Source organism: Cololabis saira, chromosome 4, assembly GCF_033807715.1.
Source record: "Cololabis saira isolate AMF1-May2022 chromosome 4, fColSai1.1, whole genome shotgun sequence".
NCBI lineage: Eukaryota > Metazoa > Chordata > Actinopteri > Beloniformes > Belonidae > Cololabis > Cololabis saira.
Window position 1 is genome coordinate 24,359,290 of NC_084590.1, and position 288,358 is coordinate 24,647,647.

General features: G+C 40.4%; 3 protein-coding genes across 11 annotated transcripts in view; 1 reads left to right on the top strand and 2 right to left on the bottom strand.

The window, feature by feature from the left end:
- Window positions 1–18,499: 18,499 nt before the first annotated feature.
- Window positions 18,500–29,306, bottom strand: LOC133442320 (programmed cell death 1 ligand 1). The gene is made up of 8 exons (XM_061720281.1): window positions 29,083–29,306; window positions 26,445–26,470; window positions 25,319–25,371; window positions 24,440–24,745; window positions 23,497–23,787; window positions 20,601–20,732; window positions 20,467–20,500; window positions 18,500–20,360 (listed from the first exon to the last, which is right to left on the bottom strand). Exons 1-8 carry the CDS (start codon window positions 29,086–29,088, stop codon window positions 20,318–20,320), a joined length of 891 nt encoding a protein of 296 aa, XP_061576265.1. The 5' UTR covers window positions 29,089–29,306; the 3' UTR covers window positions 18,500–20,317.
- A 3,714-nt stretch (window positions 29,307–33,020) lies between these two features.
- On the top strand, window positions 33,021–172,000 carry dync2h1 (dynein cytoplasmic 2 heavy chain 1). Of its 7 annotated transcripts, none has more exons than XM_061719238.1 (97): window positions 33,021–33,062; window positions 35,259–35,462; window positions 35,867–36,040; window positions 36,268–36,406; window positions 37,109–37,227; window positions 37,443–37,587; window positions 38,025–38,170; window positions 38,301–38,387; window positions 38,661–38,795; window positions 39,554–39,667; window positions 39,752–39,863; window positions 40,427–40,551; window positions 40,694–40,869; window positions 41,053–41,248; window positions 41,347–41,442; window positions 41,625–41,786; window positions 41,914–42,012; window positions 42,295–42,434; window positions 42,643–42,871; window positions 43,568–43,695; window positions 43,824–43,939; window positions 44,849–44,976; window positions 45,198–45,347; window positions 45,591–45,796; window positions 46,148–46,303; window positions 46,399–46,513; window positions 47,015–47,185; window positions 47,862–48,020; window positions 49,557–49,625; window positions 49,842–49,996; window positions 52,964–53,096; window positions 53,198–53,315; window positions 53,455–53,567; window positions 53,740–53,853; window positions 54,079–54,229; window positions 58,228–58,433; window positions 59,110–59,292; window positions 59,516–59,698; window positions 59,960–60,183; window positions 60,469–60,584; window positions 64,049–64,248; window positions 64,442–64,573; window positions 64,749–64,881; window positions 65,094–65,301; window positions 65,381–65,510; window positions 65,831–65,986; window positions 66,090–66,349; window positions 67,257–67,503; window positions 67,643–67,794; window positions 67,963–68,107; window positions 68,485–68,587; window positions 71,125–71,289; window positions 71,791–71,915; window positions 72,217–72,465; window positions 72,774–72,882; window positions 73,155–73,268; window positions 73,745–73,887; window positions 74,254–74,335; window positions 74,869–75,029; window positions 75,545–75,682; window positions 76,586–76,699; window positions 76,823–76,983; window positions 77,150–77,273; window positions 77,437–77,558; window positions 77,786–77,872; window positions 81,196–81,322; window positions 82,573–82,714; window positions 83,320–83,429; window positions 84,226–84,246; window positions 86,159–86,257; window positions 87,359–87,482; window positions 90,388–90,551; window positions 90,725–90,844; window positions 92,716–92,850; window positions 95,365–95,508; window positions 98,543–98,632; window positions 107,036–107,101; window positions 107,203–107,253; window positions 107,745–107,798; window positions 108,152–108,283; window positions 109,598–109,670; window positions 119,160–119,320; window positions 122,237–122,362; window positions 126,249–126,359; window positions 128,120–128,189; window positions 128,535–128,620; window positions 134,434–134,509; window positions 136,448–136,668; window positions 137,557–137,661; window positions 153,885–154,001; window positions 155,305–155,412; window positions 155,839–155,940; window positions 163,645–163,734; window positions 167,786–167,895; window positions 167,978–168,059; window positions 169,145–169,261; window positions 171,263–172,000. In XM_061719238.1, exons 2-97 carry the CDS (start codon window positions 35,280–35,282, stop codon window positions 171,422–171,424), a joined length of 12,927 nt encoding a protein of 4,308 aa, XP_061575222.1. In that variant the 5' UTR covers window positions 33,021–33,062; window positions 35,259–35,279; the 3' UTR covers window positions 171,425–172,000. The 7 variants fall into 7 exon arrangements, with proteins under 7 accessions (XP_061575222.1, XP_061575226.1, XP_061575223.1 ...); XM_061719242.1 differs by having other exon boundaries at window positions 40,427–40,530; window positions 74,866–75,029; XM_061719239.1 differs by having other exon boundaries at window positions 39,761–39,863; window positions 74,866–75,029.
- A 32,956-nt stretch (window positions 172,001–204,956) lies between these two features.
- pdgfd (platelet derived growth factor d) overlaps window positions 204,957–288,358 on the bottom strand; it is a 94,136-nt gene continuing 10,734 nt past the window's right edge. Inside the window, exons 2-8 of one of the 3 annotated variants that reach the window (XM_061719245.1) lie at window positions 253,995–254,184; window positions 252,000–252,177; window positions 239,296–239,355; window positions 237,852–238,065; window positions 230,557–230,774; window positions 224,116–224,215; window positions 204,957–206,377 (exon numbers count right to left, since the gene is read on the bottom strand). In XM_061719245.1, coding sequence (XP_061575229.1) covers window positions 206,124–206,377; window positions 224,116–224,215; window positions 230,557–230,774; window positions 237,852–238,065; window positions 239,296–239,355; window positions 252,000–252,177; window positions 253,995–254,184 — 1,214 coding nt within the window. In that variant the 3' untranslated portion in view covers window positions 204,957–206,123. Of the gene's footprint in view, window positions 206,378–221,178; window positions 224,216–230,556; window positions 230,775–237,851; window positions 238,066–239,295; window positions 239,356–251,999; window positions 252,178–253,994; window positions 254,185–288,358 lie in introns of those variants that run through there. The other 2 variants (XM_061719246.1, XM_061719247.1) reach the window with 2 other exon arrangements.

A 288,358-nucleotide genomic window follows, 5' to 3' on the forward strand; every position in this document is an offset into this window, starting at 1 on the left:
TGTTCCTGCACCGTAGTACACATTGGTGCCTGTACCTATGAACTCCCCGTGTGCATATTTCTGAGGTAGAAGAAGAAATGTAGCAAATCACTGTGTGCTGCCAGGTGTTTGCCTTGGCCACACTTCTGAGGCCCTGACACACATTTTATAGAGTCCACTGGGAAATGCTACAGAGATCTGGGGGGCTTGGGTGTTTTGTATGATGACTGAGAACAGTTTAAAGGAAAGGAATGGGTTTTTTTTTCGTCTGATGATTGTTCCAAAGTCATGAAAAGATTGAAAATACGCGACAGTCCAGGTCTGCAATCCTTTCACAGTCATTACTCGTAATTTCAACATTGCAGCTGTTATTTTATTTTGCTTTATGACTTGGTCTGGAAAACTTAGCAATATTTTACTTCCATCAACCCCCATTAAGCATCTATGAGCAGCACATAAACATTCAGTAAAACGTTCATAACCCAAAAATAATCCAGCTGTAAGCAGATATAAGACCTTATCTGAAAGAGTTTATTCAATTGTAGCATTTGTAATCGGCTAGTGAAACCACATTTCCACATTTCAGGCCTGTGGCGGGGGACAATGAGAACATTGCTTTCCTATATCGCTGCGTTGTGCCAAGTTTTAGTTGTGAAACGGTACAATATTTTGAAAAAGAAGAGAAAACTGAACAGTATATGTGTACAACTATGTTAGAGCATTTAACTTGAAAATGAACTGTAATTTGTAATTTTCGAGACCAGTTTCTGTTTTAACACAGCAGAGATACATGTAAGTTCAAGGTCCGCAGCCTTGAGTCTGTCACTCCTCTTTTTTATTTACATAGCAGCTGTGTTGCAATCGAGGTGTTTTTATGCATATTACCAATTTTGCCCATAAAGTTGCTGTCATGGAAAAACTCAAATGTCTTTTAGGTTCCTGTGTTCACTACACAGTGAATCTTCCATGGATAAACCACAGAAATTAATATAAATAAATTGTTTAAAAAAATTAATCTCATTGAATTATTTGCAATTTAGTATCTACTGTATTATCTACTTTTAGTAGCAATTTATAATTGTTTTATTTTTAATCGAGCTTGCAATTCAGCTTAAGTCATAAACTTGAGTCATCTGATATGAATCTCGACTAACTATCGTAGAGAAGACCTATTATGCCTTTTTTTCAGAAGTTTGCATAATTTCCTCAAGTACTGATAAACATTCTGTGACATGCTTTGGTCAAATTCAGCTAAATATAGGAATACTTCACAAACCCACACGCATCCTTTTCAACCATGTGTTTCAAATGTTAGAGCAACTGGTTTTAGGTGATACAGTCAGAATCTCAACTGAACTTTATCTTTTCTGTGAGTTGTGTCACCTTTAAATCAATGATACAGCTTTAAACTTTCTTCTAAGGTACAGCAAATGCAACATGAAGTTAGAGGACGATAAAGATGGATGAGCTGGATGATTCTACTCCTGCATATTTTCTTATTCAGGGAACCCCAAATAAAGTGTGAAGGTCCTATGATGGCCCTATGATACTCCGCACGTTCAAACACCAATTCCAAATTTTCTGAAAAAGAGAGAAAAGAAAAACCGCAAGAGCAAAGTTCAAGATGAAATTCAGTGACAGATTCAAACTCTAATTTATTTTGGTAGATAACAGAATTATATCGTTTTTGTAATTTATTTGGCTACAGTGATCATGATATGGTGACAGCTCTGGTCTGCTGACATGTATCCTCCTCACATTAGCAGTTATGTGGTTGGTATGTAGTCCTGCTGAAAACTTTGGCTGTGTATTCTTAGTGTTTTGCGAAATCATAACTAAGATTTATGGCTATTACCTATTGCACAAGGAATGCACGGACTGTTTTTTTCTTTTTTAATACTCAAACCAGTTTTATTGGTGGCCACATGTCATTCCAGGAACGGCTTTTCAGTCATGCTGGAGGCTGAGACGAGCTTTTATTATATCGCATTTCAAGCACATAGTCACTCTAACAAATAGTTGACCTCTTCTTCCACCAGGATCATGTGAGAAAACATATTTCGAAATCAAATTTTTCTAAACCAGATCTTTCATGGGCACAATCTCTGACATGAGAACTAATTTTCTTGTGATTGTTTTTCTACCCTTTTCTAAAGGTCTTTTAAAATCCCTTTAAAATTTAAAAACAATCCTGCTTTACTCAAACTCCAGCAATATTTTTGCACAATGGTGTAAATACACCGACTTTAATTTGATAAAGCGGAACATCACCTTAAAGCTTGAACATTAGTGAAGAGTGTGGCATTCTGGGCTTACAAGTGAGAGACTGGTTAGACTGGGAAATGATGACAACACGTTACTACTGCTTCCACTTTCAAACTGCAGTCAGAACCTCTTCACTTGCAGGAAAGATGCTGCAGGAGGGCAGGAAGTGGGAATGGAGGCTGCCCAGGGTGTGCTGGAAGGCCAGTTTTTGGAAATGTGTTTGTGTGTATGTGTATTTGGGTGGGGTTTGTGGGTGAGTGTACTGTTGATATATAAGTAGAGGCTGTTTTGAGGGGGGGGGGGGGGGGGGGGGGGGGGGGTGTCAACTTGAGACTTTTTAAACCCTCGCTACTTTCTTTCTATAGGCCTTATCAGGTTTCCAAAAAGGCTGCCAGCAACAAAGCAACACAGAGCCAAAAAGAGATGGTGCACCGGTCAGGAGGGGTGGGGTGGGGGGGGCGGAGAAGTGGCTGCAGGGAGAAGAGAGAAAGGGTGGGGGGGGGGGGGCAGACATGGGGAGTAGGAGGAGGATGGGACAGAGATGGTGGAGAAAAATAAGTGTAGATGGAGGAACTCTAAAATAGGAGCAAAAGTAGAAAGAGTGAACTGTGGGGTAGCTGAAGATGATGTAAGGGCTTGGGGAGGTGGGGGTTGGGATGAGGTGGGGTGGGGTGGGGGGTTTAGTTTAAGACAGCAAAGAAGACGAATGAGAGGAATTTTTAAAACATGAGATCCATGTCTGAAAGTCAAACTATTGCCCATTTTTCTGTCTCTTTGTCTGGGAGCCGTCAAAATAATGGATTGTCACGCTAAATGGCCGGATACAAGAGGGCAAAGGGGTTGCCTGCGAGAAGGATCTGGCAGGGTGGGAGGGACGGAGGGACGGAGGGACGGAGGGACGGAGGGACGGAGGGGGTAATTGTAGGAGGCAAGGGAGGAGGGAAGTTTGGATAGAAGCGGAGGAAGGGCAGACAGACCGGCTAGTCAGGCATGCTTCTGAGTCAATTTATTCCCTATTAAGGAGCACTGCCAAAAACAACACACCAGACCGATAATCATTCTGATTTTGAAATCCTTTTGGTTTTATTAAATAAATCATGAAAACACAACCGTAACCCACAGAACCCTCACACCGCTATTTGAGACTTTAGAAAACATTGTTCTGGTGTTATTTTTTTTTTCTTTTCCCCTGATTGATGGATTTGAACATTTGACCATAGATTTTCATGGCTTGAACCAGAACGTGCAACGCTTGCATTATATTCCAGTTTTGATCCAAATGATGCAAATGCAGACGCAAGATTGCTGGAACACACAGTGAGGGATGACTTTGGTTTCTATCAAGATTTCACGCGGTTCCTTTCTTCCTAGAAGTATAATTTGGCAGATAAACCTGATATTTTTGGAACATTTTGAGCCTAAATACGTATTTGTTCAGTTGGCTCACATTTTCATTTAATTTATATGGTGAGGCGCTTACGTATTTCAACACTGTTATTTATGTCAATATCTGACCAAAGGAGGTAGTTTGCAATCTGGAGGATTTATCTGGCCAACTGTCTGTGTGCTTGTGAACAAAGGGCCATTTTACGGCAGGCACAACACCAGTTTTGCCAGAAGATGTATGATGTTCATGCCTTTTACACTTCATCATTTCTTTTTTTATTTCTGTCTCCCTTGCAAGTTTGCAATCAATGCTGAGCTTTGATGTATCATTGATGCATCTCAATATCCAAACATCAAAACATCTTTGTTGTGATTCCTCCTGACAATGCATGACTAGAGAAAAAGAGAGGGAGAGACTGAGTCTGTGTGTGTGTGTGTGTGTGTGTGTGTGTGTGTGTGTGTGTGTGTGTGTGTGTGTGTGTGTGTGTGTGTGTGTGTGTGTGTGTGTGTGTGTGTGTGTTAGAGAGAGAGAGAGAGAGAGAGAGAGAGAGAGAGAGAGAGAGAGAGAGAGAGAGAGAGAGAGAGAGAGAGAGAGCTATGATCTATGTGCTGCTAGAAAAAGGTAAAAGGGAAATTCATCAGGACATGATTTACTGTGGCAGGATAATTGGTGAACTCCAGTATGCAAAAAAAAAATAAACAAAATGACAGCACTAAAGTAAATTCCGGTTTCAAGTGGGAACACAAAACCGAAAAAGAGTTTATTTTGGAGGTGGCGAGCCCCGGCCAGCAGAGATGTGAGCCTCATGATCATTCAACTTTTGATTTGGTGGAAAGGTATGCAGTTCCTATTCCACACTTCTCCAAACTGCTGTCACACATGAGAACTATGAAAACAAAGGCTGAGAGCTGCACAGAGGAGTGTGAAATACATAAAAATGGAAAATATGCTGATTGAAAATGAGGTTCTGACAGACTTACTGCTGTACAAACAGGATTATTTTATAGAGAAAATAGTGATTTATGTTGGGGATTGTCATGCAAGCAGTGAAGTCACTTGTTTAACTTATTGGGCAAGGGTAACACGTTGCACTTTATATTAACAATACTATAAAAAAAAAAAATGTTGGATGTTTGATATTGGTATTTTCATACTCTCCGTAATGCCGTTACAGCTCCACCCATCATTTACATCTGCTGATTCTTATTTATGGGCACAGGGATCTGCTGGACCCTGTCCCAGATTTCTTTGGGCAAAAGGTAGGGGTACACTTATAACAGGTCACCAGTCCATTGCTGGGCCACAAACAAACAACCACACATCCTCAAACTCACTCACTGTGGGCGATTCAGAATAACCAATTAACCAGAAATCACCAATTAACCTGACACACATGTTCTAAGACTGAGGGAGAAAACCCGAGTACACAGAGGAAATCCATGTAAGCATGGGGAGAACATGCAAACTTCACACAGAAACACCCCTACCGGGATTTGAACCAGGAGCCTTCTTGCTGTGAAGCAACAGTAGGTGTGTTTTGATTAGCGGTGGTTGCAGCCGTCGCTGCAGCACCACACAAGAACCATTGATCGGACAAATAACACTGCTTACCATGGAATGACAGTAATGCACATTTTTTGCTGTCTGCAAGAGGCTATCGGGTTTAAAGGAGAAACAAAAGAAGAATGCAACAAAAGAAGAAAGAGAAAAAGAAACAAATAAACATGGAAGGGACAGAGATGTTTTTTGCATTTTTGTTTGCTTATCTAACATGCACCAGAGTGACGCTCTGCTAGACCTCTTCATGCGTGTGATACACCCACAAAGCCTGAACCTGCTTGTCGGTCCACCTATTGTTTTTTTTTTTTTTTCGTCTTCATAAAATTTACTGAGAACAGAACGTTTCTGATCCAAACAGTTTAAATGAGACGTGTTCACATGGTTAATGTACACGTGAAAAAGAATACCCAATCAGTAGAGACTCCTAGTTCCTGTAGGCCCATCTGATTCCTCTCCTAAAGCTTAAAGTCCACTTTTGCAGGGCCGTTCCTGGTAATGGAGACTTGTATCAATGATCCGGCCCCTGAAAAGCCACCGCCCCCCCCACTAATGAAAACACACACAAGACACTAAGCCAATAACAAATTTGCAATATGTCAAGTGGGCCAGAAAAAAGAAATGGTTAAGTAAGGGCTTATGGACGTACATGCCAACTCAATGGACTTGCTGTGTATTATTAACTAGCCGGACAAAACCTATAATCTGGGTTACCAAACATTGCACACACACGTTTTGTTCTTAACCCATGCTCCCAAAAAACAAGACACATTTGATTTGATTTAGGACACTTCAGACTTACAACTTGTATTTGATATCAAACATCCTTCATTTTCTTGTTCCTAATTTGTTCAACTTCTTTCCTAATAAAGACTTATCTTTACTAAGAAATTAATACATTTCCTTTTGGCTAATGTGGCAGCTTTGAAGATAAAATGTATGACCTGAGGCAAAGAAGAACAATCCCACTTAACTGCCTGACGAAACAACAGCCTACCGTATAAATATGTTTATGTGAATTTTTGAGCTGAAAATAGTGACACTGCTGCATTTTGTGCGCAGGTATTTATTTCACAGTTTTCTGAGAAGATCCAAGTAAAATTGACTTGATTACTGAAATATTCTTTGTGATTTCAGTAGGCATGTACTTGGATCTAAGCAGTGACTTGTTGAACATTTTCTGCCTGTTAAAGGAGCTTAAATGTGGTTTCAATCACAAATCAATTAATTCAAAATGTACTGTATGTCCTGAGGCTCATAAAGAACAATCCCAACCTTGTTTAACGCTCTTGGATAAGGCCTTTTTAAAAAGAATGAAGAGGTGTAATGTCAACACATGTAATATTTAATGAGAGACATATTATGAAAGAAAACTGTGATATTGTCTAAAATATAAATATAAATATATAAGTTGGATGTGGCCATGGTGTCATGGTTTGATACTTCCTGTTTTATTTTGAAGCTTGTGTCTTTGTGTTTGAGTTCTGGTTTGACTTTCCTGTTTCCCATCTGTCCTGATCGTCTGCACCTGTGTCTCGTTAACCCTTGTGTATATATGGTCTTGTCTTTCCCCTGCTCCCTGCTGGTCCGTACTGTTTCCTCCCTCCGTGTTTTCCTCGTCAGGTTTTGGTAGTTTTACGTAGTCACGTTCATATTCTGGTTTTTGTATCCTGCTCGGCAGCGCTTTGGTGTTGTTTCTGACGAATAAATCACTACCTTTTGGAACTCCTGGTCTCTCCTGCAGTTGGGTCCTCATATAGAGGGAATGCACATGACGTCACAAATGTGACAAATGAGTGGCAGAAAGACTGAGTGGCAGCGTAGACTTTCAGTTTGAGCACTCTTGAAAATATCTAAAATGGAAAAGAGCTGTTGTGGGATCGACTGTACTCATAGATTTAGCAAGAAATCGGAGTTATCGTTTTACAGACTGCTGAAAAATAAGCTTAAGAGGGACAAATGGATCTCTGCAATTCGCAGAAACAACTGGATTCCAGGCACCGAAACGTGGATTTGTGGTTCCCATTTTGTATCAGCTAATGTTGGATTTTTGGTTAGCTAACGTTAAACGGTCAAATCATAAAGTTCGGTCTCCTCATTTAATTTTGCCAAAAAATCCTACCTTGTAGAAGTAGAACCAAGCGTCAAGGGTTTTGTATGCCTTCAAGCTTAGCTTCATTTATTTCCCCAGCGTTGAAATTAAGTACATATAACTATCAGGAAACTCGATTCGTGGCCAAATATTGTCCTTGGACCTCTGGTTCTTTGGGTAACTGTACGGGTCACTGTCAAGTCCGACTGCCTTTTAATTTAAGCCGATAATCGGCTGTTATTCTGTCTTCTCCACAGTTTTACCCTAATAGTTGCAGCCATTTTTCCCACTCAGTGCGAGTAAGGGGGCGTGGTCCAGTGGGAAAGTGACGTCAATGCATACTCTCTTTACCACCTCATGACAGAACGGACCAGCCCGCATGGACCCAGCAGGAGAAAGTTTTGCCCTTTGGCAATACGTCTACCGGGAGACAGAACTCACAATTCCTGGTTGGCAGGAGGTAGAGGAAGAGGAGTCCCCCTTCTTGGAAACACGCCTGGCTCGAGGCAGGCCCAGGCGTTTTCATCCCCAGGGGAAACAACGGCGGCGGCAGCCCCAGCCTGTTCCCAAGGTGGTCCCGGACGCACCCGTCCCTGTTCCCGAGGTGGTCCCGGACGCACTTCAGCCGACACCCAGACCCCTGCCAAGGACCCGGTGTTCCCCTCAGCCGGCACCGAGGACCCGGTGTCCCCCGAAGCTGTCCCGAGAGTGTCCCTCTGACCCGTCTGCTCAGTCCCGAGGACGCCCCCTGAACTTTCTCGTCGGTCTACCCGGCCTAGTGCCCAGGCCCCCTGAGCTCTGACTATGTGTTAGCCCTTCTTCCAACATTTTTTGGGTTGTTCTTAAGATACATAAGAAGGTACATTTCCCCTACTTTCAACGTTTGATGTGTTTTCTATGTCTAATTGTGAATAAAAAGTGAGTTTATAGTTTTTATTTGTATTTAGATTATACACAATTCTATTATTTTGGAATTGGAAGTTTAAAAAAAAAAACAAATAATAAATGTTTATCTTATCTTAAGATATTGATGTATAGGTTGTGCTGGCATCAATACATTTCTAGAAAATCCTTATGTGGTTATACAATTGATGTCAAAATAAGGACTGAAACTGTGCATGAGCAGCTATTTTGTTCAATTTGATTCAAAAGGTAGAACAACTTCTTGACTTCTTGAGCTACAGTATCAGTAAAGATCCTGGATTCAAAGATGCATGTTTCACTTTTATGATACCAGTCCAGGTGAAAAATAGGCTTAATATAAACATTTATGCAGCATTGTGAAATGGTCTATTGAAAGATCTCGAGTTTCAAACAGAGAGATGTTCACTGAAAAAATGCCAGTAGATTAATTGATTTTCTAAACTATGCTCCATGAAATGCAGTTCCAGTATAAAAACCAAGTTCTAAAAAAAACACATTTTCACATATCAGGAAAGCATTTCTTGTTCTTGTGTATCTGCTTTCATTCGCAGGATTTTCTTTTTAGTACATCCCTCTTTTTCTTGTTCACAGACGTGGGTGGAAGTGTCACAGAGTAACAATAACATAAAAAAAACTAGACACAGATTATCAATATTCCCTGCTCTCTTGTTATAAATTCTCTCACAGTATTTCTTCTTGCCCTCAGGGCGTCTGATTTCCCCTGGTCTGTTTGCATCCAACATGCTTTTGATTTACACCCAGTCCCTTGTGAATGTGAATGTGTTCAGTGTTTGTTTTTCCTCCGGCCTTAGTCAATGCCTTCATGTTTGGGTGCATTTATTCCCCTCTGTGAATGCGCATTTCTCATGTAATTTCTTGGTTGTGAAACAGGAAGGTGAGACTGTCCCATTGTGACATGCTTTAACAACGTCTAGTCTTCTTCCAGAAATTTGTCTTGCTGGAGCTGTGGGGAGAGTTGGCTAAACATGCAACACATCCTCCCTTGATGCTGTGCTTTGCTCTGCTCTGAGAAAGATGAGATGCTGCAATACCTTAATAATGGATTGATGGTGCCTGAGGGCCTTTCTGTGATTTAAAATACAACCAAACATGGTCTTCTTGCAGCGTTTGAAGCAAAGATACTCCTCTATTTCTGGGCATTAATTCAAACATGTATTGATTCTTCTTTGTGATGTTTCAAAGTAGACAAAAGCCCTTAACAAGCAAAGGTTAGCATTGACAAAGACCATCTGTAGTTGAATAACAACCCACAGAGGGTGCATCAATTGATTTAACACCTGGTGAGTGTTTTTTTACTGTTGTTGCTCTGCATAGACAAGGAGCCAGCTGATCAAGATGGTTTGGGGATTTTTTATGATTGTTCTTTAAACATATTTCAGTCTTTTCAGCAGTCTGCACTTGTGCGTGCCAGTTTCAACATGGCCTACGCAGAGACCATGAGGGCCAGAAGCCATTTGGACCCAATTTTTAAATTTATGTCCAAAGATATAAGTTTGAATATTTCCATGACAAACAAGACAGTGGCAGCTGATGCCAAAGAACGAGAAGAAAACAACTGTGTTAAATGTGTTGCCTTCATTCGGACATGCTTCCTCTGTCTCTGACTCTGACTCTGAGACCAAGACGAAATGCCTGCTATGCTAGTGTTAAATCTTTCATACCCATAAAACAGAACTCTGTATTATTGAGAAAGGAATGGGGTTCTCCATGTCCAGGGGGCTCCGGACATGTTACTTTCCATCCATTTAAGCTATAATTTACACCTTAAACAGTCTAAACTGCACGCTCAGCCTCAGCTGCACTAGCGCATAATTACAATTAGCATATCACGAAGGATGTTATCAAGAGCTGGATATGGGAAAGAGCTGGAAAGATCATTTCTTGGAACCAGGCAGTGACTGTAACAAGCAACTGCAGGTGTGTTGAGGGAACATGAGCCACAGAGTTTATAGACCAAGCTGTTTAAAGTTTGGGTCTTGAGGATTTATGAAACATTTGACTATAAAACAGCGACTCCGCCTGTCTGAATAACTGTGCTGCTACACGGCATGACTTCCAGATTTCCAGGATGTTTTAGTCTGGATATTATTTTCCTCCCTTTCTAAATTAACAATAAGTTTTCTGTGGAAAAAAAAGTCCTTTCACTTTGAAGCAGACAATTGCCTCTAGCATTACATTGCCTCTGTTTTGTGGTTGCTGGTTTTATTTTGGGTTTTTTCTTTCTTTCTTCCTATTTTTATTCAAAATTGCACCAATTCCAAACATTTAATAAGGCTCAGTTTGGATAAGTTTCTTTTAGCTGTCTGTTGTGCTTAGCTTGAAAGTTAATATATCTTCATATGGAAGATCTACAAAACCGATATATAAATATAGTCAGAATCACCACTTTGTATGTTTGGAAGTGTAATTTACAATACATTTTTTTGGCAAAAGTTAAGAGAAAAAAATACATATCTCCTGTTAATTCAATTCTATATTTAATATATTCAAGTCATACAAATATTTCTATTGATTTCAATGGAAATATTACAAAAAGACCAGTAATTTTTGTTACAGTGTACGTTCTAGGTTTTCTTTGCTGATGTGACGTCTACAAGTCGTCCAAATATGTTTTCCTGCTATGGCAAATTGTTTAAATCCAGAGTGTGCAACGAAGGAATCTTTGACTTACAAGGTTTGCTGCAATCATAATTCAATAAGCCAATAAAAGAAAGAAGCTTCTCTGTTCATAAACTCTTCTGCTCATCCCTGCAAAGCTGTGCTCCAAGCAAACTTGTTAAACTAAAAAAAACTCCATACACAGACACAGAGACGGGAAAGCTGATCACTAGTTTTGTTTTACCTTTGGCTTCCAGCATAACTTTGACAGTGGTTTCTCTAAATCTAATGATTTGAAACTCTTCAAAATCCTATTACATGCTGCTGATGTAGCACGCTCATGGCTCATCACAAGCAGGGACGTATTTGAATCCAGAATCCAAGAGCTAAGCATTTATTCATTGTTTTGACAACATAATAATTTAAACCGCAATCCCACCTACATAACTCACAACATTGCCCAACCGCTATCCCCTCAAGCATTTGCAATATGTGCATGAACAAATTCACATGGTGAATGGAAGAAGAGGCAAACAAAGGCATGTGTGCAAATGCATTAGTTTAGTCATGCAAACATGGGCTTGTGCCCTGCAAACAAGTGGAGATTCTCTGTCAGTTTGTTGGGATAGGGATACACTCCATTACTCTCTCCCTTGGACACACACACACACACACACACACACACACACACACACGCGCGCACGCACATACACAGAGCGAGAATGTTTGTGCCAGCCGTGTCCTCTATGATCTATTTCTGAGGCGACAAGAAAATGATCAAAGCTATGTGACCAGACTGCAGAAATGACCTTCTAACCATCTCAGGTGTCTCTTATTACACAGACGCAAACACACACATGCACCCATCATCCTTTACACACTCACATGCAGGACTCTGCATGGGAAGCTTAAACAGCTCTGATAAGAACATCGGACATGCAGAAACACAATTATCATGTGTCTCTGTATTTCCTCCATATAAGCATTGTACAAAATCTTCCTTCACAAATGCTCTATCATGTCTGTGAAGTAGCGATGCATTTTTTGTAGGGACCTGTTGGTGTCAAGTAACCTGCTTACACAGCATGTCAGCCATTTTTCTTCACCCTTTTTCTGACTTTCACTTTCTAACTGTGCTTCCTTTAGTCACAGCCATTCAGCTATGCAAACTCAGAAACATACTGAATGGTGTTTCCATTTTAGTCTCCATGTCTTACGGTGTATTAGCTGATAATTCAGAGCTTTTTTTTCTTGTTTGCAGAAGATGACTGCATTAATGATGTGCAGCAGGAGCATGAGCCACTGCAGGGCAGGATGTAACACATTCATACATCCCATGGATATCATCTTTTGATGTCATATTTATATTAGTATTTGCTCACCAACTGAAACTAATGAATTAGCACTAGTACTAGTACTTTGTCTTTCAAAAGTATTGACTCACCTTGGCAGTTTCCCTAATAACCATCTGCAGTAAAAATTCCCTTTTCAGTGTTTGTATTGTTTGTTGAACACTGCATACCAACCACTTTGAAAGTGCAAAGTACTGCAATTTTTAAACACAAATACAGCAGACCTGGAAACAAAGAAAAGAAAAAGAGAACGTGAGCATGCATAAGTGCTCATTCTCTAGACGTCAATAGATTCAGAAAAAGGATTACATGGTAAAATGTCTCATGTTTTAGCAACGCTTTCGGTTTGGGGGGATATCTGAAGATGGCTGCAGCATGATGTAGGTCCACGTGGAAAATGAGGGAAAAAACAGAAAGATAAAGCCTTGGGTAAAAGGCCACTTTGCAAAAAGAGAGAGTCATCAGGTGAGGGCACTCCTTCGACGGCGTTTTGATGATTGACCTGCAACACTAGAATAAGTCTTCCTCAGGCACTCTTCTAGGTCTTCTGGAGGCATTCTGAGGCTCGTGCTCCTCTCTGTCAAGCAGGGCTTAAACAAAGCATAATAGGTTGCTGTAGAATCTGATGTTCTGCCCTTCACAACTCTGTCCAACACCTGAGTATTTTAGCACGATCCAAGCTCTGTTCTTTCCACCTTTGCGGCCTCATTCCACTTCTTTCGCTGTTGTCCTCTTTCCTCCACATTTCCTGTTGCCTCTTAGATTTCAGGTAGGTTGAAGAACCTTGTTGCATCTTTTGTTATATTCCTCTGACCTCAAATCTCCTGGTCACTGCAGTTGGCTGTCATACTCTCCAGGTATCACTATCTCCTGGACTGGACTTGACTGGACCTGACTGGATTTGGGGCATTCTTCCCTTTCTGCTGCTAAACGTGTTTGGCTGAGCTCTGAAAGGAAGTGCCCTGGATGGGCAGGACGAACCTGAGCATCATCTGGGGTACTGATACCTCGAGGACTGTTCTCCTCCTCCTGGGTTTCTGGGCTTACAAGGTAATGGTCAGGCCTCATGCCGAACTCATTAAGCCGCTTAGTTTTGCCTTGATGGATCTTAGGACCCCTTTCTGTTAACGTCTACGAAAGACAGATGCAGTTCTGCAGCTTTTTTCCTCCCAGTGCTGATGGTCAGTTATTTGCAGTGATGGCTGTCCACTTTCTAGAGCCCCTTTTTGTATGTCAAGGTAAGACTCTATAAGTCTGGCACACGAGTTTGTTACAAGGTGAGAGATGGGGTCCATCCTGGGAAAATCCATCTCAACGCTAGAAAGAGACAAATGCACACAATCAAGAAACACTAATCCGTCGAACGAGCATATTTTTGGACTGTGAGAGCAATCTGGGACCCTGGAGAAAAAAACCCAAGTATGGATGTGGAGAAGACATGAATACCACAAAAGAAATATTCCAAGTGAAATCTAAATATTCAATATTCCTGTTGTGGATCAGCCGTGCTTTCCCAATGATGCTTGGCAGTATTAGTAATTTTATCATGCGATAATACTTGTTCTACCTTTTGGTGTTCAATTCTTATTAAGTAAAAGTAGTAAACCCTTTTGTTTTCTTTCCTTTTTTAAATAACAGGAGATGAAAGACTTACTGCGCAACTTGCGGTGAATTTACTGTATTATAAGCGCTGCTGTATGTTGGTGCTGTTGTTGCCAACTTTTCATTTTGTACAGTTTTTTTTTCTCCAAACAAGGAATGCAGTGTGATACAACAGTACAGTTTTTAACTACCGGTATTTAATTTGATGATTTCTGTTTCTCTTGTATTTTTTTCCTTACTCACAATGAACAACTGCCTCATTTGTCTCTGCATCTGCCAGTGAGCCGCAGACTTGCTTATAACGTCTACTTATTGCTGCAATTTAGCAAGTTTGTCCATGGAGTTTTTTTTTTTCTTTCACAAAAGCAACTATTGTTAAATGTAGCAAATTGTTGAACAAGCATGTCGAAACTCTGTCGAAGAGCCTAGACATACTTCACAAACCCTTGGAGTTGCCGTTCTTTTATAACACATGTCTACCCAGCGCAGGAGCAGCCTGGCTGTGAGCTACACATGAGGAGTAACATGTGACAGCCAGTTTATATGTAAGCGGAACAGAGAGCAGCAGATGCTATCAGACATGACTTTGTTAGTGTTGTAGATGAAAGTGATTCCTGGTTTAAGATGTTAATGAAAGTTTTAATGGAAATGAGTTCAGTGTCTGACTTAGTGATAATGACGGGGGGGGAAATTACATTTATCAACTTTATTAGGAATTCATTGTATTGAACATTAGTATGACAGCAAAGATATTTGGAAAGAATAAAATGGATCTTAACTGGACACACATAAGAAAAAACTGTCACCTCAGGTCTCCCTTAACACATGATAAAAGATTTCTGATAGCCTCTGATGTTTAAATTTTGCAGAAACACAAAGCTGCCAACTATCTGCAGCCAACTTGGCATCTCACCTGCCAATCACTCACTGTGATCTTTGTTTCTCTCTCTCTCTGGCTCCCCTCATTTAATCCTCCCATGGGACAGTCAGCTATGATCACCTGTCTGAGTGTTTCGGGCCGCAAAGCGACGTTAAATCTATGGGTCCCTGTGAATGTGCGCAAATGTAAAGGTCAAATCCTAAGCAGTTCTATAAATATTCAAAGGAGAGGGGACTCTTGTCAGAGTCTGCTCAGATTTCGCTCTTCTACACACGTACAGGCAACTTTACATTCTGGGTCATAGCATACTCAAAAGAGTCCCGACCACTAGCGTCTTTAGCGTATCTCCATGACAGAAAGGTGTTAATAGCTTCGTAGGGCTCGAAGCCAACCAATACCTCTCTTGCATGCAAAAGGTTTTGAGTTCTTTCAAGTTGTTGTTAATGGCTAATGTGTCAGCTAAACCAAGACTGCACATTTGCTCCAGCCGTGTTTTTATCATATGACCAGGTTTGCATGCATATAACACACACTGAGTTCCCACAGCTTTAAAACCTGCTGCAATCATTTTCTGGGGACTGGACTTACAGTACAAATACAGACATGTTTCTCATAGAAAACTACTAATATATTTTAAGAATTTTGTTAAGCGATAAGTTTTTCCTTGCCACTGTTTGGATTAAGGCTTTTCTCCCACTATGGGAGTTTTTACCTGCCATTGTTTATATAATAATTGCTCGGGGGTTTATGTTTATGTTTATGTTCATGTTCTGGATCTCTGGAAAGCGTCTAGAGACAACATCTGTTGTATTAGACGCTATATAAATAAAATTGAATTGAATTGAATTGAATTGATAACTATTTTTTTTTTAACTATGACTTTCTTTCTTTTTCTCCTCCTCTCCTCCCCTCTGATGTATTTGGGCTATTTTTCCTATCTCCGGTGTCAGGTCATGGGTCAGAAAGCACAGAGGTGATAAATGCTTCCAGGTCACCTGTTCTATCTCTGGAGGTCAGGGAGAGGATTTCTGCGGTGACAGGAACAACATGATCATTCAACTGCAGCAACACCAGAGATAAATCTGCTGACCTGATCGGTCCCTCTCTGTTTTTGCTCCATCAGCTTCATCCTGTTTCCCCTAAAATTCCCATCTACAAAAGGAGATCTGCCAAAATCTAACCAAAAGAACTCTGCACCACTGCGAGTTCTCAGCGCTAGACCTTCAGCGTGATGGCAGATCTTCAGTTAAGATCAAGGTTACATTTTTAATTTTTGAAACTTGTGTTGCAGTTTCGCTTAGCATCCACATTGCTCCATTGAAACTACCCTCGAAAATAATATTTTAATTAAAATGTTTATTTCGTCCCCTGTAGATTACATTTCAAAATGAAAAACATTTAGAAAAACTGATATACTTCCTCAAATTTGGTTCAGGATTTGCTATTCTGGGACATTATTTATCTTCAATTCACCAAGTCTATATTATGTAACCATTTGGGGACAGTAATGATGTGTAGCTACATGGAAATGTAGCTACACATCATGAGACGACGGCCGATGCAACACCACAGCGACTAGTGTCCATCATCCATGCCTTTAATTCATAATTAGCACATCATTTAAACAACCTCGTGCAAAATGTAAAAGCTGAGAACGAAATAAGAGTCATTTCATAATTATGAGATTCATAATCTGATTAGTTGACTAATGTTTCAATAGTCACTAATCAACTATCAGAAAAGTATATGAGTACATATATGTTGACAGTCTTCTTGAAGCTGCTGATGATTTCTTCATCTGTAAATATAGCAGAAATGTTGTCATCTGAATATTAAATTCATACATACTCAAATGTAGATTCAAAATGTGAATGAATTTTGTTGTTTGTCTGTTTGTTTTTTTAAATCTGTCATCAGTTTTCTGTTTGGGATTATAGACACATGGCGGATTACAGTCAATTGGAGGAAAAAAAGGCAAAAATAGACATTTTCTTGTGAAATAAAAAGTCCTGGAGTTTTCAATACAGTTTTTAGTAATGTCTATAAGTCCATCTTACCCTAGTTCTAGCCTACATTGTTTCATTTCTCACACACTGTGAAGCTTGAAAATATTACCAGCTCACTCTCCCCCAAGCCAATCAGGTCTTGCTGTGAATTGAAGCTTTGTGCCCGAGCTACCTACACTGATCCTAATCTCGTTGACTTTCATAACTAGTTTAATCTGATTATAAATCCCACACAGAACAGTGTGGCAGAGATGGCAAACATCGTGCTGAAAAATGCCACAGGACTCTGATCTGACCGAAAGCATTCTCCCATTAAGCAGGAGATTATACTCTCTGCTGACTAACTGGGAAAAAAAACTGATTATTTCAATTTTTTTTAATTAACTCTGTAAGGCTCTTGGAAACAAAGTTGGGATCGGAAGTTGTCAGCTTGTGTTTCAGTCCTTAATAAAGACTCACTGAGATGTTTGTCTTTATAGTCCAAGTCCATGAGGTCTAAATGTTTTAGTCTGTTCTTTATATTGTACTGTACTTTTGTTAATTATCCATCTTCCATGGTGTGTTATAGCACAAAGATTTCCTCACAGTAACTCTATTTCACATTGAGTTTAAGTGCCTCATATCCTTTCTCAGTACCTCAAATTGACTAATGTTTATGTTTCGACCGACTGCGACATGTGGTGTGTTTCTTCTGCAGCCGCCGCAGAGGAAGGTCCTCCCTGGTTTGTTTGGGTTAGACAGCAGAGGAATGAGAGGAGGGAGGACACCGAGATGGGGCAGACTGCGAGGTGAGGGGATGATGACAGAGGAAGAAAGGGGTGGGGTGGGGGCTGAGCAAGCTCGGACAATATACTCTGAATTTTAAAACGGGACTAGAAAAGGCACAGGGAGGAGGGGAGTGGAGGGTTGGAGGAGAGAAAGGAGAAAGGGTGGGGACAAAAGGGACAGGATAGAAAGGTTGCAAAAAGAGAGAGGATGGGGGGGTGATGGAGCCGAGGGGAGGACAATTCAGGGGAGAATCAGAATGGTTACACAACGAAAGCGACAAGAAGAGGAATGGGTGAGTCCATGCAAAGAGGGGGTAAAAGAGAAAGAAATGGGAGGAAAGGGATGGGATATAGAGAGAGGAGAGAGGGGGAAAGGGGAGGAGGGCAAGGACCTTGGGGTTAAATTCCTAAAGTGCAACCAGGCTGTTCCTGCTCTGATGCCCAAATGTAAACACAAGGCCGAGACGTGGACTGACAGACTGTCACAGTCACTCATGAGACAGAGGCAGACATGGAGGTGTATTTCAAGAGAATAACAAGTGTGAAAAAGAAAATTATTCCAAGGAAGAGGTTAAACACGAAGAAAAATAAAATGTGAAATTAGTTAAGAGGTATACGTTTTTTTTTTAGTTAGTTAGTTAGTATGGAATGTATTCCTGTGAGGATGGTGTTCACATTAGTCTTATGAAAAATTATGATTTGAATGAATTAACATTGTTTTTTGTGTCAGAGATGTGTGCTTAAGTATACGGCATAATATTCAGGTGTTATGGTTTACACTTCCCAACTACAGCAGCTGGTTCTTATTCACCGTGTGGTACTTGTCCGCCATCTAGTGGTAATTAGCTGTGACTGCAACCTTGATTAAAATCGTGACACACACACACACACACACACACACACACACACACACACACACACACACACACACACACACACACACACACACACACACACACACACACACACACACACACACACACACACACACAGACGTATACAATATTTATTTATTCAAGTACTCAAGAAACTATTGGGTTGAATAAGTCAATTAGTCAGCTGCAAAAAAACAAAAAGCATTTGCAGATGGAAAGAAAATTGTTCAAACTGAGTTCCAGCTCAGTCAATGAAAATTAAATATTGCATTTAAATTAAAAGTGAATGGTGACACTCATATGAGAACATATGCCAGTCCTGTGTTCTGTGTGACAGTCACTCATAGTACAGTTTTTTTTTTTTTTTTTTTTTAACAAAGGAGCAGAGTGTATCTGTAGACTGGTATTAGGTGGGTGTTAACATTTTATACATTACTTTATAAGATATCTTTGTATTTTTTTCCCTGAAAGTATGAGTGATATATAAAAAGTGATTTCTTTCCCCGAACATTATAAGAATTTAAATATCCAACATTGGTTAAAAAAAAAGAGAGATTGACATTAAAAGAGTCAAAATAAAGTTACCAACGAAGAGGAGTGTTTTACACATATTTAGGAAATCAAAGCACCTTTTTGATCATGTCCAATGAAGAAAAGGGAATCACAGAATCAATTTCTACCAAACAGGATAAACATACATTTCTTTCCTATATCCAGCAGGAACTGCAGCTTATTCCAATCCGCCATGAGATGAGAGGGAATGGGCAGGTGTATGTTGTCAGTTAATGATACATTAACAAAACAGGCAAACTAGAGCTAAAAAGACATGCAAATGCCACAAAAAAGGCCCCGTTAAAGATTTTCACCAAATTACGGTTTTTCTTTCCAATTATTAAGGTACAACCAGTATTTCTTCTAGTACTTTTCAAAGTTCTGCTCTAAGCCTTTACTGAGACTAATGAAAAAAATTTTAAATGCCAAACTAAATCGTTACCTCAGGTTTATTATAAATATAAAAAAATAAACATATAGTAAGTATATACTTCTTCAAAATGTAAATGTAAAAGGAACATTGGTGAGCTATCATGAATCAGATGTCTCACTGTCGTATTTGATACTGATCTCAGGGTAACGTGTGGGTTTGTTGAGCAACTGGCTACAACATACCCGATTGGCTCTGTGTGGGTCCAAGTGGTGTAAGACTTGCACAAGTATGCAAAGGTCCATTGGGACCATCCATGTGCCACCCACAATTTGGGACTGTGAAGATAGCAAATGCAGCAGCAAACAACTGCTCATGACTGCACAGCATAAGTAACATAGTCGTTACTAGGTGTAACTCAAGCTCTATGATTAAATGCTGCAGTCTGATTTGAGAAGAAATGGCAAAACACTGACTTTCATGGACACATTATCATCCATCACTGGATAAGGAACTCTACAAGAATGCATATTTTGTTTTATTTTATTTTTTAAAGTTTATGTGAACATAAGAAAAATGAAATAAATTAAAACAGGAACATTGGTGAGCTATCAAAGTGTGATACTCTACTGCAGCAGCAAAAACATGATAATCAATTTAAATACTAACAACTGTTTAGAGGTTACTGTTGTACCGTGGCATCTGACCACTCGAGGAACTGCTAGAGCAGTTTTTGATCTTTTGCTCACATTGCAGGGAGCAGTTCCAGTTAGGTACCAATTTCCAGGATGTAACAGCTTTCTCAAAAACTACCAACTGGGAAAGTTCTTTCTCTGGAGAAGTCAGTTGCTCTCAGTTCAGTGACGCACTACGCTTCACCAGAAGAAAATCTATACTTCCTCAATCACTTAAAGGTCAAGTGTCACTGAAATGTAGACTGCACCCTCTCGTCCTGGAGTCAGTCCGAGCGGAGCCCGTCTATCACAAATGTAATGAACACTTGAGTGACACGCAGCTTTCATCCAAGTTTCCCAGGACATTAGTGAGGTAAGTTCCGAATAAAATGTAGTCTTTGTCACCACTTGAGGGTTCAAGAATTCACTTCATTCTTCCCCTTGAGTTCCACGATCTCCCTGGAATAAAGAAAGTCCAAGAAACAGAAAGAAAAGATGTATTATGGTGTTGGCTGAAAAAATATGTCTATGTTGTGTACGTGTATAAAATGTGGCAGCCACTTACTCTTTTGTTCCTCCCCCATTGTCTGTTGTGACTCCTGAAAGTCAACAGAGATCTCGCTGTAAGTTTTTACTCTACATTGATATACAGTGACTGATCGTGACAGATAGGCCATGGTAAGCAATCTTTGTCCTTACCTTCAAGGAATGAAAGGCGTCTTTTCTTATATTTCGTCCACAGTACCACCAGCATCACCATCAACACCACACCCAGTACCGAACAGCTACCTACTACAATACCCACATCAAAAGGCGGTTTCTCGGTACCACCTGCAGATAAAAACAGTGATATATCAGTTATAGACATGAACGGTGGTCATGAACATCTGTGGTCAAAGCAAGTTATATACACTGCACATTTATTGTTGTCTGATAAAAAAATGATGTTATGAATGTTTTTGAACATCGGTAATTCTTTTTTTTTTATATATATTTTTATCCCTGATTTATTTCCCCATTCATTTTCATCCAGTGCTCCTACCTAAGTCAGTCCCAGGCATTGCCACCTCTACCAACCCTGGGAGGGCGCTGCACTGAGCTCAAGTCTCCTTAATTTAAGGAGTGAGCAGGCCGCTTCTTTTCACCAGAGAGGGTGGAGCTTCTCTGGATGGACGTAGCGCGTGGAAGGATCACGTTATTCCGGCCAGATCCTCCCCACCCCATCTAGTGCCCCGGCTGGCCAGAGGGGGCATGTGTAGCCCAGGACTGTTGCATGTGTTGTGAGGTCATGTTAGCTACGCAAGGGAACACGGGGAGAACATGCAAACTCCACACAGAAAGGCCTTTCATCAACCCCACCAGGGTGTGGGTGCCGAGGACATGAGGAAGGTACACCCTCAGCACCCAAGGCCACCCCGGCGAGAATTGAACCCAGGACCTTCTAGCTGTCAGGCGGCTGCAGTACCAGCTGCCACACCGTGCCGAAATTAGCAAAACATATAACTGCAGATTTATTTGTTTTACATGGTTGAGTAACTTCCTTAAACTGATGAGTCAAGAAGGAGTTTATAACGGGTAATTTTCATGTAAATACCACAATGGAGTAAGTGAGGTAAATACAAAATAAACTAAACTAAGACCCATGGTAACGAAATAAACAAATTAAAACCACATAACAAACGTAACACGATTAAAGTAAAACGACAGAATTCTATTTTTTTCCCACTTAAATCCTCTAAAGGTCTGGTGTAACCAATGGTATTCTTAATGACACCGATATGCTCATTTATTGATCCAGCAGTGTGAATTTGTGTTCTTTTCTGCGGTGTGAACTTGTTCTCTTTAAAATCTCTTCTTGGACACGACTTTGAGTGTCTATTTTATTCTATTTCACTTTAGTCTGGTTCAGTTTAGTTCAGTTTCTTTTAAATCCTATTGGAAGAGGATGATTTTAACATGAATCAGATGTCTCACTGTCGTATTTGATACTGCTCTCAGGGTAACGTGTGGGTTTGTTGAGCAACTGGCTACAACATACCCCATTGGCTCTGTGTGGGTCCAATGGGTGTAAGACTTGCACAAGTATGCAAAGGTCCATTGGGACCATCCATGTGCCACCCAAAATGTGGGACTGTGAGGATAGCAAATACAGCAGCAAACAACTGCTCATGACTGCACAGCATAAGTAACATAGTCGTTACTAGGTGTAACTCAAGCTCTATGATTAAAGGCTGCAGTCTGATTTGAGAAGAAATGGCAAAACACTGACTTTCATGGACACATTATCATCCATCACTGGAAAAGGAACTCTACAAGAATGCATATTTTGTTTTATTTTATTTTTTAAAGTTCATGTGAACATAAGGAAAAGGAAATAAACTAAAACAGGGAATAAAACCAAAGAAAATGCCCCAAAAAAAGACAATGTCCTTGTTCAAAAGGAGTGAGAAGAAGCCTATGCAATGATCTATCAGGTAATGCACTGCCAAAAAACAGTAACTGTAGTAGTTACAGAAGTATAATAATAATATTAATAATAATAATAACATTATTAGTATTCTTATTATTAATAATAATAATAATAATAATAATAATAATAATAATAATAATAATAATCATCATCATCATCATCATCCTCAACCTGATAATAATTTCTTATTGATAATATTAATATTAATAAATATAATGGAATTATTGGAATACATATATTATCATTATCGTAGTTACCATGCATACTACAGTCCAATGTATCATCAGAAGTCAGTAGGCAATACCGTAATTTACTAGACATCATGTTGATTCGACCTATGCAGTGATCAGTTATGCTGATAATAGCAACATAACAACAACATTTAATTATATATAATTTTTATCTATAACTACAGTATATTGAACTAGAATAATGCATACTCTACAGCCTATGATGATTAGTACCTCTCCCTTTCTACTGTTGAAGACCATTTCCTTATATGTTGATTTGAAGGAATATACGATATATGTGGAGACTGCTTGTGTTCCTTCCCCAACCAAATCCACAGTTTGAACCCCCCCCCCCCCCCTTCATTTAACTATTACTTAAAAAAATTCCTAAATCAATTTTGAGTAATTTTTGCTTAAGTAGTAAGTAGTAACTGTAAGGGTTGGGAGCTTCTTACATTTATAGCTGGACATAAATCTAACAACACATGTAACTAGGCCAACAATGCATTTCAACTAAGAAGGGTGTTTTCCCGATTTTGGGATAAATATATATAAATATATATATATGTATATATATATATATATATATATATATATATATATATATATATATATATATATATATATATATATATATATATATATATATATATATATATATATATATAAAAGAAGGGTGTTTGAGCACAGATTCAAAGATTTTTTATACATTTCAACAACTCCTCTCAGAGACATAAAACTGGAATATTGAATGATGTGAAATTTTCCCAAAATGATTTAATGTAAAGAATAATTTTCCAAGGGATTTCCACTGGCTATCACACTTCCCAAAACTATAAAAAGGGACTGAAAGCAAAACATTTTGGATAATACGTCTTTTTAGTTCAGTACTCACAGATAAGGAAGTTGTCCGAATTGGCATTACCCACAGAGCAGTTGTACTCCAGCTCTCCGTTGGAGCAGTTGAAGTATGCGGTGCCGGTTATGCTGAGCAACCCAGTAGAAGAATTTGACTTCTCAATGCTGTTGTTCAAGACTTTCCACATGTGACTTGTGACATTCATTTTTTGGCCAACATTCCACTTCATCTCTCTCCTTGGGTACCCATCATGTGATGCACAGGTTACATGGCAATAGAGATGGTCTTGGCTACAAATAGATGTGACCGATGGCTTGCTGTAAGGAGCTGCAGGAAAGACAAAGAGATGTATAAACTCTGTTTTCAGCTCCGTTTTTCAGCATTTATATTTTTCAAAAACAAGAAAATGAGTGGCTGAAAACTTATGTCAGTTAATATAGCGGACTTCCAAAATGCAGCGCATGATAAGCTATTTACAACTCAGCTATTAAAAGAGTGCCAATTTTACTATTCCTCCATTCAAACTTAGTCTACTTTGATTTAATGAGGTAAGGAAGGGAAATATCATTGATTGTGCACAAGATAATTTGATAGTATGTATACACTAAACAAGCGGTCCAGCCATGGCTCCTTCTCATATGTCATGAGGACCCCTGATAAAATGACTAACCCTAACCTAAAAGGGTTTGCAGTATGCTGTTCTCAATACCTCCATGGCATTCAAAGATACACATATGGGCTACTGTAGCTGTTAAAACTAAAGAAAACTAAGCCAATGTTGTAGACAAAGCTCTGCTTCTAATAATTGGAGCATTTACATTCATTGCTTTCCTTCAAAACAGCAGGGAGAACAAATGAGCCAAGTCAAACATGCACTAAAAAATTCCAACATGAAGACAAACTGTATCTCCTGCTCACACTATAGCATCACATGGGTAAATAAATAAAGGTTTAAGCATGATTTTTACCATATGCATACCTATGACACTGAGGGACAGTGGAACTTCTTTTGTTCGACGTTGGTTGTTCTTGTAGTCGAAGATACAGTAATAGATCCCGCTATGTGAGATCTTCACATCGTAGAAGACCACTGCTCTGTTGTTGAGAGCCATTTCTGTGTTCGGCCACGTGTTCTCGATGGGTCTAATGGAGTGAAATCCGTTGACAAAGCCATTTTTATCCGTTTGTAGATAGAGAAAATCAATCTCCCTGTTCTCCTCAACAGGACAGTGGATGGTCACATTTCCACCAACTTCAACTTCATACCTAATATGAATAGAACTTTCTGAAAAACAAAAGTAAAGCAACAATAAGAGCAAAGTTGGGAAACTTCTCAGAACACAGTTTTACTAAGGGGAGGATAGCAGCTTAAAATGCCCTGGCAATAACTTTATAGAAAATATTCAATGACCAGAAGGTTCTTGGGTACCTTGGATAGGACTAGGTAAGCTATGTTTCTCTAGTTAGATATAAAGCCTTTTTCACAAGCTAACTTTGCCCGTCTGCTATTTGCTGCTGAAGAAATGAATCAGTCTGGGGACAATGGTTACTTTTTTTCTCAATCGGAGTTAGAGAATGAGAGCCCTGCCACTCATATGTGTGTATAAATGAAGCTAACCTAATTTCTTAGAGAGTGAGTTATTTCTATAGAATTAAGCCTGAAAGAATAAAACAGCAGATATGAATACATTTTCACTCTCCCTGATGTTGCTCTATTCATGTGGGACCAAGCATAGCACTGTAAAATTACTCTTTAAAGTAATGTCATATCACACTTAATGCATTTTGCTTTACATGTTGTTTGATTGTTAAAACTCAGCTTGCACATGTTGCACATTTACTTTGCAGAACTGCTCACCTGAGAGAATCCCAAACAAAACCAGCAGCACTGCCTGAAGAGCAATCCTTGGACTGAAGAAAAAAAAATACAGTAAGGTATTGCTGAAATGCTGTAGTTACAAAGATATGTCACAAAAACCGATCAAATTAAATCTGACAAAGATTTTCTACAATCCTTCACTCTCACTAGAATAAACTTTCTTTATGCAATTCTTTATTGCTGATAAGTAGTGAGTCATTTTAAGAGCGGTGATTATAATTCATGGCTAACTTTCCAATTATGCATTGAGTCATAGGTGGAGGAACTTTTTAAAAGTATAATTAGACAACATTTGTTAAATTCCCTCTTGAAGGCAAGATGTAACCTGCATCTTGCTCCAGCCAACATGACCCTGAACATGATAAAGTGGAGTGAGGAAATGGGTGGATGAACGGATGCCAATACATTAATCATCAGTTTGTGAGGGATTGGATTAGATAGAGGGATGCAGCAGGTGGGATAGACAGCATGACAACATGATCTTCTGTCGCGATAAATCAGGAGACTAGCGTTCATGTGTTGTATGGGACAGTTACTGTTACACTACAATTACTGTAAGTCTAGTGATGCCAAGGGCCCTCACCATTCATGCGTCATCAATTAGAGGTGAAAGCAAGTCAATATTTGCAATACTGGTACTTGAGTAAAAATCCCTTGACAGTGTCAGCAAATGTGTCCCTGTTAATCACAAATTAAACATATTGTTGTTGATTAGACAGATTTATACTGGAGCAATAGTGTCAGTTCCTGAACTGAAAGTAAATATTTTTGTGAAATTGTGTTCTTATCAATTACTTGAGCAGTTACGAACGCCACATGTTTCATTGAGTCATATTATCTGACCAATCAGTGCAACGATAATTTGGGCGGTTTTCTGTTGATCTTTTGCATTTGACTTGCAGGAAATGTACTGTATATTGAGTAAAAGGAAGTTTCAGTTGGGGCAGTGATTTTGGACACTCCCAAACACAAATAACCACTGAAATTGCTGATAAGACTTGCACAAGAGGTCATCTTATTTATGACTACCCAGTCGCCAAATAATTTCCTGCTTTAAATTCTGAATTGTAATACAGAGTGGATATAAAACCAGAAGGTTACTTACAAGTTTAGCAGTCTGGAGTTTGAGGACTGTTGAAAACACAAACAAATGAAATACTTTAAGAGGATGCAGAATCTTTTGTTTAAATCTGTTTAAATATGAACAACAGCATTATTAAGAATAGCATACTGTGTCTTTGTCAGTGTAGGGCACATGCTGCAAATGATCAGGCCAATGTTTGATTACCATTTAAAAATAAAGCAAAAAAATAATAACAACATGGATCACAGAAGTTTGAATTATGCCAAGGTTAAAGCACATAGGTGGTGGCTCCTTTCAAACTGCCTCTATTTCATTTACAGTTTCATAACATTTTCATAGAGTTTGTGTTTATTAACAATAAACGCAAAGGAAAAATGAACTTATTTGGAATATCGGTGTGACCCTTCATTACCACTCTTGAAAGAGAAAACTGGCTTGTCTCATCCTGAAAGAATAAAACAAAAGTGTATTTTTCAGATAACAGGCTAATGGAAAACCCCCAGCATGAGCAGAGAAAGCCTGATTTTGTTAAGAGGGGTGTATTCCTGTACCTATCGATGGGAAAATACAGCCCTCTGTTTCTCTGTAACGTTATTTGTGCTGTCATGGAAAGCTAAAGCTTAATTTGTGTTGGCAGCAGTACTGGTTATTCTACTACGCTGTACATTTCTGTGTATTTTTTATTTTTTGTAAAATAAGAAGACATATTGATTTCATAGTTCTTTGTTTTTCCTATTAGTGGGTTTCGATTGATCTGGTATCTAAAATGATTCATGAGGAAATGAATTCTCATGTGACCTTTTCTTCTGGCAGCAACTTTAACTCAGAGGAAATTCCCAGGGAGAGAATTGCCACTGGATTGTTTTAGACATAAGTCATGATGTAAGCGAAAAAAATCAGGGAAGTAGAACGCCGTACAGTATGCCACTCTAAACATATCACAAAGCCCGCAATCACACCAACTAGTCTCACCCTTTTTTGATTAAAGCTCTGTGTTAAAACTTGGCAGTTATAATTCACTAAATATGTATAGCCCAGTCAGAAAATGTAACAACAATTAAAAAAAAAAAAAGAGGCCGAGTGAAAACACCCCATACACAGTCAGTATTGTGTTTCGTAATGACAGGAATATAAAAAAACAAAAAGCAGTATCTGTTTGTCATAACAACTTCAAAGGGAATTCCCAAAGGTCCTATAGTTACTGAGTAAACTTTGCATGTTTAGTGTTAAGAAAAGTGACATGCGGTGGAGTGTGACGTGATTGAGAACTATGAAACTGTTGAAAATGAGGAACAAGTTTAGCATTTTCTGCATGTATGAGAATAAAGTTCACATGTTTCACAGATTTTAGAGATTCACCTTTTTTCCACCTGCTCTGTGACAAGTATTATGTAGTCTGTACAAATAAATTCCTTCTTAACCACTATTTGTAATGTTTACTGTGTTTACACTGCAGACAACTACAATAGCTTACCGGTATATGTCCAACATCTTTTATTTTTAATCTGATGATTAAGAATTTAGAACAAATAGCTACTTATTACTCTTACACTGTGATGTGAAAGTCAGATGAAAAATAAAAGGAATTCATTTTTTCTCTGTTCATATACAGTGTACATCGGCATATATACTGGTGAGTGTACACCCACCACTTCTTTAGGTGAACCAGGTGAATAATGTGGCCGTTGAGTGTGCAGTATGTGTTAACTGTTTACCCACAGTGCTTGGTGATTTGTTATCTAAGAATCAAACCACGAGTTAGGTGTGGGAATTCCCGCATGACGTATTATTTGCAAAGATTTAACAGCTCTGCTGAATATTTTTGAAAAGATAATTGCAGTCAAATAAGCTTCCAAAGGAGTCATATGGAATCACTATCGAATGATGTGAGTTTCACGTCTATCGATGTGTGGGCTGAGTGATACTACGTGTAGGTAAAGAGAGTGTAGCAAAGAAAATGTGTCATGTTGATATTGGATAAGTAGAGCTTCATCTGATCAGCTGCTATTGCCATACAACTGAAACTTCAGTGTTTAACTTTTGTTTCTTCACCCCCTGAGAAAGATCAAATATAAAAGTATAATATAAGAGTTTTTTTCCTCTCATTTCCAGTCAGTCTTTACTTCACCTGTCATTAAACAATGAAGATTCACTAATCAGCATGCAGCTACACCGTCAGTGGTAAGAGCACGTTTGAAGGAATAAATTACCTACTTTCTCTTTCGCCCTTTGTGTTTCACAGATAAGTAAACACAAGGCAAAACCACTGCCCAGGTCTTCTTTTACAGACTAGGGACGCTCATTTTCAAACACTATTCCTATGACCACTAAAGGTAGTCTAGCAAGATCGAAATGTACTTTTCTTTTTTCTGTTCAAAAACAGGTTTAACTGCTAAAACCTCTGTTTACTACTTCAATCCATAAATCTGCACATGGTATGCTCTACATGTGACATTCCACCGTCTGGCACATCAGGGATTTGTTTATCTACTAAACTGTTAATGGCTAACAAACATTCTCTTATCTGACACAAACATTGCAAGATATACTGTAAGACACCCAGTCATGAATCATTGTGAATTATATGACACAAGATAATTATTATTATTGAATAATTATTGAAATCTGTTTTCAGATGAAAGAATAGAAGTGCGCTTACCGACATCTCGAGTGTTTCTGCTTCACTGATGAATGACTTCCTCCTCAGGCAGTTCAAAACTCAAGGGTGGGGGCAGAGAGTGTGAGTCAATTCAGCTTCCTTATTTCTTCACTCAACATGCATGCAGTTAAAAAAGAAGTTAAAAAGGTCCAACTTGACTGGTTGAGAACAATATTATCTTAACCTTAATGAATAATGAATAATGTAAAAATGTGGACAGGGCTTCCATGGTGGTTATTTGGGCTCCTTATGTTTGTGTGGGCTTGCATGTGAGCGTCTGCCTACAAAATGACGTCAGGTCAGAGACAAACTCTTCCCTCTGACATCAGCCCCACCCGACAGTGTGATGGGATTTCCCGAGAAGTGTTGTATCCACGTGGTAAGAAAAACTACACAATCACTTTTCAGCACTTCAGTTGTGATTAAACAAGTCAAAAGCATGATAACTCTCTCTCGTTTTACTTAGTTGCATTTAAAAAGTTCATATTTAATATACTGATAAAACAACAGAGTATGTTGTTGGTTTAATATGCTGTATATGTGGATATGTGACAGACTGGATGTGCAGAGTCTACCCCTGCCACAGAGACCCAGTGATGCAGAATGGCAAAAAGTGGAAATAGATGGAATATGGATGGATGGATGGATGGATGGATGGATGGATGGATAGATAGCTGAACAACGGAGTATATAGTTGGAGACTTCTTCAGCTACACTTCAATAAGGACCAATACAGAAGGTCATTTATGCTGGCTGCAATAACCTTTTAGAATAACTCTCTGTGCTACTAGAGAGGTAGTTGTCTCTTTATTGTTGCATTTACTTTTGCTTTTAGTTAATTATCCGCAGCAGCAATCTCATTTCCCTTTAGTATAATCCATCCATCCATCGTCCAACGGTTATCTGGAAAAGGGGGCAGCAGTTTTAGCAGATTTGCCCAGACTTCCTTCACCCCAGACACTTCCTCCAGCTCTTCCGAGGGGAGTCCGAGGCGTTCCCAGGCCAGCCGAGAGACATATTCTCTCCAGCGTGTCCTGGGTCTTCCCCGGGGTCTCCTCCCGGTGGGACATGCCTGGAACACCTCCCTAGGGAGGCGTCCAGGAGGATCCTACACAGATGACCAAGTCACCTCAGCTGACTCCTCTCAATGTGAAGGAGCAGCGGCTCGACTCCGAGCTCCTCCCGGGTGACCGAACTCCTCACCCTATCTCTAAGGGAGCGTCCAGTCACCCTGTGGAGGAAACTCGTTAAAGTACTAACTGTAAAGCATTTGTGTGAACGTTGGACCTGATATATATTTCTTTACATTGGAAAAAAGTCTTGAGCATCAGTGTGGCACGAGAGTCTCTGAGTGTGTGTGCGTGTGTGTACGTGTAAATGTGTTACAGATGTCCTAAAATGACACTTTTGTCTTTGATCAAATTTGGTGTGCTATTTTCTAGTACACATTCTTTTCTTTTTGCATTTATTTGTTATAGAGGGACAATGTACATTAATACATTTTTGGCTGTCGATTAGCTGTTTCTTTAGATTTTTCTTAAATGAGCTGTATGAGATGGACTCTCTTCTGTTTTGAGGGATTGTATTCCACTCATTAGCTGCCCTGTAGGTCAAAACTGATTGACCAAATATAGTTTTCCTGAATGGGATCTCACCTCATGCAGTATACTCATACAGTAGGTTTGTGATATATTGACTATCACACCGGCAGTGTTTCATATTGTCTTCTTGGCCTGTGCGCTATTGTCACATTTGAAGAACAGGTTTTAACTTCTCTTTTTTAGTCTCTGTTTTTAATATCATATTGTCTGTTGTTATGATCAGTTGCCATTACATTTTTTTTAATCTTTCTGATAATGGGAGACATGTTATTTCCAAAGGGAGAGAATTCTTAACAAAGCTGCTTAACTTGAATTTCATGTTTAGTTGACTAATGCATTTGCACATTCACTGTACCAAACAGTAACTTAGAGAAAATCTTGGGAAAATTCTCTGGAGTCTGACCAGAATGACTTAATGTTGTCCGAACATCACAACGGTAGGAGCCAGGAAATACTTGGAACACATAGAATCCCAGAGAGTTTCCACAAATACCCCTGCAAAAACAAAACTGAAACCAAAAAAGAAAGGTAACTTTAAAGACCAAAACCCCTTTTTTTTCACAAGCTACTCGTGTAAAGCTTCACACACTCCCCAAAGCCAACTTAAGTGACTGAATACTTAAGGCAGGGGGGGGGGGTAGGGGAATTTGAGACTGTTTAATTTATGACTGTCAAGGCTGAAATATGGTTCTGCGTCAAAACGTGTGGTTTGGGTCGACGCAGACCACACGCCGTCACCTGCGCTGTCACTGATGTGCACCTCCCGAAAATTGTAACTACGCGTCGAGCGACGCAGACCACACGCAGACGGAGAGGGCTGTGATTGGTTCACTTGGAAGCAAAGCATTTCCGGTTTCCCGTTTGAAGCAGTAGTGAACTTTCAGGGCTCTTTTCTTAGTTTATGTGTGATTTTTTTTGTTTAGTTTTTTTGCACAATAGTTGTCCTTATCTCTTTGATTCACTGTGACCGGAAAAAGTCGGATAAACCATTCAGAAAAAGATCGCTAACTAGCGGCTGGGGGGGTACTGCACCGCGACGAAATGGAGTGACGGAGAAGTCCGAAGGGTTCACGACGGCGTCACGGTGACGGCGTGTACTCTGCGTTGGTGTGACGCAGAACCTTAATTCAGCCTTCAGTGGCTGACATTTCCCCCAGTTTGTTTCTGTTTTGCCCCGCCTGTCTTCCATCTGCCCTGATACTTCACACCTGTGTCTCGTTACCCTCTTGTGTATATCTGGTCTTGTCTTCCCTTGCTCCTTGTGGTTCCGTACTGTTTGTTCCCTCCATGTCTCCTCTGGTTTTTGTTCAGTTCCTTGATCCTGCCAGCAGCGCTTTTGGTTTTTTCAATAAATCCTGCTTTTTTGCGAACTCCTGCCTCCTGCTCTCCTGCTTTTGGGTCCTCATCTAACCAACCGTGACAATGACTTCTAGCAGCTACTGTATGTCCTTAACCGTTTCATAGGGCCCCTACAAGGGATCAATAACTGCCATGTAAGGACTTGTTGAGAATTGTTTTACAAGAAAACAGTGTGGATTATATATTTTTTAAGTGGCTGTGTTTTAGTATAGGCGGTCTGTCACCGCCGTTAAAGCTCTCTGCATTTGCATATGCTCAGATAGCATGAGCTGTCATATTTGTACTAAGATTACTCAGTCCTGTAAGAAAAAGAAGGAAAAAAAAATGTTTTTAGTAAACTGGGGGAGTGCAACCTTTGAAGAAAGCAGAAATGTTACTAACTGTTGGTATCAGAATTATATAGGTATGCACAGTACTCGAGTTGTAAAAAAAAATCAAGGGGGATGGTGGATTTTATCATATGGGGACAGATCATTTGTGCTGATTACAAATAATATAGCCTAACTACTCGAGTACTGGGTATACATAGTTCTAATTTGCTTTTTAAATGTGCATGTTGAAAATGAACCCACCAAAACCTAACTAACTGGTGTCACAGAAAGGGGAAATGAATGTGAGGATAAGTGTGATAACAGTTTTCCTTTTATCTCTTAAATGTTATTTCATCAGGGTACATATATTTAATTTCACTATCCTTCCATATTTCATGATTTGAACTATCGTTGCTAAAATGAAATGTAACATGAAGTTCCCAAATCAAAGCCTTAAGCAAATAGTGTAAACACGTAGCGACGTGCACCGTACGGTGCACAACGCCGCGTACCCTATGCCGTAGGCTCTGCGTCGATTTAACGCAGAACCATAATTCAAAGTGTAGTCACGTGGTCAGACGTGCCGTGGTTGCTACGTAGCAACCAGGCTGGCGTCGCAGAGCACAGCCGTGCAGCATTGCTACGGTGTCAGCCCATGGATTGAGTTATACAAAAGGGCTACAAGAGTACAACATTTGATGGGAAGACGGTATGAAAACAATACTTCCGAGCGTTTGAGAGCGGGCTACAATAAAGCCACAGGCTTAACTTTAATGTACAGAGGCAGCGAGGACGTTAGCGGGCTAGCTGATAGTTGTAGCTGTTGTCGTGCTGCTCTGCAACTTTGCACGCGTCCTGAATGTCCCCGGTCACATAGATACATCTGCTTGGGTAATAATGGAGTTTTAGTGTGATATGATGGTTTTGTTTCGGATGAAACTGGTTGGCATGTGTTGTTTAGCAACGACGTAAACACGCAGCGCTGATCCAATGCGTCACTACAGGTAACATTGTTTTGGGTCGTAAACACGGATGTTCGTGTAGCTTCTTCTCCAGGATGGTGAGCTCAGCCATGGACCGGCTCTAACGGACTTTGTAAAGTGGTGTGATAACCACTTTCTTAAGTTGACATGACAAGACATGCAAATAGACTTAAAGAGGAGATGTACTTCTCTCCCAAATCCTCCCATTGCCATCAAGGGCTCACAGGTGGAAACAGTGGAGAGTTATAAATATCTGGGCGCTATCATTGATAAGGACCTGAGGTATGACCTCAATACTAGGGATGGGCGGTATGGACTAAAAAATGTATCACGGTAATTTCTGGCATTTATCCCGATAACGATAAAAATGACTATAAAAAAAATACCAATTCAACTCCACCTTTTTAACTATAAATCTATCACCACATTCAGTCTTTGGAGCCCCCAAAACACTGCTCTAAAATAATACTAAATGCTACTAAACTACACCAATTAAATTGAATTAATAAAAACCAATTAAATTAGTACACCTGTACTGCAAAACTGTAATGACAAGTTTGAAATGTAAGAACAGATTCAACATTTATTCAAACTGTATGGCTTAAACAGTGGGATAACAGTGCAAACAGCAAAAGTACCATTGTCCTTCAAGTTTTCTTCTTATAAAATCACAAAGTAGGAAAAAAATACAACCTGATAAAGAAACAGGACAAATAAATAAAAGCCATCCTTTGCACTCACTGTTTTTTTGCAGACTCTGCATATAATAGATGATGTTTGCTCCTCATCACTCTTTTTAAATCCAAACCAGTTCCAGATAACGGAGTTGGAGCCTCGTTTAACAAAGAGCTCGTCGCTTTGTTACACAAAAACGTCATCAACGGGAATTTATCGTTTTTACCGCGAGATGACAAATTCTTACCGTGGGGAATTTTTTTGACGGTATATCGTGTACGGTAAAATATTGCCCATTCCTACTCAATACATCTGCCATTTGCAAAAAGGGCCTGCAAAGACTTTATTTTCTGCACAGTTTGAACACTTTTAATGTGGAGAAAACACTAATGGTGTTATTTTACAAGTCTTTTATTGAATCAATTTTAACTTTCTGTATTGTATTGTGGTATGGCAACCTGACAGTGCAGAACAAAAAGAGGATGCAGGACATTGTCAGAGCAGCCAGTAAAATCATTGGCACTCAGCAGCTCTCTCTGACTGACATTTACGAAGGTCGAGTCCTGAATAAGGCACAAGATATCTTGGCCAGTCCTGATCACCCTCTGTCAGAAGAGTTTGTCCTTCTCCTTTCTGGCCGGCGCTATAGGCTTCCCAAGGCCAATAGTAATTAATAGGTGTAAATTTTCTTTTATACCAACCACTGTTAAAATGATCAATTCACATAAATTTTAATATTTTTAATACATTTTTATCATTCTGCCTGTACTGCTGGAAGCACTTCTGCCTTTACTAATTTATTATGGTTACTATGTCATGTTTTAATGTTTTAATTGTTCTTATTGTTATGTCTGTCTTTGTATGATGACTGTTTCCCACACTGCTAAATTAATTTCCCCTCGAGGGACAATAAAAATGACTCTAACTCTGACTCTGGCATAAGGAAAACGTGATCTAAATCAGTTATTATATAAACAGGCCGATTATGAAGTCAGAAACGTGTAACTAAGTTTAAAAAAATAACTTTACCCCACACATTGACGTATTTTGTGGTGAAGAGCCTGAAATTGCAATGTGGTTTAGTTCCCTCTGAAGGAAATGTCATTCAAATCGACAAGTTTGTTCTGAATGAGTGACAGTAAGCCTACTAAAAAACTTGTATACATCCTTTGTTTCAATGGTCTAAAACCAAAGTGTGACTGACCATTTAATTATTTGTTTGTAAGTTTATGCTTTCTCATCATCAGTATGAAAAGTCCAGCCAGAAGATGGCTCACGGTTCAGAGGATGCTCGCAAGAAGTTTATCTTGACCACAACTGGAAACTTCTATGGCGTGACCCCTTCATCGTCCCTGACTGATAGCCCAGAGTTGAATAACTTCCTGGATGATGGAAATGAATTTGTCTTATCTGTCAGCAGACATGATAATGACCTTCACCTGTCAAATAAGGTAACTCCAGAATTCTCTAAATTTCTAGGTAGGTTTCCACACACAACAGATTTATTGTTTGTCATTAAGCAGAAGTTAGCACACAGCAACTGCATGTTATTTATCTGAACGGTTGGATAAATACAAAAGTGAAAACAATCAAACTATAGGTATTCAGTAAAGCAAATTGGAAAAAAAAAATGCCTCAAGGGTCACAGAGTTAAAGACAAAACAAACAAAAGAAAAGCAGCAGCCCTAAACAGTAAGGTTAAACTTTGTTGACAGAGAGAACTTTATGCTGTACTTAACAATAAAAAAACCATTAATGATTCAAAGGGATTAGGTATTTAAAAAAGAAGAAAAGGGCATTAACTTGACAATGACGCTGACCTTTTACTGTTTTTTATTTAATATTCTTTGAACAGATTGGCAATTTGGGGGACAGCAACGAGAAAATACTGGTCTTCTTCAAGCTGCAGCCCACTGTGATCACAGACGATAACCTTCATCAGAGCATCCTTGTTTCATCCATGCTGGAGTCTCCTATTAACACCCTCTACCAGGCTGTCAAACAGGTTTTTGCACCTGTGCTGCTAAAGGTGGGCCTGTGTGTCCACATCGAAGAATTTCGTTTAAAGTGCAAACTCTAATCAGAACAATGTTATTTTCATTTGGAAGACCTCCTCTCAACCTTAGGAAGATAAGCCTGGATGCCATGTTTGCAAATTAATATGATTAAATTTGCTGAAATGAGTGCCCAAAACAATGCTGGAAGCTGGAACATTGATCAATATTCTTCAGTCTAAAACTATTTTTTCTTTCAAAGGATGAACGCTGGCGTTCAGCATTTGATCCTAAGCTGGCGAGCCTGTTGAGTGAGCTGGAGCTGGGCCTGGGCTCGGTTGTTCGCCAGTCTGGAGCACTACCCTCTGCTAAGATGCGCCACACAGAGGAAGATGTCCTAGGTATGCCTATAGCTTGTCTATTTACTGGAAGGGGTACGCTAGTCTGACTTATAAGTCATAGAATGAGTAATAGGTGTTTTTAGGGAATTCATGCCATGCATATTAGTTTGTATTTGTATTTGTCATACTTTCACACAATTAAAAAATGCTTTTTAATGCTGGAAACTTTTCAACTGAAAGCAGCATTTACAGAAAAAGATTTGACTTTTTATTATTATACCTGTAAAACTATGTCCCTTTCCCCTCGTTATAACTAGTGAATTATCTTCTACACATGAGAAAACATTACACCATGTTTGGTTATCAAATATTTGGAGTTGCATGTCAGCACACAAATATGGCAGCGCGACAAAAGGTAACTGTTACAATTGAAGCTTACAGAATCAGACTGCAAGAGGTACGACCAGTTATCTTTTACATTTGCAACTGTCATGTTGCTTTATTTGAACAAGCAGATACGCTTCAGTTGACTAGCCCTTCTTGTTTGCCAACTCTAAAGAGATATTGTTTATCCTAACAATTTAATTTCAGCAAATAAGAACACACTTATTGCTTGATTTACCAGGTAGTCTTCTGTTAGCAGTATGAGGTTAATGGTTGCTTTCTCAATTTGTTTTTAACGGACAAAACTTCAAGAAGTTGATGCAACAAGTGATTTACTTATTTTTTTTAGATGAATGCATATTTTCTTACACCCTGCAGGCATCCTGACTCCCAATGATGAGTTTCAGTTCTGGGAAGATCTTTCTGATTCTGCGGACAGGAGCGGTGTGAGAGAAAGAGCAACATATTTCTCTGAGCAGTTCAAACCTATACAAAAGGTATTCATGCTAACCATTATGTATTGATGCCCTCCATTAAAAAATCTTTTACATTTATTGCATATTGCTTTTGTATACAGGCTAGTTGCTAATTACATTATTATCTGAGGCCAGGAATATAATTTGTTTTTTATTTAAGATGGTAAAATAAAGCCATTTACAGTGCAGTGTGTGATTAACACTACCATTAAAATGTATTTTTGTGTTTCCTTTAGGAGTTTGGTTGTCTTGAAGGTTTGCCTATGTCAGATGTTGTGGATCTGGTGGAACAGAGCAGGGACACTCTGGATGACATTTGGAGGCAGAGCGATTTTGAGCCTTATCCGGAGACACGAATGGGCCGACTCATGGATGTTATTGGTGGGAGTCACTCAGACGTACATAAACCAAAACCAGGAAATGAGAACAAATACCTGCTGATGTTGTATTTAAGTTTCACTATGTTTAATACTTGTACGGAAACCGAGTTGTTCACTGCTTTACTGATGAAACTTTAATATTTTGAGAACTGAAACTGACCATGTTTCCTGAGAACAGCTTAATTTATGTCACAAATACATCACATTTTTTCTATGATGAAATGCCTAAATGGTAGATTGAAGATGGTGAACTTGTGATTTGTATCTTACAATGACACTTGTATTATAAGAAAATTATGTTTACCAAACATGCTTACCAAAAATGTAACGTAATTTGACATCCGTACAGTAACTGTAATTTTCAATTACATGTTTTATTTTTCAACTCTATGTTATAGTGAAGATGTCTGTGTCTGTCTCTGCGTATACATGTATAAGGTGGAGCGTTGGGAAGGTATGTCCAGAAGAAACTAGGTGATCTGAAGATTTTTGTTGAACCATTTGTGCTGGTGAGAGAGAACCTCAGAATGGGAGTTTCCATTTGTGAGCAGTGGGTGGCAGCTTGCGAGCATTTGACTGGACAGGTAGGGGAGAAAATGATGTGGTTTGGAGCGTATGCACAATTAAGTTTAGTTGCAGCAAAAAAGATAAAATTGCAATCGATGGAAATTAGCGTCGAGTATGTTAAGCATGTTATATTCTGTTCTTTTTTAGCTATGGAAAAGACACGCTCCGCATCCTTGGAAAGGAAACAAGCACTGCCCGCTAACCCTAGACTGTCTTGTGAAAAGATTGAATGAAGTAAGATATGGTTTCGATCAAGGCACACAAAAGCTTTCTGTGTCTAACTTTTGTTTTTATTCACAAAGTGAGACTTTTTAATGGGACAGACTGATCAACTCTTGATGATATGCATTGTGATTAAATTAATATAAATTAATTATTACCAACCTCATTATCTGCGTATTCATATAATCTACAGCAGAGTCCAAGTTTATACTATTTTGGGGGAAAAAGGCGGTGTACATTGTGCATTGATAACATCTAAAGAGAGATTTGCTGTTTGTTCTACAGGTGGTGACTCTGCGAACAGTTCATGAGAAACTGTTGTGTTTGCTACCAGGAGGAAAACAGGAAGCTCTGGCTTCAGATCGTGTGTTTGAACCTTTCTCTGGGCTTAATCCCCTGCATTACAACCCCTATACTGAGGTTAGTTGTCGAGGACTACTTTATATAAATGTTTATATGTGAGACTAGTTTCTTCTTGTCAAAAGCTGACGTCCTTGACCCTTTGCATCCCTACCTTTGCCAAAGGTGTTTGCATAATTCTGATGAATACTACCTGTTGTACTCAAAGGTCCTGTGATTTTCAGAGGTTCAAAATAGATTGAAACTGTAATATACTCAGTGTTCAGGCCAACAACTTTCTGTTCACGGAAGCAGAATTTGCATATGCAGATTGGCCCTCTATATTGGTCCAAATGAACCCAGCAGATGGATCTATCCCCACGTGGAGTCAGGCCTCAGATGTAATTCAGTTCAAGTCACGTCCTGCAATTGCCTCTGTCACTGTAGCATGTGACTGGCAGTAATGTCTCTGATTACTGATCAAAGTTGCATCCTAGCAATATGAGAAATGCCATAAAGTTTTTGGTGGAAAAATTAACGATGGGTCCTCTAAGCTTGACATCTTTCACATAAAAAGAAGCTTGACTTTTAGAAAGATTACAGCATAAAGATCAGTGACAGATGGCAAGAATTCATGCGTCACAGGTTTAAGTTAAAGCTGTTCTTATAATTTTTTCTTTCCCTTCTCACTGTGTTATGGCTTTATTGGATCTTATTAATGATATCATTGCTGGTAATCCTCAGTAGAGAGGAAGAACTGTGTTGACATTCATGTCATTGGATACACTGTACTGTATATTGGCCCAAGACAATGATTGTTGTGTTATGCTTTTTTGTAGCCTCTTTGGAGAGCAGCTGTGGCTCAGTTTGAGCGGGTTATAGCTCCATCAGAGCAGCAGGTTGCTGGCAGGCTAAAGAGCTACATTGCTGATGTGCAGGATAACCCACAACAGGTAGTAAAACACATCAAATTTAATCTAAGCTTTGAAGAACTGTGTTGGCATTTGTTAATGGAAGAACCCGCGTGTGTTGTCTAGCTGTTACAGGTGTTCCAGAAACACAAGGAGTTGATCAGACGTCCCACTGTTAGCAAAGAGCTGCAGTCAGAAAGGGAGACGCTTCTAGCCAGACTACTAGATTACAACAAGGGTACCGGTTCTATCTGAAAGCACATATTTTTGTTTCTGTGTTAGAGAGTGACGATGTGTATATGGAGATGCTAAAAGATGAAGTTAGAATAAATACACCTAATGCTCCGTGTTCATAATCCTAAAAACAGGAGCTGACTGATTGAAGACTTTTTTTAATAATTTTGAAACACTGATGTCAGATCCATGCGAATGCTATTAACACAACTCAAACGTAGTCATTATAGAGTCAGAGTCAAAACCGACTTAAATCTGAACAGGCATAATACAGATACTGTTAGATTTTTATAAAAAACTATTTCATGTTTAAGTAATGTGTCTGAGTGTGTTGAGAATTGTCCAAGCCTGTTGTGTTTTACTTGGAAATCCTGTTCTTCACCAAAGGGGAACATACAGAACATATTTCGTTTTCCTCAAATCATTATTTCTACTTGTAGTAAGTGACTTATCTAAACATATTTGTCTGAATGCTACATTTTTAAATGCTTTGTGTACTAGGGAACCTCAGTGGTGACACATTGTAACTTGTTGTCTTTGATCTTTCTTTACTCTAATTGATGTTAGGTTTGAAGAGTGACTTTGAGAATCGTTGCCATGGCGGCCCTGGAGACAAGTCTGGTCCACTCATTGGCAGGAACCTCCCTGACGCTGTCAACAGAATAGTTTGGGTGCGACAGCTCTTACACAAGGTAAGCATGTGTGTCTGTTGTTTTGTGTGTGTGTTTTTTTTTTTAAATATGTGGCTGAGCACCAAATATGTTGGAAATGCAAAGTATTTGACCAGACATTGAAAATGACCATGTAAGCTTGTTTTGTACATTGTTACATAAGGTCGAAGATTCTGTTCGCATAGCTGAGGCTCTTCTGTCAGGCCTGTCTGGATTCAAGGGTTTCCTGCGTTTCTGCGATGACTTGCTGGAAGCTCTGAGGGCGTATGAGCAGGAGCATTTTGAGGACTGGTCAAGAGATATACTGTCTGGACTGGCTGACCCAAAGTCAGGGATCAGGTTTGAAATACATGACTTTGAAAAAGCCACATGGCAGAAAGAATATTTTTTGAGAATGCTTGCTTGTGATTGGTACTTTAAGTAACTACACTAAATCATACCTTCCAGTAGTTGAGATGAGTTAGTCTTTTGAATGAATTTCACATTCTGTTCTAAAATTTGGCGCCGTCACACTGTGTGCAGCCTTCAGGCCAGTAACCGCGTGATGGACCTGGACCATGTGGACGGCAGGCTGAAGATTCAGTACTCAGACAGACTGGTCAGTCTGCTCAGGGAGGTGAGGCAGCTCTCCGCATTGGGATTTCCAATCCCAGCAAAGATACAGCAAGCTGCCAATACAGCAGACAAATTCTACAGGCAAGCCATTGTTTTAAAACAGGTGAGGGAACTAGTTAAGATCTTTTGTCATTTTTTTATGGTATGTACAATTTTTAATATATCTCCTGCAAGTATTGTAACAAAATAACTGTTTCGTAGGTTGCTCATTTCTACAACACCATTGACCAGCAGATGATTCCCTCTCAGAGGCCTATGATGCTTAGTCTTGCCCTCGCCTTTGAACAAGTTATCAAGGTGCTGTGAACAACTGTTTTATAGCCTTGTAGTTTTTAAATGTCTAATGTAATTAAGATTCATTGTTAACTGAGGACTTATTAGTTTCAAATACTTATGCAATATAAAAGCATTATTAGATATTTATGGCTCAAATTTAAGAAATAGAACAACTTACAACATTTCTCATTTCTTTTGGTCAGAATCCCCGTTCGCAGTCGAAGGAGTCGGGCGGTAAACTGCAGATTACCTGGGATAACCCGAAGGAGTTAGAGTTTTATATTGCCAAGTTGCAGTCTGCTGCTGAGAAGCTCTCAACCGAGAACAGAAAGTTACGAAAATGGCACACAGACTTCACTGACAAGGTGGAACACAGTGGCACTTTCCGTTATCGAAGTTTGAATCATTCCCTTTATCCCATAATATTTCTTCTTTTTAATAAATATTAATCATTTGATTCCTTTGTCTTTCTGTTTGTTATGACACCTTTAGGTCGTGACACTAATGAATGTTGATCTGCTGAGACATCAGCAGCGGTGGAAAGATGGCCTGCAGGAGCTCCGTACTGGCTTTGCCACTCTGGAAGCTCAGGTATTACTTAAGTGTAGAGCTGTATTTTTGTCTGTGTTGCCAGCTTCCATGTAACTAACATATTTTTGCAGTAGAAAGTATTTATGAAAATGTATTTTTAAACTGGAAAATAACATAATTCTGTTCAAAGAAATAAAATGGTATTCAGAATCTGCTTCCGGGATTCAAACCTTAAAATAATTAAAGCTGATTTAGGACAATTAGAGAAATTAAGAGTTCCGTCTAGTTTCAGACCATTGTACATAATTGTACAATTGAATTTAATTTTGTGTGTGTGTTTAGGGCTTCAGGTCTGATGACATGCGGGCATGGCGTCAGCACTGGAACCATCAGCTGTACAAGGCTCTAGAGCACCAGTATCAGGCTGGACTGGAAGCTCTGAACAAGAACTTGCCTGAAATACACATTGACCTAATTTTCAAGTCAGTCAATTTTTTTTGGCTCATCATCTTTCTGTTTTTTTTCGTCATCATTTCCTTTTCATCTCGTTCAAGTTTCACTTCCCCCTCCCCCTTGATTCTCACATCTGGCCAGTGCGCCATTCTCTTTGAGCTTTCTTTCTCTTTTTTCTTTTCCACAAAGACCTTTGTGGTTTTTACCCTTTTTTAACTGATCTGTTCTTCTCAACAGGCAGGGCCGTCTACAATTTCGTCCACCGTTTGAGGAGGTGCGAGCACGATATTTCAGGGAGATGAAGCGTTTCATCGCTATTCCAAACCAGTTCAAAGGTGTCAGCATCCAGGGGGAAGAGCTTATCTTCAACATTATGATTGATAGAAATGCCTCTGGCTTCCTCACCATTTTCAGCAAGGCTGAGGACCTCTTTAGCCGCCTGCAGGCTGTACAGAACAAGTTCAAGGTGCTTCAATACATGATTATGTTTTAATGATAATTATGGTGTTTTGTATTTTTTTTTGTTAAATCTGCTTAATTTCTTCTTAAATATTTGGGGAAGTGGTAAAGTTTTTCCTTTTTAAAAATAATTATTGTGATACAAAATGAAAGCATTACAATGCCCTTGTGTCTGTGCAAGGCTGTTATCTTTCACACTCTCTGGCAGATTTGAGCCGGGCCTCAGAATGAAAGATATGGTGATTTTTTAATAGTTGTAAAGTATGTTACTAATTATTTGCTTCGGTGCTTGAATGTTTATTTTTGGAACTATTATGGCACCTCCTTTCTTTTAAATTGTTAACTGTTTGACATTTTGCCCCCATTTCCCACCATTTCCTTGAAAAAATAATCAGTTCTGCTTCACTGTTCAAGCAGTAAGGCCCTTTCATGTCGCCATTTTCCTCTTTACAGTACCTTGTACAGCGCAGGGAGCAGAATCTGTTCTGTTTTCCCCCATGTCTGAAGTCATTGTACTTAAAACACATGGGGAATACCCTCAGCCAACTTCGTTTTCTCCCCTTATGTAATTCTATTCCTATCTTTTCATCTGTGATTTGTTGAGCCTCACAGTTTCTGTGTCTACAGACACAGACACATAACAAAAATAGGAAATGACCACTGCAGACAACCTCACTGTCACACTGTGTACTTTGTGTTGTAGGAGTGGGTGGTGCTGGGCCAGGTGGATTTAGAGAAGTTAGTGGAGAAGCATCTGAGTTCTGTACAAGACTGGGAGAGAAATTTCAAGGCACTGAAAACTAGAGGGAGAGACTCCGAACGTCTGCCTAGGTACAGACCACGCACAGTAAACACAGTTAGATATAAATGAATTTGTCTCATGTATAAGTTGATATTGCAAAAACATGAAATTTAAACGTATCACTAACTACTTCTCTTTGTACTCTTCCCTATTCCAGTCAGGAGAAAGTAGACTGTATCACGGTGAACTGTGAGCCTGTAAAAGCTGTTATCGATGACCTGATCCAGAGACTGTTTGACATGCTGCTCTTATCACTTAGGAAGTCTATTCAAGGTAAACACAGACATGTTTTGTTTCAGAGTGATAAAAACACTACAATCTTAGGCCCATCTTTAGTATCTTAAATTATAACAACTTAACATGTTTAAACTCAGTCAGTACGGTTACATGCACCTCTAAATCGAGCTATTGGTAATAATCGAGCTAAATCCGAGTATACATGCGTGGCAAGAGAATCGAATTATTGAGTGAGGTACGTTTGACTCTGCGACGCTAGGTGGCGCTACACGCCCTTTCCCCTTGGCCTTCTTCCGGTTGTTTAGAACAATTAGTAGATTTGAAGCAGATGTAGAAGGAGGACAACAGCAGGCAAAGATGTGGACGCCAACGATGGAGCAACTCTGTACATTTCGTTCATACTAAGCTTGATCGTGTTGCACGTAAGATGCACGCAATGTCTTTCCGTTCTTCTGCAACCGTGTTGTTGTCATGTCATAACTGTTGTTATTCCCACTTCCACGGTCTCGTCACTTCCGGTAGGGGGAGTCCCAGGCCAGCCAATAGCTCGGCTAACAGTGGTTTGCGTATACATGCCGGAATAGCTTGATTTAGAACTACATTATCTGGCACTGATAGTTCGATTTCAAGAACTCCATTTCAGTTTGACTACAGCCTGACTAAGATATATACATGGCTTTTAAAATTTTGATATGAGTCGGACTAAGGCAACAATTCAACTTTCTCTTAGTGCATGTAACCGTACTGAGTTATTGGTGTATTTTACATGACTGAAAGTTCAAATTCACGATTCAGCAACCCCTACCACGGTCCCTTCCTCTTTTACCTCCTTCTTTGGTGTAGTTCTTGTTTTTCGATTTGTATTTGCATGTGGTCCCCCCCTAACAATTTCCCTTTCCTTTTCCCTTTCTTTTTATAATGCATGCTTTCGTCTTCTCTTTTCAGGTCACACACAAGCCATAGAGTGTTTTGTGACAGAATCAATGGAGGCCTTGTCCACACGACCAGAGAGCATGGAGGAGATTGGTGCAGCTAATAGCAAATATAACCAGATACTTGCACGAAAGCCTGAAGTAAGACTTGTACATTATGAAGTATTGGATAGGAATTTCTCTAACCCAACTCTAACCTTTGCCTAATGTTAGTATAATTTGTCACCATTTTGTCAAAACTTGTGGTTACCTTTTTAGATAAATTTGTATTTACCTTATATCAGTACCCTGTATTTTCCTTTGAGATGAGCTCAGTGTTTGGTATGGAAAAGGAAAGAATAATACTTATTGTGTGTTTATAGATCCTGCCTCAGTTCCAGTGTGCTGAGGAGAAGAACCAGCTCCTGCGTGCTGTTGGTGGGTCTGGGATGGACTCTCTGTCCACACTGAGGGCCAGGTGGGACAAACTGGAGCTTGTCATGGAGAGCCATCAGCTTATGATCAAAGAACAGGTGACATCAACTCACAGGAACACACTTGTCATCACACATTTTCAGTCATAGCAGCTTCTTGCTACTATTTATTTTCTTGTATTTCTTTGGTTCTTTCAACAATTCAACAATATCCTTGTTTTCCCTCATCAATTTATTCCAAGTTCCTTGATTTTTCACATGTGAGTCCTTTTTTTTTTCTTCACTCGCTGCCCTCTGACGACATGTCTGTGCTGTGTGCATTTCCCTGCTCGTTCCTCTCAGATGGAGGTAATGCGAAGTCATGCGGCGGGTCGTATCAGTGCCTACAGGGCTGATCTGGAGAGGTTTAAGGCACGCTGGGACCAGCTTAAACCTAAAGATGACATGCTTGATGGCAGTGATCATGCTGCCCTGCTTGCATGTCTTCAAACCATCAGAGACAAACAGCAAGAATTTCAGGAGCTAGAACTTGTACGAAGTAAACTGCTGTAAGTTTGCCATTTGCTGTTTTTTTTTTTCCCGAGTTTTTTCAAGTGCTACATGTGACATACTCTGTTTACTTTGTATTAATTCTTTTCATATTTATGGTATTGTGAAAAGCTGGCTCCACGTTTCCTGGAGGGTAAAACCCCTCCATAAACTGAAATGAAAATAATTTACCGTTTGCAGCTTTCCCCTTTTTACACCACAGCTAATGGAAGTATACAGAGCAGCACAACCAGACTCAACATGTGCACCTGTCTTGACTTTCACATTAAAATGTGTTGGCAGTAACATCCTTACGCAGTTAAAATGTTGGATCAGTTGAGGAGAAATAGAGAATTGTCTTCTCTTTGCAGAGAAGACTGTACCTGTTTTGATCTGGAACCTCCAGATTTCTCTCTGGCAGAGGAAACAAAGACAGACATGGAGGAACACAGCCAAATGTGGGGTTTGTACGAGGAGTGGCAGCAGGGCTTCACGGAGAAGGCCCAGGAGGACTGGATCACATTCAGGTTGGAGTTTAAGTTCAAGCAGATCTTGATTATTATTTTGGACTTAAATGTTCTTTAAAAATGTTCTTTAAAAAATTAATTTTTGTGACATACAGGAGTAAGACGTATCTCTTCGAGGAGTTTCTGTTTGCGTGGCAGGACAGATTAAGGAAACTAGAGCAACCTACTGCAATGTCTGTTAAACTGCAAGGAGAAGTGGACAAATACAAGGTACTTAGCAGGAATAATGTACCTTTGTCGTCTGCTCAGTTTCCTTTTTTTTGGCAGGAAAACTATATGTAAACACAAAGGACGTCAAAACTCTGAGGAAGTCAGAGTTTTGACGGAGGGAGTTAGCCAACTCCTGGAGATTGGTGCAGATGACCGTTCATGCCACACAGGCTCCATGTGTGGACTGTGGACTCTTTTAAATGTTAATCCGTGTAACACTTTCAGGCAAGGCATGAAATCAGCAAATTCCAAGAGATATTTTTCTTTGTGAAACGTACATGTATTATACATATACTGTACATGCATTAATTGTCACTACAGTCACTCATGTCACAGGTGTATTTGAAGAAATGGGGACATAACTGTTTGACTAAACTTAATATTTTTTTGATTTCCCTGCGTAAACAGCTTGCTCAAATTTCATGATTGTCAATATAGTTGAACTTTTAAAGCTTTGCATCATTGTATTTTATGTTTACACCTTTCCCCCGGCATGTTTAGAACATGGTCCCTGTGCTGAAGTACGTACGTGGGGAACACCTGTCGCAGGACCATTGGCTGGACATGTTTCGTTTGTTGGGGCTACCCCGAGGGACGACCTTAGAGAGACTCACCTTTAATGACTTTCTTGATGTGGCAAATACCATCATAGAGAAGGCGCTGGAGCTCAAGGTTTGTACAGACACACTTGTGCACATACAGTAGATAGCTACTCCAGTTATACACTCTTGTTTGTGACTATATGTCTTATTTACTACATCCTTTATAGATGGGGTATGGTAAGTTACCGTATATAAGGGAAAACATGTACTTATTCATCATCATTATCATTAGAACATATAAAAAAGTGCAGATAAATTTACATTGGCAAGACATTGATTTAGAAACATTTTTCCACGTTAATGCACAGTGATATTCAAATATACCGATAGTGCATTATAGAGTTAATACAATTAAATGATAATTCATTACACTCATAATAGTTGAGTGGAGAAGGATTTTCCTCATATAAACAAATCTGTAAATCAGACTCAGTCTTGCATATTATCTCATTATTACTTTTGGAGAGCTGACGGATTATCGATTCTGAATTTTTTGAATGTTGATGGCTCGAAAACTCTTTTTTTGCATTTAATGTATTTAATGTTTGCGTTCTCTGTATTTTATTATTATTCAAATGAAGTTATTGTAGCAGAGATGTCATGTCTCATCTTAGATTTTCACTGTCAGATATAGCATTACCAGCAAGATTTAAAAAGGCACACTGCTGGCACAGAGCGTCGCTTATTTCATAACAGTAGTGATGCAGCGGTTGTTTGTTAATTTGTCACATGCATTCCTAATGTAGGACCTAAACAGTCGTGCTCAGGCAGAGGTGACCATCAGAGAAGCACTTAGAGAGCTGGATTTGTGGGGGGCTGCTGCTACCTTCACTCTCACCGAGTACGCAGAGAGCAGCGGACGCACACTCACTCTTATCAAGGACTGGAAGGACATAGTCAACCAGGTACACATGTAAAACTGACACACACGCACATAAAAAAACAGTACATCAATCATTTTTACAATGAAACAAACATATTTTGAATGTTTATAGTTTTATTATAGACTTTGACCTTTCATAGAATAATATACAGTATGTATGTATGTATGTATGTATGTATGTATGTATGTATGTATGTATGTATGTATGTATGTATGTATGTATGTATGTATGTATGTATGTATGTATGTATGTATGTATGTATGTATGTATGTATGTATGTATGTATGTATGTATGTATGTATATATATGTGTGTGTGTATATATAGATTAGAGGCACACAGCAGTCAGCTTTATTCAGTAAGGCTAACAATATTTTTTCAGTTGCCGTATTTGTAAGGCGCATACAACACAAAAACTCAATTTGTGTCACAGGTGTCAACAGTGGATACGTTTATTTTTTATAAATGTCATTGTATTTTCTCAGCTTCAAATATAAAGGAAAACTAAATCTAAAAACAAAGACACAAAATTGTTTAATGATGTTAAAGAAAATATTGCTCATGTCTGAAAGCTGACCTGTATTCCACATTAACAGATATTTTATGCAGATTCTGAATATCGTAGACATCATTCAGTCGCGGTCGTGTTACATAGGTGACTTTTCAAGTTTCAAGTTTTTATTAAAGGAATCTTGGCATTTGATGTTCTTTCTTCAGACGGGCTTTTGGTATTTGAACTCCCTTGTGCACCCTTGTGCTTTGACACTAACTATATTTTGTACATTTTTGTGTGTAGGTGGACCACAATATTGTCATGCTATTTTACAGTTAGAAAAAAGGCGATATCCAGACAAGATTGATAAACACGATAGCCAGATTAGTGACTGCTGTACTTTCAATTTCCCATTGAGGGTATCTTTGGATTGTTTTATGATGTATTTGTATATAAATGTATATAAACCTCAATCAATCAATCAATCAATCAATCAATCAATCAATCAATCAATCAATCAATCAATCAATCAATCAATCAATCAATCAATCAATCAATCAATCAATCAATCAATCAATCAATCAATCAATCAATCAATCAATCAATCAATCAATCATCACATTACTGAGTAACATGGGTAAAAATCTTGTTTGTGCAGGCTCATCATTGCAGTTAAAAAGATAGAGAGACATAAAAACAAAGTGCATAGTGCATGAATAATCTACACAAAACAGTACGTGGAATAAAAAGATAGAAAAATAATAGTCTTGGGCCTGTGTGTATGATATAGAAATCTCTATTAGCAAGAGACACGTTCAGTTCAGTCTGTCACTGAAGTGAACTGAATAGCTAGATTTTGAGCACACCGTCTGCAGCTGTTGATGATTGATTGTTGATTATTTACCTCGTCAGAAATTGACAAGCTTTCATTACCTTTGTGACATATTTTTGAGATCGATTAGTTAAAGGAGCAAACCCCCAATGAAACAGGAGGCATAACGATATCAAGGGAAATGCATGTATATCTACCAATATGGAAATCTAAACCTTTCTCTGCCCCTACAGGTGGGAGATAACCGCTGTCTGTTGCAGTCTCTGAAAGACTCTCCCTACTACCGCAGCTTCCAGGACAAGGTCAGACCACAAGCTTCAAGTCTGTCAAGAAACATTTCGACTTTTTAAGTTTTTAAATCGTATTTGGGAAAAAATTAATTCATACTTTCAAACCCTGCATATTAAGTCAAAAACATAGCATGCTTTAATAGACTGTTATAATTTAAACATTAAAGTCTTATTGTTTTTGAAGCAATATGAATTGATTTTAATTATGTGTACTCCTTTTCTGCCCAGGTCAGTCTGTGGGAGGTACGTCTGTCAGATTTAGATGAGTACCTGCTCAATCTGAATGCCATCCAGAGACGCTGGGTTTACTTGGAGCCTATTTTTGGACGAGGAGCATTGCCTCGAGAAGAAGCTCGCTTCCAGCGGGTTGATGAAGACTTCAGGTAATTTCTGTTTGAAATGGTCAGTTATTGTTTTATTTCAAATCCACGGTCAAAAGATTTTGTAATTTTATAATATGCAACGAAAATGTAAATCTGTCATTTGTAAGTTGTTTGAACTTCTATTTTGCAGACACAAGTACACAAACACATATACATACAAGTATGCAAGGATAACATCATAGCACTTACAAAATATGAACAGATGTAGACTTTAATGTGAGGAATACACTCAAAGACAAAGTTGGGAATGAGGCCAAGAAAGAAAGAAAAGTTTATAGAACATACAAGTCACGCCATTCTGGACAATTCAGCAGTCAGAGTGTCAATGTCGATGGGTGAGGGTGTTAGGATTGGGTTTAACATGAGAATGTAGCAGGTAGGAATTAGTTGTGGCTCACCACTTAATGCAAATGCTATCTGAAAATCTTAAAGACCTCAGGCCTTTCAACATTTATATTGTGTCATACTTTTGAGAAAATTCAGTGAATGTGGAAATCTCCCAACATAAAGACCAGGGGCCTCATGTACAAAGAGTGTGTGGATTTCAACGTGAATCCGTGCGTGGAATTTTTGCGTACGCAAAAAAAAACTCAGATGTACAAAACTGTGCGTACACCCAAATCCACGCAGGTTTCTTCAATCAGTGTGGAATTGAGTGCACATGCGGGAGCACAACCCTCCGCCGTGTCTCCTCCCTCAAATACATATATTTGAATATGATAATGAAGATAATTATCTATTAAAAAAACGCTCATCCTAACAAGGAACTTGTAAAAAATCATCGGCTGTGAGTTGGAGACAGTCCAAGTTGAGGCCTGGAAAAAATAATTTATTTGGGGGCATTTCTTCCGATTTAAGCTGCATTGCATTATGGGTATCGTTGTTCTTTGCTTTGTGTTGCGTTCCGTGAAGAGTTGTGGTTTTATTATGATCGTAAGGATTTGTGAATGTTTATGGGCAGCGTTAGTGCATCATTACACTCTCCTTTTCTTGTTTGTATTTTAAGAACCAACACCAGAACTTAAGTTGGTGGAACGAAAAACGGCCCCTCGTTCCGCTTTATTGTCACGCGTATTATATACTGACTGATTAAGACCAATGTACACGTTTATTGAGTCTTACACATTGTGGATGGCCGCGATCACCACTCTCATAAGCAATATGAACAATATAAACTTATATTTATTTAAAACATGAAGCATCACGATCTGATTCCTCTGCTGCAGAAAGACAACTTGTGCCGACGGGATTATCGAGGTGCAAACGTGAGAAATAAAGAGCAAAGTCGCTGTAAATCGAATGTTGCAGCCGCAGGAGGAGAGACCGGTCTAGATCCCGGTCCAGATCCCGGTTCATCACCGGAGAAACACTTTCTGGAGTTCTGCAGCACCTGCAGCCGACTCGATATCAGACTCTGAAAGTTGCCTAAACATTCAATAAAAATTGATTCATTCAACTTCATTCATTTCTGAGTCACATCAGTTCGTACCAACCAACCTTTCCGTGACATCTTAGTTTTATTTTAAAAGACAACTTTACAGAACCGGTTCTTCGCTGCAAAATGTATTTTAATGTTTTTCTGTCCAGACACAGTTATGGGATGTTTAGGATCTGGCTTTAATCTCCAGTACTCGTCCCATACGGTCGTCATGGTGACTGAGATGTCCGACCTGTCAGCAGCTCCAGCTGAAAGCATCATGTTGGTCCGAACCGGAGCAGCTGGTCCAGTTCAGGGCAGAGATCCAGAAGGATCCTCTTGGTACCTAAACCAGCTGATGGTCCAGTCTTAGTCCTGGACCAGCAGGTCAGTCTGGTCCCTGAAGACTCTCCTGATCCTGCCATCAGCAGGTTCCTCTAACGGAGCCAATGCTGCCATTGGGATTTGCGGGTTCCCTCGTTGAGCTCCTGCCTTTAGTTGTTTGTTCAGATCATGTGGTTGATTGTGAGATTGTTGCAGCTCCACTCTTGTGTAACTTATCTGGTGATGTGGGGACTGTTGTGTCCTTCATGTGGTCGTGAACTTATTGTTGACGTTACGTTTCCTCATATTCTGCACTTCACTGCATCACCAGTGAGTGTCGCCAACGGACAAAACCTCAGAAAAGTGCGTACGTCAGCCTTGGTGTGTGCGTGAAAGACCGCAACTTTCTACGTTCAAATCATTCTTTGTATATCCGACCGTGAGCATAGAAAGTGGCGTACGCACGTTTTTTGTGTGCCGCACGTTTTGTACACGAGGCCCTTGAAACTACAATAGGATCGGTGTGACCTTTTAAGCAGTCTGTTGTTACTGCATGAAACTGTCATACCACTGCCATCAGTGCAGACACGTAGGCTCGAGAATTCTTCGGAAAACCATTTCAGCACAGCACCATTATCTCCTGAAATGTAACCTGAAACCTATGCAAGGAGGAAGCCAATGCATAATTAATGCATGCTGAAATGTACTGAGCATCATGGATAGGTGAAGCAGAGGATGACTACAGACTGTTGGGAAGCTGAAATCTCATTTTCAGTCAAATTGGACTCTGATTCCTTTTACACAACTGCAATAGTTAGTATCATCATGTCCCTCAGAAAAAGCATATGGGAGAGTGATTAACACCATAGTAGACATACCTCTCTAACACTTTTGTTGGATTGTGTTGCTTTTATCAAACTCAAGATTTGTTTATATTTTCTAAATACAGTGAATGGTAAAAAAAAGCATAAACTTTTCTTATCTTCCAAAAACCGAAATTAAAAAAACTGGATTAGTACTTTTCATTTTCTGTCGATGTTGCAGCTGTCTTATTCAGTTCAATTCAAATTCAAAAATACTTAATCAATACCTGAAGGAAAATGAGTTAATTTTGTCATACCTAAGATAAATCACTAGGATGGGACTGTGTGACAGTAAGGGGATTGGATCATTGAGAGTAGAGTGTCCAGTCACTGACAATAACGTATTTTTCACATATGCGACAGGTGCATACTGTCAGACATCCAGAGGGACAGCAGAGTTGTTTCTTTGAGTTCAAGAGCTGGCATCAGGAGCTCCCTTGTCACTATACTGGATCAGCTGCAGCGCTGCCAAAAGTCACTTAACGAGTTCTTGGAGGTACACATCTGTGTATTTAAATGAAATATTGATGTTTTTCTGTATGTGGGTTGCAAGCATTGTAACTTTTTTTAAAAATGAGTTTGTTTGCTGTTATGCAGGAGAAGCGTTCTACCTTCCCACGTTTCTATTTCATCGGAGATGATGATCTTTTAGAAATTCTTGGCCAGGCAACCAACCCGAGTGTCATCCAGTCTCACCTCAAGAAACTATTTGCAGGTCAGAAAGCCTCTTTGTTTTGTTCTTTGTTTTGTCATCAGCTTTTATATTTTTCTCCATTTTTATTTTTTCCGGTTGTGTAAAAAGATAATTTTCTTTTGAACATTTATGGTAATCTGTGTCTGAAATATCTATCCAGGTATCCACAGTGTTGTATTTGATGAACAGTGCCAGAACATTGTTGCCATGTGTTCTTTGGAGGGAGAAGTGGTGCAACTCAGAAATGCAGTACACATCTCCAGCCTTGTCGAGGTAAAGCCTTTATGGAGTTTTGAATCTGCTTTTATTATGTTGTGGATGGATGTTTGAAAATACCTTCAAAGCTTCTGCTGAAAGCAGATTATATTATTCCCATTTTGGAGATGTAAATGTTGTTCATGCACACCGACAAAAAGGTAAAAATAAGGTATTAACTTCCTTCAAGGTATGGTTAAGCGAGTTGTCTGTGGAAATGAAGGAGACTCTGAAGCACCTGCTCTATGAATGTCTGCTGGCGGGGAGGAAAGGAAATGTGGACCCCTCACGCTATCCATCACAGGTACATACACTCTTCAAATGTTCTCCAAATGTTCTCCGATTGCATAGATACTAGGATTCTGTAACTGAAATATATTATACTCCTATTTAAAAATATATTTAGTTATTATAAATCACAAATCTACTGCTTTGTCTAACTTGAGACAGTGTGACCAAGGAACAAAACTTTAAAAGGCTGTTAACTAAATTTTAAAGTGTTTGAAATATATTTTTGTGTGTGATATAGATTCTGTGTCTGGCTGAGCAAATCCAATTTACTGAGGATGTGGAGAAAGCAATAAAAGAACAGAATCTGCAGCGGCTGGAGCTGGAGCTTAATAGCAAACTGGAGCACTACACCACAGTGGACACCAGCTCTGATGACCATCCCAACACAGGTACGGTTCTTTTATGTGTGCGCACATCAGTAAATATGTGTGTATATTGCCACAGTAACTGACACTTTACCAGAGGTATTATTGTTTGCCAGTAGGCTGGATTTTATTTATTGTTATTATCATCCACACTTGTTACTCTGTGTGTTTGCAATATAGAAGCAACTTAACCCATTTTACTGATCTAAAGTCGGAATCTACAGGTGGATGTTGGGGCGGTGGTGGGATATTTGAGCAGCAGCAGGCTTGACAGTTGTGTTTGGGTTGGCAAGACAAAGATTGGTACCATTTGCCTCTTTAAACTGAATGAATACCACCATCACAGTGTTCTAAAAGACCGTTGCCAATGACAACGGTATAACGCTCATACCAACACAAAGCCTGACCTCTGACCTGTTGCTGATAACCTTCTGGATGTTCCTTTTTCTCTTTCTTCTGGAGTACACAGCACCCATTTTCTATTAAAAAAATCTGGAATATTGATTTCCCACAATACGCACTGATTTATTTTTTATCCCAAAGCAAATTTTAAGTCACAATTATGAATGTTCAGTTGCTCTGTATTTTAGTTCAAGACAAAAACGTCCCAGCATAATCCCTTGCCATGTGGTCATATCAGGGATTGTATCCGGACCCTTCAGAAGGTACTTCAAATGGGGCACGGTGGCGCAGCTGGTAGTGCAGCCGTCTTACAGCAAGAAAGTCCTGGTTTCAAAACATGCAACAGTCCTGGGCTACACATGCCCCCTCTGGCCAGCCGGGGCACCGGATGGGGTGGGGAGGATCTGGCCGGAATAACGTGATCCTTCCACGCGCTACGTCTGGCCAGAGAAACCCCACCCTGTCTGGTGAAAAGAAGCGGCCTGCTCACTCCTCAGGTTAAGGAGGAGACCTGAGCTCAGTGTAGGGCCTCCCGGGGTTGGTAGAGGGAGCAATGCCCAGGACTGACTTAGGTAGAGCACCTGGTGAAAAAATGGGGGAAAAAATCGGGGATAAAAATTAAAAAAAAAAAAGGTACTTCAAATGTTGATTTTAGGCTTGTGTGCTAGCCCTTTATGCACCTAAACTTCTTTGGATCCCCTAAATCATTTAATGATGCACTGTATAAAAGAAATATGCAACTCCCTTCCAGTCTCTCTTTGATCTGTCTAACATTGTCTAACACACTGTCACATTTTTGTTATTATTTTATAATTTATTTATTGGACATCAAGAGGTTCATATGTATTTGATGTGTTTTGGTCCAGTGTCAGACTCCCTCTTGTGTTGTTAATGGTTACACGCTGATCGAAATCATGGCAGGTTAATGGGGGCTGCGATTAATTCCAAATGATTGGTCTTGTGTGAATCCTTTCATGGCCAGTGAGCCACTAGAGGCTGCAGAGGGACAGTAATTTTTAAAGTTGTTCAATGCAGTAGCTGACATACTAAATTAATGACCCCAGGCTGAATATATGGCTACATAAAGCATGATGGCTGAGTTGTTTTTTTCTCTTAACTTGATTTTGCAGGAGAAATTTTATATTTAGATCCAAAGTTTTTTCGTGTTCATGCGTGAGATGAAAACCTTCTTCATAATGCTGGTAATAGCATAATATTTTCGGGATATTAGTGTAAGTTCTAACGCTTCTGTGACATAAAATGTAACTAGAAAAGCAATTCTTGTTTCTCTCCTGCAAAATGTTACTAGGGGAAATGTTCCCATCCTCACGGAGGCCAAATTTGATTTGTTTTTTTTTGGCATGGCTGCTTATTTGCCATATTACATATATAAGCATGACATTGTGTTAAGGACTTGGATATGTTTACAGATCATGTGGCTCATTTAGTGACTCTCTTGTAGAAACAACTGTTGACATTCATATATGAAGTAGCAGTACTTTCCACAATAACATCTGGTTACATTTCTGGCTCTCTTAATTATAACATGGGAGCTTTAGAGGATATAGAGTGGTGCTATTAATTAACACAGCTAAAGTAATGGCAAGAAGGATAATCTAATTTCCTAGACTGCATAAATGGGCCATAAACGAAGAGAAGAGTGGAGAAGTCTTTTTCCATTTGGTTCTGATACAGAGGTAAAACGTGCTGACGTACATTTGACGAGTTATTTTGTGTGATTTGACATCAGTGATCCGGTCCTGCAAACAAACTGAGAGCAGCTGTTCAAAAGAGTTCATCTGATCTGTGATTTTCAGTTTCAGGCTCAGGTGTTAAAAAATATATGATTAAAAGATCAGCAAATTAAAAGATCAACAAATCCACAAATTTCTGCATGACAAGTACTTTTGGTTTAAATCAGTGCTGGAATTTTGGATCCTTTGACAGCAAAAACAAATTCTGCGGGTTATTTTTAGGTTATTTGGAAATAAGGACATATGTACTTGTAATGACTAATATATACTAATACCGTATTTTCTGGACTATAAGCCGCACCTGTATATAAGCCGCATCCGCTCTATTTTTAAAAAAACAATTAAAAAAAGATATACAAGCCGCACCTGTATATAAGCCGCATCCGCTATATTTAAAAAAAAAAAAAAGATATGCAAGCCGCAGATATTTATGTTGTTAGATTAGATATTTACTACATGTACAGAAGGATTTTGAACTGTAAATGATGTACATGTTTGTACCTAAATAGATCCTTTCCTAACAGTGTCTTTTAACACGGCAGCAACTTTTCTGATTAAAACGGGACGGAACCAAGAGAAAATAACCGGTATTTATTTATCTATTTATCTGTTTGAAATCTGCTTCTACCTACTTCTATCTGCTAAAGAAGAAGTAGCATATTCTTCTTTGCATTTATTTTGTCTTAGTTTTTATTCTAATTCCGGTTAGCACTCCCCCTAGCGGTGGAAGAAAAATCCACAGAATAGCTGCACCTTTATATAAGCCGCATGGTTGAAAACCTATGAAAAAAGTAGCGGCTTATAGTCCAGAAAATACGGTATATACAATTGAAATGATAAAAGGATCTTTTATTTGTAAGCTTTTTAACAAGGAAATTGTGACCAAAAAATTTCCTCAATGTAGGAGCATCCTTTTTTTTTTTTTTTTTTTTTTTTTTTTATACCTTGTCTGCACACATATTAATGATTGATACCATGACGGTAGAAACCAAAAGTATATATACAGGTATGTGCATTATTACTATATTTAATATATATATACATATATATACGCATACATATGCGTACACATACATAAATATACACATACAAACCCAGTGACTTTTTTTTTTGGGGGGGGGGGTGACGACATCCACTGCCAATCCAGGAAGCAGGAACACACGGAAACACACGTCAAGCACTGGAAATCTGCAACAAAAAACCACAAACAAAACACGTGGGAGCATTCTTTGACCAAGCAACAATACCCCCTATCATTAGAATGTTTTTAACAGCTGTCTTTGCCTAACTGCAATACTAACCAAGAACTATACATTGAGTGGCGGGCTGAGTATGAGTAGGAAATGCATGAGCTAGAATTTGCAGGAAATGAGCAAGAAATTAATGTGAATGGATAAGAAATATACTATAGATGATATGTATTTTTTTGTGTGACCTTTTATTTTGAGGAAGCATGACATTTTTTGCTGAATAAATGACTAAGACCTTTGTTTTAGATAACCAGTGTCTGGTGTGAGCAAATGCACTGGTATGGGGTCCTCTAGTAGTTCTTGTGAAAAGTTTTAAATACACAAAAATTGAGATAAAGCTAATCTTCATCTGCAGGCTTAACCACACCCCCCAAGCATCAGGGGAACAGGCTTTTTAAGATGTCAGGTGACATTCTTACATCACACAAGGGTTTAAAACCAAGTTAAAGTTTAAACTCATTCCATTAGATTGTCACACAATAAATACAGTGCACATTTTCAACATGTTGCACATGCATACTGTATTGCGTAAGGTTACAGTATTTATCAATATTTGTTGTTACTGTAACTCAGCAGATTCTTGTGTCTTTATGTTTACATGTGTCTGACTGTACAGAGTCCAGCATCCTGCAGTTGAAGCTGAAGGCTTTGATCCTCGACATTATCCATAACATCAGCATGGTGAAGCAACTCATCCAGACAGGTGTTACCAGCACCGATGACTGGGGCTGGAAGAAACAGCTCCGCTTCTATATGGGACCAGACAAATGCTGCCACATTCATATGGTGGATGCACAGTTCAACTATACTTATGAGTACCAGGTACGTCATGATGAGTAACTGAAGAAATGTCAGTTAAACAAGCTCCTCTTTTTTGTGTCTATGTTGGTCCAGCTGGACATTCCACAACACTCTTAAGCATTCAGTGTGGCATTTAACTTTTATGAACGGTTGTTTCCCAATAAGTTGAAAGAGGAACTTAATCTGCATACTTAGAATACATTTACTCTGAGTTAGAGACTCTGAAGAAACCACCGAATATTTTCTAGAACAAATGATGCTATATGTAATTGGAAAATCTTGTTATTCTGTAAGAATACCGCATTGCTTTTTTTTTGTGATTTAAGGAATACACTTGAACCTCTTTTTATTACCTTAAGGGGGCAGTGTTTATGCAGAAATAAGTAGCACTGAACATTTTGTTCTGGATTTCCTCTGCAGCTCTTTGCAAACACATGCTATACTCAGTCTTACTTTTTCATTTCCTTCACTTGTCCTTGAGTTTTCTTCCTATTTCTTTTTTCAACAATGGTTGATAGCCTTTATCAATTCCTGGCTTCTTTCTATGTCTGTTGTTCCCCCTTGACACACTCACACACACCTACGCATGCACACATACACATCTTTCCTTCTATCTGACCATTTCTACTTTCCTCTTTTCTTCCGTGTCTTTATCACTAACTTTTTTTCTTCGCCCCCCTCCCCTCCCGTGTCTTAGGGGAATGCAGCCAAGCTGGTGCACACTCCGCTGACTGATAAGTGCTACCTGACTTTAACCCAGGCCATGAAGATGGGACTTGGTGGGAACCCTTATGGGCCTGCTGGCACAGGCAAGACCGAGTCAGTCAAAGCCTTGGGGGGCCTCTTTGGACGGCAGGTGTTGGTGTTCAACTGTGATGAGGTACATAGATACCTCTTGTGAAGTTTGGAAGGTTTAAAACCTAAAGGTTAAAACATTTCAGCTATAAATTGTGTAGCGTTCTTCTATGCCATGTAAATTCACCAGTGTAAGCCATACATGTGTTGTAAAAGATTAAAAAAAGATTTAAAAATACATAAAACCTGACATTTAATTGAGAGAAAAAGAAAAAAATATTTTCACATTTTTTCCTCTGTCTTTCCAGGGTATCGATGTAAAGTCAATGGGACGGATATTTGTGGGGTTGGTGAAGTGTGGAGCATGGGGCTGTTTTGACGAGTTCAACCGTTTGGAGGAAGCAGTACTGTCTGCAGTTTCTATGCAGATTCAGGCCATTCAAGACTCCCTCAAACATCACAAGAAGATATGTGAACTGCTGGGGAAGGAGGTTAGAAGATAAAAACTGAGATGAAAGAAACACATTTAATACTTTTGTTTTCAATTCTCAATGCCAGAATGAAACAGATATTTATTATTTTATTATTTCTGTCTTTTTCACCCTGTAATTCATCTTCTTATCTTTTGTTTACTGGAATCGTGAAACGGGGATTTTGTTTTTACTTTTTCTTCCTTCTTCTCAAATCACTAAGATATTTTCGGATAAAATGTATCAGTGAGAAGAGCTTTTCCCTGCGTTCTTATACTCCAGGTGGAATTAGACCCAAACTCTGGGGTGTTCATCACTATGAACCCAGCTGGAAAAGGCTACGGAGGCAGGCAGAAACTTCCAGACAACCTGAAGCAGCTGTTCAGGCCCGTGGCCATGACCAGGCCAGACAATGAGCTCATTGCTGAAGTCATCCTCTACTCAGAGGGATTCAAAAATGGAGAAATACTGGGACGCAAACTGGTTGCAATCTTCAACCTGGCTAGGTGGGAAACTGGGGGGCTCATTTTTTCATTCTTTTTTGTTTTTACTCCATAATCCTATTACTGTAATGATTGATTACTGTATATACTGTATAAGAACCTTGTAACCAGATTGACCTTTCAGTCTGTGTGGTTCACTTACTGTACTTACTGCCAGTACAGTTTTTTTTTGGATCTGTTACTTTTGTTGGTAGATTATTCTCAACCGCTCAATTCTGAACAATACAGTGAATGCTAGTCAACTGAGACTGTGAGATCATGTGTGAAAATACCTCTTTGTCTGTCAAGGGAGTTGCTGACACCCCAGCAGCACTATGACTGGGGTTTGCGTGCTCTGAAGACTGTGCTGAAGGCCTGTGGCAGTCTTCTGCAGCAGCAGAGGAAAAATCATGACAAGGAACAGAGTAAGTTTCCCCCAAGCTATTTTTTACTTTTTGTAGTTTGATAATTATTTATTAGGAAATAAGGGGAGTTTAAGTCAGATTATTTACTGACCAAAATACAACTGGTTCTTATTTCATAGCTTTTGCAAATGTGCCAATGTGGATAATCAATGTGTAGAAGAAGTAATGAAAATACTTTTGCTATTGTAATTATACTTCCTAAAAACTGAGTTTGTCTACAAAAAATAACACTATATACAGCACTAATTTACTTAATGAGTTTTTTTTGTTTTTTTTTATATATTTTTATCCCGGTTTTTTCCCCCATTTTATCACCCAGTGCTCCTACCTAAGTAACAGTCCTTGGCATTGCCATCCTCTACCAACCCCGGGAGGGCCCTGCACTGAGCTCAGGTCTCCTCCTTAACCTGAGGAGTGAGCAGGCCGCATCTTTTCACCAGACAGGGTGGGGCTTCTCCGGCCGGACGTAGCGCGTGGAAGGATCACGTTATTCCGGCTGGATCCTCCCCACCCCATCTGGCGCCCCGGTTGGCCAGAGGGGGCATGTGTAGCACAGGACTGTGTGCATGTTTTTGTGAGGGTAGCTCACATTGCTACCCAAGGGGGATAATATGCAAACTCCACACAGAAAGGCCCTTTCCCCAACCCCACCCAGTGTGTGGGTGCTGAAGTCATGGGGGAACTAACACGCACTTCTAACACGAACTAACGAACTAACGCGTTCCCGGCGGGAATCAAACCCAGGACCTTCTTGCTGTGAGACGGCTGCACTACCAGCTGCGCCACCGTGCCCCTTACTTAATGAGTTTTGCACTGGCAACTGTAATGAAAAGCTATTATTGTGGCTTCGTTTCCCAAAATATTGAATAAGTGTAATTACACTGTCATATTAGTGAACAAGGAACTGACAACCAATAAGCAACTGAAGTGAAACAGAATTTAATGTCAATATATTATTGACATTTTTTTATGAGTAACCTTGGTCATGTGATTTATTTAACGATCCGAAGAGCCAAACTAATGGTGTCACACGAGTGGGTAGATGAGGACCCAAGCGCAGGAGAGAAGCAGGAGGCAGGAGTTCCAAAAATGTGATTTATTGAATTAAACAAAACCTAAAGCGCTTCAGAACAGGATTAACAAAAACACAAGAGCTTTAGCCAAAAAACCAGACCTGAAACATGGAGGGATCAAACAGTACGGACCAGCAGGGAACAAGGGAAAGACAAGACCAGATATACACAGAAGGGTTGACGAGACACAGGTGCAGACAATCAGGGCAGATGGGAACCAGGGAAGTCAAGACAAAACTGAAACACACGGCGCGTCCGAAATGCCATACTAAACAGTATATACTAAAAAGTATACTTACGTTGGGCACACTTTTGAGTAAATATCAGTAGTGTGCATTAATTTGGACGTACTATTAAGAGCGCACACGTCACTTCCTGCCGTTGGGAGGAAGTGACGTGTCACAGCAGCAGTAGCAGCGCTCCGCTATTTTCTCGTTTATCCTGGCCGAAACAAGATGACATTATATAATATTATTATTATATACAAATATTATAATATTAATATTATATAATAATATTATTATACTTAATATTATACTTATGACATATCCGCAGCACCCTAGCAACCAAACACAACATTGTGGGAAGTTTCTGCTCGGCTAGTGTCCATCAATCCATACTAATACATTTCTCCGGAATGAGTATGGATAGCTCATACTATTGAGTACGTTCTAATGTTTCGGACGCACTAAAAAAAATCTCGCATACTCATTTTGCATACTCATTAGGGTGGAAGTATGCAATTTCAGACGCAGCCAATGACACAGGTTTCAAAATAAAACAGGAACTGATCAAACCGTGGCAAATGGGGATGTTCCACTTCTACCTGCTCGGCTTTACTCTGTTTTAATGGTTTTCTGCTAGGTGATAGTACCTGTTAGTACCTCCTTTTTTCACAACTACTTGGCACAGGTTCCAACTGAACTGAGTCGGGCCGAAAATGTAACATCACCAGGCTGCAGGCCACTGATTGGCCAGAGAGTAATGTCTCGCAACTCCTTCACACCTGCCTTATCTAAAACCCTGCAACAGCAACCGCAATATTTACTTTACAACTAAACTTTGCACAGCGAAAAAAGGCAAGTAAACCTACTAAGTGGTGCAATGAGGGGGTCCACACCTTTCCGTGCCTCGTGCCCAACAACTGCATCCAGAGGGAGTTCGATGGGGTAATGCGGAACTAGAACCAGGCCCCACCCACATTTAGGTGGTACTGCACTGTAATGGAAAAAGACAGAGGCAAGCAAGGCAAAAACTGTATAATGGAAAAGTAGGCATAAGTGTTCTTCAAGTCGTGTGATGTTTGAATGTATTGTCAGGATAGGATCTGTTTGGAGATGCTTATCTTGCTTCAGACTGTTCTGTTAGAATGTGTATCTTTGTCAGATTCTGATGAATGCTGTTTGAAAAACACTTTGCATGAATGTACCACTTAAACATCAGAAGGCTTTGTAGACTAGTGCTTTTTTTCTTTAGCTGTCGTTGCCCTTGAAATTTCACCATAAAAACACTATCATTTGGCATTAAATAAAAGGCATTGCTTCAAAACTTTTCTTCTCTTCGGCTTCTCTGGCTTGTACTTTTGAACTTGAGTCTCCTGTTCCCAAGCACTTTGCCAGAGTTCTGCAGTATACCTCCTCAGAGCCTCTTTTCCCACCTCCTCCCTGCTTCTTCTCACCTCTTGTTAGCTCTCTTTCCGATACCTGGCTGTCAATGTTGCTGTTGTCCCACTCATTCTCACACGCTGCCCTCCCTTTCTCACCCTGATCTCCCCTTTATACGTCTGTTTTTCAATACTTCTGTTTCTCTCCTCATTTCCCCCGTGCCTTTTCTTGATTCCCTTCTTCATTCCCTTTTAAACCCTTCTGGTCCACTACCCACTCTTTATCTATTCAACACAAAGAGACCTGGAAACACCACACACATCTGCTTTCTGTCGATGAGTCCCCAGGGCTTCCTTATGTGTGTGTGCGTCTCTGTGTATAGTCTGGCCAAGTGCTGCTGTTAAAATTAATAAATAAATAAATAGTGTCTGTAGGAAACGCCTGCATCTTTGGAATGGAGAACAAAAGTATCGACAAACCCCTAGATCTTGGCAGGCTTTGGTAATTAGCACATTTTTAACAGCTGACAGATGCAAGAGCTAAGCAATAATTACTGAACAGGATACCTTTCATAACCTTGTTACAGGTATTATTCTCTATCAGAACTGTCTTTACAGTTTTTTCACATTCATCTTTTTTCACCAGTATGAAGCATATATTTATTTATTTAAATAATTTGATCAACAGTATTTACAGTACTTATTTGCACTCTTTCTTGGTTCCCAGTCTTATTTTTCGATTGGGATCCAATTTTCATTGATCTTTTTGTACATGTACATGCGTGCAGTTCAGGAGAGCAGTCTGGTGGTGCACGCGTTGAGACTGAACACCATGTCCAAGCTGACGTTTGCAGACAACTCTCGCTTTGATGCTCTGGTCAGAGATGTCTTCACTGGGGTTAGTTTCACTGATGTGGAGGACCAGATACTAACACACGCATTAGAGCAAGTCTACAAGGAGGCTCAACTTGAACTCATACCCAGCCAGGTGCGTCTGTTTGTTATAATTATCATTTACCATCTCAACATATACATATAATTACCACGGTTAAATGGTATTAAGCCAGTTGTATGGATACTTCTGTACTACAGTGTGTGTTGTATAGGCAACAATGAATGATTTCTTTGAGCGATAAAAAAAACAAAACAGCAACCAATCGATTGATTGATGACTGTTTCAGCTGAAGAAGGCCATGGAGCTGAATGAGCAGCTGAGACAACGTATGGGTGTAGTCATCGTAGGGCCAAGTGGAGCAGGCAAATCCACTCTCTGGAGGATGCTCAGGGCTGCACTTAACAAGACAGGCAAAGTGGTAAGCAAAGCACTAACTTCTCACTTGGATTTATAGTGATCAATCATTTTACATTATATCCAGTTTTGAATTCATTATTATTATTTACAATATAAAGGAGTTTGAAAAGTATTTAACATTTTTGGGGGTTTGTTAAAGCCTCATTATAAGAGTATTATCTGACTGATTTTTCTAGGTGAAGCAGTATACAATGAATCCAAAGGCCATGCCCAGACAGCAGCTTTTGGGACATATAGACATGGACACCAGAGAATGGGCTGATGGCGTTCTAACACACAGTGCCAGGACTGTGGTCAGAGAACCACAGGGTAAGTGGGACACATCTCTTAATTGGTGTAATTAGTTTATCCTTAGTCTTGTCATGCACACCAAGACATTAAACAATTAGGATGCAACATTAGCCTTTTTAATGTTCAGTTTTGCTGCAAAATAATTGCACCCATTACTCTCCATTGAGGTTTGCACAATGTTCTACTCTGCACTGCAACTAATATCTAACATTTAACTTTGTATTTTTTAGAGGTAAACTCCTGGATAGTCTGCGATGGGGACATTGACCCTGAGTGGGTTGAGAGTCTAAACTCTGTCCTTGATGATAACCGGTTGTTAACCATGCCTAGTGGAGAGCGCATCCAGTTTGGACCTAATGTAAACTTCCTATTTGAAACTCACGACCTGAGCTGTGCCTCCCCAGCTACCATTTCACGTATGGGCATGATCTTTCTCAGGTCAGGCTCTACCAAATTGCATCACTTTCAGTGTCACTTTTTCAGTTATTTTACCTCACCCTCTTTCTTGCATCGAAAGTGATGAAGATATTGATGTGGCAGCATTGCTGAAGTCATGGTTAAGAGGTCAGCCAGAGGAATGCCGCAGTAACCTTGAAAACTGGCTTGGAGACTACTTCCAAAGAGCACTGGACTGGGCCCTTAAACAGGTAATGTTTTCATCATCCCCCCCAGTTGGTAATGAATTCAAAAGCTACACAAAAAGGCTCTGCAGGGAGTTATAAAGTTGGTACAGGAAATTGTAAAGATACAACTTCCCTCACTGACTGGCTTATGGCAAACATTGTTTACTATGAAACTGCTTACAGTGTAAATATTGCATTTGGAAATATGATAATTGCTTGTTCATATCCAGGTTTCCTTCATACAGTGCTGAATAATATTTTACACACTAGTGTTTCTTTATTTTTACGCTTTTTCCTTGCATGAACCTTACATGTCTCTATTATGTCCTCTCATTCAAAATCAGAACGACTTTGTGGTGGAAACTAGCATGGTGGGCACAGTGTTCAATTCTCTGTCACACCTTAGTGCTGTGACTGAGAGAGGACAGTTTGTCATAGGTCTTCTGAGGGGCATGGGAGGAAACCTCAATCTCAAAACAAGACAGGAGTTTTCTAAGGAGGTAAAGACACCTGTATTTTCATCCTATAAGCTTTGCCTAATTTATAAGGGTGAGTGTTTCAATCCGTTATATGTGTCCCTTTTTTTTCTTTTTACCCCTGCAGCTGCTGAGCTGGGCCAGAGAAAGCCCACCAGACCCCAGAAAGCCACTTGATACTTACTATAATTCTGAAAGTGGCCATCTAGCTGCCTATACATTCCAGCGTCCTGAGGGTCTCACGCTGGAACAGTTCTCTTACACACACAAACTACCTGTAGTCGAGACTCCTGGCATGCAGAGAGGACTGCATGGTTTCTACCCATGGCTTACTGCTCAGCACAGGCAGCCCTTCATGGTGGTGGGACCTGAGGGTTGTGGAAAAGGGTAATTACACATTCATCACAAATGCATGTATACAGTACCAATAGTGGCAAAAGCACAAGAAGAAGCTTCGCACACACCTATGCGAGTTAAGTCCTGCATATGGAGACTCTCTGTATATAGACACTTGCTGTTACACAGATTGCTTATCACAACATTGCTGTGATTGTTGAATGTCTCACTTAAAAGGGAAGTGTAATTTAACTTTTGCAATCATCATGTTGGCCATCCTGAGGAAAAATGGTTAGGATGATCACAGTAGAGAAGTGTGTGTGTGTGTGTGTGTGTGTGTGTGTGTGTGTGTGTGTGTGTGTGTGTGTGTGTGTGTGTGTGTATGTGTGTGTGTGTGTGTGTGTGTGTGTGTGTGTGTGTGTGTGTGTGTGTGTGTGTGTGTGTGTGTGTGTGCGTCCTTAGAGTCGTTGCAAAAGTAATTGCTTCCCTCCCCAAGGGTTTAAAGAACAATGGTCACTCTGTTTGCCTTTTACACTTGAGTTGAGTCAACTCAAGTTGTCTTTTTTTGTTCTCATATCCTCTCCTTGACTCACTTTGCCTGAAAGGTCACAATGCTAGTGAGTGACTGGGTTTGTCATCTCATTCCTCTGGCTAAATAATGTCATATTTATTTACGCATTTGAATGTTTATGAGTAAGCATGCTTGCTCATACACACACAACTTTACAGTTAATTTCTCTGCACCTTCCTTTTTTCCTTCATCCTTGCTATTACAAATGTTCAAATTAGATTCAAAGCTGCCCTCTTATTTAACACAATTTTTTCTTGTTTTGTTACATGATCCAAATACTAAGCTGTATAAAAGTGGAAACCTTCACAAATTTGAAACATTAATGCAGTGTGAAATGAGTGTGCCTATGCAATTATTGACCTCTTTGTCACATTGTTTACTTTCTAGCATGCTCCTGCGATACGCTTTCTCAAGGCTACGTTCCACCCAGGTCGCTGTGGTTCACTGTAGTGCCCAGACGTCGTCTCGCCATGTCCTACAGAAGCTCAGCCAGACATGTCTACTGCTCAGCTCAAACACGGGCCGAGTGTTCAGACCCAAGGACTGTGAGAACCTAGTGCTGTATTTAAAAGACATCAATCTACCCAAGCCAGATAAATGGGGGACCAGCAACCTCACTGCTTTCTTGCAACAGGTAAAAATGATACATACACAATGATGCTGATAGAAAAAGCACCACATTATTAAATGGTTAGATGCACAGACTATGACATTTGTGAGCTCCATAAAATATTTGAATGTAACATCTGTTCCATTCTCTTTCTTTCCTCCAGGTGTTGACCTATAAGGGGTTTTATGATGAAAATCTAGAGTGGGTCAGTCTTGAGAACATTCAGGTGGTGGCATCCATGTCAACAGGGGGCGCCGTCAGTAGCCATTCACTCACCTCCCGATTCTCCTCTATTGTACGCATCTGCACCATTGAGTAAGTGCCATAAGTTTAGTGAGCAATTGACATACTTGCATATACAATATTTTTTTTCTTCACTGTGATTATATATATTATTTATGTATGTATATATCTGTGTTTGTGTGTGTATGTATGTATGTAATATTTATTTATTTTTTTCTGCTCCTTTGACTTGGCCTTTAGCTATCCAGACAGAGAGCAGCTTCACACCATCTACTCAGCTTACCTTCAGCCAGTTCTCCAGCATAGCCTTGGCAGCCAGGCAGCCTGGGCCAGCACAGGAAAAACACATCAGCTGGCTGGCTCTCTTGTGCAGCTCTATGAACAGGTATGACATTTATTGGGATTGTCATTGTGTGGGTACATATGTTTTGATATATGCTCATGGTCTGAGATATTGATTACATAAACAAGTGAACTGACACTCCGTTAATCCATTAGCTTGTGAGAATGATTTAGACAAAAACTTAACGGAACAGCTTTTTGCTTTACTGTTACAGTGTGAGATTTTGTGTTCCCTCATGTGATGTTGAAAGAGGGCAGCATCATGCAGAATAATGTAAATATTCAGTGTAAAATACATATTTTACTATGCAAGCTTTTTCGGGGTTCCATATCTAATGAGGCAGAACTACCTTTACAAAATAGTTCTGATGAATTGTCCAAATAATTGATAAGAATCTTGTCATTTTTCTCTTCTTTTAGGTGAAAGCAAAGTTTACAGTGGACGACCACAGTCACTACCTGTTTACCCCCTGTATCCTCACAGAGTGGGTCCTCAGCCTCCTGCGATATGACCTCACTTCAGGTAACTTAATTATAAGTAAGATGTCATTCTTATTAAACTCTATGGGCCCGATTTACTAAGATCCTAAATAAAGAGTACTAAATTGCGTGTGCACTGAAAAAGTTTGCACGTGCTGTTGTTGTGTGTTTTGCGGGTGATCAACTAAGATTGCGTGCGCAATTGATAACAGGTGCAAACCGCAGTATTTAAATGAGGTGTTGCGTGTCTTACGGTTTGCGAGCGCAAAATGAAATTTGACGAGTTGGAGTTAGAGATTAGTGGAAGAGGCAAATTGTTGTGCCGTATTCAGCACCCCTGCCGTGAAAAGCACCCCCTCGTATATTCAATGATAAGTAGACTAAGAAAAAAAACAACACACTGACACTTCAATATATTTATATATACACACTCACACAAACACATACTTAGGAGTTTATATTATATATATTTACAAATATTATGGAAGACAACACAGTAAGCAGGCTATTAATTAATGACATCAATAACCATTTACCCGTTTTTTGTTATCTGTGACTGTGATTGTGGGAAAGTATGACTATTGTGGAATCCATGAGCGCATTTAAACATGAATCATTAACACAAAACTGGACGCTAAACAGAACGTGACACGGAATGAGAATATCATTTTTGTCAGACGAGGGGGTGCTTTTCACGGCAGGGGTGCTGAATACAGCACAACACCGGGGTAACTGCAGAACAAGTATAGGCGCACAATAAGAAACACTTTTTTCTCCATGAAAACACGTGATTTATTTATTATCACAAATAAAAAAATTAATGTGCCTCCTGTGGCAACCTTTTGCTGAATAATACTCGATTTAACATTCAAATAAAATATTTCTCCTTTTGCATGTGGAGAATCCTCACCACAAGTTGAGCCATCCCCACCCCAGTCCTCAAATCAGGCACCAACAAGCATCCCTGCGTAATGCTGGGCAGATTAGCACCGTCCTTTCGAACGTATTAAATACAGACGCAATCACAATCCCCGCAATAACTTTCAGGCTTGGTAAATCTCATTGCGGGTGGTAAATGGACATATTTGCATTTTCCCCTCCCAGTATTTAGCGATTTCTGGCGGGTACGCCCCATATTGGTTATTCATCAGGGCAAAAGTACTAAATGAATAGCGTGTGCTATTTTGCTCATTGAGGCGCAGTCCTCTTTGCACGCTGTTAGTAGATCAGCTTGCACATTGGTTTGCGGGTGATGTCAAGTTTGCACACGTTTTTACGCACGCAAACCTTTAGTAAATCAGGCCCTATGTGTTTTAGAACCTTATTTTATGTTAAAGGTTAAACATATATTTCTAAGTAGCAATCCACTTTTTGCTTTCCAAAGCTGTTGTGGAGTAGAAGCGCTTTACCCAGAGAGTCAGTTTCCTTCTGAATGAGGAAAAAATGAAATGTTTGTAAATAACATAAAAAATAATCGGATGCTTTTCATTAATAGACTGTTTTTTGTGGTTGAGAAAAATGTCAATGTCCTGCTCTCTGTCAGTGCCAATACACAGATGTAAAGATACTGTATACAGATACAGATCACTTGGAAAAATGTTGCTAAATAACACTCTGATTTGATGACTGAATAATGAAAAAGCGGCAAGTCAGTTGACTAAGTTTCTTTTTATTCCTCTCAGTGCTACCGTTTCTAGCTTTTACCTTCTTCTTCATTCTCTCGTTCCTCTATCTTTAATTACTCTGTCATTCATCTTTCCCTCCCTCTTCTATATCACATCCCTTTGCTGCTTTGCTGCTTTCATCTCTCCCTCTGTCAGTGTCTTTTCTTCTGCTATGTGTTCCTGCTGTGACAGAGAGACCAACCATTTATTTTAATCAAACATGTCAGCAACAAACTTCTCTTTTCCTATGCTCATCATTTTCAAACTTTCACTGCCTCGCCCCACCCCCGTAGCTTATCTTTATTTGTTATGTTAAAACGGTCTCTTTTTAATATTAGTTATATGATTCTGTGCATTTGGAGAGTTTGACCACATGTGATCACACTAATAGTATATTTAGCGTGGTGCTCATAGTGAATGAAAAGTCATTTGTGTGCATGTGTAGTTTAATAATGGTAGAGACATTAACCATTTTTTTGTGCAAGAAGAAGCATGCCTGTCTGTTTCTCACTGTGTAATTGAGAAGAAGATCTTTTTTTTTTCTTACTTGATGTATTTTATAATTGCCTCAAATATTTGAACAGTCCGGATTTATGGTCTCTCTCTACACTGGTGGTATCAGCAAAGCAGCAGGCTCAATAAAACTGCAGTTTTGACTCAAACAGAGCTGCGTCTCATTTGTGCTAAAACTATCCTTGACCTGTCCTTTATGAAGCTGTAATAAATATGGACACACCCTGAAACAACATTGCATGTATAAATATCTTTTTCCCTGATTAATAATTTGATATTTGATTTGAAATGACTTTAGTCTTTAAATGTGAAAACTCCAACAAGACATATAATTTTATTTAAATGCAATGCAGATGTGCTGCTGAGTATTCACCCAATTATGTGCACATGTATTCCATTCCAGCACAACCGAATCTGACAGACAGCGTGTTGGAAGTGGTAGCATACGAGGCAAGGAGGCTGTTCAGAGACCGGCTGGTTTCGTCCAAAGACATCCATACCTTTGACAACATCTTGTCCTCCATCATACGAGGAGATTGGGGCTCTGACGCTCTAGACCACATGCCTGGTATGAGATTGCTTGGTTTTGCAGTTTCTCTGCTGATTTTCAGTTTTCATAATTTAAACCAGCATGACATTAATGATTTCTCTCTTTTCCAGTTAATTTGATTGCTTTAAATTAGAAACTTGTAAACAAACAGTGGGCTTGTTAATGTTTCACTGATGCAGAATATGATGTCATCCAAAGGTGACAACGCTTGAATTTGTCTGCTTGTGGCAGGTGTTGAGATGTTGACAACTTGCAATACATTAGTTGGAGCTGGCGAGATGCCAGTTCTGTACTTAAGTTTCAATTCTTTGATTGACAGAAATAAGGCAGTCATACACAAAGCAATGATCTTAGAATTTCACCTTGTGTTGTTTATGCTGTACTGAACTGTTAAAGGAACAACAGTAGAATAGTCTGTAACTACTAATGCTCTGTTTATTGGGCAGCCTTGATGTTGACAGATATGCACACGTCTAACTCTCTTGACAATCATCTGTGATATATTTTTCTGTTCTGAAGATGGTTTCTACGTGACCTGGGGATCCTCTGAGGGGGCTGTGATTGCTCCAGGCCAGCCTCTGCCTCCTCATGGTAAACAGCTGGGTCGCCTGGATTCAGCAGCTTTGAAACAGGTCATACATAAGGTATGCAGCAAGGAACTCGTGCCGGATCTATACCGCCTTACTGGGTTAACTGGGCACATTCATGTCTTAACTTTCAGTAATATTTCAATGAAATATATTTTTCATTAACATACTAATACAGTAATAGAAGATACTTGTTTGCCAACAAAAATGATGGGTTGTGAATGTTTTCTCCTTTTATCTTGATCTGCCATCGCTGTTACCTGTATTTTTTTGTTTAACTCTCATGGCCGTGTTCGTATTTGAGTGTTGAGTGTTTTTTACCTCTTCACCTGCATGGTCATCCCTTTTCCTCTGCCAGGGTGTAGTGCTGTACAGCCGTGATAACAAAGAGCTGGATCTCCTCCTGTTCTGGGAAGTGTGCGACTTTGTGTCCAGGGTGGATCGGGTCCTGAGTCGACCTGGTGGCTCTCTGCTTCTGGCAGGACGAAGTGGAGTTGGTCGGCACACGGCCACATGTCTGGTGGCACACATGCATGGTTACACGTTGTTCACACCCAAAATCTCCCGCGGCTATACTCTTAAACATTTCAGCAACGATCTGAAGATGGTAAGAAAGGCTTTGTCTTCCTGTTTCACATTTTACCGCATTTACTTTTTGGGTTTTTGCAGAATGCTTCTAAAATCAGATTATACCTGGAAAATCTTTTAATTGTGTCTCCATACAAATTCTATGAAGGGGGTTTTTCCATTTCAATTTGACATCTGTTGCTAGAATAAAAAGAAATATTCAATGTTAATGAAAATGTATTGTTTGTATGCTTATGCTGTGTTTATATGGATGCCAAATGTGTAAGTGGAATACATTTGTATGTAAACATGCAAATGCTTATGTATGATGTGCAAATTTATGTCTAGGTAATGCAACTGGCAGGTCTGGATGGCCAGCAACTGGTTTTATTGTTGGAGGATTATCAGTTTGTCCACCCTGCTTTCTTAGAGATGGTGAACAGCCTGCTGTCATCAGGTTTGTATTGTGTTTATAAATGGATTTACATTTTTATGTGAGCTGCTTTGACTAATTGGACGTTCAACTTTAAAACTATATAGGGGTGAAGGGGGAAATTAGGTTAAAAAAGGCCCTGCTTGACATTGATTGCAAATGCCAAAACCTAAAGAGACAGTGTGATGTAATACACACAAAGCCACAGAACAGTTATGTGTTTTTAATGTGTCCTGGTTCTGTTGTCTTGAGCATTTAGTTGGTTCTGAGAGATGATGGGACGTGTTATGTTTTAGGTGAGGTTCCTGGTCTGTATACCCCAGAGGAACTAGAACCTTTACTCTTGCCACTCAAAGATGCTGCATCCCAGGATGGATTCACTGGACCGCTCTATAACTACTTTTCTTACCGTGAGTACAGTGTAATTATCAACAGCAAAAGCCCCCAGTTACTTTTTATTTCATTCTGTGCTTATCAATAAAGTATATATTGAGGGCTGGTACTCTTCTCATTGTAAATCCTCGTTTCTTTTCACAAATTGTTCTCTTGTTTGATTTTTTTCTAACTCTATTCTTTGGCCTCCCTGCTGTGCAGTGCAGTGCAGTGTGCTGCATATATGGTATCATGTAACTGAGGCTCAAGTTCTGCCAGAGAATCAAATCAATAGCTGTACTATTATCACAGATACAATCCCAAAGAGTTCTTTGCTCATCATTTCTGCCCAGCTCTGCTAGGGATGTAGAAACTGAAGGGAACAAAATCACAGACTCAGAACTAGTATTGGACTCCATGCTGTCTAACATGATGTCGATGTCTCAGATTTTTATTTATGATTTCAGTCACTTCTTTTCAATTAACAGTTGTTTGGCTTTTACATCTTATACAGGAATTCAGCGCAACCTCCACATTGTCCTGATCATGGACTGCTCCAACTCTAACTTCACCATTAACTGTGAGAGCAACCCTGCTTTTTACCGCAAGAGTTCTGTCCAGTGGATGGAAGGATGGTCTGACAACAGCATGAAGAAGGTTAATGCAGGACATGATCAAACATGCATGTTTAGCCAGGAGTTTGTAATACAGCTTTAGGTGTTGCATATGCAGTTTCTCTGTGTATTACTGAGAAAAGATAAAGACTTGTGTAACCTGGACTCTGGTAAGGCCAAACATGTTCTGTTCTAGGCTTATGAAAATTCATACAGTATGATTTATCAGTGTCCACTGAGCAATGACCAAATTTGACTCTCTGTGAGTTTAAAAACGCAAACAGCTTCTCTGTCAGTTTAAAAACCAGGTTTGTTATTAAGAGAAAATACAGAGATCGGTATGCTTTATGTGTTGCATCGGTACTTTCTTACACTTTGTATGTGTAAACTTGTGCCTGTACCTCGTTAGATTCCTGACCTGCTGCTGGCAAAAACAGAAAGAGAGGCAGAGAGCAGTGAAAAAGAAACGTCCTCTAATAGGAAAAACTCAGGTAAGAACACATTCAGGAACATCCCTCACGTATTTATGGAAAACCCTTTGTCTCAGCTTTTCAACGTGTTTTTTATAGTTTTTACTCTTTTATGTTTTATTTTATCTTTCATAAATACTGTGTTTTGAGTCTTATAGTGTAAACCACCTGTGGTTGCACCTGTGTTTGAAGAGGGATGTATAAATAAAGTTGAAATTTATTTAGCTCTTCCCTTAACGCAGCTTATTTTTAGATGTGTTAAATTTTAAATATTGAATATAACTATTTTTTATTTACCACAGAGCTTTATTTTGTGTTGAAAAATAATTAATTATACATTAAAAACCTTTATGACATGAGTGAATTCAAAGAGTATGGAACAGGTGTCTAAAAAAGATGCATTATTTTGCCATGGTGACCACAAAGTAGCTCTGAGGCTTATAAGTCATATTCATGACTGTATACTGTATTTTTAGTTGGTCTGTGTTCAAGTACTAAGAAAGACTTTACGAAATCAAATAAGTTTATATGTGCACAATTTTTGTTCTCAGCAGGGTCTGAGCAGGGAGATCTGTGCCGATTGTTCCATATGGTCCATGAGTCATGTAAAGAACATGGCGCAACACCATGTCAGTACATGGCCTTTTTACATGTTTACACAGCGATATGCAGCCGGAAGCAAAACCAGCTGGCCACACGACAACAACATCTACAGGTAAAATGTCAACGGTCCTAGAAATGTTGTGCAAATTCACAAAATAGGTCAGATTTGATTGAGATGCCTGGAATAAAATGTACTTTGGAATATATTCACAACAGTGCTGACAAGGAAATAATTTGCTGAAATGTTGTTAGCAGCAGCAAATCTCATATGCTATCAGCTAAAAGGGGGAAAAAGCATTGTCTTGTCTAGGTATTACTGCGGTAGAGTAGAATCGCTACCACCTTAAATCTGTCTAGGTTTATTGATTAATCTATATGATTTATTTATTAACTACAATTAAAAATATATTAATAAATAAATACAAATGTATCAAGCAATACAATTCTACAGTTATTAATCAAGCGAAATATTTTTATTAATCAATAAAATGTAATATTTATGATGTGTCTATAAAGTGAGGTATATCCTCAAGTGTGATTACACAGGTCTTGTCAAATTTTTGTCTGAACCCCCTGTATTAAAGTCATTTTACATCTGTCACATGTTATGGTGACTTTTGTTTGCAGGCTGGCGTGTCTAAGCTGAATGAAGCTAAAACATTGGTTGATGAATTGAAGAGGCAAGCCGCAGAGCAGAGCGCACTTCTCAGGACTAAACAACAGGAGGCCGATGCTGCCCTGCAGGAAATCACCACCTCTATGCAGGTGTGTGCGTGTAACCGTGTGTTTGTGTTGGTGTGTGTGCATGCATGTTGTAGCGCACAGTGGTAGGCAGGACTGTTCCACAACTTGAATCTTTTCTACTCTGACGATTTGTGACTTCTCATCCAGATATGCTTTCACATCTTCCTGCTGGCACAGTCTCAAGGGAAGATGGATGGATTTATGCATAAAAGGATGCTGAACTCTGTTGGTCACATATGACATTCTTTTGTCTTTCGCCCCAAAGGGAGTATTGTGGGTTAGATGAAGACAATTGGGGGTCGGGGGGAGCAAAAGACTAAGAGAAAATGTAAAAGGGCGAACTGTCAGTGGAGACAGTTTGCAGATTGATAATTAACAACCAGACTCATCCCTTTTGTCTGTAGCAGCCTGTGGAGACGGAGACAGCACGGAAGGAAAAATGATGATGGTGGGGGACAGCGAGATGAGGGGTGGAAACAAACTAAATGGAACAGTGTCTGAGGCTTGGTGAAGATAGAAACATTCAGAGCAGGGGGTAATGGAGCACAAAGGAGAGGGAGATTTGCAGAGGAAAGGAAGAGTGTGCTGGAAATAGCAAAAAGTCGCCCCCTTGACTATGGGTAGAGTTGGAGCGGTGGGGAGAAGATCAATAATGAGAATAGTTTTGGATAAGGATTTGATCAGAGAAAGAAAGTGGAAGAAATTTTTGCTGCCAAACATTTATCCTCTCTTGCTTTTTTCACACTCGATGACTGAATTTATTTCTTAAATTCAGGGTACATGTATCATATTACTGTTGTATTTTCAGGTAATGAATCACATATTTATACAAGTATACTATTTATACAAGTGAATGTTTTTCATCCAGTACAGTGGATATAGATTATTTGTAGTATTTTTTTATATGTTTGTTTGTTTCTCCAGAATGCCAGTGATCAGAAGACGGAAATGGAAAAAATTAAGGAAAAAATGGCTCATGAAGTGTCCAAGATTGAAGAGAGAAAAGCCAAAATAGATGATGAGTTGAAGGAAGTACAGGCAAGTTTTCTTATTGACTGAACAGTCACTACCTATAAAAGAGACTCCTAGCTTTTTCCAAGCTGCTGAGCTCATCTGTATTTTCCCTCATTTGCCTCTTCAACTTACACTTAAACTTTCTAGCCGTTGGTAGACGAAGCAAAGCGTGCAGTTGGAAACATCAAGTCCGAAGCTCTGTCGGAGATTCGATCCCTTCGCATGCCCCCTGATGTTATCAGAGACATCCTCGAGGGAGTACTGAGACTGATGGGCATCTTTGACACCACATGGGTCAGCATGAAGAGGTGAGAGGGTAGAAGAAGAGAAGAATGTGTGGAAAAATATACAGAATAGGATTTGGTCTTTGATCTTGCTCTGTGATGATCACTTCTTTACCATGACAACTGCCTTGTAGCAACTTTTTCTGCATTTCTCTAATCAAATGCCTTTGTTTTTTGCTTTCCTCTGTAGCTTTCTGGCCAAGCGTGGTGTGAGGGAGGACATAGCTACATTTGAAGCCAGCAACATCACTCCTGAGATACGCCAGAGTGTTGAAGAGCTGCTCAACAAGAACAAGGCTTCCTTTGACCCCAAGGTCGGGCAGTCGTGTTTGTAGCAGGATGAGAATTATGTCTGCGGTTGAAGGATGAGTCTCCTGATAATTTATTTTTTCATGCTGGTGTTTGAAGACGACATTGACTGCTGACATTGACTGCTATATCTGTGTTGTGTCTGACATCTGTTGTTGTTATTGTCAGAATGCAAAGCGGGCAAGTGCTGCAGCTGCTCCTCTGGCTGCCTGGGTCAAAGCCAACGTCCAATACTCCTTTGTCCTCGAAAAAATAGAGCCATTGGAGAGAGAGCAAGCTGGGCTGCTGGAGTAAGGGCAACACTCAAAAACATCTTCAGAAAACACAGGGATTGTCAACATAGTTGCACTTCAGTTGTACTTGTTAAATGTATGTTTAAATTTGAGTAAAATGTTTATTTCAGTTTTGTTTTGAGCAAGCTTGTGATCAGCTCCCATACTTTATGCTTTACATGCACACATGAGATATCTTCCCAATCTCTTTTTTTCTTTGTTTGCATGTCTGTGTGTGTCTACAGAAATCTCAGAAAAACAGAGAGTAGGAAGATTAAACTAGAGGACCAGCTCAACAATGTTGGAGCCAAAGTCAACAAGCTGAAAGAGAAGTATGCCTCCTCTAACTTTTTTTTTTTTTTTTTTAACCCAGTCTCCAACCTACATAATTCATGTATTTTTCTTAATTTCTGCTCTTTGTTGTTGCATTGTTGTATAGTGTCCCTCTAGTTTATTCTTTGGGACTTGGTTGATTGCTCTCTCATACCTCAAATTCTTCATCGCATGATGATCCCCAGTTCCCCATCATCAGTCTGGACATCAAGCTGACCTAAAAGATAAATATATTAATGCATGATCCAAGAATAACTAACATTTTGGGGCTTTATTTAAAATATTTGCATTCCATAACTAAACATTATATTGTGACCTTTTCATGAAACAAATGTGCTTATTTACTGATTTGTTTCTTTGGACTCACCATGCCAGTCATTCTGATTGATAGAAACAATCAATACTGCCTGAAGGTTAGGCAACTCTCAGCCTTTTTGAACCGTCTTCACTCGCTGGTTTAGAAATTAAGCAGGTACATTTTCTTTTGGGCAAAAGGTCTGCAGTTATATTATATATATATATATATATATATATATATATATATATATATATATATATATATATATATATATATATATATATATATCAGTCTTTAAATTTAATATAAAGATAATAAACAGTCATAATATTAATTGGTTGGCTGTTTATCAGATATTTTTTAACAATCAACAATGGCCTTAGAAAAACCCATTTTGGTTGACCACAAGATAAAACATGCACAGAATCAGTAATTAGTGATATCTACCTCAGAATCAAGTGTTGATACTCTTTTTAGAAAACTGTCTTATACAGATCTGTCGTTATATTAATTAGGATTCTATTGTCTTTAGGTTCAAAAGAGTCAGGCTCCTGAATTTTCTGTTTCTATCTTTGGGGGGCACGGTGGCACAGCTGGTTGTGCAGGCGTCTCACAGCAAGAAGGTCCTGGGTTCAATTCCCACCGGGGACGCTGTGGGTACTGAATGCGTGTTAAGTTCCCCCATGACTTGTGTGGAGTTTGCCCGTGTTCCCTTGGGTAGCAATGTGAGCTACCCTCACAAAAACAGTCACAGACTACACATGGGCTACACATGCCCCCTGGGGTGGGGAGGATCTGGCTGGAATAACGTGATCCTTCCACGCGCTACGTCCGGCGAAGTGAAGTGGCCTGCTCACTCCTCAGGTTAAGGAGGAGACCTGAGCTCAGTGCGGGGCCCTCCCTGGGTTGGTAGAGGATGGCAATGCCCAGGGGCCTCATTTAGAAAAGCCAGTGCGCACAAAAAAAATCTGGATTTATAAAACCATGTGCACGCAATGTTCCCTTTTATAAATCACAGTCCAGCTGGAAGGTTGCGCACGTGAATTCCGCCTCATATGCGACGGGCATGGCAGCTCTGGCCATGCTGAGCAGCCGAGTCACTTTCCGATGCCGGTGTTCTGCCGAGTTGTACCTCCGCGAATCGTCCTACCCGTAGGATGAACAGAAAACCAAGAATATGTGCACCGGGATGGCATGATTCCGGCGGGTCGGTCTGTCTAACACTGGACCCAGTTCAGCACATAGATCCATAGACATAGAAGAGCACTGCTCTAGGGAATCGAAATCGGCTTATTAGCCAGTCATCATCCTGGGCCAGGAAATTTTCATGGTCCCTAAATAGTCTCTCCATCCTGATCCTGCCATTTACGTGATCCTCAAGCAGTGCCAGCACATCCATTGTGCAGCATTACGCACGGCTGTCACCACGCAATTTATATTCTTAAGGCTGAGTTATGGTTCTGCGTCAAAATGATGCCGTGCGTAGGGTACATGTCGCCGCGTACCACAAGCCGTCACTGACGCCGTCACTGACGTGCACCTCCCAAAAATTGTAACTACGCGTTGAGGCGACGCAGACCAAACGCAGACGGAGAGGGCTGTGATTGGTTCGCTTGGTAGCAACGCATTTCCGGTTTCCGGTTTGAACTTTCAGCGCTCTTTTCTTCGTGTATGTGTGATTTTTTTTTCGTTTAGTTTTTTTGCACAATAGTTGTCCTTATCTCTTTGATTCACTGTGAACGGAAAAAGTCGGATAAACCATTCAGGAAAAGATTGCGAATTAGCGGTCACGGGGGGTACCGTGACCATGGCGAAATGGAGTGACAGAGAAGTCCGAAGGGTTCATGACGGCGTCACGGCGACGGCGTCACGGCGACGGCGTGTGCACGGCGTCGTTTTGACGCAGAACCATAATTCAACTAGACTGATTGTTACACACCTTGTCACGATAAATAATCATTCTGGTACTATTCAACAGTCCATACCATTTGAAGATGGAAGTATGATATAAGAACGTGGTACCTACTACAAATACCTGCGTAATGGCTCACTTACGGAACACATAGATCTATAACGCTGCTGATATGTGATGACATTATAAGTATGACATGAATCTGGCTTCATTTCATCACCTCACTGTCTGCGTCGCCAGTTCCCCATATCTTCAAAATGTTTGTGCGCTAGGATCAAAGTTTGCGTAAAGATACGCACATTTTACAGTTAGTTTTTTTTTTTTAAATCCCAACCTTTGCATAGAAGGTGGCGTGCGCATCTTTCAAGCCCTGTTTTGTGCGCACGCAAGCTTTATAAATGAGGCCCCAGGACTGTCACTAGGTAGGAGCACTGGGTGATATAATAGGGAAAAAAATCGGGATAAAAAAAAAGATATCCTTGATTTTAATTTAAAAAAAAGACTAAATGCTGTAGATTAGCGCATGTAGCACGCAGCGTTTTGTTTCAGCAATCGCACACCAGTGAGCATACTGCAAGGGTATTGGGGTTCAGTGTCTTGACCTAAAAGCACTTCGGCAAACAGCAGGCATGGGAATCAAACTCCCCATCTTCCAGTTGGGGGACCTACTGGGGGACCTACTCTAACCGATCCATTATTTATCAGGTCAACGCTTAGCTGGAGTGAACTCAGGTGTGACTGAATCCCTTTTCTCTCTGTCCTGCTCTTTTTTTAAATTCAAAATCTTTAATCTTTACTTTCTTTACAACCATTAGTCGTTCTGTTTCTTTATATATGTCCACGTTCAAACAACTTCCCTTTAATTGAAAGTGGTCCAACTTTGCAGAATCTTTCTTCCTCATCTTGTAGTGTTACTTTCTCACTGTTTTATCGTGTTTTTTTGTTTATACTCAAAACGTATTCTACTTTCGACTGCACACAGGGAACTCCACATGTCTGCAATCTATTTGATCTTACTTTTGGGGAAAAGAAACTTCAGAATGTTAGTCTTGAAAATCTCCAATGATGCTATTTAGTGTATATTTTTGTCATTGCTCATGTTCTTTCCTCAGGTTTCAGTGTTACACTGCAGAGGCTGCTAAGCTGGAGGCTGAGGTGACAAAAGCTCAGGACACAATCACTGCTGCCCAACAGCTCCTATCACAACTAGATGGTGAACACACACGGTGGAACGCACAGGTAGCTTGATGTATGGTGGTGCTGATATCCATACTGTTGTGGGAGGTTTAACAAATGTACTCAAAGGGGCTCATTTACCTTGTTGGAGCAACAGGAGCTGTGGGGGTCGGGGAATGTGGTTGTGTGTGTTTAGGTGACAGAGGAATGGATCTGACTGCCTCAGGGCCCCCCCTGGCTGTTTTTACTCCTCTCTATACCTTCTGTCTGTGCCTTAATTAAAACAATCAATCTCATCCTGACAGACTCACCCACACTCTCATGGTCTTCCTCAAGGCCTGCACCAGAGGGCCAGTTTACTCTCTACTCACGTATTTTCATACATACACAGACACACACATGCACACTGTCATTTTTTTGCATACTTTAATGTAGCTGTAGATTGTTGTATGGTAATACCTTAAAGTTATTTAACTTTCTCCAAGGAAGGGAAAACTATGGAAAGCGGGGTGCACACAATTACAGTGTAAGGTGGTGCAGAAATAGACTTTTCAGTTAAAGTAAAGGTGACTGTATGCTTAACAGTATTAATACAGCAGACAAGAGATTACAAGCTCCTGAAAGCCTGCAGCTTCAGAGATGTTCACATGTAGGGGGGTCCTAAGGCTTAAAAGTCAATCCTAATGTAAAGTTATTCATTAAAGATGTGCATGTGCATTTGTTATCCTCTGATATGCTCCCGAAGTACCTCAAAGGAATCCTGATCACCCTATAGGTCGTGCAGTACTGTCAGTAGTAACACCTCATGCAAATGTGTATCTGTCATTTAAAGGAGCATGAGGCTCCTTTTAAGAAATGAGACTCTATAGCGCCACCCTTCACCACGATGGCCGTTGGGGGTACTGCAGACAACAGTGAAGCCAGCACGGGAGAACGGGGAGAACGCGCATGCAGCGTCATGTGACGTCACATCCGCAAGACAGCGCGGGAAATTCCGGCCCGGAATTGCAGCACATTTTGCAGCACACAGCCTGTTCAAGGCAACGGAGAGATACACTAGAGGGCTCATTCTTTTTGGTTTGGAACGCTTCATCTGACATTATTACTAGAAAACTTAAAACGTATACGAATTTTTTTCATAAATCCTGCCTCAATCCTGCCTCATGCTCCTTTAACATTTTCCTCTTCTTTTATCCTTGCGTTTCTTTACATCCTTTCCTCCGATACTTTTCAAATCCCCACCATGCTCTTCTCTAATTTTTTCTTTCTTCACACTTTATTCCCACTCTTGTCTGTTTACTCTGCAATCTCAGATGTCTGAGATAAAGAATGAGTTGGACACGCTTCCTCTCAGGGCTTTGCTTGCTGCAGCCTTCATCACCTATCTGTCTGCTGCTTCAGAAGACCGCAGAAGACATTGTCTGGAGACATGGATGGCTCAATCTGGACTACAGAGTAAATATATGAATACACAAACCAGTACCAATACATGCAGAATTGTGTGTTTTAAAAGTAAAAAAAAAAAATATATATATATATATTTATGTACCGTATATAGCACTGCTCACACACAGTTCAGAACTTTGTGTTAGTAATGAGCACTTACAAAAAAGGTACGATAGTGAGATTGTAAAGGCAAAATTATGATGATTGATAATTGTTTAATTATGATAGTTTTGTGAAATATGATAGTTTTGTGAAATACATGTGATTATTTTCAGCCATGTGAGTAACTGACAATTGTTGACCTAAAACTGATGTGCTAACTCATTAAGCATCACTTTAAACATACTTAACAGTCTTGACACGCCAAATATATTAATGGCCATGAGCTAAGCATCAAATCAATATTGTGTCCATTACGAGTCATAACTTGGTTGTCATTGTGTCAGTTGCTGACTAGACCTAAGATATAATGAGTCAGACACTGAAGTTGAGCCGTGACTTGAATTTCAACTTCAGTATCTGATGGTATATTACAGTCATAACTCTTTTTGATAAGCAATTATGGAAACCAGAAATAAGCTTCTGCATTTGTGTTCTGTGTTTTTTTATATCAGAGTTTGACTTGCGGTCGTTCTTGTGCTCGGAGAGTGAGCAGCTGATCTGGAAGAGTCAAGGACTGCCATCAGATGATCTCTCCATGGAGAATGCGCTGGTTATACTCCAGGTTAGTCAAAGATTTCTAATCAGCTTTTAGTCCCCTCTTCTTTAAAAAGAGAAAAAGCAATGTACACCTAACAGCCACAGCTACTGAAGTAGCTCCACTGATTATCACTGAAATGTATAAATGATGTGGGGTGCATTTGAGACCAAATTAATAATCAGTTTGAAAACTGACGTGTTTTAAAAAATGAAAAATGAGTATTCCCATTAGGGCCCAAAAATTTTTGGCTTGATGACTGAATCAGAGCATTTCCTATAACTTGTGGATCGCCATTTTGGTTTCTGACAAAGAAGGACAACTGATCCATGAGAAGGCCAAGGACATTCAATTTACTGATGTGTGTGTTAAGTGAAGACTGTCTTGCATTAACCAGAGCTGCTGTAACTCAAGTTAATGAAATTGAACAATACATTCTGAAAAAAAATAATTAAAAAAATTGACATTTCACCACAGTTTTCTGTGTATGGTGCCACGTATCTCCCTGTGACTCCTGCAGAAGCCCCATATCAAAACTTCCAGGATTCAAAGAACCTACAATGTCACTGACGTCTCTTTTGGGGTCCTTGGCATGATGCACTTTTGACAACATAACTTAGTATTACAGTATGTGTTGTCACTGATGATGCTGCCTCATTTGTGTTTGTCTTTCTCATTCATATTTTACACTCAAGTTCATTCAAATATAAATCAAAGTACATTATAGTTTTCATCTTAGAAGTACCAAGAAATTTGCTTTTGTTGGCATTCATCTGTCTCCCATTTGCATGTTTTGTGTTGTTGCTACCATTGATGCCTTCAGATCAATACACTCAAGTTACAGGTGAGAAGTTGTTCCTTCATCCATTCCCATAACCTACCCTTGTTTTCTAAATATAGGGCCAGTCCCAATACACCCCCTACCCCTACTTTTCAGCCCTAACCCTACATTTTGCGCGTTCCTGTGAGGGTAGTGGGGTCCCAATTCCTCTTTGCAGGTAGGGGTAGTGTGCATATCGAGGGGTAGTGTGTATGAATCTAGCCCTTCACAGCTAGGGATTTCAGATGCTGACTTCGCGATCGAGGGCCAGAAAAATTTCCCAGAATGCTTTACGTCATCATTTACAGACTGAATCAAACAAAAAACATGGCGGACATTTCTAATTTTTAGTGAATAAAATCAATATTTTGAGTTAGTTTCTGCATAAAAATGCGTTTTGATTACATTTTCTAGCGAGAAATATATGTTTTACTTTCAAAATATTCACTCAGTGAATGTACATAATCACTCACTTGGTCGTTGTTGCATTGTATCTTCAGATCTCGCCAGAATAAAGGCTGATTTATGGTTCCGCGTTACACCGTATGGCGCGCGTCGCTGCGTACCCTACGCCGTAGGCTCTGCGCCGATTTAACACGGAACCATAAATCGCCGGCGGCTCTTCTCATCTCCGAAAACATTGCGGCAAATTTCTTAACAGGCGTTATTTGGATAAACTGAGCCCAGGTTGGCGATCTTAACGTTTACTTTTACGCCTGAAAAAATATTAAAACTTAATAAAGTGGCATATTAACAGCGCTACAGGGGAAATTAAAACAGCTTCTAGCTCTCGGGTTCCTGATATGGTGTGACGTATGTGCAAACGTAACTACGCAGTCGTTTACGTACCCGAACGTAAACCACGCAGTGGCAAGTGGTGTCCCAATCCCTAGGGAAGATTACAAGGGCCCTAAAGTTCTTGGCTTCATTTTTAGGGCTAGTGGTAGTGGGTGAGGGCCAGTGGTAGAAAGTAGGGGGTGTATTGGGATTGGCCCTAAGTATACTCCTTCTGTTTGTGTCTCCATTATAAATGTTCTTGTTCTTGTCCTTTATGCCACATGGTTTGATAATCATGTGTGAAATGAATGGAAATTCATTTTTAATTCATTCTACGAAAAAAAATATAGATATGTAGTACATGTAGTACATGACTATTAATGCTACCTACTAACTCATTATTAGAATACTTTTATTGTCATTATACATGGGTACAGTGAGATTAAAAAATTTGAGTTTTCCGTCCAGAACATATGATCCCAAAGTTCTGATATTTTTGTATATGTTGGCAAAATGTGCTTTTTGGTGCTCAAACAGACAAGAAAAAGTGCTTTAAAATCTAAAGTTATAGTACAAGTGTTGTAATGTATATAGGCCTTGCATGTACCCAGCAGATCCAGGTTCTTTTTGTAAAATGGTTTTGTTTGTCTGATTTACTTTGTTTTAAAGTTTACGCTACTTTCCTTACATATCAAATGTTATGGTTTTGAAGAGGGTTATTTAACTGATTTAATTTAAAGGCAAAGCTGTTAATTACCAGTTGATAATATGTTCCAATCCGTATCTGTGGCTATGAACTGTGGGTAGCGACCAAATTATGAGATTGCAAGTACAAGGGGTTGAAACGAGCTTCGTCTCAAGAGTGTCTGGGCTGAACCTTATGGATGAGGTCAGATCTTACAGACAAATAGTTTTGGGATAGAGGATTTTTGAACAAAATGTCATGAAACCAGAAGACAACAAAAGACAGTAGTGGAGTTCACTCCTCTGCCCGAGAGAGGAATAATGTCAGTCAATAAGCATAGCCGCACTGTGACAGGATTGAACAGTTGCAAGTCCCTTTTTCCCAGTAAATGAGCAGTTTTCTTTGCAAAACTATCTGAAATCAACTTAACAACTCAATCTGACATGTTGCACTTTCTTGTTGTTCTCTACTTAGAGTGTTGCCTGTCCATTCCTGATAGACCCTTCATCCCGAGCTACTGAGTGGCTACGCACACATCTAAAAGAGAAAAGACTTGAGGTTATCAACCAGCAGGTAAACACACACACACACACACACACACACACACACACACACACACACACACACACACACACACACACACACACACACACACACACACACACACACACACACACACACACACACACACACTACATGAAATGTCCACTTTACAACTGAGAGAAAAAGAATCCAATAAAAACAGCAAACAAGAAGTCCGATTTTTCTATAATACATTAGACAAAGTTCTGCTAAAGCATTAGGCAGCTAAATTCTGTCTTAAGATAAACAAATAGAACTGTCTGAGGCTTTACTGTTCATAGTAAAGCAAAAAAGCCTAAAAACTAAAGTTTCAGCTGCCCACTTCTGAAGTACAGCTAATGCAGCATAATGCAAATCTTTGGGTATAGATTATAGGCAGATAAAACGATGGAGAAGGTTGATGATTTCACTATTTGACTCTACACGAGTTCTGTCATAATGGTACCCTGCAAATCTGAATGGATGACTTTTTAATGTCAACATTTTTGAGTTGGTACTGACATTGGTCACCCAAACACAGCTTTAGATTGATGGATTGATTGATTGATTGATTGATTGATTGATTGATTGATTGATTGATTGATTGATTGATTGATTGATTGAAATCTTTATTTTGAGCATACAGAAAAAAACTAAACAAAAAACAATTACACAAAACAAAAAAGAATACAAATAAACAGTCATTAAACAAAATCAAAGGGAAATAAACCTTCATGCCCGAAACAGGTTAATTGATCTTTAGGCTTTAGCATATTGCTTTGCAATCTTGTACGTGGTTACACTACACTAAAATAAAATGAGCAGTTTGGGTTTTATGACACTTTGGCGTGTGGAGAGGTTGGAGACCATGCAGTCCTTTGGTTAGTGGAAAACTCACTAGTATAAAACAAAGCAATATTAATTTTCTTTTCACTGTAATCAAACGTAAACTTTTAAAACATTTATTTCTGATTGTTCAGTGATCAGTGATCATCATTATATTGATAACTGAACAGCTGTATATATACTACTGTATATCCAGCAGATACAGAGTGGTATGTTACCCACCAGTGTATCCTCACAACTGGGTGTGTCTGTATCTGCTCTTTGCAGGATAGCAACTTCATGACATCTCTGGAACTGGCAGTCAGATTTGGTAAAACGCTCATCATCCAGGAGATGGATGGTGTTGAACCTGTGCTCTTTCCACTGCTGAGGAAAGACTTCATAGCTCAAGGTAGGAATGAAAACTCATAAGCACAAACAGCACTTATCAAAAGCTGGGCTGAGAAAATCCACAGATCCCTGTTGGCTATTTTTCTAGTGTTTTTGAGACACTTTGCGTGAAAGCTTAGTTAACGTTGATATTAAATATTTAAGGTTTGGGGTCAAACACAGGTCTTCTTACTACCCCAGTGTGCGTCATGAAGAAAATACAGGCTGTGCTCACAATTTCTTTGCGGTGACATAGAGAGAGAAATAGTTGATAATTGTCTATGCTGCTGTTATTTTTTTATTTTATACACATACTACTGCTATGTGCTACAACTACTTAAAGGGGACATATAATGGCATCTAATCCCTATTTTAAACAGGCCTTGTATGTCTTAAAAACAAGCTCTTGATTATTTTTTCTAAATAAATTAGAAATTCAGCCTCTGAGCCATGTCTTTATCTTCCCATTCTCTAACCTCATTCTCTATGCGGGATTCTGAGTGGGCAGGGAGGCTATGATAATGAGGCACTGTGCGGATTGGCTGCCTGAATGACTCGATACACCGCTACGAAAAAATGCCGGAAGCTCCGGCCGGCGGAGTTAAGCCTGAATTATGGTTCTGCGTTAAATCGACGCAGACCCTACGCCGTAGGGTACGCGCTGTAGGCTCTGCGTTGCTGTAACGCGGAACCATAAATCAGCCTTTACACCGTGTCATAACTGCATGCGATGCGAGCGAGCGTCAACGAGAAAATCAATTCCATTGCTTTATTTTCTATTGGACTGGCCGCAGTGACGCAGCGCTGCACGACGTGGCGCAGCGTTTTGAGCTGAACATTTATTGGACGCCCTGCTTCTATTTTCTTCCTGCTGCTCGTGTTGAAAGCCGGTTGAAAGCGCGGTAGGAAACGGTCACGGATGAGGAACGGAAGTTATCACTATGATACCTCCTTATTTCACTACAAAAAAACTCAATAAAGTGGCAGCTGGCTGGAGGGAGATGGTTAGAAAGCGTCCGATGTCACACAGTGCGAAGCGATAGTCGGACGTTGCATGCAGTTACACGCTTTTATAGTTGTGGGCGTGGTTGCATTTTGGTTACGTAACGAAAATGCGCAGAATCTGAACGGCTCGTAGAAGCCACATCAGACTGGACGGCCCATCCGGGCGGCTGTACAGACACTGCAGAATTTGGTTGCTTTCCTCCTTCTCTGAGTTGGCAGGCTGAGGGGAGACCACTTTATATATGTTAAAGCAAGAGAAAACGTGTTTTTCATAATAGGTCCCTTTAAATAATAATTGTGTATAGAAAGAGATCAAAAACTAGAGAAATATAAAAAACAATATTTTATAATATCTATGAATTAATGAATTAATTAATATTTCAAATGAAGACAACTTTTAGTGGACATTTATACTTTCTTTGTACTACATACAGGGCGGCAGTAGCTCAGGTGGTAGAGCGGGTCGTCCAATGATCAGAAGGTCGGCGGTTCGAATCCCGCTCCGTCCCAGTTTGCTGTCGTAGTGTCCTTGGGCAAGACACCTTACCCACCTTGCCCCGTGTGAATGTGTATGAATGTTGGTGGTGGTCGGAGGGGCCGTTTGGCGCGATATGGCAGCCACGCTTCTGTCAGTCTGCCCCAGGGCAGCTGTGGCTACAATGTAGCTACCACCACCAGAGAGGATGTGTTTGAATGAATAATGATCTCTCTAAAGCGCTCTGGGTGCCTTGAAGGGCGCTATATAAAACCAAGTCATTATTATTATTATTATACATGTAGTGCATTTGTTGTGGAGATTTTCCTGTTTACGAAAGAACAGTGAGACGTCCAATTTGGAACAGAATTTCTAATTGATTTATTCCCTTCGTGCAAACAGCAGAGTTGTCACAAGAGTGCACACAGTGTTGAAATGAGGCTCTGCTGTGGAGAGTTTACAGCCACATTATAAAGAACTCAGGTCACCCCTCCCATAGCAGTGCATGTGGTTATCTGAAGGCCAGAGCTTCAATAGATAGTTCTATCTATGTTTTGGAGAAGATGCTCCGACCTGTTACCAGGGAGAAAGAGACAACCTGCGTAGTCACATCCTCAGGGATAGCCTGTATTTAGAGATAAGTTTCCTCTTCCGCTCCTGTCCTGTTTTGTCCTGCTCCTGTCCAGCAATTATTTATCTATATATATATATATATATATATATATATATATATATATATATATATATATATATATATGATTAACTGGGAACAATTGTGTACATGACGGACTAAATATGATTGCAGAGTTGATTAAATCAAAGTGATTACACATATGATTGACCAAATGTGATTATACAGCATTTCATATATGCAATGATGCAAATAATGTTGTTGGCAAAATCAGGTCGTTGGTAAATTTTCCCTTAACAGCTATTTTCTGTCTTTCTCATATGAAGAAGTCTTCAATGAAAACTCTTTGAACCTGTATCGTAACAAGAAAAAAAATAGACTTCCAAAAATACGTATATATCTGTGTGACGGTTATGAAATGTTTTAAGATTATTGCTTTATATAATTGCATACTGTACCAATCACATATATATTGTAATGACTGGAAATGTACCTGTGCAAATGAGGGTGATTCATACTGTGAAGCTCTGAATCATCCAGGTAGAAGCAGTTGTTGCAGGGGCTGAATTTGATAGAGTAGGGGCAGAAAAACTATGTAAAAGGCCATGTTTCATCTTTAAAGGGCACTTAAAGGTGGTGGTGAGCAAGTTTTAAAAAAGAGGAAGAAAGAAGCAGTTGTACTGCAATGTTTATTAAGATAAAAACCTTTCCTCTGTCTTTAAACCTTCTTTTCTACTTTTAAGTGGCATTTAGTGATTAAGCTACAAATCTGAAAAGTGACTATATTTCTTCCTGTGCACCCACCCACACTTTCAGGTCCTAGATATGTGGTTCAGATAGGAGACAAAGTTATTGATTACAATGAAGACTTCCGTCTATTCCTTGCAACGCGGAATCCTAGTCCGTTCATCCCTCCCGATGCTGCTGCTGTGGTCACAGAGGTCAACTTTACTACCACCAGGGCAGGCTTACGAGGACAGGTACATCCTTTGACTCTTTTCTCAAACACGCACACACACAATCTGCTCTGGCAGCTCAGCCTAATGCAGAAAAATAGTGGAATAGCACTGGACTACATACTGCATTTAGAATCTGTTGTCTGTGTTTTTGCATTTTTACTCCTCACCTCCTCTTGTCTGTTTCTCTGTGTTAGTTGCTTGGCTTGACCATCCAGCAGGAGAAGCCAGAATTGGAGACAGAGAAAACAAGATTATTGCAACAAGAGGAGGACAAGAAGATACAGTTGGCTCAACTGGAAGAATCTCTATTAGAGGTATGTATTCCGACACACAAAACACACATACTTTTGGCTGTGTCGTACATAGACATATAATTAAAATGTTAATTAAAATGTTTCAAAAAATCACTGCAAAGCTTTCTTTTCACCCAGCTCACCTTGCTCTGCAGATCTTGCTAATCCTTAGTTCTACTCTGAGCTACACAGAGTAAGACAATGTGTGCATGCTGTGCAGGAGCAATTGCTCGTGCTGCTATCAGTTTCTCTGCCAAATGTGTCTGACGGAGTAGTCAGTTGAAGCCAAAAGCACCGCTGCTCGTTATTGATCTCACGTCTCTGTGGTGCTGGAAGAGTGCTTCTCCCCCTGCAACACCTCTCCACCTTAATCAATGGGATGCCGCAGGGGGCTTTCGTGATTGTGCTTTTACATAATTTTAGTTTTGTTTGAAAACACTTCTATAGCAGTAGGGCAGATTAAAACATACAAATATAAATGATTTGCCTTGATTGGTACATCTGGGTGGATGCAAATAGATTTTTGACTTGAAATGTAGGTTTTGTTTATGCCAATTGATTTAGCAGCTTGGCAACAGGTTTTTGTAGGTTTCTGCAAAACAAACTGGGAAAAAAACATCACTGCAAGAGGAGAGTTAAGGTGATTATTATATATTTTTTTATTATTATTAATATTTACTTTTTCGTTCACATTTGTATAACCAATCCAGTAATACAGGGCTGTTTTCTTCCACTGAAAATCCAAGTTAAGTTTTGTTCAGTCATGCATTCTTGATAGACGTTGGAACAAATACACATTCTGAATACTTATTTTTCCAGTCAAAGGCCAGCTTCACTTCAGCTGTTGTGTGTTTTGGATTATCAGGAATGTCACATCTGTGCGTGCATATCACGCAATATCAGTTTGTGTGATATGCACGGACAGATGTGAAATATAAATGGTAATTCTGTAAGATCACCATGAGATTCTTACATGATCTCACAACCATTGGGTGCACTTGTAATCTTGTCAATACAGCGGAGTAGGCAGCGTTCGCAACCACTCTGAAACATTTGTGATGGCACCTGTAGTCTTACTGAGGATGGGGCAAAACCAATGCATAACTTTACCATGGCATGTCCACTCCTAGTGGAACCAGTGATGTCAGTTTTTATCTTGCTTTTTTTTTTACCATCTTAGAAGAGAGTTAAATAATTAATTTATTGCTATTTAGTTGCAAGTTGTCAACTCTCTACTCTTCACTTTTTGAATCATATCAGCTATGGATTCTGTGGCTTCTGTGTCATAATGGACACTACAAAAAGCAAAATATTTTGCAGGCAGTAAGTGAGACCTACTGGTGCTGCAAGAGAAAGGTCAGTGGTGTGAAAACACACACTGTGGCCATGCAACAGTTTTGCACTGCCAGAGCGCTGCACATGCCACGCAGCTGGTGTGAAGACAGCATGGTGGAAATTTTGGCATACACACAGGTGCACACACACACACACACTCAGATGATGCCAATAGCCGGATGTCAGTGCCTCAGTGATACTAGACATGTAATTGTTCTTGAATTGTATGCAAACTTGACATTTCCATGCTCTACTAATTTCCTCATCTATTTCACTTGAATATAATTCAATATTTGTTTTTCCTCTTTCTAGAGAATACATTACATGAAATTGAATGGGGAAAGTCATGGTAAACCTTGAAGGATTATTAAACAAATAATAAGTGCCTTATATGAGGTTGCTTCTTTCAACGTTTATCCAGTGGTAGACTCAACCAAATGACAGAAACATAACATCGTGTTCTCTCTTCCACTATGAAAGTTCTCTGTGCCTCTTGTCTCTTTATCACTTATGTATTACAACCTAACCATCTGTATCTGTCTTTTTCCCCATGTTAGACTTTGGCTACAGCTCAAGGTAATATTCTTGAGAACAGAGAGCTGATTGACAGTCTAAACCAGACCAAGGCAAGCAGTGCCCTGATCCAGGAGTCACTGGTGGAATCACATAGACTGCAGGCATCCTTGGACCAGGTACAGTTGTGTTTATCACTTGTAAATGCAAGAAAAGAAAATGCACATTTTAATGATCAAAACTTGCAATACCAATATTGGCTGAAATCAGTATCATATCAGTAAATGCATCATGTGCACAGACTTGAGAAAGCCATTTGTATGATTGATGTGCCCCTGTTACATTTCACTGGCGGATTATTTTACCCTGATACGTTCTTAAACAGAAAATAACAATTGGCAGGTTGGATCTTTTGAAGAAAAAAAAGGAAAGAGACAAGAGAATTGCAGTTGCCCCATTTGTCAAGAAAACACACAAAGTCTTAACAAAGTCTTAATGAGATGGCATTAATCCCTTCAGCAGCCTGTTGAAGTGATAAATTTCATCGTCCACATTTCCGTTTGTCATCATGTCTTTCACTTAGACATGCCTGTGAAATGACAGAGAAAGGTATGATGTATATCTGCAATATTATCAATAGGAAGAGATAATATAGAAGGCTTTATAGAGTCACAGTTTCCTCACATCAAGTCAGATTAGCTCAAAATCTCAAGAATATCAAGCACACATTTGTTGTGTGCAAACATAACAACTGTGGTGGGGATCAGCAGCAGTAAATATTAAACTTCTACATTGAACAGCAGGTTAATCTCAGCTGCTCTGATTCAGGGTATCCAGGAGACCCAAATGCAGGAGACCAGGGAGAGGTGGAAGCACCAAACCAAGTACTTTATTTTAACCTTAAGCACTGCACTGCGGTATATCCAAAAAGAAACAAAATAACAACTTTGGGGCAAACATGAAAGAAGCCCAAACACAACAAAGCATAGTAACAGACAGATTGTCAGGGAATTGAGGAAGGGCAAGACCATATACACTTAAAGAGGTGCATGAGAGACAGAGAGATAAGAGCAAAGAGGAAAACAAAACTTAGCGCTCAGGGAATCAGATTTCTTTAGAACAGACAGTAAAGCAACTAAACAACCTAAATCAGGATGCAGAGGAGTACAAGAAAACAAGACCGAAACAGGAAAATCAAGTAAATCTCAAATACCACAATAATTGAACCCCAAAACCACATCTGTGTTGAAAGAGATAATGTAAATGCTACTTGATGTTACTTTTTTAGACTGTAATGGATAGCACCGAAGGATCATTCAGAAATGACACCGACATGATCAGTAACATTCAGGTTGGCTTAAAGAAGCAGTACATGCCTGAAATGGGCTTTTGTCCCTTTTAAATGCTGTAGTTACTCAACCGCTCTACTTAATTGTGATTTACATTCAAATTAAACTCGATTTCTTCATAGATTGAAGTCAAAGAGTGCTATTTTCTATTTTACTACACTTTTACATTAGATAATATAATTTTACCCAGCAGTATCAAAATAATTAAAATTGGCCTCAGCTGCAAAATTAGGGTGATATAAATGTGGATGAATCAATTTAAAGTATAAAATTGAAAAAAAAAAAAAAACTTAACTTACATGATATATATTAAATGGCCAAAACATTCAGTATGTAGGAAATAGTGATAGATCTAAAAAAAAAAAAAAAATTCAGTGGATATTCTGTTGCCTTCCTTTTCGTAGAGTAATTGTTTTGCACTGAATTTTAATTAAAATATCTAAATAATCCTTCCCCCACTGGCAGTGACAAAAGTTAACATGCAGAGTTAGATAATACAGAAGATGCAGCATAGACATGTACTCAACGTCATAGCCAACTTCATAGCTGGATCTCCCCATGTCATGTTTGTGCAAATTGTTAAAAAATGTTAGCCCTTTGTTTTCCATATTTATACTGCATATTGTTTGGTTTGAATATGACTCCCCCTGTTGAAAAAGAATGTAAAAAGCAACAGGATGTAATCACATGAGGTTTTTAGTACACAACAGTGCCAGTATTTTATTGGCAGACCCAGTTCATTTATCTGCATTATGTCTGTCGTTCTTTTGTGTTGCAGTAATTTCAGTAAGAGTTACTGTTACTATGTATTTATGCAACCAGAGTTACGGAGAAATTCCTACTTTCAGACTTCATAGTTTCAAGCAGCAGCATAGACCTCCAGTTCAGGCTGTAGGGATGTAAAACCTCACATCCATGTGGTACATACTGCAGCACATGTGTAGAGGAATGCATCTATGGAAAATGCATTTCTAAATCATCCTCCGGGGTGCAGTGTTACACCGGAACTGATGTACTCATCTAAATTGTTTCTGTTTTTCTTCATTATCTCTCTCCTGTTTTTGTCTTTCTCTTATGCACCTTCTGATTTTTTTTTCTCACATTTCCTGTCCAATCACACCACATGGTGTTTATTCTCCTTCTTCCTACTCTCTTATTTCATCTTGTTTGAAATAAACATTTCTGTTCTACTTTTCTGCACGACATCCCCATATCAATCGCTTAACTCTTGTGTTTTATGTACCTGTCTACAACACATGTGGTTTTTTTCTCACATATCTTTGTTTGTTCTCGTCCTGCTCCTTTTTTCTGCCTCTGTCTTTTCTTTCCCGATCTCAATTATAGGAGCGGGATGCCTACCTACCCCTTGCGGAGAGTGCTAGCAAGATGTATTTCGTCATCACAGACCTGTCAAAGATCAACAACATGTACCGCTTCAGCCTTGCTTCGTTTTTGCACCTCTTTCAAAGAGCTCTTCAGGCCAAGAAGGTATCTGGATGCCACACAGCTCTGACACTACTCAGTCTTGACCATTAGAACAATATTTTTAAACTTTTTTCCTCATTATAATCTTTCTAATCATCGTAGCACCTCTTGATTTGAAACTGTAAAAAGCTGAACTTCCATACTGTTAAATTTCATTGTTCAGTTACATGTAAATACGCTGTATCAAGCGTGACAGTCATGACATTAAGTTTGAAACAGCTTGATGCAGACACAGTAAACTAGGATAACCTCATGTTTTACCTTCAATAGCAGTAGAAGATTCTCATTGGTTTTGTTGAATTAAACGCCAATATTTGTCTATGACATTTAATAGGCATTAATTTAAATCCACCTTCTCCAGAATGTGCTTAATGTAGTGTAAACCATGCTTGTGTTTGTATATTTGATGAAATGATGTAGAACACTTTCAGAACACAAGTAAACACTTTCTTGCCAAAAGATGTCAATTTACAAGAAAAACTAGAAAGCAAAGCGAAGACTGAGCTGTGCTCTGACCAACAGTAACCAAAAAAACTAAAATAATGCTTGGCCATTACCATCATACATCTTACGCTCTCACTTGTTGCTTGGCAACTGATCAGGAGCAATACATGGCCTACCCGCACAAACCACACATAATCTAATCTCCCATGCATTTCTTCCATTGTCAGACTGTTGCAAAATGATCATAGTTGACTCTTGCCCTTTACAGTCCATCATAATGTTAAGTTTACTATTCAGTCTGCTTTCCTTTGCCTCTTGTACTACAAACACTCAGCAACGTGCAGCTCAATCTTAAAACAACAAACACGCAAAACAACACACACACACATAGTAGCATGTGATAGAGAAAATCTTCAAAAACAACAATAAATTGGAGCCTCCATGTTTTTCAGGCTTATCTTTGCTCATTAACAAAGTTAAACAGCAGAAAACTATTATTATTAATGGATTTTAATTTTCTTCAAAAGTCTGACTGCTAAATAATATTGTTATTTCACATTTGTTTGTTGCAATTCTGACTAATAAACATTCGTGACATAACATAAGATAACCTATTAACTTAAAGGTGACCTATTATGGCATTTAATGTATATTTTAAACAGGCCTTGAATGTCTTAAAAACAATCTAAAGCTTGTTTTTTCTACATAAATCATAAATCCAGCCTGAGGGCCCTGTCACTAGTTTTACCACTTCTAACCTCTTTTTCTGCGCCTCATTTTTAGGGAAGGGGGGGGTATGATAATGAGGCTCTGTGCTGATTGGCTCCCTGAATGACGTGTAGCAGGGGAGGAGAATAAACCTGCTCCGCCAGAGCAGCCCGAGCCTGTAAATTATCACAACACTGAATTTTCACAAATGGAAACTTTATTGTTAAAAAAATAAAATATGAGTTGTATATAAATAACATTTATGCACTATTTAAGCCGGATCTACCCGGCGGATGCTGAACGCTCGCCCCGGAGCCACGCCGGGCGCCCGGGAGCAGCGCTGCTGGAGCAGCGCGCATCACAGCGGCTTTAACGGGGGAATCTGACCGGTTCCGACCGGCCGGGACCGCAGGAACCGGCCTGCACTGGTAGCAGGGACTCACGGGGACCGACCAGCGGAATTTCAGCCGGATCTGCCCGGCGGATGCTGCGCGACGGGCGCTGCAACCCCACGGCAGGCGCACAGATCGGCTCCGGAGCGCATCCGCGGCGCATCGCCCGTTACCGGTGATCAAACCGACAGATTTGCCTGAAAATCTCGGAGGGTGAAGCTGGTCCGACCTGGGACGGACCCCCGAGGACCCAGCTCCCAAACCACCCGGGAACCTGGATGATTCAACCCGGATCCGCTCCGCCGCGGCGCAGCGTCTTACTGGCTGAAGGAAGGACCGCTCCAGCCGGGGAGAGATCTGGTTGTGGGCGTGGTTTCAGCAGCGGAGGCTGAACCTATGGAAATCTGCTCCTGTCGTTACGTAACGACGGGAGCAGATTCTAAACGGCTCAAAAAAAAACACGTGACACTGGGGGACTCTGTCCTTGCAGAAATTCATGGTATTTTGTCTCCCCTGTGCTGGCAGGGTGAGGGGAGACCACTTTATATATGTTAAAACAAGAAAAAACGTGTTTTTCATAATAGGTCCCCTTTAAGTTCACTAAATGTATTTTGATGCACAGTGCTTAACTCCATGACAAAGACTGTATTTCAGTTGGGGTGAGCTTGATTTATGTCAGCCCATTTTCTTAATCAGATTCATCCTAGTGTGACCTAGAGCTGGAAAACATTGCACTGCTGCTCTCCATCTGAGTCCTAAACACTGCCTGATATTGTGTGTATACACACATACTGTAACACACACAGAAACGCAGACACTGAGTTGAAAGGTTGAGCACTAACTTTCCTAATCCTGTGTGTGATATCAAAGCCAGTGCTGTCATCCAAGAGCGTTGCCTGATGGCAACAGCTTCTCACCACGTCGACCTGCGTGTCTGTGTGTGTGTGTGTGTGTATGTGTGTGTGTGTGAGGGGGGGTTGGCGTGTGGATGCAATCCATGACTATGGTCAGAACTGGTGCACTGATTCGTTGACTCTGCCATCCATTGTATCTTTTGGTTGATTGTTGTGTTGAAAGAGCAAGTTTAATTTGCCATGAGCTGCAGATGGTTCCTGAGATTTGGAAGAGACCTAGTCATGGCTGACTTGACACGCTACTGTTTGCCCAAACAGACATTCAAACATGCATACAGACTAATTTCAAACTTTATGCACTGTTTAAAAAGTAGTGCTAACTTGTACTCAAAAATTATATATGGAATATATTCTTCATAAGTACCGCACATACTGTATGACAAATACACAAAAATGCACTCCCGGAATCAGTTCTAAGTTTAGCTAAAATAAAAACATTGCGGAAGAGACACAAGTGCAATATTTCCTTAATGGACTATCTAAATCTTTTTAATTTTCCTGTCAAACATCATCTCAGCCAGTTTAACGATCCATATGCTTTCAACACTCTAACTTTGTGAGTTTCTGTGTGTATTTTAGGAAGAACAGAATACAGAAGCCAGGATTGCTGCTTTGGAGGCCAACTTGAAGAGTATGGTGTATGAATATGTCTGCCGGTCACTTTTTAAGGTAATGTACAAGCTGTGCGTCATTTTTACAGTGTTTTCTTCAGTTGATAAAGTCCCTGTCACGCCATAATGATTTAGCCAGCATATGCTCACGTTTCAAAGTTTCTCTAAAACGCTGGTAAACACTAAACTATGTGTGGGTTTTTCCAGTTTCGGGCATAGACAGTGTATTCATTAGGAGTTTGACATATGCATATAGATTACACAACATGTTAGTTACATATATACAATGTTTTGATAACATATGGATGACTTTTAACAAAAACTGCATTGTGTGTTGCCAACGTTCACATTGTACCCCAAATTATTCTAAATTATTCTTACCACGCAGCAGTGTATCACTGACGATCACCTGTTTTTGCTTATATAAATGAAGCGCTCGAAACTGTATTAGACATATCAGAAGTTGCTGTAACAACGTCAACAGTTGTGTAATGCTGAAAACATCAAAGAACACTGCAGAGAAGTCTTCTGGCTGTGGGTGTGAGCCTGGCCACGGATGCAAAGAGTAGCCATCATTACCCTCACACTCACTCTCTGATGGAGATGGTGCAGGTTCATCAGTGGCTTTGGTGGCTGCGTCCGTGCCCTTCACCTCCTCTCACCCAGCAGAGTTAAGCTGGTCATACATGCCGATCTGCTAAACTGCAGCACAGGGGAGACGCACTTTTCTCCAGCGGCGAGCAGCGCTCATAGTTAAAAACCCACTCGCAAATCAAAAACAAAAGCTGTTAAAGAGGACCGTTATCTAGCTTGAGGAGCCGCAGTGCTTTTATTCCCTGTACTGATACCATGCATCCAGCTGAATCTAGTAACGCTGTTCCAACCCACCCAGTCAACTTACTCTACACATCTGCACTGTAACACACTTGCTCTCACTTGTCCGCAAGCTTCTCATGCGCATGCAAGCTCAAACAAACACACACACACACCCCAAGCTCAGTCGATTAAAGGGATTCTTATAACAAGCTGATGTTGGAGGACATCAGCATGAGCTTCTCCTCTCAGCCTCCTCACATCTTCCATCTAAGATGGACATCTGCTCACCACAGAGTCTTAAGTAGTACTGTAACGGGTTCCTCCTGTGTACAGTATTTTTAAATATCAATTCCTCTAAATCCTGCCAAATCGCTTTTTTATGGTAGCTGTAAGTTGAAAACACCTTCAGTAAGTTTTGTGGTTGTCTGGAGCAGGTCATATCTCTACATCTGCCAATATCCGCTGGAGTTAAGTTTGATATAAGTTTGACATCGGTTCTAAGCACATGACTCATAGGTTAGAAATAAGTTGCGTGTACACTAGATATTATCTAGACGTATTTCAACTTATGTGTAACAAATAACGTGTGGACTAACTTATATCCCGTGTATGCATGATTTATGAGCCAAACATCAGCAGATATTTTGTGCACACACAACATTTTTGACAACCTTGCCGTACTGGAACGTATGCAGATGTGCTTTATTGTACTCTTAAGTAATGCAAAACTTACTCATGACTTATTCCACGTATTGTACACCAGGGCATTTGCCGAATTTTGTTTGCACCGGCAAATACTGGCTAAATCATCGAGGTTCAACAGGGCCATAAGGGGGAAGGGAAGTGATGCTTTTGCCTCATTTCAAAATGTGGACAATTGGTTCTGACACAAAGTTATTTACTTAATTAATTTTTACTCCTGCCTTTCGCCTGTAATGAGCTAAGATAGGCTCAAGCAGACCCCTGTGACGCTTTACAGGATTAAGCAGGTATATGGATGGATAGAAGATGAACAATTTGTCCTCTTAAGGGGGGTGACCACTACGTTCCTCTCACCCCAACACACCTCACCTGTACTTACATTGCACTTGGACACCTGCTCCACTTTTACTGACATTTAAAGGCATTCAAATCCCACAGTATGAATGTATTTATTTATTTACTCAGTAAATGAGTCAGCCCATTATAGGTGTAACATGCATCTGATGTTAATACTTATTTTGGTACTTCTTCAGTAGAGGTATTCAAAATAATTATACATGATATTGTAGTCCACTGAAGAAACAAAGAATTGCCGCATGATACACACCAGAATGTTAAAAAACAGCATAATCTCTGAGAGACGACTAGAGCCATAATAAATAAATATATATTTTTTCCAGATTACGTCATTCAACATTAATGAAGGCTTGAAAATCCAGGTCATTGTACATCCAAAAGGTTCACATTTCTTTCAGTTTGGTTATTGAAAAAGCCAATTGCTATTAACAGTAAATGATCCTGTGAGGTGGTATTAAAATTAGCTGTACTCTACTGTATCTGTACCATAGCATGCCATACCACACTATGCCATGGAAAAGTACTATTGCAGGAACAGTGCTGACCACCACAGCACCTCCCTTTTGTTCTGACGGATTTTTAGCTTTACTGCAGAATATCTTAAACTGAAATAAGGACTGACCCAAAAAAGTATAACTGTCTTGCTTTTTGTGTCTTGTCCTTCAGAATATCAGAATGCAAAGTTTTTATAAAATCGAGAGATTGCAACTCAATTTCATGCTTTTCTTCGCACTGAAGCTGGTTGTTCTCATCTCCTGCAGATTCACAGGAATTTTAATCAATTTGACAATATAAACCAGCTTTGTGTCACTCTCTTACAAGTGTTTAAACCCAAACATAGTCAGATCTCCATATTTATTCACTGGCTTTTACAATATAACATCTTCAGCTCATACACTGCTCGAGTGTCAGATATTGAACAACACAGCTGCATCACTGCATCGATCGGAGTGTAGATATTCAAGTTTATTACTTTGTCCTTTATAAAATGTGTTTGTTTATTCATGTATTGCCTGTATGGGAATGGAAATTACAAGCAATCAAAGTTGCAGTTAACCGCTGATCAGTTTGCAAAATAACTCAACAGCCGAACACAAACACACTTTAGATATCATTAGCCCAGTAAGTAACAAAGAGGAAATGTTTGACTACTTTTTCACTGCTTCTGTCAACATCTGCATGTGTGCTGCAGAGATAACCTTTAAGAGCATAGATGTAGGAGAGTATGGTTCAATGAACAGTTAAAAAGGTACAAGCGAGTGAGGACGAAAAAATTAGGGCAGCTTAATGAAAGAAGATAACTGAAGAAAGAGGGGGATCACATTTACAAAACCTCATACATTAAAAACAAAACAACATCTGATCATAGGGATCATGAATTTTAGTATTAGGCCAATACAATCTCAGACAAAAAGCAGCATGCAACTTTTTCACTGTGTAGTAATATTAGTAGTCCCCTAGGATTTAAGAGGATAAGTTGCAGTCAGGTACCACTAATAATTATCAGCCTCTGATGAACCAAGCACCATTTGTGCTGATTTCTATAAAAGTAGACATTTTGACAGTTTACCGGTTTGGAGGTTTGAGGTGTGTGTTAACACAATGCCCTGAGGGAAAGACATAAGCATTAGCCTTAGAGAATCAATTGTTGCGATATAATTTGGAAATGGTTACAAAAGCTTTTCTAAATAATTTTGAGTTCAGTGTTTTACATTGCGAAATGTTCTTCACTAGTGGAAATGATGTTGATCCCACCAAATGTAGTCTCAGAGAAAAAATTCCAAAAAATATTGAGCTACATCCTATATCCTACGGGCCTCACTTAGAAGAAGATTGAACAAGTAAGGCTTATTTTGAAGGCCTGCCAGGAGAAAGCCCCTTCTGTTTAAAACATGGAACATTTTGCAGATACATTTTATGTCAGTGGAATAGATTTAAACCATCCTATGTCTTGGAAACATAACTAAGATTTGTAAAACTGCATCCAAACCAACCAAAAGACTATTAAAATAATGTCCCATAGACAGCTGAAACCAAAGCAGTTTTTTGTCCGTATTTCCCAGCGCCATGTTATCAAAACCCAAACATTATTTTAGCAGAAATATTGGTAACCACAGGACCCGAGAACCTTGCAGTCATTTGGTCGACCGTGATCTCTTCTGTATATAATAGTCCTGTGGCAGGACCTTGAGACAGCTGTTTATAAGCGAATGCCCCAAAACCTTAATAAACTGAGGCAATGTTGTATAAAAATATGGGCCAGAATTCCTCCACAACAATGCGACAGACTGCTAAAGGTCATTAAGGAAACAACCACTTCAAGTGTTTTTATTTATTGATTTATTTTTAATAGATGTTTCTGTTTTGTTGATTCAGACCAGGGGTGGCCAATCCTGGTCCTCGAGAGCCCTTATCCAGCATGTTTTAGATGTTTCCCTGCTTCAGCACCCCGTGATAAAAGTAGCTGTTTCAACAACAGAACTGTCCAGACCTTTATGACAAGCTAATGATGACAAGTAATTTGAATCAGGTGTGACGAGCAGGGAAACATCTAAAACATGGTGGATAGGGGCTCCCGAGGACCAGGATTGGGCACCCCTGATTCAGACTGTAGAATGTATGAAAATAGTGAGGAAGGCATAGTTCTCTTTCAACATTTGTTTCAGTATCTCAGTATGGGACAAGCCCCTATGTACAGTCCCCAGAAGCACTTTCACATGACTGGCAGTCAGAAGCGGATGTCTATTCCCAAGAGGATGGGCTTCCTCCTACTATAAGAGCGTAATGTTGCGATCTCCCCTCAGTCTAACATCTTCTCATTCTCAGGAGTAACCTCTCAGACGGCAAGTGTAGTTTTACGCTGGCCTAACCATTCGCAGAGCAAGCTAACCACTCATTCACTGAGCGCCAGTCGGTACTGCTCACTACTACTAGCTTATCTGAGTTGAGTTGTTGGGTTGTCTCCAAACACCAGCTTCTACAACAAGCCACCATACTAATTGCTAATCGTGACGCCTTTTACCGGGAACTGACCGAGCTATGGAGTCTGAACTTGCCTTCACCAGGCTAGTTGATCCTGTCATGAGGGTAACCATCTCCACCACTGGAGCTAGCTGGTAGTATTCAGGGAAATTTTGCTCCTACAGGCATAAGCTAATGAAGAGTTGAAACATCCGTCATTAGGAGCTGCTCAAACAGCCGCTCAAACAAAACAGGTGATTACCACAGATGCCTCATTGACAGGCTGGCCACACACGAGGGCAGAGTAATAAATGGCCCGTGGAGCTCACAGATGCAATCGGTTCACATAAATTGCTCGGAGCTCCTTGTGGTGTCACTTGCACTGAAAAATGTCCTGCCCTTCTTGAAAGGGCATATTTTAGTCAGATCAGACAATACCACGGTGGTGGCATATATCAACAAGGGGGACTGTGCTCACGTCATTTGCACATGCTGGCACACAGACTGATTATGTGGAGCAGCTCCCGCCTGCTGTCGCTGCGGGTCATCCACGTCCCAGGCATAATGAACTGGGGAGCAGACCAGCTTTCCAGAGGCAACTCTCGTTAAAGGGAATGGAAACTTCATGACAAGGTGGTGGCCCAAATATGAAGCATTTATGATTCGGTGGAGATCAACCTCTTTGCGTGAGTGGAGAATGCTCGGTGTCTGATGGTCTACTCTCTGACCGATCAGCGCGCTCTGCTGGGGTTGGATACCCTTGTATGCTTTCCCGCCCCTACCCTACCAGAGTTCGGGAGAAAAAACACTCTTTCATCTTCGTAGCTCCCGAAAACCCTGGCTAGCAGATATTCTTCAGATGCTGCAATGCCAGCCGTGGCCTCTGCCTCAACACAGGGATCTCCTGTTGCAGATGTGGGGGGAAATCTTCCACGCCTATTGGGAGCGCTTGGTTCTGTGAGCTTGGCCCATGATAGGCTAAACCTTGTAAAAAAAAACCTTGCAACCGCAAGCACGATATTTTAGTTTACAACTAACTTTCATGTTGCGAAAAATAGCCATCCAACATACTCCGCGGTGCAACAAGGAGGTATACGTTTCTGTTCCTTGTGGCCGACGATCACATCCAGAGGGAGCTCAATGGGGCAACATGGAACAATAAGGTTTTGGTGGAGGTCTCCGAGCAAATGGCCGCTCGTGGGTACCAGAGGACATTGAAGCAGTGTCGGGAGAAGCTAAAAAAGCTTAAAAGCGATTACCAGGCCATCAAGGACTACAACGGTTGCAGTAGCTCCGACCGGATTTGAGCAAATGCACGCCATTTATGGAAACCGACATTACGCAACAACTGAGCGATCTGAAACACACACAAAGTATACATATTCGCAATACATAATACAAAGTGCAGCAATTACAACATTGTAGATTGGATTTATCAGACGTGCGCTGTTGAAAATTAGCATTAGCTACCATTAACTAACCTCATACGTCGCACACTTTCATCTCCACAGCACTGTATGTTTTCCAGAACTTTCTGGTACACTCCTGAGTGTTTCGTCTCGCCGCCTGCAGCCTTCTTTGGCTCTGTTCTTTAAACTTGCGATTAATAAAAAGCCACAGACCGAGCAGCAAGCATACCATCGCCTCAATGTCCTCCATTATTGCTGTCAATATAACTGGAATCGCATAAAAAGACGCCATCGCCGTTTCAGGCAGCCTTGCCATGAAGGCCTCACCCACACCGAGGCGGTACTGAACTGTAGTGGAAAACGAGCAGAGCCGAGCTGTGAAGGTACTAGTGGAAAAGGGGCAAAAGACAGCTGTGCTGGCTGCCAGCACCCAGTCCTTATCATCACGACAGGACACACTTTCACAGCCAAAGCGTATCTAGCCACCATATCAGCTTGTCACATAGGTTTTGGTGACAAAACAGCAGGCCAGCACCTGCATATTTTTCAGTTCATGGGTGTCAAAAAGCCTTGTTACTCCGTGGGATTTACAGTTTGTGCTTGAAGTGCTATCACGCGCACCGTTTCAGCTGAGACAGGTGGACTCTAAGGTGCTTTCTTTTAAAACAGCTCTACTGCTTGTCTACCCTCCTTGCCTGGCGAGAGGAAGAGGTGTGATTCCTTGGACTGAGGAGACACTGAAGTCGGGCTCTTACAGTAGAAGGAAGACCCTCCTCTTGGAAGCAGAAATCACCTTCTGTCTACCAGTCAAGGCTTGCTTTATGTGAGAGGGTTTCTGGGGGCAGCGCATTGGGGCGTGTCCCATAATGAGATACCTCACTCATGTTTCAGAGAAGTCCCTGAGGCTTTTTTTGTCCAGTTCCAACAACATTTTACAAATTCTGCAGGGGGAGCTGCGTATCATGAGTTAAAAATGTTTTTTTTTTTTATGAAGATACACATAACCTTTTGATATGTTTTTTTTTGGTTTGTTTATATTTGAAAATAAAATATAGTTTTACATAAGAAAATGCTTTTAGGCCGCGTTCAGACTGCAGGTAAATCTGATTCATATCTGATTCCTTCTCATATCCGATTTTCAGGGCTGACTGTCCACACTGTTTTTAGCAAGTGTCCAAATCGGATCTGGCTCTGTTCAGACTGGGCCACATCATTGAATGATCTGACGGGTTGCCGTAGCAACGACGTCGGAGCGAAGGCGTCACCCAGCGCGTGTATTGTGTGAAGTCATGTAATTGCGACATCAAAAACAATAACAATACGTGCGTCCTGCCCACCCGATCAAAGGTTATGGGGATCCTTTATTTTTTTATGATTTTATTTTTTTATATATATATAAAAAATCCCAAAATATCTGTACCGTTTCTGATTGGGTTGGCACTGCGCATCATTTTTAGACATAACAATGAACGCATACCGCAAAAGTTGTGTCTCGGCGGAGGGACCCGACGTCCCAGCAAAATGAGAAACAGAGAAAAGTGTTCAGAACAAAACCACCAGCAAACTAACAAACCAACCAACAAAGCTCAGAGTTAACAAAACGAACCAGCAATGAACAACTGGCAGCCTCTCCTCCTGATGAGCTGACGGGCTGCAGGTTCAGGCTCACAGCGCTTCTGAAGGCTGATTTATGGTTCCGCGTTACACCAACGCAGAGCCTACGGCGTAAGGTATGCGGCGACCCGCACCGTACGTGGAAATGCGGTCTTTTTTTCTGCTATTAAAACATGATTTGTAATGTGAATTTGCAACACTCAAACTACAAATAATAGTTTTTGACGTGACATCAGAGATTGTACATGCTCTCTGCGAAAGGATGAGTAGCCCCACAACTGGAAAAGGGCGGGTGGTTTGGAGCATCTGGGACAGTCATATCCGATCTGAGTGTTTGGAGCTGTTCAGACTGAGACGCATCTGCCCAAATGCGATATGAATGCGATATGAAACTACCTCCCGGAGGTGGTTTCGATCTGGTTTGCAAAAATCGGATCTCATGCGGTTTGGGACTGTTCAGACTTCAAAAGAGTCATCCAGTTTCAATCTGGATGGGCTAAAAATCGGATATTGGCTGGCAGTCTGAACGCGGCCATAGATCATGTATGAAGACATGATTTATTTAATCGGCTGTTCATTTATTTTTTTCTCATCTGTTTCAGGCCGATCAGTTGATGTTTGCAATGCATTTTGTGAAAGGCATGCACCCTGAACTTTTCCAGGAGAATGTGAGTAATTTTGTATCTGCCTTTTCAATTTAACAACAAGATGAACATATAAATGTTATCATGGAACTTGATAAATGCCATCCTTCTTGCTGTCTGTGTAGGAATGGGATGTTTTCATCGGATCCATGATTGGAGAGGTGTTTAAGAAAGAGGTACGAATACGTTGTTTTCAGTGAAAAGAGAAAGAACAAGCTTTTAAACTTTATTTATTTATATAGCACTTTTCATGCAGGTAAAGTGCAACACAAAGTGCTTTACATTAAAAGAAAAGAAACAATCCCCCTTGACCCCCAAACTCCCCGTACCCTCATTCATACAACACACACACACATACATACACACAGCATACTATTCAGATGCATACACACCCCAGGCGACTCACCCTACCCTTGTGATAAAAATGGAGTATGGCTGAGCACCGATAGACCAGGTGAGGAAACACCATCCTATGGGAGCCATCCACACCGAGAGCTGTCCAAGCTCACGACTACAGGGGACGCCGCCGCAGAGACCCCCCCGACCCAGACAGAGAGGGGCCCACACCACGACTATAAAGCCCTGGAGCAGGACCCCCAACTATCTAGGCCAGGACAGCAGGAGCCCCCTTTTCTGACTCTGACTAACAGCTCTCCACTCTCATCAGGAGTTCCCTTCTTGGATAGATCAGGAGAGGCATGGAGCACTGGCTGTTATAAAAGTAAGCACACTGCGATATATGAGCTGATGATACACGATCTTTCAAATTATTTTTATATCAACAGTTGCAATGCAATGGCTTATGCAAACGAAAGATTAACACAATGCTTAGATCATATTAAAAAAATTTGTGTATGTAAGTGCTGCATATGTAACACACCCATATACAGTCAGTCCGGAAAGTATTCAGAACGCTTCACTTTTCCCACATTCTTTTATGTTACAGCCCTATTGATAATAGGAATAAATTCTTTTTTTTTCTCAGAATTCTACACAAAACACCCCATAATGACAACATGAAAGAAGTTTTGATGCGACTTTTGTAAATTTATTTGTATGTATTGTCCTTTGCAGAGTACATTCCCTGCTCTCTACCAGACCCTTTGTTTGAGTGACTCAGACCTTTGGCTGTCCTTCTTGCAAAGCTCACAGTGTGAACAGGAGATCCCACTCTCCATTGCCAAAAAGATTCTTCTCTTCCAACAGGTCTGCTGGTTTGCCTATTAATCTATTAAAAATTCAATTATTAGTTTTTATTCAGTTAAAGTTTTGATAGCTAGTTCCCTATGATTCCTACCTCTCAATCTTTGTACAAAAACATAGCATTGAATAGACTTAAAATATTTTACTGAAATCTCATAGCGCATTCATGGAATGTTTTGTACATTTTATATTTCAAACTTGTGTAGTGGATCAGTTCCATTGATGCACATGTACTGTAGAGACAGTGGAATGAATGAATAAATAAATGAATATAGAAAAACTAAAAGGATTTGAAAACTTGCTGGGGAGTTTGGATGGGGCATAAGCTTTCAGCTTACCATCAGTATGTCCTCAGTAACAGTCGATGAAATCTATTGTTTTTTTATAAGTAATATTCCCGAGTTAAATCAACCCATGGTCTATTATGGCATGTGGTTGATTGTTAATGTGTTAGGGATCAAAACTATATGAATCAAAGCTGTTTTCAGTTAGAACAGAATATATGTTTGCATTATAATGGCCATTAATATTAGCCCAGAACGCAACTAACCAGCATCAGTAAGTTGCTATTTCAACTTTGTGAGTGTATAAAGAAAGTGAAGAGAAAAGAAAGGGTATAAAATAGGTGTAAGTACAGTAGAAAAAATGCTGTCATGTTCAGTCTGTACCAATCAACTACCAATTGTCAGACATACGGCTGTCAATAGATGCAAAATCAAGAGGAGGGTTTGTGACCACTGTTTCCATAGAAATGGATAAGAACTTTTTTTGACAGGTCTACGGATTTTTTTCGATTCCTGTTAGAGGCTTAAAATGTTGGTTAGGCTTAAAATGATGTTGGTTAGTTGCCATCTGCCCTAACATTAATGTCCAGTTTGGAAATATTTTCCAATTAACACAAGACTGCTTAAATTAATGTAGTTTTGATCCCTAATTCAATTTTACACTCGTTCACTCTCTGACATTTCTCTTTAAAATGAGTTTTGTGATAACAATAGAAGATGAGATTGAATAAAGATTTACCTAACCTCAGTACTAAATATATTAATGACAGAAGACACCATTAAAGGCAAGAATTTGCACTTGATGGTGGAAAAAATGACACTTCTTTTCTTTGTATGTTGTTTGCTTTAAAGTGCCGTAGTATAAAAATAACATTACAATGCCTTTATTATTTTGATGTTTAATGATGTTTAACTTCTATATGAAAGCTGAATGGTTATTAGGTGAATATGATATACTATTTTGACATAAGTGAGTAAGATCGTTTGTCTTTCAAGTATTATTGAACACTTGCTGATTCTCTGTTCTTTTTAGCTTTTATTGGTTCAGGCAGTCAGACCTGACCGGCTGCAGAGTGCCATGACCTCCTTTGCTTGCCAAGCCCTGGGTAAGTTTTTCTTTTTGCAATTGCAATTCTTCTGCTACATTTATCTGTGTTGAAATGGACCTGGTCTTTGTTACAGTTCACTGCTGTGCACCGAAACACACATAGAGAATAAATGTGTGTTTCTTAATGAAACGCACATTAACTGCATGGAGTCACCATTGGCTAGACAAAGAAAAATTAGTATGAATATCCTCATATCTTATTGCATTGAATGGAATTTATTTATAGCTAAAGCATTTTACATTACTGAGTTATACTACAAGCCAATAGTCTGGACTCACTCTCCTATACCAATGATTGGGAAAGTGTGTCCAAAATTTTGGCTGGTAATGTATGTTTTAGAACCAGAACAAATCCAAATAACAACAGTCATTGTGGAGAGTCATTATATAAAGTTATTGCAATAAGCAAGACTGACTTTTTGCGCTGACCCTTTTTGCAAAAAAGCTGTACAACCCTCTGACAGGGAGCACACTGTTATATTATCGATACGTTGTGTACACTGTGTGCTTATGCAATATTCCTTTTTGGACAATCAGTGCTAGGAGCCTCCGGAGCCGCCCGTACCCGACAGCCAGCCCTATTTATCAGTTTATTCAGTTTCTTTGAGTCGCTGGCTCTGATGCTGCCGCCTGAACAGATGGCTGAAAAGAAAATGCCACAGACATATACAAGATATGGAAGATGGTACTGCATATACTGAAAGTCTTGATCTTCCCCAAAAAGTCCAGTCTCCTTTGTCCCTTCTTGTAGACGAGCTTGTTGTGGTATTTCCTGTCCAGGTCTCAAAGTTCTTTTGGTCACAGGTTGCCGCTGGACTATCTATGTTTGGGTAAAGCTGAAAAGTAAGATATATTATCTGAGTCTCCATAGATCACCATGAATGCACTGGGGTCACGTATATGAAGCACAGCAACAAAAGAGATATAAAAAATAATACAAATGAATTCTCTTGGTAGATGTACAGACAGAAATACAAATGAAAACTTGGAAATACAAATGGAAATCTGACGGTTCTATCCATCTGAACATGGCTAACACCGTCTCTTCTTAACAAGCAATGCAATCTCCTCTTGCAGCCTGTATAACACTGCATTCTTGATATTCTTGATTTGCCCTTCCCAGTTGATCAAAGAAAGCTTAAACTTCTCCTGGGTCTCTCTAATTTTTTTTTTTTTTTTTTTTTTTAACGAAAGAAGACAATCAGATATATAATGACATAATTTTAACTGATCAGTTTTGTGTATAACTGCAATATAATTATAAATTTCACAATGAGAGTCAAATTAATGTGATTGAGATGAAATAATGGGATATTAACAGTGTGAATGTATGATCCTCCTTTATCCTTTAATTATCTTGCTTGTGATTCTCGTAAATACTGTAGAGGAGTGCTTTATTTAGCCAATTCAAGCTGTCATCCCTGTAATCGACAGGAGGTGTTTTTTTTTTTTGGGGGGGGGGGGGGGGGTCTGCCATTTTTTTAACTTTTGCTATCCTGTTTTTGTGTTTCATTGCCTTTCCTTTTATGTTTTTCCTAATACTAGAAAATACACACAAATATGTATAAAGTATGCGCTGGTCACACAAACAGTTAAGATGTCTAAAAAGTGATTACTTTGCTGATTCATAATTCTGTCTAAATAATCGTAATTGTGTTCTCTGACTGAACTTTCTGCAAAGCTTTTATGTAGTGTCCAGTGAAACCTCTAACTAGGTGTTGAGATCTGTGTCAAAATAAAAATGACACATTTAGCCAAAGATATTTTGTCAATAATCAAAAAATGGGACACATATGCGTCACAGATGAGCCAAAGTTGCATGCCTTACCAGGCTTTCATTGTAAAGAAGACAGGCATCCGTACGCAAATGCACTTTACAATAAAAAGACCTCCATTAAATACGTTAATCATTTTACTTTACCTAAACCAGCCTTCATTCACCTCAACATTAATCGTAAACAGACATTCTATTCCTGTAGAAACAGGTAAAGGACGAGGTCAAAGTAAACTATCTTGAAAGGTCAAATGTTTATTACATTTCTTTATCTTCTCTACAATGGCCCTGACCCTGATACAATACAAGCTGAGGGTTATTTATTGCAGAAATTCCAACATGATGTTTTAGCATTGAAGGAGTCAAGCTAGACAAACAAAAAGTTTATTCTGGTGAATACTATACATGCAGCTGCAAACAATGAAAGCTGCATTTCAATGTCTGTCCCAGGAATTTTGACATTATTTGTTGCCTTCCTTTGTGAAGAGACACTAATCAGGTGTTATATATAAAAACTTTCAAAAACGTCAGCAACAGGAGCTCCCGATGTTTCCATTGTGTTTACTTGTTATGTGCTGTGGAATTGAGTCACGCCAATTTATTTTACATTTATAAAATGAGTTGTCAGCTGTGGTGAAAATAAATACTATTTATGTTTTTTTAATAACAGACATGTTGATGAGGAGAAAACATTTTAGCAAGGCCGGTCATAAAATAAAGACACCACAAGATCAAGTAACAGAAGCAACGAGTAACGTTCATTCACTCAAAACGAGCAGACGTTATGTGTTTCAGAAAAGAAGTCTACCACATGAATAAATGTGGCTACCTCGCTGAAAAATAGATGGAGGCCTTCCGACTTGTAGCCAGCTATGAGACTAGTGGCATTATTGGTAAAGGGTGACAAAAGACACCGATAAAAGCATACATGACCTTCTCACTTTTTTGACAAAATGAAAAAGGAACGGCTGCTCAGCATCTGGTCCCTTGTCAGGCTGCATCAACCACATCACTCTGAAATACTGTTTTGACCTCCTCTGCAATTCTGTGATACATAAGCAGATATTTAATTTAATCTCTGGCTGCCACTTAGAATAAAATAGAAATAGAGGACATGCAAGATAACAGGCTTACTGACTTCTTGTGTGGTGCTAGAAAGTCCACTGCCAAACGTTCCAACTATAACTTCCAGCTTCAATCATCTTCTAGCAAGAATTCACTCAAAGAAGTAAATGCTAAAATAAAATATTAAAAACTGGCAGTTGTGTCATTTGGAATGCACTCAAATTGGACTCAACTCACATTTTTCTTTAATAACTGACTGGAACGCTGGGGACTTGAGACTGGATTCTCACACGATGTTTGATAACTCAGTTGCAACATTGTTACATAAATCCTTAACATCCATGTGTATAACAGAAGCCTGTCAAACGTAGACGGACACCTTTGTCTCTCCATCAAAGCGTGTGTGTTTGAACACAGTTCCCCAGAGGACATTGCTTGCCATGTAGTAAAATAAAATGTATATGTGTATCACTGGAGCTGGTATTCTGATTAGATTAAGAACATTTGTTAAATGATTATTAAAAACTGATTACAACAATCATTACCTGCAATGAAATATGAGCATTATGAAGCTATTTTTGCATAATAAATTCTAGGTTGTCCAACTTTAGCTTGTCCTTTAATCTCATTTGGGAATAAAAGGTTGCTGTATACAGCGGGGCAAAAAAGTATTTAGTCAGCCACCAATTGTGCCAGTTCTCCCACTTAAAAAGATGAGAGAGGCCTGTACTTCATCATAGGTTCACATCAAGAATGGGGGGAAAGAATCCAGGAAATCACATTGTAGGAATTTTACTGAATTAATTGGTAAATTCCCCAGTAAAATAAGTATTTGGTCACCTACAAACAAGCAAGATTTCTGGCTTTCACAGACCTGTAACTTCTTCTTTAAGAGGCTCCTCTGTCCTCCACTCGTTACCTGTATTAATGGCCCCTGTTTTAACTGGTTATCAGTATAAAAGACACCTGTCCACAACCTCAAACAGTCACACTCCAAACTCCACTATGGCCAAGACCAAAGAGCTGTCAAAGGACGTGAGAAAATTGTAGACCTGCACCAGGCTGGGAAGACTGAATCTGCAATAGGTACAGTAAGCAGCTTGGTGTGAAGAAATCAAGTGTGGGAGCAATTATTAGAAAATGGAAGACATACAAGACACTGATAATCTCCCTCGATCTGGGGCTCCACGCAAGATCTCACCCCGTGGGGTAAAAATGATCACAAGAACGGTGAGTAAAAATCCCAGAACCACACGGGGGACTTAGTGAATGACCTTCAGAGAGCTGGGACCAAAGTAACAAAGTACCATCAGTAACACACTACGCCACCAGGGACTCAGATCCTGCAGCGCCAGACGTGTCGCCCTGTTTAAGACAGTACATGTCCAGGCCCGTCTGAAGTTTGCAAGAGAACATTTGGATGATGCAGAAGAGGATTGGGAGAATGTTATATGGTCAAATGAAACCAAAACAGAACTTTTTGGTAGAAACCCAACTTCTCGTGTTTAGAGGAGAAAGAAAGCTGAGTTGCATCCAAAAAATACCAAACCTACTATGAAGCACGGGGGTGGAAACATCATGCTTTGGGGAGGTTTTTCTGCAAAGGGACCAGGACGACTGATCCGTGTAAGGGAAAGAATGAATGGGGCCATGTATCGTGAGATTTTGAGTGAAAACCTCCTTCCATCAGCAAGGGCATTGAAGATGAAACGTGGCTGGGTCTTTCAGCATGACAATGATCCCAAACACACCGCCCGGGCAACGAAGGAGGGGCTTCGTAAGAAAAATTTTCAGGTCCTGGAGTGGCCTAGCCAGTCTCCAGATCTCAACCCCATAGAAAATCTTTGGAGGAGTTGAAAGTCCGTGTTGCCCAGCGACAGCCCCAAAACATCACTGCTCTAGAGGAGATCTGCATGGAGGAATGGACCAAAATACCAGAGACGGTGTGTGAAAACCTTGTGAAGACTTACAGAAAACGTTTGACCTCTGTCATTGCCAACAAAGGTATATAACAAAGTATTGAGCTGAACTTTTGTGATTGACCAAATACTTATTTTCCACTATAATTTGCAAATACATTCTTTAAAAATCAGACGATGTGATTTTCTGGTTTATTTTATTTCATTTTGTCTCTCATAGTTAAGATATACCTATGATGAAAATTACAGGTATATCTCATTTTTTTAAGTGGGAGAACTTGCACAATTGGTGGCTGACTAAATACTTTTTTGCCCCACTGTATGTAATGCATAAACTATGATGTCACCCTTTTCAGCAGTTTGCATAACACAACAATCACAGTGCATAATTTGTGAAGACATTTTGACAAGAACCACTCATCCATGTTTCTTCATAAACCTACAAACGGTAATCTTACACGAGCCTGCATCAGCTGGTCAGGTTTTGATAAAGCTAATTTTTATGGAGTTTTTATAGACTCCATTATTTTCTGATTTGCCTTCAAACAAGTGGCCTGTGGGAGGCTTAAAGCCACAATCTTTAGATCATCAGATTGACACGCTCCCCACTGAGATCAAAGGCCACTGCACATTTATGCTTCCAAGCTATTTTGCTGGTCTTACGTAGAATGTTTTGGAGCTGAATCTGAAGCCAGTGTCAAGTCATTTGCTTTTTTTCCCCCTGAGTTTTTAGCTCACACATGCTTCATGTTTCTGTCATTCCACACATTTTTACTTCTACTTCTCATGCATGTTTGCAAACAGTTTAGTGATTTTTACCACACAAGATTTGTTATCTGGGATATGGCAGTAATCCCCTTCATTGTATTTTGCCATCAGATCATTCATTTTGATAAAATGCCTTCCATCAAAATGTTTTATCCTGATAGCACACTGTAAAACTATTCAAACTCTGAATGTCTGCCTCCTACTAGTATGCTCTGCACGCTTTTGAAGCAATGGAAATTGGTGAAATAACAGTTCACTCCGCTTGCTTCACCAGTAAAGATCAGTGGGGTTGTCCCTGTAGAGGTCGTCAGTAATCGTGTAGCACTTGATTCTTCAAATGCCTGCCCGCTGCGCTAATGAAATGTGTGGTCAAGCTCAGGGTTGTTTTTACCAAGGTCAATTATAAAAATGTCAGATTTCTCAAAGCCACAGGGATGAGGACTCCTTGAAGTCTTTGAAATTACCAACATTTTGAACATCCGCATGCACATCCCCACAAATAAGAAGGTCCATTTGCTGCTAAGGACCTGTGATTTGCCGTCCAAATCCTGAGCGACTGATTAAGTGGAACCTTCGCTAAGATTGTTTTGTCAAATACTTAATTTGATCTACAGACATGATGATAGTTTATCACATAATTTATGTGGAAAATGAGGAGCCCTTTCCTTTCCTTTTGAGTTATGCTGCAGGGCTGACTCTGTGTCCATTCCTTTTTCTGTCAAAGTCCAAGCTTGCCATGGTCTCCAGTCAATCAAATCTACTGATCAAACATGAATCCTTTTAAATTCTTGCAAATGTTATTAAGTTTAGTTTTTTTTTCCCAAGTTACTAAAATTACAATTGCTACAAAACATATTCAGTTTGAGTTCTGCACCTATTTAATTATAGCATGTTGAGCATGTGTCTGTGTTTGTTCTGCAATAATATCTGAAAATGCCCCATGTCGATGTCAAACTCATGACTCTCTAATTAAAAGATTAACATGTGAGTTGTTTAGTGCTGTAGTTGGTGTCATTTCCCTTCAACAACAATACCTCCATAATGCACAAGTCAGCACGTAAACCTACCAGCACTCATTTAGAGCTCCAGTTATTGTAATAAACAACAATTATGTGTTTATTTTTATTTTTTTCAAAGTCTTGATACAAGACAGTGTACATCCAGGCAGGACTTCTTTTGTCCATCCCTTCAGATGTGAAACTAAGATCTGAACTAAGAACCTTCTTGTGTCGTCTTTCTCCCAAACTTAGAACTTACAACAAAATAAAGTGCATTGTATATATGTTTTTAGAGCTTGTTTTTAAATTTTGTTTTGTCTGATGCTTTAACTCAAGGCACTCAGGAAGTGAAGCAACAAAGTGACAGTAATATTTCCCCCTTCAACAAGAAATTGATTACTGAAGATCGAACATATACTGTAAATTAAATCTTAGTGGGAAACGTTAGTCCTATTGATGATGTGGGTATCATCATGATTTCATACAATTTCAATCCATTTGATCTAGCTCTACTAATGTGGAGATATATTAGCCCAAACTTGCATCTATAATTATTTGGCATTTAAAAACAAACATACATCACATCATACTGATTCTAAATTACTGTATCACCTTTTACTGGTACTTTAACTTGATAGTGTATTGTTTGTTGAATAATTTTGTGCAAAGCTCAAACTTCCATGTGGTAATTAATGCAGCAATTACTGCACCCATACGATCGTGTTAAGATTTTGTGCACTAAAATGTGCAATTCATCAATATAGGTATGCTTTCAAGCCATTATTTATTCATTCTTAAAAATGTTTAATAACTTGCCTTGAGTCCTGGACTCAGCTCGTCGCACCAATGAGGTGTAAAAAATAAGTACAGCTAAGTTTGTTGTGTCCGTGACTTTGAATATGATTGGCTCCAGAGGTTCCTTGTTTATGATAATGGCTTAGGGATTGTGTTGCTCAAATCTGTTCATTTGTATTTTTCTGTCATTTTGTTTGTTTTTGTGGATGCTGCATATTGGTATTGGTATGGTACTCTATATGCTTTTATGTCAAAGGCTCTGGGTGTCTAACAGGCTGTCTCGCATAATTTAGTTATATAAAAATATAAATGACATTTGTTTCGTATCTTTTTCTTGTTTGCTTTTGGGCTTTGGTAATAAAACACAGTCATGAAGAAAGGAAGGTTCTTGCACTCCTTGAACCCCTGGTGAACCCATTCACTAAATGTGTGTACAACACATGAGGGGGGTGGGATTGCATGTGGATCTGAATGAGAAATATGCGACACAGATGAAAAAAATAGAACATGCAAGAAGTAGATTTTGTGTGTATGTGTATGTGTTTTTGGCAGTAAATCAGTATGCTAATGAGGCATGGTCTGTAATCCTCTTACAGCTAATCTCATTCAATCCCTCCATTCCAGGCCTGGGCACTGCTCGCACACACAGGCATGCCTGAGTGAACAAAACACACACACACACTCATGCAGCATTTCTCAAAAAATGCAAAATCTTTTGCACTTTACAATAATTTTGATAGAGAGCTTAAAAGACTGACCTCAAACAACTGAAAGCTCATTATGTCCAGTGTTGTGTGTGGCCACATGTTTTCTCAGTCCTACCCTCTGCAGTAATGTTTGAGCGACAAGAAAGTGGCACTGTCATCGTCAAAGTGCATCTTTCCCATGATTCCTGATTGGGTTATAAAGGCCAAAGTGATCTTTGCGTTGCACAGGCAGAGGATGCCGGTCTGCACCTCGAATACTGATGATAACTAAGCCATATCAGTGACAGTTACATATATGTATATCTTTATCCATGCACACATTACGCAAATTACCTTTTTTTTTTTTCAAGTCATGTGGTCAGATGCCTTTTTTTCTTAGTGTTGCCATGGCGATTCACAAAGGTCTTTCTGAGGTTTGCTTCACTGAGAACTTGTGTGCATGCATGTTTGTGTGCTCCAGTGTAGTACACTGCATTTGGCAGCAGCCACCAGTTTAGACTGGGACATTTGTCTCATCCAGGGAGGACTACTGTGTGTGTGTGTGTGTGTGTGTGTGTGTGTGTGTGTGTGTGTGTGTGTGTGTGTGTGTGTGTGTGTGTGTGTGTGTGTGTGTGTGTGTGTGTGTGTGTGTGTGTGTGTGTGTGTGTGTGTGTGTGTGTGTGTGTGTGTGTGTGTGTGTGTGTGTGTGCACACACACAGTGGCGTGTGTGGGGGGAACATATCTGCATCTGCTGATACATTCACAAGCAGCATCCCTTAGGAATCTCTTAACACAGCCGCTGGTGTTGTGTGACTTATGTGTCACTTTTAACTTGTATCTGATATGCAAATCAATATATTACAGCAGGATTAAAGCAATAACTAAAATGATGCAAGGACGGTCACACACTTGAGCTCAGGCAGCAGAGCCTGGCCTCTCAACACCAGGGGCCTGACAACAGATTATTTTGCTATGTAAGGTTATTTCTAGTGCATACCTAGCACTCAATATGCAATGCAAATGCCCCCTTCCAATCTTTCTCACTCTTTTCTTCCTCATTTGTAATCTTTTCCTCTCTCCACTATCGCCCTCTTTCTATTCCCCCGATTCCCTATCCTTTTAAACCTCTAACTCTTTATTCTTGCCCTTCCTCTTTCTCCCACTACCACAGTATCTACCTGATCAGTGGTGCACTAGCTTTATTACTACTACTGTATTTAGTGGCTGCCCTTGTTTATTATTCTTGTTTACCCTCACTTTCCCCCCTGGTACCCTACATGCGCAGTATATCAATTTACTTTTACTTTTGATAACATACTGTAATGAATCATTGAGACATCCTATATATAGGTTTACAAGTTTCCACATTAAGAAAATGTGTCAGATCTTAAGGGATAAAAGGAAAGTTTGTAAGACATTTTACAAATCAATCTATCACAGTTCTCCATTGTTGTCTCATGTCCTTCTCCTCCTTTCTTCAGGTATGAGAGAGCTTTCCCCGCCCCCTCTGAATCTGCGGCGTCTCTACACTGAGACAATGGAGTGGGAGCCGGTGTTAATCATCATCTCTCCAGGGGCAGATCCATCCCAAGAGCTTGCAGAACTAGCAGCAGAAACCGTTGGCAGGGACAACTATCATGAGGTAGTGAATCAAGGAGTAGAAGGGTAGCAGTCATATTAGATTAAGAAGTTCAAGGACATAACAATCACCACAGCCAATCAAAAATACAGCTCAATGGGTAAAAATGATTCCTAACGTTATTTAAATTTTTATTGTAATACAATTATCAAGCATGTCCTGTAATAATTTTGCATGTGTGGAGTTTAACAGTTTCTAAAAATGGTAGCAACTGTAAAGAGAGAACAAAGTGTAGTTAAAATACATCTCTACAATCCTTAAGTCAAAATTAAAACATGTTTTTTTTTGTTTTGTTTTTTGAATGAATTTGTTTTAAATTGGTTGCAGCAGGAGATAACTACAAACCGGATTCGGTTGAAATTGGGAAATTGCGTAAAATGTAAATAAAAACAAAATACAACGATTTGAAAATCCTTCTCAACCTATATTCAATTGAATACACTACAAAGACAACATATTTAATGTTCAAACTGATAAACTTAATTGTTTTTTGCCAAATAATAATTAACTTAGAATTTCATGGCTGCAACACGTCCAGTAGAAGTTGGGAAAGGTGGCAAAAAATACTGAGAAAGCTGAGAAAAGCTGTGATCAGGCTAATTGGGAACAGGTGGGTACCATGATTGGGTATAAAAGGATCCTCCCCAAATATGCTCAGTCATTCACAAGCAGGGATGGTGCAAGGGTCACCACTTTGTTCACAACTTCGTGAGAAAATAGTTGAACAACATTTCTCAAAGCAAAATTGCAAGGAATTTTGGGAATTCAACATCTACGGTCCTTAATATCATCAAAAGGTTCAGAGAATCTGGTGAAATCACTGCACGTAAGCGCCACGGCCGGAAACCAAGACTGAATGACCGTGACCTTCGATCCCTCAGACAGCACTGCCTTAAAAACCGACATGAGTGTGTAAAGGATATCACCAAATGGGCTCAGGAAAACTTCAGAAATACAGTCAGTAAATACAGTTCGTCACTACATCAGTAAGTGCGGGTTAAAACTCTACCATGCAAAGCAAAAGCCGTTTATGAACAACATCCAGAAACGCCGCCGGGTTATCTGGGCCCGAGCTCATGTAAAATGGACTGATGCACAATGGAAAAGTGTTTCGTGGTCTGATGAGTCCACTTTTCAAATTGTTTTTGGAAACACTGGACGTCGTGTCCTCCGGACCAAAGAGGAAGCGGAACCATCCGGACTGTTATCAACGCAAAGTTCAAAAGCAGCATCTGTGATGGTATGGGGGTGCATTAGTTCCCATGGCATGGGTGACTTACATTTCTGTGAATGCAACATAAATGCTGAAAAGTACATACAGATTTTGGAGCAACATACGCTGCCATCCAAGCGACGTCTTTTTCATGGACGCTTATTGCTTATTTCAGCAAGACAATGCCAAGCCACATTCTGCAGCACGTGTTACAACAGCGTGGCTTCGAAGTAAAAGAGTCCAGATTCTCCCCTGGCCCGCTTACAGTCCAGATCTGTCTCCCATTGAAAATGTGTGGCGGATTATGAAGCGTAAAATACGACAGAGAAGACCCCGGACTGTTGAACAACTGAAGCAGTTCATCAAGCAAGAATGGGAAAGAATTCCACATGAGAAGCTAAGAGAACTAGTCCCCTCTCTTCCAAAACGTTTGAGTGTTATTAAAAGGAAAGTTGATTTAACGAAGTGGTAAACATGCCCTTTCCCAACTTCTACTGCACGTGTTGCAGCCATGAAATTCTAAGTTAATTATTATTTGAAAAATAAAATAAAGTTTATGAGTTTGAGCATTAAATATGTTGTCTTTGTAGAGTATTCAATTGAATATAGGTTGAAAAGGATTGTCAAATCATTGTATTTTGTTTTTATTTACATTTTACACAATTTCCCAACTTCAATCAAATCCGGTTTGTATATGTACTTTAAAACCTCAAATCAGAAAACATTTGAATGGCAGCATGAATGATAATTTTAGCAGGAGACCAAATGAATCAACATATTTCTTGTTTGTCTTATCAATTTCATTTATTTTGTTGTATAAATTTTGCATTTTAGGCTTTTAACACATTTAAAATAATAGATATGGGGGTACTAACCATCACCCAATGGAAATGGGTATTGTGGTCAGGCTAATAATTATTCTGGATCTTTTTTAGAAGAAAGGGACACCACATACTCCAGTATAACAATAAAGACTGAAAAAGACCTACCAAACTGTTATCAGTGGGACGTCCAAATGCAAGGGTCTTGCAATGGAGATGTATCAGTGCCTCCGGAAAAAAGTGATGGCCCCATTAATGTGAGATAGAACTTGGACATTTTAGATTAACATACTGGTGTCAAGATTATACTTTTTTTTTGGAACATAGGTTAATTTTTTTAACAAGACAATGTAGAGAGAATTTTAGGGGAGAACAACGCGATGGCCCAATGCTGTCCGTGTGTCTCTCTGTCTATCTCACCATCTACATGAAATCAAATTGATGAGGGAAATAAATATTGTTGATTTATACGTTGAATAATGAAATAAAAGTATTTTCTTTTTACCTGCCTCACTTTTTTTAAGGTTAGACTGCTGTTTAGTCCCAGTAGTTGTGTCTTCCTTACAGTGTGCAAGCAGAACTGCAGACTTCCACTCTTAAAGGTTATTATGAGTTTGAATGGTGATGTTCTTTGATTTGATCTTATCAAATGTTTACGTGATTGCCAGGCATGATCATTCAAGATTGTTTTTTTCCAACCACATTTCTTGCTTGAAAATGGTGATTCACCACTATCCTTTCAGGTTTTGTTCCTCTTATCGAGGATACAAATTAATTAAAATATTGAATCAGATTTTAAGCCAGTAACTTGTGAGGGATTGTAATTTTCCATTCCAGTGATTCAGTTTCTCAATCCTACCTCCCCCACTCTCCCCATCTGTCTAGATCTCCATGGGTCAGGGACAGGCCGATTTGGCCTTAGCTACACTCAGAGAATGTTCTCGAAATGGTGACTGGCTTTGCCTGAAAAATCTCCACCTTGTTACTGCCTGGCTACCCCTCCTGGAAAAAGTATGTAATCTCTGTGTGTCTGTGAGGCAATTGTTCACATGTATTTGTTGAATTATATGATTTTGCCTGAGAAGGACATTTAGTAATCAGTTTTGAAGAGCAAGGTCAGATGGACTCTGATACTCAGAAGTAACTATATGCATTACATTTTAAATGTTGATACATGTATAAATACCAGTCTGTCAATGGTCTCTATTCATTAATTACTCTTTAAGTAACATACAAAATTGAACCAAGTAACAACAAAAACAGTGTCCATTGGAAGTGTTAGTAGGGAAAACAAACTGCAAATAAAATACTGTAGACTGTAGACCATGAACTTGGATTTTCTTGAAAAGGAGAAAAGAATCCTGTGTACACTCTCATTAAGTTCATAAAAATGTTTTTGTTTTATAACATCTTTTAAACTTTGAATTATGAAGTCATAATAAGTCAAAATAAGTCAAAATTGGTATTATTATAGTTTAGGTTGACACAGAACAGCCTGGCTTTCACAGTTAGGCCAGTAGAAAAAATATCAGAAGGAAAATATCCATTACAGTAGAGTATCAGTTAGAGGACATTAGAAAAATATCACCTCTTAACATAACCCTGAGTCCATGTTGTCAGGTAGAATGCTGTGTTCGTAGAAAAGGTCATTGGTAAAGGCCATCCTAAATGTAATGCACAAATAAGATGAGTGTAATTCATTGTGTCACCCTTCAGCCTCTTAGTGTTTACCCTTAATATCACACCGTCCTACACACACAGTTTGATACCTGTCCAAATGACCATATCTAAAATTATCATTACCCTTCCTCACTCATAAACATTTTGTATTCCAACTGTCAGAACACATTTGCCCTTGTGTTGCTGCCTGTGTCCCAACGCTTACCACTAAATATTTTCTCATATACACTTATATACACTCACCAGCCACTTTATTAGGTACACCAGGTATACCTTATATTTTTTTCCAGGTCATTATTTTGGATGAAACTCACAACCACATGCAGGGTCTTCCTTCACACTGCTTTGAATGTTACTATTTATCTCAGCTGATGTAGATTGTGGGTCATCTTGGTCAAGCTAATCCTAAAAAGCTTCAACAAAAGTCAACCGGTCCTCAATTATTGGTTCCTGACGACACTTTACAACTCCAAAAGGCTTTTTTTTTTTTAAATTATCTTCAGTTTCAGGCTTCAAAACTGTTGGGACATTCAAGTCATATGCAGATCACTGAGCCACCCATCCCTCCTGTGTTACCTATTGTACATTGTTTACTTCATCAGCATGCGAGGTGCTGCGGTAACGTGAAATGAAAGAAGGTCGTCTCAGGTTTCACCCATCCAGCATTTACAATATAGCTTTGAAACTTCGGTGTGCCTTGTACAGTTTAGTGGTACTGTATCAAAACATGGTTGCAAAACTATTCTAAATGGTCGCAATCTGGAGCCCCGATGCAGACAAGCAGTTGTGTGTGAGATGGTCCTAAGCTGTGAGGGTATGACTTATAACACATCCACTCTTGCTAGCCTCTTTTCTTATGACATGGACCATGGCTTATTACATCTCTTCTCCCCTATTTGTATATCTTCACACATTAATCTCTTCACACCAGTTGTGTCTCTTCTTTTATATCACTTTCAAATTCCACCTTGCTCCAACAGCTTTTCTTGACACTTTTATTCCCTCTTATTGTTTGGCAAACTTTCTCCCCATTTGTCTCTTTCACTCTTGCTTCCTTTGTCTTGCTTCCTATACCTTCAGTGATGACTATGGGGTCTCAGCAGTGAAGCTTGAAATGAAAAACTGACACAACATGAAGAACATGGGAAGCAGGGAGTGTTAGAAAGAAAGAATAAAGAATCTCTGGACATGAAAAAACAAAAAAAGGGGGAGTGAAGTGAGCCATAGTGAGGGGGTGAAAATTCTTCCAAGAAAAGTGTTTTTTTTTTTTTTGTAGTTCCTCCCTTTTACCGTCAGTATCTCCTATGTCTTGTTCTATATTTTCCTGCTTCTTTTTGCCATCTGTCTCACACTTACCTCCTGAAGCAGTTGGTCAGTAAAAGAGAGGAAGAAAAGGAGAAACGAAGAGTGATCTTTGTTCATAATTTGAGTTGACAGTACAGATGTCACCTCCTCCCTATCCACATATATTCTTACACTCGCTCATTTTTCTGTTCTATTTTTCACATTACCCACAATATATATTCAGCCTTGATCCTTTCCTCGGTCTGGCTATAAATCATTCACTACTATGGAACCCCAAATTAGAGAAAAGCTGGTATAGTAAAGATTGTAGTTGTTAGTGTACATATATGTATCCATATGTATACATCCAGGGAGCAGGTTAAGGGCCTTGCACAGGGGTGTATGTATAGATGTGTGTGTGTGTGTGTGTGTCTATATATATATGTACTGTATATATATATATATATAGCAATCTCGTGCTACCCGGGGTCGTCAGACAGGAAAGAGGACACCGGGTTTCGTGGAGAAATTGTGGATCTTTATTATCACCCAGACGTGTATCAGCACTTGGCAGCTCTGTGTCCCCTGTGAGCAGAACCCTTGCTGGTGTGCAACCGCTCTTTAAGTACCCAATCAGCTGAGTGGCTGCTCCCCCGCAGACCACGCCCAATCCTCCACCCTGCCACAATATATATATATTATTTTGCATATCTCAAAGTGTATAAAAAGTACAAGGATGATGTTGCATTTTTAGCTTCACAAAACACCACATTCTGTATTCAAGACAGGGCACATCTGTGGACAGACCAGTCCAGTACCTATGTCGTGTTCTTTGTCAATATTGTCCTTATAAAGTGTAAAAATGTGGGCTCCTTTTTTGCACATTAAAGTTTAAAGCGACACTATGTAACATTTCCACCTTAATATCATATTTCCAGAGTGTGCTGCTTTAAGTACCATCTGTGAAAGAAACAACTTTGTAGTGCTTGACAAAGGTTTCCCAAAGGAATGTCATGCCCATGTTATATCAGTTATTGTTGAATGACAGTTCTTGACGCATTGCTGTAAAATTTCCATATCTTCAGTGTTTATCCTGCTTTTTTTTTTTTTTTTTACTTTTTTTCTGTTGGAGTTTTACATCACAGTAAAATAGTGGCTGATTTGTAATGCAGAAGAACGTTTTTGCAACTATTAGTTGCCTTTCAGAGTCAAATCTTTTGTGATACTGTACAGTTGTTAACATTTTTTAAATAATGGTGCAAGAATCTTTATCAGGAGTTATCACATCTAATGATTCCTGTCACTAGTGTCCAGATACAAAGCCTGTTGAGTTTGACTATCTTTTATCTTGTTATGCATGAGTGGCATAGATTTTCACACTTGCATTCTAATGTAAAGATTTGTGCAGTCCTTCCATATCCATTTTCTCTTCTATATGTCTTTGTTTTTTAATCTTTCTTTTGCAGTTTTCTTGCAGTACAATTATATATTCCAGTGAACATCTGATTAACAACAAATAACAAACACGCACAATGAGAGACAGAAGAGCTTCCTTCAAGGGCTGTCAGTTCTCGTGTTATTTGATTATTTGTAACCATATTAATTTCAGCAGGAAAGAATTAATTACAGTTCTCTTTGTGTGCATGTCCTTGTGTTTTAGTAACCAGTCAAATGACGCAAAAGCTACCAGCATGTTAATTTTACCCCGTTGTCTTAGAGAAATGTTTCTGTAGAGAAATGAAAAACAATGCATGAGACATTATAGAAATAAAGAGACAACGCTGGAGAAAAAGATGTTCTTGCAGACATGTCCGTGGTCTGGGGTCACAAAAAGAAAAACGTCTCTTTGTATGCACTGCATGCATTGTCTGGTCATATTTCTCATTGTGCATATTGCATCTAATATACTGCATTCACTGATTTTCCTCTACAGGAACTAAATGCACTTTGTCCCAAAGCAACCTTCCGTCTCTGGCTGACAGCAGAAGTTCACTCCAGGTTTCCTCCCATACTGCTGCAGTCCAGCCTCAAGATTACTTATGAGGTACAGACACACACACTTACCCACAAATGTGTTCATAATTAGTAATATAAATCCAATTTTTGTGTTAGATGGTGTTGTCCTCTTTTCGTATCACCCAACTTTACCAAGAAAAATATATCCATGCAGTATTTTAACACTTTCTTCATACACATGCTGATACATTTCTACTGCTATAAAGAGTATTGTGAATTATCGTTTTCCTCCTCCCAGATAGTGGTTTTCTGTGAACAGAATCCACATGTGTTTCTTCTACTCTATATAATCTGTAAGGACATGCAGAAGCCACAGCTTGTGCATTAGTGATGCATGCTTTAGTGCTCAGTGTGTTCTTGATGGAAGTCATGCTCATGGGGTTAGCTGCTTCAGCAGCCAAGCATGCTGCGCAAACATCCTGTCTGTCTGCCTGTCTGCCTCTCTATTTTGCTTTGTTTTGTTTCCCTTCAAAACACACACACACACACACACACACACACACACACACACACACACACACACACACACACACACACACACACACACACACACACATAAACATAAACACAATTAACAGGCAAACATATTGATAGACTGTCTGCATACATCAAGATACAGTAACAATATTTAAGCTGCTGGACAATTATCAGTGCTGATGCTGAAAACTTAAAACCTATCCAATAAAAATCCAAACTGATATGTGCGCTGACTTTATTTTTGTGTTTGTCTCTGAGGTTGCATTTCTGGCCTGGGGCAGATCATACAATTACATACAATTAAAGTAGTAACATACATTGTGTAGTGATTTGGCTAATTTTGAAAATGTTATTTTTAAATCCTTAATTGAGGTAGAAGTAAGATGCAAGTTGTAGTTTCAAAGAGCACTAAATGAACAGCCTCACATCATATATACATTAAAAAATGTATATACATGTGTCTGTGTGTGTAAAGACAAATGATTAACATTTTATTGAGGATTATAAGAAATATTTTCATAGTTAACTCTGAAATTAATTGCAATTAATCACACAAATATATTTTGTTGATGCTCTGTTTACCTTAAGAAGATATTTTTCAAATTACAATATTACAGGATAAATCAATTATTCTTGGTTTAAAGAAATGGGGGCTGTTGTTGTATTATTGTATATCAAAAACATGTCCTCAGAAACCTCGATAGGCCAAAAAAAAAAAAATGACGCTGATATGAGTAATTCAAACACTAAATAATGTCCAATTAAACATCCTGTTTTGAAGCAGTTTTTAAAACAACATATCTACAGCCTGGTTCAGAAAAAATGCTTTTGTATTTGTTAATATTAAATCCATAACAACTCTGAGGGGGGTGATTTTCTTTTACTTTAACCCCATCAGGTGAATTTGTATAAAGAAATACTCGTATTTATAATATGAGGCGTTGCCTTTTGATTGACAGTCACTGTAATCCCTTTGTAATTAGTTGTATTACTGACTGCATAGTAAATGTATGGATTAAGAGGTAATCAGATGAACGCATACTTGATTTGAGTATATAAGATATAATCGTTTTTTGCAAGCTTGCTGAATCGGACCTGTCCATTACTCTTGAACTACAATAATGTATAATTACTCAGTGAGATATTTTTTCTTTTTCTTTTAAAGCAATACTATATTTGGATCTTGCAGTTCAAATGTTTATTAAACATTTAAATTTTGTGTATGATTTAGTTTGTAAAATGCGACTCTTAAACCTTTTCTACTTCCAAATATTTTCCCCCATCACCTTATTGTCTATCTCCCATCTGCAGGCTCCTCCGGGGCTTAAGAAGAATCTTTTGAGAACGTACGAGTCCTGGACTCCAGAGCAGATCAGTAAAGGTTAGCGCTCTCTCTCACTCTCACTCTCCCACTCTATCTGTAACTACAAAGCCAACGCTAAAGAGTTGCAAGGAATCTTTAAGAATTTTTACTTTTGAGGAGCTTGGTCTCACTCCCAGTGTGTCACGTGCCATTACATTGAAATGAGAACTTGGCTTCAGGGTGGAGTTCTGCGTGTCTTTGGTGCAGAGTAAACATTGCAGTAGGGGGTATTGTAAGCGAATACCGCAGTCTTTTACTAAACTGTAATCAAATGATTTTATGTAATCTAACAACAAGTTGATGAGAAGGAAAGTGATTACAGATTATTTTGGTTTGTGACATCCTGTCATTGTTTGTGTATAGGAGGCAATTTGGCCAGAGCCCAATCTTTTTTCTGTCTGGCTTGGTTCCATGCTGTCTGTCAAGAGAGAAGAAACTACATTCCACAGGTAAAATACACAAACTCACGAGTACCGTCGTCATCATTCATTAATTTGTCATAGTTTTCACATGACCTTAAATTACACAAGCACCAGTCCACTTTTACTGGGTTTTGCCCTTATTCTAAATTTTACCTCCAGATAACCAGTGCGGATCCTGATATCGCAGAGCGGTTGTTGTTTGCAAATTGAATGTGTGCACTGAAAGTGCCAAAATTGTTGAAAAAATAAACGACTACATTGGCTGAACCATTCAAATAAGTTAAAAACAATCCATCTGAACAAGATAAATCAGAGAGGGCTTCTTCACCAGAAAAAAAACCTTAGCGTTTGTGTGGTTGTTTTTTCTATATGTGACTCTACAATAGACTGACGACCTGTTCAGAGGTTGCCCCTGCCTTTTCTCCAAAGAGCACTCCATTTATTCCCCATGACCATAAATAGGAGCGAGCAGATATAGATAATAGATGTAAGGATGGATAGCACTGCTGACCTTTGGCATCAGATGGAAGCAGTTACTTGATTTCTTGACTTATAGCCATACTGTGGGATTTAGTGATATCAATTCATGAAGTGGTAGGCCGCATCATCACAAAAACATGCAACAGTCCTGGGCTACACACTGCCCCCTCTGGCCAGCGGGGGCGCCAGATGGGGTGGGGAGGATCTGGCCGGAATAACGTGATCCTTCTACGCGCTGCATCCGGCCGGAGAAACCCCACCCTGCCTGGTGAAAAGAAGCTGCTCACTCCTCAAGTTAAGGAGGAGACTTGAGCTCAGTGCAGGGCCCTCCTGGGGTTGGTAGAGGGTGAGCAATGCCCAGGACTGACTTAGGTAGGAGCACTTGCTGGTCAAAATGGGGAAAAAAATCGGGGATAAAAATAACAAAAAAAAAAAAAAAAAGCACTGTTTGGTTCGTTCTTTCTTGGATATTTCCAAAATGTGGCATTGCATAGTTTTGAATAATGTATTTGCTGCAGACAATTATTTAAGCATCTAACATTTAGAGAGTTCCATAGATATGTCATGTACCTCATGTAACTTTGAAAAGTTAATCTAATAAAGGCTTACATAGTTTCCTCACCTTCCAAGGCTTTTTGATTTTGGTGAGATGGACTAGACTCCATTTTACCAGGATCTGGGTCAGTGTTTGTGGCCAGTTATTTAAGCTCCATACTGGTTGATACTACTGGGTTTTAGTTTTCATGTCAACACTAGTGGCTCCCAAACAGCGTAGCTGTTGTTATATCACCAGTTATAAAACAGCAGGGGAGAATGTTTTGTCTATTCTCCCAGCTGGCTTCAGCATTAGTTTGATGTTATCAGTTGGCTGCACTCTACCAGTGTGATTAGTTGAAGTTCCCCTGTGACGAACAAATCCAGCCGCCTGCCAAGTATCTTTTGAACATGCACTCCCTTTTCCCAACTGTCAGTTTAAACCCAGAATGATTTTGGATGAATTGAGATAACAAAAAACCACATGCGTGAGTTTGATCATAAGCTTGTGTTAAGATCCTGAAATCAGAAAGATTAGTGCTTCTGTGTTTTGTTTACTATTTTATCTTAGTTGTTAACAAGCTAATAAGGATATTATTTAAAACCAAGATTAACTAAAGATTAACTAAATTGCAGATACATCATGGATTGCAAAATAAATGGTGTTCACAGATTATTTTACATGACAAAATGCAGCAGCCGTGTCCCATTGGACATTACCTCTGTTCCCCCCCCCTCATTTACATGCTTTGCAAATGTAACACACCATCACTCATAATTAACCATGACATAAGCCTCTCATTGTCTTTTTGAACTTTTCATACAGTGATATATTTGACATTTGCACCATTCAATAATCAATGACTCAAGAAACAGAACTGTATCCCTTTGTGATTTTCAGCTCCAATGCAATCATCAACCTTGGTTGTTCTAGATATTTCTTATTCCATCAGACCTTCAGTGTCTTTTCTGTTGATTTCTTTTGGACAGTTTTAAGTATGTACAGTTGCATATACATTCGAATAATTCAATAATTCATCAATAACTGCAGAACATTCTTAAACAAATTATCATGCATAGTACTTCAAATTGCTGGACAAATCCAAATCTACTCCTTTAACCAAACATCTGCCTGAACCAGACTGGAGAGAGGAATGATTTAAGATTAATTTTTAAACTCCTACAAGAGGTTAAAAAGCCAGCTGTCTGTCTGTGCCACCTACTTTCACTGACATTTGGTCCCGCTGCTCTGTTTGGTTGATTGAAATCCACCACGAACAGAGATAGTTTGAGGGTCTGATGGACCACTTTTCCAACTTTATTTCGATCTATTTTTGTCTCAGGTATCCTATCAAAGACAGATCAAAGAAATTTCAATAAAACATCAGAAAACCTTTTCATCTTTTAAAAATGGGGAGATGTCTTATTTGCACTTGAACTTACTTTAGGACCCACCCTGTTAAAGTATTTTACTTCAGTATATTCTTAATTTATGTAAAATGTTTGTAGTTAGTGTTTTGTTTTATTTTCCCTGTTTCTCACTGAATGTTTATTTTTTTTTATATTAACTGTTTTTCATCCAATAATATCCCCATGTAATTTTTAAGATATGCTCTTAATCCCTTCTTCCTTTAGCTGCTGTTCCATTCTCGATTGTATTCCTCATTGTCTTCTTCCATTATCAGACCTGCATTTAAAAAAATACTTAATTTAAAAACATAAGCACACACAGATACATAATAGACGGAAATGGAGGAGAGATATAAAAAGATGAAAGCAGCCAGACAAGGATAAACTTTTACTTGCAATTTAGATTAGAGCTTTATAATTGTGTGTGTGTGTTTTGATTAATTTGTTTGTGTACACAAAGCCCCTGCCTGTGGCCAGTAAAATTACCTTCCAGTTATGTCTGATAAACCAGAGGTCAGGCAACATACTTCAGTGCCCCCAATTAATAAAGAACAAAACTATGCTTATAAAACTAATGAATTCTGTACATTGAATAATTCATTATCAAATTCTTGGACAACACACCATTTACAGCTGCCCTATAACCCATTCTTAAAGATGTTATTGGGTTCCGCATCAAAATTTAAAGGGGTCTATCTTTACGAATTAACGACTAATTTTTACTAATTGACTTTAACAATGTTCACAAGAGTTACTTTTATTTGTTTTACATATGGTATATAAACAAAAAATAATGAGATCTGCAAGAGACCAATCTGTATTCTCACTTGGGAGCAGATTTATCAAATGCAGCAGAAAGAGCTCTGTACACCATCAATGAATAATAACTCACGCACAAAATTACAGCAGCAAATGTAAGGAATTGTTGGGAACATAGAGCATTCAGAAATGCAGTGGGTTGTGATTGGCTAGAGTTGCCTTTTCCATCCATCCATTTTTCTATACATATTTAATCCTTTACAGGGATACATATCCCAGCTCAACACAGGCGAGAGGCAGAGGTTCACCCTGGACAGGTCGCCAGCCCATCACAAGGCCACATATATAGACAAACAACCACACGCACTCATAATCACACCTACGGGCAATTTAGAATCATCAATTAACCTACTATGCATGTTCTTGGACTGTGGGAGGAAGCCGGAGTACCCGGAGGGAACCCACGCAAGCACAGAAGAAGAACATGCAAATACAACAGAAAGACTCACGCTAGGCTTGGGAGTCAAAGCAGGAACATTATTCCTGTGAGGCAACAGTGCTAACGACTAAGCCACCATGCTGCCCTGGGCCAGAGAGTTTATTTAATCTAAAATGTTAGTCAGTGTCAGAGTGAGGTCTGCATTGCTCCAAGGCAGGGGTCAGCAACCCTGGTCCTAAAGAGCCGCAGTCCTGGATGTTTTAGATGTCACCTGATTCTAATGAAAGGTTGTCATCAGCTTGTCATCTAAGTCTGCACAAGTCGGTTCAAGACACAGTCCCTTGTATCAGAATCTGATGAAGCAGGGAAACATCTGAAACAAGCCGGACTATGACTCTTTAGGACCAGGGTTGCCGACCCCTTCTCAAGGCAACACTGGTGGAAGTAGAATGACTTCCCCCTGGGAGGTCAAATGGGTGCTCATGGTGGCTGATGGCTGGGGAAGAACTAAGGACAAAAGGTAAATCACACTTAAGCCGGGCATACACTGTGCGATTGTCGGCTCGTTTTGAACTGATTTTCTCGTCGTGCGACTATTTTTTGGATCGGGCCGGATTTCGACCCAATCGTTGGTCGTGCCTCGTGCAGTATATACGTGGGGTAACGACAAGAGATTAACACCTCACGACGAGCTCCCGATCACGAATCGTGTGCTCGCAAGAAAATCAAACGTGTTTGAAATCCTGGTCGCTCCTCATGAAGGTATTGCACAGTTGAAGCAGTGCTACGACCTTTCGCAGAGAGCATGCGCAATCTCTGATGTCACGTCAAAAACTATTAATTGTAGTTTAAAGTGTTGCAAATTCACATTACAAATCATGTTTTAATAGCAGAAAAAGACTCTATTTCCCACGTCTGCCCAGCCAATTCCTTGTCCAATTACGACGTTGTCTAATCTTTTTCATTTATCGCCACACAGAATGGCACAAATTGCTAAAGGCTGATTTATGGTTCCGCGTTACACCAACGCAGAGCCTACGGTGTAGGATACACGGCGACCCGCACCGTACGGTGTCCGTCTCCGTGTACCCTACGCCGTCGATTTAACGCGGAACCATAATTCAGGTTAAAGGCAGCACGTTTGTTTTTGCTGAGCATCTTCGGTGTCTCCCATTTCGGGGTTCCTCCTCTTCCACTTCTTTTTGACGTTGCAGTTCCAGTACACAGAAGTCCGACGTGAGGATTATGAACGTATAGTGTGAGCAGACGGGTCACATCAGAGCATCAGGAGGTACAGTGTGAGACCATAAATCGTGGGCTGCAAACTTTTGAACTCAGCGATCTAGTCATGCAGTGTGAGATGGGGCTGAATCAAACGATTTGAAATATCGCACAGTGTATGCCCAGCTTTAGAGTCTGAGTACGATAATGATATAAGACCTGGCTTTACAATCAACCAGCAGCTGTACTGAGCCAGTCTGGGCCTTAAATGGCTGCTCTGATGAGGTCCTGGTGTAATTAGACACAGGTGAAGTCAATCAGCCACTGATGAGCAGTTAGTGAACTGGTGCCATGGGTAAGAGGGGCAGCAGGCAGGACTGCATGCTGACAAGAGTTCACCTAATCATTCCAAGAATTGTCAAACAGGGCCACAGTTTTCTTCTGGTACAGCATCTCTTTCACCAACAGCATCTACGATGCTTTTAAGAAAATCTTTTTATATAAAGCCCTTTGAAATGTCTGGTACATGAAATGTGTTATACAAATACACTTGCCTTGCCTTACAGTGGGCAGATATAGTAGCTTTGAAGTGTTAAAAACACATCACACATAGTCCTCACACTCAATTATGTTTTAACACCTGCGGGACCTTTCTGAGATTATCGATACTGTGATACTGTACAACCACTGAGCACTCAACTAGGTACATTTAATAAATGGGGTGAGTATACATAGATTATATCCATAAGTACAAGTTAATTAGACGGAAAGACATTGGTACTTAGAGTCCTCAATTAAAAAGCAGCTGGCTGTACTTGTGCTCTCAGATTTAAAGAACAGCGAATATACTGTAAGCTACAGATAGTTGATTGATCTTCAAACAATGGGTATGATGTGAGGTCTTTAAGTATCTTACCTTTTGGTCTGGTGAGAAAGAAATCAGTGATGTATAAATATGTTATGACTCATAACTTCACACTGTTTTGTTTTGTTCCAGGGGTGGACCAAGTTCTACGAGTTTTCTTTGTCGGACCTCCGTGCTGGTTTTGAAATTATTGACAGGCTTTTTGAAGGTAGGAGGACCAAAGACTGATAAAGGGTGTTCAGGACACCTGGGGCCTCATTTATAAAGCTTGCGTGCTCACAAAACACGGCTTGAAAGATGCGCACGCCACCTTCTACGCAAAGGTTGGGATTAAAAAAAAAAAAACCTAACAGGAAAATGTGCGTATCTTTACACAAACTTTGATCCTAGCGCACGAACATTTTGAAGATATGGGGAACTGGCGACGCAGATGAGGTGGTGAAATGAAGCCAGATTCATGTCATACTTTTAATGTCATCACATATCAGACTCATAATATAATAGCGCTGATCGTGTCCCTCTGTGTTTGAAGCACAGCGTCAGTCAGTCGGCCACTTCCGTGTGCGCCATGCGCTTGGGACGCTCTGGTGCTGCTGGTGCTGCAGCCGCAGTGCAGGACACGCCGGGCCGGGAACCTCCTCGTCACCCACCGCTTCCAACTGGAGGGTGACTGAGGCCATAAGAAATAAGTGCCGCGCCACTCTCCTCTTGGCCTCCACCGTCAGATCGCACCACTTCTTTTTTATTTCTGCCACAGATCTGTCCGTGGCACTCACAGCATTTACAGCGCAGCAACGACGTGCTGCCACTCACTCGCTTTATTTTTGTTAGTGATGCCACTAATGTGACCACCAAATAATGTCGTTTTCCTGGCCTCCAACTCATCCACAACATCTCGATCTCGGTCTCCGTGAAATTTAGTGGCACGGTGGCCTGGCTCGACACATGACTCATTCATCCTGACGCACAGCAGAAACAGACTGCAGGCAAGCGTTGCGCATGATCAGCAGGCTCATTTATATGCAAATACAGTCATGAAGTAGTTTGCATTCACCATTCATGGTATAAAGTGGGCGTGTAGAGGGCGGGATATGAGGCGAATTCACGTGCGCAACCTTCCAGGTGGACTGTGATTTATAAAGAGAACATTGCGTGCAGATGTGCGGACACTCGGTTTTATAAATCAGGATTCTTTTTGTGCGCACGCCATTTCGGCTTATGAGCGCACGTACACTTTTAGTATGAATCCTACGCACTCTTTTATAAATGAGGCCCCTGCCCATGATTGTTTTCTTCTACTGGACACACTGATCTCATGCTGAAGAAATAGATTTATATAAAGAAAACACACAAAACTGCTTAGATTTGGGTATCTGAACCAACTGGCTACCAACTCCAAAACTTTGCATGCCACTATCACTGAAACTACTGAACAGATTTACAGGATACCGTTATGTCACAGACTGAGATTGGAGAAGGAATTACACAGCCTCCTCATCTTTATTTCCACCTGTGATCTTTGTAATGTTTTTGTTTATACCCAGTTTTGCCGGTATTGCCGTGTTGCTAATTAACTGAAGGAAATTCCACCAGTTTTTTGTTTTTTTTTTTGTTACAAAACTCATACACTTTTTAGACAACTTGTCCTTTTTAGGCCATTGTCAAAACATTTTTAAAAGCTTGCTTGTTTCAAATTTGAAAAATAAAAATCAGTTTCAATATTTGCCTTTGTACTGATTTGGAATCAGGGATGTGATTCTCAGAAATGTTTTTTTTTAATTGTTGCATATTGGACATTAACGCTGATTGAATGACTTCAGTATTTTTTTTACAGATTTTTAGTGAGACAGTACTCTTGACCATGCTGAGCCTGACTTGCAGTTTGAGGTAGCAGTGAAGATACTTTTATAAAAGCTTAGTTTCACTGTGTAATATGATCATTGAACGAATCACTGAACATGCACTCTTCCAGCGAGTGAATGTATCCCTGCATTTTCAGGAAGTGAATTCATTCACTCAAAAGATGTTCTTTTGAACAAATTATTCACAAATAACAGCGTTAGTCATTGCTGTTTTTCACACGAGTGCAGGCACTGTACATATATGTAATTTTCTCTGGCCATTAATATGTCTTGTTTTTTCCAAGGTGGTAAACCATTTCAATGGGAGTTTGTCCATGGCCTGTTGGAGAGTGCAATCTATGGTGGGCGAATAGACAATCCTTCTGACCTCCGTATCTTGCGCTCCTACCTTGAGCAGTTCTTTTCTGCACGACTCCTCTCCTCATCAGCTGGACAGAGGAAGAGCAGAGGAGGAGCGCACATCTTTCCACCCCAGATCAGCCTCCCAAACTCCTGCTCCATATTGGTAGGTTGTCAAATAAACACTTTCACACACAGAAAAAGCAATGCTTGTATTACTGCTCTTTTTAGTTCCATTCCAATACAACCACATTGTTACAAAGTCAATCTGTAAATCTGCACTTAGAATTAACATTCTGGTTACACATTTTAAGGTGAGCACATTAAAAAAGGCACCATTTCCGTGTTATCTATCTGAATATTTGTTTGAATACTGTGTCTTTTACCGTGCCATTTTCAAGAATCCTCCCCATCTTTTTCCCCCACACATCTTTCCATCATTTTGCATTTTCTGTACTCCGCAGTGGACAGCACGTCATAAAATAGATTGCTGAGAACGGGATGGAATGGAGTCAAATGACTTACCCAGATACCCTAAAACATGCTGCTCTGAACAGAGCTGTTTATTTTGAAGTGTTTATATTATATCCTTGTTGCTCTGTATTTCTAACAAACAATGTAAAGTTTGTTAGCTATTTAAAAGTGTTTGTATGTGTTTGTATGTGTCTCATACATGTATACCCTCACCAGCCACTTTATCAGGTACAGCTGGTATACCTAGTAAAGTGGCTGGTGAGTGTATAAAGATAGCAGTTTTCTATCTTATAAAAACACACCTAGTTAATCTAGTCTCGGTAAAACATAATTTATCTCATACACCCATGAACATAAGATTACACTTTGTCAACTTAGTACTACATATTGCTTAGATATTCAGAAAGTTTTTTTTTTCTTTACCTCACTGTGTGTGACATGTATTTTTTCAATTCAATTCAATTTTATTTATATAGCGTCTAATACAACAGATGTTGTCTCTAGACGCTTTCCAAAGACCCATAAACATGACCCCCGAGCGATTATTACATAAACATTTTTTGTCCGTGTGTCCTTCCAGGAATACTGCAGTGTGATAGAGAAACTTCCAGAGGATGACAGACCTGGATTTTTTGGTCTGCCTGCCAACATAGAAAGATCTTCTCAGAGAATCATCAGCTCCCAGGTGAAATCTCACACTCACACGCACACAACTGCACATACAAATACCACATCATTCCTTCATACAGAAACAAAGGTACATATGCACATACCATAAGCCCACGTACGCAAAGACAAAACACGACACAGTGAAGTGCTAAAGTCAGTCATACGATATGAGATACTTATATTGTTCATTTGTTTAAAACCTGATATCCCATGTTGGCTGTGGAGACCACAGTCAACACTTCCTCGTCATGTTTGATGTTGAAGTAATTGTTTGTAACCTGTGGGATGCCAAGTGATAATGTTGCCTTATTTCTGTGTGGGTGTGATGAACTGTTTCAAGTATCCTGATCCTCTCCTACTCACACATTCATCATACGTGTTCATCTTTTAACGTGGCTTAATCTAGTCTTCCAATGTTGTCTGTTTGAGGATAAAATTATATTATATTAGGTGTGGACATCCACACAGATCACTGCGAGGACAACAGATACTGTATGGCTCTTATTATATTGCTTACAATAAGGTAGGGCTGAGGTCCTAAGAGAGCTGCACAACCTCTGAAGAATCACACATGAATCTTACTGGACATTTGTTCACTTGTGTGTGTTCAAAGTGTAGAATGCTTGTGTTTCTGTCTTCTGAGGGCTCTTGAAGACAACCTTCTTTTGTCAACTTCTTTAGAAGTTTTGCTGATTAGTCTTTGATTTCTTTTTAATTAAAAGGATTAGCTGCTGAAAACGTTAGGTTACTTACGTAACCCCGGTTCTCTGATAACGTAGTGAGGTATCTCAGCCTATAGGAGAGCGCTCTCATGGGGTCGAACTACGGAAGCTCCAATGACACTCCGTCTGTCGGAGACAGACCAATGACAGCACTGACCGGAGAGCCCGCCCCTCTCCCTTATATTCCACTGCCGTCGGTTGTACCGACATTCTAAGCATGCATCTTCCTCGCGTACTGCAAGGAGGGGAGTGTACTGAGATACCTCACTACGTTATCAGAGAACCGGGGTTACGTAAGTAACCTAACGTTCTCTTTCTAACTCCGTTTGGTATCTCAGCCTATAGGAGATATAGACAACTCCCGAATTGCACCATGCTCTCCGAAGCCGGCACTCTGACCCCAACAGACAGAGAACAAACGAGAGGTAGATCAGACAGCGCCCACCTGGAGGACGGAATAAGCCAGAGAGGGCGCTGTAACATCCAATCTATAAAACCTGACAAATGTATGAGGCGAAGCCCAGCTTGCAGCCTTACAAATGTCTTTGACAGAGACGCCTTTAAACAGGGCCCATGAAGTGGCCACGCCCCGAGTGGAGTGGGCTCTTAAGCCCATCGGAGCCTGTAAGCCCCTGCACTCATACGCCAATCTGATAGCATCCAATATCCAGTGAGACAACCGTTGCTGCGAAATGGGTTTCCCTCTATGGGATAAAGCCCAGGACACAAACAACTGGTTAACCTTCCTGAAACCCCTCGTCCTCTCCACGCACATGCGTAAAGCGCGCACCGGGCACAGGGAGTTCAGCCTCTTTTCCTCGGCAGAGGAGAAAGGTGGAGGATGAAAAGCTATCAGTTCGATAGGGGCACAGTGATAAGACGGACATATCACTTTTGGCAGGAATGAAGGATTAGGAATAAGGGATACCTTATTAAAACCTGGCGCAAACTGCAGGCAGGAAGGGTGAACAGAGAGAGCCTGCATCTCACCCACCCGTTTGGCTGAAGACAAAGCCAAGAGCAAAGCAGTCTTAAGTGACAAAAATTTCAAGTCAATTAATTCCAGAGGCTCAAACGGGCGCTGGCACAGGGCATCGAGCACCAGAGAGAGATCCCAGGATGGGACAAGGGTCCTGGGGACCAGGAGCCTCCGGCGTGCGCCCTTCATAAAGCGGCACACCAGCGGGTGCTGACCGACAGTACGTCTCCCAAAGCCGACGTGGCAGGCAGAAATGGTGCCAAGATACACCTTAATGGTGGAGAAAGCCCTCCCCTTATCCATCGGCTAACAAACATTATTCAGTTCACACCAGCCCTCAAACACACCACATTTAACATTGTATAATGTAATCACCTTCCTCTGTGACACACACCCGAGCAGGGCTCCCTGGCTAAAGAGAGCCGGGTCCCGCCATTGGCTCAGAGCTGCGTGGCAAGCTGCCGTCACCGTAACCGGGCGGAAGCGGTGACGCTGGGGGCATAAACGTAGCAAGGCCACCCATCGCTGGAAATCTCTCATTTTCAGCAGGCCTAACGGGACCACTGCCAACAGCGAAGCCATCAAGCCCAGAAGGCTGAGACACCCCCTGAACTGCCCCGTGCGTCCCTCGCTGAAGCGAGACAGACACAGATGTGTCAGACAGCTCGTTGCATAGTTTATTCCGAAGCCCAAGCCCGTGAGATGAGTTATCAGAGCAGCTGAATCTTGGGCTGACAGGGCTTCCGAGTCCAAACAGGAGGAGGTAATCGTCTATATACGAGTGAATCCTCAGCCCCGAATCCCTCAGAGGATTCAGAGCGGCCTCCACGCACTTGTTGAACACCCTCGGAGCTAGTGACAGCCCGAATGGAAGTGTCATGTTCTCGTAAGCCATGTCCTGATAGGCGAACCTGAGAAATTTCCTGTGCGCTGGGGGCATAAGGATGTGGAAGTACGCGTCCTTCAGGTCGATTGAAGTAAACCAATCGCCTGAACGTATGGCTCGAGGCAGCACTGTGAGAGTGAGTATTCTGAACGTGTATTCTGTCAAATACAACGTCCCCGTTTGCCACAGAAATCAACACGCCGTTGAATTTCAGTGGTCGGGAGGCGAACTGCAGCCTGTAACCCCTCATCACTGTTTTCAGCACCCCCGGGCTGCGGACAGCGACCTCTTGCCATCTCTGCGCTTGGCTGGCGAGCGGAGTAATGGCGCCCTCTATTAAGATAAGATAAGATAAGAAATCCTTTAATAGTCCCACAGAGGGGAAATTTGCAGATTACAGCAGCTAAGGGGATAGTGCAAAAAACAAGAGGCATCAATAGAAATAGTTAACACACAGTAATAATAACGTACTATAAACAGTATATACAATAATAATAATAAGAAGAAGGAGAAGAAAAATAAATAATAAGAAATACTAGTATATAAAAAATAACATGGATATTTACAGATGTTATTTACATAATTGCACGTTGCAGAGAATGATATTGCACATTATTTTCCAGTATGTATATTTATTGTCAGGTTGTATGTGGTGTACTGTGAGCAGTGCTGGTTGTGTAGTCTCACAGCTGCAGGGAGGAAGGACCTTCTGTAGCGCTCCTTCACACATTTAGGGTGAAGGAGCCTGTCGCTGAAGGAGCTCTCCAGCTCTCCAGGTGTCCTTCATGGGGTGGGAGTCCTTCCCCATCATGGATGACTTAGCCATCATCCTCCTCTCTCCCACCACCTGCACTCTGTGTCCAGAGAGCAGCCCATGACAGACCCTTTTGATGGTTTTGTCCAGCTTCCTTCTGTCTGCAGCGGTGACGTTGCTGCCTTTCCTATTGGGGGAAAGGGGAACCGTGACAACGGGAAGGGGGTCCCGTGTCAGGCTTATATCCGATTCTGTATATATATTTATTTTTTTATTTAATTGTATTTATTTTTTTCTCATTTATTTATTTTTTTTCTCTTGCCGTGCCCTTGGCGAAGAGCCTGGTTACAACGGCTGAGATTTTATTGGAACATACGGGGAACGGTGTGCACTGTGGTGAATTAGTGAGGAGCCCCCTCCTTCCAGGCCAGAACAGGGCTGGTGAAACAGGGGGCACTGGGGGAACGTGTGCTCGAACTGATAAGTGGCTGCGGGTCGGGGGAACAGAAAAGGCCGCCACGCAGTACTTTTGAGGACAGATTAAAGCATCTGGCGCTCTCCTCCGTTTTGCGGGTGGATGGAGGGTCAGTGCTTCTGCCCCTAGGGGGAAAAGGACAGGAACCTCCAGGTGCTGGTGCCAAGTCCTCCCAGAATGGCGAGGTGAATCAGATGGCACGCCTCTTCTTCCCGTCCGAAGGGTTAGGAGGACGGTTTTTAGCGAAGGACTGCTTGCCCCACGGTTTATGGCGGGGGTTCTTCACCTCGGGATTCACAGGCGGGACAAAAGTCTGCCGTGATTGGGACCGCTGGCGACCCCTGGCTGTGCCTGCAAAGCTCTGGCGAGGCGGCTGGGGCGGGCGGGGAGCAGGTCTACGAGGGAGGCAGAGGTTGAAAGCCTCTCCCTCCTTCTTCCTGAGGTCGCAAGCCTGCTTCATGGTGTCGATGGCGGGACCGAACAGGCCCTTAGACGGATCGAACTCGGCGTCCAAGATGTCCTGTCTTTCCCTGTCAGCCAAGCTGGACAGCACCCCGGGAGCTGCGGAGGATGAGATCGTGGTGATGCAGATCTCCTCCCACACAGCCGGGTTGGGGGAGCCCGAGTCGAGCTGTTGCCCCATGTCCACCAGTAGCTCTGCATGGTAAGCAGAAAGGAGCGTGAAGACATTAAAGGGAAAGTTCGGTTTTTTACAACCTGGACCTTATTTCTGGCATTTTTTATGGTTGTATACTCACCCAGAGGTGTTTGGTGTCATTTGGAGTCCTTCGGAAGATATAAGGGGTTTTTTGCGAGCCGCTTCTCCATATAACGGTAGCGCCTGGGGCACCGAGGGACACAGACGATGCAGCGTCTAAATAACACATGATTGCTGCGAAACTCTTCATTTCTTTTATGAATCACTAGATCTGCTTCCAGGACCTGTTGTAACATTGTGGCGCTGTCTGTGTAATAAATAAAATAAATAAATCCGTTTGTAAACAAGACCTCTGAACTCATGGCGTCATCTCTGTGCACGCGTCCCAGACACAGCTCCGTGTACAGCTGGAGTTCGCTACTGTTAGTTTACTGATAGTTATTTGAAACATGTCTGAATATTTGTCAAATTCTGAGGTTGTGGACGACGACTTTGAATATGATGGACGTCCTTACCGTTTTGAGCCAGAGTGTACGGCTGAAGAGCTCACTGAACGGAGGACAGAGTGCGCGCACAGAGATGACGTCATGAGTTCAGAGGTCTGGTTTACAAACGGATTTGTTTAATACACAGACAGCGCCACAATGTTACAACAGGTCCTGGAAGCAGATCTAGTGATTCATAAAAGAAATGAAGAGTTTCGCGGCAATCATGTGTTATTTAGACGCTTTTTTCGTCTGTGTCCCTCGGTGCCCCAGGCGCTACCGTTATATGGAGAAGCGGCTCGCAAAAAACTCCTAATATCTTCCGAAGGACTCCAAATGACACCAAACACCTCTGGGTGAGTATACAACCATAAAAAATGCCAGAAATAAGGTCCAGGTTGTAAAAAAACGAACTTTCCCTTTAAGCGCCCTCACAGCCTGGGCTGAGGATTTGTAGACCTTCTGATAAATTGAGGCGGTGAACCTATCCATTTTTCCAGGGAGGGAGGGGCCGGATGCCGACAAGGTTGCACGGCGGTCAGGGTGGAGGTGGGAGGCGACAGACGGCTCCACCAGCGGCGGCCCGGAGAGCCCCATCTCTTCCATGCCCTGGACATCTAGTGCTGAAAAACCCTTGACGGGCACTCTGTGTCTCAGAGGCTTATCCCAGTAGCGCTTCATCTCCCTGACGCATTCTGGGACCGCAGGCAAGAGCTGTTTGGCGTGGGCTTGTGAGGTGGGAAGGGCTTTGGCGTCGTAGAGATCCCTCTCGGGTCCCTGGCCGGCCTGGGGAGCCGGCCACTCCAGGCCAAGTCTAGCCGCAGCGTCGGAGCCGACCCACTCTGAGCGCTGGGAGGCCTGGACTGCTGAGGGAGGCGTCATCATCATCCTCCTCGTGATCCTCGGCAAGGAGGTCGGACGCCTCCTCGCCTCCGCCGCTCATCGGCACGTCCTGCTCGAGCTGGGTGAGCAGCTGGAGGTCGGACGAGTCCATAGAAGAGCAATTTAGATCACAGCATTTTTAATAACTACAGACCTGTATCCAACTTACCCTTTTTAAGTAAGATTTTAGAAAAGCTGGTTTTTAACCAAGTAAATTATTTTTTAATAAGAAACAATATTTCAGAGAAATTTCAATCTGGCTTTAGGATGAACCACAGCACCGAGACAGCCCTTTTAAAGATTTTAAATGACATCAGGTGCAATTTAGATAACCGCAAACTGACAGTCTTGGTTCTACTGGATCTTAGTGCCGCCTTCGATACAGTAGACCATCACATTTTATTAAACAGACTGAAGCACCTGGTGGGCCTCTCTGGTACTGTTTTTAGCTGGTTCCGCTCCTATCTCACAGATCGATCTTTCTTTGTAAGTTTGGATACATGTTCCTCCAGAATGCATAAAATTAAGTGTGGGGTCCCCCAAGGGTCAATTTTAGGTCCGCTTCTTTTTAACCTTTACATGCTTCCCTTGGGGGACGTCATCAGGAGACACGGCATCAGCTTCCACAGCTACGCTGACGACACACAGCTGTACATCGCTGTGTCTCCTGATGACACAGGGCCACTTGATGCCCTTTTTAACTGTATTTTAGATATTAAGTCATGGATGGCAGATAATTTCCTACAGCTCAACCAGGACAAAACAGAAGTTTTAGTTATTGGTCCTGAAGGCCAGAGAGAGAAACTTTTACCAAAACTACAAGATTTTAAACCTTCGAAATGTGTAAAGAACCTGGGTGTTATTTTTGACTCTGAGCTCACTTTTATTCCACACATAAAGAATATTACGAAGATAGGTTTTTACCATCTTAAGAATATAGCCAGAGTCCGCCCGTTTCTCTCTCAGGCCAGCACGGAGGTGCTGATGCATGCTTTTATCTCATGTCGTTTAGATTATTGTAATGCCCTGCTCTCTGGTCTTCCTAAAAAGAGTATTAAGAACCTACAAGTATTACAGAATTCAGCCGCTCGCGTGCTGACGAGGACCAGAGGGCGGGAGCACATTACACCTGTTTTAAAATCGCTGCATTGGCTCCCCGTCCGCTTCAGGATTGATTTTAAGGTTCTTTTACTGGTTTTTAAATGTCTTAACGGTCTTGGGCCATCTTATTTATCTGATCTGCTTTTACTGTATCAACCCTCACGGACCCTGAGGTCCTCTGGCACCGGCCTCTTAACCATTCCCCGAACCGCGACCAAAACCCACGGTGAGGCTGCATTCAGCCATTATGGCCCTTATTTATGGAACAGCCTGCCAGAGAACCTCAGGACCGCAGAGAACGTTGATACTTTTAAAAGGAGGCTCAAGACACACCTTTTTAGCTTGGCTTTTATCTGACCTTTAATCCATTTGAGTGACTTTGTATTTTATGTTATTTATTATTCATCTTAAGTTTTGTATAGATTTTTCTAAAATTTTACACTTTTTAGGCATTTTTTACTTTCTCTTAATCTTTTAGTTTTTAGCTCCAGTGTTTCCTCAGGGGGGTCGTCCACACTGGGAGGTGTGCCTGCTCCGCCCATGGGGGTGTCGTCATGGGGGTCCCTCAGGCCTGGGTAGCTGGGGGAGGGACTCCACCTTCTGTGCGGGGTCTGTCCTGGTCTGTCCGGGTTGGGGGGGTCTCTGTGGCGATGCTCCTTGTGGTCGTGGCTGGTGGAGCCTCTCGGTGTGGACGGCCACCCATAGGTAGTGTTTTCCTCACCTGGATCGTTAGTGCTAAGCCATGTCACCAGTCCACTTATTGTGTGTGTGTGTGTGTGTGTGTGTGGGCGTGTGAGTGTATGCACATGTGTATGAGTGTGAGTGAGGGTGTGTGTATGCGTGGGGGGTGGGGTCGTATGGGATGTTTTAAACTGTACTTTTGATTGTTATTTTATCTCTGTATGTAAAGCACCATGAGTTGCACTTACACTGCATGAGTTGGTGCTATATAAATAAATAAAGTTTAAAGTTTAAAGTTTAAAGCATAATGTCACCCCATTCCGGCACTGGAGGATTGTTATCCAGCCCCGCGCCACTCGGTGAGGAGAGGGGGGGGTTGGAGTTAAGAGCGGCGGCAACGCGCAGTCTCCTCTCCAGGGTTTTAGCCGGCATACCGGAGCAGGTCACGCACGACTCGCGATGCAGAGAGGGTGACCGTCTATGCCCGAGATGTAAGAGCCACATGCTGCTGGGCAAGAGCGGGATGAAGACTCTGGGGTTTCCCCGGCACTCGTTCCCGAGGCTGCCGCCATGAGACCGGGGGAAAGAGCCACCTTGACGGGGCTCCCAGCGGTGAAAGTGTCGGGAGGCAGCTAGCAGGTGTAAGCTGCTAGACCGACGGGATGAGCTCGCCTCGACGCGTTAGCTTATCCCCTCGACAGACGGGCTAGTAGGGGGTAAAGGCTACTAGCCGGTCTTAAATTCAGGTTAGTAAGTGTAAGCTGCGGGCACCGGGGAAAAAGCTTCACCCGGGCTAAAAATAGCAGACTGACAGGGCGACCTACCAGTCTGAAATTGCGTAATGAAAGGAGTGTCATTGGAGCTTCCGTAGTTCGACCGCATGAGAGCGCTCTCCTATAGGCTGAGATACCGAACGGAGTTAGAAAGAGAACTCCATCATTGCTTTGAGAAGTATTTTGACTTTTTTGAGACTTTTTCTTAGTTCTGTTTCCTTCACCCGGGCATTGCAATGCTGCTTGAAACTGAAGGCACAGCCACGCAAAAAAGTTCTGCAGCAAATTCAGATGATTTTAACAAGTCTAAACTGCAAAAATACTGTAATTTTAATTCCATGGTGAACAGGCCGGAGAAGCCGAAAAAGAATTATGCCTGCTATCATAAAGCCTTGGATTCACTTGGCATGTGGCTATGGTCAACAAAAGGTTGAATTATATTTTTTATTGTAAGTCACTTGAATTAAATCAGTGAATGCAGAAAATGCTCAATAGCCAAACTTTATTCTCTTCCATTTTTCAGCTTTTCTATTTACACTCCATGTGCAACCTTAGTTTACATAGACTTAATGCTTAACGATGCAAATCACTGCCATGCTTTGATCACGTTGCCAGAAATCATTGCCATTTTATGATTATGCACTCACAATGGAGGAGACCTCTTAAAACATTATGGGAAGTTTCCCACTGGATGTTGGCAGGAATGTTCTTCTGTGGGACATACTTGTTTTGACACGCTTAGTGGTGACTCAATCAAATTTGGATCGGTGGAGTTTTTAGGTTGGTTCAACAAAATGCGGTTCTTTGTTGTGCTCCTTTTGCATTGTCCGGACCTGTTTTTGCACCGCTGCAGGGTGCAGTGACCCGCTTGGTGACGTCTTTGCTTTCAGGATGAACTGACAGCATTTTGGATAGTACATTGGAATTCTCTTTTAGTAGTTTGTATGTGCCAAAGATGATCATTTCTCAGTGATGATACTGTGCCTGACTGGTGTGGTGTATGTCTTGTCTTTGTGTGGACCCCATTTTCAATCCTCCGTTGCAAGGTTAATTTCTTTATGTTTTAATCCCGACTGTCATTGCACAACTTTGTTCACCTGTTCATGGGAATAGCAAAAATAAAAGGAAAGCAATGGCACAAGAGACAGAATGATATGGTTTTTATGTATCTTTAATTGTATGCAATTATCTTTAGCAAACACACTTGCGGGACCATTACACCTTGCACAAGCAGTTCCCTTTGGATGTTTCTGTAATTAAGTTCATTCATACTGTCAGTGTGGTCTACCGATCATTGGAACTGCACACCCACTGTAAGTCATCTATAGGCCCATTTATGCGCTGCGTCGTTTTAACGCAGAATAATTCAGCCTTCACAGACAGACAGCCAGGACGCGGCGCAGAAATGAAGAGGAGCCGGCAGCTCAGTTTAAAATCCATTTTTGCAGCGGGACAAAAAAGCAGCAGCACTGCTGTGTTGCAGATTCAGATTCAGAGAAACTTTATTCATCCCCGAGGGCAGGCCGGGCATTTGCTAGGAATTTTGGGCCCCCTTAAAGAATATTGCCGTGGGCCCTTTTTTTTTTTATTGCTGTAACAACAACAAATCTAACAAAACTTTTTTTGTTGTTTTTGGCTACTCAAATGTCGCACAACACATCTTTACAATACCCCATTGAACACATCATGATAACGTAACGGACGTTTGTTTGATGCTCATAATTACTGATTAGGCTTAAAAAAAAAAAATTTGTGATTAGGCTTGAATGCGTCATAATACAATCCACTGCAGACAGAGACAGTCACTGTAGTAGCAACGTTACTAGTAACGTTCAGTTAGCGACTTTTTCTTTATTCATGACTGGTCCAGTCCTGAGTGTAGCCCAGCCGGATGAAGCTAGTAAGCTGCCGCTGCGGCTCATCAAGGTAAGAAAATAGAAAACCAGGGCCGGTTCTAGAAAATGATGACTACGGTGCATCTCAGATCAGAGGGGGTGCACATGCCTGGCACGTTATTCAACACTAAATTATGCATTTTCCCATAATTTCAAGTGGAATGATACTAGCAAAACAAGAATATTTAAAGTGTATTTCAAATGCTTTATTGCAGCAATATGCTGCAGAACAAAGAAAATGCTATATTTAGTCTGGGCTACCTCACCCATCAGACAATCTAGCAACAGAAAATAAAACATAGCAACAAAAATAAATATAACCATAAATATAAACTTGCTTGCGTCGTTGTGCTTGAACCACTTCCGAATATCCATCGTTACTTTGTGTTACCGGAGCAGCAGAGAGCAGCGTCTTGCTGGTGCAGGTAACTGCTGGACGCAGATCAGTGACGGACACTGACTGATTTATGGTTCTGCGATGCACCAACGCAGAGCTTACGGCATAGGATGCGCGGCGACGCCAACTACGGTGCGCGTCGCCGCGTAACCTACGCCGCCGATTTAACGCAGAACCATAAATCAGGCTTGTTGCACGCGCATTTGTCAGTTTTCTTTTCGTCTTTTCAACTGAGCATGCAAACATATAAACTGAGGGTGCAATGCATGCTTATGCACCCTCGTAGAACCGGGCCTGGTTTCAACTGCATTGCACACTCTAGCCCACTTTTACTCTCATCATTCCTGGAGAAGAACAGTTTTATGTCCTGGGTCCCTGCTCTGCTGCTCTTATTTCGGGCCTCCTTTTCTAACCTTTTCTGGTGCCCGGATTTGTGCTTTTTGGGGGGCATGATAGCCTTACCACCATCTAGCTACTGCACATCTAGTCCAGCTGTGCTCTCACGTTCGTGCAGCGCGCTGCTCACTCTCACAGAGCTGGGTGGACCAAACCGTTTTTAAGAAGGGAAGGGGCAAAGGGAATTATCAAAGTGATTTAAATGAGAGAATATTGTGTGACTGGTGGCTCTGTTTGAATTTGGATTCATTAGTATGAGTATATATTGTGTATTATGTATGCATAATCATTTTTCATAGGTTACTGGGGGGGCCATGTGTGGGCCCTTGTAGGCTGTGGGCCCTTATAATTGTCGCCACCTTTCCCCCCTATACGACGGCGCTGGTTGCAGGTAGGCTGTGCAGAGATGAGTAGCCAAATATTACTCAACGTTACTTTATATGCTATTGTCGCTAGCTAGCTAAGATGTTAAATATAAAAATAGTGAGTGAGTGAGAGAGAGAGAACCAACACTATAATACCTCCCCATATACACACACACACACACACACACACACAGAGAGAGAGAGAGAGCTTGAAGTTGACAACAGACTTCCAGGAAAAGGCTATTAGTATTGTTACTTTAGAACAATATTACTCCAGTAAAAGTAAAAAGAACTTTGCATTAAAACTACTCTTAAAAGCACAATTTATCCAAAACCTTACTAGAGCAAATGTAACTGAGTACTACCCACCTCTGGTTATGTGTGTTGTATAGAGTATGGAAAGCATATTTTCCCTCTGCTGTTAGTTCACTAACTGTAATGTTGGACTTACACCACAGGCTCAAACTCAGAGAGAGGCAGGGGAAAGCAGCAGCAGCAGCAGCAGAAGTAGCAGAAGTAGCAGAAGTAGCACTGTAGTGCAGGTAGGTTAATATGTTGTAAATGGTTAGGTGATTTTGGTTTGTTTATAAGGAAAGGAAGGAATGAACATGATCTATTTTCATATTTCATGGGAGAAATATGTGGAGACAGGCGCAAGTGAAGAAGTGCAGGCAGGAACCCAACCATGTTAGCCCAAAAGTGATTGTAGAACAGCATCTCAGCAACCAAACCTTAAGATCAAGAGAAGTGGTACTGTGAATTTCCTTGGCTCCATTATAAACAAGGAGTCAATTGAATCCTATGTTTTTTCTGTGCCCAAGCTTTTGAAAATGAAAAATCAAGCCTGGCCAAGAACTATGTTTCTCCAGAGGCCTGTAAGTAAGCCTGTAAAGCTTGTATACTGTCTTAAGGTAAGAGCTGATTTGTTATGTGGCATGTTAATGTTGTGTTGTGTCAAAAATAAAGGATGCCCACAGAGAAAGAGGTCACAATATTCAAGACTCTTTTTATCATTGTATAGCACTAAACGAAAATAATAATAAATACATATATCAGGAAAAAAAAATAAAAAGTGTCTAAAAAAGTAAATGCATATTAAAATTGTTTGATTGTTCGCATTCACACACACATAGTCTTACAAAGCCACACTGCACATCCACGCTACAGCTACACGCACACATTTGCAGTTCCTACTTGTGTCCCCCCGGCCTCTGAAACTAAAGTTTTGCCCTTGGTATCGCTCCATTTAGTGCGTCAAGTGACAGATCTGCAAGGGCCATGAAAACGGACCAAACCCACTTTCACACGGACATTTCACCTTTTTGCATCTACTCCCCACCTGTGAATACACTGTGATCCCAGAAGATGCAATAGTCCCTCCCCAGTATGTGCTTTCACAAAGCGTTACAGTGTTCTGCTGTCTAAAGATGGTCCCTTTCATCCAATTTCTATCCAAAGTGAGCAACGAGGGCCTCATTTCTCTGGTCACTGACTGCATTATTCAGTCAGTGTTGAATAAAACACTGTGTTGAAAATACACCAGTGGAAAAAAACTAAAAAGCTTCTACCTGTCAGTGTCAGGAAGACGCTAGCCGGACTTCAGCAGGTGAAGGCTCTTCCAGGTTTCTAAGTATGGCAGTAGGGTTCGCCCAGTAGCTCGCGCCCTAAGCCGAGTGATAAAGTTGTAATCTGGCATGTCCAGTCAGTCTCTTCTTCTTCAATTATGGCTGACAGTCTGGTGTTTTTATTTATTTCTTTTTATACACTCCTTTTATCGCTGCATGCTGTGATCAGACTGCCCTCCAGGCTGTGTATCACCATCTATATACTGACTGATTTCTTCCTCTGTAGGAGTTTACAGCCATCCTCGAGCCCTGTTACACCTTTCTGCATTTCTAGTTCACACAGCCTTCATTTCACTCCTGTTACAGCTCTGCCACTACCTCCCAAGGCAGTAGAGGTGTGGAAAAAATGTTACACCATTCCCCCTCCTTTGGCATTCTCAGTGCGCAGCGGGGCGGACTGAGGTGGAACAAACTGGCTGTGTGAATGGGGCTAGAGACACCAAGTTATTCCCAGGCCATCTGAGAGATGTAATCTTCTCCAGTGAGTCCTGGGTCTGCCCTGAGGCCTGTTCCAATGGCACATGTCCAGACCACCTCACTGGATGATGTAGTGCAGGCATCCTGACCAGATTTCCTCACCACTTCAGATGTCTCTTGACGGTGTGGAGGAGCATCTCCTCAATTACTGAGCGCCTCAGCCTATCCCTGAGGGTTACTTGAGCTATCTTTTGAAGAAAGCCCATTTTGCAGTTTTGTATTTTCAGTCTCATTCCTGCAGTCATTATTCATAGCTCATGACCACAGATGAGGGTTGGAGCAAAGATTGACTGGTAAATCAAGTACTTTGCCTTTTTGGCTGAACTGTCCCCTCTCTACAATAGACCAGTGCAACGTCTGGAACGGAAATCCACCTTTTGATCTCCCACTTCATTCTATCCCCACTTCAGAACATTCCCTGGCTTTATGCGTGAACCACTCCACTTGGAGCAAGCAACTCATTCCCAACCCTTGGAATGGGAAACCCACCTTCTCCCCCCTGAGGACCTTGTCCTCAGACTTGGAGGTGCTAATCTGAGCTGCTTCACAATCATCTGCAAATCAACCCTGTGACTGTTGTGTGCTCCTTAGTGTTCAGTTCAGCTTCTGGCTAGTCCAACAGCAGTCCAGTTTTGCCTCTTGAGATTCAACAACCAACCAATCAAAATGCACACAAGCACAATTATGTTTTACAACTTAAATATCAAAACACAGTCAAATAACATGGCAGGAAACAAGAGAAAGCACAGGGGTGGGCCTGTATCATTGAGGGCACTGCATGGAGTACATTTCTGTTTCATTGAGAAATGTTGCTGAAGACTTGTTCATAAAGTGGCTCTCTGCTAGGGACGGAGATCGTTAGGATATTGATACCAGTACTCCTTATCCATACTGCTACTTGTTGATACTTGTCTCTATAATTTGCAACAAAAGTTACAGGAGAAATGCTTGAAGAAAAAAATACTACTTCATGCTTCTTAAAGCTAACAGGATAGATTAAATAAAAGAGAGAGAGAAGAAAAGACATTTCTTCACGCTGACATCTGTCTCCTGAAGTAAGAAGGCTGGGAGCCAAGGCTCATATTAAAACCCTCTGCTGTTTTTCTTAATTCAATTAACTTTGGGGTCTTGAGAAGCCTATTTTTTCATTCATAGGTTCAGATGAAGTTAACGGATCGTCCTTCTGTCTTTAATAAAATCTTTGATTTGAAAATTTAACTGTAATACAAAGTTTAGACGGCGCCAGGAACTACTGCTCTTTGGTTTATTTTTTGTGGCTTTCATGTTTTGTGTTTTTTCCTGGTTTCTTTATTTTATCTTTATCTTTGTTTATGCTATCATCATGATTTGTTCGCAATCTTGGAAAAAAACATTTTGTATGTTGTTCTGAATTTGTTGGTAATTTCAAATACACACAATGGCATCATGATAATGTCAGATGGTATTTGTGCAAAAAAAGCCTTGAGAACCACGACCATGACATCTATTTCACAACTCCATTGCCTGCTGCTCTCATTTTTACTGCTTCCTTTCCTCTTCAACACAAATAAAAAATGCTTATACATACACTTGTAAATAGTTTTACTGGACTGAATGAAAGTCATTGCTGCATACTTTATTGCACAACTGTCTCCTTGAATCTATTTTGATGGCATAAGTTCGTTTACACTCAGAATTCTGTCATCACATATTACGCTGGAAGCATCGATGATGTTCTCATAAATCCAAAAATGAGTGCAATCCCACACAATAAAAGGGATAGATTAGATACATGGGAAGGAAAATGAGGTTAATTTAGTTTAAAATTTACAACGGACAAAGAAAGCTGCTGTTTTCATTTCTGGTAGAAAGACAAGACTGTTTTAGAAAAAAGAGACAGCACTCATTTGCAAACTGGAGCAGTAAGAACACAGTGTACGCAGATTGCACTGTACTCATGAATGTACTCCATTACGGACGTAATCATTGTCTTCCTCGCTTAAAGGAGCTTGAGGCCGGATTGTGGCAGGATTTATGAAAAAAAATCTGTATACATTTTAAGTTTTCTAGTAATAATGTCAGATGAAGCGTTCCAAACCCAAAAGAATGAGCCCTGTAGTGTATCTCTCCTTTGCCTTGAACAGGCTGTGTGCTGCAAAATGTGCTGCAATTCGGTCCCTAATTTCCCGCGCTGGGCTGCGGATGTGACGTCACATGACGCTGCATGCACGTTCTCCCCGTTCTCCCGTGCTGGCTTCACTGTTGGCTGCAGTACCCCCAACGGCCGTCGTGGTGAAGGGTGGCGCTAGAGAGTCTCATTTCTTAAAAGGTCTCAAGCTCCTTTAACAGACAACAGTAAAGGAATGTGTACAAATACACAAACACATTCACTTAGGTTTAGCTAATCTTGTGTGGTAACGTGACGTGGTGTGGTTCTCCCGTTTTAACTTGCAACATCCTGGGACTTGAAGTGTGTTGATGGTCACTGCATTTAATCAAGACCAGTCTCGTTCTTGTATGATGAGAGTAGGAATATCTATTGTTGTTCTCTATCTTCAGTCACACATTCATTTATCTCATGTTTAAGAAACACTGATCTTCTATTTTTGAACTTGCTTCAAAAGTATGCAAACATCCAATTTAAATAAGGCAAATTCATTAAAGAATATCTCTGATACTTCTTTGTATTTATGATTTGTGTATTTACAGGTAATTTCCCAGCTGCGTATTCTCAGTCGCTCAGTGGCTACAGGGTCTAAGTTTGACAGAGAACTCTGGTCCAACAGTCTCTCACCTGTCCTCAACTTATGGAAGAAGCTCAACCAGGTCAGTTTGTCTATTTTGTTCACTTCCTTCATTCATTTCTCCGATTTGAAAATTCACAGTAGTGGCTATTAGCTAGCCCTTCAGATTTAATCTTGATGCCATCCTAATCAGTTAATTCATTAACCGGATGAGGACTGCAAATGTGTATTTTAAATTGCATTGGCCCTAATTTTAGGTCTTTAGAGAACACAGAGCCTCATATTACAAATAGTGTGAACTATTTTAAGATGCCAGCACCTCAGCTTTTATACAATCCTCATGCATTAGCAGATAGCCCAAAGATAATTTGAAAAAAAAAAAACAGTCAGCAGCCATAGCATGCAGTGAAATAGCCCCTGGCTTGCCCAGTCAGGCAGCACTACTATGTGCTAGTTGCTTGGAGACTGGCACTTTTTTTTTTTAATAAAATGGACATGTACCTCCACATTAAATAATTTAGTCACTGTATTCCCAAACTCCTGCTCTGCTTCTTCTCTTCAGTCTCATGCTGTCGAGCGCACATGCTCAGCGTCTTCTTTGAACCTTTGCCTTACTTTGCCTTCAGCCTCTCCGTCTTTCCGTCTCCTTTTCTCACAGTCAAATTTGTTTTGTTCTAACTGAAAGGCCCATGTGTCAAACACAGCTGTTGCATCACCATCTAGCTTCCCATGGATTACAGTCCACCACTGACCGCTTTAAATTAACTGTCATTTGGTCATCATCCCCTGAGGTATTTGACCATCAGTAGATGTGTGACTCCAAGTAGGTGACTTGCATCTTCACATTCATTTTTTGTCTCTTTTTTGATTTGAAGGACAAAAAGAAGATTGCAAGTTTTGCATGGACAGTATACGTTTGTGAATTATGTACAAAAATGCATAGATATATTTTTTCAAAGTTTTCTGTAGTCTTGAGAAGAAGGACAAGGCTGAGATTATTTATTTGGCTGTTAAGTTACATTTTAAAACAGTCAGCAGTGCCCCATAATCAAGCTGAATCCCACCCTGCCAGCTTTTTCCTTCATAGTCGCATCTATCCATCACTCTTCATCATGGACATTCCTCCATTCCTAAATCATAACTGTGCTTATTGTATTTTATTCAGTCCAATAAGGTGTGAATACAAAACAAAAAATCTCTTACAAAATCGAAACACACAAACTGTTCCCCTGGTTTGCACTGCAGAGGGAGAGAAACAATGATTTTGTATCTATATTGATTGATTGGTTGATTGATTGGTTGATTGATTGATTGATTGATTGATTGATTGATTGATTGATTGATTGATTGATTGATTGATTGATTGATTGATTGTCTCTTTTCAGGGTTCCACCCTGATCCATCAGAAGGTGGATCCCCCCACAGAAGGCCAGAAGTCACCAGTCTTGTCATTCATTGCTCTGGAGCAGTTCAGTGCCATCCGTTTGGTCCAGGTGTGCATCCGCATCAATGACCGTATCAGTGCTGAAAACTGTATTATTTATTTATATATCATCTTCATTCAGATGTTAGTAAAAAAAGTTAACTTGCTCTAGTCACAGGAAATGGCAGTGATTACAAAATAGGTAAATGCAGATAAATAGCAGAGGTGTATAATCCAGGTGCTATGAAGTAAAAACCCTGCCATGTTTCTGGATCAGTCTGTACATTTAGAACAAGTGTTTTCACTAAAGACCTACCATCCACCTGCAGAGGAGCTGGTTTAGTGATTGTTTGGAACAACTGCTGGACAGGATTTTTACTTTATGGCACCTGGATTTTACACCTCTGATAAATAGTAACATTTTATACGAGTCTGGCTGCACAGATGCAATCTTCATGGCGTGCAGTGTATGTAAACGTCAAATATTGTCTCGCAGAGTATCCACCAATCTCTGGCTGCACTGAGCAAAGTCATCAGAGGAACACAACTGTTGACCCCAGAAGTCCAGAAATTGGCGACTGCTCTGCTGAATCAGGAGGTAAGAAAGAGGAAAAGAGAAATCAATCAATATTGGATTAATGAGTAGAATTATGAAATAATCATACGCTAGACGCTAGTTTGTTTTCAGGCTTTAAATTCTGTATCAAAATCAATAATAAAATTAAAGCTACGATTAGTGATGAACAGGCCCTCGCACCCTTGTGCATGTTCAGTCTTCCTCCCTGGACATTTAGCGGATGACACCACCAAGGACTCTCTATATCAAACCATTCAAAAGAAAGTAGGAACTATCAGATATCGACCAATCAGATGAAGAGGCGGGGCTAATTTGCAGCATTTATGTTCAAGGACTCAAAACCATGTCCGATGACACTACCCTAGAGTCTTTATGTCAAACCATTCAAAGGTTATTGCAGAAAATAGGAACTATCACATATCGACCAATCAGAAGAAGTGGCGGGCTTAATTTGCACCAATTAAGGTGAAAGAGTCAAAACCGAGTCAGATGACACCACCCACGACTCTTTATGTCAAAACATTCAAAAGTTATGGCAGAAAATAGGATCTATCAAATATGGACCAATCAGATGAAGGGGGGGGCGCGCTTTTTGGCGTCTATCATTGCCATGGTAACGCTTTTAAATGAGAAAATGCGCATCGTCGCAGGATCGAGGCACACATTTTGATGTATAGCACACCTGGGTGCACGTTACAGTTCGGGCGAAGAAGCGGCCGAAGAAATGGCATAAATTGCGCCAAAATTACACGATTAATTCAAAATGGACGACTTCCTGTTCTGTTTTGGCCATGACGCCAAGAGACTTTTCTTTAAGTAGCGACATGATACAAGTGTGTACCGATTTTCGTGTCAAACCGTATTGTGGGGCTTGAGGCACGAAGTTTTCTAGGGGGCGCTGTTGAGCCATTTTGCCAAGCCCATTAATGCAAACCATTAAATATCAGATTTTTTGCCAGGCCTGGCTTGCGTGCAAAATTTGGTGACTTTTAGGGCACGTTTAGGGGGGCAAAAACGCCCTAATTTCGTCGGAAAAAGAAAAACGAGAAAAGAAAAAAAATTCCTACAGATACAATAGGGCCTTCGCATTGTCAGTGCTCGGGCCCTAATGAAAATAAGTACAATAGCGAAGGATGAAGATGTATGGACATTAGAAAGCTCCTGAAATGGCACAGTTCAACTTCCTTGTGACTTTTTACAAAACACTGAATAGCACTGTGGTGCAATATTTTCCACACTAACAAGTTTATTTATTGTGTTGGATCCTTTGATGTATATTTCCACAAAATGTACAATTTTGTCTGTCTTTTACAGTAAAGATATCAGATAAAAACCCTATCCACTTTATTGTTTCAGTTCAGAATAGCGTGCGTGTTGTGGGGGAGGGAGAGAAGTGCATATAAAGCTGATTTACAGACATCTTGCAAACACAACATGTATCCTTGTATGTCCCCAGGCTGAGTTGATGACAAAGGGAATATTATGAGGTAGAGAAGAGACATACTGTCAACTTTCACTCCTGCGTTTGTAATCCCCTGAGAGAAGCCTCCGGCTAAATTCCTTCTTCTTTTTGTTGCTCCTCTCTCCCTCTCTCTGTTTTTTTTTTCTTCTTCATATTAATCAGCAGGTATTAAGTGTCATCCCTCAAGGTTTTCCAACCAATTATCTCAAGTTTTCATCTTTTATGGTTTATCTTTTTTCCTCCTGTTTCCTTGACTTGTAATGATAGATATTATTTATATATTTAATAATAAATATAGTTGTCATATCTCTAATTTAATGATACATCAGTACTGACAGTGCAATTACATTGTTGTGCATTTTATAAGACAGAATCATACATCCTGGTAGCCATTAGTTTGATATCACAATGCCCCACATGTTCAGTTGTTTCAATTTCATTCCCTCCTAATCACTGTGCATGGAGACAGTAAAGGTATAAATAAAAAAAGTATAATTCCCAGTCTAGTTTACAGTCTAGTTAAGTATTGAAAAAGATTGAAAAAGATTTTAAATATAAATACAAATAACAACATAGGCATTAAATCTTTAATGCAATTTTACCCAAAAACTGAAATCCTGAGGAAAAAAAAAAGAAAATGTATCACAGCTTGATTGCATCAAGCTCAATACCCCTCCCAAATATTCTATGGAAGCAACTGTTGTCGTTATTAAGGCATCACGTTTTTGTGAATAATTATCTATTAACTTCACACGTCACACAAAAGTTGAAGTTCCTTCTGATTGTGACGGAATCTTCCAGCACCTTTTAGTACCTTTCATGGGTTTTGATGGGATTGTGGTCTGGGCTCTGATAGGGCCATTCCCCTAAAACTTTTTTTTTTTTTTTTTTTTCTTTTTTTTTTTTTTTTGTACTTTTCTGAAGTCATGTCTTGATTTGATTTTGATGCATGCTCTGTTGAAATGTGAAATTCATCTTCATTTCCAGCTTTTTGACGGAACAGAACTTTCCCATTTATCTTGATAGCTAAAGAGGAGCAACCCCAAATCATAATGCTGTAGGTCCTGTCTCCCTGACAAGTTCTCAGCTCAGCCTCCCGTCAACTGTGGTGACAGTGACCGCACCAGCAGTGTGGTGTTACATTTTCTCCTCCTATGGACGGTTGCTTTGGCAGAGTTCCATGTCACATTCAGGGCCTTTAGTATTTTTTTTATATCCCTCTTCTGATTGGTACAGTTCAACAGTTTTGTCTTGCACTTACTTTGGCAACTCTTTGTCGGCCAAGGCTTCAGCAGAAAGTAACTCCATACTGTACATTCAAGCAAATCCTACAGCAATAGCTGCCTTTTATCAGGGTTTAATCAGTCACTTTAAAGCAGCTGTATGCTATTAATGTACAGGTCTCATTTTAAATGGGACTGGTTCAATGTGCCGACTTATTTAATCAGCGTGTTTGTTTATAAATATGGTTAACTTAAAATATCCCTAATAATTAAATACACAAGGATTTTTGTCAAAATCCTCATGTTGTTTAGTCAACATTGATAGTATGTGACTTCAACTCAAACCCTTGGTTCCCATGTATTGTTTCTATTATGGTACAACCATGTAGAAATAAGAATATTTTTCTTTTATTCTTAAAACAAGCAATTTTATTATAAAATCAACAAGATCTTGCACCCGTTATCCTGGCACTCCATCATGATGCGACGTAGCCCACCAGAAGGGAAGGTTATGAGGATTGTTTAACAGTTGCCTCCCATAACTTTACCTCTAGATGTCACTAAATCTGACACACTGGTTCTTAAACTCAACGTGTACCCTGTGTCCTTAAGAGTTGATAACTCTGAAGTATGACTGTGATATAATAAATATGGATAAATAAATTGTTCCAAAAAGCAAGTGGACGGATATACAAGGTCAGCGGCTTGAGTAGGACCTTGACAGCAAAATCCATCCGGAAGCACGAACTGCTGTTTTAACTTCCAGCAAAACCAGCCAGCAAACAGTATGTTTCTTCTACATGCAAGAAAATACAAACATACACCAGAAGAATAAATCTCAACTTCACATACCAAATAAGATAACCTCCAAAATGTTATTAGCAGTCTGTTTACACAACGATCAGTCAGCTTTCTGTCCTTCATCAAAGAATGGATGACCAAACTGAGATCATAAACATCTTTAGTGTAACAAGGCTGCTGAGGTGTCCAACAGAAATGCTATGTTAATTAGAACAATATCTTAAAATGTTTTGTTTAAGTTAAATGTATGGGTGGCCGTATGTACTTAAAAGCTCTACAGTCCTTCTACGTGTTTCAGTTAAGCATTTAGGAGCTGTGGAGAACAGTGCACTCTCCCCACAAAACTAACGTCCATGTAGTTCGATCTTCTGCTTCTTTTGTTTCTTTTTGAATTTAATTGTATTCCTTTTTTTCTGAGTAAAAAAATAATCCATATCATACAAAGTCTACTCTGTTAAAAATGTTTTATTCAAAATCCAAACTACAACAGTTATTTCACACAAGGCGTGTGCAGGTTCAGTAACCATTTATTTAAGTTTAGCCAGTTTGAGTGAAATAGCATGTCCTTGGACTAGCCCAGACTTTTCATATCCATCCTCCTGATAGTATTTCTTGATTGGCTCTAAGGGTGTGCGAGCTCATCTTCACAGCTGTGGCAAATCACTTCCTTGAGGCTGGGAATGTAGGCACAGTAGCTGTTTTATTGCTTTATTGCTGCTCATTTTCGTCATCATTGGAAGCCAAAATGGTAATTGAAATGGCCCAGTCTGAACTCCGTTATGAAGCAGATGCCATCACTGTTTTACAAAATTGTTTCACAGCTTTTAAGATCAACTAATGAACTTCTGTTCATGTGCTATATATTAGTATTGTCCTTGATTACTTTTTATGTTGTTCTTTTGTGTTGTGCGTTATCAAGATGAAGCATTTGAATGAACCTTTAATCTTCAAATGGATATTTGTTTTTGTGTTGTTTTTTTGTTAGCAGCATAAATCCATCTAGTTTCACCATGGCCTGATCTTTCCTTTTTTATTTCTTTTTTTAATTTCTTTTTTCATGTTGTGATGAGGCTTTTTGTTGACATCTTCCTCGGGGAAGAAGTCATTCACTGCAGACCTTCATATCAGTGTATCAAACAAATATTGCCTAGGGTATAAAAAGGTTATTGAACCTTAGAAAAAGTATCATCAACTTGCTTTTCTGGTGATGCTTTTGTACATTTTGCCAGACCGCAGGAGTTTAGACACAGGCCACATTTGATACCTGCCAAATTTTTAATCAAACACCTGATGGCTGTTTAATCTCAGTTGGCGCTGCGGTACACATCCCTGTTCAAAAGGTAGTACAAAGGCAACACAGTAACAAAGAGAAATTTAAAATACAATGAAAATAAACTAGCTGCAGATGCATATATTTATCTACTTACGCACTTTGTTTTGTTTATTGAAGTGTTTTTTTTTTTTTTACTCTAATTGCTATATCACTGTTGCACTACAGCCTTTAATGGACAGGTTGTGGGTACGTATCAATGGTTTGCTATAACATTGCCACAATGACACACTGTAGCATTATACTGTATGTTTTTTTGAGAATTAAAAAAAAAATGCTGTTATCCTATTTAGCTTAAAATATCAATCTCAATTTATATTGAAAAAACAAAGGGAACTTCTATCAGCTTCTCTGCCTTCGTTAAGGGTAGATTAGTGTGTTCTGTATATTGATTTGGCATAGGTTTTACGATGGAAGCAGAATGTGAACACTGCCTTGTGGCATCTGAGGGGTCAGAATATGCCTTTTAGCATTCTTTGTGCTGCCCAAGGACACTTAAATCACCAGTAATTGATCAGACAATCTTTCAATTAACCGCCACAACCCCGATCTATATTGAAAAAGCTCATTTCTGATTTTTTTATATTTAATTAGGGTTTGGACTTTTTCCCGTCCTTAGAAACATTGTGTATGTTTTTCAACAAATAATAATAATGGATAAATATTTAATCAGTTCTAATATTTACACTATCAAAAATTATTATAAAGGTTATTCCTACTGCATGAAAAGAATGCATGCAAATGAGCTGTGAAGACTTTCAAATCACAGAGTTTAACCAACCAGCACTGATTGTTCTAGTTCAGAAAAGAGGTACAGAATGAGCTGGTGAGGTGATTTATATATTTTGAGAGTTGACCATTTGAGGTAGTAATAATGCAAAAATGTGGCAGGCACAATTCAGAGGGACTCAGCTCCACTGCTTCTCTTCTCAGCTGTGCATAAAACATAATTAGATCTTTGGAAAGTGCCCGGGCCACCCATCTGAGAAGAGTGCTGCAGCACGGAAATAAATATCAACACTGTCTTTATTCATTGTACAGATCATTAATGTTGTGACTTAATGAGTGATGCTGTGAAAGCTTTTTTGATTAAAGGTTAAACAGTCTCTGGCATCAGATGGTTTTTAAGCACCAGTTGTTAAGATAAATTTGCCAAAAATTTTCTTTAGACTTAACTTAGATTATTAAAGAATGAATATACCTGTGATTTAAAACATTTTAATAGTTAAATACGAATTCCTTTGCATAAGTATTATGTAGGTATGTGTTTTCTGCCATTATTTATTTAACAAGCTTGTGAATGATGAGAGAATATTTGCACATTTCTGCACCTTAGAGGTGGCAGTAACTTCACTGGAGCCGGCATGTTTATCTCTCCACACACTTCACTGTGATAACACACACACACACACACACACACACACACACACACACACACACACACACACACACACACACACACACACACACACACACACACACACACACACACACACACACACAGCAGGACAGTGACTGATCAGTTTACTTGCTGCTGAGAGACATACAAAATCCTTTTTCTTTTCCATTAAGGCTTCCATGCCCAAATTACACCAAATTCTCTATGGATCCTGCTGTGTGTGTGTGTGTGTGTGTGTGTGTGTGTGTGTGTGTGTGTGTGTGTGTGTGTGTGTGTGTGTGTGTGTGTGTGTGTGTGTGTGTGTGTGTGTGTGTGTGTGTGTGTGTGTGTGTGTGTGTGTGTGTGTGTGTGTGTGTGTGTGTGTGTGTAAGCATGGGTGAATCTCTTATTTTATCTCTGTTTAAAAGTTTTTAGTAATCTAGACTGTCTAACCTGTCTCAGAATTAAAAGTGGCACCCTGAAGGGAGCTTTCCGTCACCACCCACGCAAACATTCAGCATTTCTCTTTGCCTTTTTTAAACAAAGAAATTTCAGCAATTCGCATTAACACTGCAAGTGTTTTCCAATCAGTGTGTTAACAAAGATTGAGATTAAAACACTATTTAACAAAACCGTAACGGAGAGGATGAGTTTTTTTCACTTTCCCATCCATCTTCACTTTAAATATTTTTCTTAAATCACACAGTGAAATCTATTTTTCAAACTTCAATTGCACACTGATAAACTATCTTGTTGTTTTGTTTTTTTTTGCTGTATTGTAAATCATGCCCTTGAAACGAACGTTATCCATTTAGTTACATGATGAGTTGAACACAGTTGTTTTTGTGTTCTTGAGTCTCAGTTTATTTTATTCAGTAATTAACTCTGAAGGTATAAACGGGCTGACACCTACATCTCATCTACACATTGGTCAATTTGTACAAAGTACATATAACAAAGGCATTGGGGAACGAATTGATTTGTACCGTATGTGCCTTATGCCATTAAGTATCCTGATTTATGGGCCGCTCGGTGGCGCAGTGGGTTAAGCAAGCGGCTCATATACTGAGGCTACAGTCCTTCTGCAGTGGTCTCAGGTTTGAATCCCGGCCTGTGCATCCTTGCTGCATGTCATCCCCATTCTCTCTCTCTCTACACCTTCCTGTCTGCAACTTGAATAAAGGGCCACTAAAGCCACAAAAAATCCTTAAAAAAAAGTATCTTGATTTACCATAATTGAGTGATTTTTTTTGTTATTGACATTGTTATTGTAGCAGTTAATAGTAATGATATTACAATACATCTAGAATTGTATCAGTTGGCAAATCAGCAGGTTTCTGTCACATGCTGAGTCCACGACTCAGCAGCCCGACTGAAGCACACAGCTCATTGAAAATTCACGATAAAAAAAGAAAATAATGATGCCAAAAATAATAACTTGCTATGGTTTTTTCAATCACTAACTTTGTCTCTTCATTGTGGCTTTAAATAACTTTTTCCCCCCTCCATGTCTACCCCCTAACTCTCCTAGTGTCCTTTAAAATGGCAGAATAAATGGGAAGGACCGGAGGAACCAATGCAGTACCTCAGAGCGGTGGTAACTCGGGCTCTCGCCATGCAGGTAACACATGACTGTGCACACATTAAAGGCATGCTTCATTGTCTTTGTTTTGGAACCTGTCTGTCCACTTTGCCTTTTCCCAAAAAACATGTTCCATATGTTTCTGGGAAAGGACATAACCATTTTCAGCTATGACTGTCAGTTTTAACTCAGGAAATTTAGACATAGGAGATTTTTGAAGAGATCCAGCCATTCATGCTTCCCAGTTTGATTGTAATCCAAACTTTACTGAGTCGTTTGCAACTTGTTTGGAAAGCTGCTGCAAGTTTATTTATATAGCACAATTCAACACAAGGTAATTCAAAGTGCTTTATATCAACATTAAAAGCGGCAAGACATAATTAGACAGTAAATAACAAATAAAATGAAATAAAATTATGAGAAAAGAAGGTAAAATAATAAAAAGCACAAGTTGCTGAAAACTAAGGGCAGTAGAGTACCGCAGGTACACATCTCATTTGCGGTTTTCAGAAAGTATTTAATTTAAGAGTACGATTAAATAACAAATAAATGAAATAAAATGATAAGAAAAGAGGTAAAATGATAAAAAGCATAAGTTGTTAAAAATAAGGGCAGTAGAGTACAGCAGGTAAGTATTTAGTTTAGGAGTACGCTTCAGTAAACAGTAATGTTTTTAGCTCTGATTTAAAGGAGCTGACAGTTGGAGCAGACCTCAGGTCTACAGGAAGTTTGTTCCACCGGTGAGGAGCAGAATAACTGAACGCTGCCTCACCTTGCTTGGTTCTGGTTCTTGGGAACCACAACAAACCAGATCCAGATGAACCTCAGGGGTCTGGGAGCTTCATAGGAACTAACAGATCAACCATGGATTCTGGTCCAAGACCATTCAGTGCTTTGTAGACCAGCAGTAAGATTTTAAACTCTATCCTTTGACTCACTGGAAGCCAGTGTAGTGATTTCATGACCGGTGTAATGTGGTCCAGTTTCCTGGTGTTTGTAAGGACTCTGGCGGCAGCTTCTGGATCAGCTGCTGTTTCTTGATTGATTTCTTGTTAAGGCCTGTAAAGATGCCATTGCAATAATCCAACCTACTGAAAATGAATGCATGAATAAGTTTTTCCATGTCTTGTTTAGACAGAATCCATCTCCCTCTCCCCTGTTGTTACCAACCTTGGAGTTAAGCTTGACTCTTCCCTATCATTCCAACCTCACATAAAACACATCTGCAAGACCAATGAAGCTTTTTGGCACTTTTTGGCGTGTATCGTCGCCACAGTAACGCTTTTGACTGAGAAAAGTAATGCGCGTTGTCGCAGGATGAAGACACACATTTTGATGTATAACACAACTGGGTGCACGTTACGGTTCGGGCTGTATTAACTGCCGAATGAATGGCATAAATTGCGCCAAAATTAATTAGGCCACGCACGTTAATGCAAACCATGAAATATCACATATTTCGCCAGGCCTGGCTTGCGTGCTAACATTTGGTGACTTTTGGGGCACGTTTAGGCGGGCAAAAAGGCCCTCCTTTCATCGGAAAAATTAAAATAAAAACGACAGTTCCTACAGATACAATAGCCCCTAATACTTTTAACAGTAATCCATCACATAGACTTTTAGCAAACAGTATATATTTAAAACTCAAATGACTTGAAATGATTTGTTAAGCTTGTTAAATAAGAATTAGTCTGGGTTTATCTACATTTCAGCCCTGCACCCTCCACCTTAATTTGATGTGGATGTATGTTTTATGCTGAGCTTTTGCATATGGAACTCTGACTGTATGACGTTCCAAGGCGGAAATGCTAAACCATAGTTGATAACGTTTTTTGTCACTCGTGATATGACTTTTAGGATACATAACACATTTGTGATCGTCTTAATAATTCCCGGAGGGACTGAAATCTACTATGAGAGGACCCCCAGCATGCTTGTGATGTCACTGGTTATTGAACTCATATCACTGAGAACCTTGGAGGTGCTATCCTCATTAGAACGAGATCACAAGACCGAAGTGAAGAGGAGAAGTTTCAAATGTAAGCAGAGGTTAAGAAGGAAAATTGTAATTCCTCGTGTATTTTAATTTTTCCATGAGGCTTATCCTTCCATACTGATAAATATTACAGAATTTTTTGTTACTGTCACTAAATTAAAAGGTGGATTATCTTCATGTGTTTACAGAAACTAGACTTTTCACCTTTTTTCCCCCTCTTAAATTCTGGAAAAAAAATAAAAAATAAAATAAAAACTTCAGTTGAGCACCTACTACCGCATAATTATAGTTTCCTGGGCGATCAGGTGATGTGTTCATTAAACCCATTCCAGACTAATTCTGGTCTTGTTTTGCTGCCATCAAAGAAAGTTCTTGAAAGTATCAATCTTAGGTTGATGCCAGAAAATAAGGGTTTTGGCGGAAACTCCCCTCCTGCTCCACTCAACTGTGTCTGACTGAACGCCTACCTCAGTATGCTCAATATGGCAGACTAGAATGCACACATACACTCAGAGGTTCAGAAATAATTTATTTCAGTGTGCATTTTTGTGTGGATGCATTTCATTATTCAAGTGGAAGTGTGAGTGGGAACGTTTCTGCCTCTGTCTGTCTCTCTCTCTCTCTCTCTGTGTCTGCTGGCCTCCCGGCCTGCCTATCCATCTGTTTCCATGTGAAACTGCCTCCTTTTTTTATTCCATCTAACCTCCTTCTCTACCTGCACTCCATCTGTGCATCTAGATGCTGCACTGTCCTTACCTGTCCATTTCTGCCCGTCAGCAGTGAGTGATCACTATGTTAGCAGCTTGTCTGTATTCTGTCTGCTAATCCATCTAATTCAGCAGTCAAATGAAGAACCAGCAACACGAGAGTGTACCCAGTGGCACAAGACAACCTTGACAACAGTCAAATTCTCTCAGAAACATAGGATATACGCTCGACATGTGGATCCTGAGGAGTACATTCTTTTTTGTTTTGTTTTGTTATCATTGTCCACTTATCTGTGCACAAGCAGGAACCTATGTGTAAGTTAGAGTGGGCTTTTTTTTTTGATCATGCAGTTTTTGTAAAATAATGTTAATCTTAATGTATCTCTGAAGTCAGATTGCAGATTGATGCCAGTCTAAAAAAAAAATCCTTTTATAGTAGAGAACATTTAGTAAAATCCGTACTGCATTTCCCCAAAACATGAATGAGAAGATACAAACTAAGAATAAGGACTGTATTAGGGGATATCATGATGGGTAAGCTGAATAAACCGCACTGTTGACAAAACGAAACTGTTTTTTGCAGTGCCGCCGAAAAAAGCCGCTTAGCTGATGAAAGCAGATGTTGGCTATGATAAACTGGATGAACATAACAGATGAGGCTTCCAAGCTTCTATCTCCAGGCATACACATGCACACACATCAGTACGACGGTCCAGCCCACAATTTGGCATCTTTTAGTATTGTTCCACAAATTCATGAACACGTGTTTGTAAACAAATAGAAGTGTAAGTGTGTGTGTGTGTGTGTGTGTGTGTGTGTGTGTGTGTGTGTGTGTGTGTGTGTGTGTGTGTGTGTGTGTGTGCTTGTGTGTGTTTGTGCATACTTGTCCTGTGGTCCCATTAGCAGGTAATTGGGATTTCAGTGTTATCGTCTTGTTGATGTGGTGGAAGCCGAGTAAGGATTAAGTAGCCAGTTAACCATGCATATTTATTAGCTGAAGGTTTTATATTATTTTTCTTCTATCCCCGATTTACACGTTAATTCACAGGCCAAAGTTACGGCTCAAGTCAAAGACTGGTATCTATATGTAAAAACCAAGTAGCCGAATGGAATATGAAGTATTGAGTATTTTTTCCTTTTCTTCCATCCAAACAATACTGTATATAGAGTGTAAATATTTAGATAAAACATTTCGTTGAAAGTATTCTCATAACAGCATCTTTAATCATCCACTAAATGTTTTTCTTGGCTCCTGCGTGGAACTGATTTCATGCCTGAAGTACATGTTATCTTTGAGTGCTTCTTTCTAATTTTCTTAGAGTTCGGTTCATTAATCTCTGCGTGTGCGTGTCTCTGGCTTTGTTTATCTCCGTGTCTGTGTACACAGAGTTGGGTGGAGCGTGCAAGCAGACAAGCTCTCCTTTCTGACATCCTTGATTTGTCGGAGCTCTACCACCCCGATACCTTCCTCAACGCTTTGAGACAGGAAACGGCCAGGTAACACCGAGGGCTCGTGGGTTTATGTGAGGCACGCGGAGCTGGAATGTTGAGCTTAAAAAGGGGTTTATTTTGTCCTCAGGTCTATGGACTGCTCGATGGACAGCTTGGTGTTTGCGTCATCATGGAGGAGTCCAATTGCGCAGACGAAGCTACAAGTCAAGGTAGAATTCCAACAAGCTTACATTAAGCTGCTGATCATGCAGGCGGACAGCGAAGGCTCCCATCCAGCTGCAGAGCATCGGCGCTATAAACAAAACAGACTATGGCTCGGTGGTAATTGGAAAATAATTGAGTAAAAGACAACAAGAATAGACTGCAGATACGAAACTGAGATTTAACTGAAGAGAAAATAGAGAGAACAAAGAGTTTTGTTCACATTCATTAGAGACTGTTTTCTTTCGGCAGCAGTCATTTCAGGTCTCTTGCTTTTTTGATACATTTGGCTGACAGGAATACTTAAGATTGAAAGGCTGCAAACAGCGAAGCAGTTCAGACCTCCCTTCGTTTCTTTCCATCATTCTTTCACCTACAGGCAGTCTAATTGTATTGACTTCAATTTAATACTTTGAAGCAATAGATTCTTCTCTAGTCATGCCAGTAAAACTTGGCACAACTTGGCATGTACTTAGTTAAAATGTACAAAGAGAGAGAGAGGAAGGGTGGGGGTGCTTTAAAAGAGTCTGCAGCTGCAGGGAGGGAAGGAAAACACTCTCAGAGGGAGAGAGAAAGAGGATAATTGTTGTCAAGTGATGAGCTCTTTGACACACACACACACACACACACACACACACACACACACACACACACACACACACACACACACACACACACACACACACACACACAACTGAAGCTTTTTTTGCCCAGATTATGGTGATGTAGTGGATACTTGTGCATCGCTTAGTTGATGCCAGGGTTCCTTGTGGAAAATCCCTGAGTCACTGGAATGAATTCATACCAACACTATGTCACACACAGAATATATTAAGAACATGTTTTGCATGTGATTGCAGTGTATGTTTCCATCTCATGTTTCATGTTTACCCTCAGGCACACAATGTGTGTTTCTTCATTTGTCTGATCTGTATAAACTAAGTAAAAACATAATCAAGATCTTGATCTTTAATCTTCTACTTTCAATAATCTCCTCTTTGTAATTCCCTTAGTTTCTCCACTTAATTATCAAACTAAATGAGTTTTTAATTTTGCTCTTGCTCTCCTCTCACACCTTCTCTTGCTCTGGTAGGTTGGAGGTCTCCAGTTGGAGGGCTGTCGTTTTGATGGCGTGCATTTAAGTGAGAACCAGCATGATTCTCCCAGCGTGTCAGCCGTCCCACCGTGCTACATGGCCTGGGTTCCACAGGTATGCCGCACTTTATACTTGTCTTTAAACCAGAAACATTGTGTTGCTTTTACTATAGAAACTGGCAGGCGTTTCCATATTTGTGTAGAATTTGCTAAATCCTTGTTACAGAGTCCATGATGTAGACGTGTGTTTGGTCCAAGAGATATGCAGATAAAATTGATACGTGACAGCTGTCTAATGTTCCAATTCATATAAAAAATTCAGACAGGCTAAATTTCAGGTTTCTTAACAAATTACACAAATTATATATTTCCTCTGTTTTTGATTGAATTCTCAAGGTCAGTGTATTTGTCTTGTAATGGTAAAATGTTAAATACGCACTTGTAAAGACAATTTTGCTGTTTTAATTTTTGTGGGGTAACTGACGACAGATTCTCATTACAAAAGCAGGTTACCACATACCAGCCAGCAGTTAGCAGCTTTAGCAAATGTCCAGTTAATAACAAATTGCTCATGTACATTGATTTAACTAACAGTGTTTAAGCCTATAAAGATACCGATGTTGGATTTGTACTGTCTTGGTCAGAGCAAAAGTAGAAGAGGCAGGAAGTTATCCTCAAAATTAACTGGATGATGGATGGAAGGTTGAAACGTGTCTTAGTCAGATATTTATCATGCCAGCATATGCCAGTAATATGCTGGGTGGGATGTTCAACATTTAACCGTATGGCAGGTGCCCTGTCTGATTTAGCTGCTTGATGTGACAGGTATTCATCTAAACTGACAGGAACACAACAAGGATGCAACACAATATAGGATTAATTAATAGTCTGAATGCCATATTGTAATTTAACAAGCAGCTAATTGTTGGTATAATTTTCTTCATTTTCTTTTTTAACATTATCTAGTCAAAGATTATATACAAAATAAAACTGATCTGAAAAATCTCTGACCGATTCATCTTCTCCTTCTGGTAAATAGAATAGAGTAGAATATGTTGATACGTTGGAAGTCTTGTGCATTCTCCCGAAGTCTGGCAAGTCAGAAATATCCATAAATAAGAAGATAAGTAAATAAAAAAAGTAAACAGACATAAACATGTCTGTCTATGGTGTATACAGTACCGTACGTCTCTTTTATTCAGATACGAGTTCTTCTTTTGCTGCCTATCATCACTTCTAGTCGGCTTGTGTCCTTACTGTAAAAAAAGAAAACAAAAAAAAACAGCTGTGTATTCAGACGCCAAATGCCCAACCAACAAAAAGAACAGATGTCGAAGACAAACATCTGTCAAATTTGACAGTGTCAGACTTGACATATAGTGACAGTCATTTATGTTAGTATCCTGACATCATGACAGACACGAGAAAGAAAATGTACGCTGATGTCTCGTGAAGTGTCAAGGACAAAGCGGAAGCATAAACGTGTTACAAATGTAGCGTTAAATATATTTTATATATTATTTATAAAGTGTCTCTTACAATACAAGTTGTTTCTGTGAGCTTTCCAGAGACCCAGAACATGACCCCCGAGCAATTATTACATAAACATAAACACTGGCAAGTAAAAACTCCCAGAGTGGGAGAAAAACCTTAAACCAAAAAGTGGTAAGGAAAACTCCCCTTTAGGAGGGAAAAGGTCAGAGGTCACTATGTTCAGAGTGGGCATCTAATGCCCCTCTCTGTGACCGGTGAGGTCATGATGGACCAACTCTAAATAGGTCAAGACTTTTTCTCGCCCAAAAAACTTATACAGCAGCGACGTGGTTAGTTCTTTGTTTCATGTGTGTTTTCATAGATTTATGTTCAGGTGTACAAACCATTACAGCTCTGCTGCCTCATCTCTCTCTTTTCATCACTTAATTGGAGAATCAGCAGGTTCAAAACATTTGTCTGTTTTCACAATTAAAGGCAGTCAAAACAATCAGCGTGGTTCATCTGTCTCTATCCTCCTCCCAAGAAAAAGCTTTATTATTCTGTTAGACAAAAACTACTTGTACTTCTGGTGAGTTGCATACATATTCATGCACATTTATTATATATTTATATTTAATCCTAGAACTCCAACGCTGACCCCACGGCATCAGAGGAGACTATCTCTCTGCCGTTGTACACCAGCTCGGAGAGACTGAAGGTGGTCACACATGTCCCTCTGCCGTGTGGAGCAAACCCCAACCAGTGGATACAGACTGGAGCTGCTCTTTTTCTCAAACAGCAGTGAAACAGGATCATATCGGTGAGGCCAAGCACATAAACTCAACCACGAGGGCTCTGCCGGAGACAGGAGGCCTTAGTCAACGCTGATTTGAGTCAGAATACACAGACACATCTTGCACCCCAAGATGTCAGGCACTGGTATGGTCGCTAGGTTGTTGTGAGTACCTCAATCGTACACCAAGATCTTTATATTTCTCTCATAGACAGGACTGAAACATTCCCATGTTTGTTTAAGTATAAGAATAATGTTATTTTGTTGAGCCATGTTGTAATATGCTTTATATGTCCCAGCTCTCCTCTTGGTAATCCCACAAAACACTACTCTGTACATCCCAAATTCTTTAGAATGTTACTGTAGAAATGATTGTTTATAATATGAATTTCAGAGCAGGCTGAATGTTTCCTGTACAGTCATTCTGTTACATTTGAGTGTTTTTGGAGCTTATTTATTCAAAATAAAATTTAAATAAATGTCACTATTGCTGCATTTTTTTTTTTCTTTTAGTCACAGCAATTACTAACATACGTTCTGCCGGTATGATGGTCAGGCAGAAACTCACAGTCCTTCTTAATTTTATTTGGGTTCTGTGTATTGCAAGCATGGACGAGAATCACATGATCAAAGCTCCAGTGCAGGGATGTGTGCGTAGCTGTGTCAGTTTATCTGTTGTTGCATCATCTGCAATCATTGGCCAGAACAGTGAACAATACCAGGTCTAGGAACAAAAACAGAAAAAAAACACCCCACAAAACGGGATCCTCTCTCAGACTCACAAAAGTTGGTCCCTAACCTCTGTGTGATTGGTTGTGGGTCAAGGTTGAATGGAGTCATTGAAGCTCGGATGGATGGCCACAGAGCTACACGAGGGGTGTGAGCCACGTATGTGCATGTACGAATTCAACCACAGCTTTAAAATTTGATTGATGACTTAATTACTTCTTCTTTTTCGTTCTTTGATTGCATTTATGCCGTGCAAATGTTTATTTATGTGCAAGTGTGGATGAGTGTGTGAATGTGTGAGCGCCACGTTTTCCGCCCCGAGCGAGTGTGTATTTGTGTGGACAGAGAAAAGGGATGAAATGAGGGAGGAGTGGGTATTGTGTGCGCATTGCAGTGTGACAAAATGCGAGCGAAATGGAACAGCAGGTTTAAAAGAGCGAGAGGATTGGATTTCAGAGAAACACGGCCCTCTGGGTCAGAGAGGAAAAGAAAGAGAGGGATGGACGCAGTAGAAAGACAGACGACGAAGAGAACGGGAAAGAGCAAGAAAAACCATATAACCTCAGCAAAATGTATTATAGAGAAACAGGAAGATGAGGGTGGCACAGGTGACGAAGGTTGTGAGGAGAAGAGAGGTTAAAGGGAACGATGGAAGGGAGGGGTTCAGGACAAGTAGTGAGTGATTTATGGAAAATGAACAGACGGGTGGGGTATGAAAGAGAGCGAAGAGACGTTTTCATTTTAGGGATACTGCAGTATTTATAAAATCTACAGCACTTCTGTCACTATCATTTTGTTCTTAGCCTTTTCTGAACTCTTAAAGATATTATTTTATTCACCGCCTGCATACACAAGACAAAGCTGCATTTAAGTAGCTCAGAAGCATTAGGCGGTGGTTCACGCCATTTTTATACCCAAGACTGAGATCATTTAAAAGAAGAAAAACACTATAAGCAGCCTCTTGTTTGAGGAACCTCAGAGGAGTTACACGCATCTTCATAGTTCTGTTTTAGTCCTGTTTTCATATATTACTGGTTGCATTACTTCCTGTTTTAATTTGAAAGTCTGTTTTTATAAGTTCTAAGTTCTTTTATAAGTTACTTCCCTTCATTCCAACTTTCCTGATTGAGCACAAGATTGAGTGTAGAGTTGGTACGGAAAATATTTAGACCCCTTTTAAATTCTGCTAGATCTGCAAGGAAGAATGGCAGAGGATCCCCAAATCCAGGTGTGAAAAACTGGTTGCATCATTCCCAAGACGACTCATGGCTGTACTCGCTCAAAAAAGGGTGATTCTACTCAAACTGAGCAAAGGGTCTGAATACTTATGACCATGTGATACTAAATGAACATTTTTGATTTTAGCAAATGGCTGCAAGGAAAGAAAGAGGGAAATTAATACTTTCCGTGCCCACTGTATATCGCCTCGTCTTTCCCCTTTCCTCTGCTGGTCTGTTTTGTTACCCCATCATGTTCTTGTGGTCTCCTTTGATGTTTACTTCTTTTTCCCAGTTTTTATTTTCTTATCTTCCGGAATACCTGCGCATGGTTTCAATAAAGGACTCTTGTTTGATTGTCCCTACCTCTTTGTCGCCGTCATTCGGGTGACCAATTAAATCAATATATCATATAATATGTGTACGTATATATATATATATATATATATATATATATATATATATATATATATATATATATATATATATATATATATATATATATATATCTATATATATATATATATATATATATATATATATATATATATATATATATATATATATATCTATATCCTATATTATAAATTAAATGTAAATCAAAATCCATTGTCCTTTGCTTCCCATGTAAAACAACACACATTCAACTTTGCAAATCCAGAGCAATGGGAGCAGAGCAGAATAAGTACTGTGAAAATTGAGCACTTCCAGAGAGTGGAAATCTGTCACTGGAAAGAGGCTCCATAAGTGTACAGTAGATCTGTAGATATGGTCATCGTAACCACAGCAACCACTGCCCACAAGTTCATTATGTCTGGAGACAAATAAGTTAACATTGCAGATGTCACAGTGCAGACAGTTAGTGTAAAATGATCGAGAGTCGGCTTGATCCGTATTATTTATTTATTGACAAGCACAATATCTAACTAACCGGCATAAGAAGAGCGTCTCAGTAGTCAAGACGACAACACATTAACTGCCACCCATATTCTACGTTACTGTGGCAACGTTAGTTCCGCTATATATGACATATAGATATGTTTTAAAGGTTTTTATTTTTTATTTATCAGCGTGTAAAAAGCTTCAAAAATATGACAAAAATGATTTGGGAGAAAGGAAGTATTGTTTCAAAACTGTTTCCTAGATTTGGATGACTTCCACTCCACCAGAGAAGAGGTGGGAGCACTACAGCCATGAAAAAATAGTTTATCAGCTTGTTTCCAGGAAGATGTTTACAGAGCCACAGATGTAAAAACTGCAGTCATTTTCTTATTTTATGATGGTGTTCGGCTTTAGTGGAGTTTGTTTGGACTTTTTGTTCAAAAGTCCAGACATTGTGAGTAATCCACTGAAGCGCCGGAGCAGGCATTTAAATGTGGCACACATCAAATGGTAGATTACTGCAAAGTGTTAAAACAATATAGGTCTGAACAACTCTGCTAGGGTTTAGCATCATGTATCTAAAATAAGCAAGGTATTCTCTGAAAAACATGCCCTCATGTGTTACTGCAAATATCTCCAAAACCTTTATACTACGTGCATATCAAGACGCCTAACACCAAAGATAATTGTTCCCTGTAAAATCCTCTTTTCACCTTATTTTCTCTCCTTGTTCACTTTTCTGAGCCGCTCTCGATTCTTCTCAAACTTCATCCAGGACGTCCTCCAAGATCGTCACATTTCCCATCTGTTCAGGTCTGTGCAATAACACAATGCTCATATGAATCTATGTACCTGAGATATAAAAAATGTTTGAATTTTAATATGATTATAACACACACACAATATCATTTAGACCAAATACATAATTTCAAGACGAGGATATATTCAGAAAACAACGTGGCCTTTTCATTTGTTTACCTTTGTTGGAGATATGTAATCAATCCTGCTGAGACTGGAGTCAGATTTGTTCACTCAACATTTTGTCTCCCGTTCACAGCTTGTTGAAAGAATCTGACCCTGGCATTTTAGCTCTTGGCAGATCGCATCCTAACTGGGCCAGAGTCTGAGTCTGGTTGACCGCCATAGAACAATAGCAGTAAAATATTTTGGACTCCTTCAGTGGAACCGCAGAGACCTCATACGAGCCACCGCCAGCCAGCCGTGTGAAACAGCAGACATCACTCACACTGCAGCCAACAGTAATCATCATTCTAAGCTGCATAACATTTGTCAAAATCATTTAATTCTAAGCACATATGAGTGGTATTTGATTTTTGTGTTTGTTTTTGTGGGGGGGTTATTATACACCATCTGTTCTGTAGAAGTCCAGGGCTGGAAACGAGTCTCTGGGACTTCTAGTGATGACAGCTCTGGTCTCTCTCACTACATTAATCAGCTTCACTGTGCACTCCGTGTGATGCAAACGCCTCACTGAGATGCTTCTCTAATAAAACACCCCGTATCGTGGAGGTGTGTCCCGACTCTTGACAAGAGGAGGTGTGGGGAGAGATGGGACCACTGGTAGCCAGATAAAACATTCAAGTGGTGTACATGCCTTAATCTAGAGTTCAGCCCAAATCAGTCCCCAAGGAACTATTGAACATTTATTTGTGTTGACATTTGAATGTGAATTATTTAAGTTTGCTGTATAATAAAAGTAGTGAAAATTGAGGTTGTCAGAATCATTGACCCTCAGCTGATTTTCTCCTTCAAACCACATCTGAGCAATCAGTCCTCATTTGAACCTGACTTAAAGGACTCCACGGGAGGAGGTTTGTGTCATTTCAACACTTCATTGAGACTGACTTCTTTTAAATTTTTGTTAAGAAGTAATACCATCTCACCAAAAGGTAAAGACATTAGTCTGGAACTCAGAAGGTGGTGGATGCTCATCTGTAGGGGGGGGAAGGGCTAAAGCCGGGCATACACTGTGCGATTGTCGGCTCGTTTTGAACCGATTTTCCAGTCGTTTTTTTACTGAGCATCTTCGGTGTCTCCCACTTCCAGGTTCCTCGTCTTCTTCTCCTTCTTTTTCACGTTGCAGAAGTCCGACGTGAGGATTATGAACGTATAGTGTGAGCAGACGGGTCGCATCAGAGCATCGGGTCGTACAGTGCGAGACCATAAATCGTGGGCTGTGAACTTTTGAACTCAGCGATCTAGTCGTGCAGTGTGAGATGGGGCTGAATCAAACGATTTAAAATATCGCACAGTGTATGCCCAGCTTTACTGGCATTTCCAAATGCTTTTACTCTGTTAAGATTACATCACATCATTCATTCAACATTCATTGTAAAAAAAAAAAAAAAAACAACAACCTGCGCTTGGTTGAGAATACAAGATTTCCTCTAACCCTTCCTCTTTCCTCTAGGAAAATAGCAAAAGATGTCATCAAGAATCCCTGGATGTCTGATCACTGCTCCTGAACTGGCTCCTTCTGAATTTGGCGTGAATGAAAATCACTTCAGCTGGTTTTCAACTGTTGCACGGCTCTTCATCACAGTGGTGTTCGTGGTCGTCGTCCAAGGAGAACTCCACTGCTCACACAGCAGCACATCAACCCACGAACCGTTGAAATATGGAGATAACTTTCAGATCTCTTTTGGTCAGATGATGCTCACAGATGTCGCCTTTGTTTGGCTAAGGATGGGAGACGCTTCCGACCCCCAAAAAACTACAGTTCCCATAGTAAAGCCCGGTGCTGGGAGAATAATGCTGTGAGTTTGCTTGGCTGCTTCAAGTACGGGGAACTTTTTTGTATGAGATTGTGGAAAAAAAAGATCCTACCAGTGTTTTTATAGCAGCTTCAGGTAACTACAGGGCTTTTCAGGGTCCAAAACAATCATCTAAATTCACCTCAAATCTTTTGAAGGACACTAAAGTCAAGGTCCTGGAGTGGACGTCTCAGAGTTCTCAGTCCCAGCTGAAAGTTAAGACCCATGCTTGGAAATTACACAATTTGGATGCGCTGGAACAATTTGGCAAATGTGGGCCGAGATCCCTCAAGAGACAACAAGAGACAACTCAGGATCTACCATAAGAGATTGCTGTAAAATGTTCATTCAAAAAAGGTAGCGGGGTTTGCCTTTTTGTCACACAAAAGGTAATAAACTGGTGTGAGATGTCTGCAGCCTTGGGAGAAGACACCCATGTACCATCTATCATCCACCACCCCATCTACTGTGAATCAGTGGAAGTGACGTGTATTAATAACTAAAACACAGACTCACAGCCTGTTTACTTTATTGTCCTCTGGCAAGCCTTACAGAAGAAACCCCTGCTGCGCCACTTGAGTTCAGAGCTGTTTCTTCTTTCCTCGGGCGATGACACTGCTGAATATTTCCTGTACACTCAGCTGCGACAAGTTTTACTTTTCTGACTTCATAATTTATCTATAATGGTTTTCATAATGGCCATTTAATTTAATCTTGAATCAAACATGCTTAACTTAGGTAGCATTAGTAAAATCTTCCTCTTGTGATGGTACTTGTTTTTGTTGCAGTTATCATCTATGCTCCTATCTGAGACACTGCAGGTACAATAACACTTGTCACCCTAGAGATAACTGTGCTTTCAACCGTTAAATAACAATATGTGATCCCAATGACCGTGGTAAAAGGTGTTGGCTCCTCCCTTCTGCTCCCTCCAGTGCTCTTCAAGTGCGAGTGCAAATCCTCCCCCTGGCTGTGATTGGCTGAAATAACATTTGCTATGATTTTCAGGCCAGAATCTTCCCTATTCTGTGTTTCCAGTGAACAGAGCCATGGCTGCGTATGAAGAGTGTCCTCGTGAGACAGGCAGCTGGTGGATCGTGAGGAGATATTCTCCAGATGTAACAAAACAACGTTCTAACATTTGCAGCTACTGTTTGAAAGACTTTGGTGTTTTTTAGTGCAATTACATCAGAGAACACGAAGACAGCCACTTTCAAAGCGATCCATTATGATTATGATGGTTCTAAATAAAATAAAACCGCTCACAATGGGAAGTCATTAGAGATCGAAGTAACAAATCAGCATGAGCCTCGATGTTCTCTTCTTCTTCTCGTCTTTCTCCTTGGCAGGGGTTAAGTGCCCAGGAATCAATTTGAGGGTTGGAAGCCTTGATCACGAGCGCTTCAGCTGTAAATAGTTGAATGGGACAGCACTGATCATTCGGTGCCACAGCTCACATTTTTTCCACTGGCAGCCAAGGAAACAAGGGAACTAGAACAAAGCAAAATGTTATAAATGCATTTGGTTACTGATTCTTGAGGAGGGATAAAACAAAGCGTACTTGAATTTTAGTCAGTGTGATACATCGAGATACAGATGGTACCAGTTCCATGCGATGCCACTCACGCATGATTCTCACGAGATCTCATGTGAGAATCACGTCTCTTGTTCGAGGGGGGAGGAGGGGGGGGGGGTCACCAGAGGCTGCAGTGTAGCCAAACACCCACCAGGGGCATCTGTGAGCAGGAAGACACCGCTCAGCCCACAGCAGCAGGGAGCCAGAATTATTATTATAATTGCGTGAATCTTGTATCCCGTGAGTGAAACAGCCATGTTAATTTAGCACCATCTGTAGTTTCACTACGACAAACTAAATCAGTTGACATCTACAGTACCGGTCAGTTATACATGTATATATATGAGATTATTTAAATGTTGAATAATTAAATGTAACAGAACCCACAAAAGAAATAAAATGATCTGAATTGTCTTCCACATGGTTTAAGAACCAAAATGTTTAAACTGTTACAAGCCTTTTAAGTTTGAACTTTTTTTTGTCCCCAGTTCTTCACAGTACTGCAGTCAGTGAGTCATCTTCTCTGGCTCTGCAAAGGTCAAACCCCCCGTGGCCGGGTCCCTCTTGGGATTGTTATTTATACATGTGATGTGTTTGAAAGTGTTCGTTCAAGCGTACCGATACTAATAAGTCAAACTCTTCCAATCTGCTCAGAACCCCAATTTTCTGCTGGCAGATACATTTTTCATACATTTCAGAGAGACAGATGGCATTTCAGAGCTCATGAAGGCCAGGAAATGTGGTCATATACGCTGACAACTATCCATAGAGTGGATCGTGTGCTTCTGCACAGGAATTAATTTATGTTATCTAAACCACAATATGTTCATATTTTCCTCTGAGATGAAGGTTATGTATCAAAGACTGCTTGCATGTAAAAGGCTCAGATGGCAGATGAGTTGAAAAGGATGAACGAAAAAACCATTTATGTTGTAATGTGCCTTGAAAAGTAGACTTTAAAAATAAGAATCAGGAAATTATTTCATGCTATAGCTTTTTAAATGTAGAGGGGTGAATGGAAATCTGGGAGTATGCCTATGGTCTCCTAACCGTGCCGTACGATGGTTAGTGTGTTTCAGGAGTGTGTGTTGGAGTGTGTTTTTCCTTGGAGAGACATCGTGCCTCCGGCAGAGGCAGAGGAGCTGACAGATGACTGCAAGGTCACTCGTCTCTTAAATCTCTAATCCCCTCATGTGACCCAAACAGACTTTAGGGAGATTTCAGAATCCTTTTCTCATACTAGACCTCACTTTTCTCCATCTTCACATGCTGCTGTTTCCTTGTTTCTCCTTTCAGTCTTTTGTTTGTTCTCACCTTATCTCCTTTATTCTCCTGCTCTTTGTGTCATCAGTTTTTTAAGCCATGAAAGTTTATGTCATTCTCTTTGCTATTTGAAACCATGATCTCCCTGCAGACCACAGGGAATTACTTTTTACTGCTGCAAGAGATCTTTGAAAAGATCGCTTGAAACTTATCTCCATCTTTCTTAGTTTTTAATGGCAACGACTCAATATATTTGAGGCAAAAAATACTAACCTAAAGACACTACATTTATATCCTTTATATTTGAACGCATACAGTCGATAAGAGATTTGATGCAAAATCTTGAAAGTGTCCTCCAACACTGAAAGATTCAGTCGACTTTAGAGAAAAATCTAAAAAAAAAACCAATTGAACGAAAGATTGTTGCTTTAGGTTAGCAGAAATCTTAGTTTACTTATTAGTAAATTCGTTTTCTTTGATATTGTTTGCATTGTATCATCTGGGATGAAAGCCGATTCAGGAAACTGTTAGGAATAATTCCTAAATGAGCATGAGCTAAGCCGTCAAGCTAAAACTGCTAGCTCCATGTAACTGCAGTAATGTGGGGATGTTCCAGTCCCAGGGATTGGGGAGCAGCCATTTACATGGGTGTCTTTAAACAAAAACAAAAACAGTTTCATTAATGCACCAGATGAGATTCGGTCATGTAAATATACAGATTTACAACATTCAACAGTGGTACAGACTATCAGATAGTTTCCTTCAGCAGGGATTTGAGGACGATGCCTGACCATGGTAGTGGAGGAGAAACCTGCGAGTTGTCTTCGCTCAACATTTTATGTAGGCATCCTTATTAAGGATGGAAAACTCTTACTTAAACTGGAAGCCTGTTACTAACATGGGACACTGCATTCATTTATGTATGTGAGCGTGTTGTTGCATATGTTCCTTTAACAAATAAAATGCTTCAGAAACAGCGCTTGATGGCTCTGCTGTGGTAAGGAACCATTTAATAAAGTACAAGAGAAATGTTTATAAAACAAACATGGATTTGGAACTATATTATGACAGAGGAAACTCTTAATGCTTAATCTTATTTGACTGTCTCCAGGCCTTATGACTTTCATGTATAACCAAGTTTGGAAAGCATTTTGCAATCTCTAGAATAATCCATCCATCCATCCATCGTCCGCCGCTTATCCGTTCCCGGGTCGCGGGAGATTGTCTCAAAGATTAAGCCATGCAAGTCTAAGTACACACGGCCGGTACAGTGAAACTGCGAATGGCTCATTAAATCAGTTAACTTTTAAATAAAGTTGCTCTAGAATAATCTCAAACTCAATTCAGATTCTCAAACAGCTTTCAATGGACAAATTTAGCATCCTTAACTACACAGATTAAAACCGTGGCTCCATTGGTGCCTCACACTAATGCAGCAAAACATAGCAGCTTGAATTTTCCTTTAAAAGGTTTTCCTGGACTCTTTTTCAAATGAGCTTTTTTGTTTTGGTCAGTACAAGTGGCATTGCAGTCTTGTGCAAAACCATTTCATTCTAGTGACTTCGTATAGATGCTCAATGCTCTGGGTTGCTCTCTCTGTGGTTGCACTTTCTTTAGTTTTTTTCTCTCTCTCTGTCTCTGCAATACTACTTGCACCGTAGTGAAATTCATTCACAGGTGGAAGAGGGTTATCCCAGATGTTTTTCACAGTCAAGATCTCATCAGTGGCTGTACAAACTATGCACCATATACGGACAAATCTGTGAGGCTTCTTGGAGGCGTGAAAAGAGTCTCAAAACCATTAGTGCGTATCTATAGCTTTGTGCGTGTGTTTCAGGCAAGTCATGCATGCATATTTAACGATTTGTGTCTGTAGGAGGCTTTTTGAATTCGTAATTATAGTTTTGTCCATAACTTCGAGCAAGTTACACACACACAAATCTAGTAATACGCACAAATCAAGCAGTACGCACACACAAATGTTTTAAGTCGATTTTCTTTCCATACAGTTGACCCACTCAAGTCACATGTTCATTTTCTCAAGCAGTCATAACTTGAATCATGTGAGTCCCTGCAGATTTTAATCATTCACCTGTTGCCAGAATCAGGAATCAGGCTATTGATTTATTCCCAACTTTACGTATAAATTACAGCATAAACAAAACAAGCTACCAGCTCTCTGTTCAAGCTGTTAGCGTGTTAGCTGTACAGTTGGCATCCAAGCGTATGTTCTGATGATCCGAATGTCTTGCACACACAACAGACCCAGGTCAGCTTTCATTTTACTGCTCAGGCTAATAGCATGTTTGCATCACCATGGAGTCCAACTCCATGCTCTGGAAGAATTACAACGACTCATCGTGACACAACGAGCATTTAAAAGGGACCTATTATGAAAAACAAGTTTTTTCTTGCTTTAACATACATAAAGGGGTCTCCCCTCACCCTGACAACTCAGAGGAGGAGGAAAGCAACCAAATTCTGCAGTGTTTGTACAGCCGCCCGGAGGATCCTTCCAGTGTCATGTGACTTCTACGAGCCGTTCAGATTCCACTCCTGTCGTTACGTAACGACAGGAGCGATTTCCATAGGTTGGCCTCCGCTGCTGAAACCACGCCCACAACTAACCCCGCCGGCCGGAGCGTCCGCCATTGTTCCGAAGCGGTGACTGTTTGAACAACGACACTTACCCTCATAAAAGGATCAGTACCAACAGTACGGACTCAGCAGTAAGTGGCGTTATTTTTTTTATGTTATTTATATTGGTCTACAAGCATGATATTTGCATGGGCTAAGTATTTAGCTTAGCTCCGCAGCACCGGAGCCACTCACCGGTCTGGTCCAGTGAGTGGCTCCGGTGGCTCCGGTGTTACCTAACGGAGCCACTCACTCGGAGCTCTATTAGTAATACATTTTTCTTCTGTCTATGGTTTCAGATCTTCCAAGCACCTAAAGCTGTTCAACGACACCTTCAGAAGAAATGCACAGCCCTTCCTTGAGCCAGCAATAGTGCATAAATGTTATTTAACTTATGTTATTTTATTTTTTTAACAATAAAGTTGCCATTTATGAACATTCAGTGTTGTGATTTCTTTACCGTTAACATGATTAATTTGTCTTGTAACATAAGAAATTAAATGATGAGGAATCTGAGTCAATAAATGTGGTGTACCTGTTTAGAATTCAATTAAATATTCCTGTCTGAATTAGTGTGAAGACGAGATGACCCCGGTCCCCTCTTCAGGGAACTAAAGGCTGATTTATGGTTCCACGTTACACCAGCGCAGAGCTAATTCAGGCTTTAAGATCCCAGGGAGTCGTTTACACCGTGTCATAAATGCATGCGAGCGTCCAACTATCGCGTCGAGCTGCGTAACATCGGACACTCTCTGTCCACACTGAAACTGTTAAACTCGCGGCCAGTTAGGACAGTCCAATAGAAAACAAAGCAATGGAATTGATTTTGTCGCCGAAGCTCGCTCGCATGGGACACGCTTTGTCTTCTGCCCGGAGCGAGGCTTTGTTCCCTCCCCTGCTACGCGTCATCCAGGCAGCCAATCAGCACAGAGCCTCATTATCATAGCCTCCCCACCCACTCTGAATCCCGCATAGAGAAGGAGGTTAGAAGCGGTAAAAATAGAGACATGGCCCAGAGGCGGAATTTCTGATTTATGTAGAAAAAACAAGCTTTTGATTGTTTTTAAGACATTTGAGGCCTGTTTAAAATATACATTAAATGCCATAATAGGTCCCCTTTAAAACCAGGGCTCTCAATCATCCAGCCCCACAGGGCATGTCCAACCCACCCTCCCCCTCCATCAGGCCCACCCAATGCATATCTGTGACTTTGTTTTCCAAAAAGCGCGCAGGTGTCTGTGCTGAGCAGTTTCTTTTGCAGCTCACGACAAAGATGTTGCTTCCCAAGCAGAAAAGAACGGTGGACAGTGAACACCGAATATTTCAAGAACGATGAAGCGTCACAGTATTTTTTTGTGGAGTTCAATGGAAGTCCAACATGCCTTATATCCAAGAGAAAGTCACGGTTTGAAAGGAAAACGATCTCAAATTCTATTACTCAACTAAACATGGGGAGCAGCATGAGAAATAGGAGGGAGACGAGAGGGTAAAAGAGCAACACAGCTACAACGAGGATGAACTTATCAGCAAAGTCTTTTCCATAAGGCCAAGAAAGACGCTGATACTGCTGTTGAAGCAAGTTACGTAGTGAGTGAGTTAATCGCCAAAGTGAAGCCATTCACTGAAGGACAGTTTCTGAAAAAATAAATTGCTGCAAGCTGCTGATATCTTGTGTCTGGAGAAGCAAAACTTGTTCAAAAATCTCTATCCATCTGCAAACACGGTGGCAGGACACATTGGCAACTTATCAAGTGACATTCATGAACAGTTACGTGACAAAGCACAGATTTTCACGGCATACTCTGTGGCATTTCATGAGAGCACGGACATAATGGACAGTGCCCAGCTAGCCATTTTTATTAGGGGCATCAGTGAGCAGTTCGATGTAACAGAGTAGTAACTGAGTGTGTGTCCAATGCATGGAGCCTCACCCAGGCCCGGTACAGAACACTGGGCTGGTAGCGATGGCAAAAAGGAACGTGGAAGAGGAAAACGCAGATCCGGCACTGTATCATATACATCCTTAACCTGAAGCTGTAGAGGCCTGGTCAGCTTATCAGAGCAGCCTATGACGGTGTGAAAGCTTTCACCTCGAAACTGGAGCTGTGGAAAAGGCAGCTTTATGCAAAAAACCTCAGCCATTTCATAACATGGTCTTGTGGAGGAGGGCATAGCATTCTGTGGTGAGGACTTCGACTCTGCTACTGATAACCTGCTGCAGGAGTTTGATCAGCAATCTGCTGACTTTAAGGCACACCGTGACACTTTCCAGCTGTTTGCTGACACCTTCTCGGCTGATGTGGAAAGCGTCCCAAGTGTGTTGCAAATGGAAGTTATTGACTTAAAGCGAAAAAGCCTGCTAAAGGCTAAGTTAAGAGAGGCTCCAGGAAGAGCAGACATGACTGAACAATTTCTGAGGGAATTGTCTCCATCCTTCCCAGAGCAGTCCAAAGTGTTTGGTCATGTCATGTGCCTTTTTGGAAGCACATATTTATGTGAGAATGTTTTCTATGAACTTCAATAAATGCAAGTATAGGTCCAGGCTGAGTGATAACCATCTTGAAGCTGTACTCAGGGTTTCAACCTCTATCAGGCCAAATGCAGCTAAATGTGAGCAGAAATGCTGTTAGGTGTCTGGACAGAAGCAGAACGGTACATGTGAACTTGGGGGAGTTATTTTTTCTTTTTCAATGTAATATTTTTGCCATTTTATCCAGTTTTATTTAGTGCCAAAGCAAGGAAAATCACCTGCACTAAATATTGAGTACAACTATACATGATAATGTCATGGTTTCCCAGTGTAGTTTTTTTAGTTTTACTCACTCCCCTGTTTTTCCAGATCCTGCCACCCTAATCAGCCAGAGATCCACTCATTCCCTTCACCTGTGCTTCCCCACCCAGCTCCACACCTGGTTTCCCTCATCAGCAGTTCCCCTCATATACCGGCCCATTTCCACCTTCTTGTTTGCCAGATTGTCGTGTGCTTTTGCTCCGCTTTCCAGCCTTCCTGATTTCTGTCCTGTTCCTGCCTGCCTGCCTGTAACCCTGCATGACTCCCGGTATGACTCCCGGTTTTGGATTTTTGCCTGCCCCCTTGGACTTGTTTGCCTGATTCTGCCTGTCTGCCCGGTTTGACCCCTGCCTGTCTTTGACCAGTATTAAAGCCTCACGGACTCTGATTCTGCCTGGTGTTGTGCTTTTGGGTTCTCTGTCCTGTCTGAGCCGTGACAGTACTGTCACGGCTCAGACAGGACAGAGAACCCAAAAGCACAACACCAGGCAGAATCAGAGTCCGTGAGGCTTTAATACTGGTCAAAGACAGGCAGGGGTCAAACCGGGCAGACAGGCAGAATCAGGCAAACAAGTCCAAGGGGGCAGGCAAAAATCCAAAACCGGGAGTCATACCGGGAGTCATGCAGGGTTACAGGCAGGCAGGCAGGAACAGGACAGAAATCAGGAAGGCTGGAAAGCGGAGCAAAAGCACACGACAATCTGGCAAACAAGAAGGTGGAAATGGGCCGGTATATGAGGGGAACTGCTGATGAGGGAAACCAGGTGTGGAGCTGGGTGGGGAAGCACAGGTGAAGGGAATGAGTGGATCTCTGGCTGATTAGGGTGGCAGGATCTGGAAAAACAGGGGAGTGAGTAAAACTAAAAAAACTACACTGGGAAACCATGACAGATAATCCATAAACCGCTATATGTGGGAACTGTTAACAACTCAAATAAAAGAAATATTGGGAAATATTGCACCTTTTTTCTTGTACTTGAATATTGAGGTGGCCTTCCTATGAGATGACAGTATCTTCAGTGGCCCATGGCCAATCTGAGTGTGAGACCCCTGATTTAAACCAACCAGCATAGTCTTTCAACGACACCAGAATTGTCAACTAAAGGGATAAAAAAAAGTAAAACACAGATAGATCAACGCAGCGGAAGCACTGACTTTCCACCAAAATGTCCAATCACACAATCTAAGGGGTCTTGAAAGAGGCTGTGATTTTTTTTCTCCTAAACGTATAACTTCATGTGTCCTTCCTGCATCAAAGCATACCTTGCAATAATTCTACCATGTGTACTACATTTAATCTAAAATCTTTAAGGGTGCTTGGAGTTTCCTTGAAATGCACGATTATGGTTGTCAAGCTGAAGGTTTGGGCATGTTTAATGGGGAAGAATCGAAGCACTTTGCTGCTTAAATAATTGCCTTAAAAACCCCATTAAAGGGGACCTATTATGGCATGTAATATCTATTTTAAACAGGCTTTGGATGTCTTAAAAAAAGCTTTTGATTGTTTTTTTCTAAATAAATTAGAAATTCAGCCTCTGAGGAATGTCTTTATGACATACCTGCCAACACTCCCGATTTAAGCGGGAGTCTCCCGATTTTCAACCATTTCTCCCGCCCTGCTCCCGATTTGTAATTTCTCCCGCTTATCTCCCGATTTTAAAGTGAAATGAGTCAATGGTGTTTCACGTGTCGGGGTTCCTGCATGGATGTATTATATTAACGGGTTCCCATGGATGTATTATAGAACGCAGGTTCCTGACAAACCTGGCAACCCAACCCAAAAGCACCGCCCTACGTGCCTTGCGTGCCATACGTCACTGGCTACGTCCAAGCTCCGCCCCATGGAGCTGCTGCGATACGTCAACGCCATATTGGACGTGGCAAGACTGCGCTGTAAACTAATACAAGTGAATGGACTTATTTTCATAAAGCGCCTTTCTACAAAGAAATTTACGTTTTACGTCTCATTTATTCATTCACACACGCACTAATATACTTGGGAAACAGTTAGGCACCAAATATAATATATTTAATTTTCTCAGATGGCAAAAATAAGAACTTTATTGATCCCACAGTAATTCATGTTATATCAGCTATAGAGAACAAGGTAGTGCCGAAAAACAATATATATCCCCCCTCACAAAAATAAGAAAAATAGAAAAACATATTCTCTCATCAGCAAAGCATTACATAAACATATTTTAAAATTTTCAAGTAGCAAAATAACATATTTGAACAATTTTTCAGATCCTTTCAGTTATTTTATTGTTTGGAAAATGGTTAAAATATGTTATTTTGTTATTTGAACATTTGAAAATTTGTTTTGTTTGAGAAAATGCGTTGAAAAAAAGCTGAGGGAAGAGTTGGTGGAGTATCAAGTCGTAGCAAGCAAGGATCTCCCACAGGAAGAGATAGTTGAAGGTTCTGGGTTCTTCTAGGGAAAGAGGAGAGGTTTACAAATCTGGCATCACTGATGAAGGCAATGGTCTGCATCCCTCACAGCAATGCAAGCTCAGAGAGGTCATTCAGCATGGTGAAAAAGATCCTCACAGAAAACACAATGAGTATGGATAATTCTACTCTTTGCGCACTCCTTTCTTGCAGGATAAACCATACCAGCCCTGGCCAGAAGTATGTACCCTCCAAGAAAGTGATTGAAGCTGCAAAGTCTGCCACCTACAATTACAACAGGTCCTTGGGGGACAAAGGGAACCTGGAAAATTCTACAAATATTGTATTTTATTGTTATTAATATTAAACTTATTTGGCTCCAAGAAGGCTGTAGTCATTTTGGGAGGTACATTTTAGCACATTTCATTGTAGCTATGGATTTAAAGCTCATTAAAAGTCGCCTTGTTTATATCAGGGCGGGGATGTTGTGAGTGGAGCATTCCAACCGCTACCCCAGAAAATCTCCCTCTTTTTCACAGCCCAATGTTGGCAGGTATGCTTTATGATCCCATTCTCTAACCTCATTATCTATGAGGGATTCTGAGTGGGCGGGAGGCTATGATAATGAGGCACTGTGCTGATTGGCTGCCTGAATGATGTCTAGCAGGGGAAGGCACAAAGAAGGCACAATCGCTCTGGGCAGAAGAGCAGCCAGCTGCGTACCCTATTAAACCGTGTCCTAACTGCATGCGATGTGAGCAAGCGTCAGCGACAAAATCAATTCCATTGCTTTATTAGGGCCCGAGCACTTACAGTGCGAAGGCCCTAATGTATCTGTAGGAATTTATTTAAATTTTTTTTATTTTTCCGACAAAAGGAGGGCCTTTTTGCCCCCCTAAACGTCCCCCAAAAGTCACCAAATTTTGTACCAAGCCAGGCCTGGCGAAAAATTTGATATTTAATGGTTTGTATTAATGGGCGTGGCAAAATGGCTCAACAGCGCCCCCTAGAAAACTTTGTGCCTCAAGCCCCACAATACGGTTTGACGTACATGCACGAAAATCGGTACACACCTGTATCATGTCGCAACTTAAAGGATAGTCTCTTGGCGCCATGGCCGAAACCAAACAGGAAGTCGGCCATTTTCAATTAATCGTATAATTTTGGCACAATTTATGCCATTCCTTCGGCAGTTGATACGTGCACCCAGGTGTGTTATACATCAAAATGTGCGTCTCGATCCTGCGACGACGCGCATTACTTTTGTCAGTCAAAAGTGTTACCGTGGCGACGATAGATGCCAAAAAGCGTGCCCCCACTTCATCTGGCTGGTCCATATTTGATAGTTCCTACTTTCTGCCATAACTTTTGAATGGTTTGATATAAAGAGTCATGGGTGGTGTCATCGGACTCAGTATTGAGTACTTGACCTTCATTGGCATGAATTAGCCCCACCCCTTCTTCTGATTGGTCGATATGTGATAGTTCCTATTTTCTGCCATAACTTTTGAATGGTTTGACATAAAGACTCGTGGGTGGTGTCATCGGACTCCGTTTTGAGTCCTTGAACATAATTGCAGCAAATTAGCCCCGCCCCTTCATCTGATTGGTCGATATCTGATAGCTCCTACTTTCTGCCATAACTTTTGAATGGTTTGATATAGAGAGTCGTGGCTGGTGTCATCCGCTAAATGTCCAGGCCTGAAGAATCTACATGCAAGTCATACAAGCGCTTCCACTGAACGTGCACAAGGGTGCGAGGGCCCGTTCATCGCTGCTTGCAGCTTTAACTTTCTATTGGACTGTCCTAACTGGCCGCAGCGACGCGGCGCGCCGTTTTGAGATGAACATTTGTCGGATGCAGGCTTCTATTTTCTTCCTGTCGCCCGCGTTGAAAGCCGGTTGAAAGCGCTGTAGGAAACAGCCATTTAGTTAGCCAGTTAGTTGAAATGAGAAGTTATCACTATGATTCCTCCTCATTTCACTACAAAAACCTCAATAAAGTGGCAGCTGGCTAGAGGGAGATGGACAGAGCGTCCGATGTCACGCAGTGCGACGCGATAGTCGGACGCTCGCATGCAGTTACACGGTTTTATAGTTGTGGGCGTGGTTTACATTTTGGTTACGTAACGAAAGGAAGCAGAATCTGAACGGCTCGTAGAAGTCACATCAGACTGGATGGCTCATCCGGGCGGCTGTACAGACACTGCAGAATTTGGTTGCTTTCCTCCTTCTCATAATAGTTTTTCATAATAGGTCCCCTTTAAGTAAATCAATCATTTAAAAAAAAAAAAAAAATAGATAAAGAAGCAACACACAGAAAGCAAGGATTTTAGTGTTTCTGGTTTGGCCCGGTGATGATGTGCCCTCCATGTAATATTGAAGAATGTTCCAGATTAGAGAGCTGACAGCAGCTAACTGACCAGCTGCACTAACCCCTCCCCTCCGCCGTCACAGCCAATGGAGCAACGTAGATTAATCACCCCTCGGCCAATTACCAAACTCTTGTGTCCAGGGAGGGATGCCCTTGGGCAAACACACACACACGCGCACACACACACACACGTTCAAATGGGGATACACACAAACACACACAGCTACACACTCACGACTCACTTCAGCCTCCTCTGAGGGCAGCGGGCCGCTCAGAGCCCATGTTTATGGCTTCTCTGAACCTGCAAATCACCGTGGTAACGGCTGGGCAAATTTATGGCCACGGCCTGTCGAGCAGCCCTTATACAAACTGTGGATCATGTGCTCACACAGTCACACTCCCTAAAGTGAAAATGATACAGCATAAAAGCTCTTTGTGGTTGTTTGCGGCTGACTATCATTTGTAGAAACCCAGTCCGTGTGCGAGCGCCGTAATTGTCCTGTCTCAGTTTACAACTTCAATGCCAGGTTTAAAGCTGATTTCACACTTATTTTAGGGGTTTTCACTGAACTTTAGTTGCAACTGTCCTCTGAAGCCCCAGAGGCTGTAATGTGCATTCCCAAATATTTAACTGAGGGTCTGTTTAGAGTTGTTGTTTTTCTATAAAACGCAATTCTTAAGAAACAAATTTCCCTACAGTCAAAAATGGTAAAAATATAAAGCTTAAAAAGTTTGTGACAGGGGGATGTGACAAGGTAAGCATTTGCTATACAAAAACAGAATTTTGCATCAGTTATTTATTTCCTTTTTTCCTCATCTATATCCATTTTATGTTTTGATGAGTCATCATGACCTTGGTTGTCGTGAGCAGAGACGCATAGTCGAGGAAGTGCCAGTAACAATCACGCAGTGAATGCCGGCCGATTCAAAGCATGTGTGGGCTGACTCTGGCTAATTTGACTCATAAATTCCTTCAAAAAAAGGAATTTGTCATTTTATTGCACATTATTGTGTATTACTGTTACCGCAGAGCTGGCGGTGAGCGTCATGACCTCGAGTCTATTTGCTTCATACCTGTCAAGCAATGGAAGGTAGACGTCTTCATTCTGCCTCCATAAATTGTTCCTCTTCCATTTGCTGAAGTATTTCTGATATATTTCAACCTTCTCATATAGCACCAGACTTGCACCGCATATGCTGTTTCCTGAGCAATTTTGAAAGAACGTCCGCAAGTTTATTTACAGTGATTTGTGCTGATTCTCTGCTCTTCATGGTTTGGTAGTTTTAATGTTTCCGCTTTAGTGAAATTAATGCATCCCGGACTGTTTGCCATAAAGATGAACAAATCCCTGCAAAGAAAGTAAAATTCACAGTTTGACAGCAATTTAAGAGTTAAAATAAGTTTTTCAAATTTCTGCATTCGCACAGATTTACATGTAGTCATATCTTGAGTGCTAGGGTTTAGCTGAACTCCTAACCGGTATGTATCTGCGCGTGTGCACAAGGCTTTCGACTCTATCATCAGCATTGCATCAGTGATGTTACTGAAGCACGTCCCGCTGTAGCTCCTTCTGAACGCTCTGACTTGAGGTGCACAAAACTGATGCTCCACAAATTCCATGAAATCCTTTGAAATTTGACTTCTTGATTAACATGCATTAAGATATTCAAGAGCCCACTCTCACAGTTATTAATGCCCTAAATCTAATCTGTGTTACTAAAAATTGTTTTTTCCGTCAGAAAAAAGAAAATAGAGAGATAGATAGAAAGCTCTCATGGCCTTAAATGGCTTGGTCTATGACTCAGTGACTGGGGATCCATGAATGTGCTAATCTCCACCTGCCAGCAGAAGATGCCCTCCCTCCCTGCCCCCCAACAGCCACCTCTGCTACAGCATGTGGTGACTAGTTTTAATGTTACGGTAATTTAGATGTAAATGTATGAAACGAAGAATGATTGTCTAGAGAAGGAAAAGGACGGTTTGATATACAAGGCTGCATGCAAAGGGAAGAATCACAACTGGAATCTTTACTTTTAGGCTTTTACTCTCTACTCTCACTTTTTAAATTATTCAAATTTATTTCAACTGTATTTTCAGCTCTGAGACACGTATGAACAGTGAATAAAGCCAGAAAAATCTAGCAGTAATCGTGAATGCTGAGTTGACAAGTTGTGTTCAAGACTCAGTTTTTCCTCATACGAAGCAGCCGCTCCCTTTGCTCTTCATCTTACTGTAAGTGCAACACGGAGAGTCGTTTCCAGGCAGGGAAGGTTAGGCTGATAAAACACCCTGCTTGGGAAAAAGATACTGCAAACAAGATATGAAACACTTTTTTCTTTATATAAAGAAATATTAAGACAAAAATTCAGCTGCTGATGGATATGCATGTTCATACCTGTGGTGTTAGAGGAAAAATAGCTGAAACAGTGTGTAACTTCATAATTGGTTTTTATAGGTTTGTCATCTCAAGCTTTTTTTAAAGGAATAACATAGTGTCTTCCAGATAAGCTGAATCTACTGCTGTTGTAATTAAATATCTACATATTTTGGCCTCAATACAGTGAAGCAACTGCACCTGTAATACCAGAAAAATACTAATTTGCATATGATGAGACGTAGTAAGCAGTAGTTGCCATTTACTGTGGCTGGTTTACATCATCTTGCTGGGTAGGGTAAAAACTAAAACATAATCAGAATACAAAATCACAATTTGCAATCCTGCAGCCTTTTCTCAATTAAACGTAAAAGGATTTACTTACAACACTGCCTCTGATCCATGATTTGAAATCTGTGGCATTTATAAACTGAAATAAGAGAAAAAAAATGTATTCCCTACAGTAGAACGACTAATATTTAATACAATTATGTTGTTTTCCATCTTTATGTTTGCATTTAAAATAAAACACAGAGCTTTTAATCCTGACCCTTTATGTTATTGAGTTTCTTAAAAGAATGACATGAAATCAGTGATACTGAAGACACGGGAAGGATTTGTTTGTTCATTCAGAATCGAAGGATCTGAAGGACTCAAGGACTCAATGGTGAGTAGTGACTGGGCCAAAAGTACGTAAACCTGTTGAAAAAGCTGGATTTGGCATTGCTACCTAGTCACTTACAGGAAGTAAACTAGCAAGATAAACACGTTTTTTTTTTCAAAACAAGAAAAAAGTTTTATCTATATTAAAAGCCCTTTAAAAAACAAAAAACAAGACAAAAACAAAAAAGCCAGAAAAAAGGACTGTTGTCTTCTTTTTTCTCATCCATACTAATACTAATTCATACTTCTTGTAGCTTTTGTCTTGTCCTTTTTTATTAAATGCTCTAGGTATTTTAGTATTTATATTTTAGTACCATCATTGTTCTCCATTGTTCTTGTAGTTTGTTGTGCTTGTCTCCCCATCCTTTCTCTTTTGTGCATGTTTGCAGGCCAGAGCTTCAAAAGCTGCATGCTGAGCTGCAGTCCCATCCTCTGATCAACCCACTGCTGCTTCCAACTGTCTGTATTGATGTCTGGTAGACCCTTGCTGACATCATGCTTATATAGTCATACCTTGTGTCTGTGTCTCTCCTTTCTCTGTTCTTCATTCTCTCTGTCTGTTTTCTCTTTTCCTGCTCTGCCCAGCTGGCCTCCGGCAGGAGGGTCACCCCTTATGATCCAGGTCCTGCTCAAGGTTTCTTCCCTCCTAAAGGGGAATTTTTACCTGCCACTGTTTGGCTTAAGGTTTTTCTCTCACTAGGGGAGTTTTAACCTGCCATAGTTTATGTTATGTCTATGTAATAGTTACTCGGGCTCGTGTTCTGGGTCTCTGGAAAGTGCCTACTTCTGTTGGAAAGATGCTATATAAATAAAATTGAATTGAATTGATATTCAAATATAATACTCAGAGCCATGAACAGAACATCTCAGGTCTTCCATCTTTACAACGAGAGCAAAACTCACCAAACAGCATCTCTTCCTTGTTTCTGTGGTGTTCTTGTAAGGGCCTTGACTCAAAGGAGGACTCAAAATGCACGACTCCAGGAACAAAAACAGTATTTATTAAAAAAAACGGAGCAAAAGGGTAATAACAACAGAAAACACTCTTGACGAGGAAAATCAAAGGCTGAACAAAAAGCGCTCTCTGGGAGGATCAATCTATCACAAACTTCAAGTACAATATTAAAGCTGCAAGCAGCGATGAACGGGCCCTCTCACTCATGGCCACCGCCCCCCATAAGCATATCAGAAATGACACCACCCATGACTTTCTATGTCAAACCATTCAAAAGTTATGGCAGAAAATAGGAACTATGAAATATCGACCAATCAGAAGAAGGGGGGCGGGGCTAATTTGCACCAATTATGGTCAAGTACTCAATTCCGAGTCCGATGACACCACCCACTGGTCTTTATGTCAAACCATTCAAAAGTTATGGCAGAGAAAAGTATTCTAGGGGGCGCTGTTGAGCCATCTTGCCACGCCCATTAATGCAAACCATGAAATAACAAATTTATCGCCAGGCCTGGCTTGCGTGCAAAATTTGGTGACTTTTGGGGAACTATCAAATATGGACCAATCAGATGAAGGGGGCACGCTTTTTGGCGTCTAGCATCGCCACGGTAACGTTTTTGAAAGATAAAAGTAATGCGCGTCGTTGTAGGATGGAGACGCACATTTTGATGTATAACACACCTGGGTGCACATTACGGTTCGGGCTCTGAAGCGGCTGAAGAAATGACGATTAATTCAAAATGTTCAAAATGGCCAACTTCCCATTCGGTTTCGGCCATGGAGCCAAGAGACTTTTCTTTAAGTTGCGACATGATACAGATGTGTACCGATTTTCGTGGATGTACGTCAAACTGTATAGTGGGGCTTGAGGAACAAAGTTTTTTTCTGTATGGACCAATCAGATGAAGGGGGGGCGCGCTTTTTGGCGTCTAGAGTCACCACAGTAACGCTTTTGACTGAGAAAAGTAACACACCTGGGTGCACGTTATGGTTTGGGCCGTATTAACTGCCGAAGGAATGGCATAAATTTCGCCAAAATGACACGATTAATTCAAAATGGCCGACTTCCTGTTTGGTTTCGGCCATGGCGCCAAGAGACTTTTCTTTAAGTTGCGACATGATACAGGTGTGTACCGATTTTCGTCCATGTACATCAAACCGTATTGTGGGGCTTGAGGCACAAAGTTTTCTAGGGGGCGCTGTTGAGCCATTTTGCCACGCTCATTAATGCAAACCATGAAATATCAAATTTTTCGCCAGGCCTGGCTTGCGTGCAAAATTTGGTGACTTTTGGGGCATGTTTAGGGGGGCAAAAAGGCCCTCCTTTCATCAGAAGAAAGAAAGAAAGAATTCCTACAGATACAATAGGGCCTTCGCACTGTAAGTGCTCGGGCCCTAATAAATATGGCGACGTGGCGACACTTGACTACACTCGACATGAGACAACAAACTGGCAACAAGACAAAGGGAGACACAGACTATTTATACATGAGGTAGGGGAACACAGGTGGAACCAATCAGGGGCGGGGTTGACAATCACAGTGGAGAGAAAATCATACAAAGGGGGGAAGTCAGGATCTGAAACGAGAGGGAAAAGGTGAGTATCAAAATAAAACAGGAAGTGCATGATGAGACTCGACATAAGCACACAATACCACAAGGACTAAACATGAAATGAACACAGACATGACATAAAACATAAAACACTAAACCTGAACATGACTGACATTAACACATTTGACGAGACACAACAGTTCTTCACTTAGCTTTTGCTAACCTCTCATTTTACATGTTTTTTTATTTGGTCTGACCTTTCCATTCTGTAACCCATCAAAATATTGTATGAATAATTTAATACGTTTGAAATCTTGATATTTTTGTTTGTTTGTTTGTTTAAAGAATCAGCATTCAACTTTCTAATACATTATGGAGCACAATACCCTCAACAAATGTCCTAATTTGTACAATATTGTCCCCAAATTCTGATCAGCTGTCCTGCAACTCCAAGTTTCTGGGCAACACAGCTCATCTACCTCCCGTCTGCACAACTATCAGTCTGTTAATTTGCATGTGTGAATCTACTAAGAGCTGTAGCCAGGGACAGATTATCTTAGCGTCTCTGTCACTAACATGCTTCATTAGTAAAGATAAACACAGCCAAGCCGCCACACAGACGCAGTCTGAAAAGACAGCTGAACCATTGAAGAGTGTCCAGAGAGATTTGGGTGGAGACCAGAGTGGTGAACATGGACTTGGTTAAGATTACGGTATTTTATTCCAGATCAATAGTTGCAGATAAAAGTGGGGATAAAAAAACAATATGGCTGTAACAACAGGTACAAGCCTAACAACATAAGGAGAATATGTTGTTACCAAAAGGATAAAGACATTACATGGAGAGAAGGAATCAAAGGGAAAATGTTGAAGAGGACATAGAAGAAAGGGAAGTTGATGGAAGTTATGTGCCAAGAAAACTGTCAGTCAGAGTAGAGACACAACGACTAATTATGAAAAAAGGAATGTCTGAAAGAGAGCGCTGGGATGATGCTCGTGTCTGCTTTACACTTACTCAAAGACTTAAAGGGGTGGGAGGTGGAAGAAGAAGTGACAGGGACAGGAAAAATGACAACTTCTTTAAGGGAAGAGTGTGAGGTTCTAATCTTCATCCAACATGCTCTCTCTGATGAAGGCAGAGTTGCTGCCACAGCACACATCAGCAAGAGAGACAGTGTCAGACTGCATCGCTTTGAAAAAGACGTGAAGGGAAAAAAAATGTGCTAATGGGTCCAAATTGCTTTTAACACTCTTACCTACACAGGTCAGACTCCTGCCTTTGACATCTTACTTTCAATGGCACAATAATAAATACCTTGTTTGAAATGTATGATGACCCAAAATAGTAACCACAAAGTCATAGTTTGATGATCGGCATAAAAAAAGAAATCAAGAAGAATTTTTCGCTTTAAACATTGGGAATAGCTTTCATGCAACCTGGAGAGTAACGTCCAAGTCCAAAATATATATAACACAAAAAATATCTGTTGTGCTAGAAAACAGACCATAGTTAAACAGTAATGCTCAACAGGTCAACCTCTAGAAAATCAATTGTAATCTTACCTGAACAAACACAAACTTGTTTACATCTGCATTTCTTAAGCATGGAGACCTCTAATTTTAGGTGTCAGAACTCCATGGTTTATAAGTTAAAAAGTGCTTTCATGTTTGTCTGGAACAGGTTATACACACAGCCATCCCCCTCAAAGGAAAGAGTGGGTCAGACTTAATATGATACAGTGTAATCTATACAGTATATGGACTCAAATGTACACCACTTTATTGGTTATAGTGACAAAATATATTCAGAGTTTGTGAAAGCACAAAGAGCACTCTAGATTTGATTAGTTTCCATGTTTAAGTTGGTATGTATCCATGTACAGTATATTCATCATGTTGGACCTTTCAAACTGACACTGTGCCCCACAGACTGCGTAAGTCAAAAATACATCTATTCCTGTAGCTGTCATTTGTGTTACCCGTTCCTGAACAGAGATATTCTGAATCCATTGATGCATTCATAGTTTCCAGTCAAAGGAGCTGTGCGTCAGGTAACGCGCCCGTCGAGACTCCTGTTAGCAATTTGAAAAATGCCTGTTGAGAGCTTTGTTAGCAGTGCGGTCGCCAGCTGTTCTGTCATGGCCAGCACATCCTGTGTAAAGGTGAACCGAGCCCAAACATGCCCTCCTCGGTCATGTATGGGTTAAGCCCAACAGCGGTGACAAAATAATCCTTTTTCAGTTTAGGTAAGAATAACTTAACTGGACATACTTCCGCGGGAATGCACAAGAGGGCCACACAAGCTGAGGTGTTAACAATATTGATCTTTTGCTTTACAGTATTTACTACAAACCATGACCGAGTGAATCCTCACATGTTTGTGTACCATACAGTACAATCAGCTACCACATGTCTCATCAGGCTCAATAGTGCTTTGTTTCATGATGGAAGAGCTGTGAAGAATATGCATGCAGGAAGAACAAAAGCTGACACGATTATAATAAAGGTTTTACCACCAAAGACTAATATCATATTTTGAATAATCAATGAGCCAATATACTTCTCACAGTGACAACTGAGAAGTATATTAAACTGATATCTGCTCTGATGACCTGTCTGAAAAAGTATGAACTGGACTATTGGAAGCATGACAGCATGTGGGGCGCATAATGCTAATGCCAATTTTGGACAACATGAGTGGAACTGCATGGATTTTTTATGGATTTTATTTATTCATTTGCCTTTGCTGCCATGACTCTGGCATGAAATTTGGCATCTACTTCAGGGGTTTAGGGGAGACCTGCCCCGTGGCACTAAAGAAGATTTTTAAGGAATGAATACAGAGCTGGAGCAACTGAGAATGATGGCAGCGATCAGCCTCCCTAAGGATCTCTACCTCACTGCACTGATACAAGTGCTCTGCCCTCCAGACAGTCAGCATGGACACACTCTATGAGGAGTTTTGAGCTAGCAAAGAGAAAAAAAATCCAGGTGAGAGAAGTGGATGTAATTTTCTCAAAATATCAGGAAAGCCAAGTAGATCATCTTGTTCAGGATTAGCTTATTTACCCCCACCTTTTCAGCCTCAAATACTTTGAGAGAGGATTTTCTCTCTCATGACTATTAAGTAGTCCGACTCAATGAACAGATGCAACTGAATGAATGCTGATCAAAAAGCAATCAGTGAAATATCAGTGAACTATGACTTGTAATGCAGTGACTTCTGCTTGTATCAGTTCAAGAGCAGCAAACACAATAGAAAGCTTTAGAATAAAAGAAATACATATTTTTCCACTTTCATCTGAATAAGAACATGAACCTACAGTGCACTTGTACAACATCACTGTAGCACTCTATCAATCATTTCTTTCCTGTTCGTGAGACAGTTGGCCACTTTGACCAGTGCTGAGTTAAACTACAGTTTTAGCTTGCAAACAAGCCAACACATGTAAAAAATCATCTGTACACCCACTGAAAATCAACACTATGGTGAGCAGCCCAGTTTGTCTATGCAATTGATGTCCAGTAATGCTGTGTCATTTAAAAAGAAACAAAAACCACAAGGAACATTAGGAGCTGCAAATAAGTGGCCAAAAGCCAAGAAAAACTTATTTTTTCCGTTTGAACATTGTAATAGAAAAAAAAAAAAAAAAAGAACGTGTGCCTGACTCAGATTTTTGTACAGACATGAAAAATGATTCAGAAGTTTCCACCAGCATTATCAAAAACAGGTCAAATATCGTCATAAATTATTAAACCAAGAAGCATAGAAAGCAGCCGGTCTGGAATTTATTTAGCTGTCGTGCAAGAGTACATATGACTTGTAAAGTGTTCTTGCGTACTTGTATCTACATTCAGGATCTATTGTGAGGATGTGTATCTGAAAGTCATGGGATGGCGGTCACACTGAGGCGTCAGACAGCAGACTTCCTGTCATAGCGCTGACAACCCTGCATCTGACATACTCATACATAAGGCGCGTTTCCACTAGCAAGAGTTAAGGGTAAATCTGCCACAAAGGAACCTCTAACATGTCCAACCGTTTCCTCGGCCCCGGCAGCCGGCGTGTCTCCACTACACTGTAGCACCAAACAAGAACATTTGTACTGAAAAAATAGTAGAGCCGACCTGGATTGTTTTTTTTTCTCTGTTTCGTCTTCTTTTTTCTAGCGATTCTCTTTTTGGATTTTCCAGTAAGTTCCTGTATCGCGGCTTCTTTTTGTTAGATAATTGTGTTGAAACTCCTGCCGTCTCATCTCCTGCACTTGGGTCCTTTCCTCTCAAATACATAGCATTCATCATCCGACTTTTTTCTCAAAGGCGGCAATCACAGTAATTTATCAAAGACTAAAGATGTTTGTGTTCATCTTCTTCAGTGTTTTGATTTTCTTTTTTGTCGTTTTGTCTCTCACGGGACGATAAACGGAGAGTCACGAGAATTTACGCTTATTCGAATGGAAACACCGACCCCTTGCAGCGCTAACTTTATTGCAACTCACCCACACAAAGACAGGCGCAGGCCTTAACAAAATTATTTTATACAACCAGTGCATAATCCATACACAGTGTTGGGTAGACTACTTTGAAATTGTATTTAGTTCCTGAATACTGAATACTTGCCTTAAAATGTATTTGTAACAAATTCCATTACTTTGTCTAATCAGAGTATTGTATTCTGAACAATTTGAATACTTTTAGAATACTTCACATTGATTGTCATTACATTTATGTATAAATATGGTGTATAATTACAAAAATGAAGAATACAATTGTTGGAGCACCTGTTACAAACTCACTCGCTTATTCCCAAAGCAGTCACTGCAGTCTGCATGTTAGGTAAGCTTTGGTTTTATTCCTGACACAACCCTGCAAGCACAAGGAGAACTGCCAAACCCACCACAGACAGAGCTGAGTCAAAGCAGGAGCGTTTCCACAGTGAGGCACCAGCACCAACCACACAGCTACCACAAACCCTGATGTAATAAAGTATTATTCCGTTTAATTTACATGAACTGTGATTTTCTAAACATTAAAACTCTTTGTTTCTCTCCTGTACTGACCCTCTTCCAGCATGAAAATTGGCCAACAGCCTGTTTCCTAGTCTGGGAGTGAAAAAGTCTTATCATTGTAACAGAACACGGCACTGACACCGATAGAGCAGTTGCTTACGTCTGTCCTCTCCCTGTCTGTATCTGTCTGGATTTTTCTTACAACAGAAATAAATTATTGTATTTGGGAGACCTTGAAAAAAGCTGTTTGTTTGTTTTGCAGGCAGGAATGTTACTCAATGATGTTCAGTCCACATTGATTTTTATACCACATGTCATTTTATATCTGATTTTTTTTTGGCCTTGAAAAATACTTTGTCTTTGGCTTGGTGTGTTTCTGGGACACCAAGTCTGCGGATATAAACTTTTTTTTATCAATTTTCTCAGTATATTTTATGCTTTTGAGTTACACGCATTGCATTTCCCTTCTTTCTCACTTTTTTTCTTTTAAATGGACGCAGTTTATTTTTATGTTTTAATTAAATCGTAACTGTATCTGTATTTTGTCCTTAGAGGTCTTTCCTGGATTTGATGATGATGTAAATCTGATTATAATATATTATATTCATCAAGCTCAATAAAAACCAATCAGCTACTAGTATCACCTCCTATTTAACGTTGAAGTTTGACGCGGCGCCACGGCCACGCCATTTCACGAAAACTCGATTTTGATAACTTTTCATTGTTAATGTCTTTTGTGTCTCCTGAGCGAGTTTTATGTCGAACGGACGATCCTGCTAGGGTTTGTTAAAGTGTTAAAGTACGACACGTGAAAATGGCATAAATTGCGCCAAAATTACACGATTCATTTGAAATGGCTGACTTCTTGTTCGGTTTCAGCCATGGCGCCAAGAGACTTTTCTTTAAGTTGTGACATAATACAGGTGTGTACTGATTTTCGTGCATGTACGTCAAACCGTATTGTGGGGCTTGAGGCACAAAGTTTTCTAGGGGGCGCTGTTGAGCCGTTAGGCCACGCCCATTAATGCAAACCATTAAATATCACATTTTTCGCCAGGCCTGGGGCTTTCGGGGGCACGTTTAGGGGGGCAAAAAGGCCCTCATTTCGTCGGAAGAAAAACGAGGAAAAAAATTCCTACAGATACAATAGGGCCTTCGCACTGTCAGTGCTCGGGCCCTAATAATAATTATACATAAGTTTAAAGTGATGTCAGTGTGAACATGAGACCTTGACAAGGTGGTCCCGGTACAGCTATCAGCGAACTCTGCAGTGGACGGTTTGTCGTATGAAAGCTCCTCACTCTCATTTCTACCAAATTACAGGCGGCCTCCACAGATTTGAGATAAAAATGCAGCAGGCAGGGTAGTGCTTTGTGGATTGTGAGGGAGCCCATAAACAAACATTGCTAAAGCAAGTGAGGCTAATAATCGTACTTTGTTTACAAACTGTGCTGTTTCTAAATGAAGTGTGACTCCAGTATAGTTTGCCTGGAGTTGTACAAACAAACTATAGTCTGCAGAAAAAAAAACTCTGAGTCAAACCATAGTCTGTTAAAAAAACAATGGACAAATTATTAGGTGACGTGACCCACTGGTTTGTGAAGAGCAGTTAGCTTTGGCTACCATGTGGTTTAGAGGATCCCCACTGAAATACCTCCAGAGCTGCCGTGGAATCTGTCGTTGACTTGACGGCGAAGTCAAAAACTACTGTCTGGTTTGGCCAATGCTGGGTTGGTACCAACAGCTGATTGTTTTGGTGCAGTAGCTTCACAATTACGGACAAGGAAGTGATAGCCACTGTGTGAGCTCACTGTCAATCAATCATATTAGAAATAAATTCATACTTTTTATGAATTTTCTTGGTGTGGTACAAAAACATTCACCCTCCCTCAGACTTGTCATGGGCTGAAATAAAAATTGTTTTAACCTGGCTGTAAATATGTTTATCTATGCTCTGTAGTTGGACATTTTAGCAGGGGAGTAACGGAGATCGACTCAGCCAGCCTCCAACCGCCAGTTGAGGAACTGCAATGAATGTTAGTTCCACATGAGCCTCAATCCAGAAGTGATATTGTTTGGCACTTAGTCAAAACGTGTAGTTGGCTTCGCACCTGTGTCCAACTGGACTCTCAACAGTCTGACCAGCACTTATCCAGCTGTACCCTCCTAAGTGATTTCTTGCTTGTGTTGTTCTCTCAGATGTAAGTCGCGTTGGATAAAAGCGCCTGCTGAATGACAGTAGTAGTAGAAGTAGAAGCTATGCTTTTCAGCTCTTTACTTCTAATCAGTTGTCATGGAATCATGACACTGCCAACACTGACACTGACATAAGATGACAGTGACTGCTGTCACATGGCTTGTGGTGTGACGTTTCGGATGAAGTGGAAACCACAGTTATGAAAAATGAATCAAACTAAAAAACAGGTGTTTACCGACATATGTGAAAACAGTCTTAGAGCTTTTAGCTTTAGCTTTCCAAGAATAAATTTAAGAAAAAGCTCATTTGTTATAAGACAGCAGTTCATTGTTTATTGACTTCTTTGAAGGGACATGGTGTGCAGCAAGGTGGTGTGGAAAGTTCGACAGACTAATGCTTACATCGTCACAATGTTTTAGACAGATAAAAGATGAGTATTTGATCATAAAAGAGACAAAATAAATGTCATACAACATTAAGTGTAGACTGGATATTACTTATAAGTAAGTATTTCACAGCAGCTGTTTACATGGCAGCTGTGTTTTCTTAAAGTAAACAGGTTCTGCAGTGTGGTTACCGTTCCCATAATAAAGGTGGGGGTGTGTTTATCAAGCTAGTCAGGAAACATGACTGGAATGTTAAGATTTTTATAAGATGGCCAAGGATAAAGTTGGACAGTTGTGTGTTTACTTGTTCAAAGACCACAGGCATCTCTCTCCCGCTGCAGTTAGATTGAGTTTTTATTTGTTGTTTATTTAGTGGCTTAGAGATTTATCAGATCGGTCTCACTCTTCCTATGACTGGTACAGTACTTGAAGCCTCTGAGTAAACAGGTATGTCTGAGGAGCCTTTAGACTGAAACCTGCAGCTTTCTTTTATCTTCACTCTATGGCATCATTTATCTCTTACCACGTAGGGCCAGCGTGTGTCTTCAAAGGGAAATCAATCGCTAACACATACAAGAAGTTGTTCTGTGATCACAAATTATTTTGGTTGGAGAAATATTATTCATTTGGTTTGTCTGTGATAAAAGCTAATGATTAAGTTCCAGTTTATATTGTAAAATAGAACTGACCAACAAAATTATCCGTTATTGTGATTTGGGAAAATATTCATCCGTCTTCTCATTTTTTAATGTTATTGCATTGCTTCAAGTAATTTACATGGGTGTGTTTTGGTATTTTATTTAATTTACCTACATGCTACATGTTGCATGACATAATTCAAGTCAGTGTAATTATATTGTACTAATGCCATAAAAAGTCACCTTGGAGCCTTCTCCAGAGAAACATAGTCAAATTCAGTCCGATTATAATCCAGGTTAAAACAGACTATTTGGTTTAAGATATATAAGATGCCCTTCACATTGATTTGATCACCTGTCTGGAGCATTCACACAAAAGCTGACAATGAAAGGAAAATTCCCATTTCAGAGTAAGTTCAGAAACGTGAGAAAAAAAAAGGGGGCAGGGGGTGATCAAAAACAATTTAGGGTTGGCCTGCTGGAGATGTTTAATATCTAAATGTATTCAGTTTTAAAGACTAGATTCTGACTTGCAGGACACTCACAAGTATACCTGGGGTAAGCGTTCAGCTTAGAGCGACCGACAAAACACCAAGGGCCAAATCCACAAAAGGATTGCGCGGCTTTTGCGGCCGCTAAACCGGTGCAAATGAGACAAAAAGAGAGCGTCTAATTCACAAAGCACCCGCAAAGGGCGAATTGCACCACAAACTGCGCTGCCAAGCAAATAGTGTCATGGTGCGCCTGTGCCATTTGCATGCAAATTAGGTAATATCCATACATTCGGCGCAAAATTGCCCCCTTTCTATGCAAATAAGCCTCATTGCAAAAACCGTCTAATTCACAAAGGCCAGCGCTATTTGCCACACGCAAAAATAGTGAAGCAAATACCGTCTTTTCGAAGCGTGTATTAACTCCGCGTGCAAACTCACTCCTCACTGCCCCTCTGTCTCTGTTTCTCTCTCTCTTCAATATCATTCAAGCCTGTGTGATACTGAATGATATTAAGGGTAAAATCTACAGTCAGACATGACTGTACACAGTCAGATCAAGTGGGGTTGTGGACTTATCTCGGATTTAAAAATAAAAATAACAGGACGGAGCTCAGGATTCATCCATACAGTAAGGGGCTACTTTATTACAAACAATTCCACCATATAAACATATAAATCTAGAATGTGTGTGTTTAACAGCTGACCTGTAGGTGTGTGTAGCAAAACACAGAACATGAATTACTGCATCTGACGTCATCACACTACAGGCCACCGGTTGGTCAGGGGGTTGGGAGTCAGACGTCTGAGTCAGGAGGCGGAAATCAGCGAAAGAGCGACTCTGACGGCGGCTTCTTGTTCATTTTATCCGACAGGCAATGGCAGCACAAAAGTCCGTTCCGTGATCCAACTCTGAGGTGCAGATGTTCATAAACCTGGTGGCTGAGGAGAGAATTAAAAAGGGATCTAGACGGGAGATAAGGAACAACAAGATCTACCAGGATCTCTGTCACTTCATAGCTGCTCACGGCTCCCAGCTGACTTTTCAGCAGCGCCGAGACAAACAAACAAAAAAAAAGCGTTGCCGCTTGAAGCTTCTTTCACTCTCATTTTTTAACTTGATATCGAACACAAGACACAGACCCAGCAGCATATCTATCATCTGCTCCATGTTCTACATCTTTAGTGTTGTTGTCTTCTTCGTTTAGATCACACAATCAAATACGTCACAGCAGCTTCGCTCCAACCCGCCTACATCTCCAGGTGCTGAATTGTTATGGAAAAGAAACTTGGCCGAGTTGAGTCGAGCCAAGATGAGATGAGTAGAGCCGAGTACCGTAGGTACTAGTGTAAAAGCGCCATTCTATTATGCTTCATGAATAATTAATAATGCATGTATACGCTAATTAATATAAAGTTTTAAAGCAACATAGAGCTATAAAATAACAAACATATCAGAAGAAAAACATTGGTCAATAATGCTTCAGAGTCTATTTCGTGCGTGTGTATGTTTGTCTTTTCTGACTTGGCTGATCAGTTAATTAAAACAAAATATGGTCTGACCTCAGTAGACATCTCTGAAACCTAAAGAAATCAAATGGTGATGTTGGTTTGTTAAATCTACTCTATTATTTATAGTCTATCAATAACATCTCTTTTTCTGAAGCACAAGCTTCTTATTAGTGTTTATTCAGAGTTTATTCAGAGATCTGTGCGCCGGGCGCCCGCCGTGGGGTTGCGGCGCCAGCGCGCAGCATCCCCCGGGCAGATCCGGCTGAAATCCCGCTGATCGGTCCCCGGGAGCCCCTACTACCAGTCCAGGTGGGTTCCTCCGGTCCCGGCCGGTCGGAAATGGTCAGATTCCCCGGCAGTAATGCGCGCTGCTCCTCCCGACTTCCTGGTTCCCAAAGCGGGGTCCGTCCGACTAAATTCTCCAGGTTCCCGGCCGCTTTGGGAGCAGGGATTTCTGGGCTCCGTCCCAGGCTGGATCAGCTTCACCCTTGCGCCGGGCGCCCGCCGTGGGGTTGCGGGGCCAGCGCGCAGCATCCGCCGGGCAGATCCGGCTGAAATAGTGCATAAATGTTATTTATATACAACTCATATTTTATTTTTTTAACAATAAAGTTGCCATTTGTGAAAATTCAGTGTTGTGATTTATTTACAGTTAACATGATTCATCTGTCTTGTAACATAAGAAATGATGAGAATTCTTCCTGTGTGAAGACGAGGTGACTAAAGGCTGATTTATGGTTCCGCGTTACGCCAATGCAGAGCTTACGGCGTAGGGTACGTGTCGATTTAACGCAGAACCGTGGACACGCTTTGCTACGCAGCCGCTGCTCTTCTGCCCGGAGCAACGCTTTGTCTCCTCCCCTGCTACACGTCATTCAAGCAGCCAATCAGCGCAGAGCCTCATTATCATAGCCTCCCCTCCCCTAAAATGAAGCACAGAAAAAGGGGTTAGAAGCGGTAAAACTAGTGACAGGGCCCACAGGCTGGATTTCTGATTTATGTAGAAAAAACAAGCTTTAGATTGTTTTTAAGACATTCAAGGCCTGTTTAAAATGTACATTAAATGCCATAATATGTCCCCTTTAATGTATCTTGCATTTATTATATCCTAATGTGCATGTTGTTCCAGGGTGCTCGGCCGTGCTGCTTGCTGCGAGGACAACGGCTGTGGCTGTATATTAATTTAGCACTTAAGAAGCTCTGAACGGCTTTAAATGTTCTCACAACACAAACAAAACAAACAAGAAACTTGTGTTACAGGTAAAGAGGATAAATACTCCACACATTGGCCTACATGTTACTTATCTGTCAGAGATACTTGTCTCAAACACCTTCCATCTTTCTTCTTCTTCAGTGAATTTTATTAGCGGTTTTTGTGCTCACGTTTCGTACTTGACGTCCTTTGCTTATTAAGCCGCTGGTTAGCTGTGCCAACATGCCATACTGGAGTGTGTCGGGAAACAATCACCTTTCTACCAGTCCAGCCGAGAAAGAGGTGATTGACGTTCGTCAGGCTTAACGCTTGGATCCGATAAATAAACCAATTAATTTTTTTTGTGTGAGAAATCAAAGGTGTTGGCTAAGAGCGTGTGAAAGCAGTCAAATGAGTGTCTCACGCTTACTGGGTGCTTTTAGCAGTTATGTATTTTAATGCTTACTTCATTTATAAATTTATTTGGATTAAGATCACTGTTTGCATCCTTCTATTCAGAATGTGATTGGATTAATATAGTTTTGTCGTTCATGTCTATCCACTGAACTCTTTCCAAAAACATGAAAGGAAAAAGACTATTGTTCAAAGAAACATGACCGATTGCTGGTGAGCAACGTCGCGACACTGCCCTCGTCTGATCTACTTGTCTTTGTCCATTGTTTTTTTTCACTGGGAAACCGAAGTGTTCCCAAACAGAGAGGAGACCTTAAAGATAGGGAGGGTCTTCAAGCTACCTTATCTTTAAGATCTGCTAGCAAAAAAAAAAAAAAAAGAACATGGGGGAGTCTGATGCTGACTACAACCTTCCAGTCCGCCACTTAAGAGTGTGGAGACTCAGATTTGAAGTATGCTCTGCCTGCAAAACAAGCCTGTTAACAAGCTACTATTAAACCTTGTATTCGGATATGTACACATCTGCACCCACAGCCCTGTACCGAAACGGTTCGGTACAAACGGGTGTATTGTTATACCCCTAGTATACATGTATATACAGTATGTATGTATGTATATATATATATATATATATATATATATATATATATATATATATATATATATATATATATATATATATATATATATATATACATATATATATATATATATATATATGTATGTATATATACATACTGTATATATGCACTCAACTCATTTCCAAAAGCAGGTTATTTTTGCACATGTCTGTTTAGTTTTGTGTGTATAAGATAAGGTGAACCCCTGTTTTCTCTCTCTTGTGACATGTATTTCCTGTCGTTGTGACTATTTTCGTCTGACGGATCTGCCTCAAGCACACACAGGGCACAAAACCATTTATAATTCACGAACAAACCGCTAACCACACATTTCTTCTGCTTCATGCATTTAGTAATTGAAATCATCCCTCTGTGATGCTGATTTTCAAAATTTGACTTACTTAGATTCTATATTTAGTTGCCGTATTCCAGGTGGCAGTTTGAAGAACATGCCTGTTTGCATGTATGTTCAGCTCACATAGCTATCATTTGTTTCTGCATTGCTAAGATAACCACAGCATAGGCACTCTAAACTGGAACATGCACTTTTCAGCACAAACTCACACACCACTGATACAAGAATTTGGCACAACACAAAAAGATGAGATAGACAGGACCACACTCATTGCCAATTCTGAATTCTGTATGCAGATTGTGTCTCTGCCAATGCTTGTCATCCACGGAAAGAGTTGACCACCAGTTGCCTGCTCCGATACACAGTGACGAGTGTCACAGTCATGTTGTCCACTGCAGATTGCCTCATCGCGGCTGTACAGGCGTCCTGACCAACCTGTAAGAGTCCAATAGTGAGCACAGAGTGATTGGCTGTGCTCCTGCTTGTCAGTCCTGCCAACTCTGCTTGTCAAGCCGCGCCAAACAAGTTAGTCACTGGAACTGGCCCATTTTTCTCACTGGATTAAGCACCAGGGTGTAAAACCTTTGTGGATTTCATAACTAAGATGTTCCTGTCCTGATGTAACATACAGATTGCACATATTTGTCCATTTTATTTTATTTTTAGGTTGCATGATTATTAATGACACTGTTTACAATTCCAAAGTTAGATATTCAAAAGTAATCAGAAATGTACACACAAAGTCAAGAAAGGTTTAAAGTAACGAATAAAGCTTGATATATTTTTGTTCTGAACGGTTCTGAACTGAACTGTAGTTTTCTAAGCAGAAAGGCCTCTCTCGATTTCTTTCAGTTCGGCGACAGGTACACTGAGACAGAGAACAAAGTTCCTCTTTTTCCTCCCTAAAAAGAAGCTTGTTTGCTATGATCATAAGTTTGCTTCCTCCGACAGTGAGCTCATCAGTAAACGCAAGTGTGAAGTTCCTTGGCAGCTTTTAATGCCCTGAACTGCCACAGTCTGTCACTTCAAGTGGCTGGTGTGCAGTCACGGACTGTTCTTTCTTTCACTGTACTTTTCTCCATTATTTCATCCATCATCCTGAAGCTAATTTTGTTTTGTCAGAACATACAGCTGTGTTCGGGAACTCCACCCATTTAATTTTTGATTCATGGTCTTTCTGTTTTCCAGGCCTACATCTGATGTTGACTGAATTCATGTTGCTGCTGATGGATCCGACTGAGAATTCTTTATCGTGTACTACTGTAGAAAAAATGGAAAGCTGGGTTAGGTCTTCATTTGAGCTGACCATCTGGTCCGGGGAATCCGTGTAGATGGGGAGGGGGGGCAATAACATACATTCAACCCCACGGACTCTCATGGCCCTTTTGGACTAGTCCTTACTCGGCCCGACTCGCCTCTACCCGCCTCTACCCGTTTTGTCCCCGTTTGTTTTTCCACAGCCAGGGGAGAAGTGGGCAGGTTGGGGTGAAGCTGCTGTGACGTACTCGATTGCGCAACCGCTTTGTTCATGTCGGCGCTGATCAGAGTCAGCTGGAGCCGCGAGCGGCTGAGAGTAAAACAGCCCGTCTACATCCCTTTTTTAATTCTCTCCTCAGCCACCAGGTTTATGAACATCTGCACCTCAGAGTTGGATCACCAAACAGACGTTTTGCGCTTTATAATAAAATCGCTGCGAGCCGCGAGTCGCGCTCGCGCTGACTCCCGCTTCCTGATTCAAACGTCTGACGCCCCCGCCCCCGACCAATCAGTGGCATGGAGGGTGATGACGTCAGAAATAGTCCCGGCTCAGCCCGGTTAGAACCTCGCCAGAATGGTTACAGAAAAAGTATCTGCTTGAAGCGGCTCTACCCGTCTCAGCCCCGAGTGCAAAAGCGCAAAACGGGGCCGTGGCGGGTAGAACCGAGGTGAAGCGGGACTAGTGCGAAAGGGCCATCAGTGTTTGAATGCATAAAACTCCCTACCAGTCAGTTTTAACTGGGGAAACCTTTCGGATGAGATCAATTGTCTTCAAAAACAACAAAAGTTCAGTTACCTTCCATTCAAGCACTGCACCGACAAACTGGCAGGACCGTTTTGCTAAAATAAATAAGCAGCATAAGCTGAGCACTGGAAGTTTCTTGCCCCTGAAAAGGCCGAGACATATGGGTTTATACTGTATATGTCGTCCTCTTTTGCAGATGTCACTTGCCGCTGGATTCATTTTGGTGAAAGGCGCTTTAACATAACTTGGCATCGTTGCAGCTTGCTGTATTGATTTTTGTGACCGTAGACCGAGGACTGAATATCGGTTGTATAAGAGTGATGAGAAGAGAAAAGTATGGAGAAGGAAAGGAACAGCTCACGATCCAGAGCAAAGGGTAGGCCTGGCAGAACATGTCCATGGAGCAACTGCAGAACATAGTGATGTCCACAGCTTCCACACTTCAGGCACTCATTGACTGCAAAGTATTTTTTAAACTAAGAATTAAAATAATCATGTTTACAATTATATGACTTCATCCAAAGACCAATAAGCCCCTGAAGAAGGAGGTATTTTGCTCTAAATGATTGTAATTCTTAAATGGTCAACACAATATATTTGGTGAATTATCTTAAATTAAAGCTGAAAGTTTACAGTATGATCAAATCATACTTTATTTCAAATTCATTACGGATTTTATAAAGACATAACCATAAAAGCTCACCATCCAAATACTTCTGCATCTAACTGTAAATCTGTTTACAAAGTAATTTGGGCAAAAATTGTGAGGAAAAACCGGGCTACCTCTGGTGTGAATCACCATGGAGACACAACTCTGTGAATGTGTGTGCAGAATCTATTTAGGGCTGTGCATCATGTAATTTGGGTAATTGACTCTTCTTTATGTGCCATGAGATTACTTCCGAAATTAACTCTTTTTATAAGTAACTTTTACCCGCCCGCCCGCCCGCCCGCACGCACGCCCGCACGCACGCACGCACGCACGCACGCACGCACGCACGCACGCACGCACGCACGCACGCACGCACGCACGCACACACACACACACACACACGCGTCCACAGAGACTGGTGAATCACTTTCATTAAATTAAAGTGACTCTGGCACCTCAGGATTTTTTTTATTTGTTTTTTCCTTAACTCTTCTCCTTTTTTTCTTTATAACATCTTTGCTCCGTCCGTTTCCAGTATAATGCGCCTATAAATGTTGTCTCTCATAGCCCATATTTCACAAAAAAAAGAAACATATAGAGAGAAAGAAAGAGAGAGAGACTCAGGTATTTGTGTATCTTGCAGCCATGGTCGTGTTTTCATCGTCCTCACGGGGTCTTAAAATGAGGTAATTACAATCCCAGATGAACACCAGCACGACGTTCCACAGTGTCATTTGTTTAATGAAAACTAAGCCGAAATGGAGAAGCAGTGTGTGGATAATAAGTCCACTGTTTGATTCAGTAGCTTGTCGAACCGCATCAAGCAACATTATCTTGAACTAGTTTTCTGTTGACGTTATCAGTCTCTCGTGCCATTAGGGAGGGAGTGTATAACCCACTCTTTCTCACAACGTTGCCTCAGTTCATTGAAGTTTGAGGGCATTTATTTATGCACAGCTTTCTTATCCACCAGATCCAGATTCCAAACTTTGATTTGCCTTTTCTTTTTCAGCATATTAGATGGATATTTGCTCGTGTGTTTGGGATCATTTCTGGGACAGCTTCTGTTAACCGGAGGGGGGTCTTTAAGAAGCCAAAATCCGGCCACACTTAGTGACACTTTAATATTGGACAGTGGTGCTGTTTATCTGAGGCTGTTTTTAGACCTGGAAATTAATTTATAGTCTTTAATTATGTCCTGATATGTAAAACATTTCTTTCTCACATAAGTTTAAAAAATTGTCTTGGGACTTTTAATGACTTTTCACACTTAAAAAATAACTGCAATAAAAAAGATCTGCTAGCCTGCCACTGCAGTGCATCTGTAAGGATCCAAACAGAAACGTGCAGTTCCTCCGCCGCGGGAGCAGAACGGAGGGTACAGAGAGATGGAGAGCTCACCTCTTCCCTGCAGTTTATATTAATCATTTATTTAGTAGAACAGTTTGGATCTGAGAATGTCATTTTTATTGGACTATTTTAAACGTGCGAGTGAAGACCGACAAGTACGACTGTCCTTTTTTCTCTTTGTCTCTGCAAATTCCTCACATATGGTCTTTTTCCATAATTCAAAGGAAGTATCTAATATTCATACCTAAATGAAAGCTGTTCTATAATGTAGTGTGAAAGAGGGGGTAGGATGGGAGCGAGGGACAGCGAGGAAGGACCGGAGGTTGGGGCCCATGCAAGACTGATGGCGCGTGTGTGTGTGTGCGTGCGTGCGTGCGTGCGTGCGTGCGTGCGTGCGTGCGTGCGTGCGTGCGTGCGTGCGTGCGTGCGTGCGTGCGTGCGTGCGTGCGTGCGTGCGTGGATGGCTGAATTTGTTATAGTGATTTTTCACAGATAAAGGAGAAGAATCACTTCAAAGAAGAACAGGTGAAAGTTAGATCATCTCAGATAAATATGAAAAAGAAACATATGAGTCATTCTATAATTAGGGGTACATTTCATATCAACCAAAAGTGACAAAATGACTTTTCTTTTTTGATAAATAATCTAGTTGTTTCCATAATATACCCCCTAAATGTGCTAAATTCATTAATTGCCAAGCTTAAACTCTAATTACATATTAAATATTTTAATGAAAATAAACATTGGACTCATTATTTTGTCAACCGTGTTACGGACAAATGTTGTGTCATATACAACAAGAATTAGGTACTACACATTTGATCATACATTTGTTTGAAAGGTTTTGAGTCTATTCACCAGGGGTTTTAAGGTTGCCTGTCTAACTGATTTAAAAATATGAATTTTGAGCTTCATAATGGACATTCTATGGGATGTTATCAGGAGGGATTAATATTTTTTTTCAAAATAAATGCATATTACACTGAATTTAGAGTTATTCACCAATCTTATGTAAGACCTCCCTCTCTACAGATATCCCCCCATCTTTTTTGTTACAGTTTAGTCAATATTTAAAAGATATATGACACAAAAACCATTCATAACACAGTTGACAGGCAAAAATTACTATGTAATTAGACAACTCCTATGTAATTACTATGTAATGTCTGTGTTATAACAATAGTTCATGAATGTTTTTTTATCAACAACACTCAATATAAGCATAAAAAATGACAATAAACTGCCAACATTGTCAACCGTGTTAATCCCTGTCAACTGTGTTACAGTTGGGTAACACAGGTGGGTAACACAGTTGACAGGTAACACAGTTGACATTTCGGCCATTTTAGGGCCTTGTGCTAACTGCAGACCTTGGACCTGTCACTACATGGCCTTGATCAACTCATGTTTTTATACAGTTTCTCTGTATTTTTGTAAAAATAACATGTAAAGCAAGTTCACAAGAACATGTTGATAACACAGTTGACGATCAATTAACCCACTCTATATGCACACAATAATATTGATGAAATATTGAAGAGGAGGAGTAGAAATGTACCACACCGTCTTCAAATCTCCCTCCCTGAAGGAAGTGACATCATATAATTTTGGACATGTGACTTTGGAGCAAACCATTGCTGATTAATAGGGGTTTTTTCAATGGGTAACACAGTTGACAGAGATTTCTCGGACACACACAAAGTGGATGATTTAATGTACATGCATGAACCAAATAGTTTTAAAACACCTTTCTCATATTTTAATGATTATTTTGAACAAATAATTATGGAAATTAAATACAAAAAAATGTATTTTTGTGTTAATCTGAAGAGCAAAACCTGACATTTAGCAAATCGGACAGCACAAAAACAATAAAATCCAGTATAGAATAAGCATCTTTTTTTAAATAAATGATGGAATCTGTTGACATTTTTGTATTAAATGAAAGAGAAATGTGCCCTGATATAAAGTTGATCATTGCTTTAAGTGAATATTTAGTAAATTGATAAATACAGCCCATGGACATGACATGTACCCCTAATTATAGAATGACTCATATATATTTATTTTTCTTTTAAGATAAAAAAAACAACAAAAACATGTTGAAAGATTGACAGTGGACCTCCCATTCAACTCTGCTGCATGTCAGCCCAGAGTGTGTGTGATATAAGGCGGTGCTGTCTCGCTACATCGTGTCTCAGCTAAGGGTTATATTCTCAACACTCTTTCCTCCATGCATCAATGACTTCAGCCGCTCTTCTCCACCTCCTCATCATCTGTCCTTGTGTCGCTTCTTCTCCGTTTGTCTGTCTCTCGAAAACTCTCCTTTCCATCTCGGGCCCCCCATTCTTTCCCTGGACTCCTCCCGCCGGTCTATGTCGACAAAAACTTTTTCTCTCATTGAATCCGTCTGTTGCTCAGTCAGTTCATCCAATTTTTTTTCCCCTCCCCAAACATTGTCCGTTCTAATTACATGCAAACAGCCTCCACCCTACATTAGATCATGCTCTGTGCTCCACTTTATGCTGTCCTGCATGTTTTTCCTCTGCAGAGATATCTCAGCTCTAATTGCTCATGGATGACACCATGCTGATGTGAGCAAAGCCGAACTAAAGCAACATTTTTATATTTCCCTTTCTAAGATGATATAAACCACCCAGCAAGATTTTAATATCAGTTTCAGATACAGTTAACTGAACTATATTTGAGCTAATCTGGTTAAATTATCCCACTCTGTGCCTAGTGCTGTTGTCCGTGTCTGTCAGCCTCTCATGATGAATAAAATGCTTTCACAAGTCTCCCACTCTGCTGCTGCAGCAACTTCTACAAAGGCAGTTTTAATTTCTCTGTGATGAGATTGAATGACGCCTGGGTCTGAAGATGGATGTAGTCTGACCTATGTAAAGTGAATCGTCATGTGGCAATGTGATAATGAGAGTGCTCCTGAGTTTGAGCGGCTGCATGTTGAAAAGTGTCGCAGCTGATTTGGTCATCTCTAATTTGAACAGCCGCACTTCAATAGTTGTTAAAATCTGTGCGTTGCCAAAGCCGCCACTTCTGAACCCGCTCTCTGACACATGAATATGTGAACAAAGGATGTTTTTAATGACACTAGGATCAAAAGCTCCGACTGCAGCCATCAGAGAGAGGGTACTGACTGGAAATGACCAAATTAATCTAGAAAAGGTTAAAGAATAGATGGTAGCAAAGGTTTAAAACAAAAAAAGCCCCTGCATATCTTATCTTATCTTGTTTGAATTCATTTCCTGGCTTCTTAGGGAACCCCAGGTTGTTGATTATAATCGCAAATAACGAATAAAGACAGTGTCATTGGAAAGAGAGCGTGAAGAAAAAAGGGATAAAGAGTCAAAGTGAACCCAAACGCACGACAAACCGAGTGCATGAAAATAACTGCGATTCCTCGTAAGATGAAGCGTAGAGGAGACTGCGTAGGCAGCGAAGCTACGGATGAAGGGGCACAGAATCGGGTCAATGAGACGGCCTCTCTGATGGCACCGCACCACAGTCATTTAAATGTGTGCATGTTTAAGCAAAATGAAAACACAGCCTGAGGGCAGCCTGATCTGTAAGACACAGCCAGTTGACATTTAGTGTGTGTGTGTGTGTGTGTGTGTGTGTGTGTGTGTGTGTGTGTGTGTGTGTGTGTGTGTGTGTGTGTGTGTGTGTGTGCCCCCACAAGGAAAAGATAAGAAGCTGCTGACTGACACAAAAACAGACGTGTCAGACTGATGGGTTCAAACAAACAACATACTCGTCTATCTCTCTGACTTTTTTTTCTGATTGATCTGCTGTTCTCTGCCTTAATCTTAATTCTGGTCACTCTTGTTTAGAGTGCTGTATGTTTTGTATTCAGTTTTGCTCACATCCACTGGGACTAAAAGGAGTCTACTTTGTTGAATTTGCTTGCTTTCTAAAAAAACAAACAAAAAAAATAACAAAAAAAAACTACTCAGTGACAAGTGTTGGATGTACTAATATCTGGCTGGTCGGTAGCCTGTTAGACATGAATATCTGGTTGTAATGGGGGCTGCTTTGAAATGATAACAGCAAGGGACGGTTGCCAGACGGAGCAAGAACTGAAACAGGAAACAGCCTTGACGGATGTAGAAATAGACCCGGATAGAATGCCGGGGATAGCTGTGTTGCCGCTTGCAGCAGTAGATGCTTTTTTTGATTCCAGTCATCATCGTCTTTGAAGGTCTGCGGTTGACGCTGTGTCCAAGTTATTACAGGAGTCACAACAAATTACCATTGTCTGATTTGTAAACGGTGTCCACATTATGGTCCATGTTGTAGTAAGAAATGTGTAATTATGAATGCCCAGTGTCGGCTAAGGTTAATCAAATTATTTCTGGAGACCAAAACTCAAACCTACTGGAATGCTAAGCTGCATCGACCCACCCTGGCTTTAAACTAAAAAACAAAACAACATGTCTGGCAGAGTAACAGATGACAGCTGTGAAATCTTCTGCAGACGCTCTTGTTTCCCGAAGGTAAACGCTTACTTCCTTTGGTGTTTCTTTACTTTTGCCATTGATGATTGTTTTTTTCTTCTTTTGTGAACTACTTTGTGGATCAGCATTAAATCTGTCAGATGCAGCGCGTGCACGTTTCCCTGTCAGAATAACTTGTCTGAAGTTCAGTTTACAAAGATAAAATGTAATTTGTTGATGTTCATAGTTCACAGTCTGGAACTGAACTTAATTCACACTAATTTCTTGTGAAACCAATCCCTGCTGTCTTTGGGTGAGGGATGAGGTGCATTCCCCCCGGGGAGGTCACAGTATATCAGAGCAGCACAGAGACAATCCACCAAGCATATGAACACTAAGGGCCCGATTTACTAAGATCCTAAATAAAGAGTACTAAATTGCGTGTGCACTGAAAAAGTTTGCGCGTGCTGTTGTTGTGTGTTTTGCGGGTGATCAACTAAGATTGCGTTCGCAATTGATAACAGGTGCAAACTGCAGTATTTAAATGAGGTGTTGCGCGTCTTACGGTTTGCGGCGCAAACTTTGCGCCATGGAGAGTGGATGGAAAGCAGGATATAGTCGCAAGCGCAAAATGAAATTTGACGAGTTGGAGTTAGAGATGTTAGTGGAAGAGGCAAATTGTTGTGCCGTATTCAGCACCCCTGCCGTGAAAAGCACCCCCTCGTATATTCAATGATAAGTAGACCAAGAAAAAAAACAACACACTGACACTTCAATATATTTATATATACACACTCACACAAACACATGCTTAGGAGTTTATATTATATATATTTACAAATATTATGGAAGACAACACAGTAAGCAGGCTATTAATTAATGACATCAATAACCATTTACCCGATTTTTTTTTTTTTACCCGAATCCATGAGCGCATTTAAACATGAATCATTAACACAAAACTGGACGCTAAACAGAACGTGACACGGAATGAGAATATAATTTTTGTCAGACGAGGGGGTGCTTTTCACGGCAGGGGTGCTGAATACGGCACAACACCGGGGTATGACTGCAGAACAAGTATAGGCGCACAATGAGAAACACTTTTTTCTCCATGAAAACACGTGATTTTTTTATTATCACAAATAAAAAAATAAATGTGCCTCCTGTGGCAACCTTTTGCTGAATAATACTCGATTTAACATTCAAATAAAATATTTCTCCTTTTGCATGTGGAGATTAGCACCTTCCTTTCGAACGTATTAAATACAGACGCAATCACAATCCACGCAAAAACTTTCAGGCTTGGTAAATCTCATTGCGCGTGGTAAATGGACCAATTTGCATCTTTCCCTCCCAGTATTTAGCGATTTCTGGTGGGTACGCCCCATATTGATTATTCATCAGGGCAAAAGTACTAAATGGACTGCGTGTGCTATTTTGCGCATTTGAGAGGCGCAGTCCTCTTTGCACGCTGTTAGTAGATCAGCTGGCACTTTGGTTTGCGGGTGCTGTCAAGTTTGCACACGTTTTTACACACGCAAACCTTTAGTAAATCGGACCCTAAGTCTGAAAGTTAAAGCAGCACAATGTAACTTTCAGCTTTTGTTGAATTTGGCGGCTCCTTTGGACAAAAGCGGTAGTGCTTTACCAGTAGTGTGGAAGGGTTCCTACTAGGGCTGGGCGATATATCGAGATTTTAATATATATCGATATATTTTCAAACACGATATGGTACGAGACAATATCGTTTATATCGATTTAAAAAAAAAAATATATATATATATATATATTTTTTTTTTATTTTTTTTTTTAATGATTTTGATATAGCTTATTTTGTGACAAATTGACTTGAATGCTTTATTTGAGATTTGCACAAATGTTTTGTTATTTGCACAACTGTCAACCTCAGTGGAAAAGTCTGCCTGTTACTGTCTACATTGTATTTTAATTGAATTGTTATGCAGGAAAGGGATATTTGTTTTATTTTATTCAAGAAGCATTTTTATTCTATATATGCAGGCAGTTTATTTTTATTCCACTTGTTTTATACATTTTGATATTGTGCAGACCTCTGTTAATAAAGGTACCTGTGTGACATTTGGCACGAGGCTTTGTATTAAAACTGACTGTTTTTTTAAGGGTTTGCCTCAGAAAAAAATGAAGCTAACAAAGATGCTATGCTATAATGCTTTGGGGGAAACCCCAATTAAGGCACAGAAAAAATATCGAGATATATATCGAGTATCGCCATTCAGCTAGAAAATATCGAGATATGACTTTTGGTCCATATCGCCCAGCCCTAGTTCCTACCATGCACCTCAAAGTTACAGACCCCTCAGACCATGACAAAGGTGTCATTAAACCTGTTGTAAGTTGATGTACCATCACAATGACTCTGGAAATATTATATTAAGGTGGAAAAGTTACATTGTGCTGCTTTAAAGGAGTATGAGGCTCCTTTAAGAAATGAGACTCATTAGCGCCACCTTTCGCCACGACGGCCGTCGGGGGTACTGCAGCCAACAGCGAAGCCGGCACGGGAGAACGGGGAGAACGGGGAGAACGGGGAGAACGCGCATGCAGCGTCATTTGACGTTACATCCGCAGGACAGCGCGGGAAATTCCGGCCCGGAATTGCAGCACATTTTGCAGCACACAGTCTGTTCAAGACAACGGAGAGATACACTAGAGGGCTCATTCTTTTTGGTTTGGAACGCTTCATCTGACATTATTACTAGAAAACTTAAAACGTATACAAATTTTTTTTCAAAAATCCTTCCTCAATCCTGCCTCAAGCTCCTTTAATTGTACAATCATCAACTAGTGGGACATCTGTGTCCCTCCTGGCTGTAAAATGACAGCGCCAGACATCCCTTGGGCCTGATTTTAGACTGGTTGAGCACATGGCTCTTGTTTTAACCCATTCATAGATTTTCAGACCCAGTAGGCACAATTTACTTAATTTTCACAGCACACTAATTCATTCATAAAAGTTGCAAGAAACGTAATGCTCTTCAGCTGGGACTGTTGTTTAATTCACTCTTTACTAACAGCATAAATGACTTCAGTGAGACTATTCCTTGTGATGTACATGATCCCAAGTTACAGTGGTGCTTTTTCTATGCTCCTCACCTGTGGAACAAAGTCCCAGAATGCATCAGGGCTGCTTAAACTATGTTGCTTCATATCAAGGCTGAAAACCATTTAATTTCCTGCTGCATCTCAGTAATCTACCACAATGCACTGGAACCTTTATTTCTTCCAAATCATTTGTTGTATTCTTTTAAACTTCTGTCTATCTGTCTTTTATCCTGCTTTTAAACTTTTAAATGTATGTCTTTAAATTATTTTATGTAAAGCACTTTGAATTGTCTTGTGCTTGAAATGTGCATTACTATACAGTTGCCTTGCCTACTTAATTGTTCTTTGTCATCTATATAAACGTATGTGTCTGCTGACGCTCCGTTCTGCAGTGTTTCAGTGTTGATCGACATGCATCACAGTCAGCAGCAAGCACAGATATCATGGACGTCATCTTAACTACATATCTTGAGATGACCTATTGTAGCTGTGGATGTGTAACAGCCTGTGGGCCAAGCCGTGTGCTCGCTGTTGTCGTGTAGCAGACGTCATTCATTTGTTAGATGAAAAAGACTATAAGACATCTTTTGATACAAACAAACAAGTCAATTATTGACTCATACCATTTTTGCCTGTGGCAAACTTGGCCATTTTTTATAACAGTGCAGAAAAATCCAGGCAGACGCTCGCTGGGACTTAATGAACACACACTTCTGGCTCCTAGCAACCGCTAATGAAGCTGTTAACTGAAAATGTCAATAACCCTGCTGTTAAGCGGAGAAATATTCACAACATGCTTGCACTGAACAATGACATGACGATGAAATTATGGTTCAGCCTGGTCACCTTAACGTTGGCCATATGGCCGGAGAATCAGAGCACCGTTGCATCGCTGCTGCAAAGTGACTCTTCAAGGCCTTAATAAGTAGACTGATTTAATCACGTCACCCCTCCTGAACTTAACTCTGATACATTGCTCTTAAAAGCCTGTTTGAGGTTTCAGCTCAGCGCGCTCTAGGTTATTGTTTCTTCCTCCTACTCTCCATCTTCTTTTCCGTTTCGCTGGGATTATGCACACAAATGTAGCTCATTTTTTTTTCTTTTAATTAGGAGCGACAAACAGACGGTGAAACATTTTTTTTAACTTTCCAGTGATGGACTTTCCAACATCACCTGAAATATGCTGTAGCCAACATACAGCAAAGAACTGGACGCAGTAATGCTACAAATATTTTATTTATCAAAACCAACCAGCTGACATTTTTAATAAAACAATACAGAACAATAAATTATTAAGGAGAAGCATAGAGTGTGTTATGAATATTTTTGTCTGAAGACAGCAAAGCAGGTTGACTCATGATCATCAATTCTGACTTAAAAACTGATCAGCATTTTTTCTTTCTGAGTTGAAAATACAACAGCACACTCATGTGAATCCACAGGTGTGAAAAACAGAAGCTCCAGGTCAAATCTGTTTGAAAGCAAGATCATGTGAAAATCTAATAAAACTTTGTGTGTCGTTGTGATACTCTTGCAAAGAACTGCAGGAGAAAACGAAACAGTTAAATGGGACAAGAGGAACGTCACTTTGGAGCAAACACACACACACACACACACACACACACACACACACACACACACACACACACACACACACACACACACACACACACACACACACACACACCTCCCCACATGCTTTTACAATGCATATATTTGAAACCATCCAATCATTTCACGTCTGATATGTCTAGAACTAATCCAAATAATCGACAATCTAACAATATTCCAAAATATTTTTCTTACAGTGATATATAACCCATAAAAATTGTGGATTTTTCCCACTTCTTAACTTTTAATGGCAAGATCACTTGATTGGTAAGAAAATGATAAGTTGGCATTTACTTTTCTGCAGATAAACGATTAAACAGCCTTTTTTTCTGTGATAAAAAGCAAACACATATCGATAGGCACAGTAACTATGCAAACGCAGAATGGCATTTTGGACAAATAATCTCAATCTCAAAGTGCCTGGGTGAAAAATTCACCCAGGCACTTTAGCGATTAAAAGTCCTCTGTGAAATGTGAACAAATCATCTACTTTATTATGGTGGTTTTTGTGCTCATCTATGTGCATTAAACTGAAATGCATGAGAAAGAGAGCAAAGCTCACAAGCTGACAAAGCGAGGCTGCTTTTGTTTGAACGGCCAAAAATCGTCACGGGTGAGTCTGTGTGAATGTGACCTCTGCGCTGCCTGTCAAACAGTCGCAATTTTTAAGAGTATTAAGTATCGCCCATCTGTCAAATAACACCCGTGACTCACAGAACACACATGCGCATAAATATACTGCTGTGATTGGGTTTCACTGTGACCCGAGAGTCGTCTTGATGTCCAGTTATTTCTATTCTGTCTTCAGAACGGCAGTAGCGTGTAAAATCTCATTTTCTCTGCTTGAATCCAGCGTGTAAGCGAGCCCTAGTGAGTGGACGGTGGGAAGCTTGGGAGGTGATGATGGAGACATGACAGGCGAAGCTATCATTTCCCACAGCTGGATAATGCGTATGCTCGTTTAACTTCTTGCCTTGTTGCTTTGATGCTCCTGATAGCTACCTAAAGACACACACACATGCACACGGCTCACATGCTTGCATTTGCTGCCAGCTCCCACAGAGTGCTGGTAACCCTCCACCCCTTAAACAAAAGAGCCTCTTCCTGAGCTGCTGCAGGGAGACTGGAATGTGTACACACACACACACACACACACACACACACACACACACACACACACACACACACACACACACACACACACACACACACACACACACACACACACACACACACACACACACAGTATTAGCTGTATTTTCAGCAAGAACATTTCTCAGATTCCCGCAGATTTGTGCAAAAAACCCAGAAACCAGAGTGTGCTGATTGAAACAGCTGAGTGAGCTGCAGTCTCTTATGTGCTGGATTTTGAAAGCGTCTCTCATCCTGGAGTGCTTTTTTTTTTTATCTTCTTCCCTACAATAGGCGGCTTGATTGCCCCTTTTCTGTCAGCCATCTCCCCTAAAAAACTTCCTCTCTCCGGCTTCCTGAGTTTCTATCTCCCTTTCCTCTGTTATGCGTTCAGGGTCGGAGGATCACGGTTTTATCCGAGGCAGCAGAATTCCGCTTAGCAGCTGGAATGCCAGGAATGTTGAGAAAACTGGGCACAGCGCGGCGGCCTGATCTGACATTTTCTTTGAAGTGTTAGTGGGTGAATGATGGAAGCAGGGAGACAAAGTGGGTTGGAGACTGGAGATAGAGACAGAGAAGAGAGGTGTGAGGATGGACTGGCACACAACGGAGGTGTGAGAATATCAAGAAGACAAGAATGTGAGGAAAACAAAACCGTTCTACCAATTCTTGATTTTGTCTTTAGGTGTCCCACAGTGAATGTGTAAGTGAGCTGGTGAGATATTCAAATTTGGAGGGTTGCAGACGGCTTGATTTCACATCAAAATAAAGTGTTATTTTGGTGTGAACTTCCTCCAACCCTTCTCCCTTCGTTGTTCCGTTTCTTGCTCACTCATCTTACCAAGCTGCTTCATGCCTGAAGTTTCAAGGAGTTCAACGCACACACAAACTGCAAATACATTCACATGAAACAGGGGTAGAAGGCTGTTTACATGGTGGCTGGAGTCAGTTTACTTTTATCAAGCTCATTCAAATCCTTGAAAAGAAACAAAAAACAACCCATCCAAGTCCAAGTTTACATTATATAATCAAAAATCATATCATGATAACTAACTGACTCAAATTTGGGTTCCTCTGTCTGTTTTAGCTGTGGCGTGACCAGTGAAGGTTTATCTGGTTGGTTCTCACTAAGTTGCTGGAATGTTGAATGACGTTTGGCTGTAAAACTTTTATGCATTTATAAAGTTTGGCCTGTGCACAAAAATAAGTGGTTTACTTGCAAGAGCGAATGCCATTGAGCAGGATGTGCGCTGCAGTCTATCAGTCAAATTGCTGCCCTCTTCTTTCCTGCATGCTTGCCAGCGGTGCTGTTTGTTATATAAAGTTCATTGCAAAATCGATAAAAAGACTCATCCATCAGTTCCAGATGCTCGAGCCAGAATGAGTGTGTCAGCGAGGCGGCTGGGAGGGACACACGCACTCACACGTGTCGTGGTGGGTGAGGAAGATCTCATCGATGATCCAACGCACCCTTGATCTCTGATAGCGCCTGTGCGGACTGGTCTCAGGTGCGTACTTCAGCACCTGAAGGAAACGGGAAAAAGAGTGAGCAGGTATATATATAGTATATATAAATCTGTGTCCTGGTTAATTTGTTTATCAGGCTTAGTCAGTTAGTAGTTTACATCCATGAATGTATTTGGAATGACTTTAATATGAAAGAAACAACCATCTGTGACTGAAACATAAATGAGACACGCTGCTGCCCGAAGAGTTGCACGTGCTGCAAAATAATTACCATTAAAGTTGCGTCACATTGCAGTCACCATCACCAGTGAAATGTGCATATGCACATTGTTAAATAGGGCAAAATAATTAATTAACGACACACTCACATTCTTTCGTCATGGCTAATCTACAACTGAGTCTGATATAATTTTTTTCTGCCGACTAACTTCCCAAGCATTAGGATGCTACAAATATTAAAATGGCAAAAAGTACGGTTTGGTTGCAAAACCTAGTACAGCAGTCTGGGGAGGTTTTCCTCATACTGGATGGGATTCGTTCCCGTCATACTAAGATAAATGAAGCGACTGCTTGGCTCCGTTTCTGCCCACCTGTGCCTCAGTCCCGTGGCCAGGGGGCCTGAGCGGCCGGGCCCACCCTCTCTCTGAATATCAGACACGTTTTTCACAGGTGGCGACTCAGACTGGGAGCCCCTGTGGGCCGCTCCCCCTTCTCTCTTGCTGGTGAGACTGGCTGTCCAGAGAGGGCTCAGGCTCTGCCGAGAGCCTCTCCACCTTTCAAGTGCTTTTTTTTTTACACACTCTATCACTGCTGAAAGAACTGAATGGCAAGAAGAAAAAGAAAGGAGGAACTCCTGAGGAAGCGGAGGGATACTAATGGTTTCTGAAATTCAGGCAGGGATTCTTCTCTGTGTATAACTGTAAAATAAGCAGCATTAAAAGTCAAGTAGAAAGCCTTTTCATGGCCATTTGTTAAAAATAAAGTGCTATATAGATTTTAAAAACTTAGTTGCTCTGACTTTTACTTCTTTGCAGACAAAATGAACACATGATAGTTCATACTCTTACATCATCTTCATTTCATTAAATGTGTTAAAAAATGTAATATTAAAAAAAAAGAAAATCAATTTTTGCATTTGAGGCTGGCAACACACTCCAAAAAAACTAGTACAGAAGCAATTCAGCGGTGGTAAAAAGGTGGGAAAAGGCTGATGCTATTTCAGACGACTGATGTCAGCAGAAGATCGTTAACGATGATTCAGTACAGATGCAGCATCCATGAACGGCTGAGTCTTGGAGGAGCAAAGATGAGCAGAAGATCTCCATTTTCTCAGAAAAATGTGTGATAAAAGTCACTGAAATGTTTTAAACCACTGATCTACAAAGAGAGACTCTCCATATTTCTCCTTCCACAGTACATAACATCGTTAAATGACTCGAGGAATCTGGTGGAATTTCAATATGTAAAGGGCAAAGACCCAAGTCTGAGCTGGACATCCGTGATCCGTGATCGCTCAGATGGCACAGCACCAAGAGACGCCATTCATCACTAGCTGACACATCTGCACGGGCACGGGATTACCGCGGGGAACCTTTTCCAAGCACGACAATATGAAGCCACATTTGTAAATGTGGGTGGCGTTGATGCCCCTGAGGCATCATGGGTGGACGACACATTCTGCACACAATACACAGGAAGAAGAGGGTAAAGGCACTGGTCTGGCCCTGCCTGAACCTCTGACCGTCTCCAATTTCTTTGAATACTTTAAGACGAGTTTGCAGGAAGAATGCAGCAAAAAACAACAGCAACAGAAACCATTCTCGTATTTGTCCCCTCACGATAACTAACTAAAGTAGCTGCTGAGGGACATGTGGTTGGTAGGTGACACCTTTAATGGCAGAATACAGTGGAAGCACATATTGTTCCACACGTGATGCAGATCTCCACAGCTTAATGACGCTGCCGGTGATTAATGCCAGCAGTAAAACAATGATGTGAGTAATAATAGCTTTCTTTGGAGGTCACTTAACGAACCAGTTAGAGGTCTGTGATGTCGGGAAGGGGACAAGAAAATACTGGAAAACTGGTCTCTCTTTTTCCTGCTGTCTCTCTATCATTCACACATACAGACACGTGCGTGCGCCGTGCACACCAAGCTCAGGAGAAGCCAGATACAATGCACTTTTCCAGGCCCTCATAAATTGGGACTTTTGCACACACAGTCAAAGACACAGTGCTATTACAGCCCAAATCCCACTTTTGTTTAAATTTCTATTGTATGACTTTTTTTTTAAACAGCGAGAGAAGCAGAGTGGAGAAAAAGAGCCCTGTGGACCACCTTTCAATAATGAAGCTATGCAAGAACAAAGACACAAAGAGATGGAGGGAATTGAGAGAATGAAATGAATGACGGGCTTAAAGAACAAGAATGGTGCATTGCGATGGGACGAATTGAAAATGGGAATTGGGGAGAATGAAAGAGTGACTGGAGAAAGAAAAGAAAGAGAGTGACAGAATCCCTCAGACAGACATTTAAATGAAGGAGAAGCAGAGAGAAAATGCGAGACTTCTGCTACTGGTTTGCCGTTGATGCAGTACCGGCCTCTGCAAACTCGATTTCTCCCTGCTCCTCCCTCATGCAGCATTTGCTCTCTTCCTCACAAAACATCATTTTTAGAAATTTGCTTCAAATGACATGGACATGAATATGTAATTCACATGCTCCAACATCACCAGAATGTGTATTTTATTCCTGAACAAGCCATAGTTTGCATCAGCACATACTGAGAAATATTAAGCCTACATCACTTTAGGCTGTTCAAGAGCAACAAAATTAATATTTTCAAATGTTTCAAGGTGGTCTTTTAAATTATTTCTAACCATTGTATGAAATGAAATAAAATCACAAGTGTAATAAATGTATTATATAAGAATGATCAACACAAAACAATAAAACTAAATGTCAGAACTCCCTGCAAATAGCTTTAACTTTATCTTAATAAAGAAAGTCATACTCACTACTGTGTTGCACCTCCTCTCTTTTAAAAAACATCAAATAAGAACCAATAGTTAAAGAGTTGTAATTCTGAAAGTAAAATGTTTTTCCATTCTTTGCCAATGGGATGCAAGATTTCTCCAGCCCAGTTCTGTGCCTCCTTTGCTGATTTTTAAGGCCAAAAAGTGCCAGGTGACATCAGTAGGTCTCTGAACTGGACTCAAGTGCAGATTGGAGTCTGGCATTGGTTTGCAAAAATGAGCAAATCCTTCTCTGAAAAAGATGTTGTCTTTTTTTCAGCTTCTATTGCTCAACAGACTACTTAATTCAGTGTTAATGATGGAGGTTAACCATGCCATTAAGATGACTGTGCCCTCAGATCATTACGGATCCTTGCTTTTGAACTGTGCACTGGTTCTACGCTGGCCGGTCCCCGTGCTCATCAGTAAAGATGCATCAGTCATTGGAAATTTTGATTCGTCAAACCACAGGACAGTTTTATACTTCCCCTCATTTCACGTTAAGTGGGCTCCAGCACAGAGGAGGCAGCTGTGTTTCTGGATCTTGTTATCGTACGTACGTGCTTTCTCTCTACAGGTTGGTAGCTTTGACTCGCATCTGTGGATACAGTTGTGTGGCATTCACAGTTCCTGAACCCATTAAGTGATTTCCAGCAGACAGTTGTGTTCTGTTTTTGATTCATTCAGCAATTTTTGTGTGTGTTTTTTTTTTTTGCCTTAACTTATTTGAGATATGCTGTTACTATTATGGATACATTGTTATTCTTTTGGTAAAAGTCCTCCCCAACCATTTTTTGGGGAATAGGTTTGAAGGTGTGAATTGCATTTATGAATTGTATCATACCTCTATCCACGCATTTATCCAGTCTATGGGAGCAGTTTTTTCTCGTTTTGTTGTGCAGGTGAAATCCTAATAACCAGTCTGGGCTGTTTACTTTCATGACAAAAAAAGATCAACATTATTAGGATCCTCCTACTGTTTCACAGTAGGTTTTAATTACATATTTAGGGTTATGCATTTTCTGACTACTACTACTGTCATTTAGCAGACGCTTTTATCCAAAGCGACTTACATCTGAGAGAACAACACAAGCAAGAAATCACATAGGAGGGTCCAGCTGGATCAGTGCTGGTCAGACTGCTGAGAGTCCAGTTGGACACAGGTGCTGCCATGCCAGTGCTAGAATTTTTGTTTCTTTTGTTCCCTTCCCACCCAACACAACAGTCCCTTTATACGTGACAACTACGTCTTAAAAGACACCATCATAGGATCGTCTTGTCATAACCGCATGCAGCTTTCTCAGTGCTGAGTCCTGCAAAGAGCTGCAAAAATCTTCTAACTCATTCAGATGAGCAGAGAAGTTAACTAAATGCAGAAATGCTCCTTGAAGAGATGAGTCTTTAGCTTGCTCTTAAAAATAGGTACAGGAGACTGCGGATCGGACAGAGTTTGGTAGGTCATACCAACATTGGGGAACAATGGAGGAGAAGAGTCTGGCTACTGAATTCATGCCATGTTGTGGTGGAAGCACCAGGCATCTTTCACTAGCTGAGCAAAGCTGTTCAGAGGGACTGTAGCTCTGGAAGAAGGAGTGAAGGTACTGTAGGCAGGAGCCGTTTGGGTAATTGTTTGGTAAACCAGAAGCAGAGCTTTGAATTTGACGCACACTGCAACTGGAAGCCAGTGCAGAGAGATTAGCAGCAGAGTGACATGAGCTTGTTTGGGCTGGTTGAAGACCAGACGTGCTGCTGCATCCTGGATCATTTGCAGAAGTTTAACTGAGCATGCAGGGAGGGCGACCAACAAGGAATTATAGTAGTCAATGTGTGACATGACCAGAACCTGAACCAAGAGCTGTGTCGTATGTTCTGTCAGGTAGGGTCTGATTTTCCTGATGTTGTAAAGAGCGAATCGGGAAGACTGGGAAACCAAGGCAACATGGTCCTTAAAGGTCAGCTGACAACTGAGACAGCTTTCTTTGTCTTTCATACAATCAATCTCCAAAGTCATGTCCATTGTGAAGTTGCACCTCACAACCATAAGGTCAAATGTCACTGAACCTTTTACCTGATGGAGTCTCTCTGTACATCTGAGATGATACTTGTCCTGAGATAATGGGACAATGTTCTTATTGTGCCTTGAGATGCATAAATCATTTTAGTTAGTGTGCATTTGTTTGTTAGTAACTGTGTTTTTAACTGTAGAATGATAAACTTCGGTCATTTGGGGTCAATAATGAGCAAAAGTAAAAGTGTACTGATGCTGTGTGGACCGCTTCAAGGGTGTGCACGAGTGTGTCTTTTATGGAGCCAAATCAAGGCCAAAAGTTTTGCTAATTTGAAAATAAAATTTGAACCTGAAAATTATTTTTTACAGTTTCAATTTTATTTTTTTCAGTATCAGATCTTTTTTTCAGTTTCAAATCTTTTTATTTCAGTTTCAAATCTTTTTTTCATTTTCAAATCTTTTTTTTTCAGTTTCACATCTTTTTTTTTCAGTTTCACTTCTTTTTTTTCAGTTTCAAATTTTTTTTTCAGGTTCAGACTTTTGGCCCCGATCTGGCGTGGGGGGCGTGGCATCAACTGAGAGGGGCGTGCCATCATGAGTGACAGCAGAACAGAGAAGGCGGGGGACGTTCCTCAGTCATGTTGCCTTCAGGAAACGTAGGTTGCAGAAGTTATCAGTAGAAGTATGATTCAACACTGTATATACACCATATTCACGTGATTGGCAGTGGAAAAAACTGATATTAGTGACACATTTCTGTTTGAAAGGCTGTTTTAGACCGTACTTGGTAGTATGTGGAAGTGGGAAATGTCAAACTTTAAAGTGTAGCTGTTGAACTGTACACCTGCATAGTTTATTGCTTTTATACTGCGATTGGTGTCAAGTACGATCTAAAACAGCTTTTTAAACAGAAATGTGTCACTAATATCAGTTTTTTCCACTGCCAATCACGTGAATATAGTGTATATACAGTGTTGAATCATACTTCTACTGATAACTTCTGCCACCTATGTTTCCTGAAGGCAACATGGCTGAGGAACGTCCCCCGCCTTCTCTGTTCTGCTGTCACTCATGATGCCACGCCCCTCTCAGTTCATGCCACGCCCCCCACGCCAGATCGGGGCCAAAAGTCTGAACCTGAAAAAAAAAAGTGAAACTGGAAAAAAAAAGACTTTAAACTGAAAAAAAAAGATTTGAAACTGAAAAAAAGATTTGAAACTGAAATAAAAAGATTTGAAACTGAAAAAAAAATCTGATACTGAAAAAAATAAAATTGAAACTGTAAAAAAGAATTTTCAGGTTCAAATTTTATTTTCAAATTAGCAAAACTTTTGGCATTGATTTGGCTCCATAGTCTTTGTGTTATAAAGCGTACCTCGTGTAGTTTGACCGATGTTTTCAAGGGCCGGCAGCTGCAGCCGTTATTCCAGTTATCGGTTCCACATCCACAGTTGCCGCCACAGCGTTTCACCAACAGACATCGAGGGAAGAAGACAGCGTTGGTGATCCTCAGCTCTTCACGCAGGTTCACCGAGTAATTGCGAGGAGTGCAGCTGTATCGCTTAACCTCGTCATAGAGACGATTCAGATCCACTGGAACATGAGAGAGATAAAGGGATAAACATAGATTCTGGCTGTTTCCCGTAAACTGAGGTTGTCGTGCTTGTCCCTTAACACCTCAAAAACAAACGACTTACTTCTGCAATTCCTATGGATGGCTCTAATTTGGCCTCCATGGATTTGTCATTTTAAATAACACATAAAACAGGTTTCTGGGTCCACCTTCTTTCAGAAACATTATATTTTCATATTCAGGAAAATTGTTTCTCTGAATGATGCAAAACTAAGCCTTGTATTTGTTTCTTCCAGGCTGGAATATTGTTTTCAAAATGCCTCCAAAAATCCCCCCGCTGATCCAACATGCTGAGAGTTCAGATGGAAACTATCAAGAGATATCCTAGTGTATCTTAAAGACTTTGTATTTTCCATACCAACATTGTGATTGGCGAAACAGGGGCCTCAACTCTCAGATTCCCCTCTTGTGGTATCAGTTTCCACTTCTGTTCAGGATTGGGACACTCTGCTAGTTACTGAGCTGACATTGACTTATGCGCCGGCAGGGGGAACAGCAATTGGTCCACAAGATCCACACTTCACACATTTACGCCATTTCTCTAGGTCAATGTTGTGCGGTGGTATTTAATGCTTTTCTATCCCAGTACCTTTATTTACAAACCTCTAACTGCATAAATCTTCTATGAATGACCTTTGACACTTCAATATTTGCTTTTGGTCAAACTTACTCCTGTGTGACACAATATAGCCTCTATATAAATGTTTTATTATTTCTGCTATGGCACAACATATATCTATAAATAGAAATATGTGACATAGTGTGGGCACATGATCACTATTGAGTAAATAAAAGTGGTCCGAAGGTGGAGAAGCTATTTGTTATGAGGGTAAATGAAATAACAATTGACTGCAGAGATGCTTAAACGAGTGGAAGGAAGGAGAGACACAAAAAAGAACTGAAAAGGAAGCCAGAGTCATTAATGGATTGAGGAACAATGTATCGATTCCCGCCGGACTTCTTGTCATCAGTCTGCAGTAAAACTGCCTCTTTTGTGCACATAAAACCCTCTGAAAAGGCTCAAAACTGATTTCAGGAACACGTGACAAGAAATAAGGGGAACATGCAGTTGTTTAGAAAAACTATGAAATGCAGAAGCTGTAGATTGAATCTTTCCTGTGTGTTTCTTTCTATAAGCCTGTTTCCTTGTGCTGCAGGAGTGTGTTAACATTTATTTGACATTTTAAAAACAAACCTAGGGGAGAAATCCTATTAGCTCCTGAAGTAACTTGACAGGAGGGTTTATCAAATATTAGCGTGTAGAAACACCTGCGAGTGTAGTCAAGCCAAAGGTTCATGTCATCTCTTACTGTACAGAGCCAGACACACACACACACACACACACACACACACACACACACACACACACACACACACACACACACACACACACACACACACACACACAGTTTGTTGAAACGCTTACACAGGTATTTCCAGATGACCCTGTATTTGTCTTTTTCTTTAGAATCTGTTAATTCTTTAACAACCTTGTCTGAATGACACGATATTACAATTCATTGTTGTGCGACACGGACTACTTCCATAGCGCTTGAGTGGAAGGCGAGGAGCTGCAGCCACACGACTGGTGGTGATAATACACGGAGAAGAAAAAAATTTGCATCTTAATAGGTCTGTGCATATCAAATGAGGCAAAGGTGTGGAGTTGCATCAAAGCTATTTTAGGGGCTTAAAATGACAGCTTTTAGTGGAAAAAAGTAAACATGTCATTCTGATGAGCATAGATGAGTTTTTAGGGGTTTAATAAGCATTTTACAGGCGCTTTAAAGGAGAAGAAATGTTAGAAGCTGCTAAATATTGGCAGCGATTACACCATTATTGCACATGAGCATCGCCCTAAGAAACTGTACAGAAGGATTACAATGTTTGTCTTTGTGATCTATCCTTCATTGGTGTTTTCAGCTGCTTTGCAAAGAAAATGTTCATCCGTCTCCAAAGGGGAAAACTCCTTAGGCTGCTATTTATCTATTCTTTACAAATCTTTCGATTAGGGACCAATATTGACAATGTTTTTAATCTGGATATTGGCTATCAAGACAAATCCTGAGAGGACCTTTGTTTAACCAGCAAAAAGAGTAATAGGGCCTGTAAATGAACACAAGTCAACACTGCCTGTCTGATATGTGTAATAGATATTAAGGTAACTTTTTCTAAAAAAAACAGTGAAGAGAGTGTATGAAATCTTGAAGTATCTGAGTTCACATCAGCTCTTTTGTTTCAGCCCTCTCTTAGAAATACTACAGTGAGCTGCAGAGGGTTAGAGATATGACAACTAATGATTTCCCAAGGTTCACATGGGTTTTCCTTGTGCATCACGTCAGCCTGCTGAGGCCACCTAACCTGCCTATTTACTTTGAGGGCATGACGTGACTGTTGCCTGGCCAACTAAGTGTTAGAAACACTGAAACACTCACACCCAAAAAGCTTCACCACTTAAGCAATTATGATGATCTGAGCCTATTCACACACAAGACTCAGGGGGCTATCGACATTCACTAGCCATTCAGGTTCCAGAGTATAAGTGGATACCCAAGTATTGTCATCTGCTCTCAGCACTGCTCACAAATGGATTTTCTTGTGAGTATCATGGTTTTGCTTTCCATTCAGCAGTCGTCTCAGTGATGGTTTAGCTCCATCCTGAGCCCACTCAAGTACCACCCTCTGTAGTTTGTTTATAACAGTCATCACTTCAACCAGTGCAAGGTGAACTTAGGTAATTGTTTTAGCTAAAAGAAGCTAGTTTGAGAAATTTAAAGTACAGAAAATGTGATGTTGGAAATCTTTTTTCTTTTTCAAAGAAAAAAAAATGACATTGTTCAAATGGCCAGTTTTACTAGAATAGTGTCATTCAGGCAGATCAGATATGCAGTTGATTCTGTGAGTTTAGCAAAGACACATGCTACGTGCTTTGGACATTATTAAACTGAATACACAACTAACAAGATCTCGAACTGATAAGCAGCTGGATTTATATATCAGGAAAAAAAGAGTGGGTAATCATTCATGTCACTGCAGCATTTTGCTTTCAGTGTTTAAACCCTTACAGTCGGTGCATTTTCATGACAGTTTCTTTGTAAAACCAAAGCAACAAGTCAGAAATTGGGACACGGTACTGCTGCAGGGGGTGAGGGTGTGCGGTGTGTGTGGCTGTGTGTGTGTGTGTGTGTGTGTGTGTGTGTGTGTGTGGCAGGGGGGTATATCCATTGAACAGTGTTTTTGCGAATGAGCATAATTCCCGTGAAATGTTTCCCTATGAGACTTTGTTTTATTTCCTGCAAGACTTCCCTTCAAAACAAAGAAGAAGATCTCAACTTTAAAGAAGATGGATGGAAACAGCTTTAGTTCTGGAGAAATGATTGCAACTACCACTACTGCTTCTGCACAGTTCACAGAAGACGAAGGCAGCGGATGATGATTGGAATGGTCATGTGATGCGGTCGTATGACGTTAAATCCAGTGATCCTGGAGATTTGCAAATGCAAAAAAAGTGTTTCCATTACACTTTTGTGCTTCACTGGGCTAGCAACACATCTGAAAACCCCCTCATGAAAGTGTAAAAAGGTTTTTGTGACATTTGACAGTTTTTTTACTAATTCTAGGTGATATTTAGGTTTAGCGCATTTCTAGTGGTAACGGAAACTCACTAAGTGTGAAAAGAAGTGAGTTGAGTTGGGGGTAAACATGCCCTTGTTCCAATTTCTATTGTAGCATATTGTTAGAATAAGCTGAGTTCCCCCGTAAGCCTGTATGGGTTTAAGCAGGTACAGAGAATAAATTAATGAGAGAATATTGTTAGAATAAAACTCAAATGAACAGAGTGTATTCAAGGAGTATAAAGCTGCTGGACTACAGCGTAAACCCAGCTACACTGACTACACCTCTGCTCACAGCCAAATCATAAAAACGTATTTTCCCTTCCATTTTTTTTTTGTGTAAAAAACAGATGTGACAGTTAACCGCTCATCTAATCTTTTTCTGATTTCTCTGAAAAGCTACAGGGAACATTTTTTACACCAGTGAGGATTTCATGGTTGCTGACAGAATGCCAGGAGTTGTAAAAATGTGCCTCTTAACATTTGCAATATCTGTTTGGACCTTCCAAAGGCAATGCAAGCACTGATGTTCAAGAGGTGGCCCAATCAACCATCGGCCACTACACAGGCTCTGATGGGCAGTGTGTGTTTGAGTGCGTGCGCGTTAGGTGCGTGTTTCTGAGTGGCAACGAGAGCATAGGTTGCACATGGGTGCTTCAGCTGCAAGTATGCTGTTGCACACATACAGTACTATGGCTGTGTGCACCTGCGCTCGCTGGGCTGAGCGCGTGTCTGTTTGAGGGGTATAAGTGTAATCTCAGGAAAGCAGCCGAGTGGAACCATTGTCAGGATGTGTGAGAGGAGGGAGAAAAAAAAAAGGAAAACTGCAAAAATGACGGTCATGCACTCAGTCAGCAACGGGAAAACCGTGTAGCGTTGATCCACGAGTGGGTGACACAAAACAAAAACAAAGCATAAACATGATTTGTTTCCGTTGCAAATGTGCAGAAAAAACTGAAAATGAAGGTTTGTTTGTTTGTGTGAGAATTATTAGGATTTTATTTGAAATTATTCATGTGTGAACATGACAAGTCCCTGTGAACATTGTCATTGGGCCTGCTGTCCTTCACGAGAACAAAGATGAGTGTGAGTTTGACTGTGTCTTAATGAAAACAAAGTTAAGCTGCTGACTGTGGCAGATTTCTGAGCCACTACACAGGTTGAATTTCCAATTAAGGAGAGCCACATTGCTGTATTTAAGAGCTGCAGTGCCTCCTTTAAGCTTTAAGCGGCCCTACAAAATGCTGAAAGTCCCTTGTCTTGAAAAGCCATCCCATGCCAGCAGAGCAAACACAGGTGTGGGTAAATAGAAATAGATTTGCTGCTAAGTGAAAGTATTTACTATGGACCAGGAGATCCCTCAGTTAGACAGACAGAAACAGCCCAGGAGAGAGATAAAAGCACAGCTGGCGGCATCGGGGTCAGAAGCACTAAGGTCTGACGTAAACGTTTGATTTTATATTTATTCACACACATGAACACTTCCTCCCAAACACACGTGGGCTAGAGAATATTTATTTTCATTTAATCTAATAGACATCCACTCTAGCTATGCATCCTCTGGCGAAATCTGATGCATCACCAGACTCCAGGCCTGTTGACACCGACCTCCAAGTGAAGACGTGAACGGGCCTTAAATCTATTAGTGACTTAAACCAAGTCTTCTGCAGAGCTCTACCTCTGAGCTTTAAGTATCTCAGTCGACAGCAATATAGAAGGTCTCCTGGTGTGTGGGTAAGTCTATGTAAGATCGAGGCTTCACACCCCTCCCACTCTACCAGATACCAGCAGCAGAAGGTTGTGTTACATGCACAAAAGCTTCTGGTGATCACAATGAAAAGGTAACATTTGTCTTACTGTCAGTAGATCTAGAGTCTTATCGAGAAATGTGACTATATTACATGATACTTTATTCCAGTACCTATATGACTGGTACATTTTCTCATGCAAAGAAAATCATTAATGCACAGGGTTCATAATAAACTATAATAAATGTAATTTAAAAAAATAAATAAATACAAATAAATTCAGTTATTGTAAATACAACAAACTGTTAAGAGTCCAGTGAAGAATTTTCATTGCTATTGTGCCGTCATGGTGGGCCAGACTGATTGTCTAGTAAGTGCGCGGTTTAAAGTGTCAAAATCTTTGGTACTGTTGGCTTCTGCACAGGTAGACATTGCATGATATTACATCTTAAAAGCAGAAAGAAAATCTTGATACCTAAATCAAAGATCAGATCTGCATCGTGATGAATAAATATCCGGATATCAAATGTTTGGGTCCAGCCTGATGATACATAAAGATTTAAACTTTATTGACATTGAAAACTCTTAACTTACAAGGAAGGTCCTGATGAACTACAAAACTGAAACCTGCTGACTTTAAAAATCTATAACCGCATATGAATTAACATTTATATGATCCAGGAATTTTTGTATACTGATTCAGGTAGTTTTTAATTTGTGATTCTTATTATGCAGCTTGATGTTTTTGATTATTTATCTGCAGTGATCAACTCCCACATCAAAGACCTGTCAGGTGATATGGATGACATTCTCATTACATTGCTGCGCTCTGCTGAACACATCGCTACATCCACTCAAAGACTATAATCCCGGGTTCTGAAAACTTGATCCCTCTACTCATCAGACATTCATGCGAGTGTCGGACAAATAAAGTTGTGGCTATGCAGCCTTTTGCGAGCCAGTAAAATTATATATATATATATATATATATATATATATATATATATATATATATATATATATATATATATATATATACATATATATATATATATATATATATATATATATATATATATATATATATATATATATATATATATATATATATATATATATATATGTATATATATATATATATATATATATATATATATATATATATATATATATATTTTTTTTTTTTTTTTTTTTATAAAATAAATATATGTGACATATTAAAAAAATATATCATATGTATTTTATATTAAAAAAAATGCACATATATATGCCTTAGGTTCTTACCAGCATGGTATTAACCATTAATATATGTGCAGACAAGGTAAAAAAGAAACAAAAAAAGAAAGAAATTGTACTCAGAGGCAGGAGTGTGCCAAAGTGCCTGGTTTACTCGAGTACCTAACTGGAGGAACTATGATTGGTTGAAAAGATGAAGGCATAACCATCAGAGGTTGCAGCAATGCTCCTGTCTTAACACAGTTAAAGATCATACACATAGTTGCACCAATATTTTATTTCATGGGATAAAATTGATGAATTGTTGCAAGTGTCATACATGTGACCAATATATTACTCCGCCCCTAATGTTTTAACCTATCTGCATCCTTATACACATCCTTCAGATTTTTATCTGAGCTCTCAGAGGTCCTGTGAATCCTGGATGTGGATATCTTACCTTTATTGTGTCTGCCTGACAGGTGATAGGTCCTGGATCTATAATGTATGTATGCCTGGGAGTAGATGCTGTCCAGGTCCTGTCTCCAGGTGTCTGGGTTGAAGGATTTGAAAAGCTGTTCCACTGTGTCGAAGGCAGCTATGGTTCTGTCTAAATCCTCCAGTGAGAAAGGAACCTCTGTCACTGCCATCAACGTTTCCCTTACACCCATGTCCTGCAAGGAGGCAAGGGCAAAGGCTGAAGGAGCATTGCTGATTCTAGGATTTATCAAAGATTGCACCACATAGATAATTACCTAGTCGCTGCATTTTGAGAAAATGCAATTCATCAGTTGATAGTTTTCCAAATCAGTTAAATCATTGGATGGTTACATCATCCTGCTTTAGACCATGTCTGTAGACAGGATGCACTAACACGTGTCGCTTATTTCTGTGACATTATCTGACACACTCAGCTATGTCTTCAATGGACACAGGAGAAAGTGATGAGAATAGTTAAACCGTTATGCATTAGGGAGGAAAGATTCATCTGGGTCAACAATGGAGCAGAAGCACCCTGCTGGGACCGAACATTTGTTAATATTTATTGTAGGAACTTAAATGAAGTAGCCATAAATAGAGCATAAATCAAAACTGTTCTCTCGAGTATCCCTCCATTTTTTAATAAAATGTGAATCGGCCTATATAAAACAGACATGTATATGATCATTTTAAGGATTTTATAAAGAACAAGATCAACATGCAATAGGAATGTGAAGCTGAGGGCTGAAAAATAATATCTTTTTACAGTGAATTTGAAGTGATTAGGTTTTAAGATGACTGCACGGCAGTTTTATCCTTAGAAGTTAAAACAGCATCATAATTCAGAGAGGACGTACAGTACAGTTTTGTATGTCTCTCTCTCTCTCTCTCTCTCTCTCTCTCTCTCTCTCTCTCACATACACGCACGCACACACACGCACACACACGCACACATAAAACAAGCTTCAATCCATGTGTAAACACTTGCATGCAACCTTACACAAACTAATTATCGTTGCATGTGCCAATGATTTCCATCACTCCTATACAAACATACACACATGCGCACAGATTATACATATTACATGTACTTGTCCTTCAAGGAGGTTTGCCACTAATATTACATAACAAAAATGAATACATGCTGTGTGGCTTTGTTGTGCACTTCCTTACACAAGTGAACCATGCAGTATGTAATCCTGATTAGTCTTGTCAATCTTCCTGAAGCAAACCTTTCCGTGTGAAAGGACTGCCTTGGAAGGCGGGAAATGATTTGATATTTTTCTTATTCCAAAACAGACATTTTTTTCTTTTGAGTGCTTAATGTGCGTCTGGAAAACAGATATAATTCAACTGAAATCTAGAATTTTAGCACCTACAGTACTGTGTACTAACATGCATGCACACCTGTATGTATGACTTACCGACATGGGCATCGTTACAGACTCCCAGTTGCTCTTGGAGGCAGGCAGAGTAGATTCGACCTTCGGGAATAAAAAATAGAATAAAACTATTCAATGTTGGAGCCGAGGAGAAAAAGAAGCTTTGCAGATGGTAAGAAAATAAGACGATTCACCACTAAAGACTGATATAAGTCATTGTTTCTTTTGATGGTGGATTCAAGCCTTAATATGTTACAGTCATGAAGCCTTTCATGTGGTGGCAAGAGCGGCCTGATCATGATCACCAGAGGCCTTGAAGAAAAATGAAGTGGACAAAGATGATTCCCACAAAAAGGAGTTATTTGCTTAAGTTTGGACAAAATAAAATCAGTTACATGTGTGACTGCAACTGAAGCGCCAGCAAGTAGCAGATCTCGGGGTGTCAGAATCCAGCAGCAGCAAAGACTAATAAATGTATCTGATCTACTGAGGCTGGTAAAAAACCCAATAAGCAATCCTTAAAACGATTACCTTTTTATGACCTTAACCTTCACCACAGTTTGTGAACTCCTGCTCTGTACAGTTCTGCTGCAGAAACATCCTTCCATGTCAGACATTAGATGGTTATTTGTGGAATGTGGAAAACAGCCTTATATCTCTGAGGCATAAGAATCACACGATCACATTTCCCCACAAAGGCTGAACATCTTAATCCTCAAATTTCCACATGTTTAAGCCAGAGTGGTTGGGGATTGAAATCAAAAACAAAAGGTTAGGAGGAGAGCCGAATGATCAGACAGACTGGAAACTCTGACAACTCATGGTATAACCTCTCTTCTATCCGTTCACGGCTCCTCCATTTATAACTTTTCATGTCGTTTCCCGTGAGTACAACTTGCAAGGCATGGGGTGGAGCATCCACATGTTTCCCAGAAATTCAGGTGTCTGCCTGTCTGGAAGAAAAGCTCTCAGTGTGTCAGCAAATCCTTCCAGTGAAGCCAGTCACAGCACGCCTTAAATCTCTACGTGTGTCTGTTTTGTAAAAGAAATCAGACTCTGGCTAAAGTGCCTTTAGATAAACATTTATCTGACTGACATATTTGGCACAAAATTATGGATTCTTTGTCCATCTCTCCTTTTCTCTTTCTCTCTCACACACACATATGCAGGCATCTCTGGGATCACCTTGTTCACCCACACACATAAAGTCTCACTCACTATCGGATCCATCTCTTCGAAGGGTCTTAAATACCATCCCGGTCAATGTGGAACAGTAATTCTGTCTCAGCTGCACTTCAAAGACACAGTGCTCTCACTTTGTCTTGATGCGTGTGTTTATGTGCATCTGCAAATGTAATAGAGTTGACATCAAAGCTGGTAAGTGTGGAGAGGTTTTTCATAGAACTGATCCTCACATATGGCCCTTGGATAAATGTACTTGGACACATAAATAGACACCTAAAGCATCTGTGAATGAGATCAGATGGCTTCCTCGAAGTGTGTGTGTGTGTGTGTGTGTGTGTGTGTGTGTGTGTGTGTGTGTGTGTGTGTGTGTGTGTGTGTGTGTGTGTGTGTGTGAGAGAGAGAGAGTAAATAGATATTTATATGCTTCTTGGCCCATTTCTTTTTAAGATCAAAAGCTGAATGTCAACCACACCTGGGCCAATTAAGTTACCAAACTGTGGTTATCATATTGCTGAGATTTTTTTTCTGTTTGTTTTTACTATGAAGAGTTAATCAAGGTGGATATTTGCTATGTAAATATGCATGCTGAAAATGCTGAAAGTAGAATAAACATTCATGCTTTGAAAATGATAAAAAACACCTCCATCTGTTATAGATTTGGATTTCAAATATATTCAAAAGCAAACAAGAGGTTAACACAGCATCCTGCAGATTCAGAGACCTTACTGAATGGCCTATTTGAAGACTGAGGCATACCCAACACAAAATAACAGTTACAGTTTTTCAGTTTATAGTCCATTTTAAATTGACGACCATTATAAAAAACAAAAGCGGCACATGATACTGGCATCACTTTCAGGGAGGTTGTTGAGTGATTGAAATATTGAACAACAATCAGGGCTGAATCCTCTGTTTCATTTTTGCTGAACTTTGAAAACTGGGATTTATTTCACACTGTTTTATTGTAATCATGTATTTTCATGGTAAGAATAGATAGAAATTAAATCACACAACGTAGGTACTGTTGTGAAACCGTTGTTGTCGGACCCAGATGTAGGAGAGATCAGGAGGGAGGAGTTCCAAAAAAGCGAATATTTATTTAATCGAACAAAAAGCGCTGCTTTGCAGGATGGCAAAAACTCCAAGAACAAGAATCAAAAGCTACAAACACAGGGAAAGACGGAGGGAGGAAACAGTACGGACCAGCTGGAAGCAGGTGAAAGACAAGACCAGATATACACAAGGGTTACGAGACACAGGTGCAGACGATCAGGGCCGATGGGAAACAGGAAGGACAAACCAGAACTTAAACACAAAGACACGGGGTGAGTCCGAAATGCCATACTAAACAGTATACTCAAAAAGTATACTTAGGTTCGGCACACTTTTTAGTAAATAAAATTAGTATGCATTAATTCGGACGTACTACTCAGAGCCACACGGCACTTCTGCCGTTGGGAGGGGGAGTTGTTACCATGGTTACAACTCCTGTCACAGCAGCAGTAGCACCGCTCCGCTCTTTCCCGTTTAACAACGCGTTAACTTAACGGCCTCTTAACACCAACAATTTTTTTAACGCTTAACGCGCAGGATTAAAAAAAAAATGCATTATATAATTTCTGGCGATCGACGTCATTCGTAGTTTGAGGAAAAGTATTGTAGCGACCCTGATATGGTAGAGTTATAAAGTTGGGGAGATCAGCCTGTATTCTCTCGCCTCTCCGCCTGTCACAGGAATGCATGTGGTGTCATGAAGGGAGCCGGTGGTGCGCAGGGAGGGAGGGGGGCGGAGGGCTGAACCCCGAGTTCCTTCTCCAGGGGTCCTTATTCAAGTTGTTGGGGAATCAGCCGGGGAAGTGAGAGTTCTAGTCTGCCTTGTTCTTTGTTTATGGCTGGATGGTACTAATATTTCGGACGCACTAAAAAATCTCACATACCGTTTTTGCATACTCATTAGGGTAGAACTATGGGATTTCGGACGCAGCTATGGGCTTCAAAATAAAACAGGAAGGGTAAAACCCTGACAGGTACATTCTTAGCTATTGGCTACATATCAATTGTTCAATTATCATGACATAGGATTTAAATACACATGTAAAATAAAACAGAAAACTTCTACTTAGCTTCCTGCTTATGGGGCTTTTGAAACTTTCTCATTACCGATGACCTCTTTGACACTGACTCGAGAACAAGTATGAACACGATTGGTCCTCGAAAGGCAGCATTTGCAGCAGTGGTGGCTCCTTCTAACTCCTCTTCAAATGTATTTTGAGGCCGAGGTGAAGCCGAGACAGTACAGTATTTGGCCGGGAATGCAGTTTACAGACTGTTATCATTGTGCGGAAGGTCACATCCTCATCTTCACACTCACTGCTATTGCTGGTGAGGATGGCTCTCGACTGTTTTTTTGTAAAAGGTATCACAAAGGAATGTGCTAACCAGGCTCTTTTAAAACATTTTGTGTTTGTCTGCTTTGGTTCCACAATTCAAATATTCAGTATGGCGACTTTGTTTTTGAAGCCATCTCAGTAAAATAATGTAATCAGTGACAAAGTTTTCTCTCGGGAAAAAAAGCCAAATTGATTTTTTTTTAGAGGTTTTTGTCATCAATTACAGACAACCCACATGCCTCAGGTAATACAGCAGCCAGATTAACTAATGCAATGTTTTGTTTTAAACAGAATCAATTACAAAGCTTGATTGATTACATAGGTTTTGAGCAAATGTTGATTCTTAAAAGTAAAAAAGTCTTTAGTCAGATTAGTTAGATTGAAAGTTTTATAAGTACGGTCATTACTCATCAACCTCCACAAATGCATTTAAAAAAATAACTTTTTTTAATGCCTTAATGTGCAGACACCAGTGGGCTCGCCTGTGATATGTCTTGTGCTATATGTGCTGACGACAGTGCAGAGATTATGGAAACTGGAATTTTGCTGATATTGTAAGTACGTATATTTTCCCAATCCATTCTGGTCTCTCGCTGAAGCCAGTTCATATATGCATCATTTTTCTCTCCAAATTAGAGGTGGCAGAAAAAAATACATTATCAAGCATGCCCTTGTCTTGCTGGCCCCTTTGCAGACTATGTTAGGATGGCTATCAGCATCCTGTTCAGTCCTGTTAAATGGGTCTCCAGGGCTCATCCACCTCATGATGCATTTGCGCTATTCCCACTCCAAGAGGGGCACCTCTCATTTGCAGGCTGTATATCAGAGGTGGAGTCAGCTGCCTGTGTCGCACACTGCAGCTGCTGCAGCATCAGCATCCAGCACACACACACACAAAAGCAGACTTTGCTCTCAGCAACCATGCCAGAGAGAAGCAAAAGTTCAAAAGAGTGGTTACATTTGGAGCTTGTCTTTGTATCAACATCCAGCCAATATGTGTCCCATACCTGCAGAAAGATGCTGGTGCGTTTATGATTTCAATCTAAAATAGTCAGTATTATCTCAAATTCAGTGTTTCAGAGCACTGAGAGATCGGGGTCCTGAGAACATTTGTTTTTTTTTGTATGTTCCCTCCTCTTTTTCTAAGTAAATGTTGGTAATTACAGTTGTCAAAAAAAAAAAAAAAAATATGTAGAGTAGATTGACTGTTAATTTTTTAATTCAAGAGACAGTGTGTGTGTGTGTGTATTATATATCTATATGTGTGTATACCAATATATAAGACGTTCAGCTATAGGTAAGGGTAACAATGTGTACTTGGACAGATTGTGATTAAGTTCTGGTGTAAGATTTCACCAGAACAGCCCTACGCACCAGGGACTTTTCCTCCCTGACCTCTGTCTGACCTGCAGAGCTGTAGCCTGACTGTGAACTATGCATGACAAGTAACATTCTCATTTGTAATTAAAAAACAAATAAATGAATACAGAGGAACTGGGTTAAAATAATAATGTCACATTTGACAACACCACATGTGTTGTCATATGTAATTTGGACTGATAATATTGCATTTGTGGAGACAGTGACTGGTTAACATGGAATCTTAACACACATTGTTCAGGTTGGTGTTTCTGACTCATTATGTTGTCTGATAACAACAGCAAAAGATTGTAAATAAGAACAGCTGTGTTAGGAAGTTAGCTGTTTTAAAACAGAGAGAAAATGGAAATATTAAAAGTGAAGAAAACGTGAACTGTTGCCACTGGTCGACAAAAGAGATAATGCAAAATGTTTTCACTCTAAAGTAATCTATATATTTAAAAAATATTACCATAAGAGGTTATTATCGACAAATTCCCTTAAGCATCTTTTCATGCATTAATAACATCATACAATATACAAAGTATTGCCATGATAAAGAGATAGTAGAAGACTTTAGAAGTAGAAGATACTGTCGACTTCATGAAGCAGACCATGAGAAGAGAAGCGCATCTGAAACTCCAGTTTCAAGTGAATAAACAAACTTTTGGACAGCTTTTGCTATGACAAGCTCCTTTTGTGACGGAACTGCTTTTGAATTGTATGATTTATGAGGAAAATTTTGATAGAGGCAATACACTTGTTTATTAGGCCAACGTTTCGGTCATAGACCTTTTTTCAAGGCATGCCTTGAAAAAGTTCTATGACTGAAACGTTGGCCTAATAAACAAGTGTATGGTGAGAAGAAGGTGTGCGGGAGTTTTCTTTTTAAATTTGCCTGCAGCTTTCCTCCTCCGACGCAACTTTCTGCAAATCCGGTGTGCAAAACGTTTTCCACTTCGGATAGAGGCAATATATAATGTTTCAAGCAATGCATGAAACTCAGGTGGTAGGAGCATGAATTCTTATTTACAGTAGCAGTCTAGTGTAGGAGACATCAGGGAGATTCCCTTTTCAACTCCATTTTGTACAGTCGGACATGAGGGCAGTGGAGGATTAAGGAGTATTGTAGATGGAGAGGAAGGCGAGAATATTTCCCTGTCGACTTCTACAACGCTTGAGCAGTTATCTCTCTTACAGCCAAAGGACATTTAAGTTAGCAGATAAATCACGATGGCCACAGTTATTTATGCTGTTTCATCTGCAGTATGTCTCCGTCCAAGCTCATTTTTAAGGATAGAGGCCTAAAAAAAATATTTCCTCTCATGTACCTCTCAAGCTTTACTCTTAGCATGCTATAATATTTTTGGCTCTTTCTGCAGCTTATTTATCTAAATGTGTTAATTTTACATTTCCTCCTTGTGATTAACACTAAAAAAAATATTATTATTATTATGTTATTATTATGTTACTAATAGGAACTTTGGACTAATTGTCGAATTTGGTCATAAAGTTATACGAAATGTAAATCTCCCATTAAAGAGTATAATTATAAGAAATGGTCCAAATAGATAAGCAAACATCTATATCACCAAAGATGTCTCACATGTCAACATTATTAGGAAAAACATCTGATAGGGTCAACTGGATTTGAATAATGTAGTAATTCATAATATAATAACAAAAAAATATACATACTGTATGTTCTGGGTTTAATGCAGGCTCATATGTAATTAATATACAAGAGAGCTCTGTATAAATATCATTACTGGTGATTTGTGCACTCATATACCCTTTATTTTTGAGTCTTGGCTCTTAAAATGTTTATCTCATGCTATCAAAACCCCTCATTACTTCATGAAAGCCTGCACTGCAGACGATGGATCGTGCCAGCTGAAAACACGATTCGAGAAGGATCAAAGAGGGAAAACAGTGGCAGGAATAATAAGTGAGGCCTCTATTTGGCTGCAGAGCTAACTTTATGAAGCTTTATTTATACACAAATACACATCTATATATCTATCTATCTATCTATCTATCTATCTATCTATCTATCTATCTATCTATCTATCTGGTCAGACTTGATGCATTTCCTGAGGGGCAGATATTTTGTGTAACTCATCCATGGCCCATCATTCATTAAGAGGCTGGAATATTGAAAGCTCAGGTACTCGACTGTAATTAACAAACAGCCACTAAGCTTCCTTATGAACAGCAGCAGATTAAATTTACTGTTCGGCTCACGGCTCACTGCTTTCTCTTATAGCAATACTGTAAACTGTACGCAGTCTACTCTGATCCACTTCTCTATGAGATCTGAACTCCAAAATATGAGGCAAACAAAGTATGAACCGAAACCTGATGAAATAAATATTATTAGTACCGTACTGGAGCTGTTTCAGCTGGGTTTTTAAAGTTATTAATTTTATGATGAAAAGTTAGATCCCTGTTTTATTAAATCTACATGTATTCACACATTCACCGTGGTTACTATTGCACTGCACCTCTGTACTGAAATAGGTTCTGGACATAATGATGGAGTATTAACCTCTTCTGTTCTGCTAAACTTCAGCTTCAACTACCGTCTATGAACAAGGGATGTGTTCATAACTTCAATATGGTTGATCAGCAAATTTGTAGTACAGTTTTACATCATAGCTAAAAATGTCATCCTCCATGCTGTGGACTACAACATGGTCATCAGGCACAGCTGCACAGTTCATCGATCAACTGAGACCATCATGCACTGCAGTGTGTCTCTATTTTGCCAGTAATCTGATAGATCAGCTGCTAACCTCAGCTGCCATGTGGTCATCAGACACATGAAAATCTTTTTGAACATGAAACTGAGCTTATCTCCTTCTCTGCCATACCAGCAGGGTTTTTTTTTATATGACAGACTTCACACTAGACGCATCTACATCCTATCTGAACAGTTCATCTTGTACATAGTTGGCTGAGCTAAAGCAGGCTGTACAGAGGTAGCGGTTTTGATATTTAGCCTGATATTTAGACAGAATATCAGTACAAAACTGCGGGGAGATGAAAATAAAGGTAACATTTTTAAAGCTTTTCCATCTTTCGAATGGGACTGAATAAATAGGATACACAATCTGGGAGTCAACAACGTGTAGGACGGGGGTGTAAAGTCGGAGAATGGGGCAGTACCTCGCTACTTCCTCTCCCTCCACTTTCTCTTTCAGTTCAGGTTGTTTTAGTCATTAGCTGACATGCTGATACCATCTCAGACACCTGTTCTTTCCTTCCAGTGCTGCTTCACCTCATTCTCTCCGTCTCCCTCTTCCTAATTTCCACTCTATGCCTCCTCTCCTCCTCCTTCTTATCTGTTCGACAGGTCTGGAGAGAACAAATTAGACCTGCCAAATTAAGCCACACACAGAGCTCTAGCTCTACCTGAGGGAAGCTGCGTGCCCCTGTGTGTGTGTGAAAGATGTAAAGACACAACAAATACACTCAAACAACAAACGCAAGCTCTTTGAAAAATGGGTAAAAATGATCAAATGAGATAGGCCTCAAGAGCTGGATTCTGTCCTAAATGTAAAGAGGAGCGATAATTTGACCAGGGGAAAAATTGCAAAGGTTGAGGCGGGGGAGAAAGATTGCAAGAGTCTGAGAAGGAGAGATAAGGAAGTTGTTTGTGGTTTACACAGTGGCAGAAAGTAAGTAGTTTCATTTAGGTCAGAACTTCAGCATGAGGGGCTTTCACATTTTCCACCATTTTGGACTACTTGCTCTGTTTTCTGCAGGTGCTTCCTCCCACAGTCAAACGCAGGATGAGGTAAACTGATGATCCTGAAATGGAGGGCAGCAGCGTGTGGTTATCGTTCTCTGTTTTAGCCTTGTGATGGACTCAGTAGCAGTCAGCGTGTACTAGGGATGGGCGGTATGGACTAAAAAATGTATCACGATAATTTCTGGCATTTATCCCGATAACGATAAAAATGACGTTTAAAAAAATACCAATTCAACTCCACCTTTGTAACTATAAACCTATCTCGCTCTCAGATCTGCCATGTTTGTTACACAAAAACGTCATCAATGGGAATTTATCTTTCTTTCTTTCTTTCTTCCTTCTATCCTCCTGCTCTCTCCTTCCTTCCTCCTTTCCTTGTTTCTCCCTTCCTTCCTTCGTTTTCTCCCTTCCTTCCTTCCTTCCTTCCTTCCTTCCTTCCTTCCTTCCTTCCTTCCTTGTTTTCTCCCTTCAATCCTCCTTTCCTTGTTTTCTTCCTTCCTTTGTTTTCTCCCTTCCTTCCTTCCTTCCTTCCTTCCTTCCTTCCTTCCTTCCTTCCTTCCTTCCTTCCTTCCTTCCTTCCTTCCTTCCTTCCTTCCTTCCTTCCTTGTTTTCTCCCTTCCTCCCTCCCTTCCTTCCTCCTTTCCTTGTTTTTCTTCCTTAATTCCTTCCTTCCTTCCTCCTTTCCTTGTTTTCTCCCTTCCTTCCTCCTTTCCTTGTTTTTCTTCCTTCCTTCCTTCCTTCCTTCCTTCCTTCCTTCCTTCCTTCCTTCCTTCCTTCCTTCCTTCCTTCCTTCCTTCCTTCCTTCCTTCCTCCTTTCCTTGTTTTCTCCCTCCCTCCCTCCTTCCCTCCTTCCCTCCAAATTCTTATCGTGAGGAATTTTTTGACGGTATATCGTGAACGGTAAAATATCGCCCATTCCTAGCGTGTACTCAAACTCTTTCCCAATATCAGTTGGGATCTGACTGTAACCTATGACCCTCGACAGGATGAAGCCAGTATAGCCCACACATGGACATGGACTTCATGTAACTAGCCACATTTCCTCAGCTACCTTTGTCTCTTACTTGAGTCTTTTTTATCATGACACTTTACATCTACAGCATCTCAGGGGGATATGTTCAGTGCAGAATATAAATTCTAGCTTTATACACTAAGCCTGAACAGTGGGTAAGGAGACAGAGCAGTGGTTCCCCAAACAGAGGGTTGTTGGCTCAGTCCAAGGCTTTATTTGCAAGGTACTGAACCTTCTCTGTGTCTCTGCTTGGTGCAATCTTTTGCTATCGGAGACAGATCTAAACAAAAGCAGACTACTGAGATAGATTCAGATTTGGACGGGTCAGAAGATGAAAGAGATGAGGATCACTTTGAGCTTGTGGCAAGTTGGTGCAAAAAAAAAAGGAGGAAGCTGCAGTAGGCTCCAATGAACAGATGCACATGGAGGGATGAGCAAGAAATACTTCGTCCTCTGTGAAGCAGGAGCAGCATATATGTTTTATTCCAACTGGGTCTTACAGGCAAACCGGGGTCAATGGCTAGACACTCAGGAGTGTAGCTCAACAACTGAAACTTTCATTTTTTATGTTTGTTTTCATTTCAGTGAAAAAAAACCATAACAAACTAAAATCAAAAATTCCTATTGAAGGAACAAGTAAAAAGAAAACTTAGATGACACGCATTTCCTGTGGTTCTTTTGAGCAGAATGACTGAGCATCATACAATTGAGGTCACTTTCACACTATATGATTTTAGACCTGATTAGTTAGAGCCTGCGCTCGCAGACTGGTTGAAAGCAAATCCATGAGCAGTTTTCAATCACCCTAATCATTATGTGTAAACCGCTCAAAGATGCTCGCCAAGGTGTGGCTGAGTCATCGCCGACAGTCAACAAATATCAATCAGGCAAAATTCCTGGAGCCATCGGCAGTCCCCATTCACGCAACAGCTAATGGGTGACGTTTCTATGAGAAAAGTAATGCCACAAAACAAGGCAGAGACAGTTTAAACTAAAAAAAAAAGTCTAATAGTTTGAGTAGGTAACTACAAACAACATGCTGCTACACTGCATTACTATTTTTTTCCTTTTTCACTGCTTCTTCTCCTGGTCAAATAACTTGTGTTTTGGGTGAGTGTTTTTCAATTGTTTAAGGTATTGGGTGTGATATCGTTGCACAATCAAAGCTGAAATTCATATTTCATTTAATAGTTCTGCTATTTTTCAAAATGTGACATCACTGGCCCAGGTCCGTACTGTCCTTTGTTAAAGCCTACTAGTTTGTTGCCTAGGCACCTGCTGATCTCTGAGAGCGACAGCTGTCTGTCAGGCAGGTTGCTGTATTGTCTTCATTTGGAGATTAATCCATTTTTAAAAATAAAAACTGTTTCCAAAACATGAAAGATCTGCATCTCTGCTTTGTGTCAAAAGAACTCCATCTACATTAAACCATAATGATCATGTGTCACACATCAGTCCATACTCACTGAATGTATGCGTGCAATTGAAAACAGTTGAAAACTTTGTTGCAGAATGTTACTATGGTGTTTCTCGTCCTACACATTAAGAAATGTCCAGTTTTAATAAATCCAGTCTTTTGGTGCACAAACACTACAGTATGGCAGCAAACTACTGCTTCAAGATACGCAACCAGCCATTGATGTCACATGCAGCAAAGATAAAAATGGTTGCTTGCTGCATGGCGTGTTTACAGTAAAAGTGTATTGATTCTTGTTTATTTTTCGCAGAAAAGCCTTACTTTTATCACTTTTTTTGTGGTATATCTTTCGTGCTATATATATATACATTTATTTTAGTAGTTGTTTGAGACAAACAATTACAAGACAGAGAGTTATAAAGTCTGAACAACACAGCAACCGGTTAGTGCTGAAAGTCACGTGAGTCTGAAAGAAAGAAGCCACAAGTGGCTTAAGCTCAGGGAAAATGGACAATCTTATCACCCACTCATGTAAAAAATGAAAAAAACACACACCAGGAGTGGAAAAGATGGAGAGACAAAAAAAAAAACAGTCAACATCGGTATTGCTTTTACCCGATGGATTCTCAGCAAATACAGAGGTGAAGTGTGATGAATGTTTCTTCTAGATTGATTGGGACTAACTGGGACACTTATATGGGTTCTTTTTATTGAAAGATCACTAATGATCTAATGAAATAAAACATTACAACTGTAAAATAAGATATTTACTGCACTGCATATTTTATAAGAACTTGAACACATCCTACTTGTGTGATTTTACTGGAGTGAAACTTTCATTGCAGAATGTTTCCTTGTAACTCAGCATCTTTACCATGAAGTATTGGTGTTTTTTGTTTTATATAGATTCTGAATAATTTTTCCCAGCTGTTTGGTTAAATTAAGTTGTTGGATCACGTAACCCTTACATCCAGGCTCTGGTTCCTATCAATACCAAACCTAAAAACAATTTCAGCAGGAATTTTAAAAACAAGTTTTGCTAATGACATATTATTTACAATAACACTATAAAACTGAGTTATGATACTTAAATAAAAGTATGATCTCTTCTTGGCTTTTTTTTCTCTGCCACTTCTTCAAATAATGCGCAGCTCCACCAGCTCTTTGTCTCTGTGTCCTTTTTTTTATCATACGGGAGGACCCCCTGGCCCTCTGTTTTCCTTTTCCCCTCTTGATAACAGAGTGGTAGAATATCTTTAAATCAGTTCCTCTCTTCTTTTGTATTCCTGACAAAATGACAAAGTTAATCTTGATATTCATTCCTGTGACAGTCTTTCCATCTTTCCCCAATCCCTACCCATTCCTCTCTGATGAATGGGCGGGTGAGAAAAGCACAATTAGCTAATACGCTTTGGCATTTCACTGACAGCCTTATTAGGACCGGGCTCTCGCCCTTCGTCCTTGCTCTTCCATCTTCCACATCTTCCATTTACGTCTCTATCAAGTGCAGGCATACTAGACGTATTCTGGACGTGGACAATTACAGTGGCACTCACGCTGAACCCAGTGTGATGAAAGAAATGTTAAAAACAAAAAAGCTGACAAATGCCACATGTGTGAGTGTCTCACCGCCAACGAGTAGTAGATTTTGAATCCCGGCTTCGCGACAAAGTAATCATCAGACTTGAAGGTGATTCTGAGCAGGTTGCTTTTGGAAGTCATAGCAGGTGGTGCTGTCTGCCCACACCAGCTTCCCCAAATGATGGTGATGGTCTCGGAATAGTCCTCCACTTCAACAAAGTCATACCTGGAGTGATATACAGTAGTATATAGTTTGAGGGAGAAAGTGACAAGGGGAGAAAAGAAATCACATTAATATGTGGCACGAAAAAAGTACAGAACATTTAAACGGTAAAGCTAAAAAATAATGAGTGTGGTTATGTGTGGATCACTAGAAGCTAATCTAAGGCATCGTTTTTAGTTTTTAATATTTTTGATTATATAAACATGCAGCTTCATGAGGCCTAATTACTAGATGACTTAAAAGATGGTTTCAACAATTGAATCACATCAAACATCCATCGCTGCTCAGATACACTTCTGATTGTACTTAAGTGGTTAATATTTTACTTTCTTTTTGCCATGGAGAAAGATTTATATCTGTCATTTTATGTAGACTGAGCATATACATTTTGGTTGTAAAACAGCCCCGTCTGCTCCTCATCTGTTCATGTGTTTGGAAACATTACATTGTTCAAAGGAATTGTGGAGGACAGAAGACTCGTAATTGCATCATTTCTGCACTAAAGTCGAAGCATTTTGTTTGCTTGTTAAATGCTAATGTGGCAACATAATCTCATAAATAACTCATGATGATATATTGCATATACTGTATAACTTTAACTTGTCAGCATCTTGCCACTTTGTCAATATATCATATATGGGAATTACTTATCTTACAGATTTATATGTAACTATAACACAGATTGAATACTCTCAAAATCCTTTACCTTAAATTTATCAGCCGAAAACTGTCATTTGATACTTGGAACATTTCGTGCAAAATGATTGTGGCACATGTAGAACTTCATTGCAATCTATCCCTACAAGTACTGAAGACAAAGAGGTCTGGAGTACAATTCAGGGACCGCTGAAGTGTTTAGGAAACCATGAACAACAGAACCATGTTTTCTGCCAACCCATCAGCTCATGGGACCAGAGAGTTTGAATATGATCCAAATCATAACACAAAGGATTTTCATTGAGCACCATTTGGCCAATTCAGTCTCTTATGACACCTTTGAAGCTCTTATCTGTGCTGATACAAATTCACGTTGTATTCTCTATGCAGTGCTTCAGTCATTGATGAAAACCTCAAGGATAAAAAAAAAAATGTAGAAAAACTTTGACTAAATGTCCTGTCAATCAATTCCCTTTGCATCCATCAAATACCACACTTATAGACTGTGATAAACAAGATTTGAAAAATTGGGCAACACTTTCATGCCGTTCTCCCTACCTTTCCCCTTGTCTCTCCCTCTTTTCCCTCTGCGGCTTCCCCTTGTCTTTTCAGCAAAATGCTTACAAAGAGCGCTGAGTTGCGTATGGGGATTTAACAGTCTATTTTCCTCCCCAGTCCTCAAGGACAAACGTCTTATAGGCTACATCTTGCCAAGTGAGAAAACATCAACCATCCATCTCTCTCTCGTCCTCTCAATCACAATTTATCGTTGCTGTGCTCGTGTCCACACATAAGAAAATAACCCACACACATTTTGATATCCTGGTTTGTTCAACTGGAGAACTTTTAGACCATGAACTAGTCCTGTCTTACTGTTACTTCGAGCCATCCTCTCCATCACTCAGACTTTTTAAATGAAGTTTGCCTTTCATCTGACTTTTTCCATTATAGATGTTTGTAATGCATCATTGCGTCCTCCTGTTTGTCCTCAGCGCCTCAATCTTTCATTTGTCTGTTACATCACATGTTGTCCGTCTCCTTTTGCCTTTTTCTATAAAGGCACTTCATGCCGTCCTCCTGGACTCTCTATACTACCTGCTCTAATCTTATTTTCTCCACCCTCGCTGTCAGTTTTCTCTATCTCTCTTAATCTGATGTTTTACCTGCACACCCCATCCTCGGGCTCCTCCAGGCCAAAGTGTCCGTCAAACTCCAGGTGTATGCGGCTCCCTGGCGGTGACGTCAGTTTCCATGACAACATCAGGTTGCGAGGATAAGCGTTGGGGTAGCGTGGGCTGTGGATGAATCCACCCATTGGTGTTACCGTGATGTTTTCCTCTTTGCTGTACAAGTCTGTGGTGAGGCGATTGCTGTATGTTAGTGGTTACAGCTAATCAGTTAGTCAGTCCAGTTCAGACACATGCCAACAAAATGCGAATTACATGCAAAATCATACACTTGTGAATGCTGGCACTGACAAGCACTTAAAAAAAGAGAAGCACAAAGCACTGTTAGAAAATATGACATGATTTGAGCACGTTAAATACATAAACATATTAAAAATCTTGAAATGGATTGCTCAGATTTTTTTGTTTTTGTGTGACATTTTACAGTTCAAACACCTACGTTAATATTTATGACTGTTCCTGAGCAGGGGGCACTGTTTCAAATGACCTTGACCTTTAAAGGGTATTTTTATATTGCATTTTTCATTACTATCAGCTCTCTTAGGCATTGATTCAGACATACCAGTAAAGTTACTTCTTACATCAACATGTCAAATTCTTTTGCCCCTCTTAGAAATTAATAATAAATTAATAATGATAATTTGCATTCATTTTTTAAGTGTGACCCTGACTTGTGAAAACATAAAAATCTGTGACCAAAACTCTTAAAAACAAAACAATCTTAGATTGTCAAGAATCTTTGTTTCCATTTCCCACTGTCTTTTGCTGAGCTTTACGTCATGATAAAAACTTCCACATTCAAAGTCCTATTTTGATCAAAAATAGGTCTGGAGGAATTTCAGCGCGTCAAGGGTAAGTGAGCTGAAGGCCAAAATAGACACCCATGTGTGGCAGACCAAAACCAAAAATGATCTTTTTCGTAAAGTGAGACAAACAGGGAAAAGGACATCACGCTTCAGAAGTCATCTCTACTGTATGGTTTCAAAGCTTTTATTGTAAAACTAGAACACTGTGCCGTTTGGACCATTGACCATCGAGTTGTGACTCATGTGAGTTAAAATTCTTTAAAACATCTTTATAAATGTGTGTTGTGTGCCTATCAAACATGCATCTATATGCCCACATGTCTGTTACAAAAAAGTTTGAAAGAATGCCACATTGAATAACTTCCACTGCCTCTACGAACATCTACAGTACCTGATTACGAGTAAATTTGCAAATACAGAAATTTCTGGCTTAACAATAAACAAACCTCCTTAATTGCCCTCACTTTCTTATAGCTAGAAAATAATGCTCCCCAAACACACACACACACACACACACACACACACACACACACACACACTGAGAAGGTCAGTCTATGTGCTGAGGCAGGCTGACAGGGCTGTATTTTCTGAGCGGTGTGTGGTTTTTTTTTCCAGAAGAGCTGGATGCATAATCAAAACACTACAGCATGCACCCTTGAGAGATGATGATGAAGCTTTGGCCTTCTCCTCCACCACTCTATTGCAAACTTCGCTTAATTTCCCATCCCATCTGAAGTTTTTCACCCTTCTCTGCAGGTGTCTCATTGGTCATTATGCTTCACCTGCTGATTCTATATTAACCAAACAACTCTACCAAAATGTGCATTTCATCCAACAGTAAGCAGGAGTGAACATTTTAATTTTGGTTTTGAGAGTAAATGCTTAGATGTGAACGGGCAACTGTGTGTGTATGTGAGTGATGGTGATGCATTTGTTTGTAATGGGATTCTTCCACTCTGCTGATCATGGGCCTGACTGACTTTGTGGATTCATTCAGTCATGAAAGCACTTATGTGTCAGGAACTTTCACCCAATAATGTCGTAGGGGGGAACACGGTTATAAATCTATAAGATTCCCAGTACTGCTCAGAAAGTCATTTCTGTCAATGCGAATGAGTGCAAGGTTCTGAGACCATCTCCATTTTAAATTGACAGACTTTTCCAAACTCTAATTTCCACATTTAGCAGTAAATTGTTAAGGTCAGTTTTATTACCTAAGACTTTAAAAACATCTGGACATGCATGAGCTGGTTACATCGCTTCAGCATATTGAATAAATAACTATGATTTTGTCCACATTATTTTTGTACATCTAAAAATCGAAAGTGAAAATTAGATATGATAAATTAAATATTTCCTTTTTTTTGTGATCAAGTTTTTTATTGAGCTTTTTGGATGTTTCCCTACCCTGAGAAATGTTGATATAAGACTCTGAATCTTGTCCCAATAACATAAGGGTGAGGGTAAAGGCAGCATACTAGATAGAAAATTAATTTTTGGTATGACCATCATATTAACAACAGACATTCTACTACATAATGATAATGCTTTATGATTAAACCATCTCTCCAGATCTCCCGTGATAGAGTCAGTCAAACGTTTGTAATTCTTACGGACAATTTTGTGAAGAGTTGGGAAAATATCGATGCCGAGATATGAAACGAGTGACTATTGGTATTTCCGTGCGGAAATCTGAATATTGTGGAGCATTTTTTTTTAAATAATAGTGCAGATTTATTCAGATTTACTTTATAGCCTGAAAACCTACTAAATAATGAAAGGATCTCTTTACTACATGGCAAGTCGTGAATCACATTGTTGAAATACAATCAAATAAATAAATAAAATATAAATGATATATTATGTAAAATTAAATATTTCCATATTCATGGCCCAAGTTGAACTTCATTTATTCATGGTATCCAAGAAATTTAAATTTGACAAATGCAATGAATGCAACCAAATGCTGTTGATGATACCGAGCTCACCCACATCCGTTTCAAAGTTCATGAAAAATAATTCGCTATAAATAAAAGATAGCCATTGCATCCAGATCTGAAAGTCTCAAGCACCTTGAACCTGAACTATCTTCAACGGCGAGTGTGGAGTAAAACCTGCAGTTGCAAAAACACTGTCAACACTAGCAATGACTCTTAAAAAATACAATATTTCCATTTTATAAAATGGGAGTCCAGATTAGAGTAAAACAGATAAAACAGGGTACGCTTTAGGCTTGGCTAACCAGTGACTGACCAACAAGTATAAAATATTAAAAACACTTACTTCACAAAAGATAAAACTCTCTCACTCACTCATCTTCTCCCGCTTTGAAAAGATAAAACTACATAAACAAAATATGTTCCTCACTCTTGTTTCCCTTCTAACTATAGGGATAAACAGAATATGGATAATGTCATGAAGAAACATTTCATGATATGCATAAATGTCACCACCACGACATTTACCTGCAATTTATCAGCACAAGAAGACACTCTTTAGTTTGCTACTTCATTTTATTAGTATAATGTAATATTACACAATTAGAGCTTTACATAATAACTATATAATTAAACTGCTTAATTAAATATAATTACCCTTCAGGGAATATTAAAGTCTTACTGAATTGAACCGAATTAAACGGGGGAGGGGATGTTGTTCACGAGATTAAGCGCCATCAAGGAATACATTTGTTTTTACAGCCCGTTCCCTTTTTTTTACTTCACAGTTCATCACTTGCATGGTTGTGCTTAGAATTAACCTACATGGTTGGTTATTTATATGCAGGGTGGGTCTGTGCAATTAATTGTTTGTAATCATGATTTCAATTTTGGGTCCCCACGGTCACGAAAATAGTGTTATTGAGAAAAAAAAATAAATTTTTGCCTCATATTCAGTCTTGTGTTTCTGAAGGACATGAAAGCTTCAGGCCTAGACTCCATTTGGCCATGGATGAGTGATTCCTAAGTAATGTCGACTTGTGTTTCTGGCCAGAAAAATATTTAAGGGATTAGTTTCACAGCTCTGCCACAATTTGCTCTGTTGGCCTGCATCATTATTTTTATTTAGTTCACAATTTAAGTCTTCAGTGCAAATTTTGAATGCAGCATACTTTAAAAGTCAGTAGATACCAACCTAAAGAACTCTGATTTCAGTGTTTGCCAAAATAATGGTGATCATGATTTTTGTTTCCCATTATCAATCAGCACGACTTTAAGGTTGTACACGGTCTGGGCTTAAGTGTTTTAATATTCATGGGCAGTTGTGATCCTACACAGGCTCCAATCCACATAATACAACAGTCTGCAGTTATGTTCCTCTCAATGTTTGGACATAAACTGTAAAACTGCAACATCTGAGACATGTGGACAAATGTACTGAATGTACATGTTATGTAAGAAGTCATGGAAGAGGTCACAGCTAGAACATACAGTAACATACCTTGTAAAGTCATACTTGCCTTGAACGAATTTCTGTGACTGTGTGTGAATATATATACTTATATTCTTTATCATAAGTGCTCCCTTCCATGCTCTTATAGGTGTAAGTGTGTCTGTGTAAGAATCAAGAAAAAGACACTAAATTGAGAAAATGGGCAGATATGCCGGAGGAGTACAGGCTTCTTTTAAGATAGTGTTTCACCGTCACATCATTGACCTTAATATAAATTATGCAGTGATGTCAGTGGCAACACTGGAAATTAATGCAAATGATATAACAATTAGGATAGAGGTACTTGTTAAGTATCAGTCTGGAGAATTGGCAGCTCTTGAAAGTGGCAGCTCTGTTTTATGATTTAGGCTAAATGGCTCATAAGGTTTGATCAGAATACTGAAGGAAATATCCCATATACATGTATTATATACATTTTTTTTTAATTTTCACATATAGATGTACATCCCTCACCCCAGACACCTCATCCAGCTTTTCTGGGGGGATTCTCTGCCAGCCAAGAGACACAGTCTCTCCAATGTGTCTTGGGTCTTCCCCTGGTTCTTCTTCTGGTGGGAAATCCCTGGAACACCACCCTAGGGAGGCGGCCAGGGGGCATCCGATACAGATGCTCAAGCCACCTCTCTACTCCAAGCTCCTCCCGAGTGACTGAGCTTCTCACTCACGTCTCTAAGGGAGCACCCAGCCACCCTGGTGAGGAAACTCATCTCGGCCGCTTGTATCCGCGACCAAGTCCTTTCGGTCATTACCCAAAGTTCAGACCATAGGTGAGGGTGGGAGCATAGTTTGACCACAAAGTTCATGTTCTGAAGTTCAGAAAATATATTAATGTACTGATAATATCACTGACTCTCAAGTACCGGCATTTATATCTCTCTCACATACACACATGCACAGATGGGTTTCAGTCTCCTGATCTGACACAAAGTGGTAAGTTTGCTCCGGCAGAGGAAGTAGGTAAGTAAGTGGGTCTGTAAATGTGTTAAGTTTCAAGAGAAAAGTTTTGTATCCATGCGTGTCAGTGAGGTCGTATGTGGGTAAATTCTCACTAATTAAACTTGGCTCTCCCACCTCCAGTGCCAGGGTGTGATGTTCTTCATGGCTCACATATCTATTTCTGATGAAGTGCCAATCACGCTTTAATCACTTAGCAACATGGTGCACCACAGAATGAAAAATAGCTCTTGTGAGAGAGTCATATAGAACAGCTTGATTTTATTTTATTTTTTATTTTTATTTTTTTTACCTTGTCTGCACACATACAGCTTGATTTTAAACAAACAAATAAAGAAATAAACAACAAAATATTAATTTTCACATTTAGCGTCTTAATCAAAAGCTGATTTTGTTAAAGACAATTTTTGATAAAAAAATTGCCTCATATTGGACTTGATCCTTTCGTTTGAAATACTAGTCTTTGTTCTGTTCTCTGTGCAAACCAAGCTCTGTTTTTCTCGTCTGACGACTGATGTGATCTCACTCAAAGACGCATTCCCATAGGACAATACCTGTAACAAGGTGACCCCATTTCCAACATCTGTCATCCCCTGCCTAACACATCCAGTCCTGCTTTCATCTCCTCAAAATTAATTCTCATAACGTCAGCACATGCAAACCACATAACATCTGTGCTTTCAGCTACAAAAAAAAAAAGGTTTTTAGCCCTTGAGTCCAGTTTGATGAGGTATGCTCTCCAGCCAGTTCTTAAAAACAAGTCATGAATTGATAATAACTAAATCTACTTACCATAGTGTGACAGCTGTGTTGACAACCAGAGATAACTGATAATTTGTTTTGATGGACATTTACAATTTTAGGAAGATGGTGGTTCTAATGTGATGTTGCAATTTACATTGGGTTCATGTCTGTTTGGCTGTGTAATCCAAAAATATCTATATTCTTGGAATCAGTAGGAGTTGAAACCTGAAAATATGAGGTTTTGAAATAGTGGCAGCAGCTCACATAATGACATTGGTTCATTTAATCAGAGACGTGCAAAGTATAGTGAGCAACATGGGTCAGATGTCATATCTCACGTCAGTGCAGTTAAATTACCTGCAGACAGTGAACTAACAGTGAAAGCGCCAAATGTTTCTCAGGCTATGTAAGTACTGTAAGTTTAAAGGCAGATAAACAACATGATACACTTCAGTAAAAAAGGCTCATTAATGATAAAAAAAGATGCTTGAATTTTTAATATAGCTATGCTGCAACAAAGCCTTTGAAACATTTTACGCATTTACAAGTCATGTATCTATGTTTTGTTTTACATTTTAGAGAATCACTTCTCACTTTGTTAAGTGTTTTTCAAATATTGATGCCAAAAAGCAGTTTTGTTTTGTGCTGCCTCTTCCGTCTTGGATTATTTTAGCTAATTTCATTCACCATGTAAAATATCTTGAAGTGTAATAAATATGGACTAAGTAACCATCCAACTACACAACTAAACAAGTTTCCGTTAGCTGCTCATTGGTTCATTCAACCTAGTTGATCGTGTGCATCGTTTACCATTAACTGCCAAACTTACATTAAACACAGTGAGTGTCTGTGTATGTGTGTGTTTATATTGGATGTGGAGAAAGCATGTTTATGTGCAGATCAGTTCATCACTGTATATGGATCTGTGTCTCTATGCATGAGAGTGTGTATTGGCTGTCGATGTGGGAAGCTTTACTTGCTCCCCCTGAGTATTTCCTCCCATGAGATACAACCAAAGCCTTTTCCATCTGGCTGAATGTTAGTTCAAGACGTGTGTGTCTGTGAATTGTATGTCTGTGTGTGTGTGTGTGTGTGTGTGTGCGTGTGTGTTTGTGTGTGTGTGGTTGTATGCATCGCTGTGCTGCTTATCAAAGCCTTTGCTGGCTCCACTGTTTTGCCACACTCTCATGGCAAATCAGCTTTAAATATTCTTTCCTGTTTCTCAGTCACGCTCACAAAAGCATAGAGGCATGAAAAAAGACATAGAGACACACATACGCACACACCCTCCGGGTGAATGCTGCATGCCGAGGGGTGTCAGCTTTGGTCAGCATCGGCTCTCACCCCACCTCTCCCTATTACTACTACTCCTTCTTCTTCCCCTCCTCAGTTCCCTCCATCCTGCAGCTTCTTCCCTGACCGCAACGGAAACAGTGAAGCTCTGTTTAATTCCTCCACTGGTTCTGGCTCATAGACACTCTCGTGTTTGATTATATTTAATGCTTCGGGATCAAGCAAAAGCTGTCTGATTTATCTGTCAATACTTACTAAGCACGATGTATATTGCTCTTACTTTACTCTCCTCTCTCAAGATTATTATCTTAAAGCCCTATCTTTGCTGGTTAAACCAATTATGAGAAAAACTGCAAGTTTTAGCAGACAGTGCGCTGCAAAACTGGGATTCTGGGATGAAGTGAAGGCACAATGAAGTGAGGCAGAATGCAGAAAGAACCAAATGACAGGAGGTACTAGTTATTCTTCACGCCAAATATGTGTCAAATAAAGGGTGCTCGGGAGTGTACAGGGCATTTAAGGCTGCATAAGAATTCATCTGATGTGCTGAGGGACCTGGAGTGTGCATTTTCATGAATTATAGAGCGAGGAGGCTCTACAGAGAAGAACACAGTGGGACACAACACACTGGCGTGATGGCGATTATACTGCAGTCTATACACAACAACATTTTAGTCTGTTGGTTTCCATGGTAAGGCAAGGCCAGTTCATTAGGATAGCCCAGTTCAGCAACGGGGCAATTCAAGGTGCTTTAGATTATAAAAACATAAAAAGTAGAGACAAAAAAAGAATATGTGTTACAGTAAAGAAAAGCTAGACTTAAGCTAGAGTTACAGTGTAGTACTGAAATGAACACGGTTTAAATTTAAATTCTGAAAGGTTTAAATAATTAAGTCAAAGGCAGCTGTAAACAAATTAGTTTTTAACCTTGATTTAAAGGAGCTGAGGGTGGGATCATCCCTGCAGTTTGTTCCAGATCTGTGGAGCATAAAAGCTGAATGATGCTTCTCCATGTTTTGCTCCGAATGCAAAGTCTACATTAAAAAGCTATGCTAATAATAAGTAGCATAGTTTAATCAAAAAACATATTTTTCTTAAGACGTTACTTAAATTGATGAGACACTTACTTACTACATTTAAAAATCTTTAGTATGAAGTGGTATTTTTAGCATTGTCAGTCTGAACAGGTGTGGCTAGCGTGTTCTGATGGTACCAATACTGCTGCAAATGAGGTTATTGGTATCAATAAGGTTTTTACTTGTACTGTATGCACCATCCAAATCCTAACTCTTCTTTATTGCTGTAAAAGCCAGCATAGGAAGTTGCGTGACACTGCCATACAACCTCCTGTTTTTAGTATAACTAGTGGAGAAGTATTGAGCCCTGAGTTGTTGAATGATGCTAGCTCATGAGCATTAGCATTATGATGGCAATATGGTGTTGTTTCAGACTGGAGAATCTCACCACAAAATCTGTATCACAGAAGGGTGCAGTTTCCAGAAGTGTCATGAATGTTATGAATAACACAAGCAACTTCTTTAGCATTTAAGGAGCCATTGCTTTTCAGAAATAAGAGCGAATCCCAAAAGAAAGGCAGTAACTCACAGCAATGATGTATCTGTTGAATTCCATTGTCCGGGATAACCAGCTCTTGTCAGTCATTAAAAATATTGGATTTAGCTGTAGAATTGAACATCTGGAGCCTTGGTGCAATCCCCCATGCTGGAAATATCTCTGAAACTGCTCTCTTCAAACTGGACCTCCAGTCTGTTCAGATGTCAAAACATAAATACCTCTTACTTTACATATACACTCACCAGCCACTTTATTAGGTACACCTGTCCAACTGCTCGCAAATTTCTAATCAGTCAATAACATAGCAGCAACTCAATGCATTTAGGCATGCAGATGTGGTCAAGACGATCTGCTGCAGTTCCATCCAAGCATCACAATCGTTATAGTTATTTAAATGGGAAAAAAATTGTATCGTAACATCTTTAAAATGGACACAGGGAAAATGTCCTATAGGCTACAAAGCTTTGAAATATCTGCATACCCCAGGACGTGACAGCTTGGCCTCTGTCAGTATTCATTTTTCATATATAATAACTGTTGACAAGAGAAAACAGCCTGCCAAACCCTATCTTGCATGAGGTTTCCCATTTTATGTCCATTTTTCGGAAGTGCTCTTTTCAGACCTATCCACAGATTTTCAGTGATATTTAGGTTTGGTAGTAAGAAGAAAGCTTCAACCTATTCTATAACTTCATTGTATATTGTAGATGAGTTTATGGTCAATATTCCATTGCAGAAGCTTTTGAAGCCATTGTCTTGGTCTTTGGCTTCTCTGCAGATAATTTGATATTTACTTCCACAATTTTCTGGTATTTAACCGAATCAGTTTTTGCTTTTAACATTGAACTTTTCACCGTGCAATTGGCTTCTACACAAGCCCAAAACCTTACCATATACCCTGTTGGAGAGGTTGTTTCGGTACAAAATGTTCTAGTTTTTTCAGCAAACATACCTTTGCTCTTTGAAGCCAAACTTCTGTTTTTAATTCATCAGTCTATAGTATGTTTTTCCAAAAATCATCAAGTGTGTCAGAGTGTTCATTTTCACATTTCTGATGCTTAATTTCTTTCGGCGAGGGCATGTTTTTCTTCTGATCACTCACCCATTAAGAGGATATTTGTGTGGGCGTTGATGCAAAGCAAACCAATGCAGCCTCACTCTAGTCTACTAAACCGTATTCCTCAGTCACATAGTCGATAGTTTGATTAGTCTTTTTTCTTTTTCTTTCATTTTTTTTTTTACAAGCATTTTATCTTAGAAAGTTTCTCAATTTTATCTCATTTCAGCTTGACTTCTACTGCTTCTATTAACTGCCTTTTTTCAACAAATCTGAAGATCTTGATTGTTAGGACAAGTTTAAGGAGTACAATTTTTGAAGAATTTTAATTTGAATGGCCTGTTGAGAAAAACAACCCACTATCTAGTAAACTAAAGACCTTGGCTCTGACTGCACTGCTTTATGAATTTTTCATCTAGTATTGTATGAAACAAAAACTATACACCAGCAGAGTCTAAAATGTTTAAAAAAATAACTTGTGTGTTTGTCTTTATGGCTTTTGGAGACCAGTCCTTTTACTGTCCAGCAATAATGGACCAGGAAGACCAAATTGTGTCCATCACTATACCTACAGTATATACCAAACATTTCCATTTCCCTCTCCAACTCACTTTCTTTTTCTTGATATTGGTGTATTTCCTCATCTTCAAGACTGTAAAAATAAAAGTTCATTATGACCTAGCACTTGTCCTTACAGCCCCCCTGCCTGGGGACAATTTTAATACAATTCAAAACACCGCAGGATGTTTGTGCCTCTGTATTCTCATTTCATAGGAGGGGTAACACCCTCAGTATGTGCCTGTGTGGGTGGATGTTTTCAGTGTGACAGCGTCAGCATGCGAGAGGTTGCATGACACAGAGTTTGAGAGCTACAGGGGCGTCGGGTTGAACACATTAGTCTGTTTAAGGATTTTGGAGATTTTGTGTAAGTGAAGTTATGTGTGTTAATACACGTGTGAGAAAGTTTGTCTGTTTCTTTGAAGCTGAAACAAAGGCATGTCCTGTGACACGGACAGGAGGGGGAGTTAGACAAACAGATGTGGATATGACCACAACTCTGTTTACTGAGCTGGAGAACTCCATGTAACTCCATGTGCACATGTTTTCATGGTGAAAACACAAGAGAATAACAACATGAAGATGAAAACAGGATGAGAAGCAATACTGACAGGGAGTAAAGATGAAGGACAGAGGCATGTATGGGACAGAGACAAGGGAAGACAATGGCTGGATGGAGTAGAGAGAGATAGAGGTAAGAAAAAAAGAGACTGATGGGGAAATGGAGAGGAAAAAAAACCTCAATATAATGACAGAGATGATGAGGAAGGAGACGGTGGAAACCGTGGAAAGGCAGAAAGGAAACACATCCATTGCTAATGTGAAAAGAACAAGCAAGGCCCCAAGATACCTCAACATATCAAACAGTGTGCAGGCTACACCACAGAGCATGTCTAAACTGGACTCATTAATACACAAAGACACCGACTGCTTCTTGTGTATCTGTGAAGTAATGTGTGTGTTTTTCTTAGTGTCTCACTTGCTTTGTTGTGATGTGTACCAACTCGTGCAAACTCATCAGCATCTGTTGTTTTAATCTATTTCAAAGGATGCAGAAGAAGAAACATCAGTTGAAAACCACAAGTTACAATGCTTCTAATGTTTTCTTTGGTACTGGAGCTTTTCAGCTGGTCTGTACATATTCCCCCTGAGGGTTTTGATGGTCCTTTTGGGTCTTTGATCAGTTTTAGCATCCACTTAACTTTTACAAGTGCCTTTCAGTCATCTACTTGACTCAACTGACTCAACATCTTTCAGTCAGGCATATTAGCCCAGTGGATAGAAAGGAAATGGATCGGATGCTCTTTCCTAGACAGGGTATCATATTGGTGTGTACAAATGGGACAAAGTGAAATCGAGTCTATCAAAGACTTCCTCCTAATTGTACTGGTTCATAGTGTGTGTTAAATTTGGAATGTATTGCACATATAGGTGTTTCCAAACTGCGTTGCCTGGTCATACATATGAGCTATGACACAATCGAGGAGTACTAATTATTAATATCACAAAATGTAACCGTGAAAATACGTTTGTTATTCACAATGTCAGTAATTGAACATTCAAAGTCATTTTAACCAGCCGCGGCATGATCGTTTGTTGGATTGCGTAAAAGTATCTAATAAAGCAAAGTAGACAAGTGATGATCTCATGCCACAGTGGAGACATTCATCCTCCCCACTTGTAAAAGAGACTGCAGGTGTAATTAGCCTCTCCACAAGCCTCACCATGATGCTGCCAAGGACTGACAGCTGTTTATCACAACTCACGCATCCAACTCAACAGTAGTGCACAAACCATGGAATATACAGGTACAAACTGGCTGACATAGCCAGGTAACACAAGCTCTCAGTGCCATCTGGCGAAACGGCTTGGCCGTTCCTCAATTCCCAAGAATGCAAGTACAGACCGGCGTTTTTGGGCAGTCTGTTCTTGGCAAGTACGAGTCAGGAGAATGTATTTCGGTCAGAAGTACCTTGGCTGCAGATGATGACGCTTCACAAGGACGCAAAACGACAAGCACCCACATGACCACATATTGAGAAACAGCCCTTGCTTATTATCTCCTTCTTCTTCTTTTGTGAGCGTCCTGCAAGGTATACTGCCCCCAACACTTCCATTACTACCTTACAATTACAAATTAAAGTTTCCTCCCTGAGCAGTAAAGACCTGAGGGCTGTTTCACAAAAGCAGAGGTGGATAATCTAGGTGCCATAGAATAAAAGAGTAAAAACCCTGCCATGTTTCTGGATCAGCCTGTTCATTTAGAGCAGGTGTTTTAACTAGTGACCTACCATCTACCTGCAAAGGCGCTGGTTTAGGAATTGGTTGGAACAACTGCTGGACAAGATATTTTCTTTATGGCACCTGGATTATCCACCTCTGCACAAAAGTAGGATTAGGAAATCTAAGATAAAAGATAAATCCAGGTTTGACATAGCGCAATAAGTTAATCTTGGCTTCATCTGTTTCATAAAGGCCAAACCAGGCTCAGGAGGTGCGCCTTGTCAAGCCAGGTAAATGCGCGTCCACACATTTCTTCAAAAGACCATGAGATCGATCACAGATTCACTGATTATACAATAGATAAATTGCGTATGCTATACTTAAAAAGAAATGAAGCACACGCTAAAAAAAGGAAACACTGCCACTATTATAAAGGAGCGACAAAAAGCATGGCAAACCGTAGAGGATCATCTGAATGTGTAAATAGCCTAAAATACAAATTTTCTAACCACTACTCTTGATGGAAAAATGCTATAAGTATATCATTCAAGGATTTACCTGACATTTGCTCAAATTAACAACTTGAAATGTATAAATATCCAGTGGAAGTCTATAATGTAATGTGCAAATCTGACAATGGTTTAATTCACGTTACTGTGAGTCCTGGAAAGCTCAGTGGCTTGAGCGGGCACCATTTACAGAGGATGTTGCCCTTGTGCAGGCAGCGCAGGTACAAATCCCTGCATTCTGAATATGCAACACAATCACAAATGTATGTATGTATGATATGGACTGACTGATTGACTAACATTAATCCAGTATTATTGTGAGTATTATTCAAAGGCATATAGACTATTGGTACCTGTCTGAGGTGTCAATATGTCAATATGTCAATATGTAATATGAGTTTAGTTTATGGTTGAATGACTGAAAAAAATTAAACCTGGGTGGGGAAGGTTATGAAGATGTGTATATATTATTTTTAATGCCTAATACACTCTTCTGATGGTGCCGCAAATAAGTGACTTTGTTAAGATTTTTCACATCCCCGACTGCATGTACGAACATACCATTCGCACAATATCTGAGCACAACACAGATCACCTGTGTAACGTGAGGAAGTGGCTCGGTGCGGTGCTGAAGTTTAGGACCCAGTAGTCTGCACAGGTAGCTGATGGCATCCCCAGAAAAGCGGTAGCGCTCATGAAGGTAATTGTCGGGAAAAGCCACTAGTCGGACCTGTCCTGAAACACTGAAAGCCCTTCTCAGTATAAGTGCTTCATCATCAACAACAACATTCAAAAATCAGCACGCCATTGTGAAGGATGACACACGTGTTTGGAGTTACTTCTATGGCGGGACTGGATTGACAACACCTTTGACAATAACTAATTTGTCTAATGCCCTGAACACATGTGATAGTCTATCAAAGACCTTTCTGACAACACAATCGAACAGGAACACTGCCCACATGGATAATTATAAAATTGATAATGACAACCATCATAATATTAAAATAATAATAGTACTTGACTGAATGTCAAAATTAAACCAGTGGAATGTTATTACAGGCTGATTTTTTTTTTTAAAGTCCAAAGCAGACAGATGAGAAGACACAGACCAAAGACGTTGGTTTCTGATCAACGTGACCGCTAACTGAACCGATTCAGTTATGTAACATTAGTGTGGTTTTATATGTGTCAACCCTAAAAAAATCTACGCCAACACATTTTCATAATCAGTTATGTTGATTTTGTAGGTTAATTGTGCATCTCTAGATCTACAAAGGCATATGAAAAGGGCAACTGACACAGAAGCTGCAAGCTATGGTCAGATTTTCTAAACGAAGAGACCCACTAACACAACTGGTGTTGTGCAACTACTCGAAAAAGTCAAACATGCTGAGGGAGACTATGTCAAAATTTGTTTAAATTTTTCACAAAGATATCTTTGAGTAAAATAGGCTACATTATGAATATTACATAGAAATTCACAGCATTACGAGAGCCATAAACATTGAAAGGGCTGAAATACTGCTAATCCTAAGTACAGATACCGGTATCATAGCAATTAATGATAATCACGATTAATGATTAATGATTAATGATAAAAACCAGTCATGAACAGGTACCAGTTTAGAACTGGTTGTCAGTAAAAGTCTGTCATTGTGGGTCCACGAAACCTGTTGTACTTATGACAACGTAATACCAAATTAAAGCTGCAAGCAGCGATGAATGGGCCCTTGTGCGTGCAATTTTCACCAATAAAGGTCAAGGACTCAAAACAAAGTCCGATGACACCACCCATGACTCTTTATATCAAACCATTCAAAAGTTATGGCAGAAAGTAGGAACTATCAAATATGGACCAATCAGATGAAGGGGGGGCGTGCTTTTTGTCGTCTATCGTCTATCGTAACGCTTTTGACTGAGAAAATCTATGCCCATCGTCGCAGGATGGAGACGCACATTTTGATGTATAACACACCTGGGTGCAAGTTACGGTTGCACATGCATTAACGGCCGAAGAAATGGCATAAATTGCGCCAAAATTACACGATTAATTCAAAATGGTCGACTTCCTGTTCGGTTTCGGCCATGGAGCCTTGTCTTTAAGTTGCGACATGATACAGGTGTGTACCGATTTTCATGCACGTACGTCAAACCGTATTGTGAGGCTTGAGGTACGAAGTTTTCTAGGGGGCGCTGTTGAGCCATTAGGCCACACCCATTAATGCAAACCATTAAATATCACATTTTTCGCCAGGCCTGGCTTGCGTGCAAAATTTGGTGACTTTTGGGGCACGTTTAGGGGGAAAAAAGGCCCTCATTTCGTCGAAAAAATGAAAACGAGAAAAAAATGTTTTTCCTACAGATACAATAGGGTCTTCGCACTGTCAGTGCTCGGGTGCCTAAAAATAGCCAATGCCTTCTGAACACAATAAAGCTACTTACTGTACAGTCAGTTTAGTTCTGTGCCCTGCATAAAGGAATCATTTGTTCAACAGGATTTGTATTTTAACATATCCAACTGATTTACTTTACTACTAAATTTTAACAAACTTAAATTCAAGTTGAGATGGGAGTGAATGAGAACATAACACAGCTTTGCTCTTGTTTCCACAAGCTAATCTCTGCACCGCACAAAGCTAACATCTCTTCACTATCCTTGGCCTGTGCAGGTCCACTTAGCGAGCTACCGTCCTCTGCTGTGATGTGCTCCTGTTTAACACCTTGGCTAAGCTTGTTGAATAATGCATATGGGAGCAACACTGGCTGAGTCAGCACTGAGGACAGGTCAGTGGAGACGCAGTGTTTGAACGGCCCTGGCAGCCTTGACACATGGATGCAAAGGAGGAGCATATGAGCAGATGCAAAGCTGCTCAATGCTTTTACATACATGCAGGTAGCAGAATGCATAGCTGTGCAAACTAGGAAGACTCGGGTTAAATGCATAATCAATGCATATTAAAGCATCTTTCAGGGTCACCACATTTGCAATGGTAAGCATAAATTATGTCCAACCTGTAAGCTAAAACAGTGCCTAATTCATATCAGTTACTTCACATTTCTACACAATTTTCGCCTAAATGATATACTATCTTTTATCCCTGTGTCATCTAGGAACAACAGAGACTCTAATACAAAAACTGGAATACTCACAGGAGTCATTCAGGAAATGTATAATATACCCCTACTATATCAATGTTACAGGTCATTGTGAGCCTTAAACTAGAAGAGCATCATTAGGCTCTGATGAAACTATAACAGCCACTAGGCTAATGTCACAAACTGGCCTTTATCATGCAAATACAGGACATTAAAGAAACCCCAATGAGATAAGGAACCAGCTTAGTTTTATAAACAAGCATCTAAAATGTAATTTTCTGAAGGGGCTGGGTAACTTCATGAGCTGATAACTATGATACAGCTGCCACTCAGGAAGGGTTATCATACCAGAATATCATCTATAGACATAGATCTTTTCAAAAATTATAAGCAAGTTTGGTCACCTTGAGTGGTACTGATATCTGGTCTGGCCCATGGACTATAACAATCATTAGTATTTTTAGAACTGCATCAAAAATACTGAAAATTATGATCAATGTGTCCTTTTACCATCTAAGCTCCTTGGCGATGCTGCAATAGCTATTGTAGTTGTTTTTTTTCCATTCTTATGCAAATAAAACTTGAACTTGCATCCATGATTTCAGGGAGGAGAGAAAATAAGAGTAAGAAGCAAGTGGGTGTTGGAAGGCAGCTCATGTTATAACAACAAACACAGAGGAGGGTTTGAAGGAGGGGCAGGACAGAGAGAAGGAAAGGATGAGGGATGGCAGTCCCTTGTCCCTATGTAACATCCCGCAGCGTGATGGAGCGTATTTATGGAGCGTATTTATGGGAACCTTGTCAGCAACATCCTCCCTGTGTGAGCGCATGTGTCTCTGTAGTATGTGTGGCTTGGTGAAGCGTGTTGCCTGACATGTGCAAGATCTTTTCTTTTTAATCTATCTTCAGTCCTGAATCTCAACTATTTATGTTGTGAACGGCTGTTCCCGTAAGACACAGGGTGATTTTTCTCTTTTGTGTAATCCAGATTTATACTTGCGCCACTGTTTGCCACGTATCACACAGGTCCTGGGAATTCTGCTCCAATTCCTTTAACAGATGTGCGCCAAACTGGCAAATGTCATGTAAAACACCCGGGACACAGTCACACCACAGGCATCATATAGATTTGTTGAGTTTTGTGCATGTGTGAATATGTGTGTTTATGAAGGTTTGTGACTCATTTTCATCATATCTGTACCTACATGAAGGGTTAACGTCATAATGTGTGTGCTTTTGAGAGTGTGAATGTGTGTTTGTGAGGCTTGTTAGAGAAGCAGTTGGTCCTTCCTGACAGCTACTGCAGTCTGAACAGCAGGGCTGACAAGGACAATCAATTAGCCCTGATTTACACATGCACACACTCTCTCTCTCTCTCTCTCTCTCTCTCTCTCTCTCTCTCTCTCTCTCTCTCACACCTCACACGCGTGCACACACACGTAGATATTCACCAGAATGTGTAAAAAATGAAACCCAGTTAATACAATGGGATACATAACAAAACATCAGATTTTCAAGTCTTAAAGGTACAGAAAGATTAACCAGTACATTTTTAACTTATTTATTAAGAGTACTAAGTGCATATTAAGTATCAGTGCATGTGAAAAGTAAGCTACCTGGCACTGATTCTTCAGCAGAAAATTAGATTAGAGTCAGGTGTTATCGAGTAATAGGATGTCAGGTTGGAAGCTGTGCTATAACAGCTTAGTTAGATTTATATCGGTTATATCGTGCAGGATATAAAATGAGACTGTTCATGTGGATACAGTTTGATGTTGCGTTAGATAACCTGCTTCTTCTGTAAGGCTACGGCAGTACAGGTGGCGCTCCTCTTTCACCTACCCTGCAGGCCCCCCTCTCTCTCTGTCTGTGAGCGGCAAACTCACTCCCTCACTGTTATCTACTGCTAAATGTGAGGATTTCAAGAAGATGATTAAAAAAAAACAACTCTCAACAACAAATGTGACTGCAAAAGCAAAGGTTTAGCTCCCTAAAAAGTACATAAATAAATATATACAGTTTGTAAAGATGAAGCTTGAGGGCTTGCTAGAGATCAATAGTGGGATTCTGGATGAGTGTTTTTCAGACAGTTCAGATTAACTTGTGGGCTTTATATTACAAAAAAGAAAATAGTGTGTACTAGGGCTGCACGATTCTGGACAAAATGAGAATCACGAAATTTTTGCTTAGAATTGAGATCACGATTCTCTCACGATTTTTTTCCAATATAAAATTTATTGCACTTATTACTTTAACTTTGCAACAGCTGAACAAAAAAATAATAACAATAAACATCTCTTGTCTTCTTTATACAAACCTTTGAATAATTTAAACAATAATAACAATTTTGAACAATATTTGTTCCTCCCTGAGTTGAAGACCCTTTCAGAAAGGGGACTTGTAACAGATCCTGTAGTTCTGAGGCAACAAATTATTCCTCTGTCTGGGATGAACCCCCCATTGCCTTTTGCTGCTATTAAGAAGCTGCCGATACAAAAGGTAAACGTTACAAAAAATATGATGGTGCCTGATAAAAGACTGGCATCAACTTTGTAACAGCTGACATTGAACATAAAAACAATAAACATCTCTCTTGTCTTTAAATAATTGAAACAATAATAACAATTTAACAATATTTGTTCCTCCCTGAGTTGAACACCCTTTCAGAAAGGGGACTTGTAACAGATCCTGTAGTTCTGAGGCAACAAATTATTCCTCTGGCTGCTTTTTGCTGTAACAGCTGACATTGAACATAAAAACAATAAACATCTCTCTTGTCTTTAAATAATTTTAACAATAACAATTTTAACAATATTTATGTGCAATATGTGTCAGGTGATGAGAAAGGTAGATGTTTCTCCAAATGTAATCCACAATCATTAACAAAATATAACAAACATGACAACATGATAGTTGACCATGACAGGACTACAACAACCTAGAACATAGGCCTAGTCCTTTTTTTATGCAGCCATCTTTAAAAAAAAAAAAAAAAAAAAAAAAAATTAAATCGTCGTCATTTGGAAATGAGATTGCGTTCAAGCATGAATCGAGATCGCGATTTTTTAACGATTAATCGTGCAGCCCTAGTGTGTACCTGCTTAACAACCTATGTTATGGAAGGAGAATGATGGTATTAGTTTTAAGTAAGAATTACCCCCGGAGTAACAACAAGCAAAACCTGTGGGACAGCAGACCTGGTCCAAGAACTGAAACAGCATCATCTTCCTGGACATGCACGATGTTATTAACAGGCTTGTTAACAGGCTAAAAAATAACCCCCTAGCAGCCACACTGAAAAGAAGCAAAATCATAACAAAGAAAGACACAGAATCCCGGGCATTTTCTGGAAATGAGAATAAAGCATTAATAAATGTGATACATGATCTGAACTCCAAATACACAATAGAGAGCAGGAGACACTGTGCTAATGCTGCATCGCTAGACTCATGTTTCACGCCACAGACGGAACCTGCTGAAGCCAGGCCCAATGCAGCAGTCAGTTTCACAGCAGGCATGTCAACATCTGATGCCAGCTTAATGCTCGTTTAAAGTCCAACGGCTCCGCTGTTATTACCAGGTGCATCTGTTGTCGTTCTCAAAAGTACAAATACAGTCCTTTATTTTAAGCCCCAGGCTTGTCCAATAATGTCCTGCTTTCAGGTGCTGTTTTATGTGTGTAAAGGAGTAAAAACGAAATAGGGTGAGTGACGGATATATTGCATTTAACACCTGTATTCAGTAGCCTGGAGCATTTTATTTTCTGGATCTCCAGTGACACACAGTGAACGCCCAGCTGCCCGCTTCAGTTTTTAGAGAAAAACTTCACGATCAATTTTTTTCCTCATTAAAATGTTCAATTAGAGAAAATTACAAAAATTATCCTGTAATTGCGACCCCCTCCAGGCACTCCGGCTTCCTCTCACAGTCCAAAAACATGAATGCTAGGTGAATTGATGATCATAAGAGTGTGAGTGTGAGTGTGCATAGTCTGTCTATATATGTGGCCCTGCGATGGACTGGCGACCTGTCCAGGGTAAACCCTGCCTCTCGTCTGTGATGAGCTGGGATAGGCTCCAGCAGACCCCTGTGACCCTGCAACGGATAAAGTGGGTGTAGATGATGGATGGATGGATGGATGGATGGATGGATGGATGGATGGATGGATGGATGGATGGATGGATGGATGGATGGATGGATGGATGGATGGATGGATGGATGGATGGATTTTGAAATTGCTGGATTATAGTTTTAGATGGTATTTAAGTCAAACCTTTAAAAAGAAAATCCAAAATTGCCCCAAGAATTATTATAATAGATATTCAATTAATTGAAATATATGAATAATAAAAAACATAAAAGTTTATATAGTTCATATTTCTTCATATTACTATCACTTGATGCTTTAAATCTAGTTGTTGACTAGATAAATAAGTAATCAAAGAGAAAAACAAAACATTTCTGCTCTGTGTTCATAGTGTGTGTGTGTGTGTGTGTGTGTGTGTGTGTGTGTGTGTGTGTGTGTGTGTGTGTGTGTGTGTGTGTGTGTGTGTGTGTGTGTGTGTGTGTGTGTGTGTGTGTGTGTGTGTGTGTGTGTGTGTGTTTATTGCCCCAGCTGGGCTAGAGCAAGTTTATCAAAAATCACACTCCCTCTAAGGACTGTTTGGACGCCGTTTGTGGGACTTATGTGTCCGCATTTGCTTGGAGCGTTGTGTGTGATGCTGAGCAGATGCTGATGTTTTGACAGCCATCCTGCTCCCAGTCTGTCTGCCCTCACATCAGCTGTTCGTGTCTGTGAGAGTGCATTCTTATATGTTTGTGTCAGGAAGAAGAATGTGCCCAAGCGCAGGATCGCCTGTCTTTGACTGTGTGTGGTTTCAGCGGCGGGTTAAGAAGTGGGCTGACTGTCAAGTGTGTGTCTGACCTTCTATCTACCACTGGGATCACTTATCCTGCTGCAGGCTCTACTGTAGCACATCGCATCGTCCGCCTGCCATTCCTCTTTCCTTTTTTCCCCTTTTTTTCCAGCCTTAACTTTTCTTCCTGAAACAGTCTTGTTTTTTCTGTTTTGATTGCCCTCTAAGGCTGCCTTCTCCACTTTCTCTTCTACGTCCCCTATCCCCAATCATTCTCCTCGACTGTATTTGTATTCTCTGCTCCTTCCTCTGCACTCTTCCTCACTCTCTGCTGTACAGGTCCCAGAATTCAGAGAGTTAACGTTGAAATGAAAACAGGAGAGGGGAAACTAATGAAGACAAGAGAAGACAGGGGTAGAAGAGGAAATGCTGAGACGTGCAAATGAGGAATCAGAAAGGGAAAGGGGGAGAGAGGCGGGAGAAATGCTGACAGTCGGAGAAGGAAAGATAAAAGTGTTTGACAGAGGAGGAAAAAACGAATCTTTTTCAATTGTGTCAGGACGCCATTGTCAGAGTAACAAAGACGTAGCTCTCAGTGCACTAGAGGATTTGACAAACAGTTTCTCTACAACACACACACACACACACACACACACACACACACACACACACACACACACACACACACACACACACACACACACACACACACACACACACACACACACTATAAAACATACAGTGTTTATCTCTTTCATTCAGCTGGGACAAATCTCCTGGGGTGAAGAGAGCGCCAGCTCTCCTCTTTCTGTGGTGTCACTTCTGACATTTGTCATGTTCTCAAACTTACTCGATCCTGCCAGCACAAACCTAGTGCTATCATGATGTTGATTTTTTTTTCTCGTACTTTAAGGTTTAAAGAGGTACTGAAAACACGTGAAAGGTTTTACTCCTTTGTGTCTTTATCTTGAGAACAATTACCGAATTTGATTATTGACTAGTGTTCCTGTATTTCAATGAGGAACAGTAAATGACTTAATTGCTCGAATCTGCTTCATTTTTTTTCCCCTAATGTGTGACTGACCTACTGCAGCACTGCATTAAACTGGGTTTGCTATGTTGAATGGATTGTGAATGAGTGGTGATGTTTCAACATATTCTCATCAGAAGACAAAATTGATATTCTTTAGGATAGTAATTTTTCCCATTCTTTGCTGAGTTGCGGTAAAAATGGTATCATCATGCTGTGTACACGCATTCTAGGACTGGGCAATTAATCGATTTTATTGACTAATTCAAATTTTTGCTAGGAAAAAAAAAGTACTTCTATAGTTATTTAGCAGACGCTTTTATCCAAAGCGACTTACATCTGAGAGAACAAACACACCCGGGGAGCAATTAGGGTTAAGGGCCTTGCTCACGGGCCCAAGGTGGTTCATCTTGGAACCTCCACACCCAAGCCCACCTCTGTAACCACTACACTACTAGACTACCACCTCACTTCCATACGCATGATTATCTCACGGCACCATTGCTTCCACCTTCTGTTTTTCCTTCAAAACAGGTACAGTTGCTCCAGTTCCCTGGAATTGGTTTGTGTTTGTGACACAAACTGTGCGCAGGAAAGTTTAAGGTAGCAACATAGGTGTGTGTGTGTGTGTGTGTGTGTGTGTGTGTGTGTGTGTGTGTGTGTGTGTGTGTGTGTGTGTGTGTGTGTGTGTGTGTGTGTGTGTGTGTGTGTGTGTGTGTGTTAGGGATGTTAACAATTAATCGATTTTCAATTAATTGCCGTTATGAAATTACCCGATTAAAATTAACGATTACAATTAATCTATTTATTTATTTATCTTTTTCGTTTAATTTCACCAGCTGGTATTACGCCCGGACCACATTTAATGCGACACAACGCGCTGCGCCGCGCACATAAAGTTAGAAGAAAGAGACGGCGGATATGTTTGGTTTTAGTAACATCTTGCTCAGGCAATGAGTCTGCAATGGCCCAGACGGGAGACACATGTAGCTCAGTGCTTAACTTTTATTTTTAATCCACTCTATATTCTTCTGGTTGTTCTCCGATATGCTCCCCTAAAGCCTGAATTATGGTTCCGCCTTAAATCGACGCAGAGCCTACGCCGTAGCCTACGGCGTAGGCTCTGCATTGTTGTAACGCGGAACCATAAATCAGCCTTCACCCGGTACATACATAGGTTTCTCTAAACATCTGTCCCCGCTACAGTTTTAACTAAAAGAAAATGTGCTCCAATACAGCAGGTCTCATAATTTTATTTTGAACACTGCCAAAACTCTAACTTAAAACGTAACTAGAACTTAAAATTTGCTTGACACAAATGACACTATTATGGCTGCTGCTACTACTAATAGCCTTGAAGTGCACTTTATAATATATTCCTTGTGGTACAAAAATGTCTTTTTGTTACTTTTGTATCAAATAAATATTTGATTAAGGAATACATTAAAATGTCCTTTGTATTTTATATAAGCAAAAAAAATTATGTTTGTATCTCAGATGGGGGAAAAACGCTGCTTATCAACTAATCGATGATCGATCGATAAGGTTATCAACTGTCAATTAATGAAATAATCGATAATTTGCATCCCTAGTGTGTGTGTGTGTGATGTTAACTTGTCTGTTGTAAAGTCTGTCTAAAGTTCCTGGCAACTCGAAGTGTGTGTGTGTCACTGAGAGCTGCAACACCTAGGCAACATAAGTAACAACATTTTCCCACATGATAAGAAAATCTGGCGGAAAGTCTTTCCAGATGCAGCAGTGTTTCACATCATAAGTTTACAGCCTGTATTTATCCACGTACCGGATACAATCAACCCCATATCGGACAGCTCTAGTGCAGCAATGGAGGAATGATGTTCATGAGTCTCTCCCTACCTTAAACTTTCCACAGAGCTGAACAGCTGGATACATGGTCGCAGATTCTACCCATGAAATGCTACAAGAGCAGCTGCCAAGTCAAGTGGACACAGGAATTACAGCAGATGCTTTGGGTGACTAGTGGAACGGCAGAAATGGCATTAAAAAAAAATCAAGACACTCAGCTTGACTTTTACAGCAAAAGGTGTGAAGGTTGCAGTAACAGTCCTTTTTCATATTTGGGATTTTTACCATGAATAGCTTCTCCACTCTGTTAAAGTGAAAAGAATTCAGCCAATTTAACATCAATGAGTTTTCATTCAGGCGTATCCACAGCAGTGACAGAAATGGATAGTAGTATTGATACCAATACAGTTAGTCAGTACTTGCTATTAACAGCAAAGACACGGCATGTTTACATATGAAAAACTTCAACAGTTGTGAAACATTACAATCCCATTGAAATGGCTGATTTTGCTGTCATCTACTGTCAATACATTCAGACAGAAGAACCTTCTGTGCAGCATTTTGTTCTGTGAAATACTGATTTATTTATTTTTTTAAACCTGGTCTTGTGATAGATAGTGGTTGGTGTCTCCTTTCTGCAAAAGTTATTGCTGGTTACTGACTTATATAGTCTTTGGGCTCATTCATAACTTAAGTCAAAGGAGTTTAAAACAAATGCCATCTGTGTAATGAAATACCAGTGAGTTAAATGGGTAATCCATAGTCACCGAAAGCATCATAATGCCTGAATCATTCCATTCATATTCAAAATACTTTATAAACCCCCAAAGTGAAATTAATGAATCCATCATTCACATGATATGATGGATTAAAGGTGTCCTCCTCAACTATTTGATCCTAAATTACATCAATGCTGCAACATGTCATGGGGACATGGTAGATCACAAGAGCCTCATAAAGATGGTGATAATGGGAAGAGTTAAAAACAGCTTTCTAACTGTTTGAGCTTGAGAAACAGGGGACGTTTTTTTAAGAACTCATCAGCTTCTCATATCAAAAGGTTCTGTTGCACTATAGCAACCCCTGTTCTCTTGCTTTCTACTGTGTTTCAAACACGGAGCAGAGGCTGCAGTGGGGCCATCAATGAGACTAAAATGTAGCAATTTTCAATACAGCAGCAAAAGAAAAAGGATAGTTTTTCCACTTCAAAGATCCCAATCTTTCAGTGAGAATTCTGTCACCACTTGCATGGAGAAATGCCCAGGGTGCTCATTTAGTCATGAAGCTGACTTCCTCATTTGGCATCAAATTAATGGAAAACATTGTAAGTCTGAGAAGGGGCTAAATGGTGCTGTAACATTTTCAAGATGTTGGATTTCCTGTTAATTGCTTTTGTTTAGTGACTAATTCATAATGAGATAAAAGGCTGCATTTTAAAAACTGTAACTGGTTGATGCTTTTTTTTTTGCCTTTTTTTACGTAAACATAAGAAACAAATCACTTATTAAAAACCACTTAGTGAACTAACAGAACTGGGACAACACCAGCCACTGCACCTGTGAGCATGCTGCCCCTTAATCTGGACACCACACATCAGGGAGCATGGCCTTCACTTTTATACTAACGCTAACCACACTTATTATGTAAAGCTGTTATATCTTAATTAAATCTATATAAAAACATGCCAAAGTAGTCAAAACCAACTCTGCGGTCTTCGGGGGTCTACAGGACCACACTTGCAAGGATCACACAAAAGCAGATACAGAAAGAAAACATTAGTCAACCTCTGTTATGCAAAAAGACTCTTTCAATATATTAATAATTGAGTGTTTGTGAACATGAACATACCTCAAGGCTCAAGCCTGAGTTTACAAATACAAGAGTGGCAAAAAATCTTAAAAGAGTGAGGCCTGAAGAAAATAAAAATAAAAAAAGCACACTTTCAAAGCCACTTTCACTGCAACCGAACTGCCAAGCACGTTCGGTTGTTGTGAAGTTTAAGAAAGATATTAACATATTTTCTTCTCATACACACGTACACACTTTTCCTACGGTGCGATTCATCATCTTAGCATCTCATTCTTTTAATACCCAGCTCAGTTCTTAATAACTAGTAATTAGCTGCCCTGCACATCCCTTAAATTCCCCCTAACGGTCCCCTCAGAAGGCTTGTTGTCCCTCGCCTGCAGAGATACAATGCAATTAACACACCAGCTGCAACTGCAGTAGTTTGTTATACACAAGTAACTAGAGAGGGCAATGAAGATGTGTTGAAAGCTCATTCTAGTCAAATCCCTTATGTCTGCATTTTATGCTAATGTTTGCCTTTAGTACATGTTGTAGTTTGGTCAAGGACCGAATCATTTCAGGCAATATCCAAGGTTTATGTGTATGTGGTGTAGACATTGTAAGCCATATTTGCGTTGAGACTTTTACGTAGTTTGTGGGAAAATGAAATGGCTAAACAAGTATTTACTACACTATTTACTATACCCCCTTTATACAGTTAAACACCACCGATCCTCAAACACGATTCCTGAACCTTTGTATCTTAAACACACCGATCAGAGGTTTTTCTCAAGCCTCTGCCACTGAGTCACATTGACTTTGTTTTTCAACGACTGGGACATTCTTTTAAAGTGCACAAGCCTTCCTGGTCGCTGTGTTTTATTGCCCTAATTATCCTGGATCTTTATTCATCAATGTTATTCTGAGTTGTGAGGACTGTGAATCCTTCTTCAAGCTTTTTCTTGCCATCTCTGGCTGTCTTATGCCTCAATCTCTGGTTTATTTCACTTTCACTGCTTATTCAGCACACCCCTCCCCCTCATATTCATCTTTTCTGATGCCATTCACTCTTTTCCACATCACTCTTTGCGCACCTCTGCTCCGTCTTGTTTCATACCTATCACACTCTCTTTCCGCCGCCTTGTTTTCTGCCTCTCTCATCTCTATCTTTCACCCGCTCTTTATTTCATCTTCGTGTCAGCGGTTTTTGTGAAACGCACGTATTGTAATTTCCACCTCCTTCTCTATTCGTTTTGGCTTCCCTATGCTCATCTTCTACACATTTATAACTTTCTACCTGTTTAGTTAATCTTTCAGGTCTGCTCATTGCAATTTCCCCCTCTCAACCACACTTCATTCTGTCATTGCCATATTCCCTTCATCTTCCTCTAGTTCATCTGCTGGCCTAATCATGTTGTTCAGAGTGCTGTTCCTTTTCTCTTATCCTGTCTTACTTTCCATGTAACCTTCACTTCCTTCCCTTTCCCCTGATTTTTCCTGCTCCTTTATAACTGCATGCCATGGCAGACACATATGTCTCGGCTGCCAAGACTTACTACACTCTGCAAGGACCAAACATCTGTCTTTCTTTCACTCCCTCTGTTGTTCTAAAATTCCTCTCTACTTTGCCCCCAACTCAGCTCATTTTCAGAAGTACTTTATTGGCTTTCGTTACAATAACGAGACAATACACACTGACAGAGATAAACGAGCGTGTAGGATTCAAACCATCTAACATCATAACAGCAGTAACAAACTGTTCTTTTTTAGAAATCATGGATGCTGTGCCTCTGGGTTAAAGAACACAGTCGAGGGACTTAATATCAGCTTACAAATCCAAAGCCAGCATCTGTGATGGTGTGCAGGGGCATTGATTCTGAGCTCCCTATTAGCCGAGTCTGTGCTAAACAGGGCTGCCAGATCCATAAAAACAGTTGGTTCATCATGAAGCGTAAAGTAAGACGAAGGAAGCGGTGTCACGTTTGGGCAGCTGAGGTCCTGTATCAGGAAAGAACAGCGGGAGATTTCACTTTCAGGACTACAGAAATGTATGTTATCAGTCTCAAAACACTTTCACAGTGCTGTTACCAGCAGAGTGATGACACGCCCCGGTAAAACATGCTGTAGAATAAACCTGGTATGGTATCTTTGCGCTAATACCTTAATAGTGTTCAAATAACATGCAAGTTATGGCATTCTATCTTATACAGCAGCGTATATACCTATCTCTATTCCTTTTCTCTTAAAGGAAAGATATTGGATAGCAAATCAGAAACTTTGAGAATACATACGGTTAGTGTATTTGGCATCAACTATGTCTGAACATATGTCGTTCAGTGAGAAGTTGAGATTTGTTGTGTCTACATCAGGAAGTCCACCTTTTCTCAATCAGCTTTTTCATATAAAGCTATTAAGGAATGGAATGGGCTCCCGGACAATCTAATGAACATGGCTGACTTCCATAGTTTTTCTAGGGCCGTCAAAAAGTGGCTTTTGGATAGTCAGTCCTAGTCTAGTAGGAAGGAGGGGTTCCCGAGCACCCGATGGACTCTTTTCTGAAACTTGTTTTTTTGGGATCCTTTAGGTGTTTGCTTACGATTTTTGCTTGTTGCCCGAAAAAAAATCGGTCCGAAAGTTCTTTTTTGGAACCCATTTAGAATTTTTGCCTGTTAAAATGGCAAAAACGCCGATTTCCATAACTTCTGAACCATAAATCCTAGAAAGACAAACAAACACACTTTTTCTCATAATATTGACACCAGGAATCCAATGGAAAGGTTACTGGGATGGTAGAACCACTCTTTATTAGGGAAAAATGAGCTTCAAGTAGTATTTTAGGGCAAAATTACCCAAAAACGCTTGAAAATGTTTTTTTCAATCAAGTGCATCTCCCTTTTGGAAATACCTGTTGGTGTATTGTTTACACCAAAAAAAGGCCCAATTAGTCCCCTTCCCAACGAGGTACAGCTTGTAAGAAATCTGCATTTGTGGAATGAGTAATGAAGCAAAATGCGGGGGATGCAACCCATTTAGAATTCTTAGAATTTAAACACGACCAACATTCCATTTTCACAACTCCTAAACCTGACATCTTACTAAGACAAACAAACACTTATTTTCACTTTATTTTACATTAGGGATCCAATGGAACGGTCACTGAGATGATAGGACCAGTATTTATTACAGAAAAAAACACAAATTTAATAAGTATTTTAGTACAAAATCATTCTCACTCTTCTACATCACTGTCCATGTCCATCTCCTCGACTTCACCATCATCTAAAATGATGCCACCCACCAACAGATCCACTAGTGACTCAGGTAAAACTGGTCCATAGCACCATATTGGCTCTAAAATGCCGTGGCCATCCTTCTCCCACCCCTGAGCGAGCCACAGCAATAGCCCCTTTCTTGATGAGGTCTGTTGCACCAGGATGAGTCAGGTTGAGGTTGGTGAGGAAGACCTCAAACCACACCAGGTACCTAATGAAGCAGGGATAATACTGTTGACTTTTGATTATGATAGCATTTTTAAAGCAGACTATTTACTTCAGTTGGTTACCAGAAGTTTGGTTTTGAGATTTTATAAGCTGATGTTAGTGTTTTCTCATGCCAGAATGTTAGTGATTTCTGATTTGTGTGTCATGATAAGCACTGTGTTACATTGTGATATATTGGATATATATATTTAAAATATTTTAATAATTTGACAACACTAATCATTATCAGAATAATATACAATATGATAACACTTATTACCTGGAGTAGTTCTGACCATCAAAAGCAAAAAACAAGTCGGCCATGTCCCCATTGCACTTATGGAAGAGTGCAAGGTTATTGGTCTTTTATTATGTTATTGGTTTCTGGCAATAGATCACAAATTGCCTTCATCCGAAAAGGTGTGTCGATTGGCTCAGCTTGTCTCTTGTCTCGTATTTGAAGAAGGTTTTATTAATCCATCACTGGGCACAGAAAAAAAGAATATAAAAAAATACAATTAGTGCCACTGGACTAAATTATTAAAAAAAAAGGCCTGGATAATCGAACTTACTGTATGTCACATTTCTTTTAGCGTACCCTACTGTTAGTTAAAACCTACTTGAACCGCCACCTTACTGTGGTGGAGGGGTTTGTGTGCCCGAGTGATCCTAGGAGCTATGTTGTCGGGGGCACTTTCGCCCCTGGTAGGGACTCCCATGGCAAACAGGTCCTGGGTGACGGGCCAGACTAAGAGCGGTTCACAAGCCAAACATGGATAAAACAAGAGCAAGGACCGTTACGTCGCCCGGATCACCGGGGCCCCGCCCTGGAGCCAGGCCTGGGGTTGGGGCTCGTAGGCGAGCGCCTGGTGGCCGGGTCTTTGCCCGTGGGACCCAGCCGGGCTCAGCCCGAAACGGCGACGTGGGTCCGCCTTCCAGTAGGCCCACCACCCGCAGGAAGGACCATGGCAGGCCGGTGCATTGTGGGTTGGGTAGCAGTCGTGGCGGGGTGCCCCGACGACCCAATCCCTGGACCAAAACCCTCACAGTGGGGACATGGAATGTCACCTCGCTGGGGGGGAAGGAGCCGGAGCTTGTGCGTGAGGTTGAGAGATACCGGCTAGAGATAGTCGGGCTCACCTCCACACATAGCTTGGGCTCTGGAACCCAGCTCTTTGAAGGGGGCTGGACCCTCCACTACTCTGGAGTTGCCCAGGGTGAGAGGCGGCGGGCTGGTGTGGGCTTGTTAATAGCCCCTCAGCTCAGCCGCCATGTGTTGGAGTTCACCCCGGTGAACGAGAGGGTCGCTTCCCTGCGCCTTCGGGTCGGGAAAAGGTCTCTCACTGTTGTTTGTGCCTACGGGCCGAACAGCAGTGCGGAGTACCCGGCCTTCTTGGGGTCCCTGGGAGGAGTACTTGATAGTGCTCCAACTGGGGACTCCATTGTTCTACTGGGGGACTTCAACGTTCACGTGGGTAATGACAGTGATACCTGGAGAGGCGTGATTGGGAGGAACGGCCTCCCCGATCTGAACCCGAGCGGTTTTTTGTTGTTGGACTTCTGTGCGAGTCACAGTTTGTCCATCACGAACACCATGTTCAGGCATAAGGGTGTCCATCAGTGCACGTGGCACCAGGACACCCTAGGCCGGAGGTCAATGATCGACTTTGTTGTCGTTTCATCTGACCTTCGGCCGCATGTCTTGGACACTCGGGTGAAGAGAGGGGCTGAGCTGTCAACTGATCACCACCTGGTGGTGAGTTGGATGCGCTGGCGGAGGGAGAGGTTGGACAGACCGGGCAGACCCAAACGGATTGTGAGGGTCTGTTGGGAACGTCTGGCCGAGCCCTCTGTCAGGGACATCTTCAACTCCCACCTCCGGGAGAGCTTCTCTCGGATCCCGGGGGAGGCGGGGGACATCGAGTCCGAGTGGACCATGTTCTCTGCCTCCATTGTCAACGCGGCGGCTCGAAGCTGTGGACGCAAGGTCTCCGGTGCCTGTCGTGGCGGCAATCCTAGAACCCGGTGGTGGACACCGGAAGTACAGGATGCCGTCAGACTGAAGAAGGAGTCCTACCGGGCTATGTTGGCCGGTGGGACTCCTGACGCAGTAGATAGGTACCGGCAGGCCAGGCGGGCCGCGGCTCGGGCAGTCTTGGAGGCAAAAACTCGGGTCTGGGAGGAGTTCGGGGAGGCCATGGAGGAGAACTTTCGGTCGGCCTCGAGGAAATTCTGGAGGACCGTTCGGCGCCTCAGAAGGGGGAAGCAGTACTCTGCCGGCACCGTTTATGGTGCTGGAGGGGAGCTGTTGACCTCGACTGGGGACATTGTCGGACGGTGGAAGGAATACTTTGAGGATCTCCTTAACCCGACTGACATGCCTTCCACTGAGGAAGCAGAGGGTTGGGGCTCGGAGGCGTGCTCATCCATCACCCAAGCCGAGGTCACCGAGGTGGTTCGTAAGCTCCTCGGTGGCAGGGCACCGGGGGTGGATGAGATTCGCCCTGAGTACCTCAAGTCTCTGGATGTCGTAGGGCTGTCGTGGCTGACACGCCTCTGCGACATTGCATGGAGGAAGGGGACAGTACCGCTGGGGTGGCAAACCGGGGTGGTGGTCCCTCTGTTTAAAAAGGGGGACCGGAGAGTGTGTTCCAACTACAGGGGGATCACACTTCTCAGCCTCCCGGGGAAAGTCTACGCCAGGGTACTGGAGAGGAGATTACGGCCGATAGTCGAACCTCGGATTCAGGAGGAACAATGCGGTTTTCGTCCCGGTCGTGGAACACTGGACCAGCTCTATACCCTCCGCAGGGTGCTCGAGGGTTCATGGGAATTTGCCCAACCAGTCTACATGTGTTTTGTGGATCTGGAGAAGGCATTTGACCGTGTCCCTCGTGCCATTCTGTGGGGGGTGCTGAGTGAGTATGGAGTCCGGGGCCCTCTACTAAGGGCTGTCCGGTCTCTGTATGATCGGAGCAGGAGTCTGGTTCGCATTGCCGGCAGTAAGTAAGTCAGACTTGTTCCCAGTGCATGTTGGACTCCGGCAGGGCTGCCCTTTGTCAACAGTCCTGTTCATAATTTTTATGGACAGGATTTCTAGGCGCAGCCAGGGGCCGGAGGGGATCCGGTTTGGGAACCTCAGGATTTCATCTCTGCTTTTTGCAGATGATGTTGTCCTGTTGGCTTCATCAGACCGGGACCTCCAGCATGTGCTGGGGCGGTTTGCGGCCGAGTGCGACGCGGCAGGGATGAGAATCAGCACCTCCAAGCCATGGCCATGAGGCCATGGTTCTCGACCGGAAAAGGGTGGCATGCCTTCTCCAGGTGGGTGGAGAAGTCCTGCCTCAGGTGGAGGAGTTCAAGTATCTCGGGATCTTGTTCACGAGTGAGGGAACAATGGAGCGTGAGATTGACAGACGGATCGGTGCAGCGTCCGCAGTAATGCGGTCGATGTACTGGACCGTCGTGGTGAAGAGGGAGCTGAGTCGAAAGGCGAAGCTCTCGATTTACCGGTCAATCTACGCCCCTACCCTCACCTATGGTCATGAACTTTGGGTAGTGACCGAAAGGACAAGATCGCGGATACAAGCGGCCGAGATGAGTTTCCTCCGCAGGGTGGCTGGACGCTCCCTTAGAGATAGGGTGAGGAGTTCGGTCACCCGGGAGGAGCTCGGAGTCGAGCCGCTGCTCCTTCACGTTGAGAGGAGTCAGCTGAGGTGGCTTGGGCATCTGTACCTGATGCCTCCTGGACGCCTCCCTAGGGAGGTGTTCCAGGCATGTCCCACCGGGAGGAGACCCCGGGGAAGACCCAGGACACGCTGGAGAGACTATGTCTCTCGGCTGGCCTGGGAACGCCTCGGACTCCCCCCGGAAGAGCTGGAGGAAGTGTCTGGGGTGAGGGAAGTCTGGGCATCCCTGCTGAGGCTGCTGCCCCCGCGACCCGGTAACAGAAAAGCGGGAGAAGATGAGTGAGTGAGTGAGTGACAATTAGTGCCACTGGACTAAATTATTAAAAAAAAGGCCTGGATAATCGAACTTACTGTATGTCACATTTCTTTTAGCGTACCCTACTGTTAGTTAAAACCTACAAAATACAAGCAAAACAGTAAGAGTTAAAAGCTAACCTCAATGAAAAAAGCTAGCTAACATGCTAATTGGTTAGCTTGTCCAGCTAACCAAATAGAAATGAAGCTATTTTGAAGAATGTATTACCTCTGGCTCTAATATAAGAAAAACAACCATGTATAATGTTATATTAGCAAAAATGATAAGATATAACCTTATATTAGAAATGATAAAACATTCAGAAAATACTTAAACTCCTTGTTCAAGTTTGCTTGTGTTTGACAGTTGACAGTTGATGCTACTGTTGGTTTGAGATTTCAAATTCTGAACATTCTAAACACTTAACAGTGGGAAGACACGCCCCTTTTACTGAACATTCGAAGCATTCTAAATGGGTTGCATCCCCGGCATTTTGCTTCATTACTCATTCCACAAATGGAGATTTCTTACAAGTTGTACCTCGTTGGGAAGGGGACTAATTGGGCCTTTTTTTGGTGTAAACAATACACCAACAGGTATTTCCAAAAGGGAGATGCACTTGATTGAAAAAAACATTTTCAAGCGTTTTTGGGTAATTTTGCCCTAAAATACTACTTGAAGCTCATTTTTCCCTAATAAAGAGTGGTTCTACCATCTCAGTAACCTTTCCATTGGATTCCTGGTGTCAATATTATGAGAAAAAGTGTGTTTGTTTGTCTTTCTAGGATTTATGGTTCAGAAGTTATGGAAATCTGCGTTTTTGCCATTTTAACAGGCAAAAATTCTAAATGGGTTCCAAAAAAGAACTTTCGGACCAATTTTTTTTCGGGCAACAAGCAAAAATCGTAAGCAAACACCTAAAGGATCCCAAAAAAACAAGTTTCAGAAAAGAGTCCATCGGGTGCTCGGGAACCCCTCCTTCCTACTAGACTATCCTGTTCTCATTGACAATACCGTACGGGTATTTGGCCATCAGATGATTCCCTTGTGGGTACCATCTGATGGCATTTGGATTTTCTGATTTATTTATCTTGACCCAACCTTATTTTAG

Coding starts and splice junctions, on each gene's coding strand:
- LOC133442320 (XM_061720281.1), bottom strand. Junction 24,746..25,318: donor TTTGTTTGGGATTCTCTCAG/GTGAGCAGTTCT, acceptor TTTGTTTTTCAG/AAAGTTCTATTCATATTAGG. Junction 20,733..23,496: donor TTCGGACAACTTCCTTATCT/GTGAGTACTGAA, acceptor TTTTATCTGCAG/GTGGTACCGAGAAACCGCCT.
- dync2h1 (XM_061719237.1), top strand. CDS start 35,280: ATGGCTCACGGTTCAGAGGATGCTCGCAAGAAGTTTATCTTGACCACA. Junction 109,671..119,159: donor CTTTGCTTGCCAAGCCCTGG/GTAAGTTTTTCT, acceptor TCCTTTCTTCAG/GTATGAGAGAGCTTTCCCCG. Junction 126,360..128,119: donor GCCTCAAGATTACTTATGAG/GTACAGACACAC, acceptor TCCCATCTGCAG/GCTCCTCCGGGGCTTAAGAA.